This window comes from Bos mutus, chromosome 16, assembly GCF_027580195.1.
Source record: "Bos mutus isolate GX-2022 chromosome 16, NWIPB_WYAK_1.1, whole genome shotgun sequence".
Lineage (NCBI taxonomy): Eukaryota > Metazoa > Chordata > Mammalia > Artiodactyla > Bovidae > Bos > Bos mutus.
The window spans coordinates 58,204,775-58,451,168 of NC_091632.1; the positions used below are offsets into that span (position 1 = coordinate 58,204,775).

Here is a 246,394-nt window from a genome sequence, read left to right on the forward strand (position 1 = left end):
AATCTTTTTGATGCTCACTGCCTGTTTTTTCATTTGTTTGTTTGTTTGACTGCCCATATATCCTGGCTTCTCCCTTAACCACTTTGGAGCACTCTCTCAGAGCTATATGAGAGGCTGCCTCCCAGGCTTAAGCCCTCAGCAAGTTTTCATCAAACAAAACGTAATTCTCAGCTTCAAGGCTATAATTTTTTTTTCACTCAACAAACAAATGAAAATGAAGTCTAGCTGAATATGACACCCCAAAAGATGCCACTTAGGCTTTAGAATTATTTTATGCTGAAAGAAGTTGAGAAGAAGCAAAAATAAGAACTCTCTGTCCTTCACACAATTTGCCTAAAAGCAGGACATAAATTTACCAACATGACCCCTTACCCTCTCTACTAGGAGGGACAAAGGTTAATCAGCCCCCATCCCCAACAACTTGAAACCTTCATCAATGGAGAAGGCATGGGCCTAAATTTGTATTATTCTCTCGTTACCTATATTTTTCCTGGTCACCTCCTCAGATCCTCCTCCATCCCTACCACATACATACCTTTCTTTCCTTTGTCTTTAGTAGAAGAAGATGCTATATAAGTTGCAGTTTTAAGCCACCTCTGAGAATCACTCATATTCCCTTGGGTATCTCTGATGTATACATGAGTAATACATGTTCTTAAAAACAGCATTCAGCTAAGTAAATTTAATGATCTAGCCAGCTTTATTCAATAATTCATGAATCAAACAGCCTTCCATCTAACAAATGGAATGGAGCTCTGATGAGGTGTATGAAATGGAAGGATTCTACAGGCAGAAGAGGGCAGGAAAAGGAAATTTCTAATAAACACAAGGAGCTTAACTCGGTGCTCTGTGTTGACATAGAGTGGTGGGACTGGGGGGTCGGAGGGAGAATCTAGAGGGAGGCGATATATGTATACTTATAGCTGACTCACATTGTACAGCAGAAAATAACACAACATTGTAAAGCAATTATCCTCCAATTAGAAAAAAGTTTTCACGATAAGCTTAAAAAAAAAAAGCGGATTGTTTCAGTCAAGGTCACCTTCCTATGGGGGACAGAACAGGCCTATCAGGGGATTGCCTCAATAGTGCTAACCAGGCAATTCCAGACTGACCAGTTTAAGTTCGCATTCCTAGCAGAGACTGACACTTGTATTAGGTTAGGTGTTAAGTCTTGATTTGCTGACCTGGGACTTAGTACAGGTTGACTCCATTTGGTGTTTGCTGTTCCTTTTCTTTGTTTCTTCTTTTTTAAAATAATTCCTCCCTTTTGATCAGACTCTCACTTTAACTGAGAGATTAAAATTAAAGGCACTCTCATCACTCCCGCTGCTTGTCTCTATTTCTTATAGCTTTTACTGATCCTCTGTGTGGTAGTCACATGACATTTTTTGCTGAATCTCTATGATCTTCATAGATCAGGACTTCGGATTCACATTTCTTAAGTTGGTTATTCTCTTTGTCCCCTTTCTGACGTTTCAGCCTTAGAAAGAACATTTGCTTTGTGGTGAGCACCTCCAAACAGGCATTGAAAGCTTTTGAGAGAATACAATGCACTCGGGAGACGACTGTGATTGTTATAAGCAGGGTAATTCCCGACGTTTGGAGCTCACTTCAGAGCCATGGTCCCAAAAGCGAAACCAAAATCAAATAAGTTCAAGAAAGACCCTGTTGAAGGAGTCACCTTTTTAAGCCAGTGGCTCACTCAGTGATCTTCTGTACCTGAGCCTCAATTTTCCCACAAGTATTAATCCAGGAGCAGCAGGTGATGTTGGCCACAGCACAGACATCTCTTTGCTCAGCTAAAAGATAATCAGGGATAATATCCTAATATTAGGTACAATTTTGGCCAAAGAGTCTAAGGATTTTTGTTCGGCAGCTCCTGCTTTAGCAGTAGATTCTGCAGTATATTCAAGAGCTAAAGAAAGGTTTCTGGTCATAGACTTATTTTCACTTACTCCTAGCCAAAGCAACTTATTTTGAATCATGAATGCCTCTCGGTAATTTCCATTTGAGTCTGTGGCTTAAGACTGGAAAAGTAGGCTAGTAAAAGTCACAGGTGGTTTTATTCTTATTACCCTTGCCTTGTGTCCCTTTCTTTGTGTAGAGCCTGGAAACAAAGATCCTCAAGTTTGGGGTTGTTAACCAGAAACAGGGAAATGGACCCACAGAATCTCAGAGTCTGACACAAAAGGAGGCTGAGTTTATTCCAGATAAACTGAGGCACTGAAAATCTGGGTGAAATTTGTAATGGGCAGAAATACAAGATTATGATGACATCGGGAATAGAAGAAAAATCGGTCATAGTGAGGACCACAGGGTCCTCAGCATCTTGGACATATCAGAGTTTCTTTTATGACAAATCCTGCAGTCTTGAAAGATTACCACCACCACCACCATCCCTTCCGGCAGTGAATGTACAGGGTGATGGCATTATTTTTACATGCCAATGCCAGAGTAAAGGAAAGAAAGAAAAGAAAGGGTTTTATGTTTTATTAAAATAGGAAGTCTTGACCCAACGTCTTGTGTAGAAGCATTCTATGTCATATGTCAGCTGCTTCTCTTCCTCATTAAGCAGCTTGAAGCAGGACTTCAGTTTCCAGCCAGAGATTTAAGTCAAACGGCAGGGGTGAGAGCACAGAATCCTAGCCACTAGACCAATGGTCTGTGACCAGGCCCTGACTCTTTGGCTTTGCAGAAAAAGAATTCCCACAAAGTCTGGAAGTAGTGAAACAAATAGAGTATTTATTAGGAGGAAAAAAAAAGAGTACAGTATGGGTGGATAGACACACGCAGACTCAGAGGGAAAGTGAGAGTCTTGCCCTTGTGGTAGCTTGAATTACTTTTATGAGGGTGTTGCAGGGAGAAAGCCAATTCTGACTCCATGTTGGAAACCGTTTCTTTGACTTGCTTTCCATTGTTTTTGTTATTATAATCATACTCAATGGCTTGCCTGGAGGACCCTGCCATTCTGCTTGACTGCAAATTAAAGTGCCTTTATTCAGCTCATAGAGAGATAGTTTGTCCCTGCCCATTTGTGAATAGAAGAAATGAACACACCCCTTTCAAAAGCTGGACATCCCCTTGGAGATGATTTACAAGACTGAAGACCCTTTCGCTTTACTTCCCCACTTCATCAACCTCTCTATGCTGCCTTTTGACTTTCGTCGTTCCTTACTGCTTCTTTCTCTCTGATCTATAAAAGAACCTGGCATCCAGACCCCAGTAGGATGGTTATTTTAAGGCGCTAGCCTGCCATCTTCTCGGTCTGCAGGCTCCCAGATTAAAGTCTCTTGCCTCAACATGTCGTCTCTTGGATTCATTGGCCTGTCTTGCAGCGAGCAGAATGAGCTTGGACTCAGTAACAGGGACATTTCTTCCAGGTTTCCTTTGCCCATCATTTTGATTTGCCTGGTTCCGAGTCCATCTCTGATATACCTCAGGATCCTCCCAAGTGCACACACATCTCTTAGCCAAGATAGATTCTATTAAAGAGGCCTATGGATAGTGAGCATCAGTTAGGATCACTCCCTTTTTTACCTCCAAGAAGACTTTCTGCGCATGTGTGGTCAGGGTGGGCTCCTGACTTCAGGCATGAGAAATATGTGGTTTTTTATCTTCCATCTGGGCAGGGAATGCTTCTTGAGTTCAAGGCTGACCGAGTTCAGTTCTTCAATACTGGCAGAAATAGTCACTGGTTTTCCCAACTGAAAACTGACAAGATATTTGAAAGGATTTTTTTCAAAGTAGCCTTGTGTCCAGAAACTGGACAAATGGAAAGCTGATATTCAGAACCTGATAGAAACTTTTCTTAGGCCTCCTCCCTTAAGCTGAAATAAAACTGTGTACCCAGAGGAGCAAAAAAAGTCTTCCAAAGACTTTGTGAAAAGATTTACTAAAACATTTCAAAGACAAAAGCTCTAAATCCAGGACATATGTCTTTTGATTTCCATCTTAGGTGGAAATCTTCTCTCTGATATAAAGAAGCAATTTGAAGATACTGTGGTTGGATAGGCAGCTCAACTTTTGATGGCATTTAAGCTGCAACCTACTTGTCCTTTTTAGCAATTAACCTGGCCTATTCATCTTAAAAAACCTGTAGGTATTGTAAAAAAAATTTCTGCCCTTAGGAAACAAAAGTCCTTCTTAACCGGAACTTCTATTCTTTTCCTGTGCCTTTCAGGTGTAAATATTCTACTTGATTCCTCTAGGAATTCTTATCTAGGTCATCTCTTTGAAATACCAACTTCAGGGAGGTAATTCTTATCAGAAGAAAAAAAAAGGGGGAAAGGTTATTTTGAAGCTTAGGTGAATAAAAGTCTGTCTTCCTCCAATTATTAACAAGCTTTAGCCATTTAAGCAGGTAACTTTTAATTATCTCATCTGCCAAAAAAAAAAAAAAAAAAAATTGGATCCAATGTCTTTTATAACTGGTGAGTTCAGTATTGTTAGGGGAAGCACAGATTGAAACTGCCCACCCTGGCCAGGCACCGTAGTAACCATTTGCATGAGTTGTTTTATGACAGGAGATCCTGATAAGGAATACGGAACTAATAAGCCACCACCAACCGGAAGAGTTCGGGAAAGATTGAAAGGAGACACCACGTGTCCGTCCACTTCCCAGAATCCCTCTCGCTAACATCCGTCTTGGCTGAGTGGTGCGTGGGCCACCAGTAAAGACTCTGAATTAGAATGATTGGCCAAAGACCACCCGGAAACTAATCCCATCACCATAAAACCCGAGACCCTTACCCTACTGCTCTCCACTCGGGCGCTCTTTCCCAATAAAATCTCTTGCTTTGTCAGCATGTGTCTCTTCGGACAATTCATTTCTGAGTGTTAGACAAGAGCCCAATTTCAGGTCCTGAAGGGGTCCGCCTTCCTGCAACAGTATTACTGCACCGGATCCACAGCTAAAATTGGAAATCGGAAGCTATAAGGTCTCTGTTTACTTCTGAATGTATGTTTATGTATATGGATGCGTGCATGCTAAGTCACTTCAGTCATGTCTGACTCTTTACCATCCTATGGATTATAGCCTGCCAGGCTTCTCTGTCCATGGCATTCACCAGGCAAGAACACTGGAGTGGGTTGCCATGCCCTCCTCCAAAGGATCTTCCTGACCCAGACGTGGAACCTGCGTCTCTTATGTCTCCTGCATTGGCAGGCAGGTTCTTTATCACTAGTGCCACCTGGGAAGCCCATGTATATGGGCCCTCAGTCTTTCTCAAAGATGGAGAAGCTCTATACAGTCAGCAAAAACAAGACTGGGAGCTGACTGTGGCTCAGATCATGAACTCCTTATTGCCAAATTCAGACTTAAGTTGAAGAAAGTAGGGAAAACCACTAGACCACTCAGGTATGACCTAAATCAAATCCCTTATGATTATACAGTGGAAGTGACAAATAAATTCAAGGGATTAGATCTGATAGACAGAGTGCCTGAAAAACTATGGACAAAGGTTTATGATATTGGACAGGAGGCAGTGGTCAAGACCATACCCAAGAAAAAGAAATGCAAAAAGGTTGCCTGGGAAAGCTATGAAAAGAAGAAAAGTTAAAGGCAACGGGGAAAAGGAATGCTATACCCATTTGAATGCAGAGTTCCAAAGAATAGCAAGAAGAGATAAGAAAGCCTTCCTCAGTGATCCATGCAAAGAAATAGAGGAAAACAACAGAATGGGAAAGACCAGAGATCCCTTCAAGAAAATTAGAGATACCAAGAGAAATTTTCATGCAAAGATGGGCACAATAAAGGACAGGAATGGTATGGACCTAACAGAAGCAGAAGATATTAAGAAGAGGTGGCAAGAATACACAGAAGAACTATACAAAAAAGACCTTCACAACCCAGATAATCACAATGGTGTGATCACTCACCTAGAGCCAGACATCCTGGAATGTGAAGTCAAGTGGGCTTTAGGAAGCATCACTACAAACAAAGCTAGCGGAGGTGATGGAATTCCAGTTGAGCTAGTTCAAATACTGAAAGATGATGCTGTGACAGTGCTGCACTCGATATGCCAGCAAATTTGGAAAACTCAGCAGTGGCCATAGGACTGGAAAAGGTCAGTTTTCATTCCAATCCCAAAGAAAGGCAATGCTAAAGAATGCTCAAACTGCCACACAGTTGCACTCATCTCATACACTAGCAAAGTAATGCTCAAAATTCTCTAAACCAGGCTTCAGCAGTACGTGAACCATGAACTTTTAGATGTTCAAGCTGGTTTTAGAAAAGGCAGAGGAACCAGAGATCAAATTGACAACATCCATTGGATCATAGAACAAGCAAGAGAATTCCAGAAAAACATCTACTTCTGCTTTATTGACTACGCCAAAGCCTTTGACTGTGTGGACACAACAAACTGTAGAAAATTCTTCAAGAGATGGGAATACCAGGCTACCTTACCTGCCTCCTGAGAAATCTGTATGCAGGTCAAAAAGCAATAGTTAGAACTGGACATGGAACAACAGACTGGTTCCACATTGGGAAAGGAGTACGTCAAGGCTGTATATTGTCACCCTGCTTATTTAACTGCAGAGATATTAAACTAATTAGGCTTATTTGATATGTTACATTAAATGGGAAACATTTTCAAATAAGGAATAGTAAGTTTTCTTTATGGTGTGTTCGTATAAGCATCTTCAAGGAGATTCATAGAAAAGAAACTGACATGTAGAGGTTTCTGAAAACTTTAAGAGCATAAAACCAAACTGGGTAAGAATTTCCAGAACTAATGGAAAAACTAGATTCAAACAGAAAAAGAATTAACAACATGGGACTCAATTTTTATGACTTCTCGTTTGAAACATTGCTGGTTCTTTAATGCTTTGTTTTTCCAGACATAAGTTTCCTTAAGGAAACATTTTCTCTTAAGCTACCTACAGCAATTTGGTAAAGCATACCTTTGTAAGCATAGATGAAACATCAGCCCCCTACCTGATCACTCCAGAATTCAGAAATTCTTGACTATTCTTTTCTTTTCATTAAAATACGTGTGTGTGTGTGTGTTAGTCGCTCAGTCATGTCTGACTCTTTGCGACCTCATGAACTGTAGCCCGCCAGGCTCCTCTGTCCATGGAATTCTCCAGTCAAGAATACTGGAGTGGGATGCCATTTCCTTCTCCATATATATTTACTTTGGGTCTTAGTTGTGGCACATGGGCTCTGGAGCTCGGGGACTCAGTAGCTGCTATGCACAGGTTTAGTGGCGTCGCGGCATGTGGGATCTTGTTTTCCAAACCAGAGATTGAACTTGTGTACCCTGCGTTGGAAGGTGGGTTCTTAACCACTGGACACCAATCAAGTCCCTTGACTTCTTTTCATGGCTAACATAGTTAATTATTTGCATAATTTCAATAAGGACCTCTTCTCCTTTAATAAGACACAGTTGGAAACATTGGCTATACCACTAAGGCTTTGGCTGGAATGTCATCTTTGGGAGATGTGGATATACTCAGATATGACCAGACTGTTTTAAGGAACTGAGATTGGCTTTTACAGAGACAATATAGTCCCTTGGAGAAACCTGATACTTTGCTTAGAAGGCTCCAGCAAAGCAGTCTTGAAAAGACCTTATGTGGTTGATCACTGTTCTTGCTGCATTTGTGTAGATGATCAGGCCAAGTTTAATGGTAGCGATTTACTTTTGCTGTGATTATCTTTTGTTTAAAAAAACTGAGGTCATTGTAGAGGGAAGAAACTGTGTTTGCTCCTTCGTCGATGTTGGATTCTGGTCATGTTGATTGCCTTTGAGGTTTTGCTATATACCCATGACTGGACTGGGCTCTGAATTCTTCTAGTTTCCTCAGATATCTGCCTACAGCTCTCCAAATGAACATTTCTAATTTTTTCCCACCCTTCTTGGGAATTACTGAAAACAAAGCCTGAGCTTGACTTGTCTTGGAAGGGACTATGCCAGGTCCTTCTCACTACCCAGATGGCAGCTAAACTTCAGGGACTTGAACCTTAGGTAATGCATATCACACATAAAGAAGCCTCCACCTAACATCTGGTCTTATACCAATGTTGGAGGCCACCTGAGATCAGAATAACATAGACGTTTACCAGAAAAATCTCTGAGTCCCATTAGAAAGTTGAAAGTGAAAGATAAGTCACTTAGTCGTGTCCGACTCTTTGCGACCCCATGGACTGTAGCCCACCAGGCTTCTCCGTGTATGGGATTCTCCAGGCAAGAGTGCTGGAGTGGGTTGCCATCCCATTAGTTATGAGAAAAACCCATTCAGGGGCCCTGACTTGAGGTGATATGGGGTATCTGTAAGGCCACTAACTTGATGGATTGTTGTTTACATTCTCATAGTCTCTTTAGAGTGAAAAGACAATTCAGACAGGATTACCAGGATGAATATTAAAATAAAGGAGGATAGAGGGGAGCAGGAGTTATGAGAATCTTATAGTCTTTTGTTTTAGATAATCTTTTCTCTGCTTGTATCTTTAATCTTTCATTAGCCATTTGTAATGACCCTTTCAATGAAGCCATTTTGTAATTTTAAGGCTTTAGGAATTTTCTGCACAGCAATTAAAATAGATATCCCATTCTGTTTGATTTGTTTTGGGAAAACTTGCTTTCAAATATACTTCTTAAATGAATGATCTTGTCTAATTATAATGTTCCCCATTACAGCCATTATAATTCTCTCTTTTTTTTTTTTTCCAAGTAAGATTTTAACATTTCTCTAGATATTTATAAGTTTCAGGACCACAGTTCTTTGACATGAAATAGGCAAGTGTTCCAAAGGTGCTGTGTTCAACTCTTTGGAATTTAAGAGTTCTGTTTACTTATTTAGCTAAGACTTTGAGTCTCTCAGAGCCAAACTAATACCTAAAAGTGATGTGCTGCCAGGCTGGGAATAGTGCAATGTTTTATAGTATGTTTCATTGCACAGAAATTGTCTTGAGGTTGGTGAGTGACCTAGTGTTGCTCTAACTCATTTTCCATGACCAACTTCTCCTAATGCGAGAGTTTTGGGTGGCAAGTTTTAGGTGGCAAGCACTTTAACAGTTTTTCAATGCTTGAGCCATGCTTACCAGTTTTTGCAGGTTTTTGTCTTCCGAGGTTTCCACTAGAATCTACATCCATAGGAGGAAATGGAAAGAAAGAAGGGACCCAAGCTATAACTTAGAAGAATAGAATAAAATCATATTTCTTTCCCTACAAAAGAAATGAAAATGTTTAAGCTCTCTCCCCTAACACTGGACATCTGGGGGTATCTTATGGAGGGTAGGGACTAGGTTTTAGTTCTCTCTGCATCTGAAGCACTGGCATGATGCCAATAGGCAATAAATGCTGTTGAAACATCCATTTGGTGTTGCTGATCCATGGTCCTTGTCTCATCTTCACAGTTCCTCAGGCTTTCTGTAGATCATTTGTGTTCTTGTGTGCATGAGTTCAGGGTCTGGGGGCTTGAGCCCTTCTCTAGGAGGAAACTGACATTCTCTGTACTGTTCACTGCCATTACAATCTGATGTTTCCCTTGCTTCTGCTTCTTCCCATATAGCATCTTTTCCTAATGCTCCCGGTGTCTAAACTTTTTCCTTTAAGTGCTTTCTCTAGGTAGCTCCTCACACTCTTACTCCCAGAATTGACTCTTCTCTACCACCACAGTTATCTAAATCCTTTACTAATCACTCAGGCCAAACTGACAGTTGAGTGTCCATTTTTAAATGCTAATTGCTTTTGGGGTCTGAGTGCCTTCAGTCAGTGGTGTGCTCTATTACCTTTGGTTACTTGTGTTCCACAGAAGCCCCGTAAATTTCCCTGTGCTCCCTCCCTCCCTCCAGCAGGGGGAACAGAAAATATGCTCAACTAGTAGTAACAAATTATTTTCATGCAAGGGGCTTACAAATGAGAAGGAAGTAAATATCATCACAAAACAGTTTTCAAAGCTGGGTCTCAAATCGCTAAGTCATGTTCTTCTCTGCAGAGAGTAGATGGGACCTTGTTAAAAATTCCTATTCCTGGGCTTTCTTCAGGCCCATCAGGATCTTTGAATGTGAGTTCAGGACCTGAGTTTTAACAAACTACCCCCATGGTTCTTATGTTTACCAGTTTGAGAGCTATGGGAATAGTGTTTCAAGCCTGGGCCTTGGGACTAATTGGGTTTGATTTTTTTGCTGTTGTTGTTACTTTTCCTATATAAATTTTCAAGTTGATATGTTGTATTTCATCTTTATTCAGTTCAAGAAAGTTGGTTTGTTTGTCTCTTTCTTTTTCTCTTTTTGGCTGCAGCATGCAGGATCTTAGTTCCCCAACCAGGGACTGAACTTACACCCCCTGCAGTAGAAGCACAGTCTTAACCACTGGATCACCAGGGAAGTCCCTGGGTTTGATTCTTGGCTTATCGCTTTACTTCTATGTGCTTCACTATATTTATGTAAACTGGAGGCAAAAATAGTCCCCACCTCAAAGGATTATTGTGAAGATAACTGAAGAAATACACTTAGCCTGGAGTTTGGCATACCGTGTGTGTGTGTGTGTTCATTCAGTCATGCCTTACTCTTTGCAACCCCATGGACTGTAGCCTGCCAGGCTCCTCTGCCCGTGGGATTTTCCAGGCAAGAATACTGGCGTGAGTTGTCATTTCCTATTCCAGGGGATATTCCCAACCCAGGGATCGAACCCACATCTCTTGGATTCTTTAGCAGGTGGATTCTTTAGCACAGTGCCACCTGGGAAGCCCTTGGCATAAAGTAAGTGCTCAATAAACTTACTTTATTTAAAGAGGGAAGTGCTTCTTTACAACCCTCGATGTTTCCTTCTGTGTGGAGGGAGCTCCATTAACATAACATTCTCAGCCGTCAGTCAAGGTGGAGAGGAAGGATATCACACTGATCAAAGCAGCAAGAGCACAGTGGCCATGCCTGGTTCAGTTGCTTCTTTTTCCTCTTAGGAATGAACTAGCCCCAAAGAGTACAAACCCTCCCTGTTCCTCCAGAGACAGACTGCTTTTGTATGAGAATTGGGTGCGGGGGTGTCAGAGAAAGAGGTGGGAATGGAAAAGGGGAAGAAGTCTATGTAACCCTGATCCACCCTGATTCACACTTTCCAGCCCTAGGTCTGCTAAACCCAGGGTTCGGTAGTAGGAAGCTGTAGTGACATGGCTCCTGTTACTGTCACTGCCGGTGACCCATTGGAGACTTGGTATTTCCCATCTCCTCAACTTTGGGCTTTTCTGGTTTAGAGGTCCAGCTTCCAGGTTGGGGAGGGGGTCCATTCCCACCAGAGACTATAACAAAAGAACCACTGAACTATAAGTAATGGCTACTACCAGGTTACTTGGGGCTCACTGTGCCAAGGAACTTGGCAAGAAGTACAGTTACCATCTTGGCAAGAGAAATTGACTCTGGCCCGTAGAAGGAGGTAGGGCTGCTGAACACATTGGCACACTGGGCATACAAAGGAATCTGGTGCCCAGGTCATCTGTTTTGCCTCTCTTGGCATTCCCTTGACCAGTTTTCATGGTAAATGGACAACTTTAGCAACCATAGCCTAAGGAAGGCATGGCACCCAGAGAAAACATCATCAAGGATGAGAATCTCATCACATCACCTGGATAGCCACTTAGACCAGTAGAGGTGTTTTCTGAGGATGAGGGAGACAGTGAGTACCAGCTGTGGTCTCAAGACCAGCTCCTGTGATGATGGGGCTGTAGTTTGTCCTACTAATGTTTTCCTTCTATGCCTTTGCCAGGAAAAAAAGCCTGGAAGCATTATGGAAAAGTTGCTTCCAGAAATTGAATAAAGAAGTAGATTCATGTAGTGGACACTCTTATGAGTGGCCAGGATTTTCTTTGAGGACAAAACAATTATTCCCCCTCTGCTGTAGATGCTGCTAGTTGACAGCTCTCAGCCAATAGTCCTCTCTAGGGACTGTCTTTAACTGAATATAGCTATCTTTCAAAGTCACACCCTTTTCCAGGGGTAGCCTGAGTCCTAGACTGGCCTATATAAAAGTATAAAGACCAACTGTGCTCCAACTGAGACCTCTGAATGGCCCTCATCATTGCTTCTTTCCTCTCTGCCAACCCTGCTTTCTTTCCATTTGCTCCTATGGTTGTAGATCACACGAGGATTCCCCAATAGACTTCCTGCAACCTAATCTCCAGCTCAGATGTTGCTTCCCACAATGTGCAACAGAAACCCATTTGCTCTCACTAAGCAATGTTGTCCAATCTAGTCCTTATCCACACTAAGACGCTATCTGGCCTACATCTACCCTACTCTGCCTGATTTCTGATTCAGAATCTGGACAGGATTGCAAGCACTGTTGGACTGCTTGAAGTGGACTTGCATGATGGACTGCTTCAAAATCCCATCAGTCGGGCTTCCCTGGTGGTCCAGTGATTAAGAATCTGCCTTGCAACGCAGGGAACATGGTTCCATCCCTGATCCAGGAAGATCTCACGTGTGTCAGAGCAGCTAAGTCACAGCTATTGAGCCTGCACTCTAGAGTCCTCAAACCACAACGACTGAGCTTGCATACTGCAACTACTGAAGCCTGAGTACCCTAGATAGAGCAGGTGCCCCACAATAAGAAAAGCCACAACAATGAGAAGCTCATGAACTACAACAAAGAGTAGCCCCCAACTCGCCACAACTAGAGAAAGCCCCTGTGCAGCAACAAAAACTCAGTGCAGCCAAAAAGACAATAAAATAAAATTATAAGTCTTAAAAAAAAATACCAAAAGTCATTATTATCAGAACATCAAGGAAAGGCTAGTGAACAGAGGCAAGCAGGACACCAATGGTATCTCTGTCATATGGACCATCATTTATAGAACAAGAACCAGGCAAAGAGTCCAGGGTTTGGGAAAGTCAGGATGGACTCAACCATGGTGAGAGGAATTTTTTTTTTAATTTTTTAATATTTATTTTTATTTATTTGGCTGTGCTGGGACTTTGTTATGGCACACAGAATCTTTAGTTGTGGCACGTGGGATCTAGTTCCCCATCTAGGGGTCAAACGTGGGCCCCCTGCTTTGGGAGCATGGAGTCTTAGCCAGTGGCCCACCAGGGAAGTCCTGCGAGGGAATTGAATTTCATGCTTTATCCTTCATAAGCAGCCTCACTGTGGAGCACCTTACAGTCAAGGATCAGACCAAGAATTTCCTGACAATAATAAAGGATGAGGTGTTCAAATGTGCCTGATAACTTCATCATCTGGCCAGTCATGAGCAGTAGGGTCTAGTGAGAAGAATACAGGCTTGGGACAAGAGTGACCACTGTCTGACTCCCAATTTACCTATCATGACCGCAAACAAGCTGCTTAACTTTGCTGAGCCTCCTTTCCTCATCTGCTAAATAAAACAAGAAGAACCTTGCAGAGTTGGTGGGAGGATTAAATAAGATAATGTATGTAAAGCTCCTAGCACAGAGCCTGGCTTTCAACAACTGATAGGCATTTGAATTTTTCCATAAAGAGTTTTTAAGCTTTTCAATGTGATGAGTTATGACTGGTCTGTCCTAGCCGATTCATTTACCTCCCACTGTGCCATTTCTAAATAAGGAGACTATTTACACTTGGACAGAGTGAGACGTGAGTTTTTGGGCAGCTATGTAGGGCAGGGAGCTATCTAATGAGCATGGCTTATTTTTACCCACCACTTCTACATTTTGGACGTCACCATTTTGACACAGTTCAGCCCTTCCGGTAAAATGATATTTCCTGCTCACCTGCAAAAGGTGAGTTATATAATGCCACTTGGTCTCAAAGGACAGAAGGCAATCAGCTCCAAACAGAGCGAGGTGTTGAAGCACAACTTAAGGGCATGTGAGACCAGGAGACCAGAAGGCCCGGGCTGGAATGGACAAGATGGTGACATGGCCAGAGCCAGGATCTTTGCTGGGACAGTGTAAGAAATGAAGAAAGAAGGTTCCTTGGTTCAACTGCAATTCTTGAGTCATTTCCCCAGAGTCCATTGCAAGAAAACACAGATAATAATTCAGAGAAATACTTTACCGCAGGAGGAGGAAATGCTGGAAGAAAATATCAAAGGGATTTGAAAAGCAGAAGTTCAAGGCTATCACCTGGGAAGACTCACCCCTCTGCCCAGCCCTTTGGCGCCATATCCTTCAGGCTTCTGTTGACAATAGAATGTTTGTCCCCATATCCCTGGGATTCAGCTTTGGAAAAACAAGAAGATTGACCTGACCAAGAGAGGGAGCAAGACAAGCAAGAGCTTCCTAAGGATCCTGGACTCCCAGCTCCACCTGAATTGGCTCCTTCAGAAGACTGAGGGGTCTTCAGACCAGACCCAACTGGCGTCTGGAGGGACAGGCCCATCCAACCACCTAGGGAGTGACCTTGTCAGCTGCTGTGGTCTGTTTTTCTCTGTACACCAAGTTTTCACCTGAACAAATCCAAAATTCCTCTGAATTTTGATTCTCGGTCCCCAACTTCTTTTCTCTTTACCCTTTTACCATTTCTCTACCTTCTACCATAGAAACTATCTGAGAACAGAAGCTTGAAGTGAATTTTCTTCTCTGAAATCTCTGGGATGGTCCACTGGTTAACACTTATCTGATTGCACAATGGAAGGTTTTGTCCTGTGCTGAATGTATTCCCATGCCCCGAGAGTGGAAAGGGGCTCAGGTGATCAAGAGGGCTCTGGTGACTATGTGTGTGTGCGTGCATGCTCAGTCTCTCAGTCATGTCTAGCTCTTTTGTGACGTCATGGACTGTAGCCCACCAGGCTTCTCTGTCCATGGGATTTCCCAGGCAAGAATATTGGAGTGTGCTGCCATTTCTTTCTCCAGGGGATCTTCCTGACCCAGGGTCTTCCTGACCTGGGTCTCCTGCATCGGCAGGTGGATTCTTTACCACTGTGCCACCTGGGAAGCCCCTGGTGACCCTGACCCTCCTGCAATCACAGCCCTGACCACCTACACACAAGACTGACACCTAGGCTACCCTCAAAACCCTTTCCCTTCTGATTACATCAGTGTATGCATCAGAAGGGGCCTTTGGGCAAAACTACCTATGACAATAATAATAATAATGCCATCCATTGAGCACCATGACATGAAGGGCTTCTCATCCATTACTTTACTTGATCCTCACAACACCCCTATAAAAGTAGATATTATTGTTTTTCCACTTAGCAGATAACAAAACCAAGATTTGGAAAGGATAAATAACTTGCTCAAGTTGTGTAGGTAGTAAGTGACAGAGCCAAGGCTGACCCTCAGTTCCAGCCAATGGCAGACCCTAAGCTCTTAACCACACTTAACTCTGTGGAGCCTCAGGTGCTTCTGAATAGAGGATCCAGGTACATACTTCAGCCCTCATGCCCCTTCCTCCAGAAAGCTTTCCTTAGTCCCTCCCCTCCCACCCTCCAGCTCCCCTATTCCCAGGCCATGTCTTGCTCACAACTGCATTGCTTCATGGGCTGATGTGTCTGCTTCCCTCAGCAGAGTGAGGATCTTGCTTGGCTCTTGAAAGAGAAGACTATCTTACTCATTCTTATATCCTTGAACCCTGTGAGAACCTGACCCAGAAAGGGGCTGAACCTAAAGGTTTTCAGATTTTCCCAGAGACTGGAGCTACCATGTAGGCCCTTGAGGGGTGCAGGACTGAGAAGGTAGGTGGAAGAAGAAATGGGACTGAAAACCAACCCATCTGGAGCCACATCCACCAAAAGTAGGTTGTTGTGGTGGTTTAGTCACTAAGTCATGTCCGACTCTTTTCGACCCCATGAACTGCAGCATGCCAGGCTTCCCTGTCCTTCACTATCTCCTGGAGTTTGCTCAAATTCATGTCCATTGAGCCCATAATGCTATCTAGCCATCTCATCCTCTGTCACCCACTTTTTCTCCTGCCCTCAATCTTTCCCTGCATCAGATTCTTTTCCAATGAGTCAGCTATTCACACCAGGTGCCCAAAATATTGGAGCTTCAGCATCTGTCCTTCCAATGAATATTCAGGGTTTATTTCCTTTAGGACTGACTGGTTTGATTTCTTTGCAGTCCAAGGGACTGTCAAGAGTCTTCTCTAGCACCACAATTTGGAAGCATTCATTCTTCAGTGCTCAGCAAGTGGGTTACTTTTCTTAATGGCCACGAAGGTGCCCTTGGGATAGCTCAGCCACTCTGAACTGGGAATTAACAGTTTGACAGTTGGAATCCACATCAGACAGCCCAGATGCTCCCAATCCTGTTTGGTTTAGGCAATCCAGCTGTGAGGTTTCATCACGGGGATATTATAGACTGAATGTTTGTATATCCCCCAAATTAGTATGTTGAAATCCTGTCCCTCAATGTGATGGTATTAGGAGGTAGGGCCTTTGGGAGCTAATTAGGGTTAGATGAGGTCATGAAGGTGGGGCCCCCATGAATGGGATTAGTGCCCTTCTAAGAGTCACAAGAGAACTTGCATCTTTCTGCTCTCCACCCAGTGAGGATACAAGAAGTCAGTAATCCTCAACCCAGAAAAGGGTGTCCCTAGGGCTCAGTCTTGCAGGCACCCTGATTTCAGACTTCCAGCCTCCAGATTGGTGAGAAATAAGTGACTGTTGTTTATAAGTCACTCAGTCTATGATACTTTGTTATAACAGCCCGAACAGACTAAGACAAGATGTGATCTGAGGTGCCTAGTTTGGTTCAACCACTTATGGTTTTCAAGATAAATGTCCTGAGTAGGTCAAGTTTATTTTTCTCCATCCTGTCTGGGAACTTGAAGTCCCAGCAAGAGCATGTAGCTGTGAGTTTCATGAAGCAAGAAGCTCAGGCCTGAGTTGCTCTCTCATCTCCTCTGACAGCCCAAACTTAGTTCTTTTCAATTATATGCATGAAAAATAGCATTTAACCTAGTAAACCCTCATCCCAGCGTAGTCTTACATTATTCAAAACCAGAGTAATGATCCTTTAAATAGAATCATAGCTTCACCTCTCTGTCACCATGTCCTTACCTTTCAAATTGAGAACCAACATCACCAAAAACAGAGACACTATTTTTAGGTATTTCAATAGTTTCTTATAAAATCAGCTAAATATAAAAGGTGCTGGTTATTCATTTGACCATTTGGGCCAACTAAGAGTGGTGGGTGTCTCCTGGACACCAAGATAAAATTCAGTCTCTAAAGCTCATTTCGGTTGCTGGGTTAGCCCATGCAGCGCATAATGCAAAGCATGGGCTCTGGGGCCAAACTCATCAGCCAGGTGCGCTGCTTACACTGTGTGACCTTGCTTCCTTGACTCAGTGTCCTCACCTGCTAATATAAGGAGGGTGATGGCACCTCGCCTGAAGGATTAAGCCTGAGGGTTTAGCAAAATAATCCCAGTGAAGTACTTAGCATGGTGCCAAGCATGTAGAAATGCTTATGTGTAATCAAAACCCTTTTTTAAAAAAATCATTCCTGTCTGAGATACAACTAAAATTATTCCAAAGAGATTGGGCCCTTTTAGAAATGTTATCAGCAGAGAATTAGTTTTGTGAGTTGTCAGAAATTATGCCTGACACATCTGCAGAAGCCGAGAGACTAAATAAGTTCACCGTGTGAGCCTGAGAGACACAGAGCAAAGTTGTGGCTCCGCCCATTTCCTTTTCCCAGCTGGGACAACTGAACAGAAGAATCAGTCCATTTATTGTCATCTTTCTCATGCCAGCACTTGCTCACTCTCCCGTTTTGTTCCCCAGGGTGACCTGCAGGCCTGGTAGGTGGCACTGTTGGTTCCAGCTGTGCTTGGATTCTCTGAGCAACCAGACCATGTGGTCTTGGGTAAATTCCCTATCTGTTCAACTCACCCATGGGACTGAGGGTCTTGGGGGTCATCTTAGGGATCCTGGGCCCGCCATGGGCAGTGGTAGAGGGGAGCACACCTGAGCCTGGACCAGGTGAGCTGCTGAGTCAAAACATAAGTACCAAGAGGAGGTGCTCTTGCCCAGGAAAGTCTCAGTCTGAGAACTGAAAGTGTTAGTCATTCAGCCATGTCCCATGGACAGAGGAGCCTGGGAGCTATTGTATATGGGGTTGCAAAGAGTCAGTCATGACTGAGCGTCTGAGCATACATCCTGACATATAGTTAATGTCTGAATCTTTATGACCCTATGGACTGTAGCCTGCCAGGCTCCTCTGTCCTTGGAATTCTTCAGGCAAGAATACTGGAGTGGGTAGACATTCTCTTCTCCAGGAGATCTTCCCAACCCAGGCGTCGAACCTGAGTTTCCTACATTGCAGGCAGATCCTTTACCATCTGAGCCACCAAGGAATCCCTTGAGGACAGAAAGTCCAGGGAAAACTGGGGTGGCTGGCCACTTGAGGAGAATCCTGAAGGTCCCCTCACAGGTGGTGCCTGGGCAGAGGCATCAGTCATGTCAGGATAGGCACTAGAGCAACAGCACTGACCCCAAACTTTATGACAGTGTAGTCACAGCCCTTCAGAGAAATCAGCGCTAGTCACCAGGCTCTGGCCTGGTGTAAGACCTTTGATATGCTTAAGAATCGTGTTTATTTCATCTTTCTGTTTCCTCCAGACTACCTGTCCCTTTAGGCTGTGTGCTCACCTTGAAATCCCCTTGTCACTCTGCTCTGAGCTCTCACCACGATGGGCCCTGGCTTTACCTTTTGAAGCCAGAGAAAAACCAAAGGTTCTGAGAGTCAGGTCCCAACTCTGGGTCAAAGTCTCATATTTAGAATCCAGGGGCTGTATGGGCTGCAGGTTCAGAGCCCATGAGACTCTAACCTGGCCTCATCTGAACCTGAATGTGCATCAGAGCAATCAGTTTAGCTCTGGATTTGCTCAGAGGTGTGTCGGGGGTGAGGTGCATGACAGAAAGTCTTGCCCAGGGTGAAACCAAGTCAGAGTGGTGGGAATTTCTCCAGAGCACTCCTTTCTTGTCTTCCTTAGCATCCCATCCACCTTTACTCTCCGGGGTCTTAACAAGCCCCTGTGAGTGCACCTGCCCCTGTGAATCTCCCCTAAGAAGCCTCCCACCCCTCCCTCCCACTCTTCAGCCCCTACTATAAACTCCTGGTGTTCTCAGAGATTGTACCACAAAAAATGCACTCTTAATGATCATGAAATCCTTATTGCAAAATTCATACTTATATTGAAGAAAGTAGGGGGAAAGTGCTAGAACATTCAGGTATGACCTAAATCAAATCCCTTATGAATATACAGTGGAAGTGACAAATAGATTCAAGGTATTAGATCTGATAGACAGAGTGCTGAAAAACTATGGATGGAGGTTCATGACTGTACAGGAGGCAGTGACCAAGGCCATCACCAAGAAAAAGAAATGCAAAAAGGCAAGATGGTTGTCTGAGGAGGTCTTACAAACAGCTGAAGGCAAAGGAGAAAAGCCCAGATAAACCCATCTGAATGCAGAGTTCCAAAGAATAGCAAGGAGACATAAGAAAGCCTTCCTCAATGATCAGTGCAAAGAATTAAGAGGAAAACAATAGAATGAGAAAGAGTAGAGATCACTTCAAGAAAGTTAGACATACCAAGGGAACATTTCATGCAAAGATGGGCACAATAAAGGACAGAAATTATATGGACCTAAACAAAAGCAGACGATATTAAGAAGAGGTGGCAAGAATACACAGAAGAACTGTACAAAAAGATGTTAATGACCCAGATAACCACAATGTTGTGATCACTCCCCTAGAGCCAGACATCCTGGAATGTGAAGTCAAATGGGCTTTAGGAAGCATCACTACAAACAAAACTAGTGGAGGTGATGGAATTCCAGTTGAGCTTTTTCAAATCCTAAAAGATGATTCTGTGAAAGTGCTGCACTCAATATGCCAGCAAATTTGGAAAACTCAGTAGTAGCCACAGGACTGGCAAAGGTCAGTTTTCATTCCAATCCCAAAGAAAGGCAATGCCAAAGAATGTTCAAACTACAACACAATTGCACTTATCTCACACACTAGCAAAATAATGCTCAAAATTCTCCTAGCCAGGCTTCAACAGTACATGAACCGTGAACTTCCAGATGTTCAACCTGGATTTAGAAAAGGCAGAGGAACCAGAGATCAAATTGCCAATATCCATTGGATCATAGAACAAGCAAGAGAGTTCCAGAAAAACATCTACTTCTGGTTTATTGACTACAGCAAAGCCTTTGACTGTGTGGATCACAACAAACTGTGGGAAATTCTTAAAGAGATGGGAATACTAGATCACTTTACCTGCCTCCTGAGAAATCTGTATGTAGGTCAAGAAGTTAGAACTGGATATGGAACAACAGAATGGTTCCAAATTGGGAAAGGGGTACATCAAGGCTGTATATTGTCACTCTGCTTATTTACTTCTATGCAGAGCACATCATGCGAAATGCCGGGCGGGACCAAACACAAGCTGGAATCAAGATTTCTGGGAGAAATATCAATAACCTCAGATAGGCAGATGACACCACCCTTATGGCAGGAAGCAAAGAAGAACTAAAGAGCCTCTTGATGAAAGTGAAAGAGGAGAGTGAAAATGATGGCTTAAAACTCAACATTCAAAAAACAAAGATCATGGCATCTGGTCCCATCACTTCAAGTTAAGTAGATGGAGAAACAATGGAAACTGTGACAGGCTTAATTTTCTTGGGCTCCAAAATCACTGCAGATGGTGACTGCAACCATAAAATTAAAAGATGCTCCTTGGAAGAAAACTTATGACCAATCTAGACAGCATATTAAAAAGCCAAGACATTACTTTGCCAACAAAGGTCCGTCTAGTCAAAGCTATGGTTTTTCCAGTAGTCATGTATGGAAAGAGTTGGACTATAAAGAAAGCTGAGCACCAAAGAATGTATGCTTTTGAATTGTGGTGTTGGAGTAGACTCTTGAGAGTCCCTTGGATTGCAAGGAGATCCAACCAGTCAATCCTAAAGGAAATCAGTCCTGAATATTCATTGGAAGTACTGATGCTGAAGCTGAAGCTTCAATACTTGGGCTGCCTGATGCGAAGAACTGACCCATTGGAAAGACCCTGATGCTGGGAAAGATTGAAGGCAGGAGAAGGGGATGACAGAGGACGAGATGGTTGTATGGCCTCACCAACTTGATGGACATGAGTTTGAGTAAGCTCTGGCCGTTGGTGATGGACAGGGAAGCCTGACGTGCTGCAGTCCATGGGGTCACAAAGAGTCGGACATGACTGAGCAAATGAATTGAACTGAACTGAATGACTCTCTTAAGACTATCCTTTCAGGGATCATTGCTGTAGTTCATTTTCAGAGACGTTTGTCTGAACATGTATAAACCAGAAGAATTCAGAGAAAGTCCCATTATGTTGAAGAAATTAAAAGACTTTCTTGTTTTGTTCCTTGATTATTTCATGTTAATTTTGTTTCTCAATGCAATTTCAAGGTCATTCAGGAACAAGAAGCTTGTCTTATTTATCATACTCCCTATTTTTTTAAACCTTCAAAGCATCTACCTAGGTGTCAGAAAGCTAAAAAGGACTCAATAAATACAATCAGAAGATGTTGAATGAATTCTGAATACACCATGGCCACACCATGACGTCTCACACACCAAAGCTCAACAAGTGTTTGTTGAACTTATGGGTGAACACTCCTATATCTCGGAAATGGATCCAGCTTATCCAAATTTGCTATTCATTGGCTTGGTGAATAAGAATTCACCAGAAACAATACAAATATAAATATATGGAATCAGATCATAATATAATATTATAATAATATAATGAGTGGGATGTAGCCCTTGGTAGTTTAATGATTTCTCTACTTTTTATGGGAAAATTCTGGCTCATTATCTTCCCACTTATTGGCAAAGGGAGCTGAATGTATATTTGAAATACACATCCACCCTTCCTCTGGATTTTTCCTTGTGTCAACTTTCAAAAACCCCGGCTTCTTCAGTAGCTATAAGACAAGCCACAAGATGGCAAATTTTAATACAAAAAAAGAGTGGCATACATTTAAACTGCTGATAGTCTGAGAAAAAATATCTCATAGTACTTTTCATTCTGTTAGCTGCTGTCTGCACATTGTGCAAATAGATTTCTATTTACTAATGGTGGCAATTAAGGCAAAGTCTTAAGCTTAACCAAATGATCGCTTACTCCAGCAGATATGCAAATCAACTTTCCTGTCATGATTAATTTTTCCATCTAGTTTGTTATGTGGTTCCCACAGCCTCAGAAGGAACAGCCTCTGTACTATGATATCAATCTTCCTGGCCACATATGAAAACCTAATTGGCAATAACAGAGAGATTCTGCTTTAAAAAAAAAAAAGTAAAATGAGTGACAGGAAAGTTCTAACCAGGTAACCTTCAACATCACTGTGCTCAGTCTCTTAATTTGTAAAATGAGCATGCATGGATGCGTGCTCAGTCGCTGAGTCATGTCCGACTCTTTGGGACTCCATGGATTATAGTTGCCTGGCTCCTCTGTCCACGGGATTCTCCAGCCAACGATACTGGAGCCGGTTGCCATTTCCTTCTCCAGGGTATCTTCCCACCCCAGGAATTGAACCTGTACCTCCTGAGTTTCCTGCATTGGCAGGCACATTCTTTGACCACTGAGCCACTTGAGAAGCCAAAATAAGCATATGATTTTTTAATTAAATATAATTGTATGCTGTGCACTTAACCTTGAACATAAACTATAACTGCTCAAGAAATGCTAGCCATTATAATAATAATTATAAAATATATTAAGAAAGTATACATTGTTGTTATTATTGTTGTTGCTAACGCTGAAGGGAAAAGTTTGTGGAACTGGAGCCTGAGATGACCATATTAGGCCTCAAACACGGGCAGAAAGAAAGGAACTAGAAAGAAGCAGGGATGAGAGAGATCACTGCTTCCCACCTTCCCATTTCGGCTTCCACTGGTTTCTTGCTCTCAGATATTCATGAAATTGAATCTGGTGCCTTTAAGTACATGCCCCGTGGAAGTCAGTGCCTTTTGACCAACTGACTTGGGGTAAAAGTTGAGCCCCCAGAGAATGACTTACTCAGTGTGAGATTGTAGCAGTTGTGTGCATGTGTTTGTGTGTGTTGGGGTAGAGAGGGTTGGAAGTCATACATTTTTATATCTTTAGGAGAAACACAAAAAGGGTGAGAGAAGGGAGAGGAAAGGGGTGAAGGTCAAAGTCTCCATGACATGACTCTTTCCTTTGCTTCTCCTCCATCTTACGTAAAGTTACTAAACTCACAAAATAATTGAGACACGTGAATTGGAGAGATGGAAACCAGTGATGGGGCAAGGATTTATTTTCATACTAAAGTGTTGGGATAAGGGCTGTCCAGGCAGCATGAAAGCACAGAGCAGAGAGGAGGAGGAACAACAAACATCAAGTGCACAAATAAACTACGGGACGGACTTTCAGACTTTCAAGAGCTGTAACACTGAGGCTTGGGGCACAGATGAATCTCTGAGAGCCACTAAAGACCCAGTAGGCATCTTGGATTGATGGATAGATGGACAGAGGGATTGATGGATGCATGCATGCATGGATAGATGCATGGATGAAGACAGAGGTAGAGAAATGTGTGAACTCCTTGAAGGCTGAGAGCAACAGCTTCATCTTATTCATTTTTGTATATTCAGTGTTGTACATGGCAGATATTTTCTAAATTCTTATGGAATAGATGAGTGATAAACAAATGAATAAATAGATAAATTAACTTGCAAGTACTAATCTTTTAATATACATTCTATCTATCCATTCACTGTTATCGTTATACTGAAACATACGAGTTTATTTTATAAGCTTATATATATTTCAAGGTTGAAGAAGATATTCCATCAGCTTAAGTATACTTACCATAAAGCAATCATTTAGTGCTTGCAAAAGACATAATCTTTCCTTCTGGTCCACCAGACAAACACTTATGTTCCATCTTCATTTGCTGCCATCCATCTGGGGACAAGGCAGTGGGAGAGGAGATTGCAGAATGATGTAACCAGTTAATGCAGCAATACATCGCCAGCCTGAGTGAGGCAGGAGCTATTACAAAGGAGCTGACTTGGGCTGTGAAGTGTATTCTGATTCTCTATCTCAGGTTTCTCCAGATTTCTGGAACTGAACATACCATTCGGCTCTGCATATCTGAACAGCTCTCATCATTGGCTAGATGTGAGAGTCTCCTGACTGTGAAGTTCTAAATCAGGCACAAACTCTGCCATCTCTACACATATCCACACACAGCTCTCTTGGTCTGCACTGGAGCAATATGGATCTGCCAACTGCTGCAGATTAATTTTATTTAGGCATCTTTTTCCCTAATCACACAGATTATTTCAGTAAAAAAGAAATCACTCCAATACCAGCTGTTAGCCTCAGTGCAGTCCTGGTAATTATCACCTTGTTAGACCTTGGAATCCTCCTACATGCTATATCATGGTTCTGAGTTCATCTGAATTTATGCATTATTTGCACAGATAATGACACCTATCAGATCACCTTTTAACTTCATTTGAAATGAAATTAACTGGCAAGGAGATCATAATGACTTATAGGAACACATTCTAAGCCTTAAAATAGCAAACTGATGTCCTCTCTCCTTCACTTACTCTGCCTTTCCTTCACTTTTCTCTCCAATTAGCCTGCCACTTTCTTCATCATCTCACTGGAGTCTTAGAACGGCAGGAAACTGGAGGTGCCAGATCATTAAAAAAAAAAAAAGATGTTCACTCGTGTGTGTGTGTGTGTGTGTGTGTAGACAAGCTGCTGATTCTAATTTCAAAGGATGGCATTTTATATCTTCCTGCTCTATTTCTCCCCCTGTCAACACCTCACTTAACGCTAGTGAGCTTCTAGAAGGCCATCCTCAAAGACGAAAATCAAACAAAATGAAAATTATAAATAGAATTAACCTCTTTTCCCTTTTCTTTCCCTTTCATTGCCTAGAAATTAGACTTATCATTGCATAACTCTAGCCCAGAACTTTTGCCTCAGACCCCTCTGTCCTATTTCCTTTTAAATATCTCACCTCAATGACCAATTGATCTTCAGAGTCAACATATCTGTGGTGGGGACTACTACACATTCACCAAAACCCACCTCAACTATATTTCCCAGTGTTCCATGTGGGTAGGCGTGGCTATATGATCAAGTTCTAAGCAAAGGAAAGTTGAGAAGTGATGTGGATCAGTACCAAGCCTGACTGACACTTTGCAGAACCTGTCATGTGACACTGCCTGTTCTTTGCCCATCTGTTGACGGCATGGAAAGGATTCTAAAGACCTTGAATAGGTTGAGCAGCCACAAGATGGAAGGAGCTTGGGCTTCTGAATGAGCTCGTGGGAGTCCCTCTGGCTGGGAACTCCTGCATTGAACTAGGATGTGAACCCAAAATAAACTTCCATTGTATTCAGGATTTATGTGTTACCATGCTTTGGTTTCCTGGGTAGGTGTGGGGGGGGGGTGGCGGCGGGGGGCGGGGTGACCAACCCCCAGCTCCAAAGTTGGTTTGGATGTTAACACTGATGATGCTACGTGTGCGCAAGAGGGCATGAAGTGATCTATTAGTCACAGGTTGAATCTTTCAGGAGAAAGCAGGACAGGCTCCCAAGAAGGTCTACAGATGGCTTAGGAGAGTGAGGAAGGGTGACTGACTCAGGCTTTTACTGTGGTTAGTGGATGAAACCAGGGAAGGCTCCCAAACAAGCCAGGGGTTATGTGACTGGGAATGTCATTCTGACATTCTTATCAGCTTGCTCAGATATGGGAAAAGGGGGAAGGCAGCTGTCAGCAATCAAACATCAAAAACAGAACCAGACTCTGTTGCACCACAGCTGGAATCACCTTGACTTACACAACATCAAAACGGAATGCATTCTCATCCATCACCCAGCTCACTCCTGCCTTCTCTTCTGTTTCCCTTGAGACCAGACTTAACAACACCCCAAAAATTGGACACTGAACAAAGGACAACCTTGGAGAAGTGATTGGCATGAAAGCCATACTCCCTGAGCACTCACTCTGCTCCCACCTACTCCTGTCCCCTCACAGCCCCAGCTGGGAGAATTTCCCAGAGATTGAGGGCAGAGCAGGAGCCATGAGGGCCCTGTTTCTGCCAGAAGCACCACACAAGGGCTGAGCCGATGATGGCTTTCCGACACCTGCCCGGTACCCAGGAGACCATGCTTGGCTTTCTGTATGTTCCTCCCCATAGCTGCTTCCATGAGCCAGAGTCTCACAAGCCAAAAAAACAACAGTCAGAGAAAGACCTGGCTTTTTCCCCCCAAGGTTTCTCAACTGTTACAGGTACAGAAGGTGATGGAGTTCAGTGTTAGTCACTCTGTTACTCTGGAGACCCAGCTGTCTCTGCTCCTTTGAGTCTGTGTTTTTCAGTGATTTGGAGGAGAGTGAGCCCAGGGAGCTTTGCAGGGGTAAATAACCTGCAGACACTCTGTCTGGGTCTTTGCCTGTTTTCCTGTTACTGAACCAGCAAGACCTCTCCAGGACGCGGGCCTCCCCGTTGTTTTAACACTCTTCCCTCCTACATTCCTCCCAGGACAGTGATTCCTACTGACTGTAGGACTTATCTCTGCCTCCTGCTGATTCTAAAAGCAATCCAAATTTCAATTTACTTCAACATATATTTACTGTGGCCTGTTTAGGACTAAGGGTTTCCCAGGTGGCTCAGTGGTGAGAATCTGCCTGTCAATGCAGGAGACCCAAGAGACACAGGTTGGATCCCTGGGTCAGGAAGATCCCCTGGAGTAGGAAGTAGCAACCCAGTCCAGTATTCTTTCCTGGAAAATTCCATGGACAGAGGAGGCTGGCAGGCTACAGTCCATACGGTTGCAAAGAGTTGGATAAGACTGAGCGACTGAGAACACTTTTAAGACTAAGCCTAACTCTGGAACTATTGAAATAAATACTTACCCTCAAAGAGTTTATAACCTACGTGATACTCAATTCAACCCTTTCAATTTATTCTTACATTCAAATTATTTGGATTATCGTTAGTGTCATTGTCCAGTTTGGAGCAAGCCCAAATTTTTCATGTTACTTGCAATGTTTAGTTCCATATGTGGAACCCATTCCATCCCATAATACATACTCATTGCTCTGTCACCATCGAGCCCAGAGAGCTCTGTCCCACACCTCTCTCTGAGTCTCTCCTGCTGCATTTCAGAGACCGTCATCCCTTGTGATGCTCATGACTGCAGGCTCTGCCCAGGTAGGTCTAGGAAAGCCTGCTGATGCACTCAGCCCAGTTTCCATGGGTACCACATGACACCTCTTCAGAGTCCTCACTGAGAAGGAACTGCTGCAGCCCCAAATGAAGAATAAGGGGTGGGGAAAGACTTCCCCCCACCCAAATCCTACCATCAGCCTTTCTGGAGCCTTCGGTTCTTTGAAGAGAGTATTCTTGAAGCTTCTGTGCCCAGTCCTATGAAATGGATTCTAGATACCCTGCTCGGGACGCATGCATTCCAGAACGGATCTGGTGCCTTCATGGGAAGTTCATTAGCAATAAATGTCACACGGGACAGAGTCGAGTGCAAAGCCCCACAACACCTGTTTCAGGATGACCTTCCACCTTCCAGGCTGATGCTGATCCATGAACCAGCACCCTTGGGTGCCCTCTGTTTAGCTCCCTAGAAAGTATCATCATCCAAGGGGTGCTGAACACTCGGGTCTAGAAGGCAGTGGGTTTCTCCGAGCTGTGAAGTTGAAACTTGTGATGGAGCTTCTCCCCCTGTAACCCACACCTAGGTGGCATGTGTCTCAAATGAGGAATGTGATCAGGCCTCAGTTTCTTATTTTTACCTAGAAGAGGTAAGTGCTACAGCCACCGCTGGCTCTTCAGTGCTAAGTTTTCCACTGCACTTGCAACCATGTTAGTTAGTTAGGGCTAGATACCATAGTGCAGTTATTTTAATCTAATTTGTTGTTGCTGTTTAGTCCCTCAGTTGTGTCCAACTCTTGCAACACCATGGACGGTAGCCCACCAGGTTCCTCTCTCCATGGGATTTCCCAAGGCAAGAATACTGGAGTGGGTTGCCATTTACTTCTCCAGGGGATCTTCCCAACCCAAGGAATGAAACTTTCTCTCTTGCATTGGCAGGTAGGTTCTTCACCACTGAGCCACTGGGGAAGCCCCATTTTTAATCTAATCGTGAAATATTAATCAATACGAAGAACTGCTAATTTTAAAGACTGGTTGCCCAGGCAGCAGGGTTCTAAGCCATCTCTTAGGTATCTGGTCCATAGGGCAGGCATTGGATTCTGCTGTGATTTCCAGCCCATGGAGAGGGATGTCTGTACCTTGTAGAGTCTAGAAAATTTCCTCAATTTCCTAAATTTTGGGCCTCTTCTGTAGCATCTGCCAAATTCTGTGGTGTAAATCCTCCCGGCATGGCTGATTGAAAGCTAAACTGGGACATCACTGGACACAAAAATGGGAGGAGGTGCAAACTAGTGTGCCGTTACACAGTGTTTCCATCACAGATGCAACTGACATCATCTCAGAAGCATAGGTCACAGCAAAACGTAATAAAATAATTAGGAGGTGATGAGTTTTGACTAGATTTTACCTTTGTTTTGCTGCTGATACTGCTAAGTCGCTTCAGTCGTGTCCAACTCTGTGCGACCCCATAGCGGGCAGCCCACCAGGCTCCCCTGTCCCTGGGATTCTCCAGGCAAGAACACTGGAGTGGGTTGCCATTTCCTTCTCCAATGCATGAAAGTGAAAAGTGGAAGTGAAGTTGCTCAGTCGTGTCCGACTCTTAGTGACCCCATGGACTGCAGCCCACCAGGCTCCTCCATCCATGGGATTTTCCAGGCAAGAGTACTGGAGTGGGGTGCCATTGCCTTTAATTTAACGAATTTAACTCTAAGCTTACATAACCAGTGTTAATGATAGCTCCGTTTAACAACCATTTAGCAAAATCCCTAAAAATGTAGTGATCGGTTCTCATAAGCCTGTATGAGCCAGCTCAAGCACACTACTAGCTGGGGAGGAAGAAAAGGTGGGCATCACAAGGTGTCCAAGTGGTCAAGTTCACAGCACAGGAAGACACTCCTGGGGCATCCAGAGCTGTCCCAGCAGAATTTAACAGAGTTTAACAGTAGAGAAGATCATAGCAGTGGTGGAGCAAAGCATGGATGATAGTATTCTGTGGCTGTATTGACCCTGTATCTATTTCCCAGTTGTGAGTGGATTGATAATTGAAACCCAATCAGAGATGTCAGTATGAATGCTTTCTCCCTTGCAAATGCCACTATGCAAAGTAACTGCATCACATGCAGAGCTCCTGGCAACAAGACAGCTCCTGGTTCCTAATCAAGAAGACACTAACACCTGTCCCATCTTTCCCCAGAAACACCTGGCTGTGTCCTGAAGAATCACCTCTCCTCTCGGCTCACACTTCCCTCTGCCTGGATGAGGGCATGTTCCAGGATGCCTCCTCAAACACCTACAGCAATAACAGCCTTCTGCCTAGTCCTCTGCAGCAGAGGCAGCTCTGAGATCTAAACTTCATTTGCCGGCACACGGTTTAGAACAGAGCAGCCCAAGTCCAAGAAAAGAAAAGGTTATGAAACAGATCTGTGCAATGACACAGCATGAGCGCAATTAATTGTTGTCAAAGCATTTTGCTGGCTGCATTCATCTCTTATGTAGGAGAACAAAACTGTCATAATGGTGACAACTTTATTCAACACTGGTGCAATTACGAAGCCTAAAAATAGGAAGGAGAGGGGAGATTTGCTTGAGAGAGCTGAGCTCTGTTACCCATGCCTGGGACGGTTCTGCTCCCAGGATGGAGGGTGGAGAGGAAGGAAGCTTAGATTCATTGAATGTTGCCATGTGCTACTATGAGAAACGTTTTACCGTCTTATGTGACATAATCCTCCCTTCAACTCTGTGAAGCGAGGAGGAGTGGAGCAGAGCTCTGAGAAGCAAGATCTGTTGAGCACCCAGTATGAGATAGGCTCTCTGTACACACTCTACATACATAATCACTTTACCGTAACCTCTCTCAAAAGGAGGTATTATCCCCACTTTACAGATGGGAAAACTGAGTCTCAGAAAGATTAAGAAGCTCTTACAAGATGCCATGCTCAAATGCTTTCTATTACAAAGTCATTTATTTGGGCTTCCCTGAAGGCTCCGATGGTAAAGAATCTACTTGAAATGTGGGCAACATGGGTTTGATCCCTGGGTTGGGAAGATCCCCTGGAAAAGGGAACAGATACCCGCTCCAGTATTCTTGCCTCGAGAATTCCATGGACAGAGGAGCCTTGTGGGCTACAGTCCATAGGATCACAAAGAGCTGGACACAACTGAGGGACTAACACACACCCAAAGTCATTCAGGGACTCCCTTGGTGGTCCAGCGGCTAAGACTCTGAGCTCCCGATGCAGGAGGCCCAAGTTTGATCCCTGGTTGAGGAACTAGATTGTGCACAACACAACTAAGACTCAGCACAGCCAAATAAATGAAAATAAAGATTAAAACAAACAACAGTCATTGACGGGGACTTGTTCACTGTGAAACCTGTGAGGTGAGCAGAGCCGTACTTCAGGATAACGCCTCCTCTCTTCTCCCTTCTTCATCCCGTTTTCTACTCTCTCATTCCCTTGCCGTCTCTTGCAGGAAGGCAAAAATGGCCGAGGCTACAAAGCCACACAGTGGTGGCAGATCCTTGACTAATACCCAGATCTGTCTGCACCCCCTAAGCATGTGTCCTCAGACTGTGCCAGACAAGCTAGAGAGAGGTTTCAGCTTGCCCAAGAGGTAGGCAGAGAAAGCAGAAGCAGAGATAGGAAGAGAAGTTGGGTATTTCTGCCCCACATCTCTGAGAAGAAGGAACCCAGCCCAATTCTGGGGGCCAGGCACTGCCACAGCTTAGGAGCTGTGGCTCTGTCGACTCTGGGCAGAGTCTGACCGAGTGCAGCTGAATGGAAATTTTCAGCTCCAATCTGATGTGACTTCTTGTTGGCAGTTTTGGCAGCTCTTGTGAGGTTCTCTTTTTAATGAAGAGATACTAGTCACAGTATCTTACGTACCTTTTCAGGTGAATCCCATGATCATTGGTGGAGCTCTTGCTGAGATCCAGAACCACCTGAGGTGTCTATCCGCATTTCCTCATTTAACTCCTTATGCTTAATTGTTTCCATTTTATAGAAAAGCAGAGAAACAAAGGGGATTTTCCAGATCACTTGCCTAATAAATTGTATTATTACGGCTGCAATTCATTGGGCATCTATGAAGCGTGGGCACTGAACCAGGCACTTTCTGTCCATTGTCTCTCACTCTCACAGCTCCCCTAAGATGGGAGGGATCATAGCAGTTTTGCAAAGGAGGAAACTGAGGTTCAGAGAGGTCATCCAGTCAGGTTAGGATTAGAATTTGGAGCCCAAGGGCAAAAACTTTTCCTTTGTTGCACAATTTGTAAAAGCCTTGTTTTTCAACTTGGATTTTTGTGTTGATAAATTGAGTGCTTGGAAAAAAACTGGTCGAAGCTAGACTTGGGCTGGAGTCTACACTCTATGACTTCCTAGTAATTGTGACACTTGCTCATTTGTTTAACCTCTATGAGCTTTAGTGTTTCAACTATACATTGGGGACAGGAAGAGCTCCTGCCACACAGCACTGTTGTAAGGATTCAGTGACACCTTGCAGGTCAAATGCTTTGCACAATGCCAGGCACAGGGCAAATACTTGACAGCAGTTATCATGATTGGCCAGAGAACATGGCATTGAAAAGAGGTATCAGGTCCCAGCCTGACCTCCACTTAGGGGACTACAGATGGAAACATCAGGGGGGGGTAGCTGCTGGGTAGAAGAATCTCCACTCCTTCCCATGGCCAGGTTACTTCCCTCCCATTGGAAGACCTTGGCCTGGGTGGGCACCAGGCAGAGAAAAGGATGGCGAGTAAGACCCACCTCCTACAAAGAGTTGTGTTTACCATGTGCCGGGCACTCTTCTAGATTCTCTGCAGATGTGAACTCATTTAATCTTTATAATGTCAGTGCAGAGGGTGCCACTGTTCCCTTCATTAATGAAAGTGAAAAGTAAACTTAAATGACACCCCTCCCCCGCCAGGTCCCACTCTGACCCTTAGGGCACAGCCACACCAAGCCTACAGCCCTGCCTCCCTAAGGCAACGGGCACCAGGTCAGCATGGATGCCCCCCTGTGACATCTGTGCCTAAGGCAACGGGCACCAGGTCAGCATGGATGCCCCCCTGTGACATCTGTGCCCCTCCTCCTTGATGCTCACACACACACTTGGTAGGAAGAGCTCTCCATCACCCAAGGGTGACATTCATTTTGTGACTGATCCAGGGCGCTGCTTCTCCCGCTTCACCCTCCTTCCTCCTTTTGGTAATTTCTGTGGGATAAATGACAAGTGACAAAGATACTCAAGAAGGAAAAACTATGTGAGAAGAGGTAGACCTGGGCTTCAGTTCCAGCTGTAGCGATAGACACACCCCTTACTATTAAATAGCTCTGGGTCTCTGCAAGTGATTCATCTTCTGGACATTTTTCATCAATAAAGCAGAGATAATATCGACATCATGGTTTTCTCATGAGGATCAGACAGAAGCACATGAAACTTATAGAATAATGCCCAACTCCTCAATTACTAAGCTATTTCTATTATCTGGCCATTTATTTGTAGCCTTAAGCTCTAGTCCGGCTGTTCATCCAGGAAAGACTCATTTGCCCTGAGCCTCCCTGTTTTCCTGACCTGTAAACTGGGGGTTGAGAACATGCAACCTGCCATGTAGGATCACTGTGAGAGTTGGGAGAGGTCTTGCACAAAGCTCGGCACACAAAATGGCTCCACCAACTGTGTACTTTACTCTGATCTTATCATAATTCTCCCAGGAATTGAAAATTGGCTCAAACTCCCAACAACCACTGGCATTTCTTCCCAGTCACAACTCGTGGGGGAGAAATATTTGGATGTTTCTCTTTCATAAACATAAGAACTGCCCAAGAGACATTTGAAGTTTTTAAAAGCTTTTAGACAACCACCTTAGAGAAGAACTGCCCACAATAAAGCAAGTCTGAGGCTTGCCCATGAAAAAAAAGAAAATCAGGGGCTTCCTCTATAACTCTGTTTTAAGAATCTTCTCCTTCTCTCAGAAAGTTAATGTTAATCAAAACTTAATAGGATCCTAGCTACTTTCCCAGCTCTCAGGTGTGATGAAAAGAAAATGGGGTTTAAGGTCAGACAACCTGGGGGTCAAAGGCAGGTCTGGGACTGTTGTGTGACTACAGGTAAGACAGTTACCCTCTCTGAACCTCAGTCTCCTCACTTAGAAAACGGAAAAAAGAATCATATCAACGTCATAGGAATGTGAGGAAAGTCAAATGAGATGTAAAAACAGTCTGTAAAATGCAAAACACTATGAAAATGTGAATTGTTATTATTTACTGTTAAGAGAAATGATATCATATTTAACGCTCAATCCCAGTAAACAGAGTCCCTCAGGAAGCCCCGTATCTCTGTGTCCTCCTCCTTTTTAAGTTGGAAGTTGCTATTTACATTTTAACAGTCTTTTCACATTGGTATCTGCTATTATGTCATTTCAAATTGCTTTGGAAAGAGGCAAAGTATAAAAACAAACAACAGCTCCCGGACCATTTATCCTCTGCTCTCAGTTGCATTTGCAAGATGGCGGTAGGATCAGATCTGCTGTCTGCAGCCTGGAACCCAGGACTGGTTTCTCTGGTTGAAGGTAGCCGGTTATCTCAGGAATTGAATCAGAAATGATACTAACCAGCCCTAAAGGAAACTCCACCCCAACCACAGTTACTGAGCCAAGGGGAAGCCTGATCCCAAAAATATTGCCTTGAATCCTCTGGTTTCATACCTTCAACCTCAAAGCATAAATCTGCATTTTGTTTTCTGTAGAATTTTTAGAAGCAACGTGTCTTTTTGAAACTTTGCTTTCTCCACCTACCAGTTTACCATCTATATAGAGATGAAGCCAGCCTGTAACGGGTTTAAAATGAGACAGCCAGGTAGGCGAGACACTCAAGCAATCTCAGCGTTTTAAACACAGAATACATGTTACACAAACACCATTCATAAACCTGAGTCACAGACTTCAGATGGAAGCTGGTACATGTATAAATAGCCTGTGTATGTCAAACACAAGAAAAGAAGGGAAGTTGGGGGAATAAGGTCAAAATCATGGTGCCCAATTTAAACATAATAAAAATCTCAGCCTTGTCATTATTTACAACCCCGAGTACAACTCCTACCCAAGAAGGAGAGAATGTCGAATGGAAAATTCTAAATGAACTAATGTCCTCGTGTTGAACCAAACAGCACGAATGATGCAGCAGCATCAATGCAGCTATAGTTACGTTGTCTCACTTCTCAGCAGCCAGATGCCCACAGCACAGAACTGCCACACCAGCTCTTTCTGGCCTCGGGACTGTTTGGGAAGCCTTAAAAGTTAGTAGTTTTGACTAGTGTTGATTAATTGACTCGCCTCCAATGGCCCTGTGATCGTTTGGGATGACAACAAAACAGTACAGTTTGTGGTGGCGAAGAATTAACACTTTGAACATGTTATCAGTATTTTAAAAAATCATTTTTCCTACAATTTCCCCCCTTCCCACTTCCCAGCCCCTACTCCTGATTTTGGCCATAATTCTTTACCAACATACCGCCCCCAAACTCAGTTCCCAACATCACTGGGCTCTTACAAAGCAGAGCAGAAAAATAGACACCCTTGCAGACTCAAGGCTGGTTACAGCCCAAGGCAAGTCTGCACACCTTCCAGGCCCCGCCCATCGAAGTGAAGGGCGTGGCCAGGGCTTGGAAGAAACACAAGAGTCTCAGGTAAGTCCATGATATCCTTGAGATCTTCAATCTGTCCCACAGATGCAGCCTTGACTCTGGGTCACCCGGTTCCTCAGAGGGCACCCTCCAGCCTTCCAGCCATCACACCCACAGACCAGGAACGCAGCATGAACTTCAGGGAGCCTTTCAATAAAGAGGATTCAGGAAGCAGCAATTCTCATTCAGAAGAGGTTTCGTGTTTCATCACCCCACATGCCCCTGCTGCCCAGAAGGGATCTACAGGCCAAGTGTGGGGTGCGAACGCGGAAGACTGGTACACAGGGCGACCACACGTGTGACAGCGGGCTGGCTCGGGCGCTGGCTGCTGCCTGCTTCCGGCTCCCAATTCCGAGTATCTGCCCATCTCTGTCTGTCACATCCCCACACTGGTCCCTGCTCCTGTCACCAGCAGGATGGACTGCACAGCCTCGGGCCTCTCCCATCTCAGTCTCTGTGGATGTGCGTGGTCTTCGAGTTAAGAGCTCACTAAAGTGTAGATCATGCTGGATGCAAAAAGAAGAGGAAAAAAGACGGCATTAGTGGGAGCCTGCAAAGGACTTAGACGGCCCTTAAAAGAGGCACCTTCCAGAAGCCAGACCCCTGGCTTCTTTTTCATTCCTGTCACTAGAGCAACTTATCTGCTCCCCAAACTCTTCCCTCTTCTACTTCCCACCTCGTGTAACCATTGTTACGAGGCCACACTGTGCCCCTTGGATGAGAGATATGACTGCTCTGAGCGTCTCTCATTATTCTCAACAGGATAATGATTATGGCTGCTATTCCTCTTTTCTGCAATTGCAGGACAGGTCCCCAGGGGTCCGGGGTGCCGTGGATTCTTTATGCCACCAGCTGCCACATGCATATGTGATGGCCATGTCCAGGGGCTCCCAGATTATGCTGGTTAATATGTCAGTGCTGGGGAGAAGCTCACCATCATGACTGTAGGGACGTGTGTGTGAACACAGGCCCTCTGGGCTCACAAACTAAATGAATTCGTAGCTGGTTAATTCCCTGGCCCTCTTGTTTTTAACAAAGTCCAGGCATTAAGAGTATGTGTCTTACGGTGGTGTTCTAACACCACTGAGGAGGGGGTCACACATCCCTGTACTCTTAGAAAGGGCTGCAAGCTAATTCTGCAACAAGGAAGAAGGTTTTATACCAAAATATACACTCTATCTGGCAGAAAGAAAAACAACTCTTTTACAATATAGAGAGAAGAAAGGAAAATCTAAGAAACAAAACCAAAGACAATGAAACTGAAGAATTTTGCTTCTAACCTTCTCCAGCTGCAAAGCCCCAACAAGGCCCTTCTGAGAAGCTCAAGTTCTGCCTTTGAGAACGCAGTACGCCTCATGCTCACAGAGCCTCACCGGTCAGGTCTGGAGCTAGAGCGGTCTTATTTGACATGGGGAAATACAGGGGTCTCTGAAAAGTGGATCACTCAAGGTCACACAGCAAGGCGAGGAGCCACGTCCCAAAACCAAAACCAATGCTCCTTCCGTTATAACACTGAGCCTCATAGTATGTGTTCACTCACTTTCCTTCCCGAGTTCATTCAGTATTTATTGAGTGTCTCCTGAGTGCCAGTCCCTATTCTCAGTGCTGGGAAACAATGATGGAGTATGCAGCCCCATCCACTGCACCGAGGGAGGGTGTAGTTAAGCTGTAGCAACAATAAGGATTGAGCAAGCACCTACTATGTGCTGGGCACAACCAGGGCACTGCAGATACAGAGATGAATGAAACAGATGAAGTCTCTGCCATCAAGTACATCATAAATAACATAACCAGAGTGAGAGAAATGAACAGGAGGCGAGGCAGGCACAACCCAGAGCAACTGGTTAGGCGGGTGGTGCTCCTTAGGTATTAGTATCATTCTGGTTTACACCCTTAATTTTAAAAGGCCTTTATGCTGAACAGGCAGAATCCTCACTGGACTAACCAGTTTCTATTGGTTTTGATTTTAATATTAGCATTAGTATTAATATTCAATCAGTTCAGTTGCTCAGTTGTGTCCGACTCTTTGTGACCCCATGAATCGCAGCATGCCAGTCCTCCCTGTCCATTACCAACTCCTGGAGTTCAGCCAAACCCATGTCCATTGAGTCGGTGATGTCATCCAACCATCTCATGCTGTAGCGTCCCCTTCTCCTCCTGCCCTCAATCTTTCCCAGCAGCAGGGTCTTTTCAAATGAGTCAGCTCTTCGCATCAGGTGGTCAAAGTATTGCAGTTTCAGCTTCAGCATCAGTCCTTCCAATGAATATTCAGGACTGATCTCCTTTAGGATGGACTGGTTGGATCTCCTTGCAGTCCAAGGGACTCTCAAGAGTCTTCTCCAACACCACAGTTCAAAAGCATCAATTCTTCATCGCTCAGCTTTCTTTATAGTCCAACTCTCACATCCATACATGACCACTGGAAAAACCATAGCCTTGACTAGAGGGACCTTTGTTGGCAAAGTAGTGTCTCTGCTTTTTAATATGCTGTCTAGGTTGGTCATAACTTTCCTTCCAAGGAGTGCTGCTGCTGCTAAGTCGCTTTAGTCGTGTCCAACTCTGTGCGACCCCATGGACGGCAGCCCACCAGGCTCCCCTGTCCCTGGGATTCTCCAGGCAAGAACACTGGAGTGGATTGCCATTTCCTTCTCCAATGCATGAAAGTGAAAAGTGAAAGTGAAGTCGCTCAGTTGTGTCCGACTCCCAGCGACCCCATGGACTGCAGCCTACCAGGCTCCTCCAGCCATGGGATTTTCCAGGCAAGAGTACTGGAATGGGGTGCCATTGCCTTCTCCACTTCCAAGGAGTAAGTGTCTTTTAATTTCATGGCTGCAATCACTATCTGCAGTGATTTTGGAGCCCAGAATCTATAAGATCTTCTAGAACTAACACCCAAAAGAGATGTCCTTTTCATTATAGGGGACTGGAATGCAAAAGTAGGAAGTCAAGAAACACCTGGAGTAACAGGCAAATTTGGCCTTGGGGTACAGAATGAAGCAGGGAAAAAGCTAATAGAGTTCTGCCAAGAGAACACACTGGTCATAGCAAACACCCTCTTCCAACAACACAAAAGAAGACTCTACACATGGACATCACCAGATGATCGACACCAAAATCAGATTGATTATATGCTTTGCAGCCAAAGATGGAGAAGCTCTATACAGTCAGCAAAAACAAGATCAGGAGCTGACTGTGGCTCAGATCAAGAACTCCTTATTGCCAAATTCAGACTGAAATTGAAGAAAGTGGAGAAAACCACTAGACCATTCAGGTATGACCTAAATCAAATTCCTTACAGTGGAAGTGAGAAATAGATTTAAGGGACTAGATCTGATAGACAGAGTGCCTGATGCACTATGGATGGAGGTTCGTGACATTGTACAGGAGACAGGGATCAAGACCATCCCCAAGAAAAAGAAATGCAAAAAAGCAAAATGGCTGTCTGAGGAGGCTTTACATATAGCTGTGAAAAGAAGGGACGCAAAAAGCAAAGGAGAAAAAAAGTATTAATATTAAATAAGTAGCCCCTATCCGGGGGTTTCCTGGGTGGCACTAGTGGTAAGGAATCCACCTGCCAATGCAGGAGATGAAAGAGACTCTGGTTTGACCCCTGGGTTAGGAAGACCTCCTGGAGGAGGGCATGGCAACCCACTCCAGTATTCCTGCCTGGAGAATCCCATGGACAGAGGGGCCTGGTGGGTTACGGTCCATAGGCTTGCAAAGAATCATACACGATGGAAGTGACTTAGCACACATGCACAACCCCCATCACATGTAACCTGCAAAGGTCTCCTGCTCCACAAGGCAACCTGAAGAGGGGGTGGCACTGGATGCTGGGGTGGTTCACGTGGCATAGGGGGCAGAGTCCAGGCTCCGGGGTCAACTGCTAACTGTCAGTTAGGACCTTCGACACATTTCTTAATCTCCATGATGTCATTAGGAACCCATCGGGAACCTCAAACTGTAAAATCCAAAGCCCCTCCTTTACAGGGTTCCCAGTGGCTGTCACTCAAGTCCATCATTGTGCTTGACTCAGAAGCAGCTCTCCGTGCACATGGGTCCCCTTCTGTCCCTGTGAGAATGGCCTGGGCTGACAGTCCTGTGCTCACCACAAGCCCTGGATCTAAGGAGCTGGGAGCCCCTGAGATATGAGAAACAGGGTCTGTAAGGAGCTCTGAAGAGCACCAAGAAGTCAGATTCAACAAAGAAGGCAGAACCCTGATTGCCACTCAGGGTCACAGTGAGGTGGGAGAAGCAGTTGTTTCCCCTTTTGTTTTGCAGACAAAGTCATTAACGAATGTACCATAAAGGCAGAGTCAAACTGAACTAAAGGACAGACAATCAGACAGAATGTCTGGAACATGGTCAGTTACAGGATGATCACAGCCATCTAACAGGCAGGAGCCCCAGCACTGCCCCACAGCTCAGCAGACAGACAGCAAAGTCATGAGGACTCCTATGCCTTCTTCCCTCCAGCACCTTACGTTCCAGCAGTTACTGCAACAAAACTGAAATGAGGGAGCTTGATCTGCCATCCAGACTAAAGCGGATCCCCAGTGAACAGGGCAGGACTGGGGGAAAGTTCTCTCCTTGTTCTGCTAGCTTTGAAGAGGGACAACACTGCCTCTGGGGCCAGGCCCCTCGCCTGTGATTCAGCAGCAGGGACTGCCCACAGCCCCACAAGGAAGCTGAGCACACTCCAGCGAGGAAACCTAACCTCTCTGTTAGCCCAAGGTGAGCAAATCGCTAAGCCCATGAAACCTTGAGTCACCTTCTGCAGGCTTCCCAAGATAAAAAGCAGTCTGAGCCAGCTTTCGTTAAGACACTTGGGCCAATCTGCTGGGCACCTTGAAAAGCTCCAGAGAGGCTTCAGAGACCCTTAGGCTCCTTTCAAATTGAAATAGGCAATGGACCAGGACATTCTATCCAGGAAGAGGACAGAAGTGTCACCCTGAGCCTGAACCAACCCTTGACTCCAACAAGACTGTGGTTAAAAAAAAAAAAAAAAAAAAAGAATGTGGTAGAATATTCTGAATCACCTCCAGGGCTGAGTTATTCCAGAAGGAGTTATAGATGCAGCGCTTCTGAGTCTTCTGGACCCTGCGGATGCAGAGACGAGAGGAAGTGGACCAAGCAGCATCTCCAGGATGATGTGTAGCCCTGCAATTCTGAATCAGCAGATCTGAGACCAAGAATCTGCTCTGTTAAAAAGCACACCCTCTTCACCCCCTGATCCTAAGGCAGAAGATCCAAAGACCACATTTCGATAAAGACTTCCTAAAGATTCCCCTAAAGGAAATCAACCCTGAATGTTCACTGGAAGGACTGATGCTAAAGCTCCAATGCTTTGGCCACCTGATGGGAAGAGCCAATTCATTGATAAAGACCCTAATGCTAGGAAAGATTGAGGGAAGGAGGAGAAAAGGGTGACAGAGGATGAGATGGTTGGATGGTATCATTGACTCAATGGACATGAGTATGAGCAAACTCCGGGAGATGGTGAAGGACAGGGAAGCCTGGTGTGCTGCAGTCCATGGGGTCGCAAAGAGTCAAACACAAATAAGCAACTAAACAACAACAAAGATTTTCTAAGAGCTACCAGTTAAGAGCTCAGTCTTTGGGACTGAACTTGAGAGGGACTTCCAGCTTTGTCACTACGAGCTGTGACTGTGGGAAAATGATCTAATGTCTCAGACTCAGTTTTCTCATTGTCAACATGAGGGCAATAATAACATTTAGCTCATACACTAGGCAATATACATCAAGCTCTTAGCTCAAAGCATGGCTTGGCTTTTTTAAAATTTTTAATTGGAGGATAATTGCTTTACAATGTTGTGTTAATTTCTGCCATATATCAACATGAATGAATCAGTCATAGGTATACATACATATGTCCTCTCCCTTTTGAACTCCCCTCCTACCCCATTCCACCTCTTGAGGTTGTCAGAGAGCACTGGGTTTGAGCTCCATGTGTCACATAGCAAATCCCCACTGGCTGTCTATTTTATATATGATAATGTACGTGTTTCCATTTTGCTCTTTCGTCTCTCCCTCTCCTTCCCCCATTGTGCCCACATGTCTAGTCTATGCCTGTGTCCCCACTGCCACCCTGCAAATGTGAACCATCTTTCTAAATTCCACATATATGCATTCATATACAATATTTGTTTTTCTCTTTCTGACCTACTTCACATAGTATAATAGGCTCCAGGTTCGTTCACCTCATCAGAGCTGACTCAAATGCATTCCTTTTCATGGCTGAGTAATATTCCATTGTATATATGTACCACAACTTCTTTATCCATTCATCTGTTGATGGGCATCTAGGTTGCTTCCATGTCCTAGCTACTGTAAATAGTGCTGCAATGAACATTGGGGTACATGAGCCTCTTTCAGTTATGGTTTCCTCAGGGTTCAGTTCAGTTCAGTCGCTCAGTCATGTCCGACTCTTTGCGACCCCATGAATCGCAGCATGCCAGGCCTCCCTCTCCATCACCAATTCCCGGAGTTCACTCAGACTCACGTCCGTCGATCAGTGATGCCATCCAGCCATCTCATCCTCTGTCATCCCCTTCTCCTCCTGCCCCCAATCCCTCACAGCATCAGAGTCTTTTCCAATGGGTCAACTCTTCGCATGAGGTGGCCAAAGTAGTGGAGTTTCAGCTTTAGCATCATTCCTTCCAAAGAAATCCCAGGGCTCATCTCCTTCAGAATGGACTGGTTGGATCTCCTTGCAGTCCAAGGGACTCTCAAGAGTGTTCTCCAACACCACAGTTCAAAAGCATCAATTCTTCGGCGCTCAGCCTTCTTCACAGTCCAACTCTCACATCCATACATGACCACAGGAAAACCCATAGCCTTGACTAGATGAACCTTTGTTGGCAAAGTAATGTCTCTGCTTTTGAATATGCTATCTAGGTTGGTCATAACTTTCCTTCCAAGGAGTAAGCGTCTTTTAACTTCATGGCTGCAGTCATCATCTGCAGTGATTTTGGAGCCAAAAAAAATAACGTCTGACACTGTTTCCACTGTTTCCCCATCTATTTCCCATGAAGTGATGGGACCAGATGCCATGATCTTCGTTTTCTGAATGTTGAGCTTTAAGCCAACTTTTTCACTCCCCACTTTCACTTTCATCAAGAGGCTTTTTAGTTCCTCTTCACTTTCTGCCATAAGGGTGGTATCATCTGGATATCTGAGGTTATTGATATTTCTCCCAGCAATCTTGATTCCAGCTTGTGTTTCTTCCAGTCCAGCGTTTCTCATGATGTACTCTGCATAGAAGTTAAATAAGCAGGGTGACAATATACAGCCCTGACATACTCCTTTTCCTATTTGGAACCAGTCTGTTGTTCTATGTCCAGTTCTAACTGTTGCTTCCTGACCTGCATACAAATTTCTCAAGAGGCAGATCAGGTGGTCTGGTATTCCCATCTCTTTCAGAATTTTCCACAGTTTATTGTGATCCACACAGTCAAAGGCTTTGGCATAGTCAATAAAGCAGAAATAGATGTTTTTCTGGAACTCTATTGCTTTTTCCATGATCCATCGGATGTTGTCAATTTGATCTCTGGTTCCTCTGCCTTTTCTAAAACCAGCTTGAACATCTGGAAGTTCACGGTTCACGTATTGCTGAAGCCTGGCTTGGAGAATTTTGAGCATTACTTTACTAGCGTATGAGATGAGTGCAATTGTGCGGTAGTTTGAGCATTCTTTAGCATTGCCTTTCTTTGGGATTGGAATGAAAACTGACCTTTTCCAGTCCTATGGCCACTGCTGAGTTTTCCAAATTTGCTGGCATATTGAGTGCAGCACTTTCACAGCATCATCTTTCAGGATTTGGAATGGCTCAACTGGAATTCCATCACCTCCACTAGCTTTGTTCATAGTGATGCTTTCTAAGGCCCACTTGACTTCACATTCCAGGATGTCTGGCTCTAGGTCAGTGATCACACCATCGTGATTATCTGGGTCGTGAAGATCTTATTTGTACAGTTCTTCTGTGTATTCTTGCCACCTCTTCTTAATATCTTCTGCTTCTGTTAGGTCCATACCATTTCTGTCCTTTATCGAGCCCATCTTTGCATGAAATGTTCCCTTGGTATCTCTAATTTTCTTGAAGAGATCTCTAGTCTTTCCCATTCTGTTGTTTTCCTCAGGGTATATATGTGCAATAGTGGGATTTTTGGGTCATTTGATAGTTTTATTGCTAGTTTTTTAAGGAATCTCCATGCTGTTCTCCATAGTGGCTATATCAATTTACATTCCCATCAACAATGCAAGAGGGTTCCCTTTTCTCCACACCTTCTCCAGAATTTATTGTTTGTAGATTTTCAATGATGACCATTCTGACCAGTGTGAGGTGACACCTCATCATAGTTTTGATTTGCATTTCTCTAATAATGAGTAATGCTGAGCATCTTTTTCATCGTTTATTAGCCATCTGTATGTTTTCTTTGGAGAAATGTCTGTTTGGGTCTTCTGCCCACTTTTTGTTTGGGTTGTTTAAATACTGGGTAAATGCAGCTGCTTTCTGCCTGCCCCAGCCTAACCCAAACTCCAAGGCAAGGCCCCTCTTCCTCGCCCAGCTACTGCCTACCAGACCACTTTGAGGATAGCTCTGGGTACCTGGAGATATTGTGGCCTGGTGCAGAGAGGGACAGGAGAGCAAAGTGACAGGTGAGACACCTCAGGATGAGCCCAAAGGAACAGGAAGGAGAGAAGACATTTTCAGAAAAGGCACTTCCTGGGGTATCAAACCACAAGACAGTCTGTTTATAGCTATCCACTTCATTAGGATGTTCTACTCAGAAGTGAAGTGAAAAGAGGGGAGACTCTCGAAACAGAATTACAAAGTCAGCATGTTTTATTTAATTAGAGTGGTGTTACATAATATTGGGAGAATTGTGAGTATAAGCATTAAGGACCCAAAATGCCCATTTGAAGCGTGACTGCCCCAGGGGTCTCTGTTATGGTCCCCAAGAATGCTTTCACATGAAACTGGGGGTCAAGGGGCGATAAGGCTATGCATCCACGGCCACTGGTGAACTGACTGTCTGAGCTGTGGAGCTGCTGGGGGCAGGGAGCCCTATGGAGGAGTAACCAAGTGCACTTTACCAACAATCTCCTAAGAGGGGTTGGCAGAATGTGTTTTCACTGTGTAGCTCAAAGGCTGCACCTGTCAGCTGGCAAGGTAGGACCTTGTGCCCCTCCTCGCCTTCATACAGAAACTGTTAGATGGCTCCAACCGTCCCTGACAGGCCAGGACTCCAATGCTCAAAGGCCTGATATCCCCTCCACTTGCTACAGGAGTCAAATCCATAAAGAAGAGCAGAAACTCACCAGTAAAGGTAGTAGAAGAAGGAGAGGAGATAGAAGGCCAGCTTACACCACGCCTCCTTCTGACAGTAACTCAAGGTGTCTCGTTCATGATGACCACCGGTGGGTCATAGGCGAGCTCCGGAGCTGTCTGCTGGACAGTGGAAATACCTGCAGGGAGAGCAGACAGACCGTCATCAGTTCTGAGACCTGGGAGGGACATGGGAAGTCACCCGGGCTGAGTCCTCCTGATGCCTGGCTTCCCTCTGAGGAGTCACTGCCAAGCAGTCATCTGCATTCTGCCAGAATCACTGCCCCAAAATACAGCCCAGGAATCACTAACCAGTGGCTCAACCACTATCCTCCAGCAGGTGGTAACACCCGAGTATGCAGATCCACCAGCGTCACATTCGCCCCACAGGTGACAGAAGGAAACCATGTCACTTGGGAGGTACCAGGAAGAGCCTCCTTTCTCCAGGGATGTGGGTGGGTGAAGGGTGGTCTGTGTTGTGGGCAGGTGGGGGGGTGTCTGTTATGTGTACAGATCTGGGCATCACTAGGGGCACAGGTGTGTGTGGACGTCAGTTGCATCTCTGCCTCCCAGTGTTGCTGTACCATAATTTTACCATAAATATTCACTACTTCAGATTAAACATTAATTCCTTTTTGATTATCCTCCTCCCAGACCCTCTTTTAAAATCCGGATACTCTGGAAGGGACATCACATTCCCACTTGAGTGCGGAGGAGTTTACAGGTAATTTTCTCCTTGAGAGAAGGACGAAAATTATAAAAGAACATCGCCATTGCAGGAGAGAGCTGCTCCAGAGGGAACAGGGTGAACCAGAGAGCGCTGGGAGGAGGGGGCAAATGCAGACTTGTGTCATCTTCAAAACATCGCTTGGCGCAGCGTGAACCCGCTGTGCTCACAGGAGGGGGAGAGACTCCAGCTGTGCTGGGTGAGACCTCGAAGTGGTCAGGAGGTGAGTCTTGCCCCTGAGGCTGTCCATCTGTCTGGCCCTTACAAAGACACTGCCCCCAGGGTCTCAGCCAGCACCTCATTCAAAGCCAGAGAACAAAGTGCAGCTGAAATCGCTCTGCAGCTGCTTTTCTGTCAGCCTGGTGAGGGAATCAGAAGCCGGATGCAAATTTAGTGGCTCCTGTGAGGCTCTGGTCCGCCGTGGTCCTCGAGGGGAAATGGAGGACCAGGCGAGGGGTCTGATGGGCTTAATCACACCGGCTTTGAAGAGCATCCCCGTAACGCAGCAACTCCCAGAGCTGGTATTTCAGTTCCCTCTTCATCCCCTTCAGAGGACTGCGCTGACATTATCTGTCATCCACGCTGTGCCAAGAGGAAATCACAAGCCAGATTCAATGACATCTGCCAGCTCACAGCCCTCCAGGCCACTCACCGCTCCTCTTCCTTGGAGCAGATTTCAAAACCTATTTGCTTTTGCTGTGGCCTTGTTCCCAGGTGACATCATTAAGTGGAGGCAAGGGTGGCAGGGGGGCTGAGTGGCTCAGGGACTGAGCTTCTTCGGGTCAGCCATTAACCTCTCTGAACCCCAACTTTCACATCTGTAAAATGGGACTGAAACTGCTTACTCCAAAGGGCTGCTGTGAAAACTGTGTGAAGTGATGGGTCCAAATAATCTCAAAGAACAGATGCTGAACAAAATTCCTGCTGTTCTACTTGTAATTAAGCGAACTGAGAGCTAAGCAGAGGGGGCTTTAACTGCCCTAGAAACATCGCTGGGCTGGACCTTCGGAGAGGAGAGGTGGGCAGAAAGGAAAGAGAGGGGGGTTCAAGGACTCTGATTTGTAAAGGACACTTCCCTTCCTCAATCCTTTTTCTTTCATTTTCTGGTGCCCATAAACTGCCAGAACTATGCTAGATCTGTCAGGATTCAAAAACATAAGGCTAACTTCCTACTGGCAAGAAGATTGCAGTCACTTCCTTATACACGGAAATGTTCCAGTGTAACGCATGGCTGGCTCTCCTCCCTTCCTTGTGGAGGGTGAGAGCCCTAAGAATCATGCACTAACCAAAACTTCGCAAATAAATCACATTTTGATACCCTGGATTAACGAACTCTATTGCTTTTTCCATGATCCATCGGATGTTGTCAATTTGATCTCTGGTTCCTCTGCCTTTTCTAAAACCAGCTTGAACATCTGGAAGTTCACGGTTCACGTATTGCTGAAGCCTGGCTTGGAGAATTTTGAGCATTACTTTACTAGCGTATGAGATGAGTGCAACCAGCGGTAGTTTGAGCATTCTTTAGCATTGCCTTTCTTTGGGATTGGAATGAAAACTGACCTTTTCCAGTCCTATGGCCACTGCTGAGTTTTCCAAATTTGCTGGCATATTGAGTGCAGCACTTTCACAGCATCATCTTTCAGGATTTGGAATGGCTCAACTGGAATTCCATCACCTCCACTAGCTTTGTTCATAGTGATGCTTTCTAAGGCCCACTTGACTTCACATTCCAGGATGTCTGGCTCTAGGTCAGTGATCACACCATCGTGATTATCTGGGTCGTGAAGATCTTATTTGTACAGTTCTTCTGTGTATTCTTGCCACCTCTTCTTAATATCTTCTGCTTCTGTTAGGTCCATACCATTTCTGTCCTTTATCGAGCCCATCTTTGCATGAAATGTTCCCTTGGTATCTCTAATTTTCTTGAAGAGATCTCTAGTCTTTCCCATTCTGTTGTTTTCCTCAGGGTATATATGTGCAATAGTGGGATTTTTGGGTCATTTGATAGTTTTATTGCTAGTTTTTTAAGGAATCTCCATGCTGTTCTCCATAGTGGCTATATCAATTTACATTCCCATCAACAATGCAAGAGGGTTCCCTTTTCTCCACACCTTCTCCAGAATTTATTGTTTGTAGATTTTCAATGATGACCATTCTGACCAGTGTGAGGTGACACCTCATCATAGTTTTGATTTGCATTTCTCTAATAATGAGTAATGCTGAGCATCTTTTCATGCGTTTATTAGCCATCTGTATGTTTTCTTTGGAGAAATGTCTGTTTGGGTCTTCTGCCCACTTTTTGTTTGGGTTGTTTAAATACTGGGTAAATGCAGCTGCTTTCTGCCTGCCCCAGCCTAACCCAAACTCCAAGGCAAGGCCCCTCTTCCTCGCCCAGCTACTGCCTACCAGACCACTTTGAGGATAGCTCTGGGTACCTGGAGATATTGTGGCCTGGTGCAGAGAGGGACAGGAGAGCAAAGTGACAGGTGAGACACCTCAGGGATGAGCCCAAAAGGAACAGGAAGGAGGAGAAGACATTTTCAGAAAAGGCACTTCCTGGGGTATCAAACCACAAGACAGTCTGTTTATAGCTATCCACTTCATTAGGATGTTCTACTCAGAAGTGAAGTGAAAAGAGGGGAGACTCTCGAAACAGAATTACAAAGTCAGCATGTTTTATTTAATTAGAGTGGTGTTACATAATATTGGGAGAATTGTGAGTATAAGCATTTAAGGACCCAAAATGCCCATTTGTGAAGCGTGACTGCCCCAGGGGGTCTCTGTTATGGTCCCCAAGAATGCTTTCACATGAAACTGGGGGTCAAGGGGCGATAAGGCTATGCATCCACGGCCACTGGTGAACTGACTGTCTGAGCTGTGGAGCTGCTGGGGGCAGGGAGCCCTATGGAGGAGTAACCAAGTGCACTTTACCAACAATCTCCTAAGAGGGGTTGGCAGAATGTGTTTTCACTGTGTAGCTCAAAGGCTGCACCTGTCAGCTGGCAAGGTAGGACCTTGTGCCCCTCCCTCGCCTTCATACAGAAACTGTTAGATGGCTCCAACCGTCCCTGACAGGCCAGGACTCCAATGCTCAAAGGCCTGATATCCCCTCCACTTGCTACAGGAGTCAAATCCATAAAGAAGAGCAGAAACTCACCAGTAAAGGTAGTAGAAGAAGGAGAGGAGATAGAAGGCCAGCTTACACCACGCCTCCTTCTGACAGTAACTCAAGGTGTCTGCGTTCATGACCACCGGTGGGTCATAGGCGAGCTCGGAGCTGTCTGCTGGACAGTGGAAATACCTGCAGGGAGAGCAGACAGACCGTCATCAGTTCTGAGACCTGGGAGGGACATGGGAAGTCACCCGGGCTGAGTCCTCCTGATGCCTGGCTTCCCTCTGAGGAGTCACTGCCAAGCAGTCATCTGCATTCTGCCAGAATCACTGCCCAAAATACAGCCCAGGAATCACTAACCAGTGGCTCAACCACTATCCTCCAGCAGGTGGTAACACCCGAGTATGCAGATCCACCAGCGTCACATTCGCCCCACAGGTGACAGAAGGAAACCATGTCACTTGGGAGGTACCAGGAAGAGCCTCCTTTCTCCAGGGATGTGGGTGGGTGAAGGGTGGTCTGTGTTGTGGGCAGGTGGGGGGGTGTCTGTTATGTGTACAGATCTGGGCATCACTAGGGGCACAGGTGTGTGTGGACGTCAGTTGCATCTCTGCCTCCCAGTGTTGCTGTACCATAATTTTACCATAAATATTCACTACTTCAGATTAAACATTAATTCCTTTTGGATTATCCTCCTCCCAGACCCTCTTTTAAAATCCCGGATACTCTGGAAGGGACATCACATTCCCACTTGAGTGCGGAGGAGTTTACAGGTAATTTTCTCCTTGAGAGAAGGACGAAAATTATAAAAAGAACATCGGCCATTGCAGGGAGAGAGCTGCTCCAGAGGGAAACGGGGTGAACCCAGAGAGCGCTGGGAGGAGGGGGCAAATGCAGACTTGGTGTCATCTTCAAAACATCGCCTTGGCGCAGCGTGAACCCGCTGTGCTCACAGGAGGGGAGAGACTCCAGCTGTGCTGGGTGAGACCTCGGGAAGTGGTCAGGAGGTGAGTCTTGCCCCTGAGGCTGTCCATCTGTCTGGCCCTTACAAAGACACTGCCCCCAGGGTCTCAGCCAGCACCTCATTCAAAGCCAGAGAACAAAGTGCAGCTGAAATCGCTCTGCAGCTGCTTTTCTGTCAGCCTGGTGAGGGAATCAGGAAGCCGGATGCAAATTAGTGGCTCCTGTGAGGCTCTGGGTCCCGCCGTGGTCCTCGAGGGAAATGGAGGACCAGGCGAGGGGTCTGATGGGCTTAATCACACCGGCTTTGAAGAGCATCCCCGTAACGCAGCAACTCCCAGAGCTGGTATTTCAGTTCCCTCTTCATCCCCTTCAGAGGACTGCGCTGACATTATCTGTCATCCACGCTGTGCCAAGAGGAAATCACAAGCCAGATTCAATGACATCTGCCAGCTCACAGCCCTCCAGGCCACTCACCGCTCCTCTTCCTTGGAGCAGATTTCAAAACCTATTTGCTTTTGCTGTGGCCTTGTTCCCAGGTGACATCATTAAGTGGAGGCAAGGGTGGCAGGGGGGCTGAGTGGCTCAGGGACTGAGCTTCTTCGGGTCAGCCATTAACCTCTCTGAACCCCAACTTTCACATCTGTAAAATGGGACTGAAACTGCTTACTCCAAAGGGCTGCTGTGAAAACTGTGTGAAGTGATGGGTCCAAATAATCTCAAAGAACAGATGCTGAACAAAATTCCTGCTGTTCTACTTGTAATTAAGCGAACTGAGAGCTAAGCAGAGGGGGCTTTAACTGCCCTAGAAACATCGCTGGGCTGGACCTTCGGAGAGGAGAGGTGGGCAGAAAGGAAAGAGAGGGGGGTTCAAGGACTCTGATTTGTAAAGGACACTTCCCTTCCTCAATCCTTTTTCTTTCATTTTCTGGGTACTTACAAACTGCCAGAACTATGCTAGATCTGTCAGGGATTCAAAAACATAAGGCTAACTTCCTACTGGCAAGAAGATTGCAGTCACTTCCTTATACACGGAAATGTTCCAGTGTAACGGCATGGCTGGCTCTCCCTCCCTTCCTTGTGGAGGGGTGAGAGCCCTAAGAATCAGTGCACTAACCAAACTTCGGCAAATAAATCACATTTTTGATACCCTGGATTAACAACGAAGTGTTTGAAGAACTTTGGGATAAATGACTTTTAGAGGGAGAAGAGCCAGCCGTCAGGTGACAAGGACATGACCTGTGTTCCCTACAGAAATGGACCTGCCATGTCCCAGCTGAGTAATGCTGGGTTGTGACTCAACCTTGGTAAGTCTTTGTGACCTGTGTGTACAACCCACCTTTTTGTTGTGGATATTGGAGGAGGCAGACATGAAAAGTCTCTGGGTGGGTACTCAATCCATTTCAACACCATAATGTTTCTATTTGACTTCTCTTTAAATTCAGATTTTAGTAGGTTCCGTTTAGTTCAGTTCAGTCGCTCAGTCGTGTCCGACTCTTTGCAACCCCACGAATCGCAGCACACCAGGCCTCCCTGTCCATCACCAACTCCTAGAGTTCACTGAGACTCACATCCATCGAGTCAGTGATGCCATCCAGCCATCTCATCCTCTGTCGTCCCCTTCTCCTCCTGCCCCCAATCCCTCCCAGCATCAGAGTCTTTTCCAATAAGTCAACTCTTCGCATGAGGTGGCCAAAGTACTGGAGTTTCAGCTTTAGCATCATTCCTTCCAAAGAAATCCCAGGGCTGATCTCCTTCAGAATGGACTGGTTGGATCTCCTTGCAGTCCAAGGGACTCTCAAGAGTCTTCTCCCAACACCACAGTTCAAAAGCATCAATTCTTCGGCGCTCAGCCTTCTTCACAGTCCAACTCTCACATCCATACATGACCACAGGAAAAACCATAGCCTTGACTAGATGAACCTTTGTTGGCAAAGTAATGTCTCTGCTTTTCAATATCCTATCTAGGTTGGTAATAACTTTTCTTCCAAGGAGTAAGCGTCTTTTAATTTCATGGCTGCAATCACCATCTGCAGTGATTTTGGAGCCCAGAAAAATAAAGTCTGACACTGTTTCCACTGTTTCCCCATCTATTTCCCATGAAGTAATGGGACCAGATGCTGTGATCTTCGTTTTCTGAATGTTGAGCTTTAAGCCAACTTTTTCACTCTCCACTTTCACTTTCATCAAGAGGCTTTTTAGTTCCTCTTCACTTTCTGCCATAAGGGTGGTGTCATCTGCATATCTGAGGTTATTGATATTTCTCCCGGCAATCTTGATTCCAGCTTGTGCTTCTTCCAGTCCAGCGTTTCTCATGATGTACTCTGCATAGAAGTTAAATAAGCAGGGTGATAATATATAGCCTTGACGTACTCCTTTTCCTGTTTGGAACCAGTCTGTTGTTCCATGTCCAGTTCTAACTGTTGCTTCCTGACCTGCATACAAATTTCTTAAGAGGCAGGTCAGGTGGTCTGGTATTCCCATCTCTTTCAGAATTTTCCACAGTTTATTGTGATCCACACAGTCAAAGGCTTTGGCATAGTCAATAAAGCAGAAATAGATGTTTTTCTGTAACTCTCTTGCTTTTTTGATGATCCAGCGGATGTTGGCAATTTGGTCTCTGGTTCCTCTGCCTTTTCTAAAACCAGCTTGAACATCTGGAAGTTCATGGTTCACTTATTGCTGAAGCCTGGCTTGGAGAATTTTGAGCATTACTTTACTAGCGTGTGAGACGACTGCAATCCCTGACCTTGGACGTGGGGTAGCTCCTCTTGGCTGCCTCCCCTTGGGCATGGGGTCCTCCCAGCTTCTGCCCCTGACCTCGGACATGGGGTAGCTTTTAGTAGGTTACCTTTACATAAAAGGACTTTCGTATGTAACTGAATCATCTTCATTCCTCCCTAAACCTGCATCCTGCTCTTGGTCACCTCCTAGCAACCCAGCCTTGACATGCCCCCTCTTCTTCACCTCCTGTTTCCAATTATTGGCCAAATTATGTCCAGTTTACCTCTCCAGACCTCTCCCCCTCTTCTCTCTTCATCCCAACTTCCATTACCTGGGACAAGCCTTCATTCTTTCCACCTGGAATTTCACCAGAACCTCCTAATTAGATTTCGTCCTTAAAATTTCACCCTCCTACCCAGCCTTCCCGCTGCTGTCAGGGTCACCATCCTAAAAATTGGATCCGGCAATGTCATTTTCCTCCTGGAAAACTCCTGAGAGAGAGCCATTCCCTACAGAAGAAACGTTTCCAACTTCCTGCCAAGTCATTTCAGACCCTCCACACCTGATCCCCCGCTGCCAACCCCATCTCTGCTCCCTTTCATCTCAGGACCACTCAGCCAACCACACTGAACAACCGCTGCTCCCCAGAACACCAGGAGCTCTCTTACCTCTGAGCCTTTGCACAGGCTAGTCCCCTAACCTCGAATGTGCTTTTCCAGATTTCCCAGTGCTGCCCCTCCATTCCTCTACATTCTATCCATGCTCCTCATACACCTGGTAAGAATATATTTCCCTCCACCACTAGGGTATATATTCCTTGAAGGTAATATTATATTTTACATTCATCTTGGAATCCCCCACAATGTCTGGCCCATAGTATGTCTTCCATATGTTTGCTAAATGAAGGAGTGAATGTTCCAGACGTGACTAAATACAGGCTATACTGTATGGTATGATGACAATGATTAAATGTTTGTGGGGGATCAAAAGTGTGGCTCATTTATCTGTACAACTGCATCTTTTACTACTTTGGTATATGCTTCCCCCACCCCCAACCCACCTTCTATACCCATATGGTGATTCTCTTTTACAAAAAGCCCAAATCATATGATCTGATGCATGGTCTTAGCAGGGAATAGAACATTTAAAATCAGAACTGTCCCAGAAAATGTAGCCCATCTGGTAGGTGGGTTATTTTTATTAAGATATAATTCATATGCCAAAAAATTCACCTTTTAAAAGTATACAATTCAGTGGTTTTTAACATACTCACAGCATTGTACAACATCACCAGTATCTAATTTCAGAACAGTTTCATCAATTTCAAAAGAAAATAGCGTACCCATCAGCAGTCACTCCTCACTCCCACTCCCTTCCAGCCCCTGGCAATCACCACTCCACTTTCCATCTCTATAGATCTGCCTATTTCGGACATTTCTTATAAATGGCTTTTTGTGATTGGCTTCTTTCCTTGTGGCTCAGCTGGTAAAGAATCCACCTGCAATGTGGAAGACCTGGGTTCAATCCCTGGGTTGGGAAGATCCCTTGGAGAAGGGAAAGGTTACCCACTCCAGTATTCTGGCCTGGAGAATTGCATGGGGTCGAAAAGAGTATTCTGGCCTGGAGAATTTCCATGGGGTCACAGAGAGTCAGACATGACTGAGCGACTTTCACTTCACTTCTTTCACTTGTAATATGTTCAGGCTTTGTCCATGGTGTTGCATGTATCAGCACTTTATTGGTTTTTATTGCTCAGTAACACTCCATTGTAAGGATATTTCACATTTCATTTGTTCATTCATCTTTTGATGGACATTTGGGTTGTGTCTTTGTTGTTGTTTTTTAGTCGCTGAGTTGTGTCTAACTCTTTGCGACCCCATGGACTGTAGCCAGCCAGACTCCTCTGTCCATGGGGTCTTCCAGGCAAGAAAACGAGTGGGTTGCCATTTCTTTCTCCAGGGGATCTTCCTGACCCAGGGATCAAACCCACATTTCTTATGTCTCCAGCATTGGCAGGCGGATTCTAGATTGCTGAGCCACCAGGGAAGCCTTGGTTTTGTCTACTTTGTGGCTACTGTGAATAATGCTATCAGATCAGATCAGATCAGTCGCTCAGTCGTGTCTGACTCTTTGCGACCCCATGAATCGCAGCACGCCAGGCCTCCCTGTCCATCACCAACTCCCGGAGTTCACTGAGACTCACGTCCATCGAGTCAGTGATGCCATCCAGCCATCTCATCCTCTGTCGTCCCCTTCTCCTCCTGCCCCCAATCCCTCCCAGCATCAGAGTCTTTTCCAATGAGTCAACTCTTCACATGAGGTGGCCAAAGTACTGGAGTTTCAGCTTTAGCATCATTCCTTCCAAAGAAATCCCAGGGCTGATCTCCTTCAGAATGGACTGGTTGGATCTCCTTGCAGTGCAAGGGACTCTCAAGAGTCTTCTCCAACACCATAGTTCAAAAGCATCAATTCTTCGGTGCTCAGCCTTCTTCACAGTCCAACTCTCACATCCATACATGACCATAGGAAAAACCATAGCCTTGATTAGACGGACCTCTGTTGGCAAAGTAATGTCTCTGCTTTTGAATATGCTATCTAGGTTGGTCATAACTTTCCTTCCAATGGCTGCAGTCACCATCTGCAGTGATTTGGGAGCCCAAAAAAATAGTCTGACACTGTTTCCACTGTTTCCCCATCTATTTCCCATGAAGTGATGGGACTAGATGCCATGATCTTCGTTTTCTGAATGGTGAGCTTTAAGCCAACTTTCTCACTCTCCACTTTCACTTTCATCAAGAGGCTTTTGAGTTCCTCTTCACTTTCTGCCATAAGGGTGGTATCATCTGCATATCTGAGGTTATTGATATTTCTCCCGGCAATCTTGATTCCAGCTTGTGTTTCTTCCAGTCCAGCGTTTCTCATGATGTACTCTGCATATAAGCCTTTAATGCTGATCTGTGAGGGTTGAGGCTGTGGTTAGTGGAATCTATAGGAAGAACCTTCCCTTACTGGACTGCTATCTGAGAGCAACTTGCAGAGAAGGCTTTGGGGTAAGGGTAACCTGGGAAGGGGTGAGAGGAAGGCACAGCTGGCTGGTCCATGTGGGGGATGTCATCTCTACATGGCAGGCTGCCTGAGCAGGAAAGGGAAGGATGGAGCAGTCCCAAGCAGACTTACCTCCAGAAGTGATAGAAGAGTAGAGGGACATTCAGCCCCAGGGTGAGCCACTCCTGAGCACACAGGAACATGATGCAGAAGAGGCTGTGGATGGAATATTCCGGCAGCACCAGCTGAAGAGGAAGCAGAGACACAGGCCTGAGTGAGAAGGAGGAGAAGTCCCACTCCGGCCTCCACAGCATCTGATGTCTGCCTGGATACTGCCTCCAACATGCTGATGACACACAGCCCCTACCCCCACACAGCATCACAGAGTCACTGCCCCCGGCCATTTCTGGTAAGTTCTCCTCTTTATGTGACCAGAGCCATGCTTTATACCTAGCCCTAAATGGACAGAGACCCTCAGCACCCTACATACCAGAACAGGGCACTTGCTTCAGAGGGTCACCCATGGATGACCCCCTGGGAGAAGCAGAAGAGGCCATCCAGCCCCTGTGATGTCTGACCCCGGGCAGGACCCACTGGAAGAACACTGATAGGGTTTTCAGTGATTCAACAACTGCCCTGCTCCTGTTTCACATATAGAGACTCACAAACCTAAAGCAAATATTAATATGTGTGCATGCGTCCTAAGTCACTTCAGTTGTATCCAACTATTTAGTTCAAATAAAGGAGACTTGGGGAAACGGCATTTTGCTTGATGGTGGATGGATCCAGAAGAACCTGAAAGGAACGACATGTAATGATAAAAGAGGGAAACTTTAGCCTCCAGAGGGAAAAGAGTCTGGTCCAGATCAAGAAGGATCAGACGGTAGAAGGTGACCAGCAGGAAGACTAAACCTCCCAACCCCAATCTACCCACACTGGTATAAATGGTAAAAAGAGCTCAACGACTGTGAACCACCCCCTCCTAAGGGTGGTTACATCTTAACAGAAAGTAAAGCTGAAACAGAAATCAAAGTGACTATAAAAGAGAAATCTGGTACCCAAGCAAGTAGCAAGGAAACCCTAAAACAGAGATATAAATGCACCATCTTTCTCACTCATAGAGGAATAAATATTTAATGAATGAGTATTTAATGAATGTATACATCTATGTCGGGACGGGGGGTGGTTAGTCTCTGGGCATTGTTTAGACCATGATGAATGCCTTGATCCAGCTAGCATAGTCTAACCATCCTTCAAGACCTGTCTCAAACACCACTTTCTAATGGAAGCTCTGCCCATCCCACCACACTGTCCCCTCCTCCCTAAAGGTCTCAGCCCCACAGGATGCTTTCTGACCCTCACCCAGGGGATTCTCCAGGTCCGTGATGGAGTCATGACGTTCCTCCCACCTCTCAACACACCTAGATCTCTTCCAGGATCTACTCCACAAGTCTATAAACTGTCCTGGCCAAACTCTATTTTCTATTCTTTTCTCATCTCCATTTGCACAGTGCTTTTTTGCACTTAGTAGAGACTTAGCAAGTATTTGACAAAATCAGTTGAACTGACCATGCGCACATGGCTGGAGCATGGCTGGGTGGCATCAGGTGTGCAGCCTGTGGCCACAAACCAAAATTCCTCTGGATGGGAAACAAACTGCCTCTAACTGTCCCATCTGGGGGAAAGCACACGACCTTGGTCTCTTTCGTCTCTCACTTTAGTCAGATTAGCCAACTGCCCCAGATGACAGATATAGTGAGGGACACGCATTTGGAATAAATACATGCAGAGGCACATGTGGAAGAAATGCATTTTGTAAGTGGCATCTTCTTTCTTCTCAAGTCCAGAGAAGAATGAACTGCATTGACCCACATCTTATAATTCTCAGGCAGTAATCCTAGAATCAACTTACAAGAGCCAGCAGTGACCTCAGTGGGGGAACTGGGCACAGCCAGCCCCTGTGAGCCTGGACCATCTGGTAGGAGGGGGTATGTCCCATCATTTCTCCTCCCAGGACCTTGCAGCCATCTTTACCAACCCCATCTGTGCCCAGCCAAGGCTCCTCCTTACCTCCTCCTGCTTAAAGAGAAAACCCCCTCCTCCCTCCTCCAGTTCTCAGCCTGCCAGCTCCAGGGGGCAGTGGCTGTGACCTCTACTACTTACATCTCTTCATTTTTTAATCATCAATTTCAGACACTTATGCCGAGGTAATTAACATGTTAAGAGACAGCCACCACGGGCCTGGATCATCCCCGTCTGCAGCTCCAGTGACAAATCTCCGACTGATTACAGGCCCCCCTATTCATCACCATCACTGCTTCTCTCTTTGGAGCTTGATTTATAGTGGAAGCTGCAACCTTCTGAGCAGGGAGGATTCGTCACTGTCACCACACGGAGGAGAACTGCTTAATGGAGGCCACCTGGGTGCACAGGGGATAAAAGCTGAGAATCCGTGCTGCTCTTGGTGGCTTCTCCCTGCTGCCTCTGCCTAACACTGAGCAGCACCCTTGCAGGTGGGACAGCAAGGGTGCCCTTTATGTCCACGCACTGTTTTTCTCCTGCTTCCCCAGGAGGTCCCTGTTCTGTGGCGGGACTGTTCCTCCTGGACCCACTGAACCTTGGCCAGGCCACGTGCTCCGGACCTGCACAGTGGGCGTTACTGCTGCCCCCTACCCCCCAACCCCACCCCGGCTCCCCTCCACTCCCACCCCCCTGCCCCCGCCCCTCACACTTCCTGCGTCTGCCCTTGGGATGTCACTGGGTGGGGCTGAAGGGCTGTGAGCAGAATCGGCTGGAGGATTTACCAGCCAAGACAAAGCACTCTGGGGTCTCTTTCTCTCCCCTATGACACAGCAAAACACACTTAGGGTGGGGGGTCCTCCATCATCCTGAAGCCATAAGTGAGGAGAGAGGTGCTGGGGCAGCCAGGGATGGACACCCAGCATGAACAAGAAAGAAATGCAGTTTGGAGGGTTTGGTTTGGTTTGTGTTTTTGTTGGGTGTTTGGTTTTGTTTTTTATGGTTGTTTGGTTTGTTTGTTTGGCCAAGTCATGCAGCATGCAGGATCTTAGTTCCCTGATCAGAATTCCAATCCACCTGCAGTCTTAACCACTGCACTGCATTCTATGCTACTGAGATTTGGGAGCTGTTTCTTACCATAGCATCATTTAACCCATCTTGTCTGGTACAGAATGAGTAATCAGTGGGAAGAGCAAAGTGGTGACTCCTCCTGATGAGCAGCCCGCCCTTGCTTTCACCAGCACTGGGTACACTGAGGCAGGGGCTGAATGATCACCAAGTGGGCACAATGCTTATTTTCCGTGTGGGCTGTTTGGACTAGCTGCCCCATCCCAACCCTGCTTATCTCACTCTTCTACACAGACTGTCCCTGAACCTCCTGGGTCAACTACAGGAACACTGAGGGGAGCACTGACTGTCCCCCCACCATCCTGAGTCATCCCCTTCAATGGAAAATACTGTTTCCTTCATAAGACAAGCTGTTGAATGGTGCCAATCTCATTCTTTCATACAACAAACAGAGGAACTGCTTCACACAGGCCCCAGTCTATTGAATTCCTGTCTCATTACGCCTTGCTTTACAGAGTCATAAATACTAAATAAGTGGTCTCAATACAGGTATTGTGAGATTGCTGTAAAGACTGCAATTCACTCCAACCAGGGGGCTCAAGGAAGGTTTCGTCATCAAGGTGGAATCCAGGAAACTTGAAAGGATGAGTAAAACCTAACCACACGAGGAAGCTAGAAGTCAGCCCTCCAGGAACAGGAAATGATGGGACAAAAGAAAGAGGTGACAGTCACCACCTGGGCGGGTTCTTCACAAGCCCACCTAAAAGGCTACTTAGTCACCACTAAGTGGACTAAGGCCAGGCCTGATGCGAGCCAAGTTCGGGTAAATGTTCATTTTATTCCCCCCCTGCTGGGACCCAGCTTTCTCATCCCCCAGGGCTGCAGCCTTTGTGTGTCGCCATCATAAACTGCAGCATATGGGCTGGTCATGAGAGTACAATGACAGCACAGCCTCCTGCCACTCCACCCTGCCCTGATGCTCGCAGAGGTCAAGTATCAGGTGAAGTTCTTGGAGCACACTAGCAAAGCTCAGACACTTGTCAGTGAAGACCTCAAAGGGTTCACCCCCCCCACCACCACCCCCAGCTTCTTCCATGGCCTCTAAGAGGATGGATAGATGAGGATCACCTATCCTGACTCCCTGCCCAGATTCTAGTCCTCAATTTCCAGTTCTTGGCAGATGCTTCCATCCAGATAGTTTGCAACCACCTGGTGCTGAAAGCTCAATCTCCTCCCAGCACCTGTAAACTTTATCTCCTAAACGTCCAATTTCTGCTAACAATAGCCATCTCTGGCTTCTCTGTCTTATCCATTTCTCACCCCACAGTTTCCAAATCTTGCCATTTCTTCTTCACAGCCACTTGGATTTGCTCTCCCTTTTTAAATTTCCCCTACTGGTCTACTTCCCCTACTGGAGAATGGGCCCCAGCACATTCTCCCAAGGCTGGTGCAAGAACTTTCTAGCAGGTTTCTGTCCCTGGACACTGCTCTGTGCAGCAGAGCAGCTACCTCTTCTTCCTATATGTGCCACACTCAGCTCAGCTCTAAACTTTCATCCACCACCTGTTTTCCCCAGGAATTTTATTTTCTTTCTACTTAAGCATCATCTCATTCATTCATGTATCCATTCATTAGCTGCTTTAGCCCACAGAGATTTCTTTGGAAGGAATGATGCTAAAGCTGTGGCCAGTACTTTGGCCACTTCATGCAAACAGTTGACTCATTGGAAAAGACTCTGATGCTGGGAGGGATTGGGGGCAGGAGGAGAAGGAGACGACAGAGGATGAGAAGGCTAGATGGCATCACTGACTCGATGGACGTGAGTCTGAGTGAACTCCGGGAGTTGGTGATGGAGAGGGAGGCCTGGCATGCTGCGATTCATGGGGTTGCAAAGAGTCGGACATGACTGAGCGACTGAACTGAACTGAATAACCTTTACTCATGATGGGAGAATACTATAATAATGTATCGATGTCTGTCTTATTTCATTGTGGTGGAGAAGGGCCTGGGGGCAGGAAGAGAAGTTCTTCTAACCCCTAAAGGGAGAGAAAAGAGAGAGGGAATGCTTGGAGTTGAAGCAAAGGAATGAAGCTCCCTAGGGAGAGAGTGGATTCCCTAAGACTGGGGAGGAGGAGATGGCGAAGGTGGAGAGGTGGTACGAAGCATCCCTAGCAGTAGGATGCACTCCTGGCTCCCACCAGCATCCCAGTGGGGCAGGATTTCTGAGGGGCTGGGATAAGCCTGGCTAGGGCCAAACACCCTAAGAGCCAAGACACAGAAGCCACGGGGAAGGTCCCAGGGCTGCGTGTAGCTTGAAGGGAGTGTCAGCTATGAGACCACCCATCTTTCAATGAACCCTGTTGACTCAGACAATAAGCTTTTCTGCTGTGATCACATTGAGCTAAAAATATTAGCCCACTATCTCAACGTGTTATATAAATTCTTACCAGTTACATAATGATCGACGGTATGATACTGAGAAAAGCTTATTTCCCTCATCTGTAAATGCCAACATGTGCAACCTACCGACAAAGTTGCTAGAAGGGACTCAGGGTGTCCTGTGGCAGTGCTCTCAAGGCGGAAGAAACATCAAAGAAAGAAAGATGTCGTTGTGGAGATGAAAGTGATCATTATCTTTGTTAATGGTCACATGTGAGCTATTTGCCACGCTCAGGCAGGTAACGTGTCAAGTGAAATGTCCCAGAACCCAATTTAGTTTCTTGAGTCTCCATCCGATCTCCTCTGACCTTCCCCCGCTCTGATTAAACCAAGCTTCCAGCTTCACCAAATGGGAAGAAAAACCCACAGCTGTTTAGCAGCCTGCCCCAGTCCTCGCCTGTTTTCAACAACCCAGTTCCCTGTGTGTCTGTCCTGAGGTTTATCTTCCCCAGGAGCCAGTGACTATGAAGAAGAAGAAAAGATAATGTCTCTTTCATTTGATTGCCCAGCCCACACCAGACTGGCCCTAAAACAGAGATGCCCTTCTGGGATGAGCAGGGCGGAGGCAATCTTCTCATAATGTCCAGCATGGGGATCTGTTCTCCAATTGTCCCCATATGAACCATCGTGCACATAATTCACATGAGGAGGAGGAGACTGCAGGATAAGAGGCACAGGATGGCAGCTCAGGAACCTGGGATTTTGCTAAACTGGAAGACTATAAAAAAGCATCCAGGCACTGTCAGGAAACCTTATTCTGTTTTAGTCCCTTTACTCAAAGGAAGGCACTTTCTCTTTAGTTGCTCTGGGTAAAGCTCTCCTGGCATGCTGCAGTCCATGGGGTCACAAAGAGGCGGACAGACTTAGTGACTGAACAACAACAGCAAAGCTGTCCTGGAGAGGGTGCTCCTCCGCAGCAGGGAGGCAAGGGCCTGCACCAGACGGGCCGAGGAGGGCCGCCCAGACTCGCCAGTCAGCCTCCGCAGAGGCAAGGCTTCCCTGCAGCCTCTGCTCCCTCCGGTGGAGGGCTGGCATCCCAACCACAGATGGCACAATTAAGGAGGAACATCCCAACAGCTCGGACTTGGGTTGGGCCAACTGGAGTGTTGCCTATTTGATGATGCTGGCACGTCAAGCTGTTTGACCTCCTGGATTCTGCATCAATGTTTATCCAGGATTTTTATGGGGAAAGCAGATGACTCTGGTACATATGCAACTTGGCCAAATAAAAATGCAATTAGAATTGTAATTTAAAGTCACCATAAAATTGGGGGGTGGGGATGACAAATTAGGAGGTTGAGATTAACAGATATACACTACTATATATAAAATAAACAACAAGGACCGACTGGATAGCACAGGAAACTATATTCGATACCTTGTAATAACATACAATGGAAAAATAATCTGAAAAGAGTATATGTGTTTTATATACATACAACATATATATTACATATATACATCACACAAACACACACTGTGTAATTTGTGTGTGCTGTGCTAAGTCACTTCACTCATGTCCAACTCTTTGTGACTCCATGGACTGTAGTCTGCCAGGCTCCTCTGTCCATGGGATTCTCCAGGCAAGAACACTGGAGTGGGTTGCCATGCCCTCCTCCAGGGGATCTTTCCGACCCACGGATCGAACCTGCATCTCTCACATCTCCTGACTTGGCAGGCAGGTTCTTTACTACTAGCACCCCCTGGGAAACATATATATATTTATAAACTGAATCTATATATAAATATATATATATAGTACCCTGTGCTATACAAAAAGGATCTTCATGACCCAGATAACCACAATGGTATGATCACTCATCTAGAGCCAGACATCCTGGAATGCAAAGTCAAGTGGGCCTTAGGAAGCATCACTATGAACAAAGACAGTGGAGGACATGGAATTCCAGTTGAGCTTTTTCAAATCCTAAAAGATGATCCTGTGAAAGTGCTACACTCAGTATGCCAGCAAATTTGGAAAACTCAGCAGTGGCCACAGGACTAGAAAAGGTGAGTTTTCAAGGTCACTTTTCATTCCAATACCAAAGAAAAGTAATGCCCCAAAATATTCAAACTACTGCACAATTGCACTCATCTCAAACACTAGCAAAGTAATGCTCAAAATTCTCCAAGCCAGGCTTCAACAATACATGAACCATGAATTTCCAGATGTTCAAGCTGGATTTAGAAAATCCAGAGGAACCAGAGATCAAATTGCCAACATCCATTGGATCATAGAAAAAGCAAGAGAATTCCAGAAAAACATCTACTTCTGCTTTATTGATTATGCCAAAGCCTTTGACTGTGTAGATCACAACAAACTGGAAAACTCTTCAAGAGATGGGAATACCAGACCACCTGACCTGCCTCCTGAGAAATCTGTATGCAGGTCACAAAGCAACAGTTAGAACCAGACATGGAACAACAGACTGGTTCCAACTTTGGAAAGGAGTACGTCAAGGCTGTATATTGTCACCCTGCATATTTAACTTCTATGCAGAGTACATCATGCAAAATGCTGGGCTGGATGAAGCACAAGCTGGAATCAAGATTGCTGGGAGAAATATCAATAACCTCAGATACACAGATGACACCACCCTTATGGCAGAAAGTGAAGAGGAACTAAAGAGCCTCTTGATGAAAGTGAAAGAGGAGACTGAAAAAGCTGGCTTAAAACTGAACATTCAGAAAACTAAGATCATGGCATCCGGTCTGATCAATTCATGCAAATAGATGGGGATACAATGGAAACAGTGAGAGATTTTATCTTCTTGGGCTCCAAAATCACTGCAGATGGTGACTGCAGCCATGAAATAAAAAGACGCTTGCTCCTTGGAAGAAAAGCTATGACCAACCTAGACGGCATATTAGAAAGCAGAGACATTACTTTGCTGACAAAAGTCCATCTAGTCAAAGCTGTGGTTTTTCCAGTAGTCATGTAGAGATGTGAGAGTTGGACTATAAAGAAAAGCTGAGAGCTGAAGAATTGATGCTTTTGAACTGTGGTGTTGGAGAAGACTCTTGAGAGTCCCTTGGACTGCAAGGAGACCCAACCAGTCCATTCTAAAGGAGATCAGTCCTGAATATTCATTGCTGAAGCTGAAACTCCAATACTTTGGCCACCTGATGCAAAAAACTGACTCATTTGAAGACTCTCATGCTGGGAAAGACTGAAGGCAGGAGGAGAAGGGGATGACAGAGGATGAGATGGTTGGATGGCATCACTGATTCAATGGACTTGAGTTTGAGCAAGCTCTGGAAGTTGGTGATGGACAGGGAGGCCTGGCATGCCGCAGTCCATGGGGTTGCAAAGAGTCGGACATGACTGAGCGACTGAACTGAACTGAAACTGAATCACTTTGCTGTACACCAAAAACTAATACAACACTGCAAAAAAAGAAAAAGAAAAAGTCACCATAAAATCAATCTGACAGATGCCAACTGTATGCACACCAGGAACTGCAGGCGTGGCTCTGTGCTCTTTGCTGCCAGCATGTCTCCCAAATGCCTGGGCCAAGTATTGCTTTGCCCTTGTCACAGTCAGGATCAGACCCTCACATCCAATCCCAGGAGACAGAGCCAGGCCTCAAGGGAACCAGGCACTGATCATTTCCCCCATGAGCCTGTTCTGCAGGAACACAGGGGAAATAAGGGGAGACAGTAAGATAAGGAGACTCTGCCTGAGTGACCCAGGGCCTGGACACAGCATTTTCCCTCTGGCCTGCAGAGGCCAGGAGGTGAGAGGGCACAGAGGTGGGGAGGGAGTCACAGAGCACTACCTTCTACCACGGCAGGGCTTCCTCTGCAGGGCTCCCACTTTCCAACCCCACAGGGCCCTCTGGCTTCCTCCCATCCTCTCCTTCACCCACCCTTCCTGAGCATCTGTAATCCATACTGGGGAAGTTTCTGCTGCTTTCTTAGCACCCAGGGGCCTTGCTCTGAATGAGGAGAAGGCCACAGAGAGAGGAAAATGCCCACGGAGAGAAGAAGACAGCTCACACCCCACTGTCCCCTGCTCTTGGCCACCTGGAGGGAGAAGCCCCAGTTGACAGCTCGGCCCCGAGGCCTCTCCTGGGACACAGCCATGACAAACCCGTTCCCCCTGGTCACACGTGCTCTACACACCAGCCCTGCCCCTGCACACTGCTCTGGCTTCCCGCTCCGTGCCCTGATTCTTGGGAGCTGCCTGATCCTTTCAGTCCCGAGTGCTCCTGGGGGACCAAGTTCCACCCTGACTCCCATGGGCTCCGGGAAGCCCAGTCCCCCGGCAGTTCCCCACTAACTTTGCCCTGTGCTGGGGACGCAGGAGGAAAGTGGGCATGACCAACACCATGAGGAAGAGGCCACTGCTCTACCGACCCGACACTCCCACCAGCCCCCTCTCCAGCCCATGTCTTCAAGCTTCACCATTATCCAGCAGTGATTCCCAAATGGTATGGTACTTCTGAATCACCTGAGGGTTTTGCTAAAATGCAGATGGCTGAGCCCCACACCTAGCATTTCAGATTCAGTAGGTCTGGGTGAGGCTTAAGAATCTGCCTTTCTAACCAGCTCCCAGGTGAACCGCTGAGAACCTCAGGCCTCAGAGTGTGGTCATAGGACCATCATCAGCACCACCTGGGAGCTTGTTAGAAACACAGAATTTAGGCTGCATCCAGACCGCTGAATAAGAACTTGGTGAAGGCTAACAAGATCCCCAGGGGATCTGTATGCACAGTAAAGTTTGAGAAATGGCTGCTTACCACTGATTCCCAAAAGAGGGCCCTCCAGCCACCTGCAGCAGAACACCTGGGACGCTTGTTTAAAATGCAGATTTCTGAGTTTACACCCATCTACTTGCTAAGGTAAACTCTCCAGCCAAGAATCTGCAATTTTCAGAAGTATCCCAGGTGATGTTCTTAAACAGTGGAGCTGAGATTCATAGCCAAGAGTTTGAAGAACACAAAAGGCAGAGGCTTCCATTTTCAAGACCCCGGGTTCCAGTCTCCCAGCAGGGCGGTGACAGTCCAGCGCTCACAGAGTAATGCTCACTAACTACTGCTCATGGACTGAGTCTGGGCAGGTAGTATATGCAGATAAGGGTGGTAGTGTCTGGCTCCCGGCTCTCCAAGCCACTGCCACGTGGGAGAATCCCCATGAGGCTCCCTGAGAAACCAAGGCCATGGTGTCCAACCTTGAAGGGTTAGCCTTGGCATCTTCCAGGGATGGAGGTCACCTCTTGAGCCTCCTCTCCCCTCCAGAACCTCGTGGCCTCTATTTCCCAGTATCTTCTCTCTGTCCCCAGCAGCTGACCCCCAGACCTCTAATGTCACACACAATCTCCTCCTGCCCATCTCTGGCCTTCCTTGTGTCTCAGTGGACTTTCTAGACCTGGGAGATGACTGGTTTGTTTTAGGAACAAACCTTTGGGGTTCCAGTCCTGCCCGGCCCACACCTCCCAGCCTGCCTTTATCACCATTTTCATGCAGCTTCAAGACACACTTGAATTTCAAAAGCCTCTCTTCCAGTTTCCTCACATGCTTGTTAAATTACTAAACTACCTATAAGCCCACTCAAGGAGGAGGTGAGAATAAAAGCACGCTCTCAAATAATGCCATATTTTTAAAGGGACAAAATTCTCCTACAACTAGCTGGCAATTCAAAGACATCTTAAGCTAACACTTGTAGCTACCCACTCCTTCCTTTCTTTCTCTAAGCCAGGGATGAGAAGAGTGGGAATTTTCGTGTTCAGAATACAGGGAGTGATTAGGCAAAAGTTCAGATTGTTTGAGAGGAGAGAGACAAACAGAAGGGAAAGTTCTAGAATGAAAAGGGCAGAGGGATAAGTGATTGACAAGCCTTCCAGAGCTGAAGAGCTCCACTTATGCACTCAGTCAGTAAATATTTATTATAAGCCCTTGGATGCATGGATGCTAAGTCACTTCAGTGGTGTCCAACTCTGTGATCCTATGGACTGTAGCCCATCCGGCTCTTCTGTCCATAGGATTCTCCAGGCAAGAATACTGGAGTGGGTTGCCAAGCCCTCCTCCAGGGGATCTTCCTAACCCAGGGATCAAACCTGCGTCTCTTATGTCTCCTGTACTGGCAGATGGGTTCTTTATGACTAGCGCCACCTGGGAAGCCCATAAGCCCTTACTAGGCAGTGAATGCAAAGCAGTCTCGCTGGGGGAGACTGGCGTGTCTCCATGGATTCTCCAGCATGGAAACCACAGATTCTCCAGCACAACAAATGAGAGCTGAGGTATAGAGGCAGCATGAAAGCAGCGCGAGGAAGGAAGAAAGGAAAGAAGAAACATCCACTCTGAATGAGGAGTTGAAGGAGGGCTCGTTGGAAGAGGATGGCCTCTGAGTTGAGATTTAGAAGATTAGCTGTATGAGGAAAAGCAGAATACTCAAGCTGGGAGCCAGCTGAGGTGTTAGATGATTAGATGAGAGAAGAGAGGAAAAGATTACTCTCAGAAATCTTCAACAGCTAGGTGATGAAATTTATTGAGATGAGTAGCATTGGAAGAGGAAATGTTTTGCAGGGGGTAAAATAAGGGCTCAGGACTGGCCAGTGTTTGAGAAGTCTGTAGGAGAGTTGAGTGTGGAGGATTGGTCCTCAGAAGAAGGAGTTGGAGATTATAGAAACACTGATGGTAAACGAAATTAGGATTGCCTGGTAGGAGAGTGCAGAGTGAGATGAGATCAAGAACAAAGACCAGGTTAAAGTCCTTAGGTTCACCAATATTCAAGGGGTGAGCAGGCCAAGGAGGCTAATAACAAAGGGCAACCAGACAGGGAGGAGGAGGACCAGAGGGCACAGGGTCGTAAAGCCAGGGGATCTTGGTGGTTGGAGATGGAAGGAGAAATGGGCAGCCAAACACTGCTGGGGGAGATGAACATCATGGGAGGGAAAGATGCCCACTGGATTCGGGGACAGGGAAGCCATTTCATTCACTGTGAAAAAGAGCCTGGTGAAGAGCAATAGCTAGGCGCATGGGGATAAGGGCTTTGTTTTTGTCTGTTTTCAGGAAGGCACATGAGATAAACAAAATTTCCTATGGATATGGACAAGTCCTACAGTAATAGTGATCCCATCCTTCACCATATAAGGTGACATGAATCTCTGGATTAGCCCAAAGACTGAACGGCAGGTGGAAAAGGGTTTGTTTTTTTAATCAAACAATCAACTTTCAGGTGAATTTCTGGAATGCAGACAATCCATTTAAAAGCTGGCGACAGCCCGTGCTTCTTCTGTAGCCCCTGCAGTTCTGAGGAATAATGTTGCCAGGGGTCCTAGAGTAGGTGTTTGATAATAACTCATCCATGAGTGGATGAATGGGGTGATCCTGAGGTCCCTCTAATCACTTCTCTATGGAATTTCAATTGTGGCCAGCTCATTCATTCCATCCACTCATTCAACAGACATTATTCAGGGGCTAGCCTGTATCAGAGCCTGGGCCAGCCAGAACTTATACCACTTCACACAGCGAACGTGCGGGAGGCACAAACAAGTCCTTCAAAACACATCCTGCTGCCACCTGAGAAGTGCAAAGCAGGCAGCTCTCCACACTCCTTGGAAAGTAAGGATCCCCAGCGTGTGTTTACTTCCATGCAAAGAGCAAAGGAAATGGGCCAGTACACGCCTCCTCTTGACTCGTCACTATCTTTCACATTTTCCCTGGTGCCTATAAGAAATCTGTCTTGATAAGATGATTCGCAGTGAGTTTAAGGAATGAGAGGGTCTTAAGAAAGTATATATTTTTGCGAAGCTGTGCTGATAGAGAACTCTGGAAATGTTTGACTAAAACATAAGGGCTGGTGTTATCCTGTCTGTGACTCCCAAGCTGATGTCTGGAGGCTGCTTTAATTTCAGGGAGCCCAGGCCCTGTAGAGACTGCTTAGAACAAACACAACATTAATGCTATGTGTTTCAGACTAACTAAAAATTACACTGAAATGGAAGGATCAAAAGTCAGACCAAAGCACTAAAAAGACAGATTTCATACTGGGTAGAAAATAGCACATACTTTTCTCCTTGCAATAAAGCCAGCTATAAGCATATATGCTGGTTGATATAATAATAACTAATGTTTATTCAACCCTAGGGCTTCCCTGGTAGCTCAGATGGTAAAAAATCTGCCTGCAATGCCGGAGACCCCAGTGCGATTCCTGGGTTGGAAAGTTCCCCTGAAGAAGGGATAGGCTACCCACTCCAGTATTCATGGGCTTCCCTGGTGGCTCAGACAGTAAGGAATCCACCTGCAGTGCAGGAGACCTGGGTTCGATCTCTGGGTTGGGAAGATCTCCTGGAGGAGGGCATGGCAACCCACTCCAGTATTCTTGCCTGGAGAATCCCCATGGACAGAAGAGCCTGGTGGGACAGTCCATGGGAACACTGAGTTGGACACAGCTAAGCAACTAAGCACAGCAAAGTACATTCAGCCCTAACCACTATGTTAAGTGTTTACTGCCTTATCCATTTATTCCTTGCAACAACCTCTGAAGGAGGAGCTCTTACAGAGCAGGAAATTAAAGCTCAGAGAAGTAACTTGATCAGGGCTATATGACCTTGGGCAAGTGGTCATATATGTGGACTGAATGTGGACTCACAGATGTAAATCCCTGGACACACACACATCATATATTGTGGATGAGGCACTAGAGGAGGTCATCAAAAGGACAGGACCACCAGGTGACCTTGAAGCCAGATCTGAGCACCTGAAGGCTTCTCAACCCCTCGCCTGTCCTTGCAAGATACACACAGCCTCCTGTTGCCATAGTGGCAGCTGCACCAAGGATGTAGCCTTGAGAGAGTAAGCTGCTGTTGAGACCATCTGGACTGTATATACGATTGAACCCCTACATAAACTTTAAGATTCCGGTGGGTCGGGTGCAGAGATCTACTCATTTTATAGCCACCTAAGACGAGCCTTATAAATAAATTTTTAAATTTATGTTTTGCTTATTAAACCTGCCATCTATCAATCTAGAGTGATATACCTCTTTCAATACTCTCCTTGCCCTCTGTATGAATACAAAGATTAATTTTCAAACCAAAAACTGGTGAGCCAGCCAGGAGACTAAAGAAATGGGCTTTAGGAAAGAGGCATCTGTGAAGGAAACCCCACACTGGCCATAAAATTCTAAGTGGGGAGGGGTGCCCTATATGTCAGATGATTGTGGACCCCTGCATGAGTATGAGTACACCCTGAAAATGCCACTGCTTTAATGCATCTGCTTGGAACACTATGCAGAGCACACTGTGGCAAAGAGAAGCGAATGGCTGCCCCAGTAAATGGCCGTTACTATGGGTAGGCCAGTGGCCATCGATGCCCAACTACAGGCTAAAGCCTAGGTTAGGGAGTTGAAAGAAGAGCAGAAATTAGAAAACAAAACAAAACAAAACATGCAACTGTCTACTATTTTGCTAGTTTGGGGGCTAGCAGATAAGGTGGGAGAAAAGTTTAGTAAATTGGAGACTTTAGTACAAGATTTTGCAAAGCCAGGAGGGCACAAGATGCCACAGATTAATATCTGAGCACGTGTGACAAAGCCTGGTTAGATACTAGAGGTAGAATCCTTGGAGAAGCTGGGATAATGAAGGGGAGGATATTACAGTAATTGACAATAAAACAGACAGAGTGCCCCCACGTAATCCAACTCCTAATACAAAGGAAATTTTAAATAGCAATTACCCTAGACTTCTGATAACAGATAAATACACCCCAAAACTCCTAGGAGCAAACTTGCACTCTTTCTCCATCCCTTGAAATTGTAAATCTTATCATGTCTTTGAAATGTAAACACCCCAAAGAACAACTAAGTCACTGCCTACAAAGACTGAAGGAAAAAAAAGGAGGAGAAAGGTTTTTTAAAATATAGACTGCTGGGCTTTCTTGGCGGTCCAGTGGTAAAGAATTTGCCTTGCAGGACCGGAGACACCAGTTCAATTCCTGGTTGGGGAAGATCTCACAACTAAGAGCAACTAAGAGAGTAACCCCTGTTCCCTGCAACTATCAGCGCAGTCAAACATAAATAAATATTTCTAAAAATAGAGTGATATAGAAGCTCCCTTGCCCAAAATCTAGTTCACAGCCTCCTTGACAGTATTCAGTTCAGTTCAGTTCAGTTCAGTCACTCAGTCGTGTCTGACTCTTTGCAACCCCATGAATTGCAGCACACCAGGCCTCCCTGTCCATCACTAACTCCCAGAGTTCACCCAAACTCATGTGCATCGAGTCAGTGATGCCATCCAACTATTTCATCCTCTGTCGTCCCTTTCTCCTCCTGCCCCCAATCCCTCCCAGCATCAGGGTCTTTTCCAATAAGTCAACTCTTCGCATGAGGTGGCCAAAGTATTGGAGTTTCAGCTTCAGCATCAGTCCTTCCTTCACCCAGGACTGGTCTCCTTTAGGATGGACTGGTTGGATCTCCTTGCAGTCCAAGGAACTCTCAAGAGTCTTCTCCAACACCACAGTTCAAAAGCATCAATTCTTCAGCGCTCAGCCTTCTTCACAGTCCAACTCTCACATCCATACATGACCACTGGAAAAACCATAGCCTTGACTAGACGGACCTTTGTTGTATTAGTCAAATATAAATCTTAAAAGTCTTCCTCACAAATATTGGATAAAAAGCTTTAACCATGTGAAGGAGAACTTAATTCATGGCTAAAGTTTTGGAATGAAAGCTATGGGGTCTCTGTATGTTTCGGTATCTGTGCATATATATGTTATGCACATGTGATGTTTTTCTATCTCTGGAAAGTATTATCAAAGTTATTTTATTAAAGAGCTCTATTTAATTGGCTTCAAGAAAAAAATAAGCTTTAATAATGGACTTATATAAAACTCAAACTCACTTTTTCTTTCATCTGCTAAAAGGAAGAAGGCTTTTTGGACTACTGGCCTGTTTGTGATATGATTAGAAATGCTTTTCTTTACCTTTTAAGTAATCTGCCTATAAAGCAAAGATTCTGTGTTTTATAAAAAATAATTTCCTGTTCTTTATCAGGTCTTGAGAAAGTGAAATCTTCTCTATTAAAAAAGCTAAGCTTATTATATATATATATATATATATATATATATATATAAAACTATGTTACTCTGCATTTGCCTTTGACGTCTTAGTTGTCACTTTGGTTAAATGGATAACTAAGTGTTGTTTCAAAATGAACTCTGACCCTACTTAATCAAGCGTTTTAAACTTTTTGATATTTTTTACAAACTTAAATTTGGGCAAAATCTTTTAAATCCCAAAATCAAATTCTAAATTAAGTCTTATTGACTTCGAAATCACTTTGGGTTTATATTAGGCTTATTCGATATGCTAAGTTACATGGAAAACAATCAAATGAGAAATGACGCTAAACTTTCTTTAGGTTTTTTTATATAAATATGTGTCATTAATATAAATGTTCCTGAAAAGGTTCTTCAAGGAGATTCACAGAGAAACTAAGATCAATTTGCCTTCATACGGTAGAGACAGCAGTGGAGCTTTCAAGCACTCCCATGAGGCACAGCACCATAATACAGGGTTGGCCAAAAAGGCCACTGGGATTTTTCCCATAAGACATTACAGAAAAACCCAAATAATCTTTTTGGCCAACCCAATATACCCGGAATGGTAACCCGAGACCCGGCCTGTTTTTCTTCCCCACATCAGTAAAATGTGCCTATTAGTGCTGACATAAGGTTAACATATGAAGACTTGCCTCTGCTGCAGGCCATTCTGCAGGCTGTACTGGAACACCTGTGAGGGAGAAGATTAGAGGTAGACATGTGGAAAATTCAAGGTCCAGGCACTGCCCTAAAGGTTGGGGGAATCATTTGGTTAAAGAAGACATTTATTGTCCCAGAAGTTGTGATTGATAAGATGCAAGCCTATTAAAACCCCTAAGAGCATGAAAAAGATGCAAGCCTTTGCAAGGATTTGGGATCTGGAGGACTTCTATTCTCCACCTGGCACAGCACTTCCACCCCTGATCTGCCTGGGAAAGAGAAGGCACATGTGGGATTGGGCATCACAGCAAGAAGCCACCTTGAGAAGGCAAAAATTCTAAAGCTCTGGACAACTCCCCAGCAGGGCTACCATTGAGTTAGATATATCTATGACTCTGGAAGGTATGTTTGGGCACTATGGCAGAGACCAGGGAAGGAGCGAGTACCCCAAGGATTTTGCCCCAGCTTTAAAAGGGGGCACAAACTTGATCCACTCCCATAGACCAACAGCTCCTAGCAATGTACATAATACTCCTCCAAGTAGAATGCCTCACATATCATGGTAATAACATCCCTTCCTATCAAGGGATAGATTGGAATATGTTCCACTGACCTACCTCTGCCATGGATCCCACTTTGACTCAATAGCATGCTTATTTGATGCAGCCCACTCTCTCTAAAAATGTAGGTGCTACTAAGCCCTGTAAAATATATATATCCTCCAAATGACCTCTATGCCTATAGCAGCCTCTATGGCCAACAGAGAATAGGTGAGTTTCCTGCTGATGCCTGGTATACAGATGCCTAGAAACAGGAATAAACCACACCACCAATAGGCTGAACTCAGAGCAGTTTGGCTGGTGATCACTCATGAGTCCAGGCTGTTAACAACCCAGGAAGCCAAGGGATGGATGATCATAAATAAACCCTTGTGGGGGCAGGATAACTGGAAAGACATTTGGGTTCATCTGCAAGAGCCTGAGGCATTTCTTAACTGCCCTCCACGCACCTGGCACTGACAGCCATAGCAACCAGGAAGTTGATGCCCTAGCTCGGGTATGAGCCCTAGCAACTGACTCTCCAGTTTATACAGCAGATTGGATACACAGAGAAGCTACCACAGCACACATTACCACACATTACCAAGGATGCAAGGCCACCCTTGAAATGACTAGTTTGATGCAGTAACAGCATGTCCTGTGTATTCAAAACTATGCCCAACTCAAGTGCCAAGGAAGTTGGGGTCGTCCACAGAATTCCCAACCATCAAGGGACTAGCACACTGATTATACTGGCCACCCCACTCTGAGACAGCATTCTAAATATGCCTTGGTTTGTGTGGACACTGCATCTGCCTTAACCCAAGCTTTTCCCTATTGTCATGCAAATCAGGCTACCATCGCCAAGGAACTCAAGAAACAGTACCACGTACAGATACCCTCATGGAACAGTGATCAGAAGTCACAGTTCAAAGGTCATGATATGCAAGACTGGACAAAAGAACACAGCATTGAATGGAGGTTTCATCTCCCCTATAACCCACAAACAACGGGATTAACAGAAAGAAAATATAAAACATTAAAGCAGCAGCTAAAATTCCTAACAAGTAAAACTATCTTGGCTGAGTAGACTAAAGTGCTCTTCCAGGATTTAATAGATTTGAATGATCAACCAGTAGAGCCTGTCGCCCCATGTGCCAGACTGGGGACACCTACCAATGCACCCAATACTATAAAGGCATGGAAATTGTAGCAAACAGCCACTGCCCCGACTCTCACCATGGATCAACATGCTATGCTGCTGAGAACACCAAGCCTCATCACACCTAGGAAAGAAGTTACCTACTGGAATTTGCAATGAGATATCCCACTGGGATGGGTAAGGTACTTGGCACCCCCAGGTAAGGGATAACTCTAGTGGGATCCTGTTGTCCTACTGCAAGCTGGATCTGTGAAAACACACTACAGCTGGAACGGAACATGCACCATCGAAAGAGGAGAGAAACTGAGGGTCTTGGTCTGGCATATCCCATTCGTGTCCACCTCCTCACACCTGTCAGTTCTGCCTCCTTCAGCAGACATGTACGGTACATACAACCAGGTCAAGTCCTAAAACTGCCAATCTCTTTCTCCTCAAGGAGGGGACACACTCTGTTTTCCACTGGTATGATCATTTGGCCATCATCTTCGTCCCCTCTATCAGCCTAGAGGACAGTATAAAGTGTCTAGAAGCCTTACAAAATTCTCTGCTGCTGCTGCTAAGTCGCTTCAGTCGTGTCCGACTCTGTGTGATCCCATAGACAGCAACCCACCAGGCTCCACGGTCCCTGGGATTCTCCAGGCAAGAACACTGGAGTGGGTTGCCATTTCCTTCTCCAATGCTTGAAAGTGAAAAGTGAAAGTGAAGTCGCTCAGTCGTGTCCGACCGTCAGCGACCCCATGGACTGCAGCCTTCCAGGCTCCTCCGTCCATGGAATTTTCCAGGCAAGAGTACTGGAGTGGGGTGCCATTGCCTTCTCCGACAAAATTCTCTGAGCAAACCTCAAATGATCTAAGCCAACAAAGTGTTTAAGCCTTCAAATAATTTAAGCCTGCCCTTAAATGAACACTGAAATGTCTACAATGAGAAAAGCTGTCCTCCAAAATAGAATTGCCTTGGACATTATATCATAAGGAGGCACCCATGCCAATATCTAAACAGAAGGTAGTGTGTTCATACCTGATGAGTTCGCCAATACATCATCACTATTAAATCACATAAAGACACAAATGAATGCCCTGAGTGACCTGACCCCAAGCCTAGGAGACTTCATAAATTAGTGATTCAGATCATACAGCTATTGGTGAGGGGGAAATTTCCCTCTCTACCCTTCTCAAGTTCTTGTGGCTGGACTAAAAATTTATACAAGACAGATTAACAGGAGAAAAAGAAATTTTAACTCATGTGCACAGAGGTCTTATAGAAGTGGGATCTAAGACGTGGACAAAGCGGGTAGTTTTTACACTTTTTAGACCAAGAAACAGTAAGTGTGTATTAGTCACTCAGTCACGTCTGACTCTTTATGATCCCATGGACTGTATCGCGCCAGGCTCCTCCATCCACGGGATTCTCCAGGCAAGAATACTGGAGTGGGTTGCCATTTCCTTCTCCAGGGAATCCTCCCTAGAGAAACAATAAATGAGGGAGGAATTGACAGAACAAAGAAATTAAGCTTTGGGTGCTTAATTAGTGAAGAATCTAAATTGTGTGGGCTTGGGGTAGTAAGTGAAAGCAATAACGAGGCATGTTTACCAGGCTTCTCAGCCCTAAATTCCCAGTCTCTGGCGATAATGGTGTCCTTTCACACTCAGGTGCACAGAGCTCACCTCTGACATGAGAGAAATTTCCTGCTTTGCAGGGAAACAGAGAGGGGTGAAATTGTCCCTCTTGTATCAACCATTTCTTAAGTAACTTAATTTCAAAATAATCAATATGCCATTGAGGCATAGTCTGAGCTCCAAAACGGCTCTTGATAACACACACACACACACACACAATGTTATTCAGTTTAGGAATCATTATCTTGATCTGTGTTTTCTCTTGCACTTGTCTAGACTGTGGCATCAGTTTTCAATGCAGCCAGACAGCCTCCCAACAAGCCCCTTCCATGCTGAGGAAAACTCTTGCTGACCACTCAGGGCACATTATGGAAAGGGGGACATACAAGATTGTAAGAGCCGGTTGTGAAGGAGGAAGTGATGGAGGAGATCAACTAGAGGGCGGGACCACCGGCTGACCCTTGAGCTGGCCCAGGGCATCAAGGCTCCTCACCCCCTCCCCTGTCCTCTGCCTGCTGCTCTTGTAGTGGGGCCTGTTCCAAGAGAGAGCAAGGTGTTACTGAGACCCTGTGGACTGAATACATGACTAACCCAGTTAAGGCCTCTATATAAACTTTTAAGATTCTCGGGGTAGGTGTGGAGATCCACTCACACCTTGTCTTCACACAGGACAGCCTTGTAAGTAAGCTCCCTGGCTTATTAGACTTGCCACCTACCAATCTGGAGTGGGCTGCCTTTTTCTTCGCTCCCTCCCTGCCCTCCATATACAGGGGCCAGTGTACGAACCAATGCATACTGAACAATCAACACAAGGCAAGAGCCGTGATGTCCACAAGACTCCTGAGAACTGTGCAGAGACTTTGTCGTGACAATCAAAACCACACATGCCTCTCAGCAGTGACTCTTTTTCCTCCCTTTGACTTTTCAGTAAAACCAGAGATGGGTCTGGAAACCACAGGTACAGTGATGATATTTTAAATAACTGCAGAGGAAGGTCTCCCAGGCAGTGTCTGTTTGACGCATGATTAACTCACTACTGAAGGTCGTATTTCCCTGAAGATCCAGGGTTTAACACCGCTACAGTCGAAAGAGGCATACAGGACAATACTGCTGAGAATGCTGGAAGAGGGGGAGGTGGAAGGAATTTTAGATTTAGCTAAATTAATTAAGGTTATTTAATGTTACTCTTTCAGTCAAAGCAACTGCTAAAAATCAATGTGGCGGCTGGAAAATCTGAGAAGTTTGGAAACTTAGGATAAAGCTTTCCAGAGTGTTCAAGGTGGTTGCCAGAGCAACCTTAGGGACCAGATACTGGAAGAGTTGAAACATTCTATTTTAAAAACAACCAGTTGTTGATCATAAAGCCAGAAATGATACAACCAAATAATAGGATACACACTGGAAAGTCTTATAAAGATGAGCATTTTCTCAAAACTGAAACTAACTCCATCTGTGAGCAATATTTTGACCCTGGAAGCAAAGAGATTTCGAAGTGACTCCTGAGAGTTTGGATGATCATCTGCTTTTTGCACAAAATATTGAAATTTAAAGCTCCTCTCTCCACTTGAACTTTCTTTCAACTCATGTCTGCATTTCAGGTTCCTCTTGCCCATCAAGTCCCATCTCACTGAAGAAGTCTCTCACATGTGCATGCATGCATTCAAACAACACTGGTTGAGCAATTTACTGAACTACTATGAGTGAGATATCCTGCCAGGTGATCCAAAGGTGAGATGACTCAGTGGCATGGTCCCGACTTTGGGGAGAGTCTAGAGGGGCAAGTCAGATAGATACATAAATACAACACAAGGCAGTGTAAGATCTGATCGTGCGACTGTAGGACCCCAAAAGTCAGTGGTTCCCAAAACTGTTGCACATCAGAATCCTATGGTAGAATGTCACAAAAATGCAGATTTCCAACCCCACTTCACAATCTGGATCTGGATATTTTTTATTTCTAAGAGGATTTTTTTAAAAAACTTTTTATTTTATATTGGAGTATAGCCAATTACCTGGCTAGCTCAGTTGGTAGAGTATGGGACTCTTAATCCCAGGGTCATGGGTTCAAGCCCCATGTTATTTTGGGGCTTCTAAGGTGGCTCAGCGGAGAAGGCAATGGCACCCCACTCCAGTACTCTTGCTTGTAAAATCCCATGGATGGAGAAGCCTGTTAGGCTGCAATCCATGGGGTCGCTAAGAGTCGGACATGACTGAGTGACTTCACTTTCACTTTTCACTTTTATGCATTGGAGAAGGAAATGGCAGCCCACTCCAGTGTTCTTGCCTGGAGAATCCCAGGGACGGGGGAGCCTGGTGGGCTGTCATCTATGGGGTCGCACAGAGTCGGACATGACTGAAGTGACTTAGCATAGCATAGCAAGGTGGCTCAGTGGTAAAGAATCAGCCTGCCAATTCAGGAGTTTTGGGTTCAATTCCTGGGTCAGAAAGATCCCCTAGAGAAGGAATCAGCAACCCACTCTAGTATTCTTGCCTGGAAAATCCCAGAGGAGCCTGGCAGGCTACAGTTCATGGGGCCAAAAAGAGTCAGACACAGCTGAGTAACTAAACAACATAACCGATTAACAATGTTCTGATAGTTCTAGGTGGACAGCAAAGGGGCCCAGTCATACATATACTGTATCTATTCTTCCCCAAACTCCCCTCCCATCTAGGCTGCCATATAATATTGAGCAGAGTTCCCTGTGCTATACAGTAGGTCCTTGTCGGTTATCCATTTTAAATATAGTAGTGTATACATGTTGTGGATCTGGGTTTTAAATGCTATGCATCTGACTCTGATGAGCAACCAGGTCTAGAAACAGCTGCTACTGGCGACAGGTGGAAGAATTTACCCTCAGCCAAAATGATAAAGATTTCACAGAAGTGGATGTGCCTTTAGAGTCTAGGGAAGATATGCACCTAAGAGGAGGGGGGTTACCTGGCTGGCCTGGGTTCAAGCTGGGGAGAAGTAGGACAACAGCCTAGAAAAGGCCCCTGAGAGGGCCAAGAAGACCAGGTGAAGGGGTCGGGACTGGAGGCAACAGGCAATGAGAAACAATCAAAGGCCTCCAAGGATGGGAGGGACACACATATGGCAATGTCAGCGGGAAAAATTTGGCTGTTATGACAGACAGATCAGTCAAAGTTGGCATCTGGTTTTAGAGAAATCTCTGATTATTAACAGTAAAGACATTAAAAAAAAAAAAAACTAAGCTGGTTGCAGTAGGAATGAAAAGAGATGAAGAAACAGTATTTAATGTCAATGTGCTGCTTTATTTCAAAACAGACTTGTTTTTAATGAGTCACGACATATTCATCTCTATAAAGCTATATTTAGTAACACCTAGGATCATGCTTCATTTATTTGTGTTTTTAGACACTTTTCTCTGGGTTTGCTCTATTTCCTACTTTGGAGAAAATGGGATTTTATCAGCCCATCAATAGAGTGCCTCCTGTGTACCAGGACAGCATAGGACCACAGCCAACTCAAGGGTGAAGAAGACGTAGCACTGGCCCCCAGGAAGACTGCGACCAGGAAAGGAGTCAGATGTGTAAATAAGACATCATTATGTAGGAAGACCACTGAAAGAGCCAGTCAGACAGAGAAGGCAGACACTTCTTTAGTGGATTATTAAAGATTTCATGGAAGAGGCCACATTTGAGTTGAAACTGAAAGACAGCATTTTAGCCCACAGAGGACATCCAAGTGATGAAACAGTGTAAGACAAGGCACAAAGAAAGGAAGTCACAGTCTTATCTATCTATGGTACTCAGCACAACCCCCAGAACATAGTAGGTACTCAATAAATGGGGAACAGATAAGTGAAAAGAAGTAGATTTCAATAAGGTTAGAAGAGGGGGTAGGAAATCAAAGAGGGTCTTAAAAGAAATGCTAAGTATTGGTCATTCATTCTCTAAAGTTGGGACCCCAAGAAGACTTTGCTTCCCTGGTGGCTCAGTTGGTAAAGAATCAGCCTGCAATGCAAGAGACTTGGGTTCGATCCCTGGGTTGGGAAGATCCCCTGGAGGGTGGCATGGCAATCCACTCCAGTATTCTTGCCTGGAGAATTCCCAAAGACAGAGGAACTTGGCAGGCTACAGTCCATGGGGTCGCAAAGAGTTGGATATGACTAAACGAAAGCAAGAAGACTTTGGATAAAAAAGTCATATATGGTAAAGATTGGCTTAGATCACTCCAACGATTATGTGCAGAGTGAACTGAGGAGCAGGGCTAGGGAGCAGACCAAAGACCAGAGGGAAAAACCCACCTAGGAGGTTACTGCAATAGTCTAGCAAAAGGAAGGAGAGCCAGAGCTCTCGAGGAAGTGGCCTGGGGAAGGAGAGTTGCAATTCATGAAGCACTTCAGAAATAGAATCCACAGACCAGTAACAGACGTGGTAGTAAACCTGAGTGGCACGAAAGCTAATCTCCCAATTAACCAAGGTGATTAACCAAAAGAGTAGGCTGTAAATCTATAGTAAGCTTATCAATTCAGTCGCTCAGTCGTGTCCAACTCTTTGCGACCCCATAGACTGCAGCACGTTAGGCCCCCCTGTCCATCACCAACTCCCAGAGTTTACTCAAACTCATGTCCATTGAGTCGGTGATGCCATCCAACCACCTCATCCTCTGTTGTCCCCTTCTCCTCCTGCCTTCAATCTTTTCAAATGAGTCAGTTCTTCGAATCAGGTGGCCAAAGTATTGGAGTTTCAGTTTCAACATCAGTCCTTCCAATGAATATTCAGGACTGATTTCCTTTAGGATGGACTGGTTGGATCTCTTTGCAGTCCAGGGGACTCTCAAAAGTCTTCTCCAACACCACAGTTCAAGAGCATCAATTCAAAAAAAAAAAAAGCATCAATTCTTTGGCGATCAGCTTTCTTTATAGTCCAACTCACACCCACACATGACTACTGGAAAAACCATAGCTTGGACTAGATGGATCATTGTTGGCAAAGTAATGTCTCTGCTTTTTAATATGCTGTCTAGATTGGTCATAACTTTTCTTCCAAGGAGCAAGCATCTTTTAATCTCATGGTGGCAGTCACCATCTGCAGTGATTTTGGAGCCCAAAAACATAAAGTCTGTCACTGTTTCCATTGTTTCCCCATCTATTTGCCATGAACTGATGGGACCAGATGTCATGATCTTAGTTTTCCAAATGTTGAGTTTTAAGCCAACTTTTTCACTCTCCTCTCACTTTCATCAAGAGGCTCTTAGTTTTTCTTTGCTTTCTGCCATAAGGGTGGTGTCATCTGCATATCTGAGGTTATCGATATTTCTCCCGGCAATCTTAATTCCAGCTTGTGCTTCTTCCAGCCAAGCGTTTCTCACGATGCACTCTGCATAGAAGTTAAATAAGCAAGGTGACAATATACAGCTTTGACGTACTCCTTTCTCTATTTGCAACCAGTCTGTTGTTCCATGTCCAGTCCTAACTATTGTTTCCTGACCTGTATACAGATTTCTCAGGAGGCAGGTCAGGTGGTCTGGTATTCTCATCTCTTTAAGAATTTCCCAGAGTTTGCTGTGGTCCACACAGTCAAAGGCTTTGGCATAGTCAATAAAGCAGAAGTAGATGTAAGTTTATGGACAGGTGACAAAAGGGAGAACTCTGAGCCTTTCAATTCCTTTCTCTGCCCCAACCCATAAAATAGGAATTCAACCAACAGTTTCCACATCTTAGGGAAGTATTAGGGAGGAAGCGTGTGGCCTGGCTTCTCTTGCTTTGGGGACTGCCTGTCCCTAAATTTCATTCATTCTTTTCCTCCACTCCTGCAAACTTGTGGTAGGTTTATGTGGCCAAGGTCTAAAGCCTGCTTAAGTGGCAACACAAGCCTTGAGCCCACCCCTCTTTGGTATTCATTACTGAAGGTGATGGAATGCTACCTTGACCATCCATGGAGCTGGATGGATAGGACACTATTTTCATCCTCATCTAGACTCATGTCTGTTCTCAATTGGTTCAACCCACAGAGGTGGACAAGTGTGATTCATTAGCACTCCTTGAGGTACAAGAAGTAGAACCAGGTAAAGATGCTCAATAGATGGCTTCAAATGCTTGCCTGGAATTCAAGAGGAAGACAGAGCAGGAGAAAAATGCACTTCCCATCTGAAGGCATCATCACTACCTCACTTCAGCTGATTGTTGCCTTAAGGGGTATGGTTCCAATACTGCCAGGTCCCTTGCAATTATTTTCCCAAAAGAAGCTGAAAATCCAGATTTTTGTATCAAATTTTCAGATTCTTAAAATATTAAAAGGGTCAACCAAAACAAATTGGCAGGCCATATATGACCCATAGACTGCTGACTGCAATTCCTAGTATAGAACAGGAAGAAAACAAGGTCAAAGGCAGAACATGAAAGAACGTCTGCATTTGGAGAGGGAAGAGGAGTCAAAAAGGAGTTAGAGATGAGTGGACACAAGACAGAAAGAAAATTAAGAGGGTCTTGTGTCAGGAAGTCAAAAAAAAGGAGTGTCTAGTAATGTCACACTATAGAAAAGTCAAGGGAATAGGAATGAAGAAGTCAATCTACTGGATTTGTGACATCATTGGTGACCTTCAGAAAATAAAGATCATGGCATCTGGTCCCATCACTTCATGGGAAATAGATGGGGAAACAGTGAAAACAGTGTCAGACTTTATTTTGGGGGGCTCCCAAATCTCTGCAGATGGTGACTGCAGCCATGAAATTAAAAGACGCTTACTCCTTGGAAGGAAAGTTATGTCCAACCTAGATAACATATTCAAAAGCGGAGACATTACTTTGCCAACAAAGGTCCGTCTAGTCAAGGCTATGGTTTTTCCTGTGGTCATGTATGGATGTGAGAGTTGGACTGTGAAGAAGGCTGAGCGCTGAAGAATTGATGCTTTTGAACCGTGGTGTTGGAGAAGACTCTTGAGAGTCCCTTGGACTGCAAGGAGATACAACCAGTCCATTCTGAAGGAGATCAGCTCTGGGATTTCTTTGGAAGGACTGATGCTAAAGCTTAAACTCCAATACTTTGGCCACCTCATGGGAAGAGTTGACTCATTGGAAAAGACTCTGATGCTGGGAGGGTTTGGGGGCGGGAGGAGAAGGGGACGACAGAGGATGAGATGGCTGGATGGCATCACTGACTCGATGGACATGAGTCTGAGTGAACTCCGGGAGTTGGTGATGGAGAGGGGGGCCTGGCGTGCTGCGATTAATGGGGTCGCAAAGAGTCTGACACGACTTAGCGACTGAACTGACTGACTGGTGACCTTCAAGATATCATTTTCAATTGAATGAAAGAAGCATCTGGCAAATTGCAAGGAATTCAGAGACAAGTAGGAATGAGGAAGTGCAAGCAGGGGTGTTGATGACTTCCCAGAATTTGGCAAGAATTGAAAGCAGAAATGTGTGGGCTGGCAATATGAAGGGTTACCAAGGTCAGTGAAATTGTTTAGAATAAGGCAGACTAGTTAAAGATGGAGGGAAAAAGAGCTGTGAGAGAGAAAGAAGGTACTCCGGAAAGAGGGAACTAGTTTGGATATGCTCCAGATTGAGTCAGAAGGAGACTGAGTCAAGGGAACCCATGGAAGCAGCAGAGAGGGGCCTGGAGGTAGAGAAGGCTCTGAGAGACAAAGATGGAAAGCAGAGCAGGAAAGAGACAGGAATCTGGCGCTGATGGGCTCCATCTACTCACGAGCGAAAGTGGTCACTGTTGAGAAACGGCAGAGCAGTTTGGACGCTGAAGGACAGTGGAGAAAGCCACTTGCACCCAATGAGGCAGTGGTGTAGGGATAAGTCAGGGGCCAGCTGCAAGCAGTGAGGACCCCCTGTAGGGAGAGGCCAGCTGGATAATGAGTCAGCAGAGGGGAACTGACGAGGTGGGACAGGCAAGTCTTTGGGGCAAGGTGTTCACGCCTGCTGCTCCTTCCTTCAGGGCTACATGGCAGGCGCTCAGAGAATACTGAAGAACAGTGTGGCCAGTCAGCTCTGTACCTGACAATCGGGGTCTCAGTTGTGCTGCTCAAAATAATGTGCATCCAGACCCCCTGGAGATCTTGTTAAAACCCAGACCAGGATCCTGTAGATCTGGGTGGGGCCTGGGAGTCTGAATGTACCACAGGCAGCTGTACCACAGCCAGCACTGCTGGACTCCCACTGCTGGTTGGCCAATTGCACAAGGAGAAAGGAGAAAAGAAAAACTGCGTCTGCGAACTTGATGGTGAACTGTCGCTTGTCCACGTCAGTAGAGGGGGTCCCTGTGATGTTCCAAAGAAGCACAGAGCCTTTATTCTAGATTGAGGAGTGGTTTTGTGATTGTTGGTTTTCATCCAACAAATCTACTCTTCTGAGTACATCTGGTTTATACTCGCATTGAAACGGACTTTTCTTTCCCAACGGACTTCTCTTTCCCATGGTCAGAAGGGAGAGATAGCCAACTGGAGTTTAGATACTGAGGTAGACAATAATATGAAGGATTATCCATCTGTGAATGATGGAAAGTCAACAGGACTTGGAAATATGAAGTGAATAAATAACCCAATGAAATAAAGGTGGGTGGAGGGGGAAAGGACTCAGGGTAAAGAGGGGACAGAGTTAGCTTTCACTCTGCCATTTTGGGGACACTGCATCTCTGTCTTTCCGCACTTTCATTTATCTTCAGGGAAGGAGCTGGACCGGAATTCACAAAGGCCCTTCCCAGCTCTAACATTCTAGGATTCTAACCCAGAAGTCTGTGACTACTGGAGTCTCAGAATTGGGTCCAACTTCCATTACCATTCACTCACTGAGCACTGACTCGGCACCCATACAGTGCAGGCACCATGCTGGGGTCTAGGGAGTTCGATCTACAACAGACTCCGTCCCTGTCCTTCAGCAGCTCATGGTCTAGTCGGGGAGAGGGACACGCAATGCTGCCTGGTAAGCCCTAGGGTAGACATCAGCCCAGGGGCTGTGGAACCCTGCAGAAGGGGCAAGACTCCAACAAAGGGAGGAAGCAAAAGGCTTCCCAGAAATGGTGACAAGAGCTGAATTTTAAAGAATGGGTAGGTTCAGCCAAAAAAAAAAAAAAAAAGGAAGAATAAGCAGGAAGAGGGAAAGTGAATGGAGCTTAGTTGGGTGTGGTTAGAGCAGGGAAGCAGGCAGCCTAAGAAGAACCACCCCCTCTGTAGAGACTTCTCCACCACCCGCTGCAGCTGCTGAAGGAGAAATCAGACACACCCCTGCCACACCCACTTCGGTGAGGCTGCATCAAGCAATTAGACCCTGAAAATCCAGCACACAAAACACAGAAAGGGCACAGGAGATGCTAGAAGAGAAAGGAAAGGAGGAGATGAGGATGCTGGGCAACCAGAGAAGGTAGTGATCACAGGGGCTGGTGACTCCAGATCAATTAAAAATAAACATCGTGGGGCAGGGCTGTGCTCTGTGCAGCAGGCTGTAAACAGCAAGCAGGGCAGCCGTCTCTGAGGACTGAGAAGCAGGAAGGGGCAGCCTCCACATAAACCTTCCTGTGGGGAAATCACCTCGCATAGTCCTCTGGTGCAAGGCTCCTCAACCCTCCTGCTGCCCATTGGAAATGTCCAGCGAACTTTAAAAAATTACCCATATTCATAGATGCTTCCAAAAAGTCAGTGTCATTAAAAAAAAAAATGGAGAGTCTCTTTCAGATTAAAGGAGAAAGTGGGAAATATGGCAACTAAATGCTGTGTGTGCTACCTGATTGGGTCCTGGATGTTTTTTAAAAACCATAAAGAACTTCTTGGGAAAAGAGAGGAAATGTGACTACAGACAACTGTTATTAATAGATAACATTATGATGACAATGGCCTTGGGTGTGATCACGGTAGTGTGGTTATGCTGGAGAGAGTATTCAGGGGTAAAATGTCATAACATGTGCAACTAAATGGTCCAGAAAAAAAAAAAAAAAAAGCTACATACCTAGGGGGCGGGGAGAACAGACACAGCAAACATGGTGAGTGATAACTTTTGGTGAAGACTACATTATAGGTATTCATTATACTACTCTTTTGGAGAAGGCAATGGCACCCCACTCCAGTACTCTCGGCTGGAAAATCCCATGGATGGAAGAGCCTGGTAGGCTGCAGTCCATGGGGTCGCTAGGAGTCGGGCACAACTGAGCGACTTCACTTTCACTTTCCACTTTCATGCATTGGAGAAGGAAATGGCAACCCACTCCAGTGTTCTTGCCTGGAGAATCCCAGGGACGGGGGGAGCCTGGTCGGCTGCCATCTATGGGGTCGCACAGAGTCGGACACGACTGAAACGACTTAGCAGCAGCAGCAGCATACTACTCTTTTAAAAAAAGTTTATTGGAGTATAGTTGCTTTACAGTGTTGCATTAGTTTCTACTGAACAGCAAAGTGAATCAGCTATACACATACCTATATCCTCTCCTTTTTGGATTTCCTTCCCGTCTAGGTCACCACAGAGCACTGAGTAGAGTTCCCTGTGCTCTACAGCAGGTCCTCATTAGTTATCTGTTCTACACATAGTATCAATAGTGTATATGTGCCAGTCCCCATCTCCCAATTCATCCCACTCCCCTTTTCCCCCTTACTACCCATGTTTGTCCTTTACATCTGTCTCTATTTCTGCTTTGTAAATAAGACCATCTATATGAATTTTTCATTATTTTACTCTTGAAACGTTCCCTTCCATTTGACATTTCTCCCTCCCCCAAGAAAAAAAAAATGTTTGTAAGTTCCTATGTAGCAAATCTCACCACTATATTGGAAACTCAGAGGGTGGGGCCAGGGCCTCAGCATTTTATGAAACGCTGTGCAGAGGGCCTTGGTTCAGGCAGGCATGAAAAGTGCTGCCCTGTTTTTTCTTGGAGCTGGAAACACCTCTGACCTCTAAAAGCCTACGCATCCCAGCAGCTGAAAGGCTTTGCCGACTGTTGGAGGTGCTAGGAGATTTGGGGGGAGCTAAGGACCAGGTAGGTGTCTGTGCACCCCACCCAGCCCTGCGCTAGGGAGGGGAGGTGCAGGGTCAAGGAGGAAGTCGGCCCCAAGACCCGCTGGGCCACAGCAGCCAGGCCACACGGGGCACTTACATGCAGTAGTGAACCTGAATGCTGAACCCTGCCTGGCAAAGAGTCTCAAACTTGACTGCGTATTATAATCACCAGGGGAGGGGGGAGGTTTTAAAAATCCTGACTCCCAGGATTTATGCCAAACCAATTAAGTCAGAATCTCTGGAGACGGAACCCAGGCATCAAAATTTCTTAAAACTCCCCAAGGATTCCAGTGTGCAGCCAAGTTTGAAAAACAGAGTACTTCGCAAACATTAGATATCACGGTTAATAATTATGTGGGCCTGACAAAGGCGGTGGCCAGCTACAGGACTCTACCAGCCCCAGCATCGGCCATGGGCTGGGTCAGCACCCCGCGGGCATTTCAGCAGAACTAGGTAAGCACCAGGCACACCCACACCCCAGCCCCCTGCCAAACACACACACACCGCTTGTGTATAAAACACCCAAGTCACTGCTGCTCTGAAGCTCCCTACGGCAGCCCATGGGGCATTCTACCCATTCTGACTCAAGGTGAGCAGTGAATGGCAGTGAAGAGCTGTGTGCCAATCAGGCCACGAAAGGCTGAAGTTGGAGAGCCTTGGCTTTTGCCGGTGGTCGAGTGAGGCCTTGGGCTGCTGTTCTGGAGGCAGCCGTGTGGGTTGCGCCGGTACACATACTGCAGGGGATAAGGGGTGGGATGCAGGTGGAAGAACGGAAGGTCTTAGACTGCGGGATGAAAATGACATCACCTACGTAGCAGGAGGGCAGCACATCCTCGCTTTTCTGGCCCTGAAAGAGAAGTGATGCACAGCCCCTTCTCTCCCAGAGACAGCGTTCCAAATCGGCATGAGCTGGAAGGCTCTCAAAGGTCCTGAAGGCTCTCCAGAGGGGACATGCTGCAAGCGCTAACGTCAGCCCTTCCAACCAGTGTGTTTCTGTGGGACCAGGGCAGTGACTAGAAGGAGGCTGCTGGGGGAAGGATATTACCTGCAGCTTCTGGTGAAAACTCCCCTGACCTGTGAGGAGAGGGCCTTGAGGAGAGAGGAAGGGATGAGGGGAGAGACAGGGACGTGAGAGGGAAGAAAGGACCCTGGAGTCTGCAAGGATCGCTCTCAGAAGCCCTCCACCCTGGTGGAACATGAGAAGCCCCTGGGCAGCTCTGGCAAACACCACTGCCCGTGCCCCCTTGGCTAATTAAGTGAGACACTCTTATGGGTGGACCTGGAATTTAAAAGCTCTCCAGGAGACTTCAATGTGCTGCCCAGACTGAGAAGCTCAGGTCTGTGAGAACAACTTCCTGACCACAACCTTTTTGGGAAAGTAATCCAGCAAAATTTTAAGAGTACAAATTCATATCCTTTTTAACCTGATAATCTCACTCCTGCGATATAAACACACAAAGGTGTTTATTGCAGAGTTACTGATATAGGCCAAATCAACAAAACTGAAAAGAGACAGAAAGTCCACAAATATGGACATGACTGAACAAACTGGGTGGACTGTGGTAAAGAATCCGCCTGCAATGCAGGAGATCCCAGTTAGATTCCTGGGTTGGGAAGATCCGCTGGAGAAGGGATAGGCTACCCCACGCCAGTATTCTTGGGCTTCCCTTGTGGCTCAGCTGGTAAAGATCTGCCCACAATGCAGGAGACCTGGGTTCAATTCCTGGGTTGGGAAGATCCCCTGGAGAAGGGAGAGGCTATCCACTCCAGCTGGCCTGGAGAATTCCATGGACTGTATAGTCCATAGGGTTGCAAAGAGTCAGACATGACTAAGTGACTTGCACTTTCACTGTGGAATACTATGAGAGTTTGTGATTATTCTTAAAACAGTTAGATCTATAGACTCTACTGATCTAGAGAGTTGTCCATAATAAAATGGTATGTGGGGGAAAAAGTTACAGAAAAAATCTTTTTCAATTATTGGGGAAAAAAGGCAAAAGGCCAACTCTGAGTGAATGTACACATATGTGTGTGTGTGTGCTTATGTGCTTTTGTCTGTGTTTGTGCATGGACGTAGGAGCAGAGACCCAAGCTTTTAACATTAGTTATGTCAGAGAGTCAGGAATAGAGAGGAGTTGGGAGCTTATTAATATTTACTTCGAATTAACTGAGCATCATTTTCTAGTTAAAACAAGGAGATACGACATCTACAATTAAAATCATCAATGAAGAAAACCCACAGAGTATCTGACTCTTTCAGGATCCTGTAGCCCGCCAGACTCCTCTGTAAGTAAGGTAAGATTACTGGAGTGGGCTGCCATTTCCTTCTCCAGGGCATGTTCTCGACTCAGGGATTGAACTGGAGTCTCCTGCACTGGCAGGTGGATTCTTTACCACTGAGCCCAGGGGAAAGATGACCTAGATTCAAGTCCTGGCTTTGCATGTCCTAGCTTCAGTTCCTTAATCCCTCTGCCCTCAATATGCTCACTGGCAAAAGGGGACCAAAGTGATGCCTACATCAGAATGGCACCCACATCAGAGATGAGCATTAAGTGAGATGACCAGGCAAGCGCTTTGCACGACGACATCTGGCATATTCTAGGCCACATACAGTAATTTAATAAACATTGTTGTCATGGAAAAAATTGTCCCTAAGTCACTAAAGACCAATCTTCAAAGTCTAGGTAAGCTCACCTCCTCCAGCAAAGAAAAAACCCAAGCCCCCTTGTCACTCTCTGCTTTGCTTCAACCTTCCCTAGAGCTGTGCATATAGTGACTTTTGTGTGCAGCCTGCACTACGGGTGGGCAGTGTTCTTTATGACTTCCTCCAGCTCTGGAACGGGTCACACTGTCCTGCTACCCAGTGACAGCCTCTGGGCAGGGAAGTGCCTGGGATCTCCTGGGAAAAGATGTCCTACAAACAAAAAATAGCTACAATAATTATAAAACTTCAGCCATCCTCAGTAACTGGCCCTTCTGTAAATGCTCACAGTGCATACATGGATTTGGTCCTGACCCTGGGCCCGCTGAGGAGAAAGGAGCCAAAGCTAATTAGAATGATGAACGACCCCAGCCTTGTCCAGCGTGTGCTGAGTCAACTCTCTACGCTTGGATGACTGGCTCCACACGCACCTCCCTGCAACGGGTGTGACAGTTCGAAGAGGCCAGGCCCTGTTCTTTCTGTTTGGGGCATCTCTCCTGGACAATGATAGGAGCACTTCTTCACAGGCTTTGCTCAGAACAAGCTTGCTTTTTATTCTGATAAACACCCAATAAAATCCAACAGAAAGAATCAGTCTTGCCCTCTCTTTCCCTGGATAACACTTGTGCGTGATAAGAAAACACTCCAGAAATCTAAACCCAGGGGCTTACCTTTCACTCTGCTATTTGTCAAGGAGCAGAATTCAAGGGAAGGCCAAACACTGCTCCTAACCAAGGGAATGTCGCTGCCATAAAAACTCTTTCCTGGTACCCATATGGATCCTGTGACAGGTTGAATTGTGTTTCCCCCCAAAATTCGTATGTTAAAGTCCTAACTCCCAGTAATCAGATCAGAATGTGACTGGATTTGGGGAGGTAAGTCTTTAAATCAATGGGTGTGTGTACGTGTGTGTGCTCACTTGCTCAGTTGTGTCCAACTCTTTGGGATCGCATGGACTGTAGCCTGCCAGGTTCCTCTGTCCACGGAATTTCCCAGGCAAGAATACTGGGGCAGGTTGCCATTTCCTCCTCCAGGGGATCTTCCCTACTCAGGGATTGAACCCACATCTCCTATGTCTCCTGCATTGGAAAGTAGATTCGTTACTACTGAGCCATCCAGGAAGCCATAGTTAAGGTTAAATCAGGTCACAACAGTGGACCCTGTTCCAATATGATTGGTATCCTTACAAGAAGAAGGCATTAGGACATAGACACACAGGGCGATGACCAGGTGGGGACGCAAAAAGAAGTCAAGCCAAGGAGACAGGCCTCAGGAGAAGCCCACCCCGTTAACACCTTTGCCTCTTTCTTGTAGTCAGACTGGAGAAAGGCAGGGCACACACATGCTTGTGGCTGACAGGGGATCGCCTGAACGGATAAATGCCAGTGGTCAGAGGGCGGTATCCAAGTGTGCTCTGCAAATTCCATGCATGGAACTGTCCTGGGGAAGGCAGAGAAACATGCTTTTAATCCCTAGTGCATGGAGACATAAAAACTACTAGAAAGGGCAGGCGTTTGAAAGTAGAGCTGGATTTGAATCCAGACCCAGCACTCTCCACCTGAGTGATGTAAGCCCTCTGGCCTCAGGTCCCCATTGCCACCTCACAGAGTTGTTGAATAAATCCAAGAATAAACCCAAGACTGTGGGTAAAGTACAGAGCATATCCAGCCATTCTGCCAGCAAAGAATTACTGAAAAGGTGCTGTTTTCTAGGTCAGGTGTTAAGCAGGGAACAAGAAACAAGGGCCCCGCCCTCACCAACATTATAGTTGACTAAGGAAAACAAACATTTTACAAAGAATCGTCCTTCTGACTTTGCCCTCCCACACTGCATTCCTTTCACGTTCACAATATTGGGGCTCGAAGTATTTCATCAATAACTGAATAACTTAAATGTCAAATACTCCAAAACAATCCAATGTCCCTCATTTTTGGTTTTTATTAACAGTTGGCATCAACACTATCAAAAGGCATTTGAAGTAGCACAGTTATACGTTTGTGTGATGGTTAATACAAAGAGGATTATACAGACCCTCACAGGAGAGGCGTTGTTGGATATTTCATCAGTCCATCCTGCTGACGTCATCTGAACAGTGTATATATTCCCGAGAGCGGGGATCTTGCTTAAGTGGCCCCCTTATTCAGTCCCTACCAGGACACCAGTGATACCACTTTATGCTGATGCGCTGAGTGGTAAGGGCAGTGATGTCACCATGAGAAAGGCCACAATAGCAGAGCTGTTTTTGCCGTGTGTTGCCCGCCCACCTCCCTGTGCTATAATCGGGGACCACTGTCTTCCAGAATTTCATCACTGCTCAGACCATGTGGCAGACACAGAAAGGGAACACCATGGCTTTTCTGTCCCTTTGTAATAATGGCTCTTTGCATTTGTATAGCACATTTACCGTATTCAGTGCATCTTCTTGTCTATTGGCTGGTCTTATCCTAATGAAACAAAACCCCATGTGTTTTGTAATTGTCTGTGCCGTAGAGACAGCTTACGAATCAGTCAGTGAAATTGTGCTGGAGGAGGCCCGATGCCCCAAATCTCTTAAAGAATAACAAATCCCACAGAAGTTGCGAATGGAGCCAGCATGATAATGCAGCAATACAGCTATTCCGTGGGGAGCAGATGCATCTGGAGCATGGGAATCAATTCAGCACAAGCCGGGGAGCCCAGAGGAGTTCTCTTCTGAGTCTCAGGGCTCTCCCTGTGGGCCCTGCCTGGGCGGAGGCTGGTACCCGGTTCTAACTGTAGGGAGAGACAGAGACTGGACAGCAACCACAGGGAATCAGAGACCCTTAGGATTTGGTAACACTGGCACATTTTGTGGCCCAGAAACGTGACCCAGAAATGTTTATTGCTTTTTCAGCAGTTTGGAAAGGGCAAGAATGAGTATCTGGAAGGGTGAGCATTTCGGGGGCTGAAAACCAGAATTTTCACTTATCGCATTTTGCAAAAGGCAGCAGCTAGAAGCAAAGCTCACACGGAGAAATGCCTGTTACTTGCAAGGCATCTCCCACTGGGTTGAGCATCTCCCAGGAAGCAGGAAGTTAGGCCCTCACTCCTTTAGTCCACCTGGGCACCTGCTGGTAAATTATTGCTTTTACTCTGGTACCATTTAGAAAATTACGGCTCTCTAAATCATACTCTGGGGGACCAAGCAAGAGAAAATGCCTCCTCACCTGCATTGCTGAAGCCTGGTCTACCCTTCAACTCAGTGATCTGCAGCCTTGCTACACATTAGAATCACCTAGGGAGCTTTTTCAACACCCCCTCCACCCCTGCCAATGCCCAGGCTGCATTCCAGAACACTGAAACAGAAACGCTGGGGGTGGGATCCAGGAACAGTACTTTTTAAGCTCCCCAGGTGATTCCAGCGTGCAGCCAAGGTTGAGAACCAGCCCGCTAATCATCAGGTTGGCCAATAAGTTCGTTTGGGTTTCCTAGCCAATATAATGGAAAAACCTGAACAAACTTTTTGGCCAACCCAAAACATCCATTCTTGTGCTCAGTGGGATGCTCTGACAAGACAAAGCCTGTCACACCTGCCACAGACCTTTCTTTGGTCTCCTTCACTTGCCTTAATCCTGTGCTCAGCAGTGATAATTCTACTGCATACATTAAGAAAATAATAATCCAAGCCATTGTGTGGTTGCTGGGCTCATGCTCACTAATCCATTTAGCTAATTAACATGAATCAGACACCATGCTAGGCAACGCAGCAGACACAAAAATTAGGAGGACATGATCCCTGCCTTCAAGAATCAACCGTGGAAGACAAGGTGTATGAGTGACTGTAATGCGAGGCATTGTGAGATCAGAGGTTTCAGACTCAGGCAGGAAATCAGAGAAAAATTGAGCTGGACTGATGTCTTCACAAGCGACACATCTCACAGATACACACACGCACAAACACTCATCAGCACATAACACAGGACTCCGTATGCAGCAGGTCTAAATGAATTCCTTGAATGAATGAAGAAATTCAGATTGCTCTCACTGGCGCTCATCAAGGCCAATACCCAGGACTCCCTGGCTCCTTTCTCTACCCCCACCATGTCCAGGCTCCTCTAGGTACCACCAGACGTCACCTCAACCTCTAATGCTGAGTCTCTCTGCCCCCGTCCCCAGTCCCCACCTCACACTGCCCTTGGAGTTCCAGGGTGCCGGACACTGGCTGAGTGCCCTGCACTGGCCACTCTGCTGACTGAATTTCTCCCAGAGACCAAGGCAGCTATCCTCCAGCATCCGTTCCCCCTGCTCTCTGAAATAAAATCCCTGATCTGGAGCTAAGCATATAGCCCGCCCCCAACCTGCCCCCCGCTAAGCATATAGCCCGCCCCCAACCTGTTAGAAAAGACCGGATACGGCCATTTGCCTGCGACCTGGCTGGTGAATTCAGTGGAAGTGATGTGCACAGCTTCCAGGTCATGCCCTTCTCTGAAGCGGCCCTTTTCCTGTTACCCACCCACACTGCTGCTTGAAATGACATCATGGTGTGATGCCCTCGTGAACCACATGGACAAGACAATGCCCTAGTGATGGCAGAGCTCCGAAGGCAGGAGGAGCCTGGGTCCCCAGACACCTCTGTGAGGCACGGTCCTCTCCCATCCCACCCTCAGCCCAGACGAGCTCCTCTCAGACAGAGCGGGCTCCCTTGTATCTTTTACTCACAGTCAGATCTGTAAGCTGCTTACCTGCCTCCATCACATCCTAAAGTACCTGGAGTTTCTTTGTATATTAAACAAAGGAGAAGGTGTGGCAGAAAACCAAATGACCTCTATCAGTACGGTCAATGACTTGTGACTTCTCATAGCAGAACTACTGAGAATCCATAAGTCTGCTTAGGTCAGCCTTCGAGAATCTGCTTTGCGGATGAATTAAAGAAGTTGACTAACCTCTTTTTTCTGGTCTACGTGGCCCATGGAGACTACAGGGGAAACTAAGTGATGGTCATTCTTGGTGAGTGACTCATAGAGACTGATTCCTGGGGTCAACAGAAGCTCTGTAAAAGGTGAGCAAGGTTACCAGCTCCCATAGACCAAGACAGCAAAATGCAAAGGGAGTGGAACCATGGGCTCTGGAACCAGACCCGTGAGCTAGCTGACCTTGCCATCAATCTACCATATTTCTGAAGGGAAGGAATAAGATATCACTTTACCTGTTAGAATGACTAGCATCAAAAAAGATGAGATAGCAAATGTTAGAGGATGTGGAGAAAAGGGAACCCTTGTGCACTGTTGGTGGGATTGTCAACTGGCGCATCTACAATGAAAAACAGTCTGGAGGTTTCTCAAAAAGTTAAAAATGCAGCTATCACATAAGTGAGCTCCAGCAATTCTACTTCTGGGTATGTATCCAAAAGGAAATAAAAACACTATGTTAAAGAGATACCTGCACCCCCATGTTCAGCATTTTTAACAATAGCCAAGACATGGAAACAACCAGAATGTCCACTGACAGATGAACAGATAAAGCACTTGCAGTATATATGTTTATATGTCTAGTCGCTCAGTCATGTCTGACTCTTTGCAACCCCATGGACTCTAGCCCACCAGGCTCCTCTGTCCATGCGGATTTTCCAGGCAAGAATATTGGAAAGGGTTGCCATGCCCTCCTCCAGGATATATGTTTATAATGGAATATTCAGTTCAATTCAGTTCAGTCACTCACTCGTGTCTGATTCTTTGTGACCCCATGGACTGCAGCACACCAGCCCTCCCTGTCCATCACCAACTCCCAGAGTTTACCCAAACGTCTGTCCATTGAGTTGGTGATGCCATCCAGCCATCTCATCCTCTGTCATCCCCTTCTCCTTCTGCCCTCAATCTTTCCCAGCATCAGAGTCTTTTCAAATGAGTCAGCTCTTTGCATAAGGTGGCCAAAGTATTGGAGTTTCAGCTTCAACATCAGTCCTTCCAGTGAACACCCAGGACTGATCTCCTTTAGGATGCACTGGGTGGATCTCCTTGCAGTCCAAGAGACTCTCAAGAGTCTATTCCAACAACACATTTATTCAACCACAAAAAGAAGGAAATTCTGCCACTTGTGACAACATGATGGAACTTGAGGGCATTGTGCTAAGTGAAATAAGTCAAACAGAGAAAGATAAATACTGTATGATCTCATTTTCATGTGTAATCGAAAAACAAACAGTAAGAACAACAACAAAAAACTAATAAAAAGAGATCAGATTTTTGATTATCAGAAGAATGAGAGTGACTTTGATAAAAGTGATCAAAAAAGTATAAACTTCCAGTTTATAAGATAATTAAGTAGTAGGGATGTGATCGGAGAAGGCAATGGCACCCCACTCCAGTACTCTTGCCTGGAAAATTCCATGGACGGAGGAGCCTGGTAGGCTGCAGTCCATGGGGTCGCTAAGAGTCTGACACGACTGAGCGACTTCACTTTCACTTTTCACTTTCATGCATTGGAGAAGGAAATAGCAACCCACTCCAGTGTTCTTGCCTGGAGAATCCCAGGGATGAGAGAACCTGGTGGGCTGCTGTCTATGGGGTCACACAGAGTTGGACATGACTGAAGCGACTTAGCAGCAGCAGCAGCAAGGACGTGATGGCATTTATGGCACCATTTGGGCTTCCCTGGTGGCAGAGACAGTAAAAAATCTGCCTGCAATGCGAGAGATCCAGTTCCACCCCTGAGTTGGTAAGATTCCCTGGAGGAGGGAATAGCTACCTACTCCAGTATTGGAGAATTCCATGGACAGAGGAGCCTGGTGAGCTACAGTCCATAATGTTACAACGAGGTCAACATGATTGACTGACTAACACTTTTCACTGTCATGGTACCAATTAATGGCCTCCCTGGATCCAAGCTCATTGCCTTGGAACTCTGTAGTCCCTTCCACTGTGACCCTGGGCTTGGACATGTGACTTGCTTTAGCCAATAATAAGACACTAGAAGATTTGATGCGGGCTTCCCAGGTGGCTCAGAGGTAAATAATCCACCTGCCAATGCAGGAGACACAGGAGACATGGGTTTGATTCCTGGGGTCAGGAAGATCCCTTGGAAAAGGAAATGGCAACCTGCTCCAGTGTTCTTGCCTGGAAAATCCCATGGGCAGAGGAGCCTAGCAGACTGCAGTCCATGCAGTCAAAAGAGTTGAACACAACTGAGCACAGGATTTGATGAAAACCAAAGCTTGAAAAAACGCTTGTGTGTTTCCACTTCTCTTGCTTCTCTATGACACCACAAGAATAAGTCTGGAATAGTCTCTGGAAAATGAGATGGGCCACCCCAGCTGAGGGCATCCTAGATTAGCTTACAGCCTGCTGACTGCAGGCAGATATATGAATGAGGCCCAGCCAAGACCAGAAGAATACCTTCTTCTCTCCACAAGCCCAGCCAAGATCAGTGGAACTACCAGATCACTCAAGGACTTACAAAAAATATAAATCATGGTTGACATGAGCAGCTATCATCGTGGCAATGGAGACCTAATAAGGACAGGGCCAACCAGCTCCCCCAGATTAAAGTGAGAAGCCAGGGCCCGTGTGGGAAGCCTGGTGTGCTGCAGTCCATGAGGTTGCAAAGAGGCAGACACAACTTAGCAACTGAACAACAACAAGAGTGTGTAAGGCGGCTGTCGTGAAGTCCTTGGTTTCTCCAGCTGCGGGCTTGGGAGTGGAGTGAAATGAGGACAGAGCTCTTCCTCCAGCTTCTGGTTCAGCAACCCTGTGACAGCACCATTATCTACACAGTGAGTAAAATGTCCCCCCTTTCCCTTTGACTAACAAGGAGTCTGCCACAGAAGGCATCTGAAAATAAATTATACATGAGACACAGTTTCTGAACTAGTTGCAAGTTCTGTTCCAGGATATTTTTACTTTTCTTCAAACATTCCCTCCAGGGGTGAACAATCCCACCAAGAAATTAAATAGAATTAGAAAAGAGCCTTAAAGAGATCCGCTTGGCCCCATCACGGTGAACTAAGCATATGATAGGGTCCCTGAGGCCCTCTGGAGCTTTGGTATTTGTATCTTCCCTTTAAAATAGCTGAGCAGTATTGCTGTAGTGGTGGTCCTTAAGGAGTGTGTTTCAAAGAGAACTGACAATTCCTCCTTCAGTGTGGAGACTGAAACTGTGGACTGTGTCCAAACAGACTTGCCTTCAAATCCCAGTTCTACCAACTTATGACCTAAAACACTCCAGGAAACATGTACTGAAACTCTCTGAGCCTGATTTTCTCACCTGTTAACTGGGGCTGTTAATCGTGGCTACTTCATAGAATTGTTGTGAGGATTAAGAGAGTCAATCCTTTTAAAGGCACACAGTAGTCATTCAAGAAAGGTAAGCAGTATTGTCACATCTTGGACATTCCCCAAGCCACAGAGAATTCTCATCTGGAAAACTTCTGAGCCAAGGATGGTCTCTCCAAGGCAATCCACTCAACTGCCTCTGAGTTTCTGCATCCCTTTTCTCAGTAGTATGTCTCTCCATGAAAATACACCATTCCCTCCAGAGCCCTGCAGGAAGAAATACATTAACAGCTAAAAAGACTGGAAATCAAGCGAATCCCTTTGGCAGGGAGTGCCAGTGATTACAGACAAGGCATCACCTTTGCCCTTCTTCCACATAGTTAATGAATGACAAATTTTGTGCTCCAAAGTGACATGAGTCTTTCTCCAAGTTCTGGTATATAAACGCATTTAGTAGCCTCCTCTTAGGTCAAAGAAATTGGGACAGAGTTTGAAAGTGTCTATTTATAAATTTGTAGAGTCAGCAAATGGCTGATCTCTGCCACAGAATGAAATCTCTTAAAAAATAAAAAGATTCCCCACCACCACCTTATAAAAATGGGAGATGCTTATAGTAGTATCAGCTAGGTATTGTCATAATAATGCTGCATAACAAATCACTCCAAAATTCAGTGGCTTAAAACAACATTTATATTTGTTCATGTATCTAGAGGTTGACTGGGTGTCACGTCACCTAGTTGGTTTGGCTCTGGGCTACAGGTAGGCTCAGGGCTGTATCTCATGCCTCCCATGCTCCTTGCACCAGTGGGCTGGCCTTGGTGATGTCAGAAGTGCAAGAAAGGAAGAAGAAATGTCCAGTTACTCTTAATGTCTCAGTACACACTCACAAGTCCTCTCTCATTCCAGTGAACACATCCTGTCACATGGCTGAACCCCACATCAGCAGGGAGGGGAAATCTACTCTGCTTCCAGCAGGAAGAACTGCAAAATCATCTGCAAAGGACGCAGGCAGGGCCAGCTTCAGGACGTGCCACCCATGCAGATGCACCTGGGCCCTACCCTCAGGAGGGCCCCACCTTTGGCTGAACGCTCTGCTGTCAGCTGTGTAAGATTACTAATAAATTTTTGTCATGGATCCCTAAATTTTCATTTTTCCTGGGCCCTGCCAATTATAGAGCCAGACTTGAATATGGGGGAGGATAAAGAATTTGGAACAATAATGGAATCTTCCTACTTAACAAACTGACTTTGGACTACAGAAGTGTCAAATTAATTTCCCAACTCCTCCAAGATCCTGCATTCAGCACCACGTGGAAGAATTTCTGCAGTGAACCCAGGTTCACACCATTCGGCTTCAGGTCACACCATGATGCCCTCCCTAAGACAGAGGTGTGGTTCTGACAAGCATGGAACAGGGAGGGGCCCAAGTGGTCATCAGTTGTTACACTTGGGGCCTTACCACCACTTGTTCTTTCCAGAATTAAACTTGGAGCACCTGGCCCCCTGCACCAGACTGGTTATACTTCCCCAGTGAACTGAACCGGAGAAGGCAATGGCACCCCACTCCAGTACTCTTGCCTGGAAAATCCCATGGACAGAGGAGCCTGGTAGGCTCCAGTCCATGGGGTCGCTAAGAGTCGGGCATGACTGAGCGACTTCACTTTCACTTTTCACTTTCATGCATTGGAGAAGGAAATGGCAACCCACTCCAGTATTCTTGCCTGGAATCCCAGGGACAGAGAAGCCTAGTGGGCTGCTGTCTATGGGGTCGCACAGAGTCAGACACGACTGAAGTGACTTAGCAGCAGCAGTAGCAGCAGTGAACTCAACACCCCCACCTACTCCCAACCCCCCTGCCCCACTTATCCTCTTTTTTCACATCCCACTGTGACTGCTCAATGGAAAGAGTAAAATTATCCATCTGTGAGAGCTTTTCACATCCACCACAGTCAGAAAACCTGCAGAGAGACTAGACACAGTCTTGGGGAAATCAGGGGTGTGAAACGGAGAATCAAAGGTTTGTCAAACCAAAGGGACATCCCAAAGCCTCTCAGGCAGGTTCAGTCTAACTCAAAACCATCCCAGACATCAGGCTAACTTCATCTGAGGGAGGTGAACATTTCTTAGTCCCTGAGATGAACAACCCCAAGGTTAGATGACAGCTGCTTATGAACGAAGTTTCTCTTCATTCTATGCCACTCTCAGGCTCTCATTTAAGTTCATTTCCTCTAACCAGTCCCTGAACTTGGAGATGCAACAGGAGGCCCCTAGTCAACCTCCCCCACACGAGAACCCTTCCTGAGAAGAGCCGTCTAACCAATCTCTGCTCTCCATATTCCACCCGGCTCTCTACACTTGACAGTGACCCTCAGAGGGACTACACGCCTGGTGGGGAGGGCAAGTGGCTCTTGGCACGAGAAGATGAATCATAAGCACAAATTGACACAAGAATCCTGCAGTTCAGACAATTACCCAAAGAACACAGTTTCTGATAATTATAGAGCTAAAAATGGATCCACTCTGAAAATTCCTTCCTTTCTCCCGAGAAAGCTGAGGAGGTGGTTTAACAACAATCAACTGCTGAGATACATCACAGTCCGGGGTACTTAAGAGACGAGTTCCAAGAAATTTCTTGGAAGGTACAGTTCCCAGAAGGTGGTGGTGCTAAAGAAACCCATTCACCCTCCCCACCTCCCCCAGCACGTCCTCACAGCTGGGGAATCTGAACTTGGAAGCCCATTCAGAATAGGAGGGAGGAGGCAGGCCTTCTTGCCCCGTGACTCCGCTTAAATGGCAAGTGACCCTCACCCCTACAAAATGTGAGGGGCTGTGGCCAGTCCCGGGTTACTTCAGCACCGTGGGTATGCTTGGGGATGTTATAAGAAGTTTTAGGCAGCAGCTAAGGGTCAGGATAATAAGAGTAACATTTAGTATGTGCTGAGTATTTATGAGCTAGACGCACATGTATCATCTCATTTAATTCTCACAACTCCATGAGGAGGGTGATGAACTTATCACCCCCACTTCAGAGTCACACTGGGGGTGACACAGAGAATCCAGGTACAGGCGGGAAGTATCAGAAGCCTGCACACTTTGCCACCGCCCTACATCATGTGCCCAGTGCCTGTCCAGAACAGGTAGAGAGAATTTATTTGTAAGGTTAAATATAGACTACAAAGAGGGGAGAGGACAGAAATACAGAGGAAAGGAAGGGGATAGAACTTGGAGCTTAGAGACCTTCTGTGTCAATAATGAATACAGTAAAGAGTTAAATTCGATTTTAAAATACAAACCTGATGTAAGTAGCAAATGTGGTAAGATTTAAGTTTTGTGCTCTGTCATGGACACTGCTGAAACGAAGAAATGAAAAGACTATTACAGGATCTAAACAAGCTTCAGAGCTTTTGCACAGCAAAGGAAACCAGCAACAAAATGAAAAGACGACCTATGGAATGGGAGGAAATATGGGCAAATGATATGAACTACAAGGGATTAATGTCCAGAATATACAAACAGCTCACACTACGCAGTAGCAAAAAAAAAAAGTTTAAAAATGGGCAGAAGACCGAAATAGGCATTCTTCCAAAGAAGACATACAGATAGCCAACAGGAACATGAAAAAGTGTTCAACATCACTAATTATTAGAGAAATGCAATCAAAGACACAATGAGATATCACCTTGCATCTGTCAGGTTAACCATCATCAAAAACAGAAATTTCCTACCCTGTTTGGTGGGAATGTAAATTGGTATAGTCACTATGGAGAACAGTAAGGAAGTTCCTTAAAAAACTAAAAATAGAGTTACCATATGATCCAGCAATCCCACCCTTGGGCATATCTCTGGAGAAAACCATACTTTGAAAAGATACATGCACCCCAATGCTCTCTGCAGCACTATTTACAATGACCGAGACATGGAAGCAACCTAAACGCCCACTGACAGAGGAAAGGATATACAAAGAAGGGGTGTGTGTGTGTGTGTGTGTGTGTGTGTATATACACACCATGGAATATTACTCAGCCATAAAAAAGGATGAAATAATGTTATTTGCAGCACATGGATGGACCTAGAGATTATCATACTAAGTGAAGGAACTCAGAGAGATAAAGACAAATATCATATGATATAATTTATACGTGGAATCTAAAAAAATGATACAAATGAACTTTCTAAGTCTCAGAAAACAGATTTAGAAAACAAATTTATGGTTACCAAAGGGGAAAGGGGGAAGGAATAAATTAGGAGCTTGGGATTAACATATATATGCTACAGTATTTAAAATAGATAACCAACAAGGGCCTACTATATAGCACAGGGAACTCTACTCAATATTCCGTAATAATCTAAATGGGAAAATAGCTTGAAAAAGAATAGATACATGTATATTCAGTACATTCAGTTATATATATATATAACTGAATCACTCTGTTGTATACCGGAAACTAATACATTATAAATCAACTGTTTACTGAGCATGCCTGCTCAGTCGTGCCTGACTGTTTGTGACACTATGGACTGTAGCCCACCAGGCTCCTCTGTCCATGGGATTTCCCGGGCAAGAATACTGGAGTAGATTGCCATTTCCTCCTCCAGGGAATCTTTCCAACTCAAGGTCTGAACCCACGTCTCCTGCATCTTCTGCACTGGCAGGTGGATTCTTTACCACTGAGCTACCTGGGAAGCCCCCCAAATCAATTACATGCCAATATAAACTATTTTTAAATACAATTTCTCTAAAAGAAGCCACAATGAGTTATCACCGCATACCTGTTAGAAAAGTTATCATTAAAAAGTCTATAAGTAATAAATGCTGGAGATGGTAAAAGGAAGAAAAGGGAATCTTCCTACACTGTTGGTGGGAATATGTAAATTGGTGCAGCCACAATGGACAACAGTATGGAGGTTCCTTAAAAAACTAAAAATAGAGCTATCATGTGATCCAGCAACCCAACTCCTAGGTATATAACCAGGAAAAATGAAAACTCGAATTCAAAATGATACAGGTACCCTAATGTTCACAGCACTATTTATAATAGCCAAGACATGGAGGCAACCTAAGTGCCTATCGATAAACAACTGGCTTAGGAAGATATGGTGTATATACATGTATACAATGGAATATTAATTGGTCATAAAAAATGAAATATTGCCATTTGCAGCAACATGGATAGACCTAGAAAATATTATACTTTGGTTGAGTAAGTCAGACAGAGAAAGAAAAATACTGTATGATATGGCTTCTACATAGAATCTAAAAAATAAGACAAATGAACCTATATACAAAACAGAAACAGATTCACAAACATGGAAAACAAATGTATGGTTTCCCAAGGAGAGAGGAAGGAGGGGAAGGACAAATTAGGTGCATGGGATTAACAGATACAAACAACCAAGCATGAAATAGGTGAGTAACGGTTGGCTGTAGAGCACAGGGCCGGAAGATAGGACCTTGGCAGAGGCAGCCACAGGCTACTGCATGCTGTCTGGCTAGAGTCAACGGTCAAGCAACACAAAAAAGTGAGCAAGGCTCAAATGTGACTGATTGAGGTTACTGCTCTGCCAGAGAATTCAGGATGGTACATTTTAAAAGGGTGGGCGGGGGGGGGGGGGGACTTGGAGTTGAAAGACCTTGGGTATCAGCCTTAAAAAATAAACTGGAGACTATGGAAGTGACAGCTGGAGAGGATTATTGGTGTCTAAGACATTCTCTGTGAAAATAATCTACAAATTCATGAATCACCCTTAAAACCAAATGCATGCATGTGTGCTCAGTCGTGTCCAATTCTTTGGACCCTTTGGACTGTAGTCAGCCAGCCTCCTCTGTCCATGGGATTTTTTAGGCAAGAGTACTGGAGTGGGTTGCCACTTCCTCCTCCAGGGGATCTTCCCAAGCCAAGGATCAAATCCATATCTCCTGTGTCTCCTGCATTGACAGGTGGATTCTTTACCCTCTGAGCCATCGGGGAAGCCTCTTAACACCAAATGTCATATGTTATTTTCTTAATCATTCTTTATTCCTTGGATCACTAGTATTTTCATTATCTGAGCTTACTTCCCTGCTCTGTCATAGCAGATGCAGAACCCTGACATACTGAGTTTCTTGAAAAACAGTAAAGGACAAGTAATTAGCTAGAAAAATAACTGACTTCTTGATTAAGCTCTCTCTCCCAATGAAAGGCATCATTATTGAAATATAGGGAAAAAAATCAACAGCTTGCAAAATTGTTTCCCTTCCATCAATGTTGGCATGGCATTTGATTTCTCTCCTATTCACATAAAGCTCAAAAACTCCTTTTGGGTGGACGGGTGGCTTTCCTACAGCCTGTAGCCCATCCACTCTGAATAGAGATCAGGGATGTCCCTTGGCTCAAGGTAATGGACACTTAGTTTTACATGCAAGTTGCTATTCTCCACACTTTGCTACAAAAAGTACATGCTTTCCTTACTGGAGAGTGGTAGACTGATCTCTCTGTCACAGGGGTCTCCCAGCTACATCATAGAGCCCTGCTAAATACTAAGCTTAAGCTGTACATGCATACATGAATATGCGTGCACACGTGTGCTTTCTGAATGCGCTGAGGGCAGCTGTGACCTACTGACCATTCATTCAGAGAAACTCTCTGAATGTCTGGCTCCCCCTTTAATAATATCTCCCATCCCACCCCTCCAACACTCCTGATGATGCTGTCAATCAAACTGCAAAGCTGAGTGGCAGGTTGAAACCTCAAATGAAACCCAACAACCAGTTAAAAACTTGGCTGAGCCAGGCGGGAGCATCTCTGAGCCTAGCATCAGACAGGAACAAAGGCTGTGAAGCAGTTATCAGCTGTAAAGGCCATCCATCATCAAGCAAAGATAAAGAACCTCAAAATCCAACCAGAGGGCACTTGCAAATATCCAGTGCTGTCCTGACACTTTGATTGATGGCCACCCCTTTTAATTAGTGCCTCTTGTCTCTGGAGGTTTCCAAAGAACTCACTTGCTCCCATCTCCTTCTCCCCCACCATCATTTGCCTTCGTGGGGAGACAGGGACCGAAGCAGGCGTTCAGCCTCACCAGTCCCTTTCACTGTGTGACCACCCGTGACCATGTGATCATCCACCCTTTGGCATGGGGCACTTGCACTGACCTTTCGCAGAAGGAAGCATATTCGCTCAATGTTCCTCAGCCGTTCCCTCTATCAGGAGGCACAAGAAAGAAAAGAGAGGGGAGGTTAGGTCTTCTGCTGGAAAAACACGAGAAACCCCTCATTCAGCCCCTAGTGGAGGAGGCAGACTCCACTACAGACCCTTCCCAGCCGTGACCTTCAAGCTCCGACCTTTTGCTAAGAAGAATTTCAGCTCATATAATTCAAGAGCAAAAAAAACCAAAAACACACAAATAAACCAATTAAAAATGGGCAGAGGATCTGAACAGTTTTCCAAAGACATACAGATGGCCACCAGGCACATGAAAAGGTGCTCAATCTCACTAATCACCAGGAAAATCCAAATTAAAACCAAAATGAGATATCACCTCACATCCGTTAGAATGACTAGCATCAAAAAGACAAGTGATACCAAGTGCTGGTGAGGCTGTGAGGAAAAAAATGAACCCTCCTACACTGTTGGTGGGAGTGTAAATTGGTACAGTCACTATGGAAAACAGTATGGAGGTTCCTCAAAAAATTAAAAATAGAAGTACCACATGATCCAGCATTCCACTTCTGGATATATCCAAAGGAAACAAAATTACTATACTGAAGAAATATCTGCACCATTATGTTCATAACAGCTTTTTTAGAGTAGCCAAGACATAGAAATAACCTAAGTGTCCACTGACAGATGAATGGATAAATCAGTTGTATATACATAAATAATGGGATATTATTCGGCCATAAAAAGGAAACCTTGCCATTTGTGACAACATAGACAGACCTCAAGGGCACTATGCTAAATGAAATATCAGAGAAAGACAAATACTGTGTGGTCTCATTTATTTGTGTAATCCAAAAACAAAACAATAAGAACAAGACAAACTCACAGAAAAAGAGATCAGATTTGCAGTTACCAGAGGTAGAGAGGGAATTTGACGGTGATCAAAAGTTAAAATCTTCCAGTTATAAGGCAAATAATGGGATGTAATGTATAACATAACAAGTATAGCTAAGATGCTATGTGGCATATTTGAAAGTTGCTAAGTGAATAAATCCCCAAAATTTCATCACAAGGAAAATATTTTTCTTTCACGTCTATACGACATGATAGATGCTAACCATTTATTTTGCAATGTTAACCAATTATTTTGCAACATTTGCAAGTCAAGTCATTATGCCATACACCTGAAACTAAATATACTGCTATTGCCCATTATATCTTAATAAAACTGAAAGAAATAAGAGTTTCAAGCTTTTCTCTACTGATCTTGTCACAGTTATTTGCTCTTAACCCAACTTCCCCAGCAAACAGCATGGGGTTCAGCTTTCTTTTCAGCCCAGCACAGGTTTCTTTATTTTTTTTTCCTACAACCTCCATGTCCCTGTAAGACAATCAAACTAAAGAATAGGGACCACGTGCTCATGAATGTCCTGAAGCCTGGAGTCAGACCCCCTGGAGGGCTTCCCATTCAAGTCTCCAAGAGCATATGTGCCTGATTAGTGTATAAGATGGGGAAGCTCTCTGCCCTTGACTTTATTTTTCTAAAGTGACTGTATTTAGAGGAAGCAATCTTCCCACTCATTAGACACCAGCAGTGCCCCCGGGCTAAGAATTTTCAAGATGGCCGTCTCTAGAGTTTGGCTCACTGCCATGGAAAAATGCCCCAGGGGTGGGCAGGTGATGATGCTAGGCTCACACACTGAACGTTGCCTCCCCTTTCCTGCAGTGACTTTCGCGATCTCTGAAACCACCCTGAACACAGCTGTGGCATCTCCTGGTGCTTCATTACCAAGGCAATTTGGTTGCGGTAGACATGATGATAATGAGGCTCCTCCTGGATCTCGAGAAGACAGGTGGCTGGGCCACTTCAATTTCTCTAATTAAATCACAAATATAGCAATTCCTGTGCATCCTTTAAGCCCAGAGGAAAGAGCCCACATCAGGACAAATTAGCGTCCACAGGGCTAGGAAGACAGACCACATCCTCCTCAAAATACATGTGTGCTTGCTCGTGTACAAGCAAATGCACACACACACAGCTGGGCATCGAGGCTGCCTAAATGGAGAACATGTGAAAAGACGTGAGATCCCAAGGATGAAAGGGGTGGGTAGTTCAGGACACACGCGAGCTCTTTCTCCAGCAAGCCAGATCCTCTGAAGGACAACATTTCTCCTTACTTTACAGTGATATTAAATGTCCCGCTGATAAAAGGAAAGGGAAAGGGTTACCATGAGAAACTCAGAGTAGAAACAAAGCATTCCTCCTCTTCTCACTGGCTGGAAGCGGGGACTGGTGGTCAACCAAAGGGTCCCACAGTATTTAGAGCTTAAATCTAAAGAACCAGTGGACCTCATGTGTGTTCATTTAGAAATACTCCACACCAGTCAGCAGCTGTTTGCACAAATTTGTCCAGGACTACAGTTAGCAACCAGTGAAGCAGCTTTGTCAAGCCACCTGAGCCTGAGATGCTGCTGCAGAGGCTCTATGGGGGCCCAGAGAGCTTAAGGATGAGTTAAATTAGGCATCCAAAGTTTAAGTTCCTGCCAGGGAGTAACATCATAAAATCCAGGGGGAATGTGCCTAATACTCTTGCATTAGGGCTTTAAAAAGTATCAGACAGGAGTCCTTTACAAAGCTAAGGGCTTTAGTTTGTCTATAAGATGTCTGGCCTTTGAGACCCAGACTCCTTAATTAATTCATTGACTGATTAGATGTGTGGCTTTATTTTTTTAAACTTTTATTGGAGTATAGTTGATTTACAATGCTATGTCAGCTTCAGGTGTACAATAAAGGGAATCAGTTACATACATACATATATCCAGTCTTTTTAAGATTCTTTTCCCACATTACTACAAATATTGAGTCCCCTGTGCTATACAGTAGGTCCTAATAGTTATCTTTTATATATGAACGTGAAAGTCGCTCAGTCGTGTCCGACTCTTTGTGACCCCATGGACTATATAGTCCATGGAATTCTCCAGGCCAGAATATTGGAATGGGTAGCCTTTCCCTTTTCCAGGGGATCTTCCCAACCCAGGAATCGAACTGGGGTCTCCTGCATTGCAGGTGGATTCTTTACCAACTGAGCTATCAGGGAAGCCTATTTTATACACAGTAGTGTATATATGTTGATCCCAACCTCCTAATTTATCCCCCCTCTTTCCCACTCCTGGTAAGCATAAATTTGTTTTCTATATCTGTGAACAAGTGTGGCTTTCATCATAGGAATAAAAAGTTGAGGTTCAGCTTCTCTGCTATGCAACCTCACCCTTTAACAGTCATTCATTCTTTCAGCAACAAAGTTATTAAGCACCTACTGTGTGCAGGTTCTGTCCTTGCACTGACCTTGTGCAGAAGCTTCCCATTGGACATACACTGGTCCTAATTTTCTTTGTTCTGCCCGAACTAAGAAAACTGTCAAGGTAAGATGGAAACGGGCATCACGAACCTGTCTCCTGGTTTCATCAACCCTCTTGCACCTTGGTGTTGAATTCACATGATTGGATTTGAGGGGCAGGACACAAGGAACTCTGGGTATTCTAAGTGAGCCACTTTCTCATTTGAGCCCAAGCCACCAGAAGGAAGCAAAACAGGCTCTTGACTCCCTGACATTCCAAACAGAAGCACCCTCTCAGCCTAGAGCAGCTCTGTGCACCTGGTCGATATTGACAGGCCAGGTGTGCGATGCTGGTGCCAACCACAAAAACATCCAGAGTGAAAGGAGGCCCGAGGTGCAACCCTTTCAGGTCTGGAGGAGCCAAGTTACCCCTGGCGGGTGGTGAGGCTGGCAGATGGAAACAAAATGAATTTTAAATAATGACAAGTTTCACAAGACAGGTCAGTTTTAAAGTAGATCTTAGGGATTCTTCCAACTTGCCACAAAACTCTGCTTCACACGGTTGACTTAGAAAGGGTAGGCTCTGTTTCACAGAATCAAGGGATTATAAAAACAGGTGTTTAAAGAATCAGATCTATCTCTTTTTCTACAATATAGAGTAAGTGGTAAGAACACAAGCAGACCTGGGTTCCAATTCTGACTTCACTGCGCATGAACTTTGAGTCCTTGGATAAGAGTCTAAATTGGGCAAATGAGGCCTGTCTCACAGAGTTATGAGAATTTTAGGTTTTGTGTGTGTGTGTGTGTGTGTGTGTGTGTGTGTGTGTGTGTGTGTCTATATGGGGCTTCCCTGGTGGCTCAGCAGTAAGGAATCTGCCTGCAATGTAGGAAACACAAGAATAATCCTTGGAGAAGGAAATGGCAACCTACTCCAGTATTCTTGCCTGGAGAATCCCATGGACAGAAGAGCCTGGTGGGCCCGAGTCCATGGGGTCACAAGAGTTGGACATGACTTAGCAACTAAATCACCACTGAATATATATATATGTATATATATATATATAGTTTCTTCAGTTCGGTTCAGTTCAGTTGCTCAGTCATGTCAGAATCTGCGACCCCATGGACTGCAGCACACCAGGCCTCGCTGTGCATCACCAACTCCCGGAGTTTACTCAAACTCGTGTCCATTGAGTCAGTGATGCCATCCAACTATCTCATCTTCTGTCATCCCCTTCTCCTCTCGCCTTCAATCTTTCCCAGCATCAGGGTCTTTTCAGATGAGTCAGTTCTTTGCATCAGGTGGCCCAAGTATTGGAGTTTCAGCTTCAGCTTCAGCATGAGTCCTTCCAATGAATATTCAGGACTGATTTCCTTTAGGATGGACTGGTTGGATCTCCTTGCAGTCCAAGGGACTCTCAAGAATCTTCTCCAACACCACAGTTCAAAAGCATCAATTCCTCGGCGCTGAGCTTTCTTTATAGTCCAACTCTCACATCCATACATGACTACTGGAGAAACCATAACTTGGCCTAGATGGACCTTTGTTGGCAAATTAATGTCTCTGCTTTTTAATATACTGTCTAGGTTGGTCATAACTCTTCATCCAAAGAGCAAGCATGTTTTAATCATGGCTGCAGTCACCATCTGCAGTGATTTTGGAGCCCAAAAGGGGAAAGTCTGTCACTGTTTCCCCATCTATTTGCCATGAAATGATGGGACCAGATGCCATGATCTTAGTTTTCTGAATGTTGAGTTTTTTCCCCAGCTTTTTCACTCTCCTCTTTCACTTTCATCAAGAGGCTCTTTAGTTCTTCACTTTCTGCCGTAAGGGTGGTGTTATCTGCATATCTGAGGTTATTGATATTTCACCCTGCAATCTTGTGCTTGTGATCTGGAATCTTGTGATTTCAGCTTGTGCTTCATCTAGTCCAGTATTTCTCATGATGTACTCTGCATATAAGTTAAATAAGCAGGGTGACAATATACAGCCTTGACGTATTCCTTTCCCAATTTGGAACCAGTCTGTCGTTCCAAGTCCAGTTCTAACTGTTGCTTCTTGACCTGCATACAGATTTATCAGGAGGCAGGGAAGGTGGCCTGGTATTCCCATCTCTTGAAGAATTTTCCACAGTTTGTTGTGATCCACACAGTCAAAGGCTTTGGTGTAGTCAATAAAGCAGAAGTAGATGTTTTTCTGGAACTTTCTTGCTTTTCGAAGATCCCACTGATGTTGGCAATTTGATCTCTGGTTCCTCTGGATTTTCTAAATCCAGCTTGAACATCTGAAAGTTCATGGTTCACATACTGCTGAAGCCTGGCTTGGAGAATTTTGAGCATTATTTTGCTAGCGTGTGAGATGAATGCAATTGTGCAGTAGTTTGAACATTCTTTGGCATTGCCTTTCTTTGGGATTGGAATGAAAACTGACCTTTTCCAGTCCTATGGCTACTGCTGAGTTTTTCAAATTTGCTAGCCTATTGAGTGCAGCACTTTCACAGCATCATCTTTTAGGATTTGAAATAGCTCAACTGGAATTCCATCACCTCCACTAGCTTAGTTCATAGTGATGCTTCCTAAGGCCCACTTGACCTCACATTCCAGGATGTCTGGCTCTAGGTGAGCGATCACACCATTGTGATTATCTGGGTCACAAAGATCTTTTTTGTATAATTCATCTGTGTCTTCTTGCCACCTCTTCTTAATATCTTCTGCTTCTGTTAGGTTCACACATTTTCTGTCCTTTATTGTGCCTATCTTTGCATGAAATGTTCCCTTGGTATCTCTAATTTTCTTGAAGAGATCTCTAGTCTTTCCCATTCTATGGTTTTCCTCTATTTCTTTGCATGGATCACTGAGGAAGGCTTTCTTATCTCTCCTTGCTCTTCTTTGGAACTCTGCATTCAGATGGGTATATCTTTCCTTTTCTCCTTTGCCTTTTGCTTCTCTTCTTTTCAAAGCTATTTGTAAGACCTCCTCAGACAACTATTTTGCCTTTTTGCATTTCTTTTTCTTGGGGATGGTCTTAATCATTGCCTCCTGTACAATGTCACAAACCTCCATCCATAGTTCTTTAGGCACTCTGTCTATCAGGTTTAATCCCTTGAATCTATTTCTCACTTCCACTGTATAATCGTAAGGAATTTTATTTAGGTCATATCTGAATGGTCTAGTGGTTTTCCCTACTTTCTTCAATTTAAGTCTGAATTTGGCAATAAGGAGTTCATGATCTAAGCCACAGTCAGCTCCGGGTCTTGTTTCTGCTGACTGTATAGAGCTTCTCCATCATTGGCTGCAAAGAATATAATCAATCTGATTTCAGTATTGGCCATCTGGTGATGTCCATATGTAGAGTCTTCTCTTGTATTGTTGGAATGTAATAAAACCCACCCAAAATTTAACAGTAATAACTGTTAAATAATAATCCAATAATAACCCTGTACTTTACAAGTGGACACCAAAGCCTGTTCCCTTGGTCTTTTAGTACCTCCCGAAGAATACAACTCTCTTCAGGGGGCCCACAGCTAAGGAGAACAGACCTCTTTGTCCCTATCACTAGAGAATTATGTCACTAAATGATGCCACTAAAGCCTTCCAGGTTAATACTAATATTCACACAGATATATACTATATATGTGTGTGTGTGTGTGTGTGTGTGTGTGTATATATGTATAGTCACACTAGTAAATCCTGGCATTCACTCTACAACTTTTAACTGAAACTATCAATAGAACTATTCAAACAAAAACTTGCCTTAGTCCTGGAAACCAGGGCCTGGAGGGAAGTTCAACACAATGCAGGCTCACTGAGCTTATTAGACTGAGAGACAGACCTGCATGAACTATGAGCTCCATCCTTTGAGTTCTGGTCCAGAAGAGTCTGGAAAAGGCTCTGTACAGGCCTGGCTGGTGCCTGGCTCTGGGACGTGGGCTGCACTGAGCCAAGGAGTGGATAGCCAGCATCCACCCGACTCTGCAGACACGAGGTCCTTTTCCTCTGCTCGTGTCGAGGCTTCTTCCTACATCCATTCCAGGCACGTGGAAGCAGTGGTCATGGCCTGACAAGCCAGACAGAGCAGCAGGACTCAGGGAGCAGCAGGGGCAGGGGGTTTCTCATATTCTGAACCGGGCCAGACAACTGGACTACATCAGGTTCCCAGGGGAAGGCGAACCGACCTCAAACCCAGACAGCCTCCCAAGATGAATGCTCCCTGGGTGATGGATACAGTGAAATGAGCTGTGCATGTTAACCCCCTGCAAGTTTCCCTCTGAGAAACCTGGCAAAGTACAGAGTGGGGATGACCACAGTGATGCTCCCACATCCACCAATGTGATGGACAGCCTGGAGCCGCTCTCCCTGCTCAAGACCCACTAACACGGGGCCACGAGGAATCCACAGCCACGGCACACAGAGCTTTCCCACCCAGGTACTGGGACTGCTATACTTGACTTTTCAGGATAAGTTGAGACCTCTGCAGCCTCAGGGATTACCACCCTGAACCAGACATGGAGGTGCAGCCAGGGCCAAGTATGTGCTTCACTCACCCTACTCATCAAAACCTTACCCTTCTTCACAGGCCCTGGGTGGCCTGGAGTGACACCACCCTTCCAGTCACCAGCACCCACTACTCACCGCGTGAAGAGGGTTGCACTGGTCGATGGGGCTCTTAAAATCCGTTCTTAACTCATCAAAGGCAATTATCTGAAATGGAAAACACAGAGTCAAGATGTTAGTGCAAAGATGAGTCAGTTCACCAAGTGGAAAGCTTCCTATAGATGTGGTCCAAAATAACTCAGGAGGCAGGAGAGGGGTGCCAGTGACACGACACTGGCCAGGAATCACTGTCAAAGCTGGTGAGGGGCACTTGGGGTTGACTGTACTCTCCTGTCTACATTGTATATGCCTGAAAATCCCCTACATGGGGAATGAGAAGGATGTTGTTTAAGGGTACATATTTAAAATAGCAGATAAATAAGTCCTGGAGACCTAATACACTGTACAGTGGTAACAGAAAACAAAACTGTATTATAAACATTATACTTGCTAAGAGACTAGATCTTAATTGTTTCAAGTACTAGAAAAAATGGTAACTGTGATGGGCTAGAGGTGTTAGTTAAGGTGAAAGGGGCAAGCATATTGTAACATAAATATACCAAATCTATACACTGTATACCTTAGATGTACTCAATGTTGTATGTCAACTATCTGAATTTTTTAAATCCCCCAAATAAAGGTTTTTTTAAGTTTCCTGTGCTTCATAAAAATGTAGAGAAAACTTTGTTACAGTGAGAGCAGGCTGGGCTTTGGATAAAGGTACACACACACACAAAGTTAAAACTTGAAACCAGCACTTTCCATTTTCTCCTGAAGGAAAAAGTTGTTTATTTTTTACTTTTGTTTATTCTGGCAGAGATGCTGATTAGAAGTTCAATGGATAGAAGTCAGGCAAAAGGGAGAAGAGAAAATTAAGAAAGCAGAGTTGACAATACTAGGAACAATTGAATCTTTAGTCATCAAAAGGCTGGACGATCAGCTCCTGGACAATCAAGGTGTCAAGCTTACTCCATTGGACTTGAGTTCTCAAGGTCATTCTGGACAGAAACTCAGAGGTCCCCAGAAAGCAATGGTTTCCCTATCTGTCTGAAGGGGAAAATATTAGAGGTGCCCTTCTCCAGTCACAGAATGAGGCATGACCCAGCCACAGAAAGAACTAGCTAGAAGTCCTAACCCCCACCACGTTGTCCCCCAGGTGTCGCCAGGGACTCAATAACAGAACAAAGGTGTGTACAGCCAGTAGGGTGTCCTCTCCTAGGGTGCGAAGGTCTCAGGACCTGTCCTGGGCTGCACACAAATGGACAAACCAACTCCCCCAGGAAGGCATATCCCAGGGGTCCCTGAACACTCGGGAGAATTGCTGAAACGATGAAGCTAGTAGTGCCCCTGTCCAAAACAGTCCCTGTTCCAGCAGCAGGGGTTGAGAGCAAGTACCGAGTGAGGGAAAATGACTTGTTTCCCTTAAAAAAGCAGGTATGATTTTAGCTCAGTCACATGTCACTCTGATTTTAATACTCCTACAGAATTAGGGGAGAATTCTAGTGTAAGTAATATTAGAGAGACACATTTCTGTATCATCCCTTGCCAGATAGTTCATTATCCAGCTGATACCTGAAGCTTTAGTAACAAGAAACTCACCAGTTACTGAAGATGTTCCTTCTATCCCTGGCTACCTCTAATTAATCATTATCTTCCTTAACTGAACTCACATATAACTCCCTAAGGTTTCCACCCGCATGCTAAGCCAGTGTGAGCAAACCACAGCCCACAGGTCAAATCTAGCTGGCCACTCATTTCTGCACAACCTGTGTGCTAAGAATGGTTTTTACATATTTAGAATAACAGAAAAAATTAAAAGAATAATATTTTGTGACACATTAAAATTAGATCATTTCAAATTTCAGTGTCCATCGATAACGTTTCATTGGAACATAGACACATGCATTCTTTTATACATGGTCTATTTTCTTGCACTACAGTGGCTGAGTTGAGTAGCTGCAACAGAAAACATATGGGCAGCAAAGCTCAAAATAGTTACTATCTTGCTCTTTAATGAAAAAAACTTGCTAACCTCTGTTCTATTTTTATTTCTCCTCTGAGCTGCATGTTGTCCAATATGGTAGCCACATTTGGCTATTTTAATTTTAATTAGTTAAAATTAAATTTAAAATTCAGTTCCCACATTCTAATTGCTTAAAATCACATCTTTCTAGTAGCTATTAAACAGCATAGATATAACACATTTCCATCATCACAGAAGGTTCTATTATAATGCACTGCTTTAGAGACACAGAGGATCACTGAATCCCTCTTCCACAAGGAATTCCTATCAGTATTGACAGCTATGGTGAACCCAGCAAATCCTTCTTCAGGCTAAATCTCTCCAACCATTATATTATATATATATATATATATATATATATATTTTTTTTTTTTTTTTTTAAGTCGCTCAGTCATGTCTGATTCTTTGTGACCCCATGGGCTATACAGTCCATGGAATTCTTCAGGCTAGGATACTGGAGTGGGCAGCCGTTATATTAACTGGCACTAAATTATCTCACCCTTCTGATTGTCCTTCAGTCACATTACAGTTGTAAATGTCTTTACTAAAACATGACTGTCAGAACTAAACACCATACTCAAGGTGAGGTCAGTTGGCTCAGAGAGTAAAAGCACCACTCACCTCCTCTGTTCTGTAAACTGTACCTCTGTTAACGTGACCTGATAGCATTAGCCTTTTTGTAGACACATCATATGCCTGGTTTCATACTGAACTTGCGTTACATAACAGCCCAGGTCTTTTTTATGTGCTTCAGTTAAACTAAACCCATTTCATTCCACACACCCATTATTGGATTATTGGTCGCTAAAAGCGGTAACTGACATTTATCCCTTTTAACTCCTCCCTATTGGTCCAATGTGTTGAGATATGTCTCCAAACTACAAATGTTAATGAACATAATGTGCTCAACATCTACATCTATATCCCCAGATATAAATGCAAACTGAGCAGAACCAAGGGCAGAGCCTGAAGATCGCCCTCCTAGATCCCAGCAGGCTGACATAAGCAAGCATTCCACTCATTATGTACCTAATTATAAAGACAATTCATCAGATTTCATCTAGTCAACTAAAAATCTCTGGATGGCGTTAGAACCCCATTACTGTTGATACAACATATATAAGCTCCCCAAAGAGGCTGGTAGTCCATTCAGAAAAGGGATCAAGCCCCCCACATCACTGCTGTAACTGAAGACACAAACCCGCGTGATTCCCGCCTCCAGCCCGCTCCCTATCTAAGTAAAGGGATGTGAGTCTGGGCTGAAGGGAACAAAGGCAGCTGATGCTTGAAGCAGCTAGACAGGAGCCCCAGGGGGTTTCAAGCTGCTGAGTTGAGTCTGACAGCAGGCAACCACAGCCCATCTCAGGACCCGACTTGAAGGAAGGTGTGAAAAAAGGAAGGCCAGAGTGAAGCTTATGCCTTCAAGCTCCATGAGATAACAATTACTTCATGGGCTTTCTGATAATGGTGATGGTAATGGACAGAAAGGCTTTCAGTATCCCCTCCCTGGCATGCATGCATGCTAAGTCGCTTCAGTCGTGTCTGACTCTGTGCGACCCCATAGACAGCAGCCCACCAGGCTCCGCCGTCCCTGGGATTCTCCAGGCAAGAACAGTGGAGTGGGTTGCCATTTCCTTCTCCAATGCATGGAAGTGAAAAGTGAAAGTGAAGTCGCTCAGTCCTGTCCGATCCTCAGCGACCCCGTGGACTGCAGCCTTCCAGGCTCCTCTGTCCATGGGATTTTCCAGGCAAGAGTACTGGAGTGGGGTGCCATTGCCTTCCGCTAACTACTAACTAAACAATCCATCCATTCACTTGACATTCAGTGAGCACTTTTTACCCACAGGCACTGGGCTAGCCCCTGCAGGTACAAAAATCAACAAAATACAGCTCCTGTCCTCAACAAGTCTAGAAAAGAAGACAAGCATGTAAACAGATCATCATGCTATAATGTGATAAGTACTATTAACAAGACAACTATAATAATATCTACCATTTAGTGCATGCTTACATGTTGGGCTCTAGGCTTCACACTAAACATGCTTTTTATCATTTAAGTCTTCAGCCACCCCGTAAGATAAGTACTAGTTTTGTCCCTATTTCAGAAATTAAAAAACTGAGACCAGAAGCGATTAAATTACTTGTCCAAGATCACTGCTTTGGGGCCAGGATTTAAACCAAAGCCTCTCCGACACTAAAACCTATACAGTTACCATTAAGTCACCCTACCTCCAGTACACACAGAGAGAAGGAAACACAGTCCAAGGACAGGTGGGATGAGCACCTATCTCTGTGGAACAAAAACAAAGCTTCCCAGAGGCTGTGAGGTTTGGGTTACACTCTGGGGGGAGCCTGGTGGGCTGCCGTCTATGGGGTCGCACAGAGTTGGACACGACTGAAGCGACTTAGCAGCAGCAGCAGCAGCTTCTTAGCACTAGTTCCTAGTTTCCCACTCCCAGACTCCTGGCCAGTATCTGAGAACAGAACACTCAGTACAGGATAGTGGAGCCCTTTGGTGCCACAGATTTCTATCTGGAGCCATGCCATTAGCATCAGTGATGGACTGTGAGAAAAGCATGATGACGATGCCATGATCAAAGGATGACCGGTTTAATTCAGCTGTATCCAAAGGCCAGCTTATCTGAGCCTCTGCTCCCCCGTGCAACCTAGCTACATCATTAGCTTGCTCCTTTTTGTTGCTGAGTAGTATTCCACTAGAGATGACCAAAGTTTGTTTACTCATTCACCTGTTAAAGAACACGTGGTGGACTTCCCTGGTGGTACAATGGCTAAGACTCCAAACTCTCATACAGGGGGCTTGGGTTCGATCCCTGGTCAAGGAACTAGACCCCACGTGCCGCAACTAAGAACTGGAATGCCACAACCAAAGATCCCGAATGCCTCAACAAAGACTGAAGATCCCACGTGCTGCAACTAAGACCCACCACAGCCAAATAAATAACTTCTTTAAAAAAAAAAGAGAGAACATGTGGGTTTTTCCAGTTTTTTTACAGTTATGAATAAAGCTGCTAGAAACATCTGCGTAACAGTTTTCATGCAAATGTGTTTTCAATTTTCTTGAGTAAATAGGACATGTATTGCTGGTTCATGTGGTAACTAACTGTATGTTTATATAAGAAATGGAGAAACTGTTTTCCAAAGTGGCTGTACCATTTTGTATTCCCACTAGTAACATAAAAGAGTTCCAATCACTCTACATCCTCATCAAAACTTAGTATTGTCAGTTTGGGTTTCTTTTATTTTAGCCATGACAATAGAAGTGTAGAGATATCTCATATCTCCAATAATTAATGATGTTGAGCAATTTTTTGTGGGCTTAATGGTCATATGTATGTCTTTTTTGGTGATGTGTGAAGTGTGTTCAAATCACTTGCCCAACTTTTTAAAAATTGATCTCTTTGTTTTCTTATTGATGGTTTTTGAGAGTTCTCTGTATATTCTGGATACAAATCTTTGTCAGTTATGCAAATTGAAATTTTCAAAAAATTTTAATCGACGTGTAGTTGATTTACTCTTGCCTGGAGAATCCCATGGATGGAGGAGCCTGGTGGGCTGCAGTCCATGGGGTTGCAAAGAGTCGGACATGACTGAGCAACTTCACTTTCACTTTTCACTTTCGTGCATTGGAGAAGGAAATGGCAACCCACTCTAGTGTTCTTGCCTGGAGAATCCCAGGAACGGGGGAGCCTGGTGGGCTGCCATCTATGGGGTCGCACAGAGTCAGACAACTGAAGCGACTTAGCAGTAGCAACAGCAGTTGATTTACAATGTTGTTAGTTTCTGGTTTAAGTGATTCAGGTATACATATATAGATATATGCTTTTCCATATTTCTTTCCATTATGGTTTGTTACAAGATATTGAAAATAGTTCCCTATGCTTTACAGGTAGGACATTATTGTTTATCTATTTTATATATAGTAGTTTGCATCTGCTAATCCCAAATTGCTAATGTATCCTCTCCCCACTTCTCCTTTGGTAACCATAAATTTGTTTTCTATGAGTCTGTCTCTGTTTTGTAAATAAGTTCATTTGTATCATATGCAAATATTTTCTTCTTTTCTGTATCATGTCTTTTCATTCTTAACTGGATGTTTCTCAGAGCAAAAGTTTTTCATTTTAATATTTATCAGTTTATCCAATTTATCAGTTTTTCTTTTATTGATTGTATTTTTGGTGCTGGATCTGAGAACTCCTAAGGCCACAAAGATTTTCTCTTAGGTTTTTTCCTAAAATCTAGAGTTTTCATAAGGGAAAGTTTACACTAAAAATTCAGTTTCTTTAATAGATTTAGGACTATCAGGTTATTTCTTATTACATGAGCTTGGATAGTGTGTGACTTATAACTAGCCAGTTTCATCACAGTTGTCAAACTTATAGGTTGAATTAATATCAGAGCCACCTTCACTGCTTATTTCACTGTCTTGTATAGGGAATCTTCCTTCCTTGTTCTCTTGACAAATTTTTGAGATGGAGCTTTGAGTGAACACAGAAAAGACTAGACAAGGCAGCAGCAGGACAGTGGAGACACAGCAAGACAAGCAGCTCTTCCACCAGCTGCATGACAAACATTTTAGCCAATCAGGTTGCCTACAATCCTGCCTGGGACTGCGCTGTGCAGGGGACGCTGCTCAAGAGGGACAGAAAGTCAGATGCCAGCACCTAGCTGTGTGCAGAGTGGAGGCTCCAGGAGATGCAGGGCCAGGGGCCCAAGGAGTCCAGAAAGGGAGGGAGGTCCAAGCAGAGAAACACTCTGGATGTGAAGCTATCTCTGTGAACCTAGAGCTCTGTCCTTGCCACCACTAGGCTTAAGCTAACTCATTCCCAAAGGTCCTGACCCAAACCCTCTGGCTCTTCCCAGCACCATCAGGGCCCAGGATAATGACTCAACAATTCACAGACCTTTGGAAGAATTAATATTGTTAAAATGGCCATACTACCCAAAGCAATCTACTGATTTAATGTGATCCCTATCAAACAACCCATGACATTTTTCAGAGAACTACAACAAATAATCCTAAAATTTATGGAAGCACTAAAGACCCAGAATTGTCAAAGCAATCTTGAGGAAAAAGAACAAAGCTAGAAGCATAACTCACCCAGGCTTCAGATAATACTACAAAGCTACAGTCATCAAAACAGCATGGTACTGGCACAAAAACAGACACATGGGTCCATGGAACAGAATAGAGAGCTCAGAAATGAATCCTCACGCCTATGGTCAATCACATAAGACCTGCCACCATAAAATTCCCAGAAAAGAACATACACAAAACATTCTCTGAAATAAACCATAGCAATGTTTTCTTAGAATAGTCTCCTAAGGCAAAAGAAATTTTAAAGAAAGAGAGAGAGAGAGACCTAATCAAATCAAACTTAAAAGCTTTAGCACAGCAAAGGAAACCACCAACAAAATGAAAAGACAACCCACTGATTGAGAGAAAATATTTGCAAATGATGCAACCAGCAAGGGATTAATTTCCAAAATATACAAAGAGCTGATACAGCTCAACACAAAAAAAAAATCAAAAAATGGGCAGAAGACCCAAACAGACATTTCTCCAAAGAAGATATACAGATGGTGAACAGACACATGAAAAGATGCTCAACATCACTAATTACTAGGGAAATGCAAATAAAAATCATAACTCATACCAGTCAGAATGGCCATCATTAAAAAGTCTTTAACTGCTGGAGAGGATGTGAAGAAAAGGGAACCCTCCTACACTGTGGGTGTGAATGTAAATTGGTGCAGCCACTATGGAAAACAGTATGGAATTTCCTTCAAAAAGGAAAAATAGAACTACCATATGATCCTGCAATCCCACTACTGGACATATATCTGGGAAAGACAAAAACTCCCATTTGAAAAGATACATGAGCTCCAATGTTCATAGCAGCACTATTTATAGTAGCCAAGACAATAAAGCAACCTTAATGTCCATCAACAGATGAATGGATAAATAAAATGTAGCGTGTGTGTGTGTGTAAGAACTGATGATTTCAAGTTGCGGTGCAAGAGAAGACTCTTGAGAGTCCCTTGAGCAGCAAGGAGATCAAACCAGTCAATCTAAAAGGAAACCAACTCTAAATATTCACTGGAAGAACTGATGCTGAAGCTGGAGCTCCAATACTTTGGCCACCTGATGCAAAGAGCCAACCCTTTGGGAAAGACACTAAAGCTGGGAAAGATTGAGGGCAGAAGAGGGTGACAGAGGATGAGATGGTTGGATGGCATCACCAACTCAATGGACATGAGTTTGAGCAAAATCCAGGTGGTGGTGAAGAATAGGGAAGCCTGGCATGCTGCAGTTCATGGGGTAGCAAACAGTTGGACACGACTGAGCTACTGAACAACAATAAAACTGAAATAGACTCACATAGAAACAAATTTATGGTTACTAAAGGGGAAGAGGGAGGATAAATTAGGAGTTTGGGATTAATATATATACACACTACTATATGTAAAATAGATAAAGAGCCTACTGTATAGCACAGAGAATTAAATTCAATATCTTTTAATAATCTATACTGGAAAATAATCTGAAGAAGTAAATATATATAAAATCACTTTGCTGCATACCAATACCAGAAACTAACATAACATTGTAAATCAACTATGCTTCAGAAAATTCAAAAGTTCACTCTGTGAGGGGCCTCACTATGGACTAGAGCCCCTCCTGTAGCCAGGCATGGGTTGGCCCTAACTCTAGATAGCCTCCATTCCATCAGTCCACATCCCCACGTGGGGTGAAGCCTGGCCCCACCTCAAGGGGCTGTTGTCATTGTTCAGTCACTAAGTCATGTCCAACTCTTCAGTGACCCTATGGACTGTAGCCCACCAGGCTCCTCTGTCCATGGAAATTTCCAGGCAAGAATACTGGAGTGGGTTGCCATGTCCTTCTCCAGGGGATCTTCCCAACCCAGGGATTGAACTCACAACTCCTGAATGGGCAGGCAGATTCTTTACTGCTGAGCCACCTGGGAAGCCACCTCAAGGGACAGGAAATTACAAAGTCCTCTACTAAGCCTCTCAGGAAGCCTTCTTTCTTTAGGCCCACAGCATTTATAATTAGGAGATTAAAAGTTACCTTGCTTGTCTGAAACAGTTATTTTGCTAAAAATAACTGTACTCTACTATGGCAGAAACCTTCCTGGAAGAGTAATAATGAGAGAAAATTCCACCCCCATTAGCTTACAAGTCCCCAGGGCTGCCCCGTCAGAGAGTTTCGCGTTTGGAGAAGCCTCTTTTCTATGGAACATTCTCTCCTCTGTGTTCCTTCCACGGTGTCCTCTGGCTTCTGAAAGATCTTCGCGGGCTGAAGCCTCACAGTCGCACATTTATGTCCCATTATTTCCCGGCACCATTTCATCTGCACAAGGACTCCATGCACTGGATGGGGATGTGCCCCTAGTGTAGAGTTGGGGAAACCAAGCCCCAGGCAGAGCGTCTGAATGAAGTGCTGGCCACAGCAGAGTGGGCTAGCCACAGCCCACACCAGGACCCAGTTTCTGAATCCTGATCAGCTGATGCTCCACGTAGCACCATGCAGTTGTCTACATACTCCATGTGGTTGTCTCTCTGTGACTTGAAATCCTAAAAAGAAAGTATTGAGTTACTGAAGATGCCCCAAAGACTCTTCACTAAGCACCCACGATGTCCCTGACACTGGTCTTGGCTCTAGGATATAGCAGTGAACCAGAAGACAAGGTCTCTGTCATTACAGACAAGGGCAGAAGACAGAATCAACAAATAAACAAACAAACAAACAAAAATCTGAAAATGCCAGGCTGTGTGAAGAAAGAACAAGGTGATATGGAGACATAAAACTGGGGGGGTGGGGGTGGTCAAGGAAGGCCTCTCGGAGGAGGTACCACCTCAGCTGAGAGACTGAGTGATCAGGAACCAGACACAGAAAGTTTCAAAAGAAGGAAGTTATTATGCTGCAGAGGCCCCAGGGGGGAACAAGGTCATCATGGGTGAGGGGCAGAAAGGCCACAGCAGGTAAAGCCCAGTGACTGAGAGAGACAGCGGGAGGGGATGGGGCCCAGAGCAGGACTGACCAAGAATCCTACCTGTGTGGGACTCAAATAACCCACTCCTCAAAGCAGACCTGAGAGGAGAGACCCCGTTCAGCCCAACTGCTCCTTTGGTGACGTGGCCTCTACGTGACTCTCAGAACTAAGTGCCTTGGCCGCTTGTGGTTCACAATCCAACGAAGGGGTGTGACCAAGAGGGACGATATGAGACAGGTCAGTGTGGGAAAGCAGTGCCGTGTGTGCACACTGGGGAGCAGGTGGCAAGCTGATGATCTTCTGGTCCTTCCTGCGAGGCCGTTAAATCACTCAAATGTAAAGTCAGTGCTCAGAGGCAGTATGAGGAAAGACCAGGAATCCTGGCTAGTCAGACCCAGAAAGCCAGAGGGTGACTTTGGGTTAACCCAACCCAGAGAATGACTGGACACGAGAAGAGCTGTTCAAAGTTTTCTAATGGGAGGGCACATGGCCTGAGACCCCCAGAAGTTCTGTCTACTGACCATCTATCAACAGGGACAGTTCTTTCACCCAGATATGTGTTCAGACTCTTGTCTGCAGTAGGGCCACCTGGGCAGACCTTCTTTTTTGATTTCTCCATGTTGTGGGCTGAACCTCAGAATGTGGCCTTATTTCGTTTTTGTTTGTGTTTTTTTAATTTTGGTCAGGCTGCGTCCCTGCTGTGGCCTGCGGGCTTCTGTAGCTGCAGCACATGGGCTCAGTAGTTGTGGCGTTCGGGCTTAGTTGCCCCGTGGCATGCGGGATCTTAGTTCCCCAACCAGGGATCGAACCCACGTTCCCTGCATTGGAAGACATTTTCTTAACCACTGGACCATCAGGGAAGTCCCCGTGGCCTTATTTGAAAATAGAATTGCTGCAGAAATAATCAGTTAAAATGAGGTCATACTAGATTAGAGGCCCTAAACCCAGTGACAGCATCCTTATAAGACACAGAAAAGGCCACACAGAAATGGCGGGTGGGGATGATGCAGCTACAAACCAAGGAGCACGAGGGATGATCAGGAGCCGGCAGAAGTTGGAAGTCACAGGGAAGGAGCTTGCCTAGAGCTGTCAGAGGGAGCAGGGACATGCCCTGACTTTAGACTTTCAGACTCCTGAACTGTGAAAAAATAAATTCCTACTGAGTCACCGGGTTTGTAGCAATTAGTTAAGGCAGCCCTGGGAAACCAATACACTCTACTTGCAAAATATCTGAAATTGTTGCTGCTGTGACCTAAGATGTTTACCAGAAGAGAAGGGCATGGGGTGCTATCAGTGAAAGTTGGTTAGTGTGAAAGAAGCCAACAGAAGCATTTCCAACCCAAAATATATACCTTCCCTGGGGAAACAGGCATTTACACTCACCACATACCTTGTAAGTTCCCTAAAGTCATGCTTAGAATATACTTCTAATTTAGAAAGAAGTCAGTTTTTTTTTTTTTTTTAACTTCTTCTCCATGTCTTGTCCCAACAGGAGTAATTCCTTCAAACCACTGCCCAAGCCTTGGGGCCATTTTTGAGAGTCAGGAGTTCAACTGGATGGGAGAGAGAAGGGGGATGGGAACAGCTTTACTGGTTGTAACACAGATGGCTTCAGTTTAGTGTTGGTTTTATGTCTGACGCTGGAGCAGCTGAAGCATCCTAAAGGTTCTATTCACGGATTCTAAATGGCTATGGGCAACAGTTTGCTAAGCCACACCTGAACCCCCAGGAAGAAAGCAGCATCAGCTCCACACTCATGGGTACCACTTCTGCCGGCCCCACAGCCCCCTCCGCACCATCGCTAAGTGAGCCACCATCAACTCCACGCCTCCTGCTGTCTCTTTAGAGGCAAGAAGCCCACACCTGGAGGAGGGCTCGGTGGGGTCTTAACCCTGCAAAGACTAGCTGTGTGACCTTGGGAAAATCTCACTTCACTTCTCCAGACTGTGGTTTCCTTATTCAGAAAATGGAAATAATAACCATCCCTACCTCTACACGGCACCATGAGTGTGAAATGAGGTGCCACAGATCACAGCATCAGAGCAGGAGAGATAAAGATGGGGCTGGATGAGGAGTGAACTGCCGTTACAGAGAAGGCGCCACATGGTAGAATGGTTAAGCCTATGCCTGTGAGTCAGAAAGTCTCAGTTCAAATCGAAACTCCACCTCATCTATTTGTGAGACGGCAGGCAAACTGTTTAACCTTTCCAACCACAGTGTCCTCAAATATAAAGACGGGACAGTAATGGTTCCCACTTCCTATTGTGGCTGTGAGGACTAATGGAAATAATGTCCATAAAAGCACTGGGTACAATGCCTAGTGGCAAGAGTAAATATTGTTATTTTTATTACTGTAGTTATTACCAGCATGCAGATGCTAGGACTCCACTTCCCTGGCCTTGAGCACAGTTATTAACATCACAGTCTGGATCCAGAAAAACCCAGCCACTTTAGGGGAGGAGGATGTAGGTAGGTGTGGAACCATTCTGAGGCTACACATGGATGAGAAAGTGGCAGGGCCCATCCTGTCCCCGGTGGGAGACTGAGCACTGGTATACTGGGAAGGAGGCTGGGATCAGCACATCAGCTGCGAAAGCAGACATCAGCCCCCAGACCAACCCCTGGACCCAAATGACGAGTACACTTGGGGACACAAGGACACAGCCTATTTGCCACTGCCTGTGCCAGTGCAGACACAGTCAGTTTTGACATTGTTTCCCCGGTGCTCATCTAATTAACAAAAAACAAAGACGCCCCAGAGCCAGGTATGTCTGGCATGGGAGCCAAGAGAACAGGAGACCAGGCAGGCACAGCTTCAGCCAGGGGACATTCCAGAAGGGAGGAGGTCAGGAGAAGGCCCCCACGTTCTGCTAACTTGGGGTGGGCGAGGCAGCCCACACGCAGTGAGGGAAGGGTGGGAGTGGAACAGGGAAGAACAAATCCCACTCCATTCTGAATGTTTCTCTTACTTTAATCTCTGTATTCCACTCTGCTTTCACTACAAGAATGCCGCATGTAGCCTGGGATGTACAGGACAGCCCATCCTCAAGGCTCCGACCTTTAGAGGCATAACCCTTTTTCATTCACACAGAGATAAAAAGTTGCAGAACAGAGAATATCATTTGTCTTGTTGGAGGTTTACCGGAAAGTCATGATCTTTAAACACCTACAGGGACAGTTTCAAGAACAAAAGATTCTTACACAAAGAAGTCTGCAATAACCAGCCATACCCCGTCCTCCACTAGTATAAAAGAAAGCCTGGATTTTAACTTGGGTAAGATGATTCTTTGGGGGACTTCCCTGGTGGTCTATTGGTTAAGACTTCACCTTCGATGCAGGGGCTGTGGGTTCAATCCCTGGTTGGGGAGCTAAGATCCCATATGCCTTGTGGCCAAAAAAACCAAAACATAAAATGGAAACAATATTGTAATAAATTCAATAAAGACTTTTAAAATGGTCCACATCAAAAACAAATCTAAGGGAAAAAAAAGATGATTCTTTGGGACACTAGTCCAACATCTTCTCCATCTGCTGGCTTTTCAAATAAAGTCGCTATCCCTTTTCCCAAAGACTTGTCTTTGAATTTACTGGCCTGTCACACAGCAAGCAGTACAAGCTCTTCGGTAACAGGAGGGCAGCAGCGGGCAGCATTCTGAGGTCTTCCTGGTCTCACTCAAGCAGGCCACAGGCCACTGTTCCACTCAGCCCCTAACCCAGCCAGCACCCACAGTACCATAACCTGCTATGTGATGCAAGTTGGGAACCACAGAGTCTAAGTGACTGTTGGCAGCCTCAGGTTCCGCCTTTCTCCTACCACACTTGCACTTGCTCTGCCATCCTTGGTTCTCAAACTTGAGATTTCAGGAGCAATTTCTGGCTTGAAGGGTTTGGTGACCTTCCAGACACCTTTCTGGGTCTTGGCCATCAGCTTCCCACATAGCTCTTGGAATTGCTCCTCCCTTCTGGTTCCAATGTCCTCTGTTTCTTAGGGCAAGCAAGTGCCCCCTCCAGCCCCCAGGCCTGCAGTGCCCCACAGCCAGTGTGCCCAGTTCTGGGGGCGCACATGTCCAAGGGTAAGTGTGAACATGCATCAGGGAGGCTCTAACACCCTGGAGAATCTTCCAGGAAGATCCATCCTTATCACAGCTGTTGTTGTTTAGTAGCTAAATCGTATCCAACTCACTGCAACCCCATGGACTGCAGCCCACCAGGCTCCTCTGTCCATGGGATTCTCCAGGCAAGAATACTGGAGTGGGTTGCCACTTCCTTCTCCAGGGGATCTTCCCAACCCAAGGATGGAACCTGCATCTCCTGCATTGGCAGGCAGATTTTTCACCACCCAGCCCGCAGGGAATCCATCACTCTTCTTCCTTATAAATACTTACTAGGATCTACCATTTGCCAGGCACCATGGTAGGAGTTGGAGATGCCATAAAAGGGAAGGCAGACAAGGCACAGGGCTCTCCCAGTGACCAAGGTCACTTGACCAAGGTCTCCTGAGTCCTCTTCTCAGCCAGGCTTCAGTCCTGGGCTCTGCGTCTATCCTTACCAAGTCTAGTTTTGCTAAGTTGGTTGAGAGAATCCCTACTCTAGATATCTAATCACCCTGGCCTGTCTTCAGTAAGAATGCTAGTAAGTCAGTTTAGTAAACCTCTCCACCCACCCATAAGGTCTCATCTTAGTGATTTTTCATCACCAACCCCTTTACCATGCTTATTGGCTACAAATCCCCATTGTCAGGGATTTCCCTGATGGTCCAGGCCTTAAGAATTTGCCTTGCCTGATTCATGCTGACATTTGGCAGAAACCAACACAATGCTGTAAAGCAATTATCCTTCAATTAAAAATCAATGAATTTAATTAGTTTTTTAAAAAAGAATTCACCTTGCAAAACAGGGGATGTGGGTTCCACCCCTGCTCAGGGAACTAAGATCTCACCTGCCATGGGGTATCTAAGTCTGCACCACAACTACCAAGCCTGTGAGCCACAACTAGAGAGAAACTCACCCACCACAATAAAAGATCCCATGTGCCACAACTAAAGCCCAACACAGCCAAAACTAAAATAAATATTTTTTAAAATCTCTGTTGTCCTTGTATTCATAATTGAGCCCACTCTATCTCCCTTATTGCGAGAGCCCTGATTAAGCCTCCCTTACCACTTTAACAAGTGCCAGAATAATTTTTTCTTTAGCACTAAATTTATTCATTCTCATGTTAACTTCGAAAAAGCAACAGCCTCTGGGCACAACAGCCTATTAAGCAAAACATTGACTTTTCCAAATGTGAGTGTGAACTCTTTAATCAAATTAAAGGTGGGATATATATAAAGGGATGCAAGACCCCAAGCTCTAGGACAGAACTTAAATTTTTCTAAGTTGGTGGTGGTGGGTTGCTTCTTTTGGCTTGAGATCCTCAGAAGCAGAGGGTGAATTAACCACACTCCTTGGTTCATAACACACTGTCATCACGGATCTGAGCAAGGCCCTCTCTTACTTTACTAATTTATCTATTCGTTTCCTTTTCTCCCATTAGCCTTTCCTTCCATTAGAGGTGGTTATCAGTTTATGTTTAATGGGTATCTTTCTCTTTGTTATATTCTTACAAAATGTGCATATGTTTGTGTACATGTGTGTGTGTGTGTTTGCATGTGTGCTGGGTCTTCACTGCTGCACAGGATTTTCTCTAGTTGTTGTGAGCTGGGTCTACTCTTCATTGTGATACAAGGGCTTCTCATTGCAGTGGCTTCTCTTGTGGAGCATGGGCTCTAGGCACTCAGGCTTCAGCAGTTACACCGGCTAAGTTGCTGCAATTTCCAGGCTCCAGAGCTTGGCCCAGTAGTTGTGGTGCATGGGCTTATTGCTTCACAGCACGTGGGATCTTCCTGGACCAGAAATCGATCGAACCTACATCTCTTACAGTGGCACGAGACTCTCATCCACTGTGCCAACAGGGAAGTCCCTTGTGTGTGCACATTTTTAATGTACCTAACTGTATCGCATTCTCTTGCTTACCTCTTGCACTTAGCAAAGTAGCTACAGGGCTCCACAGGTATAGCCTCTACCATTTGTCTATCTGTGCTCCCAGGGAGAGACACAGACTAATGACCTTTGCACATCGAATAATGCTCCAAAATCCCCATGCATGTTCCCTTAGGGATTGGTCTGACATTTCCTCTAGCTTTATACCTAGGAATGGGACCTCTGGGCCATGAGGTTTATGGCTTTTTTTAATAGAACTAAGTACTAAGGGGCTGCAGTCCACAGGATCGCAAAAAGTCGCCCACCAATGAAGCAACTAAGCACGCATGCACTCCGCCACCACCCTCCTAAGGGGCTGCACCCCGCTGTGGGGTGCTAAGGACTCTTCATCCTACCTGCCTGCCAACACCTAGCAGCATCCAGCTTTCCCCCTTTTGAAGTCTAATAGGTTTTAAGTGATCTTTTTGTTGTTTTAACTTGCTTTCTCCAGATAGAGCCTCTCTCCATATAATGGAGACCTTTTATATTTCTTTTCTGTAAATTGCCTGCTTAGCTGCTAGGCCCATTTTTCTATGTGGTTGTTGCTATTTTTCTTTTTGATTCGAACTTGTTGCTACTGTGCTGTAGATGTGAATCTTCTTTCAGTTTTAGACATATTGAATACCTCCTCTCATCCATCACCTATTAACTGTAGTATCCTTCATTGAGTGGAAATCAAATTTTCCCTTTATGTTTTATATTTTTTGAAGCTTTTTAAAAAAGGAGTTCTTCCTTGTCCCCAAGACACACAGATAGACTCTTATGTTATTTTCCATTTTCTTTATGAGATTTTAGTTCTCTAGTTAGTCCTTTCCTGTCCTCCAACACCAGTGACTTCACTTGTTGTTAAGTCACATCTGACTCTTTGTGACCCTATGGACTGTAGCCTACCAGGCTCCTCTGTCCATGGGATTTCCCAGGCAAGAATACTGGAGCAGGTTGCCATTTCCATCTCCAGGGGATCTTCCCGACTCAGGGATCAAACCCACATCTCCTTCATTGTCAGGCGAATTCTTTACCACTGAGCTACCAGGAAAGCCCAGTGACTAGGCTATGGAGAGTCAACTAAAAGGGATCAGAGTTATTAATTCATTCACTGAATATTTAATGAGCCCCTACTCTGTGAGGCATTATGCTTGGAGCTGCAGACAGAAGAAAAAACATTGTCCCTGGAGCAGCAGATAGACAATAGGACATTGTCCTTGGACTCAATGACAGGAGTGGAATAGCAACTCCATGTGACATAATAGGAGATGAGAGAAATCCAGGAAGGGCAACCCTAACTTGAAGAGATTAAATTTCAACTTGCAAACTGCCTGGATGAGACTTGTCTCAGAAGGCACGTGTAAATCATATGCAAGTCAGATGAAAATGACTATGCAAATATTTGTATATCCCAAGAATAGCCCAGAGAGGAACATCCTTGGGACTTTAGAATTCCTTTCCCAGTCTAATGTAAATCAGTGCAGCCACCAATGGAGAACAGTATGGAGGTTCCTTAAAAAACTGAAAATAGAGCTATCATGTGATCCTGCAATCCCACTCCTGGGCATATATCCAGAGAAAACCATAATTTGAAAAGATACATGCATCCCATTGTTCACTGCAGCACTAACTACCATAGCCAAAATGTGGAATCAACCTAAATAAATGTCCATTGACTGATGAATAAAGATGTGGTATATAGATAGATAGATACACACATACGTATGTATATATTAAGAAGGGCATGGTAACCCACTCCAGTATTCTTCCTTGTAGAATCCCACAGACAGGGGAGCCTGGTGGGCTGAAATCCATGGGGATACAAAGAGATACAACTGAAGTAACTGAGCAGCCACAAATGCGCACGCGCGCGCGCACACACACACACACACATTATAATATATATATATAAATAATACGGAATAGTACTCATCCATTAAAAAGAGAATGAAATAATGTCATTTGCAGCAACATAGATGGACCTAGAAATTGTCCTACTAAGTAAAGTAAGCCAAAAACAAATACCATATGATATTGTTTATATATGGAATCTAAAAAAAAATACAAATGAATTTATACACAAAACATAAATAGACCCATAGACATAGAAAATAAACTTATGGTTACCAAAGAGGAAAGGAGGTGGGAGGGATAAAATTGGAGTTTGGGACTATCATATACACACTACTATATATAAAATAGATAACCAACAAGGATCTACTGTGTAGCACAGGATACTTACACTCAATATTTTGTAATAATCTATAAGGAAAAAGAATATATGTACTCTTTTGTATATATACATAAAACTATATATATATATAACTGAATCACTTTGCTGTACACCTGAAACTAACACAATATTGTAAGTCAGTGATACCTCAATTAAAAAAAAACAAAGGCAGAATTCCTTCCCCAATCTAGAAGGATTTGTACCAGGACTAGAATGTTAGGCTTTAACAATCAAGTCTTCAAAACCAAACGTGGAATCAATCATGAAGAAAAAATTGATCAAATGCCCTCAACTCAGCCTCCGTAGTGCACCTAATGGGCAGACTCTTTCCTTGGAAAGCCTTTTTCTGGGAGTCATTTCCTCCATAACTACACACACCCATGAATGAGTTCAGCGAAGGAAGGCTTAGCCATAACTCTCTGTGGAAACCTCCAAGGGCTTGCAACAACACTTCAGGTAGCAAATGCCTGCTGGAATGATCTTCTCCTGCAGAGAGACTTCCCCACCAGAGGAATACCTAAACACTTTATTTATTAAGGCTTTCAAAGCAGCACCATCTGCCTTGAGAAGTCTTAAGAGCCAGGCACTATACATTTAATAATTGAAATAATTCAATGGAAGAATAGCAACCACAGTATCAAGTGGGAATGAAACCAAAATGCCCAGGCCATGCCTCTGCTGGCAGTCCTTCCAGAGCAGGGGAGAAAGCGGGTGGATAACCTCACAGCAAGCGTGTATCAATAGCCCACCTCCCCACCCTCAGTACCTGCAGGCACATACAAGGTAAACAGCCCAAGCTCAGGGAAAGGGTACCTTTCTGTGTGGGACTCAGGAACTTGAGTTTGGGTCCCGGCTTTGCTCTTGACTATGATGTTGGGTAATCTCTTTGCCTGATCGTGCCTCAGTTTCCTTGTATGCCAAACCAGCACATGGGGGCAGATAGCATTTCTGAACATTGGATAGGAACAGTAAGCATGTCGGTTTTTTATAGGGACATTGTCAAAACACAAGCCCTGCCCTTGATCTGCCAAGTCAAAATGAGGATAGCATGGCCAGAACCACTTGAAAACTACCTTTCTCTCTGCTCTAACGTGCTATGTGAGACTTGGAAAATGTTATTACATCATGTACCTGCAGCATCCCTTGTACAAGAAAAGCCCAGCATATTAGCCTCCTCAGGAACTACAGACATAGTCCTCAACTTTATCACTGTCTTTAACTCTTACCTGTAGATACCATTCCATGGTGTTGAGAAAATGGGAAAAAACCTATAAATCTCTTTGTGAATGTGTGTGTGTGTGCGCTAAGTTGCTTCAGTCATGTCCAACTCTTTGCAACCCTATGGACTGTAGCCCACCAGGCTCCTCTGGCCATGGGATTCTCCAGGCAAGAATACTGAAGTGGGCTGCCAAGCCCTTCTCCAGGGGATCTTCCCGACACAGGGATCAAACCCAGGTCTCCTATTTACAGGATCGAACCTGTGTCTCTCATGTCTCCTGCACTGGCAGGCAGATTCTTTACCACTAGCATCACTTAGGATGGGAAGCCCCTCTTTGTGAATACAAACAACCTTAACAAAGTTATTTATTTTTAATCTTGGTTTCTTTTAAATTTATTTTATGTTTTGGCCACACCAAGCGGCATGTGAGACCTTAGTTCCCCGACTAAGGATTGAACCCTCACCTCTTGTAAGGGAAGCACAAAGTCTTAATCACTGGACTGCCAGCGAAGTCCCCTTTAACAGTAGTTTAGATCTATAAACCCTAATTTGAAGACATAGCTTTGATTTCAACAGTGAGCCTCCACACATCCCCCATACAGAAAGAATTCATGCAAAGAACCCCATTGGTTATGAGTGCCTCTGGGATTTCAGGATGAACTGCTCTGTGAGAAGAGACGCTGTTCTGTTCATCATTGCTGTGAGATAATAGAAAGTAAATATATTGGTCTCTGCCCCTGTTCCTGGCACAGAGTTCCTAAAACTCTTATAAATTCCAAAGTGACTGGGAGCAACTTTCATTCTATTGAGGAAATTCTGGGTTGTCTCCTGGATGGGGACTGGCCACCAGAAAGACCAGGTCATGATTAGAAGCTTGGAACTTTCAGCTTCTCATTCTGCAGAGAGGAGTGAGGGGCTGGGAATGAGTAAATGATTAATGATGCCTATGTGAGGAAGCTTCCATAAGATCCGAAGAGTACAGGGTTTGGAGAGCTCACAGATTAGTGAAGACATCCACACTGGGAAAGTGATGCACCCCAACTCCACACGGACAGAAGCACCTGTGCTCGGGGCCCTCCCAGAGCCTGACTTTTGTATCTTTTTATCTGGCTGTTGATCTATATCCTTTATCATGTTCTTTAATAACCTGGTAAATAAAAGAAGTGTTTCCCTGAGTTCTGTGAGCCGCTGGGGCAAATTAATCAAACCTGAGGGGGACGGGGTCATGGGAACCTCCAGTTTGTAGCCAAGTAGGAGGTAATTTACATATAAACTGGGGACCACTACTTGCAGTTGGCATCTGAAATGGCAACCGTCTTGTGGGTTGTTGTTTGGTCGCTAAGTCACCGTGTCTGACTCTTTGCAACTCCATGGACTGTAGCCTGCCAGACTCCTCTGTCCATGGGATTTCTCAGGCAAGGATACTGGAGAGGGTTGCCATTTCCTTCTCCAGGGGATCTTCCCAACCCAGGGATCAAATCCACATCTCCTGCATCTCCTGCATTGGCAGGCAGATTCTTTACCATCTGAGCCACCAGGGAACCTCATCTTGAGAGACTGAGCCTTGAACCTGTGGAATCTGATACTATTCCAGGCAGTCAGTGTTAGAACTGAGTTAAACTGTAGGACACCCAGTTGATTTCTGCAGAGAATTATGTGGGATGTGTGTGGCAGGGGGCTTCCACACACTTGGTGACCAGAAATGAAGTTGTAAAGGAAACACAACAGAAGGAAAAATCTCAGTTTTTCCTTATACAGCTGCCTTCCCACCATTTGGATTAGGGCCAACACAATAGATGTTCAACAAATCTCTACCGAAAGGATAAATGAACAAGTTTACCCATCTTTGTATCCATGGCCCAGTGCTTGCAATAAATGTTAAATGAGCACATGGACAAATAGGAAGCATTTTAAACTTCTCAAGATACCTACATAAATACTTCATTAATTGAGCACAACCACCCCTGGTGGCTCAGATGGTAAAGCGTCTGCCTACAATGCAGGAGACCTGGGTTCAATCCCTGGGTCGGGAAGATCTCCTGGAGAAGGAAATGGCAACCCACTCCAGTATTCTTGCCTGGAAAACCCCACGGACTGAAGAGCCTGGTTAGGCTACAGCCCATGGGGTCGCAAAGAGTCTGGACACAACTGAGCGACTTCACTTTCTTTCACTTTCACCCACCCAATGCTTCTTGCAGACAAAGTGAGGGACATCCTTCTCCTACCCTCACATACACTTAAGGAAATATTATCTCTGCACCAAAGATGGAGCCCTAGGGAACTCCAGCATTCAAGAGGTCAGTTTCCTGAGGGCAATCACATGTCCATCCATCATGAGGCAGGTCCCAGGATTCGGAACCTCCATCTAGACCATTCTCCTCCAGACTCCCTAAGTGATTAACTGAATTTACCTATATTCAAAATGTGTAAGAATACCCTACCTTATAGGAAGTTATTTCAGATAGCTTATCAGAACTACCTAAAATAGTTTAAAAAAATGAGAATAAAAGTTAGATCCAGGAAAAAATTCAAATCTGAATGAAAGGTAAAAGTTGAGAGAAGGAAACACACACACACATGTGCACGCACACACACAAACATACACAAACTCTAGGACCCAAAGGAAGCCAAATTAGGGGGCTTGAAAATTTGGATCTAGGCTTCCCCGAAATTAAGATAGGAAGAGAAATCAGCTACGCAGTTCTCGATGTCCAGAAAGAAAAAGGGTTCTTCAGGGGAACCAAACTATCCCCAAGACTCACACCTAAGTTATTTATCGCACATATTTTAAGTCACAGTAGAGGGCATACACAGCAATAGGTAGACTGGCATTGGAGCCACACTCAGTGATGGCTGAGAACTCAACATGAAGTGTGACTCAGTAAAAACAAGTCATACTGTCCAGATTTTGCATGTTCTGCAAATAGTCTTCCATGAATCTATCTCCCACTGAGGCATCTGAACAGACGGAGAACACATAAGAAGAGGCTGGTTTTCCCAGTAGGGACCCCCACTGCAGGTATCCTGTGGTTCTCCTACTACACGGAGCTCCAGTGGCCACCAGCAACACTGACAATGATTTGTGAAAACCAAGGATTCTAGCCAGGTTCCTCTCTCCTGCCCGGATGTCCATTTTCCTTCCACCTGAAGGTGAGCTGTGCTGAAAAGTCTCCATCTACCCCTCTAGATCCCACTCAGCTCTCCTCCACCCTATGCTCAGTCACTAAGAAATGTACCACCTGGCTCTCCTTGCCCTCTGGCTTCTTATTACTTCAGGCCAATAGGAGGCACTGGCAGGGTACTTATTCCCCGGGTCCCTTCCTGCTGGACCTGCGTTAGGCAGTGTTTCTGCCCCTCCACCTGAGGCCACAGGCCCCTCAGGAGGCACCCTCACCTCCACAATTCTCATGAAGTTCTGGCAACTGCACCCCACTTGCCCCTCCAGACTGGAAGTGGTAAGTTTCCCCTTCTGATTGACCCTGGTGCTTCACTATCCATGTTGGTTTCTTAACCCAACTCCTCTTCTGTAAATTTTAAACCATCCTTAATCACCTCCTCTGAATGTGTCATCTGTCTTCTACTGCAATCCTGACCAATATAGAGCCAACAAGAGACCTGAGGGTTAGGCCAGGTCTAACGTGGTAAAGAATCCGTCTGCAATGCAGGAGATGCAGAAGATTCAGATTGGATCTCTGAGCTGGGAAGATCCCCTGGAGAAGGAAATGGCAACCCACTCCAGTATTCTTGCCTCGAAAATTTCATGGACAGAGAAGCCTGGTGGGCTGCAGTCCATAGGGCTGCAAAGAGTCAAACATGGCTGAGCAACTAAATGCACACGCATACTTCTAAAAATGAAACAAGGAAACACTCTAGTACCAAAACATCTACTTAAACTCTTTCCTCAGTACCATTCCTTCAAATAAAGTAATTTGGCACCAAAACAAACAAATAAATATTCTAGATACATTCCAGCATGTGAATCGATGGTTAATCAAGTTCTCAACATTCTGTATGTCATACAGAATAGAATCATTTTGGCCTAGATAAATTTCAAAGCCAGTACTACTAGTTAACTAATTGCTCAGCAGAGGAATTTGTTTGTTTGCTTGTTTGTTTTTTAAATCTCAGTAACACGCCTGTGAAATAGCAGCCTTTGAATAAAACATCTTTCTAATGAATTCTCCAGGATGAGTTATTTGCAAAGTGTGCCCAAAGTAACTAAAGGAAGTGACCTGCTCTATGGCGCTATTGAATGTAACCAATTAAATTTTACAGGACATCTGCTGATACTGGTTTTAGAACTAGGTTTCACACAATGACTAAAATAAGTGCCTATTGAGGCCACTGTTAGCTTATGACCAAAGTTAAAAAAAGAAAAAACTGTATCATCAGCATACAGAAAATCCTATTGAAAAAAAAAAAAAAAGACAAGCTCCATACCAAGGAGACATGCACCTAGATTATCCAAAAGCAACTTCAAATCTTTGAGCTTAGGTTAAAAAGGAAGAGGAGCTGGAACACAGCTGCCTTACTCTGTTCAAAACAAATATATGACCTAGTAGAAGCCTCTGGGTTCACATTGACTTGCAATAGCGTTAAAAGACAACAGTAACTGAGAGTTTATGTTGAGTTCATACAATTTCACCATCCACAGAGCAAAAGCCTTAGACAGTCTTATATTTTCTTTACCAGCTGCCTTCCTGAGAGAAGTGTTAAAAGTGATCAGTAAAAAGATAGAAATATCTGAAACCCAGTTGCTCCCCATGTAAAATACTGGTTTAAGAAATGCAAACCCACAACTTAAGGAAGAAAAACATAAAATGTAAATCAAATGTCTAATAAACTCAGTCACTTCAAATGATGAGGTCTTCCTGGTTTGAAACATGATTAGCCAAAAAATGATTTTGAAGGGAAATGTAACCTAATTAATAATTTACTTTAGCTACAGAAATGTGGCCAGTCACTCAACTGGGTAGGCATGAAATGTTTTCCCTTCCTCATGTTCCTTTCCTCGCCATGAGCAAAGGAAATTTCCAGTGATTCCTGCTTCTGCGTCATTTCCATCACTTCTGTCCTCTCCACCCCTGCACAGCCAGAGCTGCTAAGACCTGCCCAGATAGGTTTGAGTGGAGAACAGAAGCTCAGGTCCTCCTAAGCAATCCTCACCAGGGTCATGAAGCACATCAGCAGCCCCAGCCACATCAGCTGCTGCAACCTGGACTAAGTTTTGCTTCCCTGGGTTTGGTTTCTAAAGGAAGTCCAGAGCTGACTGTGTGGTGCAGCTCTGATGTCTTTCCTGTTCTTTCTTTGGGGACATGGTGTGTACAACAAGGATCCTTCCTCAGCCACCCTGCCCAGTATAGGACTTGCTTGCTGTAACAGGAGTGTGCTTGCCAAGGCCCCAGCACTGCTTAGCCCTTGTCTCCCCCCTCCTAGGGGCTTTAATTCTGTTTCCTTACCCCACACCCTTTCCTCCTATACCAAGCAACTGGCTAGAGTCCAGCTGACTGCAAAAGGACTGATTACCTGGAATGGACACTTGCTCCAACCTCACTTTCAGCAACCTGCCTACAGCTGCTGAACTCATCAAACCTGTTGACTCTTGTGCAGCAGACCCTTGAGGACTGGAGCCACATTATTCCCGATCCCCTGATGTCGAGTCCAGTCCAGGCATTGACCCCAGTCTCCCTTGTTGATCTGCTTCAACACAGACATCATCTGCATGCTCCTATCTGATCAAGCCTCTTGATCAGGGAAGAAAGGTCTGGGTGAGGTCACACACCAGTTTTTTCCCAACCCTACAAAACCCGAAAATTAAAGGTCAAAATTCCATGCAATACTTCTTTGCAGAAATAGCCAACAGGGGCTTCCCTGGTCGTTCAGTGGTAAAAGAATCCACATGCAATGTGGGAGACACGGGTTCGATCTCTGATCTGGGAGGTTCCCACATGCCAGGGAGCAACTAAGCCTGTGCTCTAGAACCCATGATCGACAACAAGAGAAGTCACTTCAGTGAGAAGGCTGCACACCACAACTAGAGAAAAGCCCACGCAGCAACAAAGACCCAGGACAGCCAAAAATAAATAGATAAATTTTTTTTAATGAAAGCATTCATTAAAAAAAAATCAATACAATATTGTAATTAACCTCTAATTAAAATAAATAAATTTAATTTTTTTTTAAAATGAAGACGAAATAGCCGACAAGTCAATAGCATTAAAAAAGTTTTTCAACCTCACTGATAAGCAAAGGAATGCAAATGAAGGTAACAGTGAGATATTATTTGACCCCTATCAAACTGAAAAAGAAATTTAACTATGATAAGTAAACTGCTGTTGGGGAAGCAGAGAAAAAGGAACCCCCACCCACTACTGGTGAAAATGTGAACTGACACAGCCTTTGGAAAGCAATCTGATAACATCTACTGTTAATGAAAACAAACACCCCCTTCACCCAGCAATTCTCCTTCTGGGGCTCTAGCTTCTTGAAATCAAGGCACCACTAGGTAAGACTAGATGTCCAAGCACTGTCTGAGATGGCAAAAAAACTGGAAACACAGTGAATGCTTATCAGTAAGAGGATGGCTGCCTAAGCAGTGATGGGTCCAATTCATGGCTTTTGATGCCACCCCAAGCTGGAGCTACACAGATGAACTGAGAACGGCTTCCTTGAGCTGTTACTCAGCAGGAAAAGCAGGATGCAGAAAAACTTCAAACCAAATCCAAGACACTCCCTTAAGGAGTATTTGTGTTTGTATGTGATTACATGACCATGAAGAAATATATGGCAGATGCCCACCAGGCTGCCAACACCAGTGACCTTGAGTATGGGAGGTGACAGTGGTGGGAAGGGAAGGCAAGTGCCCACGGGTGGACAGAACAGTAGAACAAGAACAGAGGCGAAAAATAGAACTTTCTAAAGTGGAGATGAAAAAAATAGAATATATGATGTAATTTCATATAATTCCTTTTATGTAAAATTATGCTATGTGTGTCCATAAAAAGATACATGAAAGTATAGTCACCAGAACGCTAATACAGGTTATCACTGTGCGGTGGCCTTATACCATGCCTGCATCATCTGCATTTTTATTAAGTATGAATTATTCATATAGTCAGAAAAAATACCCTTCAAAGCTATTTTATGTTAATTTTTTTATTCCCCTGCTTTTCTAATTCTACCATCATGCCACACTCCCTACCTCCAACCAAGTAAACCACATCATAGAGGATCTGCATTGGATTCAATGTTGACCTGCATGTGTGAGAAGAGGGAGAAAGAGAAAGTGTTCTCTCTCTGACTTGGGCCAGAAGACCCCATCACGTTAGTGTCTACACTGAACACAGGCAGGTGGGTCCATATCTACCTAGTCACCTTTGCAGGAAAAGGGAGCCCAGATCTTAAACAAGGCTTGGGGGAGACTTGCCTGAATTCTAGCACCAACAAAGAGCCTCCTCTTCAATCACCATCCCAGGAGTGGGGTTCTAGCAAATCTCCTAACCTCTTACTTCCAAGAAGAGAGTTTATGAGGCCTCTGGGACTTCCCTGGTGGTCCAGTGGTTAAGAATCTGCCTGCCAATCCAGGGGACACAGGTTCAATCTCTGGTCCAGGAAGATCCCACATGCAGTGGGGCAACTTAGCCCCACTCAGTAGCACCACAACTACTGAGCCCAGGCTCTAGAACCCATGTTCTGCAACAAGAAGAGCCACCGCAACCAGAGAAAGCCCAAGTGCAGCAGTGAAGTCCCAGCACAGCCTAAAATAAGTCAAATAAATAAGTGAAAATTCTAAGGCCTCTGGAACCTCATGTGAATAGAAAGTTTTTAGGAACAGCATGCCAAGGCTCTAAAAGAATTGTTTTTGTCGTGGCTGTGGGAACAGTCCTTCCCTCCACCACCCACATTTTGCCAACATTACAGTCTAGAGTCCCAGAGCCAAAAACAGGGCTACACACAGGGGCAGCAGGGTCAGGGGCCGCTGTCCAGAGCGAGGCGGCTGGGCCAGGTCATGTGGCTCTGGTGCTTATTTGCAAAAATTTACACGTGGATCTCAAGAGGCCTAATTCTAAGTTTTTAAAATCAAATTGCATAGTTTGTGCAACTTTTTGGAAGTGTGTGTTCAATGAACCGCCCTGCTTGGTCTGGATCCAGGGACACAGCAAGCCTGTTGAAAAGCACTACTTAAGCAGGGAGTGCCTCTTCTACACTCCAGAAAGTCCTCCGGGGGGAGGTTCTCCCACCCTTCCCAGCTCCCCACCTTATCCACCCAGATCCCCTACCCTGAGCCCAACCCAGAAGAGCTCCTTGGCCTCAGAAGCTGGTTGAGGGTGTGGACAGCATGGCCCCAGGCCCTGTGTTGGAGGCTTCACCTTTTTCAGGACACTTAGGTTCTGTGCAAAGCAGAACTTCAGCCGCCACCCAGACACAGGTTCTGTGCAAAGCAGAACTTCAGCCGCCACCCAGACACAAGAGCACTTCTGTAGATCATTCCGAGCATCAGCTGCTGGCCTGTGTGAGCATCTTGAGTGCAGGAAGCACATCTGTTCAACAAGCCCTTACCCACTGCTCCTATCTCCTGAGCCAAATGCCCATCTGACTCCACTCACCGCTACACCTCGCTCACTAAATTCCTGCCAATTCCCAGACAACTAAGATTCTGTTAAGCACAACATTCGCGTGCAGCTATCACTCCACCTGGCTTTCTGAACTCATGGAAATCTCCTGGATTTGGATTTGCAGTGAAGAGAGTGTGGAAGCAGTGAAGGGCAAGACAGAGCCAAGGCAATTGAACAGCCCTCTCAGGACTGCTCCGCTGGGTGGCCCAGATTAGAGAATGGATCCAAGGGGATGACAGAGGATGAGATGGTTGGATGGCATCACCGACTCGATGGACATGAGTTTGAGCAAGCTCCAGGAGTCGGTGATGGACAGGGAAGCCTGGTGTGCTGCAGTTCAAGGGGTCCCAAAGAGTTGGACACAACTGAGCAACTGAACTGAACAGAACCTGGGGATTTCCTTGCTTGGGCAGTTTCCCCCAAGTCTCTACCCACCCAAATGAAGCAAACAGAACGGGGTGGGGGGGTGGAATGGAAACAGTGACAGACTTTATTTTCTTGAGCTCTAAAATCTCTGTGCATGGTGACTTCAGCCATGAAATTAAAAGACACTTGATTCTTAGAAGGAAAGCTATGACACACTTAGTGTATTAAAAAGCAGAGACATCATTCTGCCAACAAAGGTCGGTATAGTCAAAGCTATGGTTTTTCCAGTAGTTGTACGGTTGTGAGAGCTGGACTGTAAAGAAGGCTGAGCACCAAAAAAAATGATACTTTCGAACTGTGGTGCTGGAGAAGGCTCTTGAGAGTCCCTTGGACTGCAAGGAGATCAAACCAGTCAGTCCTAAAGGGAATCAACCCTGAATACTCATTGGAAGAACTGATGTTGAAGCTGAAGTTCCAATCCTTTGGCCATCTGATGTAAAGAGCTGACTCACTGGAAAAGACCCTGATGCTGGGAAAGATTGAGGGCAGGAGGAGAAGGGGACGACAGAGGATGAGACAGTTGATGTCATCACCGACTCAATGGACATGAGTTTGAGCAAGCTCGAGGAGATGGTGAAGGACAGGGAAGCCTGGCATGCTGCAGTCCACGGGGTCGTAAAGAGTCAGACACGACTGAGCAACTGAACTATAGCAGAACAATAGATTTGAGAAAACACCATTGAGAACCGTAGCTTGGGGCTTAAAGTATTCATCCAATAAACTGAGCACCTATGTAGGTATATATTGGAAATTAGGTGCATGCTGGTATATTCATTTCCTATAGCTGCTGTATCAAATGACCACAAGTTTAGTGGCTTAAACAACAAATATGTATTATTTCCCAGTCCTGAGGACTGGAATTCTAAAATGGGTCACAAAGAGGCTAAAATCAAGTGCTGAGAGTCCTGCAGGCTCTAGCGAAGAATCTGCTTCCTTCTCTCTCCCAGTGTCGAGCCGCCTGCAATCCCCAGCCGTGGGCTTCAGCCAGCCATGGCATCCCTCTGAACTCTGCTTCTCTCATCACTTCTCCTGTTCTGACTCTGGTCCTCCTGTCTCTTCTTAAAAGGGACCTTGTGATTACACTGGGCCCACCTGGACAGTCCCCTCATCTCTGCATCCTTAATTTAATCACATCTGTGGAAGTCCCTTCTGCTACGTGAGGTAACACAGTCACAGGTCACAGGGAGGGAGCATGGACATCTTTGGGGCCTCTTTCTACCACAATCTGTGAGCACAATAAATATGGAAAGCCCTACCACTTACACACTGGCTAAGAAGGTGAGAGATTCTGTCTGCCTGCCAGTGCAGGGGACACGGGTTTGATCCCTGGTCCGGGAAGATCCCACATGCTGCAGGGCAACTAAGCCTGTGTGCCACAACCACTGAAGCCAGAGCACCCTTGAGCCCATCAAGAGAAGGCACAACAATAAGAAGCCCATGCGCTGCAACCAGAGGCACCAGTGCAGCCTAAAATTAATTAATTTAAAAAAAGAAAAGGAAGACGTTCAGGGATTCTGAAAGGAAGAAACTCAAGAAACAACGAACAGTGGCTTGTTCACAACTCAGAACAAATCAGTTCTGAGCCTGTTACTTCCCACATTTCGTAGTGGTGGTTGGAGCTCACACTGTAGAACGGCTGAGGGCTTTCTTGCTCCTCCTGCCGAGGAAGGAACAATTACCAACCTGACTGCAGAACGTGAGCAGGCCCTGCTTCCTGGCCGGCCAGGTCACTGGGCACTGAAAGCTCAACAAGCCCTCACAGGACGTTCCTCTCTCCGGAGCCGAACGCCCCGCTGTCTTACTCAGTTCTCCATCACACCCTGTGGGTGCGGACGCACACTGGTGATCAAAGTTGGATTTGAGCTAAGAGGAGGCAGAGATTCCCAATTCAGTGATAAACCGCGAGGTGTGGGCCCCCACACAGCTGTGCTGGAGCTCTCTGCACCGGGAGCCCTGAGCACAGGCCTGAGTCCTCATAAAGTGAATCCTCGTTCCCCGGTGCGCTTTACTGTTCCTCATATCCACATCCCAGGGAGAAGTGATGAAAAGTTCAGATACTCCCCCATCACTAGCTCCAACATCACCTCAATAAGGCAAATTTCTCCTCAAGCCCAAAAAGTGCTCTTAGCTTCTAGAGGACTCTGAAGAATGAGGATTGCCTATTACAATTCCTGGTGCTACACAAACATCCAGTGAATGAATAAAGGAACGGAAAACATCCTGTCTTCATGCTCTTTCCCTTTGGTGATCTCATCTCTTCCCACAAATTCCACTACCATTCTAGACTGATAACTCCTAGCTGGACATCTTCACTCTCTCCCCAGCTCCAGACTCAAAGTTTCCTTCCCAGGATCCTTCAAAACCTCAAACCTAACACGCCCAGAAAAGAACTCATCAGCACACCTCTCTGAAATCTCCTCCTACCTTTGAATTCATAGCCCTCAGAGGGGCTCCAAGACTTAAACTACTTCTAACTCTTCTCTATTTCACCTGCCACTGGTCCTTTAAGCCAGCCTGACCCACCCAGACCCTGTCTGTACCTGCTCATTACACTGGTCGTCTGACCATCTTCCAAGATGTTTCCTCCTCTCTCCATCACCCCACTTGGTTCCAAACTTCTTTCTTTGATCACTCTGCTACCAAGCCATAAACTTCTGGCTCTGGGGGAGTCTCACCCCATCCCAGCCTGTGTCTTCTCCAGAATTGAGGTTAACACATATTCCCCCAGATTGTTTAAGACTTTGTTGTTTAAGAATAGCTTAAGGTTCTTGGCAAAATTGAGTGGACAGCACAGAGGTTTCCCCGCTGTCCCTACATATGCACAGCTCCCGCCACTAATAACATCCCCCAGCAGAGTGGTCCACTTGACACATTATAAGCACCCAAAGTCCACAGTTACACTAAGGTGCATGCTTGGCGTTGTACGTTCTATGGGTTTGGACAAATGTACAATGGCATGGGTCCACATTAGAGTATCAAACAGAGAGTTTCTCTGCTCTAAAAACCCTCTGTGCTCTGCCTATTCATCCCTCCCCACCTGCAACCCCTGGCAACCAATGATGATTTTATGTCTCCATGGTTTTGCCTTTCCTGGAATGTCAGAGTTAGAATCGTACAGTATGTAGCCTTTTCGTATTGGCTTCTTCCACACAGTAATACGCATTAGTCTCCTTCAAGCCTTGAGACTTCCCTGGTGGTCCAGTGGTGAAGACTCCATGTTTCCAATGCTGGGGGCACAGGTTCATCCCTGGTCAGGGAAATATGATCCCACATGCTGCACAGTCTGGTCAAAAAAAAAAAAAGTTTCCTTCAAGTGTTTACATGGCTTGATAGTGCATTTCGTATAGGGTCTCCCAAGTTTTTCAGCTTCACTTTCTTCTAGGGGTTCTGACCCAGCTCACCACTTTGGTTCTTGCCATTAGTTCAGTCTTAGGTGAGAACTTCCTGCCACAGGCTTGGCCACACAGAACGAAGTTTCTGCCAGCAAATGCTTAGCCAGTTTCTGCCTCTTCCAAATCCTCAGGCCCAGACACTGCTGTTTCACCTCAGCGACTTTGCTTTGATCCCCAGCCGCCTTATCTTCGACTCCAAGATCCCTGAGGATGGGGCCTTAATCTTACATGTTATGTCTCCTGTAAGTTCAAACACAGTGACAGATACACAAGTGCTCAACATAACTATGAATAGAATTAAATAAAACTGGTTTCCCTAAAGGGTTGCCCAGCTCAGGGCTGAAAATATCCTGCACATTGCCAAGGGCAAGAGATTATCTGGTCCATGAATTAAACGCGGTCCATTCTTTCCTCACATCTCCCCCACTGCTTTCTGTTCATTGGTCTTTTCAGTCCTTATTAACTCCTTCAGGGAAGGATGACTGGGGGAAAAAAATAAATATACATGCGCTACAACATAAACGCTTCCATTTGGGGATAGGGGCAGTGGGGGGGGGGGCGGGGTGGAAATAATTGAACTTCGGATGTTTGTTCATGGCTCAAAGTGGTGAGGCAGCCACTGCCACCCCCGTGGCTACTGCCCACACAAGTTCTCTAACATGTTCCCATTTCCCTTAGCTGCACAGAGACCTCAGCTACCGCCACACAGGGGCTATTGACACAGGAGCCCCCGCCGTCCCCCTGCGCCTCCAGCTCAGATGTGTAGGCGTTTGGCTGCTTAAACATCTATTGCTCATTTGAGTTTTCAGAACTGGCCTTTGCCTTGTTGTTGTTGTTCAGCCGCTCAGTCGTGTCTGACTCTCCGTGACCCCATGGACTGCAGCACGCCAGGCTTCCCTGTCCTTCACCCAGAACTTGCTCAAACTCATGCGCATTGAATCAGTGATGCCATACATCTCATCCTCTGTCATCCCCGTCCCCTCCTGTCTTCTATCTTTCCCATCTTTCCCAACATCAGGGTCTTTGCCCACGGTCCAGATTTCCCAGTAGGCAAACCTTTGAACTGAAGGCTGCTCTGGAAAAACCTCAGCCCTCTAGTGGCAGTGGATAGGCATTACAGCATTTCAGAGAAAAAACATGGGTTTCAAATTGAAGGCAAGGCTGTTTTGAACAGTCAGGTGTCTTCAGGGTAAAGGATAGTCATCCACCTGCAGCAGCCAGGAGAAATTTAATGAAAAATGGATGAGAACAATGATAAGTGGGGAAGGGTTATGTGGATGCTTTTTTTCTTCCAGAAACTGTAGAATTTGTTTCAACAGACACATGCTGCTGTGTGCCAGGCAGCATGTTGGAGTCAAGAGGTCCCCTAGACATCATTTGGTCCAACCCCACTCTCTCTGATATGCTGTAATCCATCTCCATAGCTGCCACGCTGGATGTGAAATTATCCAGTAGAGATATTTATAGTCTCTTCTACACATTCAGTCACCAAGCACATGTTGAGAGCCTGCAAGGCAGAATCGGCCCCATATTCATGAAGAAAGTCCAGTCAAAGAGGCCCCCAGAGTCACTCAGCCTCTAACCCAGACCAAAGGCCCCAGCAGCATTCACCAGGGTTGCACCAGTACCCACCTTCCAGCTACAGAAACCCTGGAGCTGCTAATCTGGGCTGGATTCTCATCCCAGGTGCCCCCAACATTGGGGGTCACAGAAGGGAGGCCGCCTGGCCTCCTGCCTCACCTGGTCCTGCCTCCTGGACTCACTGTCCTGCCTGGATCACTCCTGGCAAGCTGATGGGCCTGCAGGGCCCAAGGCAGGCCCAGTGTGGTTATATTTAACATCTTTCTGCATCTTCTCCAGTTTCCTTAAGTGTGAATGAGCTCCATGTAGATGTGGCTGGAACCAGTGTCCCAGAGACACTGCAAATAAGATTCCCTGTGGAGGCAGCAACCAGCGCCCTGGAGTGCTACTGTTCCTATTATGTATGTCTTCTCCAAGAGACTGCTACCTCCTTCAGGGCAGGCTGTATTTTCTTCCTCCCTATATTCCTGAGGCCCAGGACCCTTGGTAGGTACTTGATGATTGTGGAAGGACTATATGCATTTAAGGAAAGGAATATAAAAGCTAAAACCAAAATGCACACTCTCCAAACGCCAGCCTTACAGCCACCAAGACCACAAAAGGCCTACAGACTGGTCCAAGCTGCCAGCTGGCAGCTGGCTGACACTGGCAAAAATAGGAACCCTTTGGGGGCCCTGCATCTTGACTTTTATGTCCAGCTGTATTGACAAGAGCTCTCGAGAGAGAGCGCAGAGTAGAATCTGCTCACACTGTCCTGACTACTCCTTCTGCCCACCTCTAACCTCATAGGCTCAGGCTTTTCTTTTCTTTTTTTAATTGGATTATAGTTGATTTACAATGTGTTAGTTTCAAGTGTACAACAAAGTAAATCAGCTACACATATGCATACACATCTACTTTTTTTAGATTCTCTTCCCACATAGGTCATTACAGAGTACTGAGTAGGGCTCAGGCTTTCTATCTCAAGACGGATAACCTAACCACCTCTGCATTTTCTTTCATCAGAGATACTCACACGTACATACAGTTCTAGGACTATGCTGTTGTTGTATAGTTGCTATGTCACGTCTGAGTCTTTTGCTAGAACAGGACATGTAGCCCACCAGGCTCCCCTGTCCATGAGATTTCCCAGGTAAAAATACTGGAGCAGGTTGCCATTTCCTTCTCCAGGGGATCTTCCTCAGAAATACCAATCATTTTCTTTTTTAAAAAAAAAAATCTCTCCCTACAGAACACAGAGAGTTTGGCATAGTTACCCAAAAGGTACAGCAGAGAGGTGGGGTAGCACATGAGAAGGAGCCATATTCCGGGGTCAGACTGCCTGGAATTCCTACTGGCTTGGCATATTACCTGTGTGACCACAGGCAAGGTTTTTGTGCCTCCATTTCCTCATCTAAAAATAGAACTAACAACAGGATCTGCACAAGAGGACCCTGTGGGGATTAAATGAGTCGCTACAGTTAGGATGCTGCCTGGTGGACTAAGTACTTAATCAATATTAGCTCATCATCACAGCGAATATCCTCCCATCCTCGCAGAGAACAGCAATCCAGGTAAAAGCTCATTTTCTAGCAAATCCTTATACCCAAACTGAGCATGATCAGTCCTCCCACCCAAACCAGAATCCCCAAAGGCAGGAATTAATCTGAACTTCATGAACATTTCCTGGTGACTCACATGCACACTCAAATTTGAGAATATAAGAATATGAGTAAGTCACCTACATATAAACAAGTTCTGTTTCGAGAACAGTCAGGTTTGTTCATAAGTCCAACAAAGCTAGCCTAGGTAGCCAACTAACACAATCAACTACATACTACTGTACTGTAACAGGTTTATAATACTTTTCACACAAACATCAAAAACAAACAAAAAATAAAACATTTTAATCTTACAGTACAGTACAGTACCTTGAAGTACCTTGAAGGCAGGAAGAGAAGGGGACGACAGAGGGTGAGACAGTTGGATGGCATCACTGACTCTATGGACATGAGTTTGAGCAGCTCCAGGAGTTGGTGATGGACAGGGAGGCCTGGCGTCCTGCAGCCCATGGGGTCACAAAGAGTCAGACACGACTGAGCGACTGAACTGAACAGTACCTCGAAAAGTCCAGTAGTACAGTACATTAGCTGGCATACAGGGGCTGACATCAAGTGAACAGGCAAAAAGAGTTACTGACTTGAGGAGGGAGAAGAGGTGGGAGCTGGTAGAGCTGAAGGATCGTCAGCAACAGGAGACCAAGGGCAAGCTGTTAATTTCACCCATGCCTGATGTTGATGGCACAGGTTCTGGTTCCTTCCTGGAACCAAATGCATGTTCACATCATTGAAAGTTTGCAACTTGAAGGTTCATATGTAAGGGACTTACTCTGCCTATAAGGGAGACCCCACATGGAATGACTACAAGATGCTGGAGAAATGGAACCTATAGCTTTCATCAGTTTTACAAAGACAACTCAGTGTTCCATTCTCATCAAGTAACCATCATCAGAGAAGGAGACAGAGCAGGGGAAAGAGAGCAGACTAGACCAGGGGGCTCACGGTCCTAATCTCAGGTGATGTGAAGGGGAGTTAGCTGTCACCATGAATCTCACGAATGCAATCCATTTATCTTCCATTAACTACTGGTGGGAAAGAAAAGTGGGGGCGTGGCAGCTTCGAATTTGGAGGTGGGACAGGCCAATACCCCCTCCTGTGAGAAAGATGCTGGAACATAAGAGAAGTGACAGAGGGAAAAGGAGACGTGCTTCGGGGAGAGCCCCATGGCCTCTGACAGCTGGCTGCCCTTCATCTGAGAAATGTGCCACTGCAGAGACCAGCCCAGAGGCCACGGCTGTGGAAACCGTGCTCTCAGCAACGTTCTACTCAGATGTCACGATGCTGATTAGTCACGGGGCTGGTGGTCCAAACTGGGGTCCTGGGCTGGTGGCTGGAAGAGGAAGCAAAGGCTGGGAGGTATCGGAAGGGCTTGCTTCTCTGTACACAGGCTTGGGGGATGGAGAGGCAAGGAGGAGCTCTCCCAGCGTACCTGGGAAGAAGACAGCATCACTAAATAAAAGCAGGACTCCAGAGCCCAGCTGGGGACGATGGAGGGGGATTCCCCCTTGGATGGTACATGGTCGTGTTGGGCACAGCCCTGAGAAATGACTGGTGAGCAGGGAGGCATGCTCCCCGGGAAGGGAATCTTCTCTGTCTTCCTTTCAAAAGTGCTGCAGGCCTACCCTACAGGCGGGGCTAAACCACTTTCGATGTAGCAGGTACCAGGCAGCCTCTGGGTGGTACCTGGGTCTGCAGAAGAGGCTGAGCCCAGGCTGCCCCCTTCAGTGACTCTGCCACCACCACACTGTTCCCCCAAAGACTCTAATTGCAGCATCTTCATATCCCAACTGCACTGAAGGTAAGTCTCGGAGGCCCTAGGGAACTGCACTTGCCTGATCAAGGAAGCAAATATAGCACATGCAAAGTACAACAATTCAGTGTAATCTTCCCAGAATGTCAACTATTTCTTGGGAAACGTGACACCTCCGACTCCTCTTCACAATCGAGTGTTCCTTCTCCCTTCACCTTTGGATCTGCTGCTTAGGAAATAGCAAGCAGCAGCCTCCAGCCCACCCCTAACAGCCCTGCCCCTTAACGACCACTCAGGGTCCCTGAGCATCCCAGCAGATGGTGGAGGAGGTCCTCCATCGTCACCCAAACCTCCTGTCCCTGGGCCCAGTGCTGCCCCCACTCCACCAATTCATCCTCATTTCCCTGGCTCCTCCGGCCCCTGCCCGCTCAGGGCACAGACACTAATGAGCAGAGAAGAGCTGGAAAAGGCAGTGGGGATGCTAAGGGGTAAATAAATTATTCAGAGGATCACAGGAACCAAGAGACACAAAGGTTCTCCAGGAGTCTGAATCACCAGAGTGCACATGTGGCTTCCCAGACAGACTTGACACCAACATCCTTTGCAAAGAAAGGCCTTTTCTAAGCAGCTCTCATCAATCGCTTCTGCAGGCACCTGTTGTTAAGGGCGCCGAACAGTGAGTGGGGCTCACTCTCTTAAGAGCTGAAAGGGGCTTCAGCTGTCATCGTGCCCACTGCCTCACTTTACTGATGGGAAAAACCACAGCCCAGAGAGGTGGGCTGAGGCTGGGGAGGTAGGTCACTGTCACAAAGCAGAGGTGTTCAGCCTGCACTCAACACACGTGGAGAGCGAAAAGAAACTGCAGGCCTCTCAGTGGATAAGAATCTGCGTGTCAATGCAGGAGACACGGGTTCCATCCCTGATCCCAGAAGATCCCACATGCCACAGAGCAACTAAGCCCGTGTGCCACAACTACTGAGCCCCACGCGATACAGGCTAGGAGCCGCAACTACTGAGCTCATGTGCTGCAAGTACTGAAGCCTGAGCACCTGAGAGCCTGTGCTCCACGAGAGACGCCACTGTAACGAGAAGCCTGCACAGTGCAACGAAGAGGAGCCCCTACTCGGTGAAACCAGAGAAAAGTCCAAGCAGCAATGAAGACCCACCACAGCCAAAAATTAATAAATAAATTATTTTTAAAAAAAGGAGAAGAAACTGTAGGCCACAAAGCAGGCAGCCAATGTCACTCCTTTTCCTATTGAAGCCACTTGGGCCTGGGGCTACTGGGTAGGGGTGGGGATAGGTGGACCCCACCAATGTCTGACTCACAAAAGTGTCAGATAAGGGGGCTTGTTGTATTTGAAAGTCCACTTCAAGAAGAGAACAGAGCAGTGCTGTTAATGTCCCATAAAAGACAGAGGTCAAGGATCAATAGTGATGATCAGGCCCCTTGCCGAGAGGGGAGAACAGTCAGGAGTTCACTCTGTTACAGGGGAAAGAAAATTCACAGACCAAACAACTGAGAGAACACATCTCCTCATCAAAACAGTCAAGGCTGGGGCTTCCCTGGCAGCCCAGCGGTTAAGACTCTGCACTTTCAATGCAGGGAATCCCCAGTAGGAGAACTAAGGTCCCACCTGCCACACGGCACTGCTGAAAAATAAATAAACATACAAAAAACAACAACCCCAAAAAGTCATAAAAAATAAATAAGGGGCAGAAAATGCAAGTAGATCCTTAAACATAAAGCAAAAACAAAACAGAAAAAGCTGTTTTCTGTTGTGAAACAAGATACACCACCTGGAGGGCCTAGGGAGAACCTGAGTCAAAACAGAAACCAGCAGGTAAGAAGCAAATTCTGGGAAACTTCCTGGAGAAGGGAAAAAATGGAGCTATAGAAAACATTAACAGAACTGCAAATAGAAAGATTACATGCTATGTGTAAAACAGATAGCTAATGGGAAGCTGGTACACAGCACAGTGAGCTCAGCTCAGTGCTCTGTGGTGACCTAGAGGAGTAGAATGGGGGTGTGGGGAGGGAGACGCAAGAGGCAGAATATATATGTATACACAGAGCTGATTCTCACTGCTGCACAGCAGAAACTACACAATTTATAAAGCAATTATCCTCAAAAAACAAAAAAGATTACATGCTAGAAGTGTACATGTGGGACCAAACTGAGAATAAAGGAATGACAAGGTGATTAACTTTATTTAACACGGTGCTCTGGAAAGGAATCTTTCTAGAATAAGACTCAAAAGAGCCATGGGCCATCAGGGAGATCCCATCCAGTGCCTGCTGCAGCTTCCTAATGCTGCCTGAAAGTCCAAGTCACCTGGGAGCTTTCCGAGTCCTGGCCCCTCGCTGCTGAGAATAACACCCCAGGGTCAGGCATCTGTAGGCACCACTAACCCAGGCACCTCCTTTCACAGAGTCGGAAAGTGAGGCCCAGAGCAGTGAGACGAGGCTGGTGAAGTCAGGAAAGGCAAAGAGGAGGCAAGTTCTGAAGCCCAGATTCAGAAGGTCAGGCCTGACATGACACAGGGAAGAAGGGTCTGCAACAGGTGGAGGGAATCCCCCTGACTGTTGGGATGAGCACCCTGGTAGGCAGAGCACAGTTAGGGGTGGGGGGTGGAGCCTACCGGGTTTGCCACAGAAGGCTGACCCCTTCCTCCCTGTCCAGCCGGGAGGCAGGGGCCAGGTTGAAGCCCCGTCACCATCCTCTGCCCCTTCAGCATCTCCCTGCGCCTTTCAACTGTTCAATATCCTCTGCAGACACCGCCCTTCCTCTTCCAGGTGGTTCAGCATCACCCAGACTGACTGTAAAGCCTCATGAAGCAGAGCCTACACTCATGAGTCCTGGGTCTAAGATGGAGATCAGGCCCTCCTCATCCATCATCATGTTGGCACCCCCTCCCCAGACATGGCTGCAAAGCAGTCTCCCCATCTCACTCTGAAAACAGGGTTTCTATCTTGGAGACACTATGAAGTGAAGTGAAAGTCACACAGTCATGTCTGATTCTTTGTGACCCCATGGACTGTAGCCCACCAGGCTCCTCTGTCATGGAAATCTCCAGGCAAGAATACTGGAGTGGGTTGCCATTCCCTTCTCCATGGGACCTTCCCAACCCAGGGATCAAACTCGGGACTCGCACATTACAGGTGGATTCTTGTAGCTGATTGCAGGTAGCTGAGCTACCAGGGAAGCCCAGAGACATAACACTAAACAGGAAATACCACTTGCTTTGTATGTCCTTATTCATCCATTTGAAAAGCACTGATAATCACAAGCAATCCAATTTGTCCTCTGAAAGGCAGGGGTCACACGTGCTGCTGACCAAAGGGATCAACTGAAAATCTAGGACAGCAAAGGGTCTCAGAGGGCCCACCCTCACCCCAAAACACACCACCACAGCGTTGTCCACACCCAGCTGGGAGGGTGGTGGTCACACAGTCACAGTGTGACCAGCAAGCCAGCCGTCACCGTGCTCAGGACTTTGTGTCCTTTAATACTGTCCTTTAATTTAATACTGACTCAGAGGAAGGGAGGAAGGGTGTGGCTTCACTGATGGTTTACAAAGACCTTCTCAAGGCAAGGGAGGGACGGGAGCTAAACAAAACCCTGAGAATGTATGACCAAGATGTCTTGCATGAAAGCTGGAGAAAAAGTGATCCCAACTCACGACACCACGAAGAAGAAAAGACTCCCCTGTGTGATGACTAAAGAGACTACAACGCAAAGAGAGATGAACTGACATGTCAGGTGGCTTGGGGAGAGGCACCAGGCACAGCACACATTATGAATCAGATGCTAAATCAGGATGACACGTGCGGCTGGGCCTTGTTCAGTTCAGTTCAGTTCAGTTCAGTCACTCAGTTGTGTCTGACTCATTGAGACCCCATGGACTGCAGCACACCAGGCTTCCCTGTCCACCATCAACTCCCGGAGCTTACTCAAACTCACTTCCACTGAGTCAGTGATTCCATCCAACCATCTCATCCTCTGTCATTCCTTTCTCCTGCCTTCAGTCTTTCCCAGCACCAGGGTCTTTTCCAATGAGTCAGCTTTTTGCATGAGGTGGCCAAAGTATTGGAGTTTCAGCTTCAGCATCAGTCCTTCCAATGAATATTCAGGACTGATTTCCTTTAGATTGGACTGATTGGATCTCCTTGCTGTCCAAGGGGCTCTCAAGAGTCTTCTCCAGCACCACCAACTGATGCTTCAAAAGCATCAATTCTTCAGTGCTCAGCTTTCTTTATAGTCCAACTCTCACACCCATACATGACTACTGGAAAAACCAAAGTTTTGACTAGACAGACCTTTGTTGGCAAAGTAATGTCTCTGCTTTTCAATATGCTGTCTAGGTTGGTCATAGCTTTTCCTCCAGGGAGCAAGTGTCTTTTAATTTCATGGCTGCAGTCACCATCTGCAGTGATTTTGGAGCCCAAAAATTAAAGTCTGTCACTGTTTCCATTGTTTCCCCATCTATTTGCCATGAAGTGATGGGACCAGATGCCATGATCTTAGTTTTCTGAATGTTGAATTTTAAACCAACTTTTTCACTCTTCTCTTTCACTTTCATCAAGAGGCTCTTTAGTTCTTCTTCGCTTCCTGCCACAAGGGTGGTGTCAACTGCATATCTTGTTATTGATGTTTCTCCTGTCAATCTTGATTCCAGCTTGTGCTTCATCCAGTCCAGCATTTCTCATGATGTACTCTGCATATAAGTTAAATAAACAGGATGACAATATATATGAGGCTGGGCCTCATAGACAGAAATAAGCCTCTGGCCACAAGGGGAAAAGACACCTCTTAACATAGTTTTTTAAATATTTTTTTAATTTTTATTTTATTTAAAAAATATGTCTGATTCTTCACAACCCCATGGACTATAGCTTCCAGGCTTCTCTGTCCATGGATTTCTCCAGGCAAGAAAACTGGAGTGGGTAGTCATTCCCTTCTCCAGGAGATCCTCCCGACCCAGGGATTGCAGGCAGATTCTTAACCATCTGAGTCACTGGGGAAGCCCCAGAGTATTTCATTTTCTTTCTTAATTATTTATTCACTTATTCATTTGCCTGTGTTGGGTCTTGGTTGTGCATGTGAGGTCGTCCATCTTTGCTGCAGAGCGTGAGATATTTTAGATGTGGGATCTAGTTCCCAGACCAGGGATGGAACCCCGGCTCCCTGCATTAGGAGCACAGAGTCTTAGCCACTGGACCACTTGGGAAGTCCCTAAAGTAATTTTAGTAAATTAAAAAATTTAAAACAACCCTCTAACTCACATCTTCCCAGAGCTACGCAATATCTTAAATATGGGGACTGACAAAATATCACATGTCCCTCTTTTCTTAATTCAGTTACCAGTGTTCTCTTTAGCCCACCTAGAAAACAACCAAACATCATAAAATCTGATAATGAGTTGTGGGGGAAGTATGAAGATTTAGTCTGCACAGCTGTGAAGGTCAAGGCTGCTGCTGCTAAGTCGCTTCAGTCGTGTCCAACTCTATGCGACCCCGTGGACTGCAGCCCACCAGGCTCCTCCGTCCATGGGATTTTACAGGGAAGAGTACTAGAGTGGGGTGCCACTGCCTTCTCCGGAAGGTCAAGGAGACACACTGTTATTCTCTATTTCAGTTGTGATAAAAACAGGACAGGTTTGCATGATCAAATCCCCCTGGACTGGAGGAAGAACTGGCTGGGGAACTGGGAAATCTAGAGGTATGCTTTGGGCTTGGCCATGACCTCACCTCTCCACATTAAAGCACCTCATTCCAAACGTACAGACAGACCAGATGATCTTAGGTGCCTTTAGGTGTGGGGATTCCAGGCCTGTCCGAGTATGTGGCTCCATCCCTTGTCATCAATGTAAGTCAAATAGAAAACAAACCAGCAAACTGTAAACGAAACCAAACCTACTCTGCCTCATTTCCAGACAAAGCAAGGTAGAGGGCAGCGAGGGCCAATGCATAGCAATTGACTCTTCCTAACAACTGGCTGCGGAGAAGGCAATGGCACCCCACTCCAGTACTCTTGCCTGGAAAATCCCATGGATGGAGGAGCCTGGTGGGCTGCAGTCCATGGGGTCGCTAAGAGTGGGACATGACTGAAGTGACTTAGCAGCAGCAGCAGCAGCAACAACTGGCTGAGCCTGGACTCCAGACTCTTTACTGGCTCAGGTTTCCACTTTTTTTTTTTTTCTTAAATAAGATATTCTCCTTGAGGGACGTCCCTGGCAGTCCAGTAGTTAAGACCTCACCTTCCAATGCAGCAGGGGTGGGTTAGATCCCCGACTGGGAAGCAAAGATTCCACATGCCTTGCAGCCAAAAAACCAAAACAGAAATGAGACTGTAACAAATTTACAAATGACTTTTAAAATGGTCCACATCGGAAAAAAAAATCTTCAAGAAAAGCATTTTAACAAAAAGATATTTCACTCGGAGTTTTGATATAACAAAGGAAAAACTGAAAAATTAAGGGAAAACATGGACTAAAAAGCAGCTCCAGCAATCAAATTCTCCGTGTGGTCCTGCCAGCGTCTCCTCTCCAAGGTCAATGTCCCCGCCCCAGGCCCAGCACTTCACTTGCCTCCCACAGCTCAGTGGGACTGACCTCTTGAAAACACCATGCTGGTCCTAGAATCATTTCTCCCTTGGCTTTAATAATCCTGCCACATCAAACTTCATCGGTTCCTTCACGACAACCCTGAAACAGCGGAGCAGCTAATTTTAACAGAGGTGCCAGCACACAACTCAGCTCTGAGCCATAATATCACCTCTCCCCTCGGGAGACAACTGATGCTGCCTCTCATTTACAGAGCAAAATAACTTACTCTGTAGAGTGGTGGAAGTTGCCAACTTTGCTAATTGTAAGAGAGGGACTCCTGGTAGGAATGCAGAGGGGGGCATATTAAGTGGTTCACACAGGGCTTGGGAGGGGGTCCTGTCCTGGCTCTGTATGGAGCAGGGAACGGTAATTGAACACATCTGCTCAGCCCAGTCTAGATAGGGGGCCGTGGGGGGCTTTCAGAAAGAGGAAGGCATTTGAGGGGAAGGGTTTGCTTTCCCAAGAGGAAAAGGAATAGCTGGGTTTCACTCTACCACGTATGCTCTAGAATTTGGGGCTAAACAGCCTGGAAGACACCAAACTGGCAAGACATCACTTTTGTTTTTATTTTTTTATTATTATGTTTCTGTTCGGCTGAGTTGGGTCTTAGTTGAGGCACTTAGGATCCTCATTGCAGAGTGCAGGCTTCTCTTCGGCCATGGCACGCAGGCTCCAGAGCTCATGGACTCTTTATTTTGCAGCATTTGGGCTCTCTAGCTAAGACACGAGGGCTTAGTTGCCCCGCAGCAAGTGGGACCTTGGTTCCCCAAGCAAGAATCGGCCCTGCGTCCCCTGCACTGGAAGGTGGATTCTCAACCACTGGACCACCAGGGAAGTCTTCCTTCACACAGTTGCTGTTCCTCCTTCTAGAGCATGTGCTTTGTTAAATGCCTGCTAAGTCCTCATCCAAATGGTCTCTGTGAAAGCTGCAGGCTCCATCACCTTGCCTCCAATGTTTTAACAGTGAGACAATGGAGACTTTATTAAGAGGCAGTGGGCGGTCATTACCCAAATCAGGGAAACACACTCAGGACCACAAGTCTAGTAAGTCCATCCTCCTGGCCAGCACACAGCAGCTCCTCATCAGGCTGGAATGAAGATAAATAAGATCTTTTTCAGCAGCTCACTTAGGATAACATATCACAGGGCCTATGGCAACAAGTTAACCTTTACTTTAGAGAAAATGTTGCTTTCTCTGATTACAGGGGAGGTGACAGTTAAACTGAAGGGCTCAAGTAGTGAACATCAGTCACTTCTTTGGTCACTCAACATTCATACTCCCTTTTCTACACCAGTCTGATTTCCTCTGGAGAATTACCTCTCTCTTTGATGCAGAGCCCTGATGGCTCAGAGGTAAAGAATCTGCATGCAATGTAGAAGACCCAGGTTTAACCCCTGGGTCAGGAAAACCCCTAGAGAAGGGAATGGCAACCCACTCCGGTATTCTTGCCTAGTAAATTCCATGGACAAAGGAACCTGTCGGGCTACAGTCCATGAGGTCACAAACAGTTGGACATGACAGAGCAACTAAAACACACACACACCTTTTGCAGAGTCCAGGTGGGAGGGTAAACCCAGGTGCCTGTCCTTCTACTGGGGAGGCTGGGAGATCCCTGTGTTACTTCTACTCACCACTACAGCCCACAGGGGCACCGACCCAGACTCAGTCTATAACCCTCTCCATCCTTGGGAGTATCGGGGACAGAAAAAAGATGGGCAGTGATCAAAATCGAAGTTATCTTATTGCTTCAAATCTAGTTTTGAAGGCTTTCTGTCCATCCTACGAGAATTCCAATTCCATTTCCATAAGTTATTTCTTTGATTAAGGGGGACTGCCCTGATATCTCAGAGAAGGCAATGGCAACCCACTCCAGTATTCTTGCCTGGAAAATCCCATGGACGGAGGAGCCTGGTGGGCTGCCCTCTATGGGGTCGCACAGAGTCGGACACGACTGAAGTGACTTAGCAGCAGCAGCAGCCCTGATATCTAAGAAGCTTAACTAATTATTCCCTCCATAGAAATCTGACACTGAATGCCCAGGAAGGCCACCGGAAAAGAAAAACCATGACAAGAGAAAAAGAAGAGAAATACAAGATGCACGTGGCAAGTATGTGCTTGCTCAGACGAGATGGGATGCATGAATCAGGCAATGGAAGAACCACAGAATTCTGGAGCTGGATAGGAGGCTAGACAGAGATCACTTTACTCAGCATCTTCATTTTACACACAGAAAAACAAGAGGCCTGGGGAGATGCGGGACTTTTCTAAAGCCCAGAGCAGCTTGCTGAGAGCTCCACTCAGCAGCAGCTTCAGCCCCATTAGCCACCAGCCCCTTTCTAGGGCAGGCTTTACGGTTCTAAAACTGCCAACCAGTGAGAGAAAAGGATGTCAAGCCCAGACACATTTTTCTCCAGTCATTTTTCTCCAGTCAGCACATATGCTTGGTTGGCTTCAGTTCAATTTCCTCATCACTCTCCAGAACCTCCAAGAAAAATTATCCCAAAGAAGTCACGGTCTGCTAATGATGAAGTGGCTTTAGGTTCCTCGGCATCTGGCCCCGGTTCCCAACTCCAGACAGCAACTCCACGTGCAGTAAGAGGCCGGCCCTCCTCAGCCACCACCCCTCACACACTCCCACTCACTGACGGTTACAGATGCCCTCCCCCCACCCCTCATCCTCCAAGGTAGCCTTGACGCCACCACAGTTCAGAATGCCTCTCAAAGATCTCCAAGCCCCACCCGATGGCCTGCTTAGGATATCCGATAAGAATAAAACTTCCATAGAGATCTCAGGCCCAGGACTTCACTGGAGGTCCAGTGGTTAATTAAGACTCTGCCTTCAGATGCAGGGGTACAGCTTCAATCCTTGGTTGGGGAGCTAAGTTTCCATATCCTCAGGGGCAAGAAACCAAAACATAAACAACAGAAGCAATACTGGAACAGATTCAATAAATACTTATAAGAAAAAAATATTTCAGGCAGGCCTAGGGGATTCACTGGGCCTATGGAACAAGAGAAGCATCATTTGTGTATCCAGTCCACGTAGAATTTAGAGACAGTTGGAGCATACTTGTTCTCTTTGGCCCTGGTCTGCCTACAGCTGCTCTGAAGCCTCCCAGGTGGGAGGTGGACATAAATCCGGACGTGCAGCTCCAAGTCCACACACACATGATCAGATCGGATCCCTCTCCCCCGACAAACCCGAGGGTGGGCTACCTCAGGCCGACAGCCAGAGCAGTGCCATGCCCTCAAACCCATCTTCCCCCACTGAGTCTCCATATCTGAGCCTTCCACTTCCCAGTTCCCATTCCTTAATCTCTGCATTCTGGAAAACTAGAATCATTTGGCTAGTTTCATACCCACAATACCTGAATGCAGTTGCTGCTAATTCCTTTTCTCAGTAAGATTTGCAGAACACATTTCAATATATTTTTTTTATCCAGGATACAAATGCCTCTATTATATAGGGGACCATCTGGGCTGCTATTGCTAGCTGGCTATGTTGTTATCAACTCTTTTTTTAGGGTTCCTGAATCAGTTACCAATAAGGAAAAAAAAGAAAAGGAAGTCAGCTCCAAGACTCTGCTCTCCTCCCCTGCATTTTTCCCCAGCAGGAGAGCTATATCCCATCGTCAAAATGGACCATGTGAACACAAAAACAGAAAAGATACCTAAAGCTAATGTTCTGGAAATATCAGCCCACAGTTCTAGATGCCCTGGGGGAGGGAGGTGGTGTCAGCTAACATCCCAGCACTCAGGCCTTCCAGCTGAGCTAAGAAATACTGTGCGGGCTCTGGCAGAGTAAGATCTATGCAAAGGAAAAGGAATAGAAGGAAGCTGCAGAGAAAGGGAAGAAGGAAGGAGGGAGACAGAGCCATCAAGGCCTGGATCCCTAATGCCAGGGACTCGCCAACCACCACAGGCTCCAGCCAGCCCAGAGCAACCCGGGCAGTCGAGGGGCTGAGCTCCAAGTGCCAGGCCAGGGAGGGTGAAAGTGAAAGTGTCAGTCACTCAGTCACATCCAAGTCTTTGTGACCCCATGGACTATAGCCCACCAGGCTCCTTTGTCCATGGAATTCTCCAGGCAAGAATACTGGAGTGAGTTGCCATTCCCTTCACAGGGGATTCCAACCCAGGGATTGAATCCAGGTCTCCTGCACTGCAGGCAGATTCTTTACGGTCTGAACCACCAATATAAATGGGAAGCCAAAACCTGAAAAGGATGTGAATGGGGAAGCTGAGGAATGAGGGTGGGCGAGGGGTGAACCCTGGACTCATAGTTGCCTGGCCTGCAGTGTCTCCCTCTCCAGGAGGAAAGAAGGAAGGAAATGGAAGTCCAGAGGAAGGAAGTGGGTGTGTCATTCAGGTGGAAACATGTCCAGAGTACCTGTCTATGGTATTTACAGACACTGAAAAGGGCCAGAGGTCATGGCTCCAGCCAGCCAGATGGCATCACAGAAGTTGGACCTCACCCCACAGGCAGTCCCAGGTGCTGTACGTACTCAAGAGCAGACCATGCAAACAGGCATGGGGGCCTTTGATCCCGAGCCTCTGGGTGGTAAACAGCAGTCACCAGTTGTGTGTGGATGTGTGGTTAACAGCTCCCACTAAGGCATTCCACCCCAACTGTGGGGACTGCAAGTGGACACACAAGGATGCCCACCACCCGCAGCCACCCTTACCCCCAGAGAGACAGAGGAAAGCAAATTCCATCCTCCCCAAATTTATGGCCAAGAAAAGGTGGGATCTGCATTGCTGTGGAGAGTTTTTGTTGTGGTGGTAACTCTATGCACATGCGCACAAGTGGGTGTGTGTCTGTGTATTACATTTTTATAAGTCTGGTTTGCTTTTTAAAACCACTTCTGTGACCCAAGACAACTTAAAGAAACTAGGAAATTGAGTCATCCCCCAAACTGTCTTCCAGTGAGCTAAAACCTCTTCATTTCCATGACCCAGCAGTCCCCAGTTTAGGGGTAAAATTGAACTTGAGTCTTCGGCCCAGGTAAAGTTGCCTGGTTCCCCTCCCTGGCAGCCACCAAAAGAAGTGCTGGGCCTTTGGGCTTCCCATAGATTTATGAGCAGAAATGCAAAGGTTTAAATGAACAACAAAAAATTTTTGCACAAGATCCCTTTGTTCTCAACATCAGGTACATTTCTCAGTCCTCACACATCTAGGCTGAAAGTCTCAGAACACACTGCTAGCTCTTCCTGATGAAATCCTTTGGAAGAAATGGCTGTGGTCATGGGGCGACAGCAAAACCCAAGATCCGGTAAAATCTGTTTAAGGAGCATTTACGACTTCTCAATAAGGTTCAACTAGGACTCCATGCTAAGGCTTGAAGAAAGATTCTGCAACTATTTTATTCACCTAGAAGACTTGAGGATTCCAGAGTAATGTAGCAAAACAGACCAGATTTTTAAGCAAGCAAATAAACCCAGGATGTTTGGGGCACTGCTGTTGGTCCATCCTAGAGCAAGGAGGACAGCAGCAACAGACAGGGGCCAGAGAGTCAAGAAAAGGCAGAACTGGTGCCGAAAAGACTGAGGACCGGAAGTTCCTGGTTGAAAAAGTTCCTGCATTTCCTCTTGTGGGTTATTGTTCAGTCACCCAGTTGTGTCCAATTCTGCAACCCCATGGACTGCAGCATGCCAGGCCTCCCTGTCCCTCACCATCTCCCAGAGTTTGCCTAAGTTCGTGTCTATTGCATCAGTGATACCATCCAGCTGTTTCATCCTCTGACACCCTCTCCTCCTGCCTTCAATCTTTCCCAGCATCAGGGTCTTTTCCAATGAGTCAGCATTTCTCATCAGGTGACCAAAATACTGGAGCTTCAACTTCAGCATCAGTCCTTCCAAATGAATATTCAGGGTCGATTTCCTTTAAGATTGATTGGCTTGATCTCCTCGCTGTCGAAGGGACTCTCAGGAGTCTTCCCCAGCACCACAGTTTGAAGGCATCAATTCCTTGGCACTCTGCCTTCTTTACGGTCCAACTCTCACAACTGCATGTTGACCACTGGGAAGACCTTAACCTTGATTATATGGACCTCTGATCACAGAGTAATGTCTCTGCTTTTAAACACACTTGTGGGATCAGTTCAGTTCAGTCGCTCAGTCATGTCCAACTCTTTGCAACCCCATGAACCGCAGCACGCTAGGCCTCCCTGTCCATCACCAACTCCCTGAGTCCACCCAAACCCATGTCTATTGAGTCGGTGATGCCATCCAACCATTTTATCCTGTCATCCCCTTCTCCTCCTGCCCTCAATCTATCTTTCCCAGCATCAGGGTCTTTTCAAATGAGTCAGCTCTTTGCATTAGGTGGCCAAAGTACTGGAGTTTCAGCTTCAATATCAGTCCTTCCAATGAACACCCAGTGTCAGGAAGCATTTAACAGGAGGCTTCCTGTGTGCTGTTTTGGATCTGAATTGGATCTGAATATTTGGATCTGAATATTCAGGAATTAAGAGGAGAGGCAAGCCTCTCCCAGGACTGAGGAATCCAGGCATTTCCTTCGTTAGTTTTTCTATACAGTGATAAGTACCCTCTTCCTTTTTATGAACCATATGGTAAAAGTGGTTATTTACAACTCTCTCTTTCATATGGATGACCTCATGTTTTCTTGATAACTTGTAAGTTTTGATTTTATCTATTCTAAAAATAGCTATCTTGTAAGACAGTATAAATATCTACACAATGTTGAATAAAACACCTTTGCTCCATCAGAGCTCTGGTCCCTGTGTCTTTCTTTCTCTTTCTTTCTCTTTCTTTCTCTCTCTCTCTCTCTCAGGCTATTTCTTTGGAGCGCAGAGGCCCTCTGAGTTCACTTTCCTGCCCAGGCTTCTAAGACCCTCTTGAGAAGGCGCTCTGCACCTTTACCCCATTGAGAGGGCGCCGTGAACAGAGCAAGCCCCGTACCAGGGGCTTCATTGGCTTTCTGCATAAACCAAGGAATATCAGCCTCTTTCTCTCCTTTACTGTCTTATCGTTGACTCCAGACCACCAGGTTCCAGTCCATTAAAGGACCTCAACAACCCAGGACTGATCTCCTTTAGGATGGACTGGTTGGTTCTCCTTGCAGTCCAAGGGACTCTCATGAGTCTTCTCCAACACCACAGTTCAAAAGCATCAATTCTTCTACGCTCAGCTTTCTTCACAGTCCAACTCTCACATTAATACATGACCACTGAAAAAACCATAGCCTTGACTAGACAGACCTTTTTTGACAAAGTAATGTCTCTGCTTTTTAATATGCTGTCTAGGTTGGTCATAACTTTCCTTCCAGGGAGTAACCATATTTTAATTTCATGGCTACAATCACCATCTGCAGTGATTTTGGAGCCCAAAAAAATAAAGTCAGCCACTGTTTATACTGTTTCCCCATCTATTTGCCAGGAAATGATGGGACCAGATGCCATGATCTTCGTTTTCTGAATGTTGAGCTTTAAGCCAACTTTTTCACTTTCCTCCTTCATTTTCATCAAGAGGCTTTTTAGTTCTTCTTCACTTTCTGCCATAAGGGTGGTGTCATCCATATCTGAGGTTATTGATATTCTTCCTGGCAATCTTGATTTCAGCTTGTGCTTCCTCTAGCCCAGCATATCTCATGATGTACTCTGCATATAAGTTAAATAAGCAGGGTGACAATATACAGCCTTGATGTACTCCTTTTCCTATTTGGAACCAGTCTGTTGTTCCATGTCCAGTTCTAACTGTTGCTTCCTGACCTGCATACAGATTTCTCAAGAGGCAGGTCAGGTGGTCTGGTATTCCCATCTCTTTCAGAATTTTCCAGTTTATTGTGATCCACACAGTCAAAGGCTTTGGCATAGTCAATAAAGCATACACCAAAAATGAAAAACAGGGTATCAAAGAGATATTTGCACACCCATGTTCACAGCAACACTATTCACAATAACAGCCAAAAGGTGGAACCAACAGATGAATGTATATACAAAATGTGGTATACACATACACTGGAATATCTTCCACCTTAAAAAGTAATTAATTAAAAAAAAAAAAAGAATTAAAAAAAAAAAAAGTAATGAATTGCAGTCACCTTCTTCAACATGGATGAACATTGAGGATGTTACATTAAGTGAAATAAGCCGACACAGAAGGACAAATACTATGTGACTCCACTTATATAAGGTACATGTGCTAAGCCGCTTCAGTCAGAGCTGACTCTTTGCAACCCTATGGACCATATTCCACCAGGCTCCTCTGTCCATGGGATTATGCAGGCAAGAATACTGGGGTGGGTTGCCATGCCCTCCTCCAAGGGATCTTCCTGACGCAGGGATCAAACCCGCATCTCCTACATTACAGGCAGATTCTTTACTGTCTGAGCCATCAGGAAAGCCCCATATAAGGTGCATAGAATAGTCAAATTCCTAAAGACAGAAAGTGAAATGGTGGTTGTCAGGGGCTGAGGGGACGGGGGAATGGGAAGTTACTGTTTAACGGGTATGGAGTTTCAGTGTGGAATGATGGGAAATTCTGGAGATGGATAGTGGTGACAGTTGTACAATCACATGAAGAGACTTAATGCAACTGAACTGTAAACTTAAAAATGATTTTTAAATGGCCAATTTATCTTACCACAATAAAAAAATTTAATCAGTTTGAAAAATGAGAGGAGCCAGAGAGAGTCCAAAGTAGAAACTGCAGGGTTAGGTGTAATCCCGTTTTCTCTCTCAGGTAACCAGGGAAACACAGAGAAGACTGAGCAAAAGGTAGCAACAGGACAGAACTAGAGAAAACAGCTTGACCAGGCAGCCTGAGTCTAAAGCTGGGTTGGTATAACTAAATGATGGAGACTGGACAGAAATCTCCAATCCAATTCAACACACACTTAATCAGTGTCTACACAAGCTCAGGTAAGAGAGAAGATAGTCCCTGCCCTCTATCTGCCTGTGTGTAACTGAGGCCCTTACAAGCCCTGCAGCTAGAGTGATGGAATTGTTTATTTGTGACGATGGCCTCAGGGTCAGGTGGTGATGGTTCTGTTCTCAGCGCCCCAACACAGACAGGAGTGCCGAGCCTGCAGTAAGAGGCCAGCCCCTCAAGGATGAAGCCAACCTCTGTGACAGCGGTACCTGGCTGGTGCATCCCTTCCAGGTCAAGTCTCGGAGCAAATAGAAGGAGCAGCTGCCAGCTCACCAGCACTCACAGCACCCAGCCAGAGCACCACCCGGTTGTGGCCCAGGCCCTGCTCTCAAGGCCGGCCACCACAGTCACCAGAGCCACAGGCTTTCTCTTTTCTTCAAAGGGTAAGATCTTTTTTTTTAATTGGGGTACAGTTGCTTTATAATGTTGTGTTAGTTTCTGCTGTACAATAAAGTGAATCAGCCACACGTATATAAATATATATATCCCCTCCCTCCTGGACCTCCCTCCCACCTGCCATCCACCTAGGTCATCACAGAGGACCGTGCTAAGCTCCTTGTGCTATCACTACCTACCTATTTTACACGTGGTAGTGTATATATGTCAATCCCAATCTCCCAATTCATCCCCACCCCCCACCCTGTCCACACATCCATTCTCTACATCTGCATCTCTATTCCTGCCCTGCAAATAGGTTCATCTGTACCATTTTCCCACATATGAGTTAATACACGATATTCGTTTTCCTCTTTTTGACTTACTTCACTCTGTATGACAGTCTCTAGGTCCATCCATGTTTCTGCAAATGACCTGACTTCGTTCCTTTTTATGGTTGAGTAATATTCCATAATATATATGTACCACATCTCAAAGGGTGAACTCTTGAGTCAATGAGCCAAACGAGGCTACCAAAGAGGTGATTTTCATTCCTCCTTTCATGGCCAATCTGAAGATCACCCACTGCCAGCCACATGATCCCCATGTGGTCACCGTATCCTCCTAAGTTCTGTGAATGCATGACATGAACAGATAAGGACCCTCCCGACTAACAGTGCCTACTGTACTTAGAGAGTTCGGGACACACACGTGAAAGTGTCCTACACACACATGAGAAAGTGAGCTACATGAGCTTTCTTAGAAGCCTATGGTAGGCTGGAGTGAGTAGAGTTGACAAGGTGAGATTTGAACGAGACAGTGAAAAAATATGCAGAATTTAGACCTAAGAGGGTAGAAGTCTTTCCTTGTGGAAAGAGGAATAAAATGCACGTTTCTGGGAGGCAACAGAGTCTACCTGTGGAGTTGGGGCCATGAGATGGGAAGAGTCGGAGGCCAACTGCAGGCAGGCAGACACTACCATGCGGCAGGCCCCCAGCACCAAACTGCTGTGGACACTGTCCCAAGAGCTCTCCTGAGATCCCAGCCTCAGTCTGCAATCCCGTGCCCTGTAGCAGGGCATGTCCCAACCAAGATTCTCTAAGGCTCTCAATGCCTCTGACGCTGTGCACAGAAACACTGGTGGCTCCATTAGAGTCTAAGAGCTTAGTCTCAGTTTAGAGATCTTTTTTAGAGTTTTATAGTTTATATTTTGGCTGTATTTTAGTATATAACATCTTCAGGACTTCCCTGGCAGTCCACTGGTTGAATCTTCACACTTTCGTCACTAGGGGCACAGGTTCGGTCCCTGGTCCAGAACTAGGATCCCACACAGCCAAAACGTTTAAAAAAAAAAAAAAAAAAAGTCTTCTATTTGCCTTTCTACACCAAATTAAAAATATTTGCCAGCCTCATCATTAAGCTATATGAGGATTTACTGAGCCCCTTCTACATGGCAGGCACTGTTCCAGGCTCCAGAGAAACCATGATAAGCAGTAAGGGTCCCCTGCTCTTACGGAGCGTCGTCCTGTTAGCTGTGAGGCAGTGGAGGAAGAACACCGTGGGGGATGAGAGAGGAGGGGAGTGGGGGAAGAAGGATGTGCGAACATCACATCTACGAGTGACATACCGCAGGAGATGGGGATGCCTCAAACACTCCAGACAGTGGAGACCAGTAAGGCAGAGCGAAGAGGGCAGCACCCCCATCTGGACAGATCAAAGCAGGATCCTCAAGGGACAAGCCCAGGCATCCAACCATATCACGTAAACCCATTATTTTCATTTCCAGATGGATAATCTGAGAAACTGAGAGGTCTGCTCAGTTCCCTGTGACACAGGCTGGAACTGGCTGAAGGCTCAATCATAAAGATATTTCACCTAGAAAAACTGCCCCTCAGTCAGCATTATTTGTTATCCTCTGTTGGGGCCTGTTAAAACTCTCCAATGGCAAATGCTGCTGTGAATCCAAAGAAATATCATTGGAAATTAATTTTAGTTGTATGCCGCAAAACTCGGTTTTTAAAAGTGACTCTAGATATTTAAAAAACATTTTTTTTAACTAAAAATCTGAAATAACTGGTATGAATCTTCGATCTTTTCAAAGAATGGTTTCATCTGTGTTTATATAAATGAGACAGTCTGCAAACAGGCTCAACCAAGCTGGAGCTGAGAGGGCTCTTGCGAGTAACATTGTTCATTTTATATTGGCTGGAAACAGACATCACTTCGCATCTGAAACCCTTTAGAACACTTTTTCCCCTTCTAAACACCCAACTGCATTTTTAAAAATACACACACACAATGTTTGGAAGAAGAGACATCCAAACCTCTTCTGGATGATGACATTAGCAGTGATTTTGGTCCATGACTATGTACCTGTCCTTTCAAAATTCGGGGCAATGAACTTGTATAAACAGAAAAAATATATTTTTTTTTCAAAAAATGAAATAGAATTTTCTCTTTTTAAAAAGGATATACAGTATGTTTGGTGTCGTCTTCCTGTTGTTGTGACTCTAATCAGAAATTCCAACTCCAAATACTTCATCTATACATAAAAAGATAATTCTTTGGATAGGAATATTATTCACTATTATCAAAGCTAAACAATCCAAAGACAGTGACGAGAGTTAGAAAAGGGACATGGGCATAAGAGCCTGAGACTCAGCTAAACACTCTAATGCTCTAATGCATACCAGCTGTGCAACCTTAGGCAAGTTTCATAACCTCTTCATATAGTCTTTTCATCTGTAAAATGTCAGTTGCAAGGACAAAAAGGCTGCCTGGGCAATAAGGGACCATGTATCTGATGGTATGCAAAGCCACACAGACAAAAAAATCCTCAGTTTTATTCTGCATCTTCTAAATGTAACAAATATACTCAAAGACGGTGGCTCGTATAGCATAAATTAATCAGTAATGTGAAATCTTTCCATTTGAAAACAAATGCAGATAAATTTTCAAAGTAAAAAGCAAAACTTGAAAGTTTTAAAAATTCTGGCTTTAAAATTTTCTTTTAAAAATACCTAGAGTCACTTTTAAAAACTGAGTTGTGCTATGACTGGCCACATCCATCCTTGCTTCCAGACTTCCTGTCTGCAAGAGGAGACAGGTAAGCAATTGAAGATACACCTGAGGAGTCCTCTGTAAGTCCCTAAGACTGGCCTACAACAAACACTCAGCAAACAGCAACTACTCTTACTGTCCCTAAGTATGTACAATTAGGTAAGAAGAACCATCTTCTTTTCTTCAGCCCAGACATGGCAGGGGGACAGGTCTTTTAACTGCTGTAAATTGTTAAGTGCCCAAGTCATTATTTAGGATGTCAATATGTAGTAAGCAATCAATATGGCTTGTCAGATCAAGAAATGTATAAGGAACATAAGACGCTGGAAAAAAAGAAAACACAGTATAACACAGGCTAACTAAATTTTGGTTGAAATAATCATCACCATATAACCAACACCCCCACACACACAATGGGTACACAGATTGTGTAGATGTGTCTCAGATTTCCCCTTTCAGTGTTCAGGAACTAAAGCAATGCAGTTGTGGCTTTGGATTGTTTTCTTTGCAGAGAGGGTGACAGAAAAGACTAGGAAAGGAAAAGGGGCTGAGACTTGGGAGTTGTTACTGTAATTTGAATTCAAAGAGCACAAACTCTTTTCATCATCAGAAACTGGAATCTTGCCAGGTCAGGAAGGAGGTCCGGACCTGACCCAGACTTTGAACCTGACCATGTCCAGCTACCCCTCGACAGGGGGCTGAGCACTGGAAACCAGAAGAGTAGAGGCCAACATGGGATTGCAATAATGCTCGGTTTTGAGTCAAATGTCTATCAGTCAACCAGCTGCTTAGACCATCCATTTAATTAACCTACTCCTGAATTATTTATTATCTTCCCGAGTGAGAGAAAATTATTCTTTCTGGTTACCTGCTTTGCTTCAGGGGCTAATTCAAAGCTCTCTAAGCCTGATGAAGTTTGATGAAGCTCTCTGGTACCTGCCACCCCCTGGCCAAGGCAAAAATGTAAAGAAACAGCGAATGAAGTATTTCTTAAAAAGAGGGGTAGTTAGTCTTCTAGAATGCAAACAACTCCCTTGATCTCAAGAAGTACAGCAAGCTCCTTTAAAGCACATTAGGAAAGGTCTGTTGCATGTTTGAGCATGATCTGTTCTGCACCCCTTTTTAACCTAAGTTTTGTTTGCCCTTAATGAGTGCCAGCAACTTCAAGGCTCCATTCTGCACTGTATGATAGAGCCAGCCTTCCCCACAGAGGAAGAGATGATGCAAAATCCCATCACTTCTCACTCGCAGGATTTTTGATCAGCCCCGAAATTCCCACGTATGAATTTCTTCTCTCTCATCCCTAGATTAATAGGTCAACTGATGCACACACTTAAACCCTCTTAGACCTAAGGGGAAGCTTGGAGATCATCCAGGTCAACTTTCTCACTTTTGAGATGCCTTTCCTAAGCATCTTCCCTAGGATGACACAGTCAGAAGTCTTCCCCCTCCTGGGGTTCCTGCTCCTCCCTGTCAGAGAGCCTTGTAACAGAGGCTGCTCTAGCTACTTAGTTCTATTTTCAAAGAAATCCTCTCACTCTGGAAACCATTTGTACAAAACATCTTCATCCCACCCACCACGAAATTCTCTCCTGGTCTTCAATCCACCAGATGCATGTTCTCTGAGGCTCACGGGAACCATGCCTCCAAGAACTCATCTCAGCATCCTTCCCTGGCACCTGACTTGCTGGGCAGCACCGGGGTGTTCCTAAAATGTGTGACGTTAGCTATTCTTCCCAACAAGTCTCTGATGGTGAGGGCGGGGAGCTTAAACAACCTCAGAGAAGGAAGCTCTGAGAGTAACTAGCCATGTCCCATGTTGTGCATCTCTGTAAGAGAACCAGCGTTCCTCACTTCTCTCTCCCTCCTATTCAGAAGCACTCTGTCCCCTATTCCCAAGCCACACCTGCAGAGTCGGGACTCATTATGACTGCCCTCAACCTGATGCAGCCCCAGGAAGGGCAGCAGGCAAGTGTGTGCCCACTGGGGATGCCGGAGATCTCGCCAAAAGGAGGTGTGCCATCGCAAAGCCTTTCAGGAGTTGACTGGCTCAGACCCCAGGAGGGCGATGGAGGAAACTCTCCCCTCCACCTGTCTCTGCGAGACTTTCCTCCACAGCCTCATTCATGCGTGTCTTTCTCCGGTCTCCCTCCCTGGTCCTCGCTTTTCTCTCTCATCCTCACTGGCCCACCCCCTTCTTTGTCCACCTGCATCACCTGGTTTCCCTCCACTTCCCTTCCTGGCCCGGCCTCTCCCTACTTCCTCTTACAAGGCGCTCCCGTCGTGTTTCCACTTTGTCTCCAGTTATGCGGAAACGCAACCCACCACAGATGCTGACATTTTAAATGTTTAGTTGTTATAGTTACTTGACTAACTGCCGGGCCCATGGTGGCGCTTCTCCTTCGCCTCCCCGCGGGCAGGAGAGGAGGGGGCACGGGAAGTGGGGGGAAGGTTGCTCATCCCGGGGCCTGGGACACAAGGCCAAGCCCTGGCGAGGATGCCCTGCCCCGCGGCCCGGAGGTCCCTCCGCCTGCCGCCAGTAGGAGGGCACCGAAGGCGCGCCGGCCTCGGGATGCTCTGAACCATCTCCCGCCCGGGACAACCAGGCGGCGGCAGAGGGTCTAACCGCGGGTGCGCAGCGGCCGGCCGCCTCTCAGCCCACACTCGCGATGTGGAGAAAGTGAGGCGGCATTCCAGAGGACCTGGGGAAAGAGGCGGCCAGGGGCGCAAGAAAAGAGTTAGAAGCCGCTGCCGGTTACTCACGTGCCAGATGGCGAAGAAGATGAGGGCAGCGCACAGCACCAGCGAGAGCATGTAGCAGAAAGCAGCGAAAGTGAAGGCCATGGCCGGCCGGCGGGGGGCCGCGCGCACCCCAACACCAACACACCAAGCAGCGCCTAGGAGGCCGAAGTCCCTCTGGAGGACCGCACTCCCTCAAAAGGCGGGGGACAGCAAGGAGCCAGGTCTGCACCCTCCGCTCGAGGCCAGTGGCTAGGAAGGAGGCACGCCAGCGGAGAGCCGTGCGGGGCTGGGATAGGGGCAGAATTTCCGCAGGCTCCGGCGACCTGAGACGCCAGCTCCTCCGCGAAGACAGGTGCGTCGCGCGTCGTTGGCGGGAACTGTCCCCAAATCGAAGAAGAAACCAAATCAATAGCGAACTTCTGCAGTTAGTGCCAACCAGCCAGCTTTTCGAGACAACACGACGCGGGGGTGCGAGGACTCCTCGGAGGACCACGCGAGCCACGGAATCCCAGGGAAGAGCCCCCTCTGCTTCCCGCGTCTGAGCGGCACAGGAGAGCCGAGAGCGCCGCTCAGGACCCTGCCGCGCCACCTGGGCGCCAACCGAGAGCGTCCAGCGAGGTGCCCGGGAAGGGGGCGGGGGAGGGGGGCGACCCCGAGCTCCTCCCAAATCCCAGATCCAGCAGAGGCTCTTTCCCGGGGAAACAGGTCTTTAGGTAGCCGAGAAGAGCGAGGTTTCCTTGGCCCTGCGCCCCGGATGCGGTTTCCAGAGCTGCCGTGCGCTCCTAGGCGCGCCAGGCTCCGGCGGCCCCCGGGCCCACCAACCTTGGTAATCCAAGTTCCCCGGAAACTAGGGGTGGGACTCTAGTGTCTCCTGTGTCTAAGTGGCACAGGAGCCCGGCCACACAGGCTCCAGCCCAGCAGGCCCGCTGGAGTGGATCTCAGGCCAAGAGCTGCTCACCGCGAAGCTCGCTCCACCTGCTGCTGCTGCCTGTGCCGCTAAGAGCACTGAAGCTGCGCGGCCGGGGTCCCCTCCCTCTTGGGGCCCCACCCTCGGCTCCGGCTCCGCCGAGCACGCCCTCCCCGGCGGGCGGAGACTGCGGCGGCGACGGGGCCGGGGAAAGGTGGGCGGCCAAGCGCTGCTGGGCGCTCGGTCGCCGAGGCTGCCTCACTTGTGCGCGCCGGCCTCTCCGAGGAAACTTGAGGCCAGCAGCGCGGGGGGGGCGGGGCGGGACGGGACGGCCGTGCCGAGGTGGGGCGGGGTGGGGAGGAGCAGGGACTCTTTAAACACGTGCGTCTGGAGGAGGTGGGAAGCTGCGGAAGGGTATGTGTGTACCTCGCACCTAAAGGCTGCGGCTTCTCCCGGATCTCGCAGTTACTCTGGAGTGGGCATTGTAGGGGCTGAGGATGCTGATGTTGTGTTGGTTGGGGAGACAGGAAAATCTTTTGGACCCCAGGGTTGTCCAGTGGATTTTCCCAGCTATGGATTTCATAATGCTTCAGGTTGCGCTTGCAGCGCATCCCTGCAAATTCTCTGTGAGCATCTTTCCTTCGCATCCTTCACCCTCCCCCGCCGTCTGACCTTGGGATTGAGGAAGCTAGACTTTGAGGACTATTGTGGGCTGGAGATGCGGCAGCAATGGTTCGGTGTATATTGGCGTTGGTCTAGTGGATCTGTCAAAAGCTTGTGCTTTTGCAGTCAAACCCCATTCTAACTGCACCCTTCCTAGCCTCTGTAAATCTCGGTCTTCTTATCTGCTTAAGGGTCAACATTTAATTGCCTCTGGGTCTACATACTTTGCACTGCCAAGTGCAAAATGCAAATATGGGGCTTCTTATTTAAATATATATGGGGGATGGGGATCTTCCCTGGTAGCTCAGCTGGTAAAGAATCCGCGTGCAATGCAGGAGACCTGGATTCGATTCCTGGGTTGGGAAAAAACCCTGGACGAGGGCATGGCAATCCACTCCGGTGTTCTTGCCTGGAGAATCCCCATGTATAGAGGTGCCTGACGGGCTGCGGTCCATGGGGTCCCAAACAGTCGGACACGACTGAGAGACTAAGCACAGCACAGAGAGAGACTTTCAACATAGGAACAGCAGATTATTAAACCAAGGTTGAGGCCCGTCTGAGTACAGGACACCCTCCCCCAAGCCCTGCAACTGTAGAAGTTGCACACCTGTGACTTCAGCCCTGCCCTGTGTTATATTTTTTGCCACTTTATCTTTCACCTAAATATGTCTCTGAGTATAAAGTTTCTTTAAGAAAATTTGGAAATACAGAGATGGAAAAAAATGAAGCAAACGCTATTTGCCACTCTCAGACGCCACTAACACAAAAGTGGTGTATTTCTTTCTAGCTCTGTTTTTTGCTGTTTATTTTATATCAGTTATTTCTTTTCATTGTTGTGATTATGCTTCATAAATTTTTGCAACACCAGAACAATACAACAATCTCAAAGGGAAATTTGATCATTCAAATACTTCGAGACCCTTAAGGCTGATCTGGAGAAGGAAATGGCAACCCACTCCAGTGTTCTTGCCTGGAGAATCCCAGAGACAGGGCAGCCTGATGGGCTGCCGTCTATGGGGTCGCACAGAGTCGGACACGACTGAAGCGACTTAGTAGTAGTAGTAGTAGTAGTAGTAGTAAGGCTAATCTATTATCTTTTGTTTCTACTGGTTCCTTCTTATGGAATCCTAGCATCTCATCTCTCTAGTAATTTTATATTGTATGTCAAACTTTGTTTTGAGATGTTCTTTGTGGAAATTTGAGGTTTCTAAGATGATGTTATCCTTCTCCAACGAAAATTTTATACTTCTTTTGCCAAGTGTCTGGGGGAAATGAGCACTCTAAAATTACCTGGATCCAGTTTCAGAGACTGAGATTTTGTGGACCAACCTACTAACTATGGTCTGCGTGAAGGATGTCTTTATTTCTGGTTCAGTCTTATTCAAGTGGAGCAATCGCTTTAGATCCCAAGCCAAAGCAAGTGGGTTATCAAGTTTTAAACCATGGTGGTCCTTGGAATCTGACTTTTGCCCCTACCCTGGAAAGCACTAAAAGCACAACCCAGCCTGTCAGCCACCTCCTCTAGGTTAGCAAATGTCTCTAGAGAAAACTGGCCCAAGTGCTAGTCTGGCCTCTCTGGGTTCCCGACCACTCAGAACTTGGCCTCAGTAATTCCTTACTCCTTTGTTGAGTTTGGTGCTTTTAAAAATATATAAATATATATATATATACACATATTTCATTCAGCTTTTAAAATTGTGTTCAGTAGGAAGATTGGTCCGGAGAAGGCAATGGCACCCCACTCCAGTACTCTTGCCTGGAAAATCCCATGGACGGAGGAACCTTGTAGGCTGCAGTCCACGAGGTCGCTAGGAGTCAGACATGACTGAGCGATTTCACTTTCACTTTTCACTTTCATGCATTGGAGAAGGAAATGGCAACCCACTCCAGCGTTCTTGCCTGGAGAATCCCAGGGACGGGGAAGCCTGGTGGGCTACCGTCTATGGGGTCACACAGAGTCGGACATGACTGAAGCGACTTAGCAGCAGCAGCAGCAGGAAGATTGGTCTGAATTATCTAACCCAGCATTACCAGAATCAGAAGCCTGTACATGAAAGGAAAATTTAATTATCCTACCACTCTGACTTTCAAGTATCCATCCATATCACAGGCTCTATTTTTCTTGCCCATTCCTCAGCCGTGCTGTATCTCATTTTATCAGTTATAAAGTGGTATCTTAGTAAAGGTGACTACAGTGGTAGAATTTCAGAAAATAAGATCCCAGGCAGTTACTGTTATTCAACAACTATCTAGTCCCCATGTCTTGTGGGCATTCCTAAGGACCCATAAAGTTCCCAGGCTGATTGCTGAAGTAGTACATAACTCCTCCACAAGCCAATGTCTTTAAAAAAATAAAATAAATGTGCATGTGACACAGTACAGGAAGGCAAGGAATAAAGTGATTAGGAATGGGTGTTGAGTGACCAACTAAAGTGTTCTGTACCCAATTCCAATGTGAGGGGTCTTCCCATATCACCAAGCAATCCTCAGAAACCACCTGGGCATCCTACAATTCAACTCAAATCTTAATAGCATCAGATTCCACAAGTTAAGGGCTCAGTTTCACAAGCCAGTCTCCAGTTCAGATGCCAATCACACGATCACCTCTGCTTCTGCCAACTGGCAACTGATTGGAGGTTCCAATGATCCCTTCCTTGGATTTGATTAATTTGCTAGAGCAGTTCACAGTACTCAGGAATCCAGTTTACTTACTAGATTACCAGTTTATTACAAAGGATATTCAAGGATATGAATGAACAGCCAGATCAAGAGATATATAGAACAAGATCTGGAAGGCTCTTGAACTTAAGAGCATCTGTCACCATGGAGTTTGGGATGCACCACCCACAGTGATGTGTTCTGGTTTAGCAACCTGGAAGCTCTTGGCCATTTTTGACAAACTCAACCTCCATCCCCTCTCCCCTTGCCAGAAATCAGGGAGTAGGACCAATCCCACTGTCAGAAACTAATCATAGTTGATTCCCCACTCGACTAGCCCCCTTTCTTAGGAGTGTTCCAAAAGTCACATCATTAACATAAACCAGTTATTGTAGAAAGGAGCTTGTTATGGATAGCAAGACACCATTTCACCTTTCTAGCTCTGAAGTGAGTTCAGGAACTGAGGACAAGAGACCAAATATTATAACAAAAGATGCTCACACTGCTCTTATCTCTCAGGATATTTTAAGGGTTTTTGGAGCAGTGAGTCAGGACAGTGGACATTTGAATGACCAAATATATATATTTCTTATAAATCATAATATCCTGCCAACCTATATTGTTTCAGCTGCTGTAGATATTTGAAAAGCCAATTACTTGATTTTTTTTTTTCCCCAGCCTCTGTACAGGTAAGAGTGACCGTTGTGACGCAGCTTGAACCTCTAAGATATAGACTTCTTTTTGCCTGGAATGCAAACCTGATGCCTAGAAATACACCAGCAGTCTCATGATCATAAGAAGGAAATCATCTCATTAAGAATGGAAAAGCTAAAGAGACAGAGGAAGCAAGTACCATTGACAACATAGCTGGGCCTCCTGAAACAGAAGAAAGTGGGCAGGACACATCCTATAAATGAATGACATAGCCCTTGAGGATATGATATAAACTGGTTAGAACCAACTAGGTCCAAGATGGCAGAAGCTTTGACTTCCAATGGACCTTGAACCTCTTTATACAGGTTAGGTTAGCCTCCTAACCTCTTCCCAAGCTTATGTATATAGGTTAGTTTTGGTTTTCTTCCTTCTCTTATGAACAGTAACATTTCAGTTTCTCAAGAGTGAAGGCATATAACATGTCCCCACATGACTGAAGACTTGGTTCATCATGAAGCTTCTTCCAACCCTCAGCCCTATCCTGCTTCTTCCTCCCCTGACCCTCCCTCTCCACCTGACCCATAAGCATCAGTCAGAGAAGCAGTCAAAGTTTAAAGAAGTATGTCTTTGAATCCATGGGAAGCTCAGTTAAGTGGGCTGTGAGCCCCTTCTATCCCATTACCAACCCCATTCCACTCATAGGAAAATCTGACCAGACTTCATTTAGCACAGAATTCAAGAGTATATCCTGGGACTTCCCTAGTGGTGCAGTGACTAAGACTCGGTGCTCCCAATGCAGGGAGTCCAGATTCAATCCCTCGTCAGGGAATTAGATCCGACATGCCACAACTAAATATCCCTCAATAAAGGTCAAAGTTCCCCTGGGTCGCAACCAAGACCCAGCCCAGACAAACAAATAAAATTTTTTGAAAGTATCTCTTTACTGGGGCTTCCCAGGTAGCACCAGTGGTAAAGAATATGCCTGCCAGTGCAGCAGATATGAGACACAGTTTCAATCCCTGGGTCAGAAAGATCCCCAACGGGAAGGCATGGCAACCCACTCCCATATTCTTGCCTGGAGAATCCCATGGACAGAGGAGCCTGGCGGACTACAGTCCGTGGGGTCGCACAGAGTAGGACACAACTGAGTGACTCAGCACAGCACAGGACATGTCCTCACTGCTTCACATAAATGAACTCTGCACCTTTCAGGGCTGGTGTGGTTACTCCAGTTACTCCTTTGCTTCCCAGCCAAACTGTCAGAATCCCAGAAAGCTTTGCCCATCCTCCTTTGTAAACCCCACTCACCAGCTTTTCCCCCAGCCACTATGCAAATACTCCTCAAATCCCTACCAGACAGAGGATATGCCCACTTAATCCACCTCACCAAGACTCTCTGTTTCTCTCTCTTTGGTGAATTTGGTTATTGGAATGCCCTGAGAATTTGGATTTTTTAATGGCTTTTATTATATAATTTGGGGTTTCCCTGTTGGCTCAGTGGTAAAGAATCTGCCTGCCAATGCAGGAGACTCGGGTTCAATCCCTGGGTCAGGGGAAGGAAATAGCTATCCACTCTAGTATTCTTGCCTGGGAAATCCCGTGAACAGAGGAGCCTGGTGGGCTACAGTCCATGGGGTCACAAGAGTCAGACACGACTAAGCAACTAAACAACAGCAACAACAAATTACAAAATTTTCAAACATATAGAACAGCAAAGAAAAGAGAAGCTTGAATATTCAACTATGTATCACCTGGATTCAACAACTGTTAATGTCTTGCTGTATGTGCTTCTAATTGTCCCCAAATTGTATTTTATAGCTGGTTTGTTCAAACAGCGATCTAAAGATTTTCCCTTCACCCCTCATCTCTCAAAGCATTATAACCTTTTGCTTGCATATAGTTTATTCACCAATCCTTTTTTTTTTTTTTTAAGTTGAATGCCTGCTATTAACAGCTCTGGGCTGAGCATGGTGACTTTGTTCACTGGTTTCCAATGTTTGCTGCTCTGCATGCCCTCAAAAATCTAAGTTAGCATTATCTAGCCTAGGAATTTGTCTACTTAATTTGCTTGGCACACATTCACACATGTGGAGAAGCTGGCTATCAATTGTAGACTCGTGACTGGTAGATGAATCACTTCTTCGTTTTCCTTAAAATAATTTAAATCCAATTGGACTTCCTGTCTAGCTTGTAGGACTAGTAGGAAATTCACCATCAGCCTTCAGTGGGGTTCCCCCACGAGTTTGGATAGAGCTTCTTCGGGGCTTACGTAGCATCAAAGCACCGGGCTTTGGTCATCAGTCCAACTGGTTCCTGCTGAGACATCCTAACTGAACTGGTCATGGGTTCTTTCACCTCTGGCCTTCTGTTCTTCCTAGGTGGTGTGTCTGGGAGCTCCTCTGCTTGGCTTTTCCAGCCTCCCTGGGCACCACACTGCCATGTCTCTAAGGTCCCGCCGCTTCCGTGAGTTGCTGGCATGAGCACTGTGTGGGTCTCCTCTCCTCCAGAACACGCACTTCTGCCTCTTCACTGTCTGCAGGACATTGCTTCCTGCTTCCTTCTTGCTACTGCCAAAGCCGTTCTCTCTCCTCTCTCATCTTTTCTCCTCAGGGACATCTCGCAGAATCTCTCCCAAATCAGGAAGAACCCTTGACTTGACTTCAAAGACCTTCTACTTTCCACTTTGCAACTTATTCGGCCAATATTCACTGGTATAACTGTAGTGATTGTGATACTCTTGAAAGATTTCTGTTCCAGTTGGTAAGTACAATGACAGTTACTGCAGCAAACAGTAAAATTAATAAATAATTAAAGATTCTAAATTAAACTCATTCATTTGGGTCAATTGTCATAGGATGTCACAAGGACCACTGATAAACAGGACTCTCAGATGCTTATTTATCACAAAGCACACCATGCAGGTGACATCCCTGTTTATCACTATACTGGAATCATGTGGTTGCCACAGATTCTAATTAGTTGCTACTTCAGTCATATTTGTGCATAGTAATGTTTGTGTAAGTGGTAAATGTAGTGTTTCAATATTTATAAACTCAAGAATTTATCAATAAATATCTTTTAAAACTCTCAGAACAAAAAAGAGGACCAAGAATGGATACATTCATTAATGTTCCATTTAAATATCATACAACTCAATCTTCTGAGTCTGCAAAGAATAAACAATATTAATAAAGAAATGTAGCCTAGAATACCTACTGTGTAGATTTCAAAATGACCTGAACATTTTTATACTGTGCAAGAATTGGTACAAGTTCACATAATACTTTTTATTTCTTTAATGCAAAATAGATTGTTTCAAAATATGAGTGTCTCATCAGTGCTAGGAAAATAAATATAGGATGCAAATGGTGCTCTGAGTTGACTGTTAAAAGATTTAGATATTCAAAAGAGTGGCAATCACGTTTTGCCAAAGCTTGAGGTTCAATAAAAAGAATTGTAATTATCAATGAAATAATCAAAAGATCAGTTTCACGCTATAACATATTTGAAAGAACAGTATCTTCAAAATTAAAATATTGATTAAATGATTTAAAATATTCAGGAAGTACCTTTTAAAAGATTAACTAGGGACTTCCCTGGTGGTCCAGTGGTTAAGAATCTGCCTTGCAGTACAGGGGATAGGGGTCTAATCCCTGGTCAGGAAACTAAGATCCCACATGCCACGGAGGAGCTAAACCTGCACGCCGCAACTTCTGAGCCTCCACACTCTGGAGCCTGTGTGCCACAACTAGAGTCTGTGAGGCAACGAAAGATCCCACAGGACGCAGCCAAGTAAACACATAAATATACATATTTTAAAAAAAGATTAACACTAGCTAGCATGTGCTTGAGCATAATCAAGCATTTCCCAGCATGAAATATTCAACAGTCATTTTAAAAAGAACAGTATCTATATAAGAATACATTACATTCTAGATTTATGTTCCCACTTATTGGAAAACATATACCGACTGAAATGAGAAAACAGCTTATTTTAAAAGTTATAAATCAAAAAAGTAAAACATGCACTTTCTATGAACCTTCAACTGTTTCATATAAAAGCATATCAAAATTTATTTTAAAACAAGAAATTTTAAATTTTGTTGATCTTGTGGAGTTAGAATAATATTTAAAATAATAACCAAACTTTATTGCCGATGTTTAAGAAAAACAGTGTCAATAAGACATAGTTTCATGGAAACATTTTGTTCAGACAGTACTAGTGCCTGTAGGTTAGGGGAAAGTCCCTATTTTAGTCAAACTTTTAGAAATATTTCTAAATGTTTTTAATCTGACACTAAGTCATTGTATTCAATTACCCCTGGATGATGTAATGAAGGATGTAAAGTACTTAGTACTGATTTATCCTTACTACTTATTTATCTTATAAATGGAAGTTTGTACTTCTTGACCACCTAATCTCTATTTCATTTTTTTCCGTTCTGATCTTTATTATTTCCTTCTTTCTACTAACTGTGGGCTTTGTTTGATTACCTTTTTCTAGTTCCTTTAGGTATAGGGATAATTTTCTTGAGATTTTTTGTTTGTTTCCTAAGTTCGACCTGTACCACTATAACCTTACATCTTAGAACTGCTTTTGCTGCATCTCAGACTTTGGAACATTGTGTTGGAAAACTCTTCTATATGTAGTTGTAGTTTTGCTGTGTCCATGGGAGGAAACAAGCTTAGGATCTTTCTACTCTGCCATCTTGATCCCACCCCCACAGAATTTAAAATTTTTATATTCATTTGATGTATCTTGTAAAAGGAAAGTAAACATGTAGAAAAAATTAGAGAATTAGCCTTAATAAACCATATTCTAATAGTGATAGTCACACTTTCCATGACTTTATAAGAAATGTGTTTCTGTTAAATCGATTTTATTCTATAATTAATAAAAGTAATAAAGCCTATAAGGATAAATAAAGGAAGCTTTAGAGAAACAAAGAAATATCATATACCACTTGAAACAAAACAAATTATAAATTCTAAGAAGGCTGTTCAAACATCTAGGTAAATTATGTAAAGTGAGGGATGACAAGAGTCAGCAGTGTAATGAATTTTTAAGTTGTTTCTATTTATTAAATGCTGTCATTCTGCCAAATGATGTTTGCAAAGCTCCATGGATTGAAAGTAATAAAAAATCAATCTGAATTATTAAGTATATTATTTCATGGTAACAGAGAGGCCTAGCCAGTCCCCACTTCTCCCCATACTTTTGGGGAGGCCAACTTGACTCTTCCAACCCCAGACCTATGGGTTAACTGCATCCAGCACCACATACAGCAGAGACAACACCCAGCTGAGCCTAGCCCAGGGCTGAGCCATGAGCAAAGAAAGAGTGGTTATTGTTTTAAGTAACTAAGTTTGGGGGTTGTTTGTTTTGTAGTGATAGACCATTGCAAATGTCCCTTTATCCACTAAGTGGCCTTTTTAATTTGGTGTCCACTGTGGATAGAACTCATGGCTTCTAGAAAGAAGTGTGTAATGAAGCAAACTCCCTTATAGCTTAGGTAACATACACCTCCAGATCTTATACCTGCATTTGCTCTGATTCCCACAGCCACCCAAGCCCCATTCCACAAGCAGAGACACAAAGACTCTGAGGTCTGGGCCAGGCTTGGGCTCCAGGGGTCAGTTGTCCTCAGACATCAGAATACTTACCACCCTGTTTGTGTAAAGGATGTTGTTGTTTTTAAAACATATATAAGATCCACCACTTTAACCATCTTTCAGCATTTGGTTCTGTGATACTGAGTACATTCACATTGTATACAACCATCACCACTATTCATCTCCAGAAATTGTTTTAACTTCCCACACTGAAACTCCACCCCCAGTGAACAGTAAGACCCCATTCTCCTTGCCCCAGCCCTGACAACCACCATTCTACTTTCTGTCTCTATAAATCTGATTAGTCTAGATACTTCATATAAGTACAATTTGGAAAACTCAGCAGTGGCCACAGGACTGGAAAAGGTCAGTTCTCATTCCAATCCCAAAGAAAGGCAATGCCAAAGAATGTTCAAACTACAGCACAATTGCACTCATCTCACACGCTAGCAAAGTGATGCTCAAAATTCTCTAAGTCAGGCTTCAACAGTACATGAACCTTGAACTTCCAGACATTCAAGCTGGTTTTAGAAAAGGCAGAGGAACCAGAGATGAAATTGTCAACATCCGTTGGATCATAGAAAAAGCAAGAGGGTTCCAGAAAAACATCTACTTCTGCTTTATTGACTATGCCAAAGCCTTTGACTGTGTGGATCACAACAAACTGGAAAATTCTTCAAGAGATGGGAATACCAGACCACCTAACCCGCCTCCTGAGAAATCTGTATGCAGTTCAAGAAGCAACAGTTAGAACTGGACATGGAACAACAGACTGGTTCCAAATTGGGAAAGGAGTACGTCAAGGCTGTATATTGTCACCCTGCTTTTTTAACTTCTATGCAGCATACATCATGCAAAATGCTTGGCTGGATGAAGCACAAGCTGGAATCAAGATTGCTGGGAGAAATATCAATAACCACAGATATGCAGATGAAACCACACTTATGGCAGAAAGCAAAGAAGAACTAAATAGCCTCTTGATGAAAGTGAAAGAGGAGAATGAAAACGTAGGCTTAAAACTCAACATTCAGAAAACTAAGATCATGGCATCTGGTTCCATCACTTCATGGCAAATAGATGGAAAAATAATGGAAACAGTGATAGACTTTATTGGGCTCCAAAATCACTGCAGATGGTGACTGCAGCCATGAAATTAAAAGATGCTTGCTCCTTGGAAGAAAAGTTATGACCAACCTTGACAGCATATTAAAAAGCAGAGACATTACTTTGCCAACAAAGGTCCATCTAGTCAAAGCTATGGTTTTTCCAGTAGTCGTGTATGAATGTGAGAGTTGGACTATAAAGAAGGCTGAATGCATAAGAATTGATGCTTTTGAACCATGGTGTTAGAGAAGATGCTTGAGAGTCCCTTGGACAGCAAGGAGATCCAACTAGTCCATCCTAAAGGAAATCAGTGCCAAATATTCATTGGAAGGACTGATGCTGAAACTCCAATACTTTGGCCACCTGATGTGAAGAACTGACTCATTTGAAAAGACCCTGATGCTGGGAAAGATTGAAGGCAGGAGGAGAAGGGGATGACAGAGGATGAGATGGATGGATGGCATCACTGACTCAATGGACATGAGTTTGAGTAAACTCTGGAAGTTGGTGATGAGCAGGGAAGCCTGGCATGCTGCAGTCCATGGAGTCACAAACAGTCAGACATGACTGAGCAACTGAGCTGAACTGAACTGAACCACACTGTCTTATAATTCAATTTTTAAAATTTTATTTTATTGAAGTATAATTTATTGACAATGTCACATTAGTTTCTGCTGTACAGCAAAGGGATTGAGTTACATATATATTGTTATATAATAATATATATGAGTTATATATATATATGAGTTTTAGGGGCTTCTCTGGTGGCTCAGTGGTAAAGAATCGCCTGCAATGCAAGAGACCTAGGTTTGATCCAGGGTCAGGAAGATCCCCTGCAGAAGGGAATGGCAAACTACTCCAGTATTCTTGCCCAGAAAAGTCCATGGAGCCTCGTGGGCTACAGTCCATGGTGTCACAAAGAGTTGGACACAACTGAGTGACTAACACATACATATGAGTTATATATATATATATATATATGTATATATATTGTTTAATTCAACTCTTTACATGTTGAATATCTATCTCCCTCTATAAACTGGGACATCTTTGCCATAAAGATTTTCTCTATGTCAAAGATTCACAGACTTTCTTCTTTGAATCACCATTATCCCTCCCAGTGTCTGGTGTATAATAGATGTCTAGTAAGGATTCAAGAAAGGGATGTGTATGTGTGTGGATGGATAGATGGGTGGATGGACTGATGCAAGTACCACTGTCACGAGTCGAGTAGTTGACTTAAGTCTGCCCACTGATGACATGCAGATGGATCGAGTCTATTTCCTACTTATTTACCTAAGAGCACTTACCAGTCCAATTGTCCCCCAAAACATTGCACAATCCATGCCCGTAAGAATCTAACAGAGACGAACAGAGCCATCTATGACTTTGATAAGAACCCTAACAGAGAACTGCAAATACTTATAGAGACACCTAGCACGAGGCTTCGGACATAGAACATGTTCAACAGGAGTATTTTTCACTGAGTTGAATCAGACAACAAACTAGCCAGGAAGCTTTGAGCTTCAATTTCCACTTTGAAGCTATGTGACTTTAGGCAATTAATTTATCTCATCACGCCCTGCAGATGTGTTTCAATTCTAACAAGAACGCCAGGTATAAGCCAGCTTCGCCTGTGCAGACAGGAGCCAGCCTTTCACAGAAGCCACATTTTCGCCAAAATGGTGGGGAGAAGGACAGAGGGGGACCAGGGAGGACCAGGGGGACTGGGAAACCACAGAACTGGTTCCAGAGAGTCCTTGGGTTAGGGAGGGAGAGGAATGGGAAGCAGCTTCCAGCTCATGTTCTGAACTCACCGAAATGTCATCTTCCTGCCAACGCGGCCTTCTGTGGAAATTGTGATTTTGCTATTATTAGCTCTGTTAAACAGGCACTGTAAACAGATTGCAAACAATGAGCCTTTGTCAGAAACACCCCATTCTGTTCTTGGCCCTGGCTCCTTTCACACCTGGAGATACAACATCTATTTTAACAATACTGCTTAAGAGGCAGCTGTGGTGTCAGGGGAAATTGTCTTACTCAGAAACTGAAGGCATTTCAGGAGGCGGTTAATGGTACATGCTGGAGTCTGCCTTTATCCTCATAAAGCACAAAAGTGGATGCCTCCAGACAGGGCCAGCGTTACTACTAACATGGAAACTATGTGTTGCCATTCCTGTTTTTCCATTTGCTAATTCAGATAGATTTGAGGGCCTGAGTGTTTCCGTCAGATGTGAAATATCTTCCCATGCTTCCCACCTGCTGTGAGCGGGTGTGCTGTCTTTAATAACAATTTCAGGCGTTCTGCAGAAAATCTGAGGCTACTAAGTTTAGCCCCACAGCTAATGAGTCTGTAACTCACAAGATTAATGTTAGACCTAATTTTATGAAGTCTGAATATCACTGTCATGATTTCCTTTCTTCAATGTGCTCTGAGAGTCCCGTCTCTTCTCCTTGAAACTTTCCACACCTCTGTGCTCTACTGGCACTTTCATTTTTATTGATTAAAGCTGTGAGTCACTTATTCCATTTTGTTGATTCCTATAAAGGATATCTGAAACCATTACAAAGATCAGAGTGTTTGTAAACATACATGCACACACCGTCATGCACATACTCAAAACAAGTCCTTGAAGTGTCATCTGAATGAGCACCACATGTGACAATGACCCCACCAGATAACAATAGCAACTGTTATGTGTTCTGTGAAAGTACTGATATTCTTTGAAAATATTCTGATATCTGATATTCTGTGAATGTATTGATAAATAGTGGTTATTAATAATCAATGCTGGAGGAGTGGGATGAATTGGGAGATGGGGATTGACATATATACACCAGTCCTGGGTGTTCTTTGGAAGGAATGATGCTAAAGCTGAAACTCCAGGACTTTGGCCACCTTATGCAAAGAGTTGACACATTGGAAAAGACTCTGATGCCGGGAGGGACTGGGGGCAGGAGGAGAAGGGGACGACAGAGGATGAGATGGCTGGATGGCATCACTGACTCAATGGACGTGAGTCTGAGTGAACTCCGGGAGATGGTGATGGACAGGGAGGCCTGGCGTGCTGCAATTCATGGGGTCACAACTGAGCGACTGAACTGAACTGAACTGATGCACAAAATAGATAACTAATGAGAACCTACTGTATAGTACAGGGAGCTCAGTGCTCTGTGGTGACTAAAAGGGAAGGAAATTCAAAAAAGAGGGGTGCCAGATCCTGAGCAAGTACTTGCCATGCACTCTCTCCTCTCATTCCCACACTCTGTGATGTGGGTATTTATCATCTCCATGTTATCAATGAGAAAACTGAGCCTCACAGAGGTCAGGCCCTTACCTAAGGTCACACAGCAGACAGCAGGGTCTGCTAGGATCCATGTCCAGCTCTGACTCTAAATCCCACTCACTAAGCCTCAGAGGTAGAGGCCGAGGGATGTGGACCTCCTGGATAGAGATTGAGGAAACCTGGCAGCTCAGCCTCTGAGAGTGAAAATGGGCTGTTGTACAGTTCAGGGCCAGGGAGCCTCACAAACAGAAGGGCTCCAGCTGGGACTGTGCCAACCTTCACGTCCTGGTGTGCAGGGCAGGGAGCAGATGCCAAGACAGTTAGACCTGATTAGCCTATGGTCTCTGCTGATCCTCTGGAACAGGCCTCGAAGAAACCCATCTGCCCCAGTGAGACCAATCTCCTCCCATATGCCATCTGGAAGGCCCAGAGGTACAGAGAAGTTAAGTAACTTTACTAACAACACGCAGCTAGTAAGTGGAGGAGCTGGGATTCAAACCCAGGCAACCTGAGCACAGAGCTGGTTTTCAAACCTTGCATTTCAAAAAAAGGCCTGGACTAACTGCCTCAGATTAGTGCAGGTCCTAAATGACTTCACAGCTCAGAGAGGGCGGTGGCTGGAGAGGGGAAGCTAGGTGGAGAGTTGATCCTTTAGCCACACCTGGAAGAGCAGGGAGGCGGGATTTATGGAGGTGATGGAGGGGAGGGTGCCAACCTGCGTGCTATTTCATCAGTCACTGAGCAGATCAGCTTGGCTGTGAGTTTATTAATAGAGGGTTTAGGGGGGAAGCCTAATTAGAAAAGTAGGTTTGGTGGCCTTGAGTGTCAAGCTGGATGAAATAAAAACAAGTTCAAGAGAAGTTAGAGTCTACCTTTTCCAAGTGCCTCCCACATCATGTTTCTGTACAAACAACTCTAGAAGAGGTGCTGTTTCTGCACAAGACCCCTGTAAATGTTACGGGGAAATGTAAGGCATAAATGAAGCCTCAGAAGTCCCCAGAGGCTCTGAAAACTGCCATCACAAATTCAGCCAGTACCTACCACCTGTGAGGAGAGATGGAAGGGAAGAGCCAAAGCCATGGAAAGGAAGACTCTGTGGCATAAGTACACCCTCACGTTGAAGATTAAAATGGACAGGACTCCCCTGATGGTCCAGTGGTTAAGACTTTGCACTTCCAATGCAGCGGGCAACAGGTTCAATCCCTAGTCAGACAACTAAGATCCTATATGCCATTTGGTGCAGCCAAAAGATAAAAAAAAATTTTTTTAATTGTTTAAAAGATGTAAGCAGTTACCTGGAGAGGGGAGGAAGTTATAGAGGTAAAACAACCCCAAAGAACAGGTAACCTCAAAATCTTTCAAATGGCCAATTGTAGTATTTAGGCTTTCATTATTTTCCCATTTGTTTAACAAACATTTATTCATGGTCTACCGTCTGCCAAGTACTGTGTTGGCATTTAAAAGCAAATATGCTGATATACTGGTAATTCTCAAACCTCCAAGCAAAAGAATAAGATTCCACTGGCAAGCCTCCATTTGGAGTTGCCTGAAACCACTCCTCAACTCCTGTCCACCCCCGTGCCACACTGAGGTGTGGAGGTGAGATGGGAAGAGACTCAAAGAAATACCCCATGGAGCTCCCTGCAGGGGTTAATAATCAGCCACCTGTTGCTTTGGCTAAGCCGTGAAAAAACACACCATGGGAAAAGAATAAAAGCAAAATACACCAATACAGTATAATCTAAACAAAAGTACATCGGGTTGATTAGTTGGGGTCATTGTGCCCTGCTAAGCTAAGGAAAAACAGTGTGGACCTTGGAATGCCGGATCAGCGCAAGTTCAGAAAGCTGCTTGTGCACACACCAAGATGTTTTCCCAAAGCATATGCGGGTCTATGACCTCTAACTGGGTGATACCCCTTGAGCAAGAAAATAACAATGATAGTTCAAAGTAACCAATAAAATGGGAGACATGACCAGGGACACAGGAGGCTGATTTTATCATAGCACAGCAGATGCACTTTCTGCATGCCAAGACACTAAGTAAAAGTCATGTGGCTCCGAGGAACAGGGCTCTTGATCCAAGAGGTCTTGAGTCGCCCGGTCCCATCTTTAAAACTTTAATTCTGTCTCTAGTTTCTTGTTCCCAAACTGTGTCTTGACCGCTTTCAATCCCTACCTGCTGCTCTGGCCTCAGCAGCTCTCTAACGCAGGCCAAGGAGTTCTTCCCTGGGGCTGGGCAGCTGTGTGTGTATTCTGGGTTAAAAATCTTCTCTCCTCCCTGAGATAACTTGAGTTAGGTGTAGAAATATCACTTTAAGCTATAGAGCAGCCATCAGAGATATGTGTCCAACTGTTGGCAAAAAAAAAAAAAAAATCCAAAAAGCAATCCTGGCCAAACCCTCCAAGAGTCAGCTTCGAAAAGGGGGCAGCTTGCAGTTTATGGGACAAAAATCACTTTTGCCTGCACATTGAAAGGTATATAACTCGTTTTCATTTAACCCCATCTCCTCTAAGGAGACTAAACCGTTATTTTGATTCAGAATGTAGACTTATAATAACGAGATCTGTTATACCTTCAAAGTGCTCCTGAACAAGATGTGAGCACAGAGATGCTAGGAATTCAGCGACCCTCTGTGGCAGAGCCTGTGGAGAGCAATGCACTGAGTTTCCGTCCCTGAGAATTATTCCATTGTTCTAATGTCCAGGCAAAGGTGAGGCAAAAGCAGATCCAAACTCAGAAAAGGAAGTTTGGGCATTTTCAAGGTTTCTGAACAGCAATGATTGTGCTCACTCAGCCACTTTGATCACCAGAGCTCAGCCTTTTTAATCAATTCTCACAGAGATCTGGAAAACTGATACACAGAATGATCCCATGTAAAATGCCCCCCCCCCCCCCGCAAAAAAAAAAAAAAAAGAATCAGGAAGAAGCTAGTGGCTTGGCCCAGGGCTTAATGCTAAACCAGCTTCAGAATCGAGAACAGAAGTTTCTAGAATCAGCCTTTACTCTCACAGTAAGTTCCACAACCTGAGAATCTGGCCAATAAAATTCAAAATCTTTCAACACTCAGAATCAGCAGCATCGAGTCAGAGCTAAGAAATAAGTAAGTGTTGCCTCGTGCTGCCAGCAAAATAAAGAATGTGTAAAAATCTAGTTAATTACTCAGGACATGTTGGCAGACACCTCTGCTTGTCAAATTCCTGGTTGTCTGTATGGTTGTTTACATCTGCATTAATTTGCACTTGTGGAAGTTTTAAATACTTCTTAAGTAGCAGCAAAGATATTACCAGAAACTGTGCTGTTTTAGAAAAATTCCTCTTCTCCATTCCTGATTTATTCACAGGTATAGGACACGTTGCCATAGAGCCATGACTCTTGAGCGTGGAGAGATCTTAAATGGATCTCACACTCAGACATCACAGCTAAAGCCACTGCCATCCTTCTGGCTCTGCCTGGACCATGAACTTGATCCCCAGACTTCTACGCTTGCAGTGCACAGTTCCAATGCAAAGGCTCTAAGAAAATCTAGACACTCATTAAACTTGAAAAAAAAAATGGGTGACGGTGATCAGGGGTTAAAGCTTACAGTCGTAAGACAAATCTGTTCTGGTGATGCAGTGTACAGCATGGTGACCATAATTAACAATACTGCATATACAAAATTTGCCAATATATACGTTAAAAGTTTTCATCATAATAAAAAACTGTATAACAATGTGAAGTGAAAGTGAAGTCACTCAGTCGTGTCCGACTCTTTGTGACCCCATGGACTGTAGCCCACCAAGCTCCTCCATCCGTGGGATTCTCCAGGCAAGAATACTGGAGTGGGTTGCCATTTCCTTCTCCAATAACAATGTGAGGTTGACTGATATTAACTAGATTTACTGTGGTGATCATTTCATAGCATATACAAATATCAAATCGTGATGGTATACATCTAGAACTAATACAATGTCAATTACATCTCCATAAAACTAGAAAAATAATTAAAAACTAAAACTGACAAAAACATATTGAGGAAAAAATTTTTTAAATATCATTTAATCATTTTGAATTTTTTCATTCATTCAACAAATGTTTCCTGAGGACATATTTTGTGTCATATTGTACCATTAGGTCTTGGGGACACGTATTCAAAGATTTATCACATCACCTCTGCCTACAAGGAGTTCACAGTTCAGGGAAGGAAACAAACACGGGGAGAAAAACACAGTGGAGTAGGTGTGTACGGTGGAGTGGGAGTGAAGTTGACATTTACACACTAAAACTCAAATATGCAGAAACTAGAAATATACTTTCTATAAGTAGTCTTAGCTTACGCTCAATTCCCGGTGACAATACACATACACAAATCTTAAATTTTTCAGGAAGAGATAACTCAGGCCCAGGGCTTCCCTGGTCGTCCAGGGTTAAGACTCCATGCTTCTGCTGCAGGGGCCTTGGGTTCAGTCCCTGGTTGGGGAATGAAGATCGCGCATGCTGCATAGTGCAATCAAAAAATAACAACAACAACAACAAAAAAAAACCTCAGGTTCTTCTAGGTTAAAAACATTACTTTCAGGTAAAGATTCACTCACTTTCCAAGTTCAAATTCCCTTTCAGTTCTCTTCCCCTTTAAAAAGGAGCTCTAGTTTAGCCACATACCCAATTCCTTCTCAATATGGCACCAGGTGCAGCAGGAAACTTCCTAACCTGTTGGTGTCCTCTACTGAGGTCTTTCTGGTCTCCTCTGGACACTTATTTCTTACCCCAGTGTCCACTGCTGTGACTGACCTCTCTTAGTGCTCTGGGTTGCAGTGCTCCCTGCTAGGGCTGAAGTCCTGAGTATCTGGCCCTCCTCTCCAGCCTCCTTTATCCCATCCCTGACTCTTCTCTATCTTTGGCTCCTTCAGCCTGTCTATATTCTCACTCAGGCCCATGTAAATGCCAAGTCTCACAAGCCACTCACCTTGGTTGCTCTCATAAGCCACACTGCTCCACAGCTCTACATGGTAGTCATTTTCTAGGACTGCCAGAAATCTGGAATCAAGGCCATGGCCCTTCGAAGTCCCTGCAGGAGGAGTCTTCCATGCCCCTTCCAGTTTCTAGTAGATCTCAGTGTCCCTTGGCTTTCAGCAGCAACACTCCAATCTCTGCCTTGACCTTCACATGGCCTTCTTCCCTGTGTTTTTCTCTGTTTTCTCTTCTTATAAAAACACCAGTTATCAGATACAGGGCTCCTAAGAGATTTGCAGTCTCCCAGGGAAGCAGACAGAGTGTTTGCTCTAATGTTCCCAGAGTCCCCAGATCACCTGGTAATTACTCAATTCCCTTTAGAGGTTTGAGGTCCAGATCTTGAGCCCACTTGGGAGAACCAGATCATTCCCATGTAAACTTCCCTCTCTGCCTACTGTTTTCATATACATTGTACACTATACTCTGAATGCTACTGCCGCTTCTGATCACCAAATGCAAGGTCAGGGATAGGGAGGGTGGGAGGATTTCCACATATTAAGCAGTTCTGCAGAATACTGCCAAATGCTTTTTCTGCAGCTGTTAAGATGATCGTTATGAGTTTTAAGCCTTCATTTCATTCTTCTGCAGACACTAGCTGGGTGTCCTATAATTCAAGTCAATTCTGACACTATTTACCTGAAGATAGTGTCAGATTCCACATGTTGAAGGCTCAGTCCCACAAGCCTTCCCCATTTCAGATGGGGCAAGTCTAAATTGTTACCTGTGCTTCTGATCAATAGGCTATAAATCGGAGGTTCCCATTACCCTCTCCTTGGGTTCAATTAATTGTCTAGAGAGAAGGCAATGGCACCCCACTCCAGTATTCTTGCCTGGAAAATCCCATGGCTGGAGGAGCCTGGTAGGCTGCAGTCCATGGGGTCGCTAGGAGTCAGACACGACTGAGTAGGACACGACTGAGTGACTTCACTTTCACTTTTCACTTTCCTGCATTGGAGAAGGAAATGGCAACCCACTCCAGTGTTCTTGCCTGGAGAATCCCAGGGACCGGGGAGCCTGGTGGGCTGCTGTCTATGGGGTCACACAGAGTCAGACACAACTGAAGCGACTTAGCAGAGTGGCTCACAGAACCCAGGAAGTCAGTTAACTTCCTAGATTACCGGTTTGCTACAAAGGATTCTAAAGGGTATGAATGAACAGATGAAGAGATACATAGAGTGAATCTGGAAGGATCCCAAACACAGGAGCTTCTGTCTCCACAGTGTGGGGTGCACGCAAATGTGTTCTGGTTCACCAACTTGGAAGTTTTCGATGTTTGTGGAGGCATAGTTCATAGGCATGGTTAATTAAATCAGTAGCCACTGATGATCAAAGTCAATCTCCAGCCTCTCTGCCCTCCCCAAGGTAGGTGGTGGGATTGGAAGTTCTAACCCTCTAATCACATGGTTAGCTCCCTGCCAACCAGCCCTTACCCCTAGATTACCAGAGGGCTTTCCAAAAGTCACCCTGTTAATCTAAACTCAGCTGTGGTTCAAAGGAGCTTGTAGAGACTCCCTGATGATCCGGTGGCTAAGACTCCACACTCTCAATGCGGGGGGCTGGGTTTCAATGCCTGGTCAGGGAACTAGATCCCACATGCTGCAATTAAAGATGTTCCATGCTGCAACCAAGACCCAGGGCAGCCAAATAAATAAATACTTTTTAAATAAATAAAGGAGCTTGTAATGAATAAAAAGACATTTATTTCATCCTTATATCTCTGAAGCCATTTCAGGAACTGAGGGCAAAATATGCATATATGTATGTGTGTATATATTGTAACATAAAATGTTCTCATTGCTTGTATTGCTTAGAAAATTTCAAGTGTTTGAGGAGCTATGAGCCAGAAAATGTGGACAAAGGCAAGATACATGTCTTTTATTATAAGTTATAATATCAGCTGCCCCATTTCTCCCCTCTCCCCCCTCCCCAGGCACTGGGGAGCAGGGTGGGGGAGAGGGGAGTTTCCTTTTTTCTATGAGGTGAGGATTTCCTTACCTCTTATCCTGAGCTCCATCTGTATTCATAGTAAAAAAGTCCACGATCTGCAGAGGTTCAGACTGGCTCCCTCCTATTAAGCAAGGGCCAAATGTGAGTCTTTAGCCCTTTCAGCAAAGTTTAGCCTTCAAGACTACTGCCTGGTTATAGATTCAAAAACTCTAATATGAAATTTAGAACTGAACCATGATCCTCTGTCATAGGCTATCCCTTCCCACCCCCACCCCCACACCCCCCCACAGCCTCTCTTGAGATGTTGATTCAGTGTTTGTATAGCTACAGGACAGCTGTAGCTGCACAGAAACTGTACAGAAGCTCAGGATATTTAGTCATGAAAGAACTGCCTTTTAATTGAATATCATTCATATACTACCCAGCACATCTACTGTATGGGCTATGGCAGCACATATATGATCCCTTGAAGGAACTGTGTCTTATCCATCTTTGTTCACAACATCAGCATCATGCCTGCCACATGGTAGATGCTCATTATGTATGTGTTGAATGACTATGGGGATCTGGAAGGCTTCATGATAGAGGCAACACTGAGTCAGGCCTTGAAAAATAGCTGAGTAGGATTTTGACCAAGGGACATGGGCAGGAATGACATGACAAAGGGCAAAAGAACAGAGGCATAAAAGAGAGTGGATCTTCAGGAATGGTGAGGAGTCTGGCATGACTGGTGGGTGGTGGCAGGTGAGGCTGGAAAGCTCAGTTGAAGCAAATTCTAAAGGACTTGAGTGATATGCCACCCACTGAGTTGAGATTTTAGTGGGAAGGAAATGGTGTTGCAGACTGAGAGTAGAGGGTGCTGCAATATTGTTCGTGTGAATTGTCAACCGAAAAAATGTACAACGTGAGGGCCGTGAGTTAAGATTTATTTAAGGCCTAATGAAGACTATAGCCTGGGAGACAGACTGTCAGATGGCTCTAAGAAACTGCCCCAATGAGGTAGGAGGAGGTCAGTATATATGTGATTTTGGTGACGGGAGTTGCATGCAGTCAAGCACACATTTTGGCAGAAGGTTGATGCTAGCCACAAGGAGCAGATGTCTCCATTAATTGTTTTAGTGCTTTTCTAGATATGAGGAGATGCAAGAATTTGGGTCCATAAAATCTTCTCCTGAAAATATAACTATCTGGAGTCCTATTCTGCCAGTTTTTCGTAGAGCACAGACTGCCTCATTTCTGATCCACACTCTGAACTCCTTTCAGTGGGTGTTGAAGGTCAACAGCTGCAGTGCCTAGCGACTTCATTCTTGTGGAACCAGGTGGAGAGTTTGACAATTTTTTATCGGCAGAATTAATGCTTTGCTGGTCTGTGAAGAAGGCTGAGGGCCGAAGAATTGATGCTTTTGAACTGTGGTGTTGGAGAAGACTCTTGAGAGTCCCTTGGACTGCAAGGAGATCCAACCAGTCCATTCTGAAGGAGATGAGCCCTGGGATTTCTTTGGAAGGAATGATGCTAAAGCTGAAAGTCCAGTACTGTGGCCACCTCATGCGAAGAGTTGACTCATTGGAAAAGACCCCAATGCTGGGAGGGATTGGGGGCAGGAGGAGAAGGGGACGACAGAGGATGAGATGGCTGGATGGCATCACTGACTCGATGGACGTGAGTCTGAGTGAACTCTGGGAGTTGGTGATGGACAGGGAGGCCTGGCGTGCTGCAATTCATGGGGTCGCAAAGAGTCGGACATGACTGAGCGACTGAACTGACTGAACTGAACTGAACAGATTACAGGAGACGCCAGCAGGCCTGGGGGTTCTTCCCTGACCCACTGAGACTGATGTTAGCAGATGCAGCTGTGTTGTTCCCACTCCTAATTAAGTCCCATGGTCTTATCATCATAGACTTAGTGCTGGGTCAATCCACACTGACATTCTGAGGTTCCCATAAGGCTGAAGGAAACACCATGCCAGCAACTAGACCACAAACTAGAAATATTTCAAAGAAACACATTCAACCACAAAAGAATGCTTCGCTTTTTTCAAAAGAGTCAGTGCAAATCAAACTGCTGAATCATGTAGCCAGATATATACATATATATCTCAAATGATAGATACTATTCATCAAATTCAAGTGCTGCAGTCCTGTTGACTACAATGTGAATATTTTTACCAGTCTTTGTTCTATGACCAAAAGGATCAGCTTCCCAAAAAGGAAGGATCTACATCAGCACTTTTTCTCTGCCTTTTAATGAAACATTGTTTGCTCTGACATGAAGGATTTGTGATAAAAACCAGTGGTTTTTTCCTCTAGTCCCCAAACAAGACTTAAATTCAATTTGTTTAAGATCAAGAAGTACCTTACTATCTTAAATATCACCAGGCATAACATTATCTCTGAATTTCCCATTATTCTAAGGATGTCCAAGGACAAATAATCATACAGCATTTATGGGGATTGTGAGCCTCTATACAAAGTAAACTTGAGATTTTTTTTCCTTAATGTCTTTTCTCTGTATATTTTAACTCTTTTAAAGAAGACAATAGGACAAAAAAAGAAGCTGGAAATTATTATAATAAAATGTTTTTGAAACCTTGAGTGATGCAAGCAATAATAGTGTACAAAAAAAAAATCCTTTTTAAAAGTTGCCCACAAAGATCTCAAAGAACTAAGGATTCAGTGGATTTATTTCCCAAGAAAGGGTAATAAGTGAGGCTAAGGCACTTGCAAGTGATTTGGAAAAACTAACGTGTTCTAATTTGAAAAATATATAAATAAATAGTGATGTTGATGAAAAAAGTAACCTGTCAATCTAAGAAAGAAATGGAAAATTTGAAAACAAACTTATGGTTACCAGGGGGAAAGGGTAGCAGGGGATAAATTGGGAGGCTGAGATTGACATACACACACTGCTGCTGCTGCTGCTAAGTCGCTTCAGTCGTGTCTGACCCTGTGCAATCCCATAGACTGCAGCCCACCAGGCTCCCCCGTCCCTGGGATTCTCCAGGCAAGAACACTGGAGTGGGTTGCCATTTCCTTCTCCAATGCATAAAATAGATAACTACTAAGGATCTACTGCATAACACACAGAACTCTACTCAATACTCTGTAATGACCCGCAGGCAAAAAGAATCTTAAAAAGAGTGGATATATGTATATGTATAACTGAATCACTTTGCTGTACAGAAGAAAGTAACACAACATTGTAAATCAACTATACTCTAATTTTAAAAGATGTTTTTTAAAGTAGGGTATTGCAATTGTAGGGCTTCTCAGGTGGTGCAGTAGTAAAGAATCTGCCTGCCAATGCAGGAGACCTGAGTTCAGTCCCTGGGTTGGGAAGATCTCCTGGAGTAGGGAATGGGTGCCCACCCTAGTATTCTTGCCTGGAGAATGCCACGGACAGAGGAGCCTGACAGGCTAAGTCCATGGGGTTACAAAGAGTTAGACACAACTGAGCAACTTTCAGATTCAAACAATCTGATCTCTGAATTCACCCTCCACCTTTGCATAGCATCTCTCAGTTAACCTGTCTAGAGCATCTCTTTAATAATGTTCCAAATCTTTAGAAATTCCCAGTGGTGAACAGGAAAATTGATATTTACTTGGCTCCCATCCACTGATCTCATACTCAGTTCTGATCTTTTCTCTCACTCTTTCACAGTCTGGCCAAACTGGTCTACTCCCTGGCTGGCATTTCAACCATTGAGCTGGGAATACTGCCTCCCCTCACCTAGCATGTCCCCACCCACCCCAACACCCACTCACCAACTGTTCCCTAACAAACATTCCTAGTTATTTGAGACTCACCTCAAATTCTGCTTTGATAAAGACTTCTCTGGTCATGAAACTGAATGAGGCCCTGTGGAGCTCCCAGGCAAGGAGATCTTTTTATCTCCCCGTCTTCACCCCACCATTTCCTGTAGGCAAAACTCCAGCCTCCAGGACCTTCCTGAGTTCCAAAGCGCAAATTCAAGTTATTGTTAATCAAAGAAGGAGCAGCCAAGAAAGCACCTGAAGCAGGATCAAGGGGACCAGAGATTAAAGGAACCATTAAGATTACCTAAGGGACTTCTCTGGCCGGACCAGTGGTTAAGACTCTGTGCTCCCAGTGCCGGAGCATGGTTTGATCCCAGGTAGGGGAACTTAGCCAGAATAAAAAAAGCGTTACCTGCTACTACTAACACACACCCTAATCTTATCAGCAACCCCACCCTTGAACTGTTGCTATAAAGTGAAAGTCACTCAGTCCTGTCCTAGTCTTTGCAACCCCATGGACTGTTGCCTGCCAGGCTCTTCTGCCTATAGAATTCTCCAGGCAAGAATACTGGAGTGGGTAGCCATTTCCTTCTCCAGGGGATCTTCCCAACCCAGGGATCAAGCCTGGGTTGCCATAAAACCCCTCATCAAATCCTCTCAGGGTTGAGACACATAGTTTTTCAAGACAGAAGCCCACTGTGTCCCCCTTTGCCGGGCAATGCAGTAAAGCTATCCTTTCCTCAGTTCAGTTCAGTCACTCAGTCATGTCCGACTCTTTGTGACCCCAGGGACTGCAGCACGCCAGGCCCCCCCACCCCCGTCCATCACCAACTCCAGTTTACTCAGACTCATGTCCATTGAGTCAGTGATGCCATCCTATCATCTCATCCTCTGTCATTCCCTTCTCCTCCCACCTTCAATCTTTCCCAGCATCAGGGTCTTTTCAAATGAATCAGTTCTTCCCATCAGGTGGCCAAAGTATTGGAGCTTCAGCTTCATCATCAGTTCTTACAATGAATATTTAGGACTGATTCCTGATTGATCTTCTTGCAGTCCAAGAGACTCTCAAGAGTCTTCTCCAACACCATGCTTCAAAAGCATCAATTCTTTGGTGCTCAGCTTTCTTTATAGTCCAACTCTCACATCCATACATGACTACTGAAAAACCATAGCTTTGACTAGATGGACCTTTGCTGGCAAAGTAATGTCTCTGCTTTTTAATATGCTGTCTAGATTGGTCATAACTTTTCTTCCAAGGAGCAAGCATCTTTTAATTTCATGGCTGCAGTCACCATCTGCAGTGATTTTGGAGCCCCCAAAAATAAAGTCAGCCACTGTTTCCACTGTTTCCCCATCTATTTACCATGGAGTGATGACATGGGACCAGATGCCATGATCTTACTTTATTGAATGTTGAGTTTTAAGCCAACTTTTTCACTCTCCTTTTTAACTTTCAATGGGCTCTTCAGTTCTTCTTCACTTTTCTGCCATAAGAGTGGTGTCATCTGCATATCTGAGGTTATTGATATTTCTCCCTGCAATCTTAATTCCAGCTTGTGCTTCATCCAGCCCAGAGTTCTCATGAGGTACTCTGCATATAAGTTAAACAAGCAGGGTGACAATCTATAGCCTTGATGTACTCCTTTTCCTGTTTGGAACCAGTCTGTTGTTCCATGTCCAGTTCTAACTGTTGCTTCCTGACCTGCATACAGGTTTCTCAGCAGGCAAGTCAGGTGGTCTGGTATTCCCATCTCAGAATTTTCCACAGTTTGTGGTGATCCACACAGTCAAAGGCTTTGGCATAGTCAATAAAGCAGAAATAGATGTTTTTCTGGAACTCTCTTGCTGTTTTGATGATCCAACAAATGTTGGCAATTTGATCTCTGGTTCCTCTGCCTTTTCTAAAACCAGCTTGAACATCTGGAAGTTCACAGTTCACGTACTGTTGAAGGCTGGCTAGGAGAATTTTGAGCATTATTTTACTAGCATGTGAGAGAGTGCAATTGTGCAGTAGTTTGAGCATTCTTTGGCATTGCCTTTCTTTGGGATTGGAATGAAAACTGACCTTTTCCAGTCCTGTGGCCACTGCTGAGTTTTCCACATTTGCTGGCATATTGAGTGCAACACTTTCATGGCATCATCTTTTAGGATTTGAAATAGCTCAACTGGAATTCCACCACCTCCACTAGCTTTGTTCTTAGTGATGCTTCCTAAGGCCCACTTGACTTTGCATTCCAGGATGTCTGGTTCTTGGTGAGTGATCACACCATCGTGATTATCTAGTTTGTGAAGATTTTTTTTGTATAGTTCTTCTGTGTATTCTTGCCACCTCTTCTCAATATCTTCTGCTTCTGTTAGGTCCATACCATTTCTGTCCTTTATTGAGCCCATCTTTGCATGAAATGTTCCCTTGGTATCTATCTCTAATTTTCTTGAAGAGAGCTCTAGTCTCTCCCATTCTATTGTTTTGCTCTATTTCTTCACACTAATTACTGAGGAAGGCTTTCTTATCTCTCCTTGCTATTCTTTGGAACTCTGCATTCAAACAGGTATACTTTCCTTTTCTCTTTTGCCTTTTGCTTCTCTTCTTTTCACAGCTATTTGGAAGGCCTCCACAGACAGCCATTTTGCTTTTTTGCATTTCTTTTTCTTGGGGATGGTCTTGATCCCTGTCTCCTGTACAATGTCACAAATCTCCATCCATAGTTCACCAGACACTCTGTGTATCAGATATAGTCCCTTAAATCTATTTCTCACTTCCACTGTATAATCGTAAGGGATTTGATTTAGGTCATACCTGAATGGTCTAGTGGATTTCCCTACTTTCTTCAATTTAAGTCTGATTTTGACAATAAGGAGTTCATGATCTGAGCTACAGTCAGCTCCCGGTCCTATTTTTGCTGATGGTATATATCTTCTCCATCTTTGGCTTCAAAGAATATAATCAGTCTGATTTCAGTGTTGACCATCTGGTGATGTCCATGTGTAGAATCTTCTCTTGTGTTGTTGGAAGAGGGTGTTTGCTATAACCAGTGCATTCTCTGGGCAGAACTCTATTAGCCTTTTCCCTGCTTCATTCTGTACTCCAAGGACAAATTTGCCTGTTACTCCAGGTGTTTCTTGACTTCCTTCTTTTGCATTCCAGTCCCCTATAATGAAAAGGACATCGTTTTGGGGTGTTAATTCTAGAAGGTTTTTTAGTTCTTCGTAGAACAGTTCAACTTCAGCTTCTTCAGCATTACTGGTCAGGGCACAGACTTGGATTACCTTGATAATGAATGGTTTGGCTTGGAAACAAACAGAGATCATTCTATCGTTTTTGAGATTGCATCCAAGTACTGCATTTTAGACTCTTATTGATTATGATGGCTACTCCATTTCTTCTAAGGGATTCTTGCCCACAGTAGTAGATATAATGGTCATCTGAGTTAAATTCACCCATTCCAGTACATTTTAGTTTGCTGATTCCTAGAATGTCAGTGTTCACTCTTGCCATCTCCTGTTTGACCACTTGCAATTTTCATGGACCTAACATTCCAAGTTTCTATGCAATATTGCTCTTTACAGCATTGGACCTTGCTTCTATCACCAGTCACATCCACAACTGGGTGATGTTTTTGCTTTGGCTCCATCTTTTCATTCTTTCTGGAGTTATTTCTCCACTGATCTCCAGTAGCATATTGGGCACCTACCGACCTGGGGAGTTCATCTTTCAGTGTCTTGTCTTTTTGCCTTTTCACACTGTTCATGGAGTTCTCAAGGCAAGAATACTGAAGTGGTTTGCCATTCCCTTCACCAGTGGACCACATATTGTCAGAACTCTCCACCATGACCCGTCCATCTTGGGTGGGCCTACATGGCATGGCTCATAGTTTCATTGAGTTAGACAAGGCTGTGGTCCATGTGATCAGATTGGTTAGTTTTCTGTGATGGTGGTTTTCAGTCTGTGTGTCCTCTGATGGAGAAGGACAAGAAGCTTATGGAAGCTTCCTGATGGGAAAGACTGACTGAGGGGGAAACTGGGTCTTGTTCTGATGGGCGGGGCCATGCTCAGTAAATCTTTAATCCCATTTCCTCTTTCCTACTTCACCTAAAACTCTGTCTCTGAGATTTGACTTGACCAGTGCAGAGAAGCTGAGCTTTTGGCATCAGTCACTCTGCAGTGTGTCCACTACCAGAAATGTTCTCTGTTCTCTGCATTCTCAGAGCACTTCGTGTGTGCTTAGGGAAGGTAAGTACCTAATGTGATGAAGGTGGAAGTGTCTAGGTGCCCAGACTCAAGGGACCCAGAGCAATTTCTTTAAAGTTTAATGTTTTTTAAAATGTATGTGAGTTTTGAATTCTCTGTAGTCTATTTATGGAGACCACCAATCTCTCAGGCAGATGTGCTACATTTTTTCTGAGGCCTCTGTTACACTGGGCACATGCTGTATACCCAGCAATACATGAGTTGAAGTCACACATCTGAGTTACAAAGAGAGGAAGGACTCAATAAAAAATGTCTGAATTAATAAACAGATAAATGAAAACTGTATTAAAGTCCAGTTTTTCTCCCTTCTATGGTTAAGAATAGCTCTTAATCTCTAACTTTCAGCTTGACCATCCCAATATTCAGAAAAAGAATGCCCTCTTATTAGCAGGACTCAGCCTCCTTAGAAAGCATTTGAAATATCTTTTGATTCCTGAAAGGCCATTTGGGGTCCACTACCCTGACCTCAACAGGCTTCTCAAAATATTTCTTCTAAAGACATATGCCTTCATACCAAAAGGAATTTGGGTGAATAAAGTTTCATTTCATTACATATATATGTAAGGAGAAAAGTTTGTGGTGATTCACTCAGGTCTGTTGCATAAAGGACATCACCCCAGATGTTTCAATACCCATCACCACTATTTCAGATTAAAACTAACCAGTTGCATGACTTCTCCATGGTCTAGTGGTTAAGACTCCATGCTTACACAGTAGGGGGCATGGGTTCAATTCCTGGTTGGGGAACTAAGATCCCACATGCTGCACATGGCAAAAAAAAAGTATATCAAGAGATTAGATTTTTTTTTTTTTTAAGTAGTTAGTAGCTACATCAGGGAGAAAAAAAATTATGTTTTTTTTTTCTATTTTTATGTAATATACTTAACACAGCCAAACCTATGAAAGAAAAGCCTGGCCACACCTATCTCTATCATAATAAGAAAATGCTTGCCTCTAAAACTTTATGTCAGTACATTAACACATTTTAAGACCTGTCCACCTGTGGCTATCTATCAACTATAAAAAGCAGTTAAATAAACTCAGGCACAGCTGGAGTAAGTGCAGAGAGAGGGTAAAGAAAACCCCAGAACCTCAGGATATCAGGATAACCAGATAGAAAGCTAACTTTATGAATGAAAATGCAAAGATCTTCTGAAGAAGAACCAGCTCCTCCCATCCTCCCACATCTCTTTGCCCAATTCACCTTAATCAATTTTCATTCCCTTTTTATATACGCCTACCCTATCTTCTGTATGGATAAATGTTTAATGTTACATCCTGGCAAGTTTCATCTGATTCCAGAGATGTGAAAAGGCATCTAGGACATGCAGCTCCAGTTCCCTCCTCTCGAGGCTTCCCAGAGTCCTTGTTATCCCATTGTGATTTGGATATGAACAGTCTGTCTCAAACTCCAGGCTTAGAATGACTCAAATGTTATCCCTAAAGATCCTTAGCAAAGTAGATTAGCTAAATATGACCTTAAATCATCCTTCAAGAAAAGAAAAATGATGCATGTCACCTTTAAAAAGCCATCTATTCAATAACAAACTAGTGGGTTCGTAAGAGTGATAATTATGTTTCCCCATGATGCAAACCCTATACAGTAGCACGGCCTCAAAAGAGAAGTATGATTTACTTCTCTTCCATCCCCACATTAGGAGGTAATCAAATGCTCTGGGTTCTTCATATCATGGTCTCAAGAGCAATGAGTAATTTATGTGTCTCATTATTATTTGTACCAGTCAATTAGTCAAAATCTATAGTCAGATTAACTAGCAGATGGTAGAGACCTATGAAAGTGGGACACAAAAGTAAAAGTTTATTTTTTATTTTTTATTTGGCTTTGCCACATCTTAGTTGCTGCATGTTGAGCCTAGTTTTCCAACCAGGAATCAATTCCCAGGCCCCCTGCTTTGGGAGCACAAAGTCCTAGCCACTGAGCCACTCAAGAAATCCCAGTTAAAGGCTTTTAAGTAAGAGATAGTATGGAGTACCTTAATGTCCCTTTCACTTTTCACTTTCATGCATTGGAGAAGGAAATGGCAACCCACTCCAGTGTTCTTGCCTGGAGAATCCCAGGGACGGGGAAGCCTGGTGGGCTTCCGTCTATGGGGTCGCACAGAGTCGGACACGACTAAAGTGACTTAGCAGCAGCAGCAGCAGTATGGAGTAAAAGAACTGGAGCAATGATTTACATTTTACCCTATGATCATGTCTTTTTTATTTCAAGAAATTTTAGGATCCTGGTTAAGACAGCAGACACAAAAGAAAGACAAAGGAAATTTCTGAGATGATGGTGAAAAAAGTCATCAAGATAGTGGCTGTTCAGTACACATAGGGCATAAGTAATCTAGTCTAGAGAAGGCCAGAGGCTCTAGAATCATCAAAAAGAGGAAACTGAAAAAGTTACCTCATGTAGTTACATGGTAAGAGTAGCTTCATACACTGGGAGCAAGTAGGGAGAATGAATTAATGTTAAGTACAAAGAATGTTAACCAGCCCAACAAGGCAAAAAGTTTTACAGCAAAGAAAAAGTAATCATAGCATACTACATGGCTCAGTTGTGAATTGTCGTTGTTTTTTAGTCCATAAGTTGTGTCCAACTCTTTTGTGACCCCATGGACTGTACACCATGAGCCTCCTCTATTCATGGGATTTCCCAGGCAAAAATACCAGAGTGGGTTGCCATTTCCTTCTCCATGGGATCTTCCCGACCCAGGGATCAAACCCATGTACCTGCATTGACAGGTGGATTCTTTACCACTGAGCCACCAGGTTAGGGTTATGGAATACTTAGACACACACACACAGGAATACTATTCAGTCACAAAAAAGAATGAAATTATCTGATATACTATTTTGAAAATGCTCATTTATTCACTGAAATAGTCACAGCAGGATTTCTATTTGCAATAACTTGCAAATACTTTCTAATTATTTCACTAAAAAAAGAAGAAGAAAATTTTTCCATTTGCAACATGGATGGGTTTGGACTTGGAGGGTATTATGCTTGATGCAAAAAGTCAGAAAAAGAAAGACAAATACTGTATGTTATCACTTATATGTGGAATCTAAAAAGAAACAGATTCACAAAGAGAACAAACTAGTGGTTGCCAGAAGGGAGAGGTAAGTGGGGAGGGGCAAAATAGGGGCAGGGGATTAGGAGATACAAGCTACTGTGTACGAAATAAATAAACTACAAAGACATACTGTACAACTCAGGGGAAATAGCTGATATTTTAAATAACTATAAACAGAATATAACCTTAAAAATTGTGAATCACTATGTTATATGCCCGAAACTTACATACTATTGTAAATCAACTATAGTTCAACTTTAAAAAAAAAATCAATTCCAGATAAACTGAAGACTTTAACATGAAAGGCCAAACTATGAAACATTTAGAAGATAATACAGCCCATATGTTCATAACCTCAACTGAACAGAAATGGCACCAAAAGCTAAACCATATAAGGGAAAGTTTGGTAAATGTACTAAGCTAAAATTATGATGCCTGTTCACCAAAAAACATGTAAAGAGAGTGAAAAGAGAAGCTACTTGTTGCAACATATAGTTGGGCTATTGTCTCACTCCATTCAGGCTGTGTGACAAAATACCACAGTTTGAATGGTTTACGAACAACAGAAATTAATTTCTCACCATTTTTGAGACTGTGAAGTCCAAGAGTGAAGTGGCTATAGACTCTGCCTGGTCAGAACTCACTTCCTAGTCCTAGTCAGTCATGCTCTCCCTGCGTCCTCACACGATGGAAGGGACCAGGGCTCTCTCCTGGATATCTTTTTCATCCCATTCAGGAGGGTTCCATCTTCATGACCTAATCACCTCCCAAAAGCCCTACCTCAATCATCATCACACTGTGGATTAGGCTTCAACATCTGAATTTTAAAGGGACACAAATATTCAATCTGGGTTTCTCAGGTGACTCAGCGGTAAAGAATCCACTGGCCAAAGCAGGAGAGATGGGTTCGATTCCTGGGTCAGGAAGATCCCCTGAAGTAGGAAATGGCAACCCACTCCAGTATTCTTGCCTGGGAAATCCCATGGACAGAGGAGCCTGGCGAGCTACAGTACAAAAGGTCCCAAAGAGTTGGACACGACTGAGTGACTGAGCATGAGCAAACACTCAGTCTATAGCCCGTAGTATCTAAAATACACAAAGAATTCCCACAAATCTATTACAAAAAGATACAGATCCCAATAGAAAAAGATTGGCAAAAGACCTGCTCTTTGCAGAAAAAGAAATACAAATAGCCATAGCCAAAGGAAAATGTGCTCACGTCATTCATAATGAGGGAAAAGAAAAATTAAAACCACAACAGGATACCATCTCACACCTCCCAGACTGGCAGAAGCTGAAAGAAAAATGACTACATCTGAAGAAGCAGGATGCTGCCAGGGGAGGCACACAGGGGATTTCAAAAGTAAAGCTGAACACAGGTGTCCACTATTATAGTTCTCTACACATCACATATATTTTATGAATACTCTTTGAAGCTCAGTTCAGTCGCTCAGTCATGTCCAACTCTTTGCGACCCCATGAATTGCAGCACGCCAGGCCTCCCTGTCCATCACCAACTCCTGGAGTTCACTCAGACTCACGTCCATCGAGTCAGTGATGCCATCCAGCCATCTCATCCTCTGTCGTCCCCTTCTCCTCTTGCCCCCAATCCCTCCCAGCATCAGAGTCTTTTCCAATGAGTCAACTCTTCTCATGAGGTGGCCACAGTACTGGACTTTCAGCTTTAGCATCATTCCTTCCAAAGAAATCCCAGGGCTGATCTCCTTCAGAATGGACTGGTTGGATCTCCTTGCAGTCCAAGAGACTCTCAAGAGTCTTCTCCAACACCACAGTTCAAAAGCATCAATTCTTCCCTGCTTATTTAACTTATATGCAGAGTACATCATGAGAAACGCTGGACTGGAAGAAACACAAGCTGGAATCAAGATTGCCGGGAGAAATATCAATAACCTCAGATATGCAAATGACACCACCCTTATGGCAGAAAGTGAAGAGGAACTCAAAAGCCTCTTGATGAAAGTGAAAGTGGAGAGTGAAAAAGTTGGCTTAAAGTTCAACATTCGGAAAACAAAGATCATGGCATCCAGTCCCATCACTTCATGGGAAATAGATGGGGAAACAGTGGAAACAATGTCAGACTTTATTTTTTTGGGCTCCAAAATCACTGCAGATGGTGACTGCAGCCATGAAATTAAAAGACACTTACTCCTTGGAAGGAAAGTTATGACCAACCTAGATAGCATATTCAAAAGCAGAGACACTTTGCCAACTCTTTGAAGCTACTCAATATTTAATCAAAACAATTAAATGAGATGATGACCCAGTAAAATACACAGCACAGTGGTTGGCAGATGCTAGGTGCCCATTCTTCTTCTACTTCTTGTTTCACTATAAATATTTTAGAAAAAAATTGAGCAAAACTAAATAGTGGCTCTCTCGTAACTCCAATACTACTTGGTAGATGGAAGACTATAGGATCAGATTCCAGATCTATTCAAAGACAGAGACAAACAAGTCTTTTCGCTCCCAGTCCCCAATCTTACAATCTAGTTATTTATGCCAATTTTACTAAAAATAAGTATCCAGAAGTGTTTCATTCTCTCTCGTATCTTGATTTCTACCTCTTTAGTTCTCTTTTCAACTGGAAAATGGTACTTTGGTGAAACCATTATGAGAGAAGCCACAGCTGAATGGTGAAAGGAATAAAAATCAAGGCTCAAGGGATGCCTGCAAGCCAGCACACTGTCTCAGCCTGGTCCTCCACAGCATTACACGGTACACAACAGGCAAGAAAGGAGGAAAGCCAATGGCTTGCTCCATGCCTGCTCTTGGATTGTACTGTGGCCCACATGCTGCTGCTGCTGCCGCTGCTGCTGTGTCCCTTCAGTCGTGTCCGACTCTGTGGGACCCCACAGACGGCAGCCCACCAGGCTCCCCCGTCCCTGGGATTCTCCAGGCAAGAACACTGGAGTGGGTTGCCATTGCCTTCTCCAATGCATGAAAGTGGAAAGTGAAAGTGAAGTCGCTCAGTCGTATCCAACTCTTAGCGACCCCATGGACTGGCAGCCCACCAGGCTCCTCCGTCCATGGGATTTCCCAGGCAAGAGTACTGGAATGGGGTGCCATTGCCCACATGCTAGAAGTCCCTAAATCAGTTTGAAAACATCTGTCATATGAAGAGCCCCAGACAAGATACAAGGGAGGGAGGAAGGAGAGGATGGGACAAATTGAGAGAATAGCATTGACATATCTGCACTGTCATGTGTAAAACGGGGCTTCCCTGGTGGCTCAGATGATAAAGACTCTGCCTGCCATGCGGGAGACCCGAGTTTGATCCCTGGGTCGGGAAGACCCCATGGAGAAGGGAATGGCAACCCACTCGGTCCTCTTGCCTGGAGAATCCCATGGACAGAGAAGCCTGGTGAGCTCAGTCCAGGGGATCACAGAGAGGTGGACACAACTGAGCACCTGGGCACACAAAGAGGAGAAGCAGGGCGGCCATGAGAGCACAGGCCCCAGGCCGGCTGACTCAGCCTTCCTAGAGGGTTCAATACTAACCTCCGGTTCTAATGAGGAGTAGGAGTTAACCCGATGTGGTGGCATCATTGCAGGAAGGGGGATCCCTTCCAGGGTCCCAAATTGGGCTTTGTCTAACACTCAGAAGTGAATTGTCTGAAGGGACACATATGTTGACAAAGCAAGAGGTTTTAATGGGAAAGGGGCACCCAGGCAGAGAGCAGGAGGGTAAGGGAAGCCAGGAGAACTGCTCTGCCACGTGGCTCAAAGTTTCGGGTTTTATGGCGATGGTGTTAGTTTCCAGGCTGTTTCTGGCCAATCATTCTGACTGAGTCCTTCCTAGTGGCGCACACATTGCTCAGCCAAGACAGATGTCAGCGAGAAGGATTCTGGGAGGTAGTCAAACAGTGGTGTCGCCTTTTGACCTTTCCCAAACTCTTCTGGTTGGTGGTGGCATATTAGTTCCATGTTCCTTACGAGGACCTCCTGTCATAAAATAACTCACGCAAATGGTCACCAAGGTGCCTGGCCAAGGTAGGTGGTTTCAGTCAGTGTGCTTCCCCTAACCGAGTGGGTATAAGAAGCAAGGAGAGAAAGCCCCAAGTTGGGGAATTGCAGGTGTGGAGGCTCTGGAGCGAGCCAAGTTTCCTTCTGGATACTAGATGGATCGGAGGGCCTGGAGCAAAGAATGCAAGAAGGGTGGAGCTGCGTTCATGCTCTCCTTAGGATCATGCCTACCAGACAAGCCCAGAAAATGTCCAGCCTTAGTCCTGGAGAGCAGAGGGCATAATCCATCCACCGCCCTCTCCTGCGCTTGGCTGCAAGGATGATGCCAGCTGGGAGGTCTGGTTGGGACCTGACAGTGATTCAAGGAATGCAGCTGGACAGTACAAACTGAAATTACAAGTAAAGACTGGTTTAAAATTTTTGCAAGAGAAAAACTATTGCAGCGTGGCCCCTCCCATACACTCAGGTCTTCAACTCCTAGAAACTCCCCTGCTGTACAGAGAGAGGTGCTTGCCTTGTGGCTCAGTGGGTAAAGAATCCTCCAGCAATGCTGGAGACACAGGAGTCACAGGTTCAATCCCTGGGTTGGGAAGATCCCATAGAGGAGGGCATGGCAATCCACTCCAGTATTCTTGCCTGGAGAATCCCATGGACAGAAGAGTCTGGCGGGCTATAGTCCACAGGGTCACAAAGAGTTGGACACGACTGAAGCGACTGAGCATGCACACACGTATATGAAGAGGAGTCTCCAGCATTGCAAAGAATATATCCGGGAATGGTCACCAGCTTGACAGCCTGACTATTGGTGATGAGAATACCTCTTTTGAGAGCTACCCTGGTAGCTCAGCTGGTAACAAATCCGCCTGCAATGCGGGAGACCTGGGTTTGATCCCTGGGTTGGGAAGATCCCCCGGAGGAGGGAGGGCATGGAAACCCACTCCAGTATTCTTGCCTGGGGAATCCATGGACAGAGGAGCCTGGCGAACTACAATCTGTGGGGTCAAAAAGAATCAAGACATGACTCAGCAACAAAGCACAGCACAGCATACCTCTACTGAATGGAAGAAATTACTTTTTTCATTTCCAGACCTGCCCACACACAGACTTAGGGGCATCTGTAAGAGGAGACAAAAGAGTCTACCCATCACGTGCTTAGTCCTACACTATCCTACCCACTCACCCCTCTGCTCCCCACTTGCTCTTCTAGAACTGCAACTGCTTCAGGCTCTCTTAGCCAGAGACCTGTCAGGAGTCAATTGAGCTGTATCCATCCAGGTATTGCCATGCATTTGTTTCAACTATAATTATTCCTCCCAGCAGATAAAGGCATCCTGGTGTGAGACACAGCAGGCCAGCACCATGCAGGCACATGGGCCAGGCAGCAGGCAGAGTGCAGTGAGGTGGCTCTGCCATCTGGTGCTTAGAAGGACGGGCTTGAGACTCACGTCTCCACCCCCAGCCCCCAAACTCCAGACTTCCCCCAGCAAACCACGTGGTAACAGCTCCGTTCAATTCTTTTCAGCATCTCTGGCCCCATGGGCCCATTTTGTAACTTCTCATGGACAGAGGAGCCTGGCGGGTTACAGTCCATGGGGTCGTAAAGAATCAGTCATGACTGAAGCAATTAAGCATCCATGCATCCTCTTCTAGTTAGCCCTTGAATTCATTTTGACCTGCTCTCACCAGGTCCAAAATGCTGGGTTGTCAAGGCCAGGGTATGGAAAGCAGAGAAAGTTAACTGCGTAATTAACATTAAGTTCTCTACAAAGGTTCGTCTAGTCAAGGCTATGGTTTTTCCTGTGGTCATGTATGGATGTGAGAGTTGGACTGTGAAGAAGGCTGAGCGCCGAAGAATTGATGCTTTTGAACTGTGGTGTTGGAGAAGACTCTTGAGAGTCCCTTGGACTGCAAGGAGATCCAACCAGTCCATTCTGAAGGAGATCAGCCCTGGGATTTCTTTGGAAGGAATGATGCTGAAGCTGAAACTCCAGTACTTTGGCCACCTCATGTGAAGAGTTGACTCATTGGAAAAGACTCTGATGCTGGGAGGGATTGGGGGCAAGAGGAGAAGGGGACGACAGAGGATGAGATGGCTGGATGGCATCACTGACTCGATGGACGTGAGTCTGAGTGAACTCCAGGAGTTGGTGATGGACAAGGAGGCCTGGCGTGCTGTGATTCATGGGGTCGCAAAGAGTCGGACATGACAGAGCGACTGATTTGATCTGATCTGATCTGATCTCTACAAGCCCCCTTGATGGCTCCCCAGGTGGCACAGTGGTAAAGAATCTGCCTGCCAATGCAGGAAATATTGGGAAGATTCCCTGGAGAAGGCAATGGCAACCCACTGCAGCATTCTTCCCTGGAAAATTCTATGGACAGAGGAGCCTGGTGGGCTACAGCCCATGGGATTGCAAAGAGTCAGACACGACGAAGCAACTTTCACTTTCATCTCTACAAGCCCTGGTGACAACTTTACCTCTTCTATCCAGATGTGGTACTGATGGAGATAATAATGAATTCTTTTCCTGAAAATAATTATTGTTACGGTCAAAGCTAAATTGTTCTCTAGTTTTGTCATCTTTTCTAACAAATGATATGGTACAATCTGGTGTGACATTGTACATATGGTACAATGGTGTACAATCTCTGATGGGACTCTTCTGCCTCTTTGTGCCACCACTGCCTTGCTCATAGCAGGCACTTATAAATGTTTATTGATGCTAGATGATGAATAATTAGCACCAAGCCTGCATAGGCATGAACTCCCCATACAGGGCACACTTCAACATGTGACTGCTCAAGGGAGCCCACTCTATCAAATCAATATCAATGTGATTCATGTCACATGGATCCTTTCAACATGGAGACCTATTCCTCCCCAGGATTCCACCTATGGATCCCCTAGTGGAAAAATATACATTCACCTTCCAGATTTTATTGGAGATTCTGTCCTCTCTCTGGGAAGATATTTGGAGACACCACTCAGCAGGAGAGATTTTGGAGGGACCAGATGGCTGGTAAATGAGAGGCTATTCTCAATCCAGGGCCAACAGGAAAGCAGAAAGCCAGAGCTCAAATTTAGACTGAAACCTGGTACCCAACTGTATAAACTTAGAAACTCCCTTGAACCATATGGCTCTTTTAAATAAATACCTGTCTGTCCAATCCTAGAATGGAAAGGAACTTCAAAGTCTAGCTTTCTTCCCAGACACAGCATCTGTAGAGCCTAGCAGCTACGGGAGATGCTTGAGATGGACCAGCTGACTGAGCCTACATTAATGGCTGTCAGTCTCAAGGATCTTAAAGTTCGTTGGAATCTTTCTAATTCCAAACATCTTTCACACTTCTCTTCTCTCCATCTAATTCTTTTTTTCATTACCGTACCCGAGGTTAGAATATATGTATACACACACACATGCATACTCCATGCAACCCTGTTTAAACATTTTAATACATTACTGTCCCTCTGCTGGCCCACTTATAATGGTCTTTCCCTCTCATTGACACTTTCCACTTTCCTTCATGTCTCTCTCCATTTCTTGACAATGACCCCTAAAAATCAGCATTTTAGCTCCCCGTGTGAAGTCACCATCCCTAAGTATTCTGAAATATGGTGTCTTCCAACCAAATCAACATAGATCCCAGACCCTCCTCCCCTCTCCAACCATCACATTGTCTTAAGACCTCTCCCACCATACACAGGCTTGCCATGAGCTAACACTACCTTGACCAAAAGGTAGCGACTACACTACCTTGACTAGAAATGGCCTTACCTGATCAATTCCTTCAATTGAATCTTCAGCCCTTGGAAAAAGAAGTGAGAGGGGTGGCAGTAAAGACCACACGAAAAGAAAGACAAATAGGACCTCCCTTACATGTTTCCCCCTCCTCCCCTATTGTTAAAAAGGGAGATAAAGTACAAAGGCACTCAGTAAACTGTTAGATCCAATACAAATGTAATTTAACATTGCTATTAATTTTTTATCACAAAATAATCCCTTAATTAGCATAGAACTAGTGTCATTGAGTGAAAGCAAAGGTCACTCAGTCGTGTCTGACTCTTTGAGATCCCATGGATTATACAATCTCCAGGCCAGAATACTGGAGTGGGTAGCCTTTTCCTTCTCCAGGGGATCTTCCCGACCCAGGGACCAAACCCAGGTCTCCCGCATTGCAGGAAGATTTTTTACCAGCTGAGCTATGAGGGAAGTGTCATTGATGGTTCTCTGGAATGAGCTCCACCTCCATGAGGCAATGAGCCCAAGAATACGGGAGTGGGTAGCCTATCCCTTCTCCAGTGTATCTTCCCGATCCAGGAATCGAACTGGGGTCTCCTGCATTGCAGACAGATTCCTTATCAACTGAGCTATGAGGGAAGTGTCGTTGCTGGTTCCCTGGAATGAGCTCCACCTCCATGACGCAATGATTTAGTATCAGTCTTAGTCACCTTCAACTCCACCCCCTCCCTTGCCCTTCACATTGTCAAGCACAGTTTCCATTCACTCTATTTTCAGAAAGTCCTTCAATTCATTCTCCTCATCCAGTCTCTTTTGCCCTGAACTCAGCCCAGTTTTTTGTCATCTTGACACTGAATTATGACTGTCTCTTACTCGAAGATCTTCCCACTCTGTATCAGTTCAGGTCCTCCAAGGAACCAAGCCAAGATGGGATTAGATTTGCAAGATGTTGACTGGGGTGGGGGGAGGGCAATGGTAGGGAGAGGGACAGCATATGAAGGATAAAGAGAGAAGGAGGGAGTGGCAGAAGGTGGAGAGAGCCTCTGGACCCCCTGTAGGTCTGACACCTGTGAGGGGTGGAAGGAAGCCTGGGTACGAAGAGCCTCTGACCACAGTGGAGTCCTGAGAAAGTCTCAGTAGGCCGATGAGTAGTCTCCAAGCAAATACCCCCATTAGAGGTATCCCACATGGACAGAAATGAGGCTTTAGTACCCTTTGTGCTCAGGCGCTGATAGGCAATAGCCTGGGAGAACTGTGACCTCAGCATAAATATCAGAGTTATGGGGGAAAGACAGTCTTCTCAATAAAGGGACTAGATCAATTGGACATAAAGGAAAAAAAAAAACTTTATTTCCTCTCATACCATTCACTAAGATTAGTTCTGGGTGAACTGTAGATCTAAATATGAAAAGAAAAAGGCAAAAAAGTTTAAACTTTTAAAAATAATACAAGAGGGGACTTCCCTGGTGGTCCAGAGGTTGGGAATCTGCCTGCCAATGTAGGGGACATGGGTTCAACCCCTGGTCCGAGAAGATTCCACACACCCTGGGCAACAAGCCCTTAAGCCACATCTACTGAGTCCATATGTTGCAACAACTAAAGCCCATGCACCTAGAGCCTGTGATCAGCAACAAGAGAAGCCCACTCACACAACTAGAGGAAGTAAGTAGAGGAAGCCCACGTGCAGCAACAAAGACCCAATGCCGCCAAAAATAAATTTATTTTTAAAAATAACAATAATAATATAAGAGAATCCATTTACAACCAAGAAAGGAAACCTACAAACTACACAAGAAAAGAAGGATTCATTGGAATACATTGCAATTAAGAACTTCTATTTATCAAAATTCAGAACTTCTGTTTTGGAAGGCAGAAGAGAGTGAAAAGACAAACCAGGGTGAGAGAAGGTAGCTTCAATACATTTGACTGATAAAGGGATCATAACCAGACTATAAATAAAACTACTAAAAGTCAATTAAAAATTTAAAAAAAAACAACAAAGAACTGAGTAGAAAAAAAGGGCAAAAGACTTGAAAAGATGTTCCACCAAAGAGGATTCCCTAGTGGCCAATAAACTTATGAAAAGGTGCCTAATATCATTAATCAAGACAGGAATATACACTAAAGTCACAACAAGATATCACTAAGCTCTCACTTGGATGGTTAAATCTAAAAAAATCTGGTAACACCAAGTGCTGGAGAAAACATGGAACAACAGAAGGTCCCTGATGTTACTGAAGAGTGTGCAAAATGGTTCAGTCACTTTGGAAAACCGTTTGCAATCTTGACTACTAATAGGCTCAGCCTGTAACCCAAAAATTTCGTCGTAGGTTTGGAATTACCTAGAAATAGAATCACATATGCATAAGATGCACACCAAAAGACACGTACAAGAAAGAATGTTCACAGCAGCATCATTGTCATGAGGCAAATGTCCACCAAGAGTAAAAATGGATAAATAAATTGTGGTTGAGTTCTTCCATGATGTACCATAGTAAAAATTAATACATCAATGCTACACCTGACAATATGGATGAATTTTGCAAGTACAGTGCTGAGTGAAACCTACTCCAGGATTATACAAAGTTCAAAAACAAGTGGAACTAAAATTTGGTGTTTAGGGATTCACACTTAAGTGGCAAAACTACTGGGGAAAAATAAGCAAAGACATGATAACCATCAAAGTCAAGATGATGGTTACATTCAGGGAGATAGAAAATTAGAAAGAGATAAGCATGAGGTTTCGATATGCTAGCAACAGTCTACTTTTGACCTGAGTATTTGCCATATAATAACTTTTTAAATCTTCTTTTAACTTTCATGCATTTTTCTTAATTGTGTTATATTTCACAGCTTTTAAAATGTTTCTTTAAAATAAAAAATGAGAAAATCTTATAAAAGAGGAGCAATCTAGATAGACCTAATTCCTGCTCCTGAGAGCCTACACTTGATTATCTAATAGGGACTGTGTGAAAACCCTGGCAAAATGTAAAGAATAGAAGACCAAGCACAGAGAAGTTAATTTCATGATATGACAAAGCATTGCCATCTCTTTTTCAACTTTTCTTTCTCTTATTTATTTATTTTTGGCTATGATGGGCCTTCATCAGGCTTCCCTGGTGTCTCAGTCAATAAAGAATCCTCCTGTAATGCAGGACACTTCCTGCAATGCAGGAGACCTGGGTTTGATCCCTGCATCGGGAAGATCCTAGGAGAAGGAAATGGCAACCCACTCCAGTATTCTTGCCTTGGAAATCTCCTGGACAGAGGAGGGTCTTTGTTTCCGCATGTGGGCTTTTTTCTAGCTGTGGTACACAGGCTTCTTGCAGTGGCTTCTCTTGTTGCAGAGCACAGGCTCTACAGCACGGGCTCAGCAGTTGTGGTACACAGGCTTAATTGCCCCACGGTATGTGGGATTTTCCGAAACCAGGGATCAAACCTGCGTCCCCTGCATTGGCAGGCAGATTCTTAAGCACTGGACCACCAGGGAAGACCCTATCACTTCCTTTTATGATAAAAAAGTAGAAATCAGAAGGTATTATTAACAGAAACATCCATGGAAGTAAAACTGCATAGAGCCCCAATTGTCTGCTACCACCCCAACTATATAGAGAATTGAGATGACTGTTCTCCTCTTATCAGGGTTAGCACCCCCTCTCATAACCTGGCTGGCAGTTTGAACTCCAAAGAAAGACATCACTGTGACTCATACAAGCAAAAAGTGATTGACAGCTCATTTTCCCAGGGTACTTTGGGAACCACCTTGCAAAGGGTACTTTCAGTACTCTGGTAATTAATGTATAAGCTGGCAGGCACTTTTTCATTTAAAGACATTTATTTCTTAATTAAAATGACATGCAAATGTTAACATTTATTAATTATTTTACTAGCTCACAGCAGTGTAATTAGCTGACTTGAAAAGCTGAAAATGATACCTCCATCTTTCAGAAATTGCAGCACAGGGTTGAAATGATAATATGAAGTAAGAAAAGTGGTTCCTGGGTGCTCCTCATCTCCTTTCACAGTCTCCACCCCACATTCTACCTCTGCGACCGTTCACCAAGTGGGCTGTGAGGATTAGGATGTCTGATTTCCAAAGCCACCTTGCAACCACTGTGCTGTTCCAGATGACCTGGCAGAGGACACAGTAAAGCAGAGAGGAGCCATTACAAAGACAAGGGTGAGCGATGCAAAAAGACTGGAAAACCCAGCGACAGGTGGGGCAGTTTCTCCTTGGCGTGATTCACGGAAAGAAAGCGAATGCCTCAAGACTGCAGGCAATGGATTGGAAGAACTGAATGAGGGAGCACATCGTGATAAAATCAACACGCTGGGTCTGCTGTAAGTTATAGCCACTCTTCCTCATCAGTCGTAGCTGAGTCCCTGTAAAACTTCACCAGCTGCCAGTGAGCAACACATCTGGAGTAGGAGGGGCCTTACAGAGAGTCACCTGGGGTGGAGGGGCAGTTATTCTGCCTACTTATGATCAGCTGCGAGGAGCAAGCAGACATGGAGTATGGCCAGGAACATGAATGATTCAAAATATTCATTAGGTCTCACAGCCACAGTGTTGGGTCTACAAGTCCATTCAAGGGCAAGAGAAAAGTTTAGGATTATTTTTTAAAAGTGTATGTATGTGTATATATATATATATACACACATATATATATATATATATATATATATAAACTATGAAAAGAATACTACAACACCACAATCAATAAATACTTAACTACATGCCTACAAAATGTAATATTATGTCAGCCTCATTTGTTAAATTAATATTCATAAAATTTTCATTATGCTTAGAAACAATCTGCAGTTTAGGCTTTCTTTCTTCACAAAAATTCCAAGTGTAAATGAGAAACTACAACCAATAGTGAATTAAGTAAATTGTTCATAGCTTGATTGCTTTGAAAGCAAAATTATTTCTTACAGGTCTTCCAAGTGTTTACAGCCAAAAAAATTACATTTCCTGTAACATTTTATTTTTTTAAATGATGTAGGATGGAGCCTCCAAAGGAAGTGTTCCTAGATCTTTAAAACAGCACTGGCCAGCTTTGTCCTGAATCTGCAAAAAAGGACCATTAAAGGCCTTACCGAATCCAAGTTCTTCCCACAGTGACTGAAATGTTGTCTTCATTAAACTGTAATTACATCTGGAGGCAACACTTTCCACACTATGAGCACAGGATCTGGAGTCAGACTGCTCATGTTCAGATCTTTTCTCCATAATTCACTGTGCATCCTGAGGGAAGTGGCTCAACCTCTCTGAGCCTCATTTTCCTCATCTGTAAAATAAGGAGCATGATAGAATCCACTGTAAAAGGTTGGGAGGATTAACTGAGTTAATACATGTAAAGCATTTATAACTATGCCTGGCACAGAGTAAATATTGAATAAATGTTATTCATTCACAGAAACGTGGATCTGCCCTAAGAACCCTATCCAACTGTTTGATCATTTTTACATCTTTCCAAGGTGAATGTGCACAAAGGCAGGCAGAGACGCTTCTTCAGTCAGGTTTCGCCCAGGCAAGGTCAGGCCGTGCTTCCAGGCAGAACAGTAGAGGGTGTTCAGGGCCAGGGAACAGATAGGAATTGAGCAGAGAACAAGAAATCCAGGGCATAAACAGCATGTTCACAACGGAGACTCTTGCCCTTTGGTCTCTGAAATGCTTTTCTACCCCTCCCCCCAAGGTGGATTATTTGTGCCTATGGAGAGAAAAGAGAGAAACTTTGGAAAACTACACGGTTAATTAATCCTCAACAAACTGCATAGTTGACCTGCAGCAAATGGATGCTTCCTACAGAGGTGACAATTATTTGAATGCAAATTAAGTAGTTTATATGCCCTTAGCAGAGGGAGATAATTCCTTATAAACATCCATTTTGTTAGGAGGGAAAGGAAGGGAGAGAGAGAGGAAGGAAGGAGGGGAGAGAGGGAAGGAAGGAGGGGAGAGAGGGAAGGAAATAAGTGGAGGAAGAAAGGAAATAAAAGAAGGAAGAAAGACCCTAGAACCAAAGAATCTGTAGTATGACCTCATTTGTAAAAAGAAGAAAAAACAGAATTTGAACTCCACTTTTGATGTTCCATGTGTAAATGCATAGAAAAAAGACTGAAAGAATATACACCCAATTTTAGGGAGCACTACCTCGGAGAGGAGCACAGATTTTTAGTAGGGGGCGCTATGGTAGGAGAACAGTGGGAGTGGAGAGATGCCCGCAGTCTAAAGAGAGCAAATCCTGGTGAATGAGCTGGGTCCCCCAAACCTCAAACTAACTCACAACATGGCCACCCCCCACTGGAGGCCTCCCAGCCAGATCTGGGTATGGGAGTGAAACAGCAAGGAATTCTTGCCAGGGGAGAAGAAAACCAATCTGCATCTTACAGGCTAAGCAGCACCACTAGGCAAAGATGGCAGGAAACAAGCCAACTGGTGAGAAGTCCACGTGTCCAGAAGAGCCAAATAAGCTCCTGAGAGCCCCCGTAAAGCAAGCACACTTTCACATCTCTCTCCAACCGAGTATCTACGATGGTAAAAATCCCAGGGTAGTCTGCATTCAACTTACCTGTGCCTAGAGTTCCAGATGTGTAATATTTGTAGGCTGGAGAAAGCCTTAGCATCTCTGTCATCAAGGATGTGCCTGTCCTATAACAGCCAGGTGAGCGAGCATCTCAAAGTCACCCCATCTTCCTGTAATCCTCATGGTCTTCCTACAGGTACATCTTGAACACTCATCACCACCACAGTGTGCTAAGCATTTGTACAGTCAGGCCAATCAAGATGGCAGTTCTCAGGGCTTCCCTGGTGACTCAGTGGTAAAGAAACCACCTGCCAATGCAGGAGACACAGGTTTGATCCCTGATCCCAGAAGCTTCTACATGCCTCGGAGCAACTAAGTCCATGCATCACAACCTTGCTGTAGAGCCCAAGAGCCACAACTACTGAGCCCACGTGCCACAACTACTGAAGCCTGTGTGCCCTAGAGCCAGTGCTCCGCAGCAAGAGAAGCCACAGCAATCAGAAGTCCAAACACTGCAACTGCAGAGTAGCCCCACTTGCTACAATGAGAGAAAGCTCACACAGCACACAGCAATAAAGACCCAACACAGCCATAAATAAATAAGTTGGTGGCTCTCTTGCTCTCTGTGCATCCCCTTCCCAACCAGTCTCTGCTTCACCTGCACCCTAGTCAAACGACTGACCTTCCCTCCTAATCAGTACCTGCCTGCATACTTGCCCTCTGGCCCCAGCCACGGGTTGTCCTCATCAATCACTGTTCAGATCAGAACAGCGCCACTACGATAGTTTATCAAAGGGAAAACATTGGCCCAGGTGATTAACCGGAGGGGCTATGAGGGATGTGCCGCTCTGCTGGTTTCCCTGATAACTGGTGAGCCAACCTGATGTCAGTTCCCACTATAGACTCCTTCTCCTCCACCAGAGCAGCAAAGACTGCTGCTGTGTCCTGTCTGCTGTCTGCCTTACACGGTCACCCCAGGACCTTGCTTCAGAAGTTTAAACATTCCCTATCCAATAGATCACTGAGGTCTCAGTTGCCATCTCTAGGCTCTTCCTTTGGTTGTGTGGCTGGGCAGTGACAAGGGTTTCAGGCCTGTGGGGTGCAGCCCAACAGCATTTTATTCAGAGATGAAGAAGACACAGTCCTACCCCTGAGAGAGACAATGAAGTAAATGGGCAGTTACGGTTCAGTGGTTTTAGGGCTACAGTCTCAGGAAGCACGGGGTAGTATGGAAACATAGCGTGGTGTGGGAATGTACAACAAGTACACCTACCCCAGCACACCTGGAGTGGAAGACGTGGGTCAGGAGGTGATTGACCCTGGGCAGAGCCTTGGAAAGGGGGGAACAAGGGGAAGGCCAGAGCTGATGTGAATGAATGGGGATGCATGTCCACGTTCCTACATCCCCTTCTGCCAGCTTTCCTGACCTCACTGATGGCCAGTGAAACTGCAGTCTCTTTGCCACACACAGTGGGCATTACCTTACTATTCATTGTCACTGAAACCCATTGAGTTTCATCTGAACACAGTTTCATACAGGAACGTGGGCAGAACTGATTAGCCCCTATTAGAAGCCTGTCACTTCACTCCACCTCTAAACTGTAGCTGAAATAATTGGGTTCTGTTGTCAGGGAGGCTGCTTTTAGGGTGGGCAAGACTAAGTAATGCTGCTCTGATAGACTCTGAACCATCGATATAATGACTTTATTTGAAAAACTTAAACTTTTATGCTCAATATAGTAATACCTGTCTTGGCATTTTCATTTGTATTTTCCTTCTTGAACTAGTAGTTCCCTTCCTTCCCATTCACCCACGTCTGCCTTCTCCTATGACTTGAGTCACTCATGCCTTATAACATTGCTTTTTGCTGTTTTAGTTGCTAAGCCATGTCCAACTCTTTGTAACCCCATGGACTGTAGCCCACCAGGCTCCTCTGTCCATGGATTTCCCAGGCAAGAATATTGGAGCGTGTTGCCATTTTCTCCTCCAGGGGATCTTCTAGACCCAGGGATCGAACCCGTGTCTCCTGCATTGGCAGGCAGATTCTTTGCCTCTGAGCCATCCAGGAAACCCACCTTGTAATATCAAGTGGACTCAAATAGGTTTCCAAATCTCCTTTTTAAAAAACACATAGGGCATCAGTCTACATCTGGGCATTAAGATGGCAAAGAACAGAAGGAGATCAAGAAATCTATCTTTTTATTCCAATTGACAAATACCTATTAAATACTTTCTCTGTATAAGATGCTGTACTAAATATTAAGCAGAATGCAAATACATATAGGACATGTCTCAAGATCCTGACAGTTGGGAACAATAAGACCATTATTTAAAAAGAAACAAGCAGAATAAGGTGGGAACAAGTCGCAAATAACAGGTAGGCATTCCAAGAAAGGAGATCATTGTCTGAGAGGCAACTGCAAAGTTCCCCCAAAACTGAAAGTGTAAAACTAACACTCAAGTCTTAATGAGATTCAGCATGTTTTAAAAAATACCTTAAAGATAAAATATTGCTAGGAACAAACACTGGATAAATAAGGAAATTCTTTCAGTATTGTTACAGATCCAAAGTTGAAGCAATTAAATTGGTATATACATGGAAGGCATTAAATTAGCAATGAAACAGACTAAACAAATGTCAGAGGCAACTGTGGGGACCTACCCAAGATACGCAGGAAAGCAGACACCTTGGCCCACAGATTCTGGGTGCACATAGTGGGGACATCTCTCCAGTAGAGACTGGTGCTCTGAACCTGATATCCTTAACTATTTTAAAAGTGCAGCTCACCCCCACAACTACTTTGCTGTGATTACAGAATAACCTAGAAGCTTTGGAAAAAATTTGACCTTCTGAGTATACTTTCCTATTGAGACACAACACACTGACCAGAGAATGTACCTTGGTCCCAAAAGGACTTAAATTTTTCATTATAAATGAACAAAATATCATACTAGATTCCTTTTGAATCGCTCATGAAATTGGTCAATATGAGTCTATCCAGAGAGACGGATCCATTCTAGGTGTGCTTAGCCTAAAAGCTAATAATAGAAACCAATGCAAATTCACTGATGTAAATGGCACAAGCTGCCTTCAACAGTGGATTTTGCAATCAAAATAATGAACTTATGCAGGAAGAAGCCAAAGTAGCTTTTTTTCCTAAATAAAAAACTAGGATGATCTGAATTCAGTTAAACATAGAAATGAATCTTAACTGGTAACTAGAGTTACAACACATTATGAGATCATTATAAATATCTTGGAAGAAGAGTTACACAGTTTTAAAATAATAAGCTTTTGATGATAATACATTAGAGGAAAAATTTCAGAATGTGCCAAAAACAGGAGATCCAAGGGGGAGGTACTATCAGAGTGCAAATGTTTTTGAATTTCTTAGGAAGAGTTAAGACACTGATTCATTTTTGGAGTTGATAGACTAGGAAATGTAAATCTAAATATACTACTTAAAGATAAAAAGATAACTGTAGACTATTTGACTTCCAGTTGCAGCTAAAATGGAGTAAAGGGGACCAGATTTATCTGCTGCATGAACCTACCAAGAAAGCTAGACAAAATCTATAAAACAAAGGCTTTCCTTGTAGCCCAGTGGTTAAGAATTCACCTGCCAATGCAGGAAACATGGGTCCGAACCCTAGTCCAGGAAGATCCCACATGCCGAGAGGCAAGTAAGCCCATAAACCACAGCTACTGAAGCCCTCAGGCCTAGCACCTGTGCTCCACAGCAAGAGAAACCACCTCAGTGAGACAGCCGTGCACCACAACTAAAGAGTAAGCCCTGGTGCCACAACTAGAGGAAGCTTGCACCCAGCACTGAAGACCCAGTGCAGTCAAAAGTAAAATAAATATTAAAATATATATGGTGCGTGGTGGTTTAGTCACTACATCGTATCCGATTCTTGCAACCTCATGGACTGTAGCCCACTAGGCTCCACTGTTGATGCTGGGAGGGATTGGGGGCAGGAGGAGAAGGGGACGACAGAGGATGAGATGGCTGGATGGCATCACCGACTCGATGGATGTGAGTCTGAGTGAACTCCGGGAGTTGGTGATGGACAGGGAGGCCTGGCGTGCTGCAATTCATGGGGTAGCAAAGAGTCTGAACTGAGGCTCCACTGTCCATGGGATTTCCCAGACAAGAATACTGGAGTGAGTTGGCATTCCCTTCTCCAAAGGATCTTCCCAACCTGGGGATCAAACCTGGGTCTCCTGAATTCCAGGCACATTCTTTACCATCTAAGTTATGAGGGAAGCTCCATTAAAAAAAAAAGTATGTGTGGTGTGTGTATATATATATATATATACACACACATATAAGTTCAGTTCAGTTCAGTCACACAGTCATGTCTGACTCTTTGTGTAAGGTCACTCCTCCTCATTTCCCTGACCCAGCTCTGGTTCAGCCATCATCCCCCAGAATGGTCTTTCATGCAGTCTCTCTCAAGTTCATGCTCACTGACAGCAGCTGAGAGGTGTGCCGGAGGGACGGGGTATAGCGTTTTACTGTGTCCTATTGCAAACCACTTCAGTTCTCCCTGAAGCCCTCTGGAAACTGGCAACATGGGAGATACAGGTTAGTATATTGTGATTCCAGTTTGAGAAAAACTTCCATAATAGAGATAAACAAATATGCAAGAAGGAAGCCAAGTTTGCAGTGTTATAGGCTGAATCATTGCAGAAGGCAATGGCACCCAACTCCAGTACTCTTGCCTGGAAAATCCCATGGACGGAGGAGCCTGGTAGGCTGCAGTCCATGGGGTCGCTAAGAGTCGAACACAACTGAGCGACTTCACTTTGACTTTTCACTTTTATGCATTGGAAGAGGAAACGGCAACCCACTCCATTGTTCTTGCCTGGAGAATCCCATGGACAGAGGAGCCTGGTGGGCTGCAGTCCATGGGGTCGCACAGAGTCGGACACGACTGAAGCGACTTAGCAGCAGCAGCAGCAGGCTGAATCATGCCCCTCAAATTCACATGTTGAAATCCTAACCTCCAGTACTTCAGAATGTGACCGAATCTGGAGGGAGTGTCTTTACAGAGGTAATTAAGTTAAAGTGAGGTCATACAAGTGAACTATAATCCAGTGTGACTGCTGTCCTTATCAGAAGAGGAAATCTGGACAGAGATATATGCACACACGGACCAAGGGGCATCCATGAGGGGACACAGTGAAAAGGGGCTGCAAGCCAAGAACAGAGGCCTCAGAAGAAACCAACCCTGCTGACACCTTGATCTTTGACTTCAGCCTCTAGAATAGTAAGAAAATAAATTTCTATTGTTTAAGCCACTCAGTCTATGGTACTTTATTATGGCAGACTTCACAGACTCATATATGTTGTGAAAGTGAAAGTTGCCCAGTCGTGTCCAGCTCTTTGGGACCCCATGTACTATAGGCCGTAATACTGGAGTGGGTAGCCTTTCCCTTCTCCAGGGGATCTTCCCAACCTAGGGATTGAACCCAGGTCTCCCGCACTGCAGGTGGATTCTTTACCAGCTGAGCCACAAGGGAAGCCAAATACATGTTGCAGAAGCCAAATATTAGCCTCGTGTGCTGCTAAGTCTCTTCAGTCATGCCCAGCTCTTTGCAACCCTATGGAAGATAGCCCGCCAGGCTCCTCTGTCCATGGATTCTCCAGGCAAGAATACTGGAGTGGATTGTGCTCTCCTCCAGAAGATCTTCCCAACTCTGGGATCGAATCCACGTCTCTTATGTCTCCTGCATTGTCAAGCAGGTTCTTTACCACTAGCACCACCTGGGAAGCCCAATATTAGCTTTACAGAGACCCTATGTTCAAGCTGACTCAGATGAAATTGCTTCCTGCCTCCCTCCTTCCTTCAATGCCAGAGGGCCTTTGACTCCTCTGTGCTCCTCACTCCTCAGCCTGGCACTTTCTGATGTTTGTTCTTACATCTATTTTTGTTATGCCCTTCTTGAAAGCACCTTGTTGCCCAGTCAGGCCCCTAAACTTAAAACCACATGAGATCTTCGAGGCCCGATGCTGGAACTTCCAACACAAACTTGAAAGTTATCCTGAGTGGCAGGGAATCTGGAGGGGCTGAAATGCTCTGGGGTTTCACACTGTTGTTGAATGTGCACGTTTTTTAAAAGGTGATAAGAACCTTTCTAAACAACAAACTTTCTTACTAAAAGTCTCACAGTTCTTTGTGGGATTTGAAATATTATGATAGATGGAACTGAATTAAGACTAAAGGAGAGAAAATGATGAAGCATGAGCAGTAAGGTGTGGGTGTTTGGAGCTCTTCACTTATTCCACAAACGTTTATGAGTGTCTATTACATGTAGGCACTGCAGACCCTGGAAAGCAAAATCTGTATAGGCCCTGCCTTCCAGAAGCATCTAGCAGGGAAAACATAAACTGACACAAATGTATAAATATATGAAATATGCATATACATCTACGTACATGTGTAATATAATATACAATAACAATCCATACAAAGTTCTGTGAGGACTAAGTCCAGGAGGTTTTTATGTTTTTTTTTTTATTACGGTAAAAGTTCCATAATGTACAACATACTATTTTAACCATGAAGTGAAGTGAAGTGAAAGTTGCTCAGTCGTGTCCGACTCTTTATGACCCCATGGACTACACAGTCCATGGAATTCTCCAGACCAGAATACTGGAGTATGTAGCCTTTTCCTTCTCCAAGGGATCTTCCCAACCCAGGGATCAAACCCAGGTCTCCCACGTTGCAGGAGGATTCTCTGACAGCTGAGTCACAAGGGAAGCCCAAGAATACTGCAGTGGGTAGCCTATTCCTTCTACAGTTGATCTTCCTGACCCAGAAATAGAACCAGCATTTCCTACATTGCAGGCAGATTCTTTTCCAGCTGAGCTACCAGGGAAGCCCATTTTAACCAGAGCTAACTGAACTGAGTTCAGTGGCACTAAGTACACTCACACTATTGTGCAAATCTCTCCATCATCTACCTTCCGAATTTTTCATCTTCCTAAACTGAAATTCTATTCATATTAAACACTAAGTCCTCATTCCCCCTCCTCAACCCCCATTCCAGGCCCCTGGGATCTACCAAAGTACTTTCTGACTCTATGAATTTGACTATTCCAGGTTATCTCGTATAAATGGAATTAAACAATACTTGTCTGCAGTTAATGCATATTGGAAAGAAAGTGAAAATGTTAGTCATTCAGTCATATCCGACTCTTTGAAAACCCAATGGACTGTAGCCCGCCAGGCTCCTTTGTCAATGGAATGCTCCAGGCAAGAATACTGGAGTGGGTAGCCATTCCTCTCCAGGGGATCTTCCCAACCAAGGGATCGAACCCGGGTCTCCTGCATTGCAGGCAGATTCTTTATCATCTGAGCTATCAGAGAAGCCCCAATGTATATTCAAATGTGTTTTTAAGGTTATCTTGATATATGTCCTACAAACAAGTTGCACCTTCTTCCCCCTCCCCACACGGTGCTATACTGTAGGTTCTCGTTAGTTATATATTTTACACATAGTAATGTATAGTTTTGAGAGTGAGCATAGCTTGTCTGCTCTAGTCTGGGTGGGCAAGGAAGGTTTGCCTGGGAGTGACCTTTGAGCTCATGCCATGTAGAAGCTGTGGCCTCTCAGCTAACACTCCCCCTACTTCACTTCCTCTCCAGCACCAGGACCGGAAGCCTGAGGCTGCATTTTGCACACTCCCTGCCAGTGGGAGGCACTGGGAGGAGACTGAAAAGTGGATGAAAGGGAGAAGTGATCCTTTTTCCTGATTCCGGTGGCAGCGTCGGCAAGAGCAACAGAGGCAGTGACGAAAGCAGCAGTGGCGGTAGCGGTGGTGGTGGCGGCAGCAGCAGGAGCAAGGGAGGGCTCGGGGTTCCTGCTCCGGAGGCCGGGTCAGCACAGCCGCACAGCGGTGCACTCTGGTAAGGCATGTTCACTTTGTGCAGCCTCCTTAGAGGTGGATGGCCAGCGGCCTCCTCAAACGATCAGTTTTTGCTGTTCCACTGTCCCGAGACCTTCGTTACCAATTTCCTGGGTTAAATTCCCTCTGTTTAAAAAACCAAGAGTAGTTTTTGTTTCTCCAACCAAACTCATGCTCAGCTTCTAAAACAGCCCCAGGAAACTGACTCAAAAATAGGTATCTGGATTGGTCATCTGAGCGATCTTGGATTGAATGCAGTGATTACCTCAATGCCAGTGAGAAATTGGGATGCTGGTTTCCATGGTACACAGCAGCAAATGGTGACTTAAATTTTCACCGTTGGCCGCTTGGGAGGAAGTGCTTATGGGAGGTGAGGCTTGAGGAGACCAAGTGGTGGCTGTAAGTCACCATTTCGGTAGGAACAATGATTAGAAAGGCTCTGGATGAGCTGACTGCTTTCTGAACACACTGGTGAGTTAGATTGAAAAAAAAAAAAAGACCAGTTCAGGGCTTTACTATCTTAGCTAATGTCAGGATTGAAAAGTGAAAGTGTTAACCACTCAGTCATGTCCAGCTCTTTGCGGACCCTATGGACTGTAACCTACCAGGCTCCTCTATCCAGTATTCTCCAGGCAAGAATACTGGAGTGGGTAACCATCCCCTTCCTTCTCCAGGGGATCTTTCTGACCCAGGGATCAAACCTGGGTCTCCTGCATTGCAGGAGGATTCTTTACCATCTGAGCTAACAAGGAAGCCCTAATGTCAGGGTTAGAGAACCATAAAGTTTCTATTACAGCAAAAGAGAACCTTTTGTCTTATAGCCATGGAGCCAATCGAGCTAAAACATCAGAGCTCAAATTCAATCCTGTCGGCTGCAGAATTACAATGAATAGATTCACCACGTCTCTAGTGTGACCTCTGAGTCTATAATCAACCAATAAAGCCATGGCTCTAGGTCTTGGATACAGAGGTGAACAAGACCAACAGCACTTTCACCCTCAGAGAAGTCTGGGCAAAGATCTGGAGGAAAGGCCTTCTAGGGAGATGGAACAGCAAGTGCAAGGACCTGAAATGAAGCCAGCTTGGTTTGTACGAGAGACAGAAAAAAAGGCCATCGTGGCTGGAGTGAAGTGAATGTGGAGGGAAAGTAGTGGGAGAGGCAACAGGGGTCAGGTCTGGCAAGGCCATGGTGAAGATTTGTGTTATTCTGGTTTAATAAAAGTTAATGGAAGTTCAAGGAGGTGGAATATGGCAATACAATTTTGATACCAAGCCCCTGGGTCAGCAGAGATCCCACAGCCCCCAAGAAGACAGTCATTACTTCATATGTCAGCTGCAAGTTCAAGGGTTCTGAGGCCACCCACACTTCTGAACAACTGGCTAAAAATTCAGGAGGTTCTATGACTCCCTCGGGTTCAATTTTACCAGAGCAACTGACAGAACTCAGGCAAGCGCTAGACCTACACTTGCAGTTTTATTATAAAAGATACAAATCAGGACCAGTCAAATGAAGAGACACATAGGGTGTGGACTAGGAGCATCCCAAGGAATCAGGATGAGTCACCCTCCCAGCACATGGATGTGCTTACCAACCACTGATGCTCATCTAAGCCTCGGGGTCCAGAGCTTCCAGGTCCAATGACTCCCATCCAGAGCATTAGCATAAATGATCAAGACCCACCATGAATAACAATAGCATTTTTATCACCTGGGAAATTCTAAGGTGTTTTAGAAGCACCAAGCCAGGAACCTGGGACAAAGACCAAAGAAATTCTTTCTTATCCAACCACAGGAGAGTGGCATAATCTGAGTTAAATTTTAGAAGGAGCATTGCAGCTGCTATATGGTCCTATACAAGTCAACACAAGACATGGAGCTTACAGTGACCTTCTAACCAGATAGTCTCTGGTCAGACACCTTGGCTGTCCCTGACTGCCTAGTCTCCCTTGGTCCCTGTCCATTTTCCAAACCTGGCTTTCCAGCTTCCCCATTGATTCTAAGAGCTACGTAAGACCTTGAAATACATAGTCTGCTTAAACAAACCAGAGTTGGTTTCTGTTATTTTCTACCGAGCACCCTAAGCACTGCATGCTCTCTTTCTATCATTAGGTTTCCATAGTCTCTTCCACAAAGGAAAATGTGGTTGATCCTCAGCTCCTAAGTTCACATGTTCCACATCTGAACACTCAGACTGCTTTCAGTTTCATTTCCAAGTTCCTGGGAAAAGAGTCTGATTGTTTCATTTGGGTCAGATATACTCTCTTAGTCCAATCATACGTAGCTTAAAAGGCTGGGTTATGTAGCACAAACATCACCAGGGGGTGGCTAAAATTATTACAAATAGACTAGATCTCCAAACATTGTTTCCTACATATAGGTGGAATTTAGATAGCTGGGGAGAAAAAGTATGAATTGCAAGGAGAACATGAGCTGACGATGCATAGAAGCTGGAATGGTTGTGGCATTTTCAAAGAACAGGAAAGATTCTGGCCAAATCACAGAAGAGGGATCTGATGAGACGTGGAGGAGGCATGGGCTTGGCTATGAAGGGGGAGGTCCTATTATGGAGAATCTAGACACTTGGCAGAAAAGTTTCTACTTGTGAAGAAAATGGGAAGCCACGCAGGTTTTCTTGGCTGAAGAAAGGTCTTATAAAAGTATTACCTCAATAGTAGCAGCAAGTTGGATGGGAGATGATGGTGATAGAGATACAAGTTTTTAAAAAACAGAATACACTCATTTACTCCATATGGAAAAATGAGAGAAATAAATCACAATTATAAAATCCAAAGTTGTTAATGAGAGAGAGCAGTAAATCTCAAACTTAGAAACAACTGATAGATGAATGCCCCATAAAAAAGAACAGCCAGTGGCACTGTGTGTGCTTTCTGCGCTTGATCCTGTGATGGTCCCTGCCTCTCAGGAGGTAATAGCATGACAGAGAACCACCAAATCTAATGACCAGCTCCTTTCTTTTTTAAAAGGCGGGGTGGGGTGGGGGCGGGGGTGGAATCTTGCATTTTTGCTGACTCAGCTCCATTCACCACTAGGGGAAATTTATTCTTCATATGCACACAGAGCCTTGTTAAGAGCCTCTTCTCCCTCTTTCCTCTCATGTAATTTTTGTTCAGTTACCTCAGGAAAAGGTCTCTTGTGTCCCCTTTTTTTCTATTTGTGAGTCAAAGAAAAATGACCGTAATCATGAATGATAAGTTTAAAGCAGTACTAGTGATATATCCATGTGAGGAAAAAGGAAGGCCCTGCATTTGGGAGTGAAATGTAATGTCATCAAGAACCAATAGTAGCAAATTAGAAGGCCTGGGAAAGAGCCCAAATTTCCCTTCAGACTCTCCACTATAGTACCAATCTATATTTTCATTCTCCTTTAATGAAATCTATTTTTCCACAGGCATTATCATTTAGTAAGAATGAAAGCCTTTCTTCATCAATTTTAAGGATGAGAGATTAAATTACTTACATAAATGTTAATATTGCAGTGCAAACATTTTTTTAAACTCATTTTCCTTGCAAATATATGATATGGCATCAATGTTATAAGCGTAAATGGCATTACTGGGCCAGCCCGGGTACCTAGTTGCATTTATAATGACATTTTAGGAGAAAAATACATTATATCTTAAAACAAACAGGCTCTCTTTGATTTCTGGAAATCTAAATTTTGAAAGTTTAACACTGTTTAACTCAACAAAAGATTCTAACGGGAAATACAAAGTTATACAATTATTTTATGTAGAGTAATGGAGAATTCCAACATGCATGTTTGATGCACGTGACTTTCCTTTCTCACCACTTTATGTTTTGGTATTTGTTGTTTATTTGTTTATTGTCTTTATTTGTTGTTCTGAAGTTGTCATGATGAGTTCAGCTAGCTCACAGAGTGAAAAAAAAAAGATGAGCTGGAGGTATGAGTTTTGTTGCATGAGTTTTCTAAATATATTTATTGGTACTCCTTAAATTAGGCTCGAAGCTGGTTGTCTCTCAATTTAGAGCATCTTCCCACTTGCTTTAGCACCATCACGATCTCACTTTTATTGTCTGTATAACCAGATGCAGCTGCATTTATTTACATTTTTTAAATGAATGAAACTCTTAACTTGTTGACATATTGGAGAGTCTAAAAATGTCCCATTTAAAGTCATCCTCAACTACATCCGCATGGATGGCAGTTGAATTAGCCCCACTTTGTAGCAGAGTTGATTTTCAAGAGAAATGTTTACATGGAAATAAAGGATTTCGAAAGCCTTATTATTGGATGACACAGAAGAAACTATTTTTGTTGCATTTCAAGTTTCCAACTGAAATTTCAAGTCAAGGCCATGAGACAAAATCTACAGGAACAAAATGAAATGGGAGTACAGCTGCGCTCCTGTTTCAGACTTCCCATAGGCTACTTCTCCACCAACTAAATCACCTCCTTTTGAACTTCTGGCTCTGGTGAAAAAAGATCAAGAATTCTTTTTTTCTTTTTAGCTGTGTTGGGTCTTAGTTGCAACATGTAGAGTCTAGTTCCCTGACCAGGAATCAAACCTGGACCCCCTGCATTGGGGGTGCAGAGTCTTAGCTGCTAGACCACCAGGAAAGTTCTAGATCAGGAATTCTGAAGCTATAATATATACTTCAACACCAGCCTCTCAGTGATCCACACTGTAGGATTTGCTTAGTATTCATTCATTTGCTAATATTTGCAGAGAACCCACTATGTATAGTCAACACTATGGTTTTTCCAGTAGTCAGGTATGGAGAGTTGGACCATAAACAAGGCTGAGCACCGAAGAATTGATGCTTTAGAACTGTGGTGTTGGAGAAGACTCTTGAGAGTCCTTTGGACTACAATGAGATCAAACCAGTGAATCCTAAAGGAAATCGATCCTGAATATTCATTGGAAGGACTGATGCTGAAGTTGAAGCTCCAATACTTTGGCCACCTGATGGGAAGAACTGACTCACTGGAAAAGACCCTGATGCTGGGAATGATTGAAGGCAGGAGAAGGGGATGACAGAGGATGAGATGGTTGCATGGCATCACCGACTTGATGGACATGAGTTTGGGAGTTGGGAGTTGGTGGGAGGGAGAGGGAAGCTCTGGGAGTTGGTGATGGATGGGGAAGCCTAGCATACTGCAGTCCATAGGGTTGCAAAGAGTCGGACATGACTGAACTAACTGACTAACACTATGTATGAAGGTGGCTCAGTGGTAAAGAATCCCCCTGCCAATTCAGGAGATGGAGGAGACTGTGGGTCCCATTCTGGGGTTCTATCCCTGGAGGAGGAAATGGCAACCCAGTCCAGTGTTCTTGCCTGGGAAATCCCATGGATAGAGGAGCCTGGCAGGTTACAGTCCACAGAGTTTCGAGAGTCAAACACGACTTAGTGACTGAGCATGTACACACACTACATGTGAAGCTCTAAGGGATGGACACAGAAAGGAATAAGATTCAATGGCTGCCCTTGAGAAGCATACAATCTGGACAGAAGGCAACTAGCTATAATATAAAGCAATGTAAAAATAAGAACTATAGGAGAGGAGTAAGAAAAATACTATGGAAAGATGAAGTCAGGAATAATTGATTCCAATTAGGTGGCCCAAGAAAGGCTATATGGAGATCTAGATTTGAATGGAAGCTAGGAAGATTCTACAGACAGTATAAAAACAGAGATTTTCATGACTCCTCTGGTGGTCTGGTAGTTAAGCTTCCATGCTCCTAAGGCAGGGGGCATGGGTTCAATCCCTGGGTGGGGAACTAAGATCCCACATGCCTTATGGTGTGGTCAAAAGAAAAAGCATAGAGGTTTGAATGGCAAATTCAGGGAAGGGTGAGGAGTGCAGTGTGACATGTGCAGGGCCAGAGATGGGCATAGTGGGTGAGGAAGCTCAAAAGACAGATAAGGGCTCAATCCTGGAGGGCCTTAAAGCTACAGATAGGAACTGAGCCAGATACTTTGGCCAAGAAAGAGCCACTGAAGATATTGAGGGGGTAGAACTGTCTGACCTGTTTATAGGAAAATAACTCATCTGACAATTAAGAAAATGGACTGGAAATTTAATATGTCAAAAACCTACTGAAATAATTCAGAGAAGAGTTAAGTACTTAAATTAGAGCAGAACCAAGGTAATGGAGAATTCCAAGGTAATGGAGAATTCCAACATTGAGTTGGCATCACCAACTCAATGTCCATGAGTTTGAGTAAACTCTGGGATTTGGTGATGGACAGGGAGGCCTGGCATGCTGAGGTCTGTGGGGTCACAAAGCATCAGACACGATTGAGCGACTGGACTGAAGGTAATGGGTGGATGAATCACAAGCTAAAATTAAGATTGTGGGAAGAAATATCAACAACCTCGAGATATACAGATGATACCACCCTGATGGCAGAAAGCAAAGAGGAACTAAAGAGTCTCTTAATGATGGTGCAAGAGGAGAGTGAAAAAGTTGGCTTATAACTCAACATTCAGAAAACTAAGATCATGGCATCCAGTCCCATCACTTCACAACAAATAGATTGGGAAACAATGGAAACAGTGACAGATTTTATTTTCTTGGGCTCCAAAATCACTGCAGTCGGTGACTGCAGCCATGAAATTAAAAGATGCTTTCTCCCTGGAAGAAAAGATATGACCAACTTAGATACTATATTAAAAAGCAAAGACATTACTTTGCTGACAAAGGTCCATCTAGTCAAAGCTATAGTTTTTCCAGTAGTCATGTATGGATGTGAGAGTTAGACCACAAAGAAAGCTGAGCCAAAGAATTGATACGTTTGAACTGTGGTGTTGGAGAAGACTGTTGAGAGTCCCTTGGACTTCAAGGAGATCAAACCAGTCAATCCTAAAAGAAATCGATCCTGAATATTCATTGGAAGGACTGATGCTGTAGCTGAAGCTCCAATACTTTGGCCACCTGATGGGAAAAGCTGACTCATTAGAAAAGACCCTAATGCTAGGAAGGATTGAAGGCAGGAGGAGAAGGCGATGACAGAGGATGAGATGGTTGGATGGCATCACCAACTCAATGGACATAAATTTGACCAAGCTCGGGGAGATAGTGAAGGACAGGGAAGCCTGGTATACTGTAGTCTATAGGGTCGCAAAGAGTCAAACACAACTGAGCAACTAAACAGCAACACAGATACAGATATGAGCGTTGGACCATAAAGAAGGCTGAGAGCCAACGATTTGATGCTCTCGAATTGTGGTGCTGGAGAAGACTCTTGAGAATCCCTTGGATTGCAAGGAGATCATACCAGTCAATCCTAAAGAAAATCAACCCAAATATTCATTGGAAGGACTGATGCTGAAACTGAAACTCCAATACTTCAGCCACCTGATGCAAAAAACTAACTATTGGATAAGACCCTGATGCTTGGAAAGACTGAAGGCAGGAGGGGAAGGGGATGACAAAGGATGAGATGGCTGGATGGCATCACTGACTCAATGGACATGAGTTTGAGCAAATTCCGGGAGATGGTAAGGAACATGGAGGCCTCGCGTGCTACAGTCCATGGGGTTACAAAGTGCTGAACATGACTTAGTGGTTGAACAACAACAACAATCAAAAGTTCTTAGAGATTCCTACTTACTGTTATTACGACCACATCAAAAAAACTGAACATCGTCTCCCCTTAGTAATGGAAGTATGGTCCTAGCTTTCCTCCATACACTTGCTCAGAAGAAATTCAGAAACATCTACTGGCCAGTCAGTTAGGTACTGAAACCTACCAAGTCCTTGAGACTTTCATGGGGTGAATTAAGAAGGGAACAAATGCAGGAGTTTGGCAAAGCAGAAGTTTCAGACTTTTCCCTCTCAATTATCTGACTTCTGTTCTTAGATCTACCCTACTTTAGTTGATGAAATGAAGTCCCTATTGCTTATCGTGGGTGAAAATGATGACTAGCCATACACAATCCATCAGGGTAGCTGAAATTGCTCAGGCATCTCCTTGTACCCCCAACTAGATGGCTGTTATATAGTGACTGCTGTTATACACTTTTAATGTATACAGTGCTTCATAGCTAAGGAGCACTCTTCCTTACACTGACTCATCTCCTTCTCACCACATTCTGGTAAGAAAGATACAATTTCATTCTCCCTGATTCTCACAGACAGAAATCTCTTGAAGATTTCTCTCAGGATTGCATTCGGGTCATCTTTTCATGTCCTTCTCTAGCTCATTTTCTCTATTAACTGGAATCTAGCTCACCTTCTTCCCCTTAGCACAGGATTTTTTTTTTTTTTTCCTTTCTAACCTCATCCCTGGTCAGTATTCTCCTTCTGGCAATCCTTTCCTCCGAGCTAACAATCCACCATTATCTGTCCCATTTTTGTTAGGTTTCTCTCCCTCTGCCTCTGCCCCCATCGCCCTTGAGCTTTAAAAGCAACTGCATTAGAACTTAGCATTCAGAGACAGCTATTTCTCACATAAAAATAGGTGCCACCAAAATGCAAATAGGATCAAAATGGGGACTTTTATACCAGGCATATCCTTGGACAAGCAAATCGAAGCTGAGGGAAGGGTAGGCTCCTGAGAACTGACTCCCTGCCCCCATCTGGCATGATCTCTGCACAGTCTCAGCCCCCATCTCTTCTTGAGAACCCACTCTCTAAACTGCTTCATGCTTCTTTGTAGCCCAGGAAAGCTGACCTTTATAGGCTCCATGCCAGCTGCCCTCCAGCTTCTGGTTGGGTGAAGCAAACAGGTATCAGAGGATGGAAGAGGAGAATGAGCAGATGTGTATCCCCTGGTTCCCTCCCTGCGATGCAGATCCTCTTAGACATTCACCTCCTATAGCCACAGCTACTGCCGTCCCTGGCTCCGGGGAGTGTCCCTCCCTGACTCATTTAGGTTAAGGGGTGGTAATGGCACCTTCCATTACGAACTGCAGTTGGTAGGAGTCATCCTTCATCATCCTTGTTAGTTTCCTTGCCCCTGTCCACCTTTGTGTTTCCCTTCATTAAAGTCTCCCTAGTCAGCACATCTGAGGGTGACCTGCCACACAGGGTCCCTTCACAGAGCACATGGTGCTCAGCAACTCCCCACGCACCCCCCACAATGATAGCAACAACTGCAAATACCTTAGCAATAAACAATTAGCTAAGTTAACCCAACAGGGTGCAATGACCTAGAGAAATGTATCTTAAGGCAGATAAACACTGGGGAAAGAAAAAATGTTTTCATTTCCTAGGGCTGCCATGACAAAGGACTACAAACTAGGTAGTTTAAACCAATAGCAATTCATTCTCTCACAGTTCTGGAAGCTAGAAGTCCGAAATCAAGGTGTCAGCAGGGCCATGCTTCCTTAAAAGGAAGGGGAGAACCCTTCCTTGCCTCTTCCAGGTTCAGGAATTGTTGAGGATCCTTGGTTTTCCTTGGCTTGAGCTGGAGCCCTTCAGTTTCTGCATCTGTTATCACATGACCTGCTCCCTGTATGTCTCCACCTTCATGTGGCCTTTTCCTCATTTAGTCCCGGTCCAAATTCCCCTCTTCCATAAGGACATCAGTCAAGTTGAACTATGGCCCACCATAATGGCTTCATTTTAACTTGATTACATCTACAAAGATCTGATATCCAAATAAGGTCCCATTCTGAGGTCCTAGGGGTTAAGATTTCAACATGTCTTTTTAGGGGACACAATTCAACCCATAGAAGATGGGTTCAGAAGTATAGGCTGCTAGATGTCTGTGACTGCTTCACGTTTCTAAAGAGACCAAAGCGGCAAGGCATGCTGTCTACAGCTGATTAGTACCTGCCAACACAGCACCTGTGCCTGCCTACAGGGCTCAGCGTGGGGGATTTAAGAAGACACCAGCCGCCTGGACTTGTTCGCTGCAAATTCAGTACGACTTGTGAGCCAAAATATCAGCTCCTCTAATGAAGCTGTGAAAAGGTGAGAAATGTAATAGGTCGTGTTTGTGAAAGACTTGAGGAAGCTCCGGGGGAATCCGCTGTCTATGGTGATGACCTATAATCATAGGGGCTATATTTAGACTCTTCCGTTACAGAAAATGATACCACGTTTGCACTGGTCTTAACATGTTTATTTTCCTCAACATGTTTTTGAGTCCATTACTGCTTCTTTCAAAGACACGAACTCGAGAAAAAGAATCTCTGTTCTGAGTCCACAGACTTGCTACTTGGGTGTTCCAAGCTGGCAACTGGTATTTTTAACAGGTTTTTTTTTTTTTTTAATAGAATCAAGGGACAAAAGTCTGGTGATATCTTTAGATAGACTGAAAATCTAGAATTCTTAAATCCCAAGCTATAAGCTACAATTCTCCCTTGCTTGACCCTATAAAATCAACTCAGTGTTTCTCAACAAGCTTTACCACCCTAGAGCATTGCCCGAACTCCTCTACCCAGCGTTTCAGATCCACAGTAGTCTCAAAAACCACATGCACATCTTATATCCAATCATGTCATTCCTTTTACTTATTTCGTCAGCAAATACTTTAGTCACCTACTGTTTGCTTAGCAGGCATTGCAAACAGCAGGTTCAACTGTGTCTCCCAAAAAGATACACTGAAGTTCCAACTGAACCAGGACCTGTAAGGGAACCATGCTGTTTAGTCGCTCAGTCGTGTCTGACTCTTTTAGGGACTCCATGGACTGTAGCCCTCCAGGCTCCTTTGTCCATGGGATTTCCCAGGCAAGAATACTAGAGCAGGGGGCCATTTCTTTCTCCTGGGGATCTTTCTGACCCAAGGATAAAACACAGATCTCTTGCATTGGCAGACGGATTCTTTACCACTGAGCCACCTGAGAAGCCCAAAGGGAACTGTACCCAGTACCTGAAAATGTGATCTTATTAGGAAATAGGATCTTTGCAGGTACAATAGAGCTAAGATGACGTCATACTCTCACATACATCAAAAATAAACATATGGTTACCAAAGGGGAAGGTGGGAGGAGGGATAAATTGGAAATTTGGAATTAACAGATACACAGTACTATATATAAAATAAACAACAAGGACCTACTGTACAGCACAGGGAACTATATTCAATATCTTGTAATAACCTATAATGGAAAAAAATCTGAAAAAGAATATGTGATTCACTTTGCTATATACCTCAAACATTGTAAATCAACTTTGTTCAGTCGCTCAGTTGTGTCCGACTCTTTGCGACCCCATGGACTGCAGCCTACCAGGCACCTATGTCCATGGAACTTTCCAGGCAAGAGTACTGGATTGAGTTGCCATTTCCTTCTCCAGGGGATCTTCCCGACCCAGGGGTCAAACTCAGGTCTCCCACATTAGAGGCAGACGCTTTACCATCTGAGCCACCAGGGAAGCCCAGTTATATATGAGGGAGGGAGTAAATGGGTGAAAGTCACTCAGTCGTGTCCGATTCTTTGTGATCCCATGCACTGTAGCCCACCAGTCTCCTCTGTCCATAGAATTCTCCAGGCAAGAATACTGGAGTGGGTCTGGGGACATGCCCTGGAGGTGCCGGCCCGAGGCAGCTGGTTGTTGACAGATCCCGGCGCCAGATCCAGCCCCCTAGGGGAACCATGTCTCCTGTAGCTTTGGGTGCTACCAGTTGTGCCAGGCGCACGGCGCTGTGCAAGAGGAGACGCCGTTTGAGTTCTCTGTGAACGTTTGGAGGAGGAATGCCAGAGCTGCTGGCTGAAAGCTATCCAGACAAAAGAAATATCCCCAGGATGGACTCTCTGGTTCTCTTCTTGCTCTACCTGGCTTTGGTGCTGGTTGGTTTTGTGATGATCTGCATCGGCTCAAAAACCCATTACTTGCAAGGCCTAATCAGCAGAGGAGCACAGATATCTTCATATATAATTCCCAAATGTCTTCAGAGAGCCATGCTAAGAGTGCTTCATCACCTCTTCCATACAAGAAACTACACCTTCGTTATCCTGCATCTCACCTTGCAAGGGATGGTTTATACCAAATATACCTGGGAGATATTCGGCCTCTGTCAAGAGCTGGAGTTTTTGTATTACATTTTTCTGCCTTATCTACTGCTGATTGTAAACCTGTTTTGTTTTTTTTTTTGCCCTTAGTTGTGTAACCAACCCTGGTACCATAACAAAAGCAAACAAATTACTGTTCCTTTAAGTTTATGCATTCGATGAAATGATGTTCCCAAAGAACAGGAGGTGCCCTACTTGTGATTTAAGGAAACCAGCGCAGTCCAAGCACCAAGTGTGTAACTTGTGTGTGTACCAGTTTGACCATCACTGTGTGTGAGTGAAAAACTGCATCGGGGCCTGGAACGCCTGGTATTTCCTCTCCTACCTCTTGATGCTGACAGTCTCAGCCACCACCATGGCCGTGGTGAGCACCATGTTCCTCGTCCAGCCGGTGGTGATGTCAGACTTGTACCTAGAGACTTACACTGATGACCTCGGACACTTGTAGGTTGTTGACCCTGTCTTCCTTATTCAGTACCTGTTCCTGACCTTCCCAAGGATCCTCTTCCTGGTAGGCTTTGTCGTGGTGCTGAGCTTCCTCTTGGGGGGCTACCTATGCTTCTGTCTGTACCTGGCTGCCACCAACCAGACCACTAACAAGCGGTACAAAGACGACCGAGCCTGGTGCCAGCACTGCCGCCATATGGCCAGGCCCCCATCAGCAGAGTCCCAGGCTTACCAGCACATCCACTCCCATGGGCACTGCAGCAACCTGCGAGAGATCTTTCTACCTGCCGCTGCACATTATGAGAGAAAGAAGAAATAGGGATGGGAAGAGTGGTGCTGGCTTTTAAATACAGTATACATTTATTTATACATATGGATACTTTCTAAAAAAAAAGAATACTGGAGTGGGTAGCCATTCCCTTCTCCAGGGGATCTCTTTACTGTCTGAGCCACTATATATATATATATATATATATATATATATGTGTATATATATACACACATTCTTTTTCAGATTCTTTTCCCTTACAAGTTATTACAAAATATTGAGTATAGTTCCTGTGCTAAACACTAGGACCTTGTTGGATCTATGTGTGTGTGTGTGTGTATTTTAATTCATCCTAATTTATTCCTCCCCTGCTTTCCCCTTTGGTAACCATAAGTTTGTTTTCTATGTCTGTGGGTCTATTTCTATTTTGTAAATAAGCTTATTTAAAGATATGAAATTCTTTTTTTTCTTAAGTTTAAACCTTTCAATTTGTATCAGGACAGAGGAGCCTGGTAGGCTGCAGTCCATGGGTTGCTAAGAGTCAGATATGACTGAGCAACTTCACTTTTACTTTTCACTTTCATGCATTGGATAAGGAAATGGCAACCCACTCCAGTGTTCTTGCCTGGAGAATCCCAGGGACGGGGGAGCCTGGTGGGCTGCCCGTCTATGGGGTCACACAGAGTCGGACACGACTGAAGTGACTTAGCATAGCATAGCCTGAAGAAACAAAATTCTTAATAGAAAATGCAGGAGAGGTAACTGTCAAATGAATCTGCTGTGCCTCCCCTCGGACCTCTGACAGTAGCCCTGAGCAACACGAACGCCATCCCCTGGGACATGGCCAGCCTGCCCAGTGTCTCCTCGGAGAAGCCCTCCCTCCTGTCTTTTCAGTCTTGCTGGCTCCTGACTCTTGTTCTCTGCTTCCCGGCTCCTAATTCTGATACCTCTTCTACTTGGCCTTTGGCTCCTTCCACTCACTGCCCTGGGAGCCCTCATTCCTTAGTCTCACTGTTTATCCCTTGTGCATTAGCCCACAGATCCCTAACCTTGAGCGTTAGTCTTGCCATGTCTCATGTCATCCTAGGTTTCATGGTCATGGCTGGCAAACCTACACCCCCAACCCCCCCAACATGTGTGGAACACGCTGCTGTCACACATGCATGTGTGGGGCAGAACATGCCACCATCACTGTGACAAGCATGCCCCGATGGACTGTCTCAGCTGAAGTTCAGGATGGGGACCTGGACTGTGGGGGGCCGGATGTCATTCACCTGGGAGGAGGGGAGAAGGGCGGTTCATAGTACCAAGCAGTATGCCAGTGACACGCTGACATGAAAGTCCTCTCAGGCCTTGGATGCCAAACCAAAGAAACAGAGGAACATATTCAACTAGGTCTTCCCTTTACTGCATTAATTCCTGAAAGATAGTTGTTTCAGTTAAAGTCACTCTCCTCCCTTTCAGTTAACAAAGGGTGCAGAGCACCAAACAAACCCAAAGCACACCCCACTCCAGTACTCTTGCCTGGAAAATCCCATGGACAGAGGAGCCTGGTAGGCTGCAGTCCATGGGGTCGCTAAGAATCAGACACGACTGAGCGACTTCACTTTCTCTTTTCACTTTCATGCATTGGAGAAGGAAATGGCAACCTACTCCAGTGTTCTTGCCTGGACAATCCCAGGAACGGGGAAGCCTGGTGGGCTGCCGTCTATGGGGTCACACAGAGTCAGACACGACTGAAGTGACTTAGCATAGCATAGCATATGCATTTCCCATAGCTGATTGTAACTACAGGATTTTCAGTTGCAAGTTTCAGAAACTGAATCACACGGTCGCAGGCAAAGTATCTCATATTTGTGGCTCATACAGTGAAAAAGTACAGGAGAGTAACTGTCATCAGAGCTTGATTGAGGACATCAAACTTGGCCTCTCTCCATCTCCTGCCCTGGTTTCATCTCTACTGGCTACATTTAGGCAGACACTCCTCATGCAATGCAGAACAGTCCTCCGATGGCTCCAAGCTCACATCCTATCACTGTAACACCACCAGTGCAAAGGAAGCTTCTTTCTCCCAGGAGATTCTCAAAAGTTCAGAAATTGAATCTCATGGCTGGGCCCTGACCTCAGTCATGGGGCTATCTCTGAATCAACCACTGTGGTCAAGAGAAAAGGATAAACCACATAGTCTGAGAACTGAGAAGAGGGCAGTTCTTCAAAAGAAAATCAGCGCGCTATTACCTAGGAAGAGGAAATTGATTCCTAGGAAGGCAAAAATAACAAATGTATTCTACAATGCATCCCTACCCTCTTATTATTCCTATACAACCTTCTTTCCATTTGTACAATTTCTATAATCCATTTTCTATATAATATAATCTATATCCCTAACATAGTATAACCAAACCACACGCATCTAAAAATTAAATCACACCCTCTCCAGTCATAAACAATCCAAATTATGCCATTTTTATACCCAGGTCCAAGACCAGGCTCTCTTAAGTTATGTGGGTTCCTCTGAATGAGGTCTGGATATAGCACGTAGAGTTTGACATCCTTCAGACTAAATGACAGACATAAATACTCCCAACGTATACAGCAGTGTTCTTGTAAACAACAGTGAAAAGAAAATAGGATAATACAATAAATGTCTCATTTGGAAATGAGAAGGGGAAACAGGCCCTGATAAGCAGCCTTTACTGTGTTCTGCTGGACAAAAACAGTAAGGACTCGTGGGCTAGCAGTGAGTGGGGTCCTTGCCAGACCATCTGACAACCCCGGTTCTGCTCTGAGAGAATCCCCTCTGCCCGTTGTCCCCCATTCCCATCTGAGGAGAGACACTGGGGAGGACTCACTTCCAGATGGCGCAGGTTGCAGAATTTGGGCTTGCCTCAGGGCTGAGCAATCACAAGCCCCCTTGGCCATGCTGAGATTTCTCCAGCAAAATAAATCCCTCAGAAGCTCACTACTTACTACTCTTTCAATTTGCATTTGGTCATTTCATGGAATATTAACCAAAGCAAGAGATATTGTCCTTAATCTAAACTCTGGCTTGGGAGTTTGGTTTCTTAGCAGCAGCTTGAGGGCTCTTCCCTCCTTCTCAGCTTAATGGCCTCCACTTTCTCATCTGCATCAGTAAAATTCCAAACCGGAGCCTGGAAAGGGAAGATTCAGCGAAGCTGCCTCTCAACCGCAGCCAGGGGATAATTATTATTTTAATGAATCATTGATTTGTACTCTCACAACCATCTCTCTTCTTCCATAGCCTATGATTAGAAGATTTTTTTTTAATGTTATTGACAGAGAAATGCTGAAATCACACATGAATGATCACAAAGTGAGCACACCAGTGTAACCAGTGCCAGGTCAAGAAATAGGACATCAGGGCTCTCAGAAGCCCCTTGTGTGCCATCCCAATCAGACCTCCTCCCATTTTCCCAGGGTCTCCATTCGCCTCATTTCTAACGCCGTAGGTTGTTTTTGCTTATTTCAAAGCTTACATAAATGGAACCCTACAGGATGTGTTATGTCAAGCTTCTTCACTCAAAATTATATCTACCAGATTTAGTCCTCCTGGTGACGCTGGCAATAGTGTGATCGTGTTCATTGGACTATAGAGTTCATTGCAATTATTTACCCATTCGCTGTTGATAGGCGTTGAAAGTTTTCCACTTTGGGACTGTTACAAACAATGCTGCTAAGAATATTGTTGCACCTTTTGGTATATATGCACTCATATATCTAGGAGTGGAACTGTTTGGTAATAGGATACGCACACATTCAATTCTAATGGATAATACCATGTTTTTCCAAACCACCTATTTACATTCCTACCAGAAGTGTCTGTGGGCTCCAACAGTTCCTCAACAACATGGGTATGATCTGTCTTCTTTATTGTAGCTGTTCCGGCAGAACCTATAGTGGGATCTCCTATTTGTTTTCATTGCATTTCTCTCATGACAGATGAGGTTGAGCATTTTCTCATGTTTATTTGGATAGTCCCTTTTGTGAAGGCCTGTTGATCAGTCCTGCCCACTTTTCTATTGGTTTGTCTCTTATTTGCTTATTTGCTCCAGATATGGGCTCTTTGTCAGTTATATATGCTGTAGTATCTTCTCCCACCCCGTGGCTCGTATTTTCACTCCACCATGATGTCTTTTGATGACCATGAGGATGAGCTGCAATCAAGCTCAGGCTGCTTCCTGGTTTTAGTCTTCTGTTCTGTTCTGTTTCTAGTCTTCCTGCTTTTGCTGGGACAAACTTCATCATAAGGCAGAGAACTCACCTCTTCCACCCTTACAAGGTATAACTTCACCTGGCTCTCAGTTATGAAAGGCAGAAAAGACCTTTTTTATCGACATTTTTTTCCTCTTTTTCTACTTCTAGATGGACCAACTTTGAAAGAAGCTTGTCTCTTTCTCATAAAAAACTCACTGAGCACTTTAAGAAGCAGCCAACACATTCCACAGGCTAAGACGTTCTACAAGGACTTTAATGATTCCAGTCTCAAATGGCACACGCTCTGTGTTCCAAGAAAGAATGGGCAGCAATTTAACTAGATGCCTTGTTAGAGCATAACAAAGATAGCTAACTTCTCAGCTAGGGGTAGTCAGATCCCGCCTGACCTTCCATTCTACCTTAGATGGTACTAATTTTAAAGTCTATCACTTGGGCACTTCCCTGGCAGTCCAGCGGTTAAGACTTAGCTTTTCAAAGTGAGTGGTACACGTTCAATCCCTGGTGAGGAAACTAAGATCCCACATGCCTGACAGCTAAAAACTCAAAACATAAAAACAAATAAATAATAAAGTCTATCACTTGTAACACTTCATGGCTAGAGACTGACACCTAGCTGGAATCTTTCACAATTCAAATTAGCTCCTGTGAAAAAAATGACCGGGGGAGTGGCAGCGGGGGTGGGGGGGCGGGGGTAGGTGACAGATTTATTAGGTCACATAACTGAGTAGTCTCAGTATAAATCAGTCATAACTGCATGCTGCCACTGCTACTACTAAGTCGCTTCAGTCGTGTCCGACTCTGTGCGACTGCATACAGGGGCTCAATTCCATTTGGACCAAGCTTCTCACTGTCTTTCCATTTTTCTTTCCTCTGTGTTAGCACTGTGTGCCATTCATGGGAATCTTCTGGCAGTCCAATAGTTAGGACACTATACTTTCACTACTAAGGGTGTGGGTCCAGCCCCGGTCAGGGAACTAAGATCCCGCAAGTCATGCACTGCAATCAAAAAAAAAAAAAGTAGTCAAGTGGCATTCATTGTGTTAGCACGTGTATCATTCATGCATTCAGGCAGGCAGGCAAATTCACCACCAACAGTTTTAACTGGCATGCTATCTTCTCAGACTCCAGGGTAAGTAGAACATGTCTTTTCCTAACAGTTCAAACAGAAGTCCTGAAATTTATCCTCAGATCATGTTCCCACTTGCAGAATTTTGGGAAAGGGTCCCTTCCCCCTCCCTCCACAGCCGGAGGAAAACCAGTGAGTGCCACTGAAGGAGGCCCAGTGGATATCCAGCAGGTGAAAATAAAAGATGTTCTCAACAGTCATTTACCAACGGAAAGCATCTTGATAACTTGGAGGAAACAGTATGACTTATCCACCCATGGTCCATTTTCTCTATTCCTTCTTCCTGGCTGACGGAGTCTCAATTTAGCTTGCTTGGAAATACGCCCAGTTTCAGGCCATGAATCATAACTGGTTTAAACTAAGATTAATAAACACACTTCCCTTTTCCAGATTATTTAATGAGTGGATTCATAACAAACTCTGGTGGCTAAGACGAAGAGAAAATCTGCTGGGGAGGTGTATTTCTGGGAAAGATTTTGCTCCCTGAAGGGAAAAGAGGTCCAGGCAGAGAGTTCACTCGCTGTCCTGCCCACCCCTGAGCCCACTCTCGGTTCCTGCCTTTGGACATCATTTCACAGGGATGTGATGCCTGGAGCTGCTGCAGCCATCCAGTAAACCGGAAGGAGAAGGCCAGCAGAATAAGCAGAGACTCCAGCTCAGAGCCCTTGAGGTCATGGAACTGCTCATCCAGCTCTAGAGCTACCACATCCAGGCTGCTTGTTAGGAAAACAGTATCTATGAAGCTGGGTTTTCTGTTTCTTACCACTAATACATTCTAACTCTTCCATGACTATTCACTACGAACACACATAAGCCTCTCTTTATGCAGCAGCAGCAGGCAAGGAAGAAGCAGGCTTTCAGCCAACCACCCATTGCCAAGTTAAAACTACCTGTATTATCGCCAACCCATAACGAAAAAAGGAACACAAGCCACAGATGCCCATTCTGCCCTTGACTCTCCACCACTCTTTCCCTTGACTTAGGTTGAACCCCATGAAATTGATATTTAGCCCTTTCTGACCTACAAGAAAAAAAAGCTATTTCATATGGTTCAATCTAATATAATCTCTTTACCAGTAGGGATGTTCTTTTATACCCCTATACAAGGCTGTCTCTATGTTAACAAGTATTGTTGTTGCTGTTCAGTTGCTAACTCGTGTCCAACTCTTTGCGACCCCATGGCACTGCAGCATGCCAGGCTTCCCTGTCCTTCACTGTCCCGGAGTTTACTCAAACCCATGTCCATTGATTCAGTGATGCCATCCAACCATCTTATTCTCGGATGCCCCCTATTCCTCCTGCCTTCAATCTTTCCAACTATAGAACCTGAGAAATCATTTCCCAGCCATAGTGAATCTTTGAGCAACATTTGGAAAAAATAATAATAGTAAACAGTGCTAGAGGAGATGTGACAGGGGCAGCTGTTGTTGAGTCACCCTAGGGAATAGGCTTCCTGCTCATCGACTGGGTTCCCAACCGTGGTCTCTGGACACTCTAGACTAGCACTAGCCAACAGAACTTTCTACAGTAAAGGAAACATTCTGCTCTGTGCTGTCCAATACGGTAGTCACTAGCCACATATGGCTGCTCAGGTCACTTGAGCATGTGAGATGGGGCCTAGTATGACTGAGAAACTGAATTTTAGTGGCATTTAATTTGCATTAATTTCAACTTCAATAACCACATGCTGGCTGGTGCTGACCACACTGGACAGTGTAGCTCTAGATTCTTAATGACTGTTTCCAAGGCCTCGTTTCAATGGCAGAGACTGACCTTGGTCCTGCTCCATCATTTCCAGTAAAGTTAACTCTTATGGTAAATATGACCTAAACAGCAGATTGCAGAAAAAGCAATAACCAGCCTGAATCCTGAGCTAAGTCTGGTTGGAGAAGGTCAAGGCTGTGTGCTGTGCCCCAGTCACTCGATAGGACGGATGCTCGCTGCAGAGCAGGATATAATACACAAAGGCTGAAAAACCAGCAAGTGTTCTGGTTCACTTCTCCCCAGAAATTAAGCCTGAGGAAACCTCAGGCACTAATATCATCTCTTCAGTTTGGGTCTTTATTTAAGGGTGGTGAGGAATGTTGGTGACAGTTCAGTATTGTCCACAAGTTTCTCAGTCTCAATTGGGGTAAAACCAAACCTGTCGCAAGAAATGAAAGTGTCTGTGAATGTCTATGGTCCTCTTTCCCAACTCAGAATTCTGCTTGTTGCAGCAGGGGTCTAAAACCAAGCTAAAAGAACTTCATCTCCATTCATTTATCTATCAGTTTAGTATACAGAATGTCTCCTATGGGCCAAGAATCTCTGTATGGTCTGAAGATACAGAGATGAGCAGAACAAAGCCCCTGTATGCAAGTAGTTTACTTTCAAGTGGCTCATTCTAAAAAGGCTTTTTGAAAATTATACCTGGAATGATCCTGCAGACAACACATATTCTTAAACAAGGTACCCTAGCAGTTTTCCTATTGAAAATGAGGTTCCTTTGGAGAAGAGCTTAGTATCCTAAGCAATTTGCAAACATTCTACTCATTTGCACCCCTTTCAATGTCAGAATCTCTCCCAGGCTA

The 246,394-nt window shown here is 44.9% G+C and overlaps 1 protein-coding gene and 1 pseudogene across 25 annotated transcripts; one reads left to right on the forward strand and one right to left on the reverse strand.

The window, feature by feature from the left end:
* Positions 1–33,938: 33,938 nt before the first annotated feature.
* CNIH3 (cornichon family AMPA receptor auxiliary protein 3) lies at positions 33,939–216,478 on the reverse strand. Of its 25 annotated transcripts, XM_070385436.1 has the most exons (10): positions 170,744–171,538; positions 123,618–123,780; positions 121,411–121,808; positions 112,208–112,276; positions 104,234–104,281; positions 71,894–71,931; positions 54,802–54,914; positions 47,986–48,129; positions 39,792–39,852; positions 33,939–35,258 (listed from the first exon to the last, which is right to left on the reverse strand). In XM_070385436.1, exons 5-10 carry the CDS (start codon positions 104,250–104,252, stop codon positions 34,938–34,940), a joined length of 696 nt encoding a protein of 231 aa, XP_070241537.1. In that variant the 5' UTR covers positions 104,253–104,281; positions 112,208–112,276; positions 121,411–121,808; positions 123,618–123,780; positions 170,744–171,538; the 3' UTR covers positions 33,939–34,937. The 25 variants fall into 25 exon arrangements, with proteins under 25 accessions (XP_070241537.1, XP_070241544.1, XP_070241524.1 ...); XM_070385443.1 differs by lacking the exons at positions 121,411–121,808; positions 123,618–123,780; positions 170,744–171,538 and adding exons at positions 184,139–184,215; positions 190,557–190,923; XM_070385423.1 differs by lacking the exons at positions 71,894–71,931; positions 170,744–171,538 and adding an exon at positions 190,557–190,915.
* Positions 216,479–237,480: 21,002 nt separating this feature from the next.
* Positions 237,481–238,513, forward strand: LOC102269111 (palmitoyltransferase ZDHHC4 pseudogene; annotated as a pseudogene).
* Positions 238,514–246,394: the final 7,881 nt, after the last annotated feature.

Coding starts and splice junctions, on each gene's coding strand:
- CNIH3 (XM_070385426.1), bottom strand. CDS start 121,584: ATGAAATGGTGCCGGGAAATAATGGGACATAAATGTGCGACTGTGAGG. Junction 104,282..112,207: donor AGTGCAACCCTCTTCACGCG/GTGAGTAGTGGG, acceptor GCCTCCTGATAG/AGGGAACGGCTGAGGAACAT. Junction 39,853..47,985: donor TTCTTCTACTACCTTTACTG/GTGAGTTTCTGC, acceptor CTGCATCCGCAG/GGTCCAGAAGACTCAGAAGC.